This window comes from Ambystoma mexicanum, chromosome 5q (assembly GCF_040938575.1).
Source record: "Ambystoma mexicanum isolate Mex_15411 chromosome 5q, UKY_AmexF1_1, whole genome shotgun sequence".
Taxonomy (NCBI): domain Eukaryota; kingdom Metazoa; phylum Chordata; class Amphibia; order Caudata; family Ambystomatidae; genus Ambystoma; species Ambystoma mexicanum.
Genome location: NC_090933.1, coordinates 293,848,627 through 294,136,984, shown reverse-complemented (window position 1 = coordinate 294,136,984; position 288,358 = coordinate 293,848,627).

The following is a 288,358-nucleotide window of genomic DNA, read 5'->3' as shown; positions in this document are numbered from 1 at the left end:
AACAGGCGCGGTGTCCGGAATGTCCACAATTATCCAAAATGGAGGTGTTCTAAGGATACTATTCCTGTCTGTAGTGTCTGCAGGTAGGTTGAAACTGCTCTAAGAACAGGCGCGGTGTCCGGAATGTCCGCAATTATCCAAAATGGAGGTGTCCTAAGGACACTGTTCCTGTCCGTAGTGTCCGCTTTCAAGTTGAAACTGTTCTAAGAACATGCGCAGTGACTTGGATGTCCGTAAGCAATCAAAATGGAGGTGTCGTAAGGACAGTATATCTGTCCGTGCTGTAGTCATGCAAAATAAAACTGTTCTTAGAACACGTTAGGTGTCCGCGGACATAAAAAAATGCCCATAGTGCATAGTTAAAATGTTTAATTTTATATCTATGGGTGTGATATGCTGCGGTGGTTATTGCCAGGGCCTAGAGTCTTGGGTGCATGGCGAAGGCCATGCTGCGGTGGTTGTAGCCAGGGCCTAGAGTCTTGGGTGCTAAAGGCCATGCACCCAAGACCGAAGTTATAAGCACCAGAGTTATAAGCCACCATGGGTGTGATATGCTGTGGTGGTTGTGGCCAGGGCCTAGAGTGTTGGGTACATGGCCAAAGGCCATGCACCCAAGACTGAAGTTATATGTAGCGAAGTTATAAGCCACCCTGGGTTCTCACCAAACTTTGCAAAAAGTGTGATATGGGTGGGCCCATATAGACAGTTAAAATGTTTGCCCTGGCCACAACCAACGCAGCATTACCCATAGATCACATCCATAGAATTGAATATCTATCAAATATTTGCAAATCTACAGTTTACATACTGTTTGATTTGTATAGTTTGTATGTGAAGTTTTGGCTACATCATGTCAAAAAGATTGTAGAGTTTGGTAACAAGCACTGCAGTATAACATATCCATGGAAGTAAACATTATGCATTGTGGTGTACGATTACATGTTTGCTTAAATGGTTGTGTTATGGAGGAGTATTTATGAGTTGTACTTATTATAATATACTTACTGTTTTGTTTGGTACTGGAGCACATATATTCTTTGTCAATTTCTGTGATAAAAGAAAAGATCATGTTAGTGTTGGTAGTTTATAAGCACTTATTACATTGCAAAATAGACATTTCAGCTTTTTTTCGACCCTCCTATTTAGTAGTTTACAATTTGCTCAGTATCTGTGTTTGTTGTTAAATAATTGGGTCTGTGGGGAAACAAAATCCATGTTGGATTAAAAAAAAAACTACAGTACATTTATTTTTGTATTTTCAGTGTTTACTTGTTTCTGGCTAATGTTGGCTTGTTGCAGATTATTAGATACTTGTTGAATTGTAAATGATTATACTTTTTATTGATATTCTTGTTAATCTAGCTGTTTGGTTGTTGCTAAATCTTGGGGCAGTTAGATACCTGTTGGCATATTCTGACTGTTTGTTTCTTCTTATATTTAAGTGGTATTGATTTATCTGTTTGATTGTTGCAGAATCTTGGGTCGTTAGATACCTGTTGGCATATGCTAACGTTTATTTCTTCTTGTAATTAAATGGTATTGATTTATCTGTTTGGTTGTTGCAGAATCTTCGGTAGTTAGATACCTGTTGGCGTATTCTAACTGTTTATTTCTTCTTATAATTAAGTTGTATTGATTTATCTGTTTGATTGTTGCAGAATCTTGGGGTAGTTAGATACCTGTTGGCATATTCTAACTGTTTATAGTTTTTTAATTGAAGTTTTATTAATGTATATGCACAGATTAGTTATTAAATTTTGGTTTTAAGAATATTAAATAAGCGTTTATAGGATTTGCTGGTAATCTTTGCTTTAAAGTAATGGTGCTATCATTAAATTCGAACCATCTACAATTCTTTTTTATATATGCAGTGTAGTGACCTGCATTGGTTGTGGTTCCTGCATGGTAGATTATACCTATGGTTGTGAAGGTTTTCTTACCAAGTGATACTTGACCATGTATGAATCCAGTCAGCTCGCAGTTGTTTTTAGTACAAGTACAGTATTAGTATTTCGTATTTACTATGGCCCTCATTACGACCCAGGCGTTGGACCATGGTGCTAATAGCACCATGGTCCATGCCGGTAACTTACCGACTCCACCATGGCGGAATGGGGAATTACCGCCCCATTCCGAGGTTGGCGGGGCGGTAATTCCCCATGCCACCATGGCCCTTCCCCATTCCCATTTTTGCCCCATAGGGCTCAATGGGACTGGGGAAGGCGCTAATTACAGCACCGTAAATTACGGTGCCGTAATTAGCTTCTAGGTCCCTTTGCGGGTTGGTTTTTTAACGCCTGCTAATAGCAGGCGTTAAAGTGCCACCTGCAAAGGGACCTCGTAATCAGGCGATAAGGGTTTAACGGCGCCGCCACCTTTTACGGCGCCGTTAACCCCTTAACGCCTGGGTTGTAATGAGGGCCTATGTGTTTGCATTAGTAAGGTGGAACCATTATCTGAATTGCAGGTAGTACATAATATGCCATGGTTTGCATTTTGTACAAATTGCTGAATTGCATATTGTTGCACAGAGCGCATGTATGTTTCCACATGTATGAAATCTGGAAGATTTAATTTATAGGTATATGTTTTTGTTTTCCAGTACTTGTAGCAAGTACATTATACATTCTTGTGGATCTTCTTGTGAGTTTATAGTGAATTTCACCATTCCTGCACAGTAGTCCAATTCTTGTCTTATTCCATGAACACTGTATGTGTTCTCAGGATTGTTTGTTGTGTTTCTATGAAGGACTAACATTTGTAAACACAATTGGTCTGTACTTTGTGAGTTAATGTTGTCAACAATTGGTGGCAATTGAAATAGAATATTGATTGCTACATTTCCATAGCAACTTACAGCAGTTATATTTGAAAATTTGAATGGACCAGATAGTTCTGTGTCCAAGTCATTTTTTCAGAGTGTGTGTTGCGTCTTTGAAGAATTACCTGAGATACTTTGAGTAATAGGTTCTTCTTTGGTTGTGGTAATTGATGAAATATTAGCTTCTTTTACTCTCTTTGGAGGATTTGCAGTGAGATCCTGTTGCATTTCTGTTTGAATTAGTTTTCTTTTACAACGTTTTCCTTTTTGTGGAACAGGATATGTTTTTAGAGGGGGTGTATAGTGAATGTAGTCTATTGTATTCTAAAATGCAAGGAATATCAGAGTTTACTCTACTTCCATCAAAGTTGATTAGAAATAGACCGTTTAGTGTGCGTAAGCGTGATAGTGCTATGTAGCTCATGCCTTCTTTAAAGACTGTGTTTCCAATATCTATCAATGCTTTGTTTAGGGTAAAATCTTGTGATTTGTGAATGGTGACTGCGTATACTAGAGTTAGAGAAAATTGTTTTCTGCGTACATACATGTCTTTGAAGAGAAGGAATCGAGCTTTTGAGCACCCTATCCTTTTTACTCCTGAAAGTTTGTCAAAAAGAATATTGACAAACTGAATGTTGTTGTCACGTGGATATGCCAGTGCTCCATTAACTAGTCCTTGCTCCACGTCAAGGTTACGTTTAAGCATTACTCTACATTTTAAAGATAATTTTAATATTTTCTCCAAACCAGCTGTGTTGGAAATAGAATTTTCTAAGGCATCTAGGTGTGGCTTGTTGACACATGGGAAGTGTCATACCATGTACGTCCAGTTTGTCTGTGGAGGAAATTTCAATTATTGGTTGCATTTCTTTTTTCAACATTGTTTCATTGAATTTGGAACAGCTTGCAAGAGTTGGCATCAAGGTCATACAATGGACATTTTTGTGTACTAATTGTTCCATGACATCAGTAGCACATGAGTTATGGCCATAAAGTGCATGGATGGGTTGGGTTTTTAATATTGCCTGTGCTTCTTGAGATAGTACACCAACTCTAATACTTTTTCAAAATGTTGGCGTAGGGGAGGTCTGCAGACTGGCACATGTTTTCTGTTAATTCTCAGTATTGTAAATGTTGCCAAAGGTTGACATTTCCTAATTTCCTATGCTGCCAACAGTTTATAGTGACATTTTCGAATGTCAAATTTTCGAATGCCTTTTTCTCGAATGAAAAATGCAGAAAAAAATGTCAATTTTTTTTCTTTAATGGAGGGGTCGCCCTAACCCACTGTTTTTTTATTGATGTTTTTTTTTACTAACTAAACCATAAAAATATATATAAAATAAAAAAATAATATTCAGATTTTTTTTCGACCTTTCTTTTTTCAACATAAAGGCATTCGAAAATGTGCATTTTAAATTTTAACTGGATACCGCTGCCAATAGTTTTACAGCAGAGTTTGTGTCCTAAGGTTTTAAAAATAGGTTCACCTTTCACTGGTGTCAATTGAAGAAGATCTCCAAAAACAATAATTTCTTTTCCTCCAAAGCGTTCTTTGTAGTTTGTTTTGAGTACTTCTTGTAATCTGAGGTGAATCAAAGCCAACATTAGGTTGGAGACCATGCTCACTTCATCTATTAGTAGCATTTTCATTTGTTTTAACACTCTGCGTAGTTCTATTGCAGCTTCTGTAGACATTTTGTAATATTCTAATTTGTTATGGTGTTCTACTGGAAGTAGTAGTAATCGGTGCAAAGTGACACCGCCTATGTTGTAGGCAGCTAAACCTGTAGGGGCAGTTACAACAGCTGACAGTTTGTTGTTTGTCAATTGTTAAAGGAACTTGCTGATGATTTTGATTAAGAATATTTTGCCTGAACCAGCTTCACCACTGACGTATAGTAGTATAGGGTTGTAATTTTGGCAGGTACATTCTTTATTTTCATGTTGTACACCGTGTGCAATCCCTTTTGTTACTTCTTGAAACATGCTACGCTGCTCATTGTTCAGTTTTGATTGTAGTACAGTTAAGTCTTCTGTATCTTCATAGTGACACATGGGGTGTTCTACTTCTGTCATAGCTAATTCTGCCTCATTTGCTATTAGTGGATGCCCCAGTGGTTCTTGGCTTCCTGTTACAGAAGGTTGAATACTGTCGGGAGTGTCCTTATCTAGTTGGACCTGGAGTTCTTCTTCGTGTTGCTTTTCATTGTGTAACATTGTTTTGTATTGCGTAAAGTTCCCATCGGTGATAGTGCTTTCATTTGCTTTGAAAGCTTCTTCATAGCAGTCATAGTTATCTAGTATCTCTTCTTCTTTTCTCCATGGTTTAAAGAGTTGTAGCAGGGACATGCAATATGGTTCTTTATGTTGAGGAGTTTTTAATGACAATTTGATATGATTAATTAAACTTGATTTGGTAAGTTTTACTAAGCTGCCTTCACAATTTGTCACTCTGTATCTACCTTTTTTTCATTGGGTTTTATATTATTTTTGTATGTGAAGTTTTGGGATATGTGTTATAGACACATGGTTTCCAAAGTGGTACTTCTGTTTCAGTAGGATGTGTCTAGTAAATTGTTTTTCAAAATGCCTTGCCTGTTGGGATCATTTTTGGCTATTCTTTCTATGTCGTCGTGTGATTTGAGAACTCTTTTTCTAGATTTATCAGGAACAAGACTTAGCCATACTATATCTTCAGATTTTCCATACAAAGCAGTACCGGTTAAATGATCTTCAGCTTCGTAGGTGCCACATTCTCTATGAGAGAGTATTTTTATTCCTAAACTGTACAATTTCTGAGATACTGTTTTGTCTGATGATAGGTCATTCCAGAGGTCTTGAAGCTCTGTTTTTTTTCTGCTTTGGTTAAGTAGGCTGTAACATATCGTGCAACTGCAGTGGAATTGTCTGCAATGTACTGCACATCTATGTTTGCATTCCATAATAGGGCAATTATTGCATTGTAATCATTGATATATTTTGCTTCTTCTGTTCTTTTATGTAATATGTGTTTTTAGGTGATTTACCTTTAACACTATGGGCCTCATTCGACCCTGGCAGAAGACCATGGTACATTACAAGGTTGGCGGGGCGGTAATTCCCCCTTCCTCCATGGCCCTTCCCCATTCCCATTTTTGCCCCATAGGGCTCAATGGGAATGGGGAAGGCGCTAAGTACGGTGCAGCAAATTGCGGCACCCTAATTAGCACCAAGGTACCTTTGCGGGTCCCTACTTTAACGGCTGGTCTACACCAGTCGTTAAGGTCGGGTCCCGCAAAGGGACCTCGTAATTAGGCGCTAATAGGTTAACGGCGCTGTTAACCCATTAGCGCCTGGGTCGTAATGAGGCCATATGTCTAACTGAAGAAACAAAGTTGTTCACTTCACGTGTTTCTGTAACCGGTCTAGGTAAACCAAAGCGGTATTGGTGTAGTATTTCCCTTTATTTTTGTATTTGCAACAACAATATTCGCCATATTTGTCTCTTTGAAATTGTACAATTTGTGCATGAAGATCACTATCTGTTGCTTCTGATGGAATTACACAAGTGACATATTTTTCGATAAACTGTAAAACAGTGGCATCACTGTCTTGACCAAATTTAGGAGCATCTTTAATCCATAGCATGTGGATATGTGGTGTTCCTCTGGCTTGGTATTCTTTTTTCCAGAAGAAGTGTTGCACTACTCCGAGGGGAGGAACAGTTTTATTACAAATAAAGTGTAGCATAGCAATGAAGCGATGATGGAAATATCTTGAAACATTAACAGGATCTAGAGAGCAAAGTTCTCCAGGTGTTAGTATATCTATGTATGTTTTGTTTTTGTTTGATATGCGTAGGAAATCATGTAAATCTTCCCATGCATATTCTGCACAACTTAAGGTAACAAACCAAGTGGGTCGGCCTAGGTTTCTTATCACACAATGTACATCTCTGTGACGTCGGAACCAGTACTCTTTAGTACCACGCATGTTTGCTAACAGATTTGTAATGCTTGATTGTAAAACCTCATCTTTTTCTTGCACTTTTTGTAGTAATTGCGTAGCTGACATATTTTGAAAGTGGGTTCCTGATTTTAATGTGTGTGCAACTCCATAACATAGAGTTGCTAGTTCACTTGGAACTGCATTTAGTCTGCTGCCACCCGCCCACTTTTGACAATACTAGCCATTTAGCAACTGCATCCAGACCACTGTAATCTGCCTGCCTACTGCCTCTTAAATGTTTATGCTGCACACAGATACCTTGGCTGCTCAAAATTGACTCTAGAACACCCATTGTTTGCGCATACAGCATTTGACCTCACCCCTGACTCCACATGCCACGGCTCTCCTATTACTGAGTCTCACACTGCGCATTGTACCTCTCACTGCCACTAGTGTCGCAGGCCCTCCTCTATCTGTCAGCCACTAGTGTCTTAGGTCTCTATGCTAAGTCGAATCTAGATGTCAGTTTGGTAGCCTCATTGCATCTCCACAACTTAAATACACCAAAATGTACTTCCCAGTAACTAGTGTTTTAGGTCTTTTGTGCTAAAGTTGAATTTAGATGCCAGTTTGCTTGAATAGCCCTATTTGCTAAATGTCAACTTGCTTGAATAGCTTTATTGCTAGATGTCAACTTGCTTGAATAGCCTTATTGCATCCCCACAACGTAAATGCACTATAATGTACTAACTACTGCTGCCCAGTCACTAGTGTTTTAGGTCTCTGTGCTAAGTCAAAGCTAGTTGTCAGTTTGCTTGAATATCCTCACTGATTCTCCACAATGCAAAGGTACTAAATGTTAGCTCATGGCACCACCCAGACATTAACGATTTAGGCACTTCACTGAAGTATCTACTCAATATCCAGATGCTAGCTTACAGCATGCTTCTGGCATAGTCAAGAAAATGTCCCCCATTTGCCTCTCAAACGTCACTGTGGTCCCATTACTATTCACTGTTATATCCAGCATAATGGCTCTCACTCTCCAAACTAGCCCGCCAATGATAGAAGCCTGAGACTCAGGTCCAGACTACCTAGTATCTACAAGCCGGTAGGAAACCACCAGAATAATGCCCACAGACGTACTATTACCCAACCAAAAAACCTATCACCTAAACAATCCAATCATATCGGTGATCAAACTCCAACTACAACCTGCACAACTCTGGACTCCCTATCACCTAAAACCTGTCAAACTAACAAACCAAATAGCTCTCTAACACTACTAGGATCTCTCATCAACGCGAGATCAGTGGTGGCCCATGCCACAGAAATTGCGGACATCCCAAATAATGACAATTTGGACCTATTTGCCATAACTGAGACCTGGCTTCACGAGGCTGCAGGACCAACACTGATGCTAGCAGTGCCCAATAAATACAAATTCTCAGAGCCGACAGGCCTAATGCCAGAGGCGGCGGATTAGCCATCATCTGCAAATCTACCTATCCCATCAGACTTGCCACATCAGTCTCTTACTCATCCTGTGAAGTACTCACACCTCAAATGCCCCTCTCTAACAACCGCACGCTCTCAATCAACTTAATATATAGACCCCCCGGGCATCTAGGGACCTTTGAAGATGATCTAACCAGCCTTATAGCCAAGAATACCAAAGACCACTCCCAAACCCTACTACTGGGAGACTTTAACCTCAGCTTTAATGAAAGTGACAATAAACATGCAGAGTCAGTTGCAGCCCTGCTTAAGGACTACGGCCTTGATCAAAAAATCCTCTCCCCCACCCACATCAAAGAAAGGACCCTCGATTGGGTATCAGAAATGAACTGCAACATCAGCATCACCGATATTGTTCCAAAACATGGACAGATCATTATCTAATAACCTTCTCCGCCACTTTGGATCTCCTTAGCTCTAAAATGAACAACATGGTTCCCCCCTACTGACCAGAAGTAAGAAGGACATGACTGCGGAAAACATTATCCCTCTCCTCCTTCCAGCCATATCTGGATTGGAAAGTAACAACCGGGACACCCTCGTAAATACTTTCAATGATGCTATGACCAAAGCATTAGACGCAGTTGCTCCAGGCGAACTACGTAAAGCTAAACAGGAAGCCCATCTAAACGCCTGGTTTACGCCCCACCTCAAATCGCTAAGACTACCAAAAAGAAAACTCCAATCCATTTGGCGCCACTCTCCCACTGAATAGAACAAAAATAACCTTACCGAATTTGCCAAATCCTACCAAATTATCAAAACCAAGAAAAACAACTTTAATCACAGGATCGCAAAAGCCAACTCCAATACTAAAGAGCTCTTCACTATCCTCCGTGAGCTGGAATCCCCTATTCAACCAATAGACAATGCCCCAAAAAACAAACCTTAGTGCACAAACATACAAAACACCCTTGCTAACAAAATCTCCCTGCTTCAATGTATAATTGCTAAAAAAAAAGGCCACACTGCCACCGCTGGACCAACACACGCCCCAACCCCAGGGGAATAAGACCACTGCTCCATTTAGCTTCAAATCTATCTCCATAATTGACACAGAAAAAATGATACTCTCCCTCAAACCCTCAAACTGTAAGGGCGATTCCTGCCCAGCACAATTAATAAAGGACACAGCTAGGTGTCTAGCTCCCTTCATTTCCAAGCTCATAAACTCTTCCTTTAAATCAACTCGGTCCCTACCAACCTCAAAGAATCATGTGTACTCCCATTATTGAAAAAACAAACTCTGGACCCTACCATCCCCACCAACTACAGACCAATCACCACAGTGCCCTTTCTACTAAAAATCCTAGACAGAGCTGCCTACATACAAATCCAGGATTACCTGGAGGCCAACCACCTGCTTGGCTCTTGGCAATCTGGCTTCCGCCCAGTCCATGGCACGGAAACAGCTCTGCTAGACCTCAAGACACAAATTGAGGAATTTAAGGATAACGGGAAAACAGCCTTGCTTCTCCTACTGGACTTGTCGGCTGCGTTTGACTTGGTGGACCATGCAGTCTTATGCAACCACCTCGAATCTGCCTCCAACTTCACCGGAGATGCTATAGCCTGGGTCCAATCCTTCTTAGCAAATCGCACTATGCAAGTCTTCTCCACCACCAACTCAGCTGACCCTATCAAAATAACCTGTGGTATCCCACAAGGATCCTGTGTCTCCCCCACCATGTACAATATCTTCACCAAGCCTTTGTTTGGCAAGTTGGACAGATTGGGTGTCATCTACACAACCTGCGCAGATGACACCCAGATCCTCATACCCCTTTCGGGTGACTACGTGACAGACTCAGCCTTGGTGAACAAGATATACACTCTCATTCAGGCATGGATGGCCACACATGGCCTCTGCCTGAATGATGGTAAAACAGAACTAATAATCCTAGGCTCTGAAGCCAACATCCAAAAACGATGCCCAAACTACACATCCTTCTGCAATGAAAACAACCGTATCAAGGTGATGCCTGTGGTTAAAACCCTGGGAATCAACCAGGACTCCTCCTTTACTCTCAAGAAGCAGGTCAACTCCCTCGCCTCCTCCACTACCTACACCTGAAACTCATCCGCGCAGCTAGACCTTACCTCTCCATTACCAGCTGCATTACATTAGCTAACGCCCTTATCATGTCCAGGCTAGATTACTGTAATGCCCTGTATTCTGGAACCAATAAATATATCACTGATAAACTTCAAAGACCACAGAACAATGCCCTAAGAGAAGCACTAAATATCCCTTACAGAGAACACATCAATAACTTCAGGAAAGAGGTTAACTGGTTAAAAATAACGGATAGAATCCTACTTTAAACAGCTTCCCTCACATCTAAGTGTCTAAACAACCCAGCCCCCCGTATCTTATGGAAAAGATAAACAGGAAAATCCCTACACGACCCACAAGATCTGCTAACACCTCCAAACTAGGATTCCAAGGTTTAAACGCTCCACCGCGGGAGGAACTAGCTTTCCTGTCAAAGCTGCTCAATGCTGGAACAAACTACCACTTGACCTCGGAACGGCACAACCATACCCGAAATTTAGGCATAAGATAATCAATTGGCTGCGCGCCAATGACACATAACCTACACCCAGGCTCTGACCCAATCACGACCTACCCTTTGACCGGACACCCCAAGACATGCCCTGCTCGAGGCTTATGTCTGCACATATTCCTGTATATATTTGCTTTTTGCCGTTGTGTTTCATATGTATATGCTTGTATATAGTCTCACATATATTTGCTTTTCTTGTCGCTGTGTTGTATATATGCATGCCAAATACTGTAACAAGCTTAAGTCTTCATGTAAACTGTTGCGCCCGGCTACCCATGGGTTTGGTGCGCTTCAACAAATAAATAAACAAACAAACATAAACAAACTTTCAAAAGAGTAGGTGGAATATGTATTCCACAGTTTGGGCTTCATCACAAGTTGGACGGTAACAGCCCTACCGCCGAACGCCCCGGCGCTAATAGCGCCGGATCATGGGTTCGGCAGAATGGGTATTGCCCATTCCCCATTGAGCCCACTCAGGAATTCCCCATTCCCCATTATTTCGCGCTCATACCGCCGGCGGATTTCCCGCCGGTGGAAGAGCGTGAAATTTTGGTGGATTTCCCCCCAGCTCAGAGTTGGAGAAATCCGCCAAGGCCATGATCTGGCAGACCCTTAAATGCGGCGGAAAATAGCGCTACCGCCGCATTTAAGGGTTAACGCCAGACTCGTGATGAGGCCCTTTGTCTAAATCTGGGATCTTTAGAATACATTCGTAATGAGTGGTATTCTGATGCTGTTATCTGAATAGGTCTATCATCGTACCTTCCTCTTTTGCCAGTAGGAAAGAGTAGAGTAAAAGCAGGTGCTTCTAAACTTTTTTCCCATATGCTGATTGGTGATCCTTTGGTTTGTCACATTTGGTATGTTTCTAGTGCATCATCTATGGTTTCATTAGAGTGTAATGGATGAATTGTATAATGGTCTAAAATATTGGATACTGTAGCAGGATCTAGAAGTTCAAATTGACCATTTTCTGGTGACTCTTGATTTATTTCAGTTGTTTCCCTTAAGTTTCCTTCAATATTTATTTCTTTGTAGTATTCATTATTGTCTTTTAGATATTGCAGCGCTTGTCTAACTTTATGTAAGTCTACGAGTTGTTGCCAAATTTTGTTGTCTTTTGTAGGTAAACCATTTACTAAGACAATTCAAGATTGCTTTATTGGATGTTGCAATCCCAGAGTGTGCACATTTTCTTTTAGATCTAATAGTAAATAAACTACTTTGCCACAAATGCCTTTCACCAATTCAGAGGGAGGTAATTTTGCTGTTTTTGGTTGAAGGCGTATTATTGCTTGAAATGGGTGCATTGTTTGAATTATGATGCTCTCATATAAATTGAGTTGTTGCAGGGGTTTTGGTAGTGGCATAGCACGTGGAGGAGTTTGATGTCAAGTTTTGTAGTGCATTAACTGCAAAGTATTAAGGGGTCAGTTATTTCGTATTTGTTTTCTGCTATAAGGTAGAGAGCTAATTCAAACCATTTGGAATCTTCACTGCTTTCTATTTTTTATGTTACATCTATAGTTTTTGCGTTACTTTTATAAAAAGTTCTGCGGCAACACACACACACATGGTTTGGTACTTCAGCGGATGTACTTTTAAATTTTAGTATTTCTTTTTTGTATGTGTGTAGTAGAAGTTTGACATCTGTACAATTGTTGCTAGTCTGTTGTACAGCTACTCTATTTTGTAAGTGGCTTTCACTTCCAAAATATTTTTTCTGGATATGCTCTATTTCTTCCAGTAGGTCTTTGTCTGTACTGTGTAGAAGATTGTTATTTAAATTGGCTAGTGCTAAAGCAGGACTTTTAGCATAGTACAGTTTATAGACTAGATTTCTTGTAGTTGAATGATGTGTTGATATCATTTTGATATGATGGAAGGTGCTTTTGCATATAGGTCCTGAAATGCAGCCAATGAATGTCCTTGTAGTCCTGTTTATTTGCACACTGGACAGGTATCCATATTATTTTAAAGCAGTTTCATTTTAATTTTGTCGTTGCCTTTCACATATTGATTGAGGAACTGGCGTAAAGATTTTTTTGCCAATGTTACACATTGACGTGCATGGCCATTTTTATACTGGACGTTCTGGTTCAGTCGATTGGAGAGTTGATACTGAGTTTTTTGGGGATATTTTTGTAAGCAATATTTCTGGTTGCATTAGGGTATTATTAGGTTTTTCATAACCTTGTTCACTGCTATGTATGGCAATTGTGTTTGTTTGATTTTGTTTGAATGCTTCTTCATTAAAATATGGGTCTGTGCTTGTGGTGTGACTCCATTCACCTCCACAGATATTTAAGAAGTTATTTTTGTTGACATTCCGTTTATTGAGAAGTCTTTTTTGTAATTTAGTCGTTAGTTTTGTTAGTGGTTTCATTCTGTTTAACACTAAAATAAATAACTTTCTTTTGAGAAGGATTGCACTGTCTATCAAAGGTTTTAAGATTAATTTTCTATGGCAGGTTTTAAGGGTTGTGCATGATTTGTCTCCTGTTTTTAAAAGATTCTGAAGGACTCTGTGGCAGTACATTTTTGCTCAAATACTTTTTTTGGTGTGGTTACTTGTCACTTTATCAAGATTTATAGTAACAGTTTTAGCACTAGTGGTAGCTGCATTCTTCATTTTCTGTTTTCTTTTACATTTTGATAGAGGAGGCAAAGCTTCTGTACTGGAATATTGTATTATTTTGCTGAATTACTTTATTAGCTGTTTTGTTTGAACTTTCTGTACAAACTCTGCTAGAGATGGATGCTTATTTTGGACACTTTTATTTTCATTTGCTCTATTTCTGCGTTGCTTTCTACGTACTTGAATTCTGGTAGGCATTCTGTGGGGTCTGTTGAAACAAAAAAAGAAGGTATGGGTTGGACTGTTGTGCAATATATGTGTGCTGTATGCATGAGTGTCTGAGTATGATGGTAAGGATGTATGTGGTGGTGTGTAATTGTGCATTGGGCAGCTACAATTAGTTGGGAAGGCTATTCTTCTGTTTGTATGTTACTATAATGCGGTTCAAATGACAGTAGAAAGTGAGCTAGTGGTGAGAAGCACTAATAGTAAATCTAATGGTATAAAATTAAAACAGTTCTTTGTTTTGTAATACTAACATTCTAGTGGCTGAGTTATGTTATTTGTGTTCCGAAAAATAGGTATTTGTGTGTCATTCTGCCTGCTAATCCCTGTTTAATAAATGGTGATTTGTGGGCAGAATGGTGCACAAATCTTCGTTTTTTGGTGCACAAATTACAAGAATCAACCGCACAACAAAACAGTAAGTATAGCAATTAAACTGAAGGGGAGAAGGAAAGTCGTGCAGTAGAACTGAGAGGGAGGGGTGGGGAAGAGGAGGAGGAGGGGAAACAGATGGGGTGAAGGGTGAGAATGGTGGGGAGGGGAGGGAGATGATCAAGGAGATAAGGCAAGGGGGGAGGGGCCAGGAAGGCGGAGGGGTTTCATGGCGGGGAATGGAGAAGGAGAGATTTGAGGGAAGTGTGGAATGAGGCAAAGGTAGATATAGAGCGGAGTGAGACAGGTAAGGGGTTCCAGGGCAGGTGGGCTAGGAGATGGAAGGAACGGAAACGGGATGTGACACAAGGGGAAGGAGGAACAATGAGAAGGAAGTGGTCAGCAGAGTGAAGGGAGTGGGAGGGAGTGTAGAAAGAGAGGAGAGAGGAGAGATAAGGGAGAGCAAGACCGTGGAGAGATTTAAAGACTAGGCAGAGGAATTAAAGTCGTATTGTACTTACTCTTTTTTTGTAGAATGACAGGTTTCTTTGGAGTTGTTGTTTGTAGTTCCGATGCTGCTGTTTTCCAGGAGAGTGGTCTTCACTGCAATTGTACAAGAAAGAAGTTAGTAATTTTGTGTGTTTATAGCACTGATGTTAATTGAGGATTTGATTTTTATGTTTTTGTTGTAGTATTCTTGTTTGATATCTGAACATAGTGTATGCATGCAGTTTCATTTGACTATGTGCAGAATTTATATTTTATTTACAATATTTTAGTTCAACATGCTTTGAAATGAGTAGAATATTAACTGTATGAAACTCACATCGTTTTTTAAAGCTGTGTTATAGGATGTTAGGAGAAAGAAGAAATAATTATATATTTATTTTGCAATTTTTATAAGGTAAATGGCAGAAACTGTATAGAAAAGCATGGAATGTATGCATTTGTGAAGGTGTGGGTAATAAAGCACTAAAATCTGATTTACAGGTAGTGGTGTAATTGCAGCAGGGAGATTTTCAATGTTAGTGTCTATGTGTGTGAGTGTATGAAGATGCATGACCTTTTACTGGCTATGTGCAATTTTATAATGCACTACTAAGTGTTTTTCCACAATTATATTGTTATTTCTCCCATCTTCTAACATTACAATTTTTTAGATAGGTGTTTGTGTAAAAAAAAAAATAGATAGCAGACAGGTTTGGAAGTGACAGTTGGTTATAGCAGATGGGAAACATGATAATAAGTTCATTTTAAAGGTTATACAGGTTAAGTGGCAGTTACTCTGTTTATATGCATTTATAAGAGTTCTACATGTACTGTGCAGAACATATGCATACCTGTAGTTTGTATTCATGTATTAGCATATGCCACACTTAGATGGAATTCTCAAGCTTAGTCTGCGCCAAATCTAGACAGAAATGTGATTGTAAGCATATACCACACTTAGATGGAATTTCAGGAATGGGATTGTTAGCATATGCCACACTTAGATGGAATTCTCAAGCTTAGTCTGTGCCAAATCTAGACAGAAATGTGATTGTTAGCATATACCACACTTAGATGAAATTTCCAGAAATGTGATTGTTAGCATATGCCACACTTAGATGGAATTCTCAAGCTTAGCCCGCGTCACATCTAGCAGAAATATGATTGCTAGCATATGCCACACTTATATGGAATTTCAGAAAAGTGATTGTTAGCATATCCCACACTTAGATGGAATTTCTCAAGTCTAGTCTGCGCCAAATCTAGACAGAAATGCGATTGTTAGCATGTGCCACACTTACATGGAATTCTCAAGCTTAGCCCGCGTCGCATCCAGATAGAAATAGGATGGCTAGCACATGCCACAGTTAGATGAAATTTCTCAAGTTTAGTCTGCTCCGAATCTAAACAGAAATCTGGTTGTTGGCGAGTGCAACACCTGGATGGAATCTCAGAAATGTGATTGTTAGCATATGTGATTCTTAGCATGCACCACACTTAGAATTATGAACCTAGCTTGCGCGGCATCTAGAGAAAAATGTGACTGTTAGCATGTACCGGACCTAGATGGAATCCCACAATTGCAAGGACAGCAATGCCAACTAACCAACCAACTAACAATTCCATCCCTCTGCATACACCTCTCAAACTATAACCAAACACAACCACAAGCCTTAAACGCAGCAATCCGCACAAACTTCACAACAATGCAACAACAAAACAAACCACACATAGACTTGCACAACAGCACACGACGACTACGGACCATAAAACACCCCAAGCCCAGCCGACTGACCCACTGGGCTGAGGCTGCCAACAGCAGATCACTGCTCTCTTGCACTTTTCCAGCTTATTCCCACTAACCCATCCCCTCTCCTCCCCTTTTTCAGAGCAGCCAGAGCGCCAGGGGACCATTCCGGTGGTGATAGTGCGCGGTACAAATGTCCTTTAACATTAACATTAACATTCATGCATGTGGATATGCATGCAGCTGCAAGTAGAAATCTTGGAGACTTGTAGAGTAGTTTTTGTAGTAGGTGCTTTCCAATGATATGTGACTTGTACTCAGAGTGATCAACAGTACATTTGAAGTGCTGAACTCTGATGATAGAGTTAGATGTAGAGGTCTTGGATGTGATTGGCGGATGGTTGTGTGACTGGTTAGCTGTATCCAATGAGGGAATAGCACAGAGAGTGAATGGAAATGGAAGAAGGGCTGTTCAAGTTACGATATGTCCACGGACATGGCGGTAGTCTGTGGACACTGCGTATTACATACAGGGATTTTGGGGTGGAGAGGCTTGCGAATGAGAATGAGTAGAGGAAGGGATTGGTCAGTAAAGTTTACTGGGTGTGTAGTGTAAGGAGCGAGTTTGTCAGAAAGTATTTTTCCTGAGAGAAGAACAGTTAGCTATGGCTGTGTGTTTCAGAAAACGGATTATATGGATTTTGGGAGACTCATGGATACATTGGTTGGAGGTGATATGGTATGATGTGATAGTTTATTTATAAGACGCTTAATACCCAGAGGTTTCTAAGTGCAGACCGGGGGATTGAACCTGTGTTGCTCTGTGTCGTCTTGTTTCCAAGGCAAACACGTTGCAGCTGAGCTATCCTCCCGAGACGGGATGGCATGCAGAACGCTGTGGAGTAGCTGCAGATCTTGGATTCCCTCATGTGGAAGTTCACTGGCATGGAGTGCATGGAATGAAGTGGTTGGACTTGGTAACTCTCTGTGCTAGTTTGGAGACAGAGCTTCATCCAGACATAATTATAATTCATTGTGGAGGGAACAGTTCAGGACTTGTGTCAGGCATTTCTTTGCAATTTGCGATGAAAGAAGGACTTGGGAAGGTCATGGACATGTTTCCAAATTCCCAAGTAATTTTTTCTCGTATTGCGCAGAGACAAATGTGGCTGTGTTCTTCTTCATTTGGTTCACAAATGGAGAAAGCGAGGCGGAATGTTAATAAGGCTGTTTGTGCATTTCAAAGAGATGTTGGCATGTCCTCTTTCCACAATGAAAATATTATGTTTCGTAGCACATACATTTTTCGCAGAGATGGAGTTCATCTTACTTATGCTGGTAATCGGATTTTTCTGAGAAATGTACAAAATGCATTGCAACCTTTTGTGGAATTACAGCCATCCATTTTGCAGTAGGTTTTGACTAAAAAGTTTTTCAAACACAAAAAAACACCACCAAAAGGCTCTTTGTAGAGCTACCACTTCCTCCGCAGAAAAGTGCAATGGTTTTGATAAGGCAGCACCCCAAAATGTTAGATGTACGCGGACTGTCCGCGAACTTCCAAAAAATGCACAGGGTCCTGCACCATTTATTTGTCACTTCTATTTTTAGACTGTGAAAGGCGGCTCTGAAAAGAGCCTTTTTTTAAGATGTTTGTTGTTTTATATATTGTTTTGTTTTTTACACACGACACACTTGGAGAGGAGGGGAAAGGGGGGTAAGGGGTGCACACCAACCACGGGGATAAGAAATTGCAGGTGGAGAGAGGAAGATGTAGGGTGGGCCTTACTTAGGAAGTGGGCAGGTGTTCTCATGCTCCTTGACTGCAGTCTCGAAAGCACTTCGAAGTCTCTCCCTCCTGCAGAGTACTGCATTGCAGTACATACACAAAACTGTGAACCTCGAAAGGTAAGGGTCATCAGCATCATGGATGGCATGTGAGGCAGCTGGAGGGATACGCTGCCCCACAGGAGTGTCTCTTGTGGTGACAGGAGCAGAAACGGAGGATGTGGTAGAGGAATTCAACCTAATACGTTCATCACAAGGTACAACCTTGCGAACGGCCCCACCGTGGAACGACCTTAGGTGTCGCTTCATAGATGTCGTACCACAGCTGTACGAACCAGGACTCCCACGACTCAGCACCATTTTGCACTGTTTGCAGGTGACCTTGTTCTCACGTGCTTTTGGTACGTCACCTTGAATGGTAAATAACCAACACACCCAAGACTCACAGCGAGTGCTGGTAGTAGGGACCTTCTTGATCCTTGTCATCCTCTTCATCCTCCTCCTCCTCTACATTGTCACGCCTGTTCCCCTCTTCAGGCCCTTGGGGAGGTGGTGGTGGTGGAGGGGGTGGAGGTGGAGCTGAGACAGATGTAGCACCAGCTGGAGCAGCAAGCATTGATGCAATCAGGTCTGATGGAAAGCAGCAAGAGCAGCGAAATCTGGATGATCACCAGCAAAGAAGACAATGCTGTGTCAGATAGCACAATGAGGATGAGCTCTGGGGTGTCACCTTTTATAAGGGTGCGGGTGCGTGCTCCGCGGACAGCTGTGCAGTCCGCGGACAGATCTAACATCCAAAAAAGCCTTAAAAGTCCCAAAAAGTATGTAGAAAGTCAGAATCATTGTCTGGAACATGTGCAATGGTACATTTTTACTATAAAATACTGTGGATTGCCTGAAAAAGTACTTTTAAAATGTTCAGGGACCCAGACAGTGTCCGCAATCAGGACATACGCACAGCATGGGTGCGGTCACATGATGGCGTCACGAACACGTCCGTGAAGGGAACGGGTGTCCGCAGGACACCAAATGTACAGGAACGGCTGTGTGCATGCGCGTGGGTGTTCTACGGACAGTGTTCGGGTACTGAAACTAATTAAACATGCGACACATGTGAGACGGACAGTTACGGACAGGCGCGATGTTCATGGGACTTATGGGTGTGGTGCGCATGTGCGAAGATGTTCTACAGGTAGTACGGACAGGCATAGTGTCCTTGGAACCCCCCCATTTTGGTTAATTACGGACAACCCGGACACCACGCATGTGGACATTACGGACAGGCATGGTGTCTTTTGGACACATCCATTTTGGTTAATTGCGGACATTCAGGACAATGAGTGTGTTCTGAGAACAGTTCCATCTTGCTTCCAGACAGTATGGACGGGTATAGTGTCCTTAGGACACCAACATTTTGGTTAATTGCAGACAACCCGGACAACGTGCATGTTCTTAGAACAGTTTCAACCTGCCTGCGGACATTACGGACAGGCATAGTATCCTTAGGACACCCCCATTTTGGTCAATTACGGACATTCCAGTCACATTCACTGTCCGCAGACATCTTAATTGCATTTTTTTTTAAAAGAAGACACAAAGGAATGAATTAAAACACATTTAATATTTGTTTTTATTATATACAGATATAAAATGTATGTACAAGAGGGGGAAGCAGAAACTGACACAAACACAGGGGAATTGAGGGTTTGGAGAGGATGGATGGGAGGAGATGAAGGGATGGAAGTCTCATTGTAACGTTTTTCTTGGTGGGGAAGGTTTGGGGATAGTTGACTGGGACATGGAGAGGGGGAACAGGTACATGTGGTGCAATGATATTATTTTTTTCTGTTATGTGGTCCTCCACAAAATGTTTCAAAAGATTGACATTTTCCATTAGCATGTCAATTTTTTCTTCCTTGCGCTGCAGAGTATGTTCTGATGTGTCTTTAGATGTATTGTTCTCAATGTCTGTATGGTCTGTTAAAAAAAATACAAAATCTTAAGTACTCATAAAGTTATGATTATTAATTTGGTTATATAGAGAAGTGTCTCCCATTAGTATCACTATCTTCAGTCATTTCCTGAAATGGAAAATGTTCCTCAAGCCATTCCAAAGTACTGGCCATTTCTGTGTAAAAAAAAAATATATATATATATTACTTTTAGGGTACCCAATACAGAAAGTTTATAAATATATAAGAAAATGAAGTTTACGTACTAGCTTCTGGTAAATTGTGTGTAGGTCTGCTGTTGCTACTAGCTGTGCAGATTCTGTGAGGTAATTATGTTGGATGCATATCTTTTTTGTTGTGGTATATTCCATTTTAGTACATATGAGTTTTTGTGTAGTGTTGATGTTTACCTCACAGAAACTGCACAGCAGAAAGCAACAGCAGACCTACACAACAGTAACAACAAAACTTTCCAGAGAAGAGTAAGTAAACTTCATTTTTCTTATATATTTCTAAACTTTCTGTATTAGGTACACTAAAAGTAATATTTTTTTTTTTAGACAGAAATGTCGTGTACTTTGGAATAGCTTGAAGAAAATGTCCCACCTGATGAAATGAGTGAAGACAGTGGGCCTCATTACAACTCAGGCGTTAAGGGTTAATGCCACCGTTAACCCTTAACGCCTGATTCTGATTTTAACGCCTGCTTTTAGCAGGCATTAAAATCCATGGCGCTAACCTGCCATGGTGCTAATTACGCCGCCGTAATTTACGGCGGCGTAATTAGCGCCTTCCCCACTCCCATTATGCCCTATGGGGCAAAAATGGGAATGGGGAAGGGAAAATGGGAAATGGGGATTTACCGCCCCACTCACCTTGGAATGGGGCGGTAAATCCACCATCCACCATGGTGTAAACAGAGTTTACACCATGCTGGTAACGTTGGTGCACTTAGCACCAAGGTTGTAATGAGGCCCAGTGATACTAATGGTAGATACTTCTCTATCTAAGCCAATTAATAACCATTAATTTATGTGTACTTAACACATTTTTGTAACAGACCATACAAGCATTGAAATTAATATACCAAATGAGACATTAGAAAATGCTCTGCAGCGAATGGTACAAAAAAGGTAATTCATGGAATAAATGTGCGCCGAAATTTGTAGCGCAAACGTGAAAAAGCCGGCGCACGCGTGCTAATCGCGTATGTGCGATTCATGGAAGGCCCTGCGCGTGTTATCCCGGGATGTGCACCAAATCCGCGCATGGCGCACACAGGCTACACGTCACTGCAGCATCCTGAACGTTGTGCATGACGCGCAGAGCGAAAGCGCTCAACGTTAGCACACACACCAAAAAGGGGGCAGAACATGGGGTGGAACACGTAGAATGGGGAACAACGTGTGAAAATAAGGCCATAACTGGGGAAGTACTGCTGTGAAATACACGGAATGCCCACACGCACACGAACTACACGTATTCATGGAATCGAATAGGGGAAACATGCGCACGCCAAAAGACAAACACAAGCCTAAACACGTCCACCACCCAATGGCAGGCGGAAGCGTCCACGTGCAGTATAAAAGGGCGCACAAACAACAAAGCACGTATATACAGCTACGATTAATGTCCCATTCCGTGGCCCATTAGGAGAAATGACATGTCACGCAATGCTCAGGCATCCCAAAAAAGCAAGAAAAAGAGATACGCGACCGCTGTACCCCACGTACGTGTGAAAAAATACACGCAGTACGCTGTGGGAGCCAGGAACACAAAAATGCGTATGTGAACAACACACAGGCTAGTATGCCCGAAAAAAAGGGGTACGCGACTAACATGCACACCCGCAGTAGGAAAAATAGCGTGTGCGACTCACCGTCTGCCTTGCGTGTAGAAGAAGAATGCGTAACCAACACCCACGACAAAAGAAGAAGTACGCACTGTAGCCGCTGTGAAGTAATCACGTGTGAACCCCAAAGTCAGGGAAACAGACGCACCGCTTTCCACGAAAAGCACGTACAGAGCGATGGAAACCCAGGTGGGACCTTCAACCCATGCCGAGGGAAATGCCTGTGTGCACGTTACATCACCTATGCACTTACGCGCTAAGGTCCTTTCCTCAGAATTCACGCAAACATGCTGTTTTTTATGTGCCAAATCACTCCGTATCCAGCTGGCCACGCGACTACTCACGGAAGACCACCCTCCTGCCCAGAAGGCCAAATTATGCACCCCAGAGCCCCGAGCAGCCTCCCATGAGCCATCTGCTGCTGCCTGCTGCCACCGTGCTCTGCCATTTGGTGCCTGCACATCTGCCATCTGCAGGAGCCCAGTTATTGTGACCACCCCTGCTGGAACAGAAGATTCACAACTGGTGTTCCATCACTCCACAATCCAGCCACAGGACCCAGTTGCCCACCCACACCTACCTCGGGGGTTGCCATGTTTGACACAACACCTTCTGGCACCAGTGGCAACCCCCCAGCAGAGGGCTACCAGCTTCAGTGAAAAGGAAGTTGGTATACTGGTGGAGCAAGTTCTGGGGCATTATCATGCCCTCTTCACACCATCACGTGCTGACAAGGAAGGACGGAAGAGGATCTGGAAGGACATAGTGGGTGCCATCAACAGTGGGGCGCCGGGTCCAGTTTACCAGCCAGCAGATGAGGGTCCTGGAGCGCATTTGCCCAGTGCTTCATCACCAAATCCTCAGGATGCAGGCCTGTTTGGAGTCGAGCGGTAAGTGGCCATGCATTCACGTTTAAAAAAGGGCATGTTGCAGTGTGCTGATAGTTAGCTACTTGGCTGCATGTGTGACATGGGTCATGTTTGGATGTGTGTGTGCAGGGACATGATGGTGCTACATGTGAGTCCAGTCAGGCGTGCCCCACATGGATGGTGCATGTGTTACAATGCATCATGCGGAGCAGCATGCAGAACGCACACATGTATGCATGCCTGTTTCTGTACTTTGACATGTTTGGGGTGTGAGAGATGAGTGCTGCTGTCATGAACATGCATGATGTACATGTCCATGTGTCTGAGTAGTGTGTGCGCCATGGATAAATGACACATGTCCGTGACGATGTGTTGACTCACTGATACAGCCTAGTCATCCACTGTGTCACGGGGTATACCGGGCCAGATGCATGAACCTCCGGTGATGTGTGCGCATGTGACCAGCATGTCCCATGATTCATGTGAGTATCAGCCCACCATTGGATGAATCTACGGTGCATTGGACATGGATGCCAATATATTTTGCTTGTGCCATGCCTGTTCCTGCATGTGTGTTGCCTGTACTGACCCATGTGTTGTGGAGGGACATGAAGGAAGTGACGTTTGACACTGCCACTCATGTGCTATTGCTTTGTGTCTATGGGACTATAGTTCAGTACCCGGACGCTTGTGTTCAATGTCTCCCTTTACACAGCGGCGAGTGAAGAAGAGGGCGGAGACGGTTCTGTGGTGGAAAGTGGCAGGGAAGCCTCCACCGGCCGGCAATGCAAGGCCAAGTCACCCTCCCAGGAAATTCCATCATCCGGGAGCAAGGGGAAAGTGCCGCGTCTACCACTACAGCTGCAGCGGAAGGGGCAGATGAGCCCCCACAGTGGCTTGCAACGGTGGAAGACGGTGCAGAGCCATCCTGGTTGCTGGTTTGTATAGAGGAGGAGGCGGCCACTACAGAGCTGCACATGGGGCCTGGCGGGGGTGGTACCACTGGTGAAAGTGGTGCAGTCTAGGGGCAGGAGGCAGCACAGGTCACCACGGAGATGCCTGAGCATGGCTCTGTCCCTGACACTGTGACTGCATCACCATGCAACAGCGGGGATGCCCTGTCCCAGGCCCATCTGCAGGTAGGGGGGAGGTCCACATCATCTGGCACTCCTCTACCTGCAGACGTGGGGACCCATGACCGGATTGAGTCCATCCTGATTGGTGTCGTGTTGCGCACACGTGACATTCGTGATGATGTGCATGTCATCACAAAGAGCTGTGTGCCAACGTGGCCCAGTTGGGAGTGACCATGGTCAGGCGTTTCCTCCATGTGTCGGCCAGTCTTGCGGCCCTCTCCTCCTCTGTGCACACTATACGCCAGTCATTCTCAGTGCTGTCTTCTGTCCCAGATGCCACCAGGGCCCCCTGTGGATGTGCCCCAACTAACGCAGCCAGCCTGGTGGAGATCCCATCCCTGCCACAGTCGGGAGTCGGAGGTCCAGCAGGGGTGGCCACCCCACCAACTGGACCCCAGCAGTTGGAGGATGTGCCAGCATCATCGGGCAGGGCACGTGCACGACGGCGCCGGTGGATTCCATCAGCCCGGAGGCTGTCATGGTGGCAGAGGCAGTTGCGTCGGAGGCAGCAGCAGGCTCAGCATGGGAGACATCATGGCTCGGGGCCATCAACACCCCGGGGGCAGGCATCAGTCGAGGGGCAGGAGGACCCCGCACTGGGAGTGTCTTCCGTGTGGCAGCAGTTGGGCTGGCAAACAGATGCGGAGAGGCGGCGGGCGGAAAGGGCACGGCTCACTATGGTCAGGGCGGAGAACTCCATACGCAGGGCATTGAGGCAGGCTGAGTGCCTTGAGGCAACTCTCAGGGAGTTGGAGGAGGCCATGGATGCATCCCTGCGAGATCTCAAGCCCAGGGAAGAGGCCCGCCTCTGGAACATCGACATGGAGTTCGATGATGCCCTGCCCCGGAGCATCAACAAGTGAGCCGTTGGACTTGCCCACCACCTTTGTAAATAGTTCTTTAGGGTTAGGTTTCCGTTGTTATTTCTTATTATTTGGAGTTAATGGACTTTGCTCCACCTTATGTATATCGTTTTTTATTCATAGGACTTTTTTGTAGGTTTCCTTTTGTTTTGGGATCATGGACACTTTGGACTTGGATTGTATATATATATTAAAGACTTGTACATAACATTTCCCATGGATTAATGGTTTTCATTTTTTTTTGCTCAATCAAATCATATTGACATTGGCAATGGACCACCTTTCTGTTTTCATGCCGGGGATTTTAGTTCATCATTGGATTTTTCATTTTTTTTGGTAATAGCTTTAATTATTTGTTAATTTGCAAGTTTGATTTTCTTTATGTTATTTCATTATGTTTTTAATAAAAAATGTTCTAACTTCATGATTGGTGTTGTTCACTATCATTGGTTTCATGCATGTCTCAATGAACATTGCCTCTGTCATGTTTTACCACTGTGTGGCTCTGTTATGCATTTATGCATGGGCATGGTGGTTCTTTTAAGACTGTCATGGCATGGGTAATTTGGGAGTGGGTGCAGTGAATGGTTGCATGCTTGTACTGGGGGCCAAGCGGGATTTGGGTTGGCATTAGGGCCATGGGTCTGTTTTGTTAGGACATGTTGTTTGGTGGGCCATGAGTCGCGGCCTGCTGGCAGGTGCCTGTCAATGGGGGTGGGGGTGCAGAGACATGAGTCGGGGCCTGCTGGCAGGTGCCCGTCAATGGGCTGGGAGGGGGTGGGGGGACATGAGTCGGGGCCTGCTGGCAGGTGCCCATCAATGGGGTGAGGGGGTGGGGGACATGAGTCGGGGCCTGCAGGCAGGTGCCCGACAAGGGGCGGACATGAGTCGGTGCTCCTGAGTGCAGGGTGCCATGTGAAATACCTGTGGGGCATGGTATGGGGTGATGGGCTGTCTGTGAGTCATGGTATGGGGTGATGGCTGCCTGTGGGGCATGATATGGGGTGATGGGCTGCATGCGGGCATGGTTTGGGGTGACGGGCTGCCTGAAGGGCATGGGGAGGGGGGGCACACCCAGGTGGGCACACACTGCCAAATCGCACATAGAAGTCCACACGCACCCCTCGGAATATGCTCACACCGCTCGTGCTAGCGAAAACGTGTGAAAAAGCCCACGCACACCCACGGAACACACGTACCCCACTCGCGCTAGTGAAAGCGCATGTAAAAGTCCACGCGCACCCCCGGAATACACGCAGGCAGCCCATCCACTCTCTCCATGGCCTGCAGGCTGCCCATCCACCCTGGTGGATGGTTTCTGGAAAACAAACATCCTATAACACCGGTTCTATATATACTTCCTAAAATACATAAAAGACTCTTAAAACCCCCAGGACGACCAATAATAGCTGCAACAGCGAGCCTTCTGGAACCATTGGCACATTATTTAGACAGGGTTTTACCACCCTTAATACAGAATACGTACACATATCTAAGAGATACAATAGCCTTTTTAAAAAAACTCCAAGATGTCCAATTTGTAGAGGGACGCGACATATTGTTTACAATGGATGTGACGTCACTGTATACAAATATAGCCCATGAATCTGTACTTGAGGCAGTAGAGTGGCTACTACTGAACTCAGAGAACTGCCAAGGTGACCGAGTATTTGTATTGACCCTGCTGAAGTTGGTCCTAATGAACAACTTTTTCAAGTTTGGCGAAAGATACTTCTTGCAGATTTCAGGAACGAGCATGGGAGCAGCAATGGCCCCCTGCTACACTAACATATATATGTATTTCCTGGAACATGAACATGTGATCTCTTCACCAAGATGGTCGAGACATTTGACCTTGTACACTCGCTATATTGGTGACATTTTTGGGAGTGGGCCAGAAGATGAATAACGAGACTTCTTCGATATGATGAACCATATGCACCCGAGGATTCAATTTACCACTCTCACAAGCAGGTATAATATCCATTTTTTGGCTGTTGAGGTCTAAGTGAAAGAACAGAATTGGAAACCTGTATCTTCACAAAAGCCACAGACAGGAATAGTTTGCTCCTTGCCATGAGTTTCCATCCACAGAGAACATTGGACAGCGTCACTCTCAGCCAATTTTTACGGTATAGGCGAAATATTTCAGAACCCTCCGAGTATACACGACAATCTGTAATGTTGGAGAAGAAATTCTGAGAACGGGGCTATGATCGTACCTTGATTGAGGGTGTGAGATATGGAGTTAGTAAAGTTCAAAGGGACACCCTACTTACACCTAAAGCCCAGAAGACCAGCGACACACTTGTTTATGTCACAACACGCTCTATCCAAAGTAGAAGAATTAAGAAGATAATACAGAAACACTGGACCATTTTACAAATGGACCCAAAGCTGCAACAGCTCTTTCCTCAGACACCCACATTTGCTTATAAGAACAATAAGGCACTGCGCGATAGCATCATTAAAGCAGAACTACAAATCCTGAGAACAGATACTAGTACTTTCAAGGGCATGACCCCCTGTCTAAATTGCGAGCACTGTGCAAATGTAATTAAGAGCAATAGTATTAGACATCCCCATTCGGCTAAAGCGATTTGGCTTAAACATTCATGCACATGTGATGCAGCGAATGTTATCTATAGCCTGAAATGTCCTTGCAGCCTTTACTATGTGGGTATGACCACTAGGAAGGCCAAGAAACGCTGGATGGAGCACAAATCAAATATCCGTACTAACAGCCAGAAATCAGTTGCGGCACACTTTTCAGAAACCCGACATACAGTGGCACAACTCAAATGTGTCATACTTGAACAAGTAAAATTGGGCTCGAGGAGTGGTGATATTGTGAGGAAGCTTCAACAAAGAGAAATTCTGTGGATTGAACTATTGGACTGTCTCAGTCCAAGGGGTATGAACTTTGAGTTTGATTTGATGTGTTTCTTTTAACAAATCCTTGTGTTTAAGTTCAAGATGCAGTATGTGAAAAGAATCTTGATTGAGCTGAATACGTTTCTGCGAATGAATAGACTGTAAGCGGCATTGGCAACGGTTATGTCATTTGTTGAGGAAAACGACAAGGTGTTTACAACCTTTAGAATGTGAATGCCTGGGATTCCGTTGTGGGTGTTCCAAGTGCGGCAGAACAAAGAGTCAGACATCCGTCTCTTCATGTCTATGATCTACATTGTCGTATCGTTACTAGATGTATGCCTCTGGTAATTACAAGATGAAGTAAGACTGCATATGATCTACATTGTCATATTGTTACTAGATTCTTGCCTCCAGTAATTACAAGATGAATGGAGACTGCATAGTGGGGCACTTTGTCAGTTTGAAAAAAATGGCTCCCGTACTGTTATTATGCCATTTTAAAAGGCAACACTAATACACTGAGATTTTTGTAGTGTGATATAAGCATTGTTGCTTATATGGTGACTCGGTGGCCATGCGGCCCCAGCAGACTCTAATCTGCACCCCCACATGCCCACCACCGTTAATCCTTTATTGTAAGCGTGGTGGACCCTTGGTTTCAACTTTAGATGTCCACTGTGCATTTGCGGCTAGTGCTTTTGTGCTCCCCCTACATGCACGCAACATTGGCAGTTTGACATTACATGGGATATGAATAGTGCCTTAATGATCTCACTACATGTGCCGCTCATGGATCATACGCTTGTTTTACTGGTTCTCCACATTGCCCACACGACGATGGTGGCCATTGGCACTCACACGCATGCGTGAAGTTACCATGGCAACCAACATAAACATGGGCAAGGCAGCCCTGCGCTTCTGCATCGGACGGCTGGTTCCTTTTCTACACTGCAAAGTAAGTGCTCACCTTTATATTTCCTCCCCCCTCCTCCACCGTGCAGGAGATCCCTGAGTTGAGTTCTCATAGTGTATCAATGATTGAAAGTGTGGTCGTTAGGTCTAGACGCGTCGGTGTCTTTGCCGTGAATATGGCCGTATGCCTGTGTGTGAAGTACAGTAACTCCTTTTAAAGGTGGTCAAGCATCACAGATTTTTACACTTCAGTGACCGTGGTTCCGATGTGTATGGATGCCGGAGTAGAAAGCTTGTTAATTCCTAGTAAAAAACTTGTACTAGTCACGCTATTTATATCTGACATGCCCCCTCCAGGTTGCTAAGTGATAGACAATAAGCAATCTTTAATGGACGTCGGATATGACGTTCTCCATGCCTGATATTGTGTTGACATCGTAATGCACAGAAGCATGACCTTTGTTCATTTCACATCGGCTTCATGCAACCAAAACCGTCTGCCGGTTTACTTTCCTTGAAAAAGATGTTGGTGCCATCCAAGTACACTCTGTCCCTAGGAGTGTCCTTATGTTATTCTACATGTATGAGAAGCCGTGGACTGTAATGGTGTCTTACACGTTTGTTTGATTGGTTTAGAGTCCATAGGGGCCAGATTTTAAATAATAACTAGGCCATTTTCCAAATTTAGACCTTAAACCCGTTCCTTTCCTCCCTATGGGGCAACTGGTATCCTGCTGTTTGACTTAAATCTGTAGCCGGACTCAGTGATTGACTGCAGTACCAGCGAGCTTGACCTGACTACTTGATAACTATTGTCGATGAACCAAAAGGTTGGTGGTCTTTTCCATGTTTGAGTGACTTAGCCGTATTTATATCTCGAACCCCTAGTGATTGAATCTTTTGTTATTCCTTAGGAATCTGAATTGTGGTAAACCCTAACGAAGTGGAACTAATATCAACCATAGCCCTGAAGATGGATTCTGTAGTAATCCGAAACGCGTTGGCAACTGAATAGATCCAATGGTGCTGTTTGGGACTGTTTAAATGGAGTTGGATGATCCATCAGAAATGTTCTAGTGTGAATGTTGTAAACACTAGCCATTGAATATTGTTATGAAGATGTTCTTTTTTCCTTTTGAAAACTCGCACTGAGAGATTCTTATTTTGAGCAATTTTGAAAATGGTGTACAGAGATTCCTGTGATAAATTTAAAAAGTCATCTTGACTCATTGTGTTATATTTCATGTTATACGGTTCTGTATTAAAAATAGTACTGTTACACATGGGTGCTCCTCTTTGAAGGTGTACACAGCTAAATCACTGGCCAGGTGCCAGTGTATCCTTAGTATTACTAAAACATACCTACTCTCCTTTTGAGAGCAATGCTTGTTGAGTATTTGTTAAATGTTTGCATTAAGAAATAATTAGGGTACAGTCTATACTCCCTTGTGTATCCCACTATTGGGATTTCCGGGGAAATAGGCATCTAAGCATAACCTGGGATATTTTCCCACTTAGAGTGCATATGGGGTCATCGTGCGGCAACGCACAGTTTCGTTTTTCTAGCCCATCCTCCCTCCCCATGGCCCGCAGGCAGCCCTTCACCCCTGGGCATGGCCCACAGGCAGCCCATCACCCCAGTCCATGGCCCGCAGGCAGGCCACACAAGGTGGACTTTTTCCACACATTTTACCTTACACAGCAGGTTTGTGTGTTCCGAGGGTGCGCGTGGACTTTTACGTGCATTTTTGCTGTTGCGAGCGGGGTACATGTGTTCCGGGTGGGCGTGCGTGGACTTTTACATGCATTTTCACCAGCGCGGGTGGGGTACACATATTCCGAGGGGTGCGCATGGACTTTTACATGCGTTTTTGCTAGCGCAAGCGGGGTGCGCAAATTACGGGGGGTGTGTGTGGACCTTTACGTGCGTTTTCGCTAGTGTGAGCGGGGTACGCGTATTCTGAGGGGTGCGCGTGGACTTTTACATGCGTTTTTGCTAGCGCGAGCAAGGTATGTGTATTCCGGGGGTGCGCATGGACTTTTACACACGTTTTCGCTAGCACGAGCGGGTTACCCGTATTCCAAGGGGTGCGCAGGGAGTTTTCCACACGTTTTCGTGGTTGGGGGTCTTTATGCTGGTTCACAGGCCTTTGCGCCATGTAGGGGATTTGTGCGATGTGTTTGGCGCATGAGGCATGGTTGGGGGCGTAACTGGTGCTGCTGCAGGGTCACTGCACCACTCTGCGCCACAGCTGGTTATGGATGTTAGCATCCATGAATTTGCTGTGAGCTAAAATCGGTTTTGGCGCACGCAGCTGGCACAGACTCTTGCATGTGCACTCGGTGCGCCAGAAGTGTACGCCACTTGTGTGCTAAATTCTATGAATTACCCCCTACATATCACTGCCCCATATGTACCTGTTCCCCCTCACCATGTCCCAGTCAACTATCCCCAAACCCTCACCACCAAGAAAAATGTTATGATGAGACTTCCATTCCTTCATCCCCTCCCATCCATCATCTCCAAACCCCTAATTCCCCAGTATATGTGTCAGTTTCTGCTTCCCCCTCTCTTTCATAAATTGTATATTTGTATATAAAAATAACATATGATGTGTGTTGTTACTTTTTTCCTCTGTGTCTTATTTTTAAGAGGCAGTTAAGGTGTGTCCGGAATGTCCGCAATTAACCAAAATGGAGGTGTATTAAGAACACTATACCTATCCGTACTGTCCGCAATCAAAATGGAACTGTTCTTAGAACACACTTGATGTCCGGGATGTCCACAATTAACCAAAATGGAGGTGTCCTAAGAACACTATACCTGACCGTACTGTTGGCAATCAAAATGGAACTGTTCTTAGAATACACTCGACGTCCAAGATGTCTGTACTTAACCAAAATGGAGGTGTCCTAAGAACACTAGACCTGTCCGTACTGTCCGCAATCAAGATGAAACTGTTCTTAGAACACACTCAATGTCCGTACTGTCCCCAAATGGGAGTGTCCACACTGTCCGTAGAACATTTATGCACATGCAAACCACACCCATAGGTCCTACGAACATTGCGGCTGTCTGTATATGTCTGTCACACCTGTGTCACACTTTAAATTAGTTTGGGGACTAAAACACTGTTCGTAGAACACCGGCACGCATGCGCACAAATGAACATGCACATTTGGTGTCCTACGGACAGCCTTCCCATTCAGGAACATGTCCTTGATGTCATCATGTGACCACACCCACGCTGAGCGTGTGTCCTTATTTGCGGACACTGTCCGGTCCCTGAACATTTTAAAAGTACTTTTTTGGACAATCTGAGGTATTTTACAGTAAAGGTTCACCATTGCACATGTCCCAGACAATGTCCCTGGCAATCTACATACTTTTTGGAACTTTTTGAGCCTTTTTTTGGTGTTCTATCTGTCCTCGGACAGCACGGCTGTCTATGAAGCGCGTACCAGCACCCATATAAAAGGCCACATCCTAGAATTGCTCCTCATTGTACTTCTGGCTACCTGACAGAGCATTGCTTCTGACTTGCATTCACTGCATTGCTGCTGACTTTTGCCTGCTGTCCTCCAGATGGTGACCATGGCTGCTTCAGCTTCATCACCACCCCTACCCCCTCCACCACCACCACCTCCCCAAGGGCCTGCAGAGGGGAACAGGCGTGAGGATGCAGAGGAGACAGATGAAGAGGATGAAGAGGATGATGTACTGGAAGTCCCTACTACCAGCACTCGCTGTGAGTCTTGGGTGTGCTGTTATTTATCACTCTTGATGGAGCACCAAAAGCTTGTGCGAATAAGATCATCTGAAATCAGTGCCACATGGTACTGAGTCGTGGAAGGCCTGGTTTGCATAGCTTTGGTACGACATCAATGAAGCGACACCTAAGGTCATTCCACAGTGGGGATATTTGCAAGGTTGTACCTTGTGATAAATGTAGTAGGTTGAGTTCCTCTACAGCATCCTCCATTTCCGCTCCTGTCACCACAAGAGACACTCCAGTTTGACAGCGCATCCCTCCAGCTGCCTCACAGGCCATTCATGATGCTGTTGACCCTTAAATTTCGAGGGTCACAATATTGTGTATGTACTGCGACGAAGTACTCTGCAGGGGGGAGAACCTTCGGAGTGCTTTCGAGACTGCAGTCAGGAAGCATGAGAAGGTCTGCTACCTACCTAAATAAGGCCCAATGCATTTTGTATATTTTGCAGAAAAATCTGATTGCCAGCATAAGTAAGATGTACTCCATCTCTACGAAAAATGTATGTGCTACGAAACATAATATTTTCATTGTGAAAAGAGGACATGTTTTCTTAAAAAGGCACAAACAGCCTTATTGACATTGCGCCTTGCTTTCTCCATTTGTGGACCAAATGAAGTAGAACGCAGGCACATTTGTCTCTACACAATACGGGAAAAAATTACTTGGGAATTTGGAAACATGTCCATGACCTTCCCAAGTCCTTCTTTCATTGCAAATTGCAAATAAATTCCAGACACATGTCCTAAACTGTTCCCTCCACAATGAATAATAATTATGTCTGGATGACGTTGTGTCACCAAAGTAGCACAGACAGGTACCAAATCCAGCCACTTCATTCCACGCACTCCATGCCAGTGCAATTCCACATGAGGGAATCTAAGATGTGTAGCCACTCCACAGCATTCTACATGCACCTCCAACCAATTTATCCATGAATCTCCCAAAATCCAGATAATCTGTTTTCTGAAACACACAGCCATAGCTAAATGTTCTTCTCTCAGGAAAAAGACTTTCTGACAAACTCTCTCCTTACACAACACACCCAGTAAACCTTATTGACCAATTCCTTGCTATGCTCATTGTCATTTGCATGCCTCTCAACCCCAAAATCCCTGTATGTAATACGTGGTGTCTGCGGACAAATCGAAAATCGGAGCATGATGAATGTAAATTTAAATAGTGTGCCCCATTTCCCCTTTGAGGTTGGCTCTGAAAAGAGGCGTTTTTGGGGTTTTTTAGCAGATGCTTGAGAGACAGCTTTTATTTTGTATTTTTTTTTCTTATTTTACTCCTAAAATCTTCACATAAGCTTCTCCAAAGCAACCCTTATGTTCCAAAACAGCATGGCATTTCCCATAGAAGATAAAGAAATGCCATCTTTTTTAAAATAAACAGCATTACCAGAATCAAAGTTCTCATTATTCCAAAAGAACATACCAGCTGTAAGCATGGATGCAATTACACACCTAGCAATGTTTTGCTGAGGACAAGAAACAGAACTATTGTCCCATATTGCCCTAGGTACTAAAATAACTTTGGCATTTGGAAGGACTTTCATTACTGCTTGAACCAAGTGTTCCAAATCTGTCAACAAAGTGGGGGCACTGACATAGCCCAAATGCAAAGCACCACAGTGAAAAACTACCACATGGGGACTGTTCATCCTGCCCATATCTTCACAAACTTGTACAATTCCCTGCACATTTAAATCAGACACAGTGCTCTACACCGCCTCCACTCCTTTAGCATCAAAATTGTTTGCCACATTCCTGTATTTAGCATACTGCTCCAAACCATGCACAAACGTATCTCCAACCACCAACACCCTGACATTCGCCACCTCTGCCATCTTCACTACACACAGCCTCTTTTAACACAAATCCACAACCTTAACACGTGACTGGCTAATCCCTACAGTCCCCTTTCCATGCTGGATTTGCTGAAAAACTCCTGATGTGACACGCCGTGTCCGCGGACAGCCACGGTGTCTGCGGAAAGTGTAACTCTTAGGCAGCCCTTCTACCCTTTCCACTTCACTCTCTGTACCATTTCCTCATTGGATACAGCTAAGCAGTCACACAATCATCCACCAATCACATCCAAGAACTCTACATCCAACTCCATCATCATTGTTCAGCACTTCATATGTACTGCTGATCACTCTGAGTATGAGTCTCATGTCGTTGGAAAGCACCTACTATAAAACACTACTGTACAAGTCTCCAAGATTTCTACGTGCAGCTTCATGCATATCCACATATATGAATACAAACTACAGGTATGCATAATTTCTGCACAGTACATGTGCAGCTCTTGTATAAATGCATATAAACAGGGTAACTAACACTTAACCTGTATAACCTACAACATAAACTTACTATCATTTTTCCCATCTGCTATTATCAACTGACACTTGCAAACCTGTCTACTCTCCAAATTTATTTTATACACAAACAGCTATCTAAAAAAGTGTAACTTCCTATTAAAAGATAGGAGAAATAACACTATGATTGTAGAAAAACACTTTCTAGTGTATTTTTAAGTTACACGCAGCCAGGATAAGTTCATGCATCTTTATACACTCACACAGATAGACACTATCATTAGAAAAGCTCCCAGCTGAAACAACACCACTGCCTCAACATCACATCTTTCTGCTTTATTACCCACACCTTCACAAATGCATACATTCCATGCTTTTCTATACAGTTTCTGCAATTTACCCTATAAAAATAGCAAAACAAGCATATGATTATTTCTTCTATCTCCTAACATCCAATAACACAGCCTTAAGAAGCCAAGTGAGTTTCATACTCTTAGTATTATACTCATTTGTAAAGCAAGTTCAACTAACAGATTCTTAGTAAAATATACAGGCTGCACATAGGTAAAGGAAACTGCATGTAGACACTTTGTTCAGTTATCAACAAACACTACTACAACAAAAACATACAAATCAATGTCTAAATTAACAACAGTGCTATAAAAACACAAAATTACTAACTTCTTTCTTTTACAATTGCTGTGAAGACCACTCTCCTGAAAAGCAGCAGCATCTGAAGTACGAACAACTCAGAAGAAACCTACTCTTTCCATACAAAAAAGACTGTACAATACTACCATAATGTTCTAACTGTTACTCAAACACACTGTGGGGCTGATTCATGGAATTTGTGTGCCATTCTGCCCACAAATCCCCATTTGTTAAACAGGGATTTGCGGGCAGAATGGCGCACAAATCCACGTTTCTCAGTGCACAAATTCCATGAATCAGCCCCTAGAATGTTACTATTGTAGAACAAAGAACTGTTGTAATTCTATACCCTATACCATTAGATTTAGTATTAGTGCTTCCCCGCACCACTAGCTTACTTTGTATTGTCATCTGAACCCCCGCATAGTACTCAGACACTCATGCGCACAGCACACATACATTGCACAGCAGCCCAACCCATACCTTCTTTTTTTTTCAACACACCCCAAAGAATGCCTAACAAAAAGCAACTCTGTAGAAAGCAACGGAGAAGTAGAGCAAATCAAAATAAAAGTGTCCAAAATAAGCATCCATCTCTAGCAGAATTGTACAAAAAGTTCAAACAAAACAGTCTATAAAGTCATTAAGTGAAACAAAACAAGCTTTCAGTACAGAAACGTTGCCTCCTCTTTCAAAATGTAAAACAAAACAAAAAGTGATTAACTGCGAATATTGATCCCTCACCTGAGACAACAGACGGATTTACATTGGATAGCGTTGGACAATTTTCACCTCCGTCCGTATACTGTAGGCGAATGGATATGGGTGCCTGGACCAAAACTGCGGAACAGTATCAGAAATCACCCGATAATCGGGACCATTTGGTCTATTCTGAAACCGAACAAGAACATGAAAGGGATTACAACCTGGCCTTCTCCCCTGGGCCACCTGTGGGTCCCGGGAATATGCGATGACATACCAGAACCACTAAGCTACCAGTCCTGGTACGAAGCAGGCCTAGAGCGGGCAGGACAATTGTGGAGAAATAAGACCTTCATAACCATACAAGAACTCGAGGAGGCACTCAATATAGGCCCTCTATCTGTTTTCCAATACTTAAAACTGAAAGGAGTAATGTCTCGAGGAAAGTGGAAAGAACAGCTTCAGAGAGACCTTACACCCTTTGAAAACATTTTGGACACCTGGAAGGGCTCTAAAGGTCTGATAAGTGCCATGTATAACGCCATGATAACAACCAACATAGCCCCCTCGACCAAGCTGAGGATCAGGTGGGAAACAGACTTACGAAGACCCCTACATGACGAGTTGTGGCTACGCATGTGCAGGCAGACAGCTAAAGCATCGATATCATGCCAATATAAACTTCACGCGCTCAAGCTCCTTCACAGATGGCAGTACGACCCGCTCAGACTTGCTAAAATGTACCAAGGGGTCAACCCACAATGCTGGAGGGGCTGTGGCCAAGAAGCAAACTACTGGCACATGTGGTGGGGCTGTAACAAGGTGCAGACATATTGGGATGAAGTCCTCAGTTGGATAAAAGAGCTAGATGATGAAGACAGAGGAAAAGATCCCATACTGGTCCTCTTTGGATTAATTGAGGATGACGATAAGATCTTAAACGCCCCTAGGATGACTCTGGGTTTGTTGATGGCTGCAAGAGCTTGCCTCACAATGGCATGGAAAAGACCATCCCTCCCCAACAAGACGGAATGGGTGAATGTCGCACGAAACATCTTCAGAATGGAGAGTTTGACCGCCGCCCTACACGGACATAGTACATTGGTGGAAACGGAATGGGCTGCCTTCCGTGCACAATATAATATTTGAAAATTGGTGTGTGTGAGGCCTTACTATGATCTCGCTGATTGATCTGATGCCTGTATGAATAACATGCTGTACTCATTTCCCTTGGACACTCGTGCCTATTGCTGACATCTGAACTCTGTAAAGAACTTTAATAAGTAACAGGAGAAATGTCCATACTTGTACTTGAAATGCAAATGAAAGGGAGTGGTGATTGATGTCAGGGATGTCTTTCTTTTGTTGTTGCTAGCGTATCAAATGTCACACGTTTATATGGCTACTTGCGTATTAAGAATATATGTTCCCTTTCCACGCAAATGTTTGCATTGAAGAAATGTCACTGTTGTATCTGTAAAACCAATAAAATTGAAATTTCAAAAAAAAAAAAAAATTCAGCTACCACTACTGCTAACACTGCTCCTATAAATCTTGATGTAGTGTCAAGTAACCATGCCAAAAAAGTATTTTACAAAAAAAATTGTGCCACAGAGTCCTTCAGAATCTTATAAAAACAGGAAGAGAAATCATGCACAACCCTTAAAACCTACCGTAGAAAATTAATCTTAGAAGACCTTATAGACAGTGCAATCCTTCTCAAAGGGAAGTTATTTATTTCAGTTTTAAACAGAATAAAACCACTAACAAAACTAACTACTTAACTACAAAAAAGACTTCTCAATAAACGGAATGTCAACAAAAATAACTTCTTAAATATTTGTGGAGGTGAATGGAGTCACACCACGAGCACAGAACCATATTTTAAAGAAGAAGCAAACAAACAAAAACAATTGCCATACATAGCAGTGGAACAGGGTATGAAAAACATAACAATACCATAATGGATCAAGAAATGCTGCTTACAAAAATATCCCTAGAAAACTCAGTATCACCTCTCCATTTGACTGAACCAAAACATCCAGTGTACAAATGGCCGTGCACGTCAATGTGTACTATTTCCAAAACATCTTTCAAATTTTTATGCCAGTTCCTCAAACAGTATGTGAAAGGCAAAGACAAATTCAAAATGAAACTACTACAAAATATGGATACCTGTCCAGTGCGCAAATACACAGGACTACAAGGACATTCCTTAGCCTGCATTTCAAGACCTATTTGCAAAAGCACCTTCCATAATGTCAAAATTATATCAATACATCATTCAACTATAAGAAATCTGGTCCATAAACTGTGCTATGCTAAAAGTCCCGCTTTAGCACTAGCCAATTTAAATAACAATCTTCTACATGGTACAGCCAAACAACTACTCGAAGAAATAGAGCATATCCAGAGAAAATATTTTGGAAGTGAAAGCCACTTAAAAAATGCAATATCTTTACAACAGACTAGCAACAATTGTGCAGATGGCACCTTCTACTACACACATACACAAAAGAAAAACTAAAATTTAAAAGTACATCAGCTGAATTACCAAACCATGTTTGTGTGTGTTGCTGCAGAACTTTTTTTTATAAAAGTAGAACAAAAACTGTAGAAATAACATACAAAATAGAAGACAATGAAGATTCCAAATGGTTTGAATTAGCTGTCTACCTTATAGCAGAAAAAATACATGAAATAACTGACCCCTTAATACTTTGTAGTTACTGCACTGCAAAACTTGACAACAACCAAACTCCTTCAGATGCTATCACAAATAACTTGGAATTATTTCCACTACCAAAACCCCTTCAACAACTCAATTTATATGAGACCATCATAATTCAAACAGTGCACACATTTCAAGCTATAATACTCCTTCAACCAAAAAGAGCAAAATTACCTCCCTCTGAATTAGTGAAAGGCATTTGTGGCAACGTAGTTTATTTACCATTAGCTCTGAAAGAAAATGTACACACTCTGGGAGTGCAACGTCCAATAGATCAATTTGTAATTGTCTTAGTAAATGGTGTACCTACAAAGGACAAAAAAATTGGCAACAACTTGTGAACTTACATAAAGTTAGACAAGCTTTGCAATATCTAAAAGACAATAATGAATATTACAAAGAAATTAATATTGAAGAAAACCTGAGCGAAACCACTGTAATAATTCAAGAGTCACCAGAAACTGGCCAATTTCAATTTCTAGATCCTACTACAGTATCCAATATTTTAGACCATTATACAATTCATCCATTGCACTCTAAGGACACCATAGATGATGCACTGACACTTACCAAATGTGACATAGCAAAGGATCGCCAATCAGCATATGGGAAAAAAGTATAGAAGCATGTGCCTTTACTCTACTCTCTCCTACTGGGAAAGGAGGAAGGTACGATGATAGACCCACTCAGATAACAGCATCAGAATACCACTCTTTACTAATGTATTCTGAAGTACTCAGATATAGCCAAAATGTGGAATACATATTCCACCTACCCTTTTAAAGTGAACTAGTACGTTGTATGATGAGAAACATTGGCCCACCCACTTGGTTTGTTACAATAAGTTGTGCAGAATATACATGGGAAGATTTACATGATTTCCTATGCATATCAAACAAAAACAAAACAAACCTAGATATACTAACACCTGGAGAACTCTGCTCTCTAGATCCTGTTAATCTTTCAAGATATTTCCATCATCGCTTCATTGCTATGCTACACTTTATTTGTAATAAAACTGTTCCTCCCCTTGGAGAAGTGCAACACTTCTTTTGGAGAAAAGAATACCAAGCCAGAGGAGCACCACATATGCACATACTTTAATGGATTAAAGATGCTCCTAAATTTGGTGAAGACAGTGATTCCACTGTTTTACAGTTTATCGAAAAATATGTCACTTGTGAAATTACTTCACAAACAACAAATATTGAACTTGATGCACAAATTTTACAATTTCAAAGACACAAATGTGGGAAATATTGTTGCAAATATAAAAACAAAGGAAATACTACACCAAATGCTGCTTTGGTTTCCTTACACCAGTTACAACAACAGGTCAAGTAAGCAACTTCATGTCTTCAGTTAGACATAGTGTCAAATGTAAATCACCTAAGAAAACATATTACATAAAAAGAACAGAAGAAGCAAAATATATCAATGATTGCAATGCAATCATTGCCCTCTTATGGAATGCAAACATAGATGTGCAGTACATTGCAGACAATTCCATTGCAGTTACACAATATGTTGCAGCCTACTTAACCAAAGCAGAAAAAGCAGAGCTTTAAGACCTCTCGGATGACCTATAATCTAACAAAACACTGTCACAGAAATTGTACATCTTATGCATAAAAATGCTCTCTCATAGAGAAGTCTTGGTCCTGCTAAATCTAGACAAAGAGTTCTCAAATCATATGAGGACATAGAAACAATAGCCACAAATTATCCGAACAGCCAAGACATTTTGAAAAACAATTTACTAGACACATACTAACCAAACAGGAGTACTACTTTGGAAATCATGTTTCTATAGCACATAGCCCAAAACTTCACATACAAAAATAATATAAAACCAGATGAAAACAAAGGTAGATACAGAGTGACAAATTGTGAAGGCATCTTAGTGAAACTTACCAAACAAAGCTTAATTAATCATATCAAATTGTCATTAAAAACTCCTCAACATAAAGAACTACATTACATGTCCGTGGTACAACTTTTTAAACCATGGAGAAAAGAGGTAGAGTTACTAGATATCTATGACTCCTATGAAGACGTTTTCAAAGCAAATGCAAGTACTATAACAGATGTAAACTTTACACAGTACAAAACAATATTCCACAATGAACAGCAACATAAAGAAGAACTCCAGGCCCATCTAGATGAGGACACTCCCGACAGTAGTCAACCTTCTGTAACAGGAAGCCAAGAACCACTGGGACAGCCACTAATAGCAAATGAGGCAGAAATAGCTATGACAGAAGTAGAAAACACCATGTGTCACTATGAACAAGATACAGAAGACTTCACTGTACTGAAACCAAAACTGAACAATGAGCAGCATAGCATTTTCCAAGAAGTAACAAACAAATTGAACATGGTGTATAACATGAAAATAAAAACTGTAACTGCCAAAACTACAAACCTATACTGCTATAAATCAGTGGTCAAGCTGGTTCAGGAAAAACATTCTTAATCAAAATCATCAGCAAGTTCCTTCAACAATTGAAAAACAACAAATTGTCAGTTGTTGTAACTGCCCCCACAGGTTTAGCTGCCTACAACATAGGCGGTGTCACTTTACACTGATTACTACTCCTTCCAGTAGAACACCAAAACAAATTAGATTATTACAAACTTTCTACAGAAGCTGCAATGGAACTACGCAGCGTTTTGAAACAAATGAAAATACTACTAATAGATGAAGTGAGCATGGTCTCCAACCTAATACTGGCTTTGATTCACCTCAGATTACAAGAGGTACTCAAAACAGACTACAAAGAGCTCTTTGGAGGAGAACAAATTATTGTTTTCAGAGATCTTCTTCAATTAACACCAATTTACTCTGCTGTAAAACTGCTGGCAGAATAGGAAATGTCAACCTTTGGCAACATTTCCAATACAGAGAATTAACAGAAAACATGTGCCAGTCTGCAGATGTCACATATGCCAACATTTTAAAAAGTATTAGAGTTGGTGCACTATCTCAAGAAGCACAATCAATATTAAAAACCCGGCACATCCATGCACTCTATGGCCATAACTCATGTGCTACTGATGTCATGGACAAATTAGCACACAAAAATGTCAATTGTATGTCCTTGATGCCAACTCTTGCAAGCTGTTCAAAATTCAATGAAACAATGTTAAAAAAAATAAATGCAACGAATAATTGAAATTTGCTCCACAGACAAACTGGACGTACATTGTATGACACTACCCATGTGTCAACAACCCACAACAAGACTAAATACCTTAGAAAACTCCATTTCCAAAACAGCTGGTTTGGAAGAAATATTAAAATTATCTTTAAACTGTAGGGTAATGCTTAAACGTAACCTTGATGTGGAGCAAGGACTAGTTAATGGAGCACTTGGTACAGTTGTTGGCTTTCAAACATATTCACGTGACAACAACATTTTGTCTGATTCCTTCTTTTCAAAGACATGTATGTACGCAGAGAACAATTTTCTCTAACTCTAGCATACGCAATCACCATTCACAAATCACAAGGTCTTACCCTAGATAAAGCATTGATAGATATTGAGAACACAGTGTTTAAAGAAGGTATGAGTTATGAAGCACTATCACGGTTATGTACACTTGACAGACTATTTCTAATCAACTTTGATGCAAGTAAAGTAAATGCTGATATTCCTTGCATTCTAGAATACAATAGACTATGTTCACTGTACACCCCCATCTAAAGACCTATCCTGTTCCACAAAAAGCAAAATGTTGTAAAAGAAAACTACTTCAAAGAGAAACGATACAGGATCTAACTGCAATTCCTCCAAATAAAGTAAAAGAGGCTAACGCTTCATCAATGACAACAACCAAAGACGAATCTGCTGCTCATAGTAACTCAACTACTTCTTCAAAAAAGCCACACACATTCCTAACATATAACCTGGCCACAGGCCTATCAGGTCCATTCAAATTTTCATATATAACTGGTGTAAATTGCTATGCAAATGTAGCAATAAATATATTATTCCAATTGCCACCAATTATTGACAACATTTATTTACACAATACAGACCAATTGTGTTTGCAAATGTTAGTCCTTCATAGAAATGCAACCAACAATCCTGACAACAACTACAGTGTTCACGGAATAAGACAAGAATTAGACTACTGTGCTGGAATGGTCAAATTCAATGTAAAATCACAAGAAGATCCACAAGAATTTCTAATGTACTTACTACAAGTACTGGAAAACAAAAACATACCTATGAATGAAATCTTTCAGATTTCATACATGTGGAAACATACATACACTCTCTGCAACCATGTGGCACGGGAAAAAATCCCTAATGAACGCTCTGTGTATATATCCATACCTAACTGTGAATCCATTCCATTTTAGCAACTTGTACAAAATGCAAACCATGGCAGATTATGTACTACCTGCAATTCAGATAATCGCTCCACCTTACGAATACAGGCACATAGTAAATACGTAATAGTAATGCTTTTACGTTACAATGCAGATGGTACCAAAAACAACTGCAAGCTGACTGGATTCACACATGGTCAAGTATCACTTGGTAAGAAAACCTTCACAACAATAGGTATAATCTACCACACAGGAGCCACAACCAATGCAGGTCACTACACTGCATATATAACAAAAAGAATTGTGGATGGTTCTAATGTAATGATAGTACCATTACTCTAAAGCAGAGATTACCAGCAAATCATATAAACGCTTATTTAATATTCTTAAAACCAAAATGTAATAACTAATCTGTGCATAAACATTAACAAAACTTCAATTAGAAAACTATAAACAGTTAGAATATGCCAACAGGTATGTAACTGCCCCAAGATTCTGCAACAACCAATCAGATAAATCAATACCACTAAAATATAACAAGAAATAAACAGAATACGCCAACAGGTATCTAAGTGCCCCAAAAATCTGCAACAACCCAAAAGATAGATGAATAACTTGAAAGTATAAATAAAATACTATATGCAACACGCCAACAGATAGAAGATTAGCATACAATTATAAGTAAACAATTAGACTATACCAACAAGTATCAAACTGCCACAACAATCTGCAACAGCCCAACAGATAAAAGATTAGCCAGAAACAACAAATAAGCACTGAAAACAAAAAAGTAATATATTGTACCATATCAAAAAAGTTTTTTTTTTAATCCAGCATGGTTTATTTTTCCCACAGACCCAATGATTTAATAAACAAACACAGAAACTGAGCAAATTGCACAGTACACTGGTTTGAAATATAGTACTTCTAAAGAATTAAATATGAGGGTCGAAATAATGCAGAACTGTATATTATGCAATGCAATAACTCATTATGAACTACCTACACTAACATATGATCTTTTCTTTTATCATAGAAATTGAAAAATAAATATCTGCTCAAGTTACCCAAGTCATGAAAAAAATATATGCTGCATGACACGACCATTCAAGCACACATCTAACCATACACTACAATCCAAAATGTTTACTTCCATGGATATGTTATACTGCAGTGCTTGTTCCCAAACTCTACAATCTTAATTGCATGACTTAGCCAAATTTCACATACAAACTCTACAAATCAAACAGTACACAAACTTTTGATTTGTGGATATATGATGGATATATGGATGTTTGATTCTATGGGTGTGTTATGCTGTGGTGGTTGGCCTAGGCCCACACCCATAGAATCAAACATTTTAACTATAGTATATGGGCTACTTATACAGGATATTAATTACAATCAATGCTCTACTAACAACCCAAAACCAATATCATACTAAAGTAAAATAGCCAGTAGTGCATTTTTTATATCCACGGACAGACGTGAAGACTGCGGACATGACAAACACATCAGGAGCACCTGCCACCTAAACAAATACAGCATTTGACCCATCTCTTACTCCCCCACCCTCCCCAAGCCCTCTTACACACCAACACACTCCCAAAATAGTATTTTCCCCCCACTCGACGCCAATCTGTCCGCGGATATCCGCAGATGCAAGATGGCGGGCGCATCAAAACAATAAGGGAATCCTGGAACAACGCATTTTGCGCTTCTCTGAATGCTTGGTCACATAAGGCTGCAATGTTAACAAAAAGGCAGGCATAGTCCTACCACTGTTTCAACCACCTACAAAATGTGATACCATGTATAGGGATGGAAATAAACTGGTCAAGGAGGAATAAGGCAAGATACGGCTCAAAGATAAGAGCAACGTAATGAACCCAAAGTCAGAAAAACAACATGACCAGAGGAAATGTTGCTAAAAATACCATAAAAATGTGGCAGAAAAGTCTGTCAATTATGGCCAGCCATGGCTTATCACAATAAAAAATAGATAGCAATGTTGTTAAACAAAAGGCCCTGCGAAAAGAAGAGGAGCCACAATATAGTGCATAGACAGCACTATAATACATGTAATACAAGCAAAAAAAAAGGTGTTACATTCCCAAAAACAAAGCACAATTAGCTAAAATACAAAAGAATATGCATAATACATGGAAATAAAGAGCATTAAATGTCCATGAGAATAAAGTGCTAATGCAGACGCAAACGCATGGACATAAAGTGCAAGTGCGTTGATACAATCACAGGGAAAGTACAAATACAGCCATTGATGATAATAAAGTGCAAATGCATTTGTAATCACAAGTCCCCCAATTAATAAGGTATAGAAGAAGGGGAAGCATACAGTACTATTAGACGTAAGGTGCTAAAACAGATATATCAATAGAACAATTCTGTAAATGTAGCCACATAAGCGTAAAGTGCAAATGCAAATATAAGAGTCCCATCTGTACTCTGTAACCTAGCACATATGTTGTAACCAAGTAACCGCATGTCCTAATGTACACATGACTACGTACACTTTCATGTAAACAGCGCCTCAATGCCTTGGGGCTGTAGTGCGCTTTACAAATGTAAAAAATAAATAAAAAATAAATAAAATTGTAGCAGCAACACAAATACATGCACAACAGTAATGCATAATAAAGTGCATTAATGTACAATGATCTCCCAATCTGTATTTCAAAAGCCTAGGGAATAAAGTGCAAGTGCAAGTATAGCTAGTCAGTCGTATCCCAGAAAACATTTATAATGATATAACGAGGATCCTAGCAGTGTCTGATGCCCAAAAAAAAACAACAAAGCAGACACGAGTGGTAAAAGGGGCCAAAATGTTAGAATACTGAAACAAAAGTGAAACAGTTAACAGTGTTCCCCAAATATGAAGGAATAGGAACATAGCCATAAAACCAACAGATGGGATCTATTGTCAAAGACAAGAAAAAAGTTAAAAGGCAATACCAGACCAGGAAGTGCCACTTTAAGCCACATAGGAAATGATTTTTATAGCTAAGATATAGGAGGGACAGTAATGCGAGAGGAGAAAGCCAAATTAAATACACAAAAATGTATGTAATTCCTCATCAACATTATGGCCATTTGCATATTTTGTATCGAAGTTCAAAATTAACCTTGTTTCCAGTTGTCTAAGTCTAAGGGTTCGATCACCTCCTCTTTGGTGAATGGGGACATGAGCCACAGCAAAAAATGTAAGCAAATGGAAATCATTGTTATGTTCTTGTTTAAAATGTTTGGCCATTGGGTACATGGGGTCAGAATTTTTAATGGCTCTAAGGTGCTGCAAAATTCTGAGTTTTAATTTGCATGTGGTACTGCCAACGTACCACGTCAAGAAAGGGCATGAGAGGACATACACAACAAATGTGGTCTCGCAATTGATAGAATGTCTGATCTCAAATTTGATGCCTGTGATCAGATGCAAAAATGATTTCCATACATTGCATGGGGGCAGGTCTTGCATTTAGAGCACTTGGTAAAGCCAGTAGGTGAACCCGATAGCCAGGTGGTCATAAGGGAACTCTTTTCTACGGGAGGTAGATAACTAGACACCAGCTTGTCCCTTAGTGAAGGTGGTTGCATGTAAATTAGTACAGGAAGCTAAGGAAGGGCAGACCACAGATCTTTATCGAGCGTAAGAATACTCCAGTGCCTCAAAATAATTTTCCTGACATCATGTGAGGCATTGTCAAAAGTAACAATCAATCGAGGATCGTCAAGGTCAATATTATTCTTTCTCCTCATCCCATGTCAGAGTGTTTCCCTTGAAAGCGCACATGCTTTTAGAAAGGCCACTTTGATAGTTCTTTTATGGTAGCCTTGTTGCAAGAAATCAGCAGCAGCTGCAGTACAGCATCATTCATACTCTGCAACATCAGTGCAATTGCGGCGGAAGCGGATAAACTCGCGGACGGGATGCGTTTCTTGCAGGAAGTTGGATCGCAACTAGTGGCGTGCAAGGTTAGACGTGTATTAGATGGTTTTTTGTAGAATGACTTATGCACACCCAGTGTCGAGCTTTACAACAACATCCAAATATACTATTTCAGTAGAGTTATGACATTCAGTAAATCACAGATTCACATTATTGGTATTGATGCTTTGAACAAAAGATAGCCAATCAATTTCAGTGCCCTTCCAAATTATAAAAACATCGTCAATATACCGCAACCAGGAAATAATCTGCATGGGAAAACTCCACAAAAGTAAGTCAGATAGAAATGTTGCCTCCCACCACCCCATGGTCGAGTTGGCATAAGCCGGAGCGAAGGGCCCAAGGCAGTACCCCTGATTTGATAGAAAGAGCCTTCAAATAAAACAACACATTATTGGTCAAACAGAACAATAACATGTCTAAAATCATAGTGCTGTGTCCCAAGAAGTTAAGAGAATGTGTGTCCAAAATAGAATTTACAAGCTGCCAACCAAATTGTGTGGTCAATAGAAGTATATAAGGATACCACATCGACTGTAGCCCAAATTAATCCTTCCTCCCAAGGTATATCGGGGACATGTCTGAGGAAATCCCTGTTATCCTGCAGGTAAGAAGGTAAAACTGACACCAGTGGGAACAGAGATTCATCGATGAATTGTACCAGATGTTCAAGTAAGGATACACACAAGGTCACTACAGGCCTACCAGGGGGATGAGTAAGATACTTATGAGTCTTCAGTAGAAAATATATAGTTGGAATGATGTGGCTAGAAGGAACAAGGAACTTGGCCAGTTCATCCACAATCTGACCTTCTTCGGCCCACATGGTGCAAAGAGAGGTAAGTTCACATAATATTTGGCCAAACAGGTTTTTAGTCAGTTTAGTGTAACAACAGCGGTCACGAAGTTGATGATTAGCTTCAGCAACATAGCTCACCCTATCTTAAATTACAATGTTGGAGCCTTTATCAGCTAGTTTGATGGCAATACTAGTTACATTTTGTAATTCACCTAACACTGAGTGTATTCTGTTTAAAATCAAAAGATTTCCTGCGCAGTTTACGTAAGTTATTCACACAGAAGACATGGAATGCTTCAACACAACCCCCCACTGCAAACTGGGGATTCAATCTAGATTTATTTTTAAGTTTGGTACGGATGTCCCAATTGGTAAACATCAAAGTCACAGGGATCAAAGGCAGAAGGATGTAAGGATTCATCAGCGAGGAAAGCCAGGTCAAATAATGTTGGAATATCAGAGATACAGAGGTCGGTATGGCCAGAACATGGTATTCAAGGCCTAGCCGCTGGTGGATTAATGGAAAATCATTTTTTTAGTCTGATCTTACGTAGGAATTTATCAAAATCCAAATGTGACTGGACATAATCAAAGGTCATGGTAGGTCAAACATTAAGGCCCAGTGAGAGTAGTGAAGCTTGTGGCACCGTAAGCACATGAGAAGACATATTCATAATTTGATGCATCTTCATAGCTTCTGTGGTTAGTGTTTTGCTCTAGAGCGCATTGATCTGCTCTGTAGATGTGCATTGGAGCCGCTTCCCACAACGGCTTTGGGTTTTTGTCCCTTCTGTGATTTCTGGCCGCTTCCTATTCCTCTGCTGTGACCTCTGCCACTCTTTTGATTCTTGCTGTCCTGGCACAAAAGTCTAATTTTGTCTAAATAATTGAGTTTTACTGAAGGCTTTTCCATTTCTGAAATGAAAGCATGAAGAAATAACATCCACATCACCCACTTGAGTAGATAATTGTTGTGCTACAGGAGTTTTTCGAAGACAGTCAAACTGTCTTGCAAAAGTAAAGATGCACCCTGACTCATAGTCTACTTTGGCTCTAATGAATTACCTGTGCTTGGCTGTTTAATTTCTTCCTCGTACGTTAGTTAACCTTCTTCGATTTCGGTCTGTAATTTCTTGCCCTCCTCTGTGCTTAGGACATTGGTTAGTTCAGATTCAATCCACTCCAGCTGTTGGTACGCAGTGGCATGATCTAATTTAGCATATTTAACAATAATCTTCAGGAATTGTGCAGAACAATCCTTGCCCGCCCAGCCCTATTATTCCAACATGCGTGTAATCCTGATCCTCGAACAATGGTGTTGTCATAATACATAAGCCGCGAGGCACACAACCAACATCAATATAGTTCTGAAGTGAGTGCTCTTCCCACCATTTAGAAATCTCCCTCTTACAAAGCTTTTCCATTTCTCGAGGCAAAGTTAATTCAATGCTGGTATTAACAGCATTTTTTTTGGCTCCAACACTTGTTGGAGCCGGAGGCACATCCTGTTGTTCGTTGAACAAATCCCTGGCCTGGAGTAGTCGGGCTGCCACCCAGGTGTCCTGCATGTCTGCGCGCACTTATGTCAAATAAAATACTCCACACTCTCCTTCTCTCCTCATATATCTGACGTCTCTAAGAAGTCACACTACCAACTGCACCTCCTCAGAGGTATTCTTCCCTTTCTCTCCTTCCCCCAGAAGCTCACTGTCTCCCGAGCTCTGGTTCTCTCAAAGCTGGACTACTGTAACAGCCTCTATCTTAATCTGCCTGCATCCACTCTACGCCCTCTGCAACTCATCCAGAACAGGACTGCGAGACTTGTCCTTGGCCTCAAGCCCAGGGACCGTATCTCTCCAGGACTGAAATCTCTACACTGACTCCCAGTGGCTGCGAGGATTAAGTTCAAAACCCTCTGCATTGTCCACAAGGCCTGCTGGGGCCTGGGGCCTGAATACCTTCAACTCTCTCTTCCTAAATATCTTCCTTCCCGAGCCCTTCGCTCATCCGTCTCCAACTCCCTCAGGGTCAGCCGCTTCTCGAAGCAACGAGCTGGGGGTAGATCACTCTCTGCGGCAGGGGCCTCCCTCTGGAACAGCCTTCCTGCCTCCCTGAAACTTGAGGAGAACCATCTCTGGTTCCGGAAGCACCTCAAAACCTTCCTCTTTGCTTCTGCTTTCTCGCTCCCTCTCCCCTGCTAAATTCTTCACTAAACTGCACTGAATCTGCAACTGGGCCACTCTCACCGACCTCGGTACTGGGCCCAGCCACTCTCCACTTGCACTGCCTCCCTGGCAACCCCTGCACTGCAGCACTGTCTCTGTATCCCTACAGCCCCCCCTCCCAGCACTTGTCTGCACTTACCTTGCACTAGCCACCAGCTGGTCCTATTTTATTTATTTTATACTACTTACCTTGTACTGCACTTCCCCCCTCCCCTTCTCCTTGCACTTTTCCCTTCCCTTTAGCCCTGCACTTGCGCAATCTAAATGACACCTGGCCTAGTAGGATCGTTGTCTGTCTTCCCCTTGTTCCCCCCTCCCTGCCTCGTCGCGCCTTAAAGCACTTGTGTATAGGCGCGTTACAAATGACATATCATATCATATCATATATATCTGTTAGAGGGAGCTGGGAGTGACCTAAAAAAAGTATGGCAATCCAAAGTCTAAAAACACAGACCGGCGTTCAGAGAGAAGGGAGAAGCCGGTGTGGAGAGAGTGTACAGCACAATACCAACAAGTGGATCTTAGAGAGAAAAATGAAACAAAGCATACACCCACCTGATAGTCATGATCCCTGCGTCCTCTGGCACCCGTCACAAAGGCTAACAAAGGAAGGCAGCCAGCTCCAATTTCTGAGGGATGCCACACTCCAATTCACAGAAAGTCTTCCACCAGCGGCCGCACTACAGTTCACAAAAATAACCATGAAAGGTGGCGCGTCTCACTCAAACCAAACAGAGTATTCCCAGTGCTGGTTTCAAACATGGAACACTCCATGTGAAAAATATCCAAACAAACAGAGGAAAGAGACCACACTCTTAATAAGGCATATAGCAACTCCCATGCTCCCAAAATTAGAGTTATGAAAATGTGTGTCTAGAAATAGAAAACATTTATTTTCAAAAAAATGACATGACATGACAGCAAACATAAGGCAGACAGAGGCAGGACGCCATAGGGGAATCCTGGAACGACGCGTTTCGCGCTTCCCTGAGCGCTTGATCACGTAAGGCTGCAATGTTCATAAAAAGGCAGGCCTAGTTCTATCACTGTTTCAACCACCTACAAAATGTGATACCATGTATAGGAACCGTGGCGGCCATCTTACAAGGTGTCAGGTATAGTACTGTTAATGGAACATAAACTGGTCAAGGAGAAATAAGGCAAGATATGTCTCAGCGATAAGAGCAGAGTATTGATATACATATATATATATATATAGATATATATATATATATATATATATATATATATATATATATATATATATATATATATATATATCTATATATATATATATATATATAAATATATATATATATATATTTTTTTTAATTATTTTTTATTTTATAAGGAACACACTAGAGCTGGAGGGACATTAAGGTGAGAACCTAACACAACAAGACCCCTAAAATTCAGTAAAGCCATCTTAACTTTGTGCCCTCTGTTGCGCATCCAATGATGACACCACAGATGATTTCCCTGATTGAAGTAATTGTGCCTTTCTTCTAATTGTTCTATTATCTAACTCTAATGGCATAAGATGTCCATCTGGAACATTGCACAATTGTATTTCTGCAATGCCATGCTTCTCAGAAAGCAGCATTGCATTATAGTCTGGAACTTATCACACTTTCCAAGTGTACACATCAAAGCAACACAAGAAATGTTTTTTTTCTTGAAGCGTCAACATGACATCAGGTGCAGTATAACCTGCATGAAACATATAAGAAATCTCTGTTCCTTTTTTAAGACTGTTTTCATATTCCCCTCAATGATATTGTTATTAAGCATTTCAGCATAATCTACGTCTGCAAATTGCTTCATATTAAGGGTTGGTTCATGGAATTCAAAAACAATTCCAAAGGTTGAAATGAACAATGCGGGTGAGGGTATGAGGAGGGGAGCGATTGATGTGAGGTTGCCTTTGAGTGTGGATGAGGTGAAGGCTGTGATGATGAGACGGGTCCTGGATGAGTGGCAGGAGAGGTGGGTGAATGGGGTGAAGGGCAGGTGGATGTTCGGTGTTCGTGGGAAAGTGTCGGTGAAGGTAGATGCAGGGAGTTCAGAATGGAGGAGGGGGGAGGAGGTGATGCTGAATCGGTTGAGGATAGGTCATGTGGGGCTGAATGACTGTCTATTTCGAATAGGGAAGCGTGAATCAAGGGACTGTACGGTGTGTGGGGTGCCTGAAACGGTGGGACATTTTTTGATTAGGTGTGAAAGACATGTTACAGAGAGAGAATTGATGAGGGTTCGGTTGACTGCGTTGGGTGTGGCTGAGCTGAGTGAGAGGATTATACTGGGAGGTGATGGGGAGAGAGGCAGGAGGAGGAATAGTGTGATGTTGGATTTTGTGAGGCAGACGGGGAGGTGGGAGGAGTTGTGAGTTTAAATGGAGTCAAATAATAATTAGTGGGTACGGTGCACATCATCCTATAGGATGGGGAAGCGCCTGCGTGGTTCCGCCCACGCTTTCGATAATTAAGAAGAAGAAGAAGAAGAAATGAACAATACTGTATATAGTTTTTTGACTATCCTTAGATGGCAGCATCTTGAAGACTGGTTGACCTTTCACAGGAATTCATTGTAACAAATCTCCAAAACGAGGATGTGCTTAACTCGAAACAAAGTGTCATAGTTAGCCTTCATGACCTCTTGCATTTGCAAGTGAATAAAAGCTAGATTCAAGTTAGACAACTTGCTTACTTAATCTACAATCAAGGAATATCTTGTTTTGCACTTGATACAAGTTTTAGATACTCAGTTTTATTGTCATGCTCCACTGGTAGTACCAACAATCGATGTTAAGTAACACCCCCTGTGTTTAATGCTTCTAAACCTGTTGGATCAGTTAAAATACATGACAGAGAGCAATTAAGTACATGTTCTATCATTGCTCTTGATGTATGAATCAAACATGATTTTCCTGTTTCTGGTTGTCCACTGACATACATCAATAGAGGTCTTTATTGGACACAAGAACATGCATACTCGACATGTGGTAAAGCGTGTACAAATCTATGTTTGATTTTTGAATAGACTTCCTTCTGCTCTACATTACGTTTACTTACTAACGTCTAATAATTTGCATCTCCAACTTTAGCCTGTTGCATTGCACTTTCTAGTTCTTCCATGGTGAGCTCAACATCCCTTTGAATAACTGGTTTGCCTAAAACATGTTCACTTCCTTGTGCAGAATCTTGATTGCCCTCAGATGTCTTGTTTGACAATTCTGCTGCCAAAAGTTCTTGTTGATATCTAATTAAGTTTTTTTCAGCAAAAAATGTTTGTTCAAATGTTTCAAAACTTCCAAGTAAATTACTCTCTGCCCGCTATGAAAAGAACTGCAAAAGGCAAAAATAAAATAATTCCTTTTTCTCTGTAGTTTGGCAAGACAGCTTCATTCCAACAATGATCCTCCAACTCTGCAGACCTATTTAGATAAAAGGTATCAATCAATTTGATTTTAATAATCTAGGTACTATCGTGCACTTGTTCAGCTAACTGCTGAATTTCAGTCAAAGGCTTCATTACCCGATTTTGTGTAGTAGCCTGGCCAAGAATGTACTTTATTTATTATAATGTTGCATTTATTGCAGTGCACAAAAGCCTCAGGCATATAGGCGCTAGTTACAGTAAGTGCAAAGTGACAGTCTACAACGTGCAAGACCACACATGAGGGTTACAAACTATGGGTGGATCTTGAAAGCATATATTGGCATTGTAACACCTCATGGTAGGGGGTATAATGCAGTTATACAGGTAAGCATAAAGACAACTTTGCAAAGGATGCACAATCTGGTAAAGTCTGCCTCATGGTACATGGGGATACTTCAGGTGTACAGGTAAGCATAAAGCCAACTTTGGTAAGGATGCACATCCTGATGAAGCCACACCTCATGGTATGCTGGGCTACTTCAGGTGTACAGGTGAGCATACAGACAGCTTTGGTAAGGATGCCCAATCTGGCAAAGACATGCCTCATGGTGCGGGGCTACTGCAGTTATACAGAGAGCATAAAGCAAACTTTGGTAAGAGTGAACAATCTGGCAAAGCCATACCTTGTGGTATGAGGGGTTACTTCAGGTATATAGGTGAGAATACAGACAACTTTGGTAAGGGTGCATAATCTGGCAAAACCATGACTCCTAGTACAAGGGATAATTTAGGTGTACAGGTGAGCATAAAGACAACTTTGGGTAAGGGTGCACAATCTTGCAAAGCCATGCGTCATGTTACGAAGGCATATTTCATGTGTACAGGTGAGCATAAAAAAACTTTGGTAAGGGTGCACAATCACTTGAAAAGTAACAAAGACAGCAGTAAAAATTGGTAGAAGTCATAGGGTTTTACAGCGTGAAAATGATATTATTGATGCAAGCTAAGGGCTAAATACAATTGATTGTTAGCATGCATAGAGTAGTACAGTGTAAACATTGCATTTTTGATGCAGGCTAAGGCTGACATAAAAATGATGGTTTTAGGCATAGTGTAGAAGCGGAGGCACACATGGGTGGGGAGCAGTAACAGTATGTTAGCATATGCTGGCAGAGCAGTAACCGAGTGTCTCAGGTGCTAGACAATAGAACATGAGGGCGATTGAAGATAGGTAACTGGAAATGAGGTTGCAGTACATGTTGGATGCAAAGGACACAAAATAAAATTGCACGCCATAGTAACCATAGTACGTTAATCATACATCCATACAGAGGCAAAATAGTTAGCTGATCTTCTGTTGTTTGTCGTTTGTCTGCTGGTAAGTCTGCCCATACTTCAACTACACTCATCTTTTAATATTTTGTCATGTATGCTGTAACATAATGAGCAAGAGATGTTGTATCATCTGCAATGTACTGTACATAAGTATTTTCATTCCAAAGCTGAGCAATGACAGGATTGTAATCATTAATGAATTGGTATTCCTCCTCTCTTTTTAAATGGTACGTATTCCTGGAGACTTACAAGTAACATGGTGTTGAACAGATGACATTAGACTATTTGCTCTTGACACTGATGTAACAGGCCTCGGAAAGCCAAATCTGGACTGTGTATTGCACTTGTCTTTACTTTTATATTTTCTCTGACAGTACTTTCCATAGCAGCGCTTTTGAAACCTTGCTACCTTTTTCCGTGAATCAGCATTAACATGCTGAGTAGGGATGGAACAAGTAACATATTTTTGAATAAACTCTGTCACTCAGCCATCACTTTCTTTACCAAACTGAGGAGCATCTTTAATTCACAATAGCATATGTATATGTGGAGCCCCACATGCCTGGTACTCTTTTCTCCAAATGAAATGTTCCACAGAAACTATTGGACCAGTTTCGATATTACATACAAAGCATAGCATGGCTAAAATCAATGATGGAAGAATCACAATACATGTCCATGGAACAAAATTCACTTGAATACAGTAAGTGGAAAATATATTCAATATTGGTGCGGAATGAAGATATTCTGAAGAAGAAATTGGAATCATCGATCATCCAATCTGCCTCCTCTTCCAGTAAGAAAAAGCAATGGGGAAAAACATGCTTCTAGGGTTTTTTCACAGACACTGATTGGTGCACCTTTTGTCGCTTTCACCTGGTATAATTCTAAGCTGTCCCCCATGACTTCACATGAGAGTAGAGAATGAATAGCGTAATGTTCATACAAACTATTCCCATCTGCAACAGATTTAAGCTGTACCTGACCTACACTGCCCTTGCTTCTGTATTCAACATCAAGCATAGACAAATCAGGTACAGCTAGACTTTCTTTCTACAAATCACTGTGCTTCAGTAGAAACCTTAAAGCTTCTTTCACCTTTCTGATGTCTGTAATCTGTTGCCAAAATTGTTTATGAGTTCTGACAACACCATGTACTAAAACAAAGAATCTGCAATGTCACATTTCACTCCTAGAGTGTCGACATGTTCTTGCAAATTGAGAGGCAAGTATACAGCTTTGCCTCTCAGACCTTGCACTAATGGTTTCTTAAGCAGTTTTGTCATATTTGTTTGCAGCCTACCAATACCTTGGAAAGGAAGAACAGTTTGCAATACAATAGCTTCACACATGTTCAATTTTTGAAGGAAGCACAACAGGGATATCGGGCATTATCATGTTATTCAAGACCCTTAAAGAAGGAATTTGTTTTCTTTTGTAAGAACCACTGCAGTGCGTATACACATATAGTGCCTCATGTCTGTCAAATCAGTTTTCTACAAGCAAATACAGATAGAAGGCTTTCCAAACATGCTTTATAGAAAGTGTCTCATCAAGACACACAAACAATACCAGGTCTTTTGTCTGAAGACATCTCAAATATTGCAATACCTCTTTTGAACTTTTGAAAAATTTGATCCTTGGAAAGCACAGGGTCATCATCCCCACTTCCTGTAATTGTTTCATCCACATATACATAATCTTTTAAATGAATCAAGTTAAAAAAAATCCACTCACGTTTTATTTAAAAGTGCATGGGACATACATGGTGTTTTGCACTTATATAATTTAACGAGAAGATATCTCATGGTAGTATGATGTGCAGCCAGCATCTGTATATGACAAAACTGACATGTGCATCTGCTTTTATCAAGACAAGCTACAGAGTGACCCAGAAGTCCTGTTTTCTCACAAATTGCACAGTCATCTATTCTATGCAATATCTGTATCTATTTTTCAACATTATCGTTTTTGTGCAAAACTTAAACAATCTCTTTAAAACTTTACAAAGAAAGTATCAATATTGCACAAATAATTGCATGCCCATACTACAGTCTGTTTTCTAGGTTTTATTGCAGACTCTATGCTTCTCTACTGACTGTCTCTAGGATATCTTCTTTTCACAAATCACACCATTTTGGACTTCAAAGCTATTTCCACTCTCAACAATAGCAAGGGTCACATTCCACTGTTGAAATGTAACTCTCTGTATTAATAAATATTTCTGTATGAGAAGTGCATTTCGTCTCTTCATCAAAGACTTCACAAACGTTGTCAGGTGGAAGTACAGAAACAGTTATATTTATGGTTGATGAAGAGAAAGTAGTTCAAGTGTTACAGTAACCTTGCACAAAGACTACACTGCATAAATCTAAAAATAGATATTTTCACGACTACCTAAGTGCCAATCACTGTGTGGCAAACCTAGTTGCGCTCTAGTCTCACTGTCATTACTGTCATTGTACCCGCGGTTACCATGAAATTTAGCTGCAGCTATCATAAAAATATATAAATGTGCTTTTTTTTAACACACTGTATTAAAAGGATCAATTAATGATTATTGATCCAATTATACAGTCTGTGTTTTTTATTGTCTACTTTTATAACTGAAAACTTGGCCCTGAAAAGGGATGTTTAGGGGAGAGAGAAGGAGTAGGATGGAACTGGGAAAGGAAGAACATTAGGGTTTGATACATATCACCATTAGTAAAAACTGAATTTTTGGGGGGATTTTCCTTTTTTTAACTTTAATTGTTTCACAAACGTGGGGGTAAAAGATGCTTACTGGTAGCAGTGAACCTTGTGTTTAGAAATTAGTCTTACCCATCCAGGTAGGGTGAACTTTTCCCGGTACAATGCAATTGTGACATATGTAGCACATAACTTTGTACTGCATCCAATTGTGAGCTGGCAGCAGTGGAGGAGGTTCAGTAGTAGTCCTTGATGATTGGGTACCAGCTGAAGATTCACTTTTTCCTGGTGATGATGCAGCTGGAAGGACAAAAGATGCTGTAGGGAAAGAGGTGAAGGTGTTTCTGAGATAAAACAGTACGGACTGGTGTCCATGAGCTAGCCGATATGGCTTAAAAGAAAAAAAAAACATTAAATAAAGAGAATAAAGTAAAATTATAAATGTAGACAAACCACAAAACACAAAACAAAGGAAAGAGGTTTAGTAGTAAGGCAGGACAAAAAGGAATAGGAAAAATTAAGTTTGCAAGTTTGGACAGTTCTTGGAGGAATAAACAGATGTGTCAGGAACCAAGATCCAAAATGCAATGAGGAAAAGTAAAAGGGCTTCCTGAAAAATGTGGAGGGTATTCGCGGCTATGCCCACAAACCACTCTCTGTGTGCTTTTTGTAGCTGAGACTATGATGAAATTCACACTTACAACATTAACTAATCAGAACACGTGCTGCAGCTGCGCAGGCACACATGACATATATCTGCATCAACATCCTCAACCAATGACAGAGCAAGCTGTGTAGATGTGGCTATGCCACCACTGTATGATGAAATCTGCATGTAGGGCAATGACCAATCAGGCGGCGTGGTTCATTGACGCGGCTACGCGCATTCCTTCACTTCCAAGCCGGCTAATCGGATTGTAGGCACTATATAGCCGCATCAATGAGATGGCCCAATCAGATGGCAGGCTTTGTTGATGCAGCTACGCCTATATCCGAGTCCACATCTTCACCCAATAACAGCCTGAGCTGCGTAGTAGCGGCTACCCCCATGCCGTATGATTAAATCCATACATGCATCACTTATTAATCAATACACGTGCTGTGGCTGCCCGGGTGTCCACGACATATATTGCTTCTAATCAACAGCCAATTATATGTCAAGGTTTATAAATGTGGCTATGACGATAACCTGCGCGTGTGAAATAACAATCAGAATGCACGCTACGGCCGCATTAAAACATCCTCACCCAATGGCAGTGTGAGCTGCTTAGACACAGCAACGCATATATCTGCACCAACAACTTCAACCAATGATATTGCAAGCTTGATAGACGTGGCTATGCCTACACCGTATAACAAAATATGCACATGCAGCATTGACCAATCAGAGCATGCAAGTTCCGTAGCTGCGTATATTCACCACACCCATGGCAAATCATTTAATAGTTATCATTGCTTTCAGTCCTTGCCAGTAAACAGGTAATTTGACTTATGATAAGATGTTTTGCATGTGTATACCCTATTTGTCCATCCTTTTTACTCACGTTGTGCCTAATCCTCTTTTCCCTTGTCTGACTATTCTTGGTTTCATTTTTTCTTTTACATTTTACATCTTTTGCGGCAAAGTCCTTTCTGTGTTGTCATTTTTGTTGTTTAATATTTTCCTTCTGTCAGACTTTTAACATCATGTCTGACAGAAGTGGCAGCATTGAGGATGATGTGGTTTGGGCACCGAATTGGACCCGCCACCAGACAGGCCTACTGGAATGAGACTTGTTCAGTCAGATGGAGATACTTCTAGGTCAAGGCATACTGTTCCAGAAAGGATGCTGAAGAAGGCCAATCTAGCTTGTGCCAGTGGATTCTATGACATGGCCCTTCTACTGTTCTATCACAGAGCTTGGGCACATCTGTGATTATCAATCATCTAGTATGTGTACACTGGAATGATGTTGATGATGCACAGGGGCCAAGTCCTAAAAATTAAAGTGGAGGGACTCATCAACAAATGCAATGGGATGTGGCGTTGCCAGAAATTAGAATATCAAGGTCAAATATGCACATTTCATTAAATTGGCTTTGCATAACCACCTAAATTGCAAAGGACGAATGGCATTTGCCGTTTCATAACATCAACACACAAACAAAACAAGAAAGGATATTTTCTTCTAATCGTGTTTTTGAAAACGTTAAAAGGTGTGCATGTTTTAAACTCTGAGAACCAATACAAATGTTTTCCCTGGGATTTGCAGTACTGAAATGGGACATTTCACCTTCAGTTGTTTGTTATTTTTCATCTGGTTATATAATGCAGTGGTGAAATGTCCGGCCTATGAACCTGATGACTGTGGTTTCAAACCCCAAGGTCGGATTTACTGCATACATTCAAAGAGGACATTCAATGTATCTCATTTTAGCTGTGGGGGGCTGAGTCTACCTCGATATATAACCTCGACTTCAGCCCTGATGATGCATAAAGAAAGGCCCATGAGCACCACAAGCTCAGGATGCATGGGTCATGTTTGTTATGTTGGCAAGTATATACACCTTATCCATCAGCACCACCATAACACCTCAATCAAATCCACAACCTTTCCTACTGGTACCTCAAATCCACACATTGCCATTCTACCGGCACCCAACCTTTCAGTGATGAAATTCTGATGCACTATATGCCATGAATGGGTAGTCCTAGGAAGTGCCACATCGGGGATTGGCAAAAGACTGTCTCTGATCAGCAGGTTCATTGCCATCCTAGTGGCAATTTCCCCCCTTTTTTAGAATAAATAAAAATAAAGCAAATAGCAAACAATATATGCTCCTCTTTTTTTAAAAAATCCCTTTGTTATAGGTTTGATCCTAATGTTTTTTCCAACCCTGTTCCAGCCCACAATCTTTCCATCCCCCAAAACAGCCCATTTTAAGGGACACTTTGTAAATTATAAAAATAGATTAAATTCAACTGCACACATAGATCACAACTTTGTATGGAATCTATTTGATGCAGTTTAAGTTACTGAAATAATGATCTTCATAGCTGCGGCTATAGTGTTCATTAAATATTTTTAGACCTGGATATGGCATGCTAGCCACTTCTGAAATTCGCATAGTCCCACTGGTTGGAAGATAGCTGCAACTATAATTGCACCATGAAGTTTGCAGAGACTGGGTGTTTCACGCTATGATTGGTGCTTTCATAGCCACGGATACGCCCTCCAGTCATGTCTGCAATTAACGGCACCTCCAAAGCTTGGCATCTCGTTGGCTGCTGCCGTACCTGTGGTTATGAATTTAAGTTTAAAAAATAATTAAATTATTTGAAAACTTGTATAAATATTTGTGTGTATTCAGTAGTCACTGTAAGTCGTTTTTAAATATATATATACCATGTAAGAGAAGCTGGGAATACGGTACAAAGCATGAATAGATGGTCTAACAGTGGAGTGGGTGGGTAGAGGTCAAGAGCATGGAGAAGGGGTATAGAAGGTGTAGATATGGTATATCGATAAGTGAAGAGATGGTAGGGGTAGGATGAGGGTACAAAAGATGTAAGTAGGGTAAGTAGGTGGGGTAGTCAGTGTTAGGTAAGGTGGGAGCAGATAACGAGGGAGGGAGTATGGTGGGTGGTTGGGGTAGAAAGGAAAAGTTGGATACAGTAGGTGCACAAAGGTAGAGGCACTAAACATGGCTGCCGTAATATGTCCACAGTGGTTATTTTATAATTTGCACTTTTCCATCTGTAAAAAAAAAAAGAAAAGAAAATATAATTAATTATACAACATACTTTATGGAAAAGAACAAGTTACAGTTGTACAGATATATTTTGTATCCATATAAATAGTACATTGTGTGCAGTATCTTTCGTACAGCAGTTGTTGATAGTACACTGTTGTTTTCTTCACATACAATAATCTTTAGCTCATTAAGAAGCAATCCATGATGCACTTTAAAAAACATACACTTTCATATCCCAGCAAGCTTATTATAAACATAAACTGAATCCGCGTAGACCACAGTAAAACGTTATGTGCTGCATACGTCACAATTGGGTCGTGGTGGAAAATGTCATTTTCTGCCAGAGAAAACTGCAGACAGAAGGAAGTACTTCATGGTGGAGGTGCACACACATTTTAGAACATGTCCAGGCATATATACCTCAGATCAACCTCAATGACTTCAAAAAACAAACATTGTACATGGATCAGTGCACCAAACCAATATATTTGCATTGGACCGCATGAAAGGAATTGGTTCACATCTTCTTGAATCTCCAAATAGAAATCTGTGAGAAGGTGAACAATAGTTTAAGATACAGCAAGCTCCGAATCACAGGACAAATGGACTCCAAGAATGTCCACCACAAATTAACCTGTAAACATTAACTCACACTATCCTAATACCTATCCCATAAAAAAGACAATATACCACAGCATATAGTCTTAATTAAAAGTCTAATTTGTAATCTTAAGCAACAACAAAAAAATACTTAATACAGCTGGCACACACCACACTGCAATAAAACATTTCAAATACCTTTAAATATGTAAATGTTTACTGCCACTTACTTCCACATCGGCCACATTCTGCAATGAGAATGGCAAAAGTGTACAAAATGGTGCCTAAAATGCTTTCCAAAATCAATGGCACAAAACGAGGACAGTAGTAAGCAAAGAAGTTATAGACATGAATGCACATACATTTGGGAAAAAACTCAAAAGCACACATTGCCAAGCTTTCAAAGTTTAAATTACACAAGGGTAGATGTAAGGGCATGGAATCAGAAACACATCTACAATTGGGTGGTCTAACATCCATAGTAAAATATGATTATTGCACATTATTTGACATAACTATGACTATAGAGGCAACCAATCAACTGACATGATACGTTAACACAGCGGCGTATGTCCTGGCGCCACGCTGTATACCTGTGCGTATACAAATACTGAATCAGACTGTTATAGCAGCAGCTATTGGAAAAACTGTGGAATAAAATGTCATACTCACATCAAGTGCCCCCAACAGCTTTAACAGGTGCCCCCACTACCCTGATGGCCCACTGACCTCCACTGCCCTCTCCAATTCTCCCTATAACACTTGTTATTTATGTGGCATAATTTTTATCAAAATGTTGACTAGCTGTGGGTATCCAAGGCTATTGCTGGCTCATTGCTGTATAAACACGTGTATGAGAAAACACAGTACTATGGTTTATTTATCTTTGTTATAGCCACAGCTATCAAGAAAAACAGCAGAATAAAATGCTTTCCTGCTCTTCTAAGCCCTCACCAAGTGCCCCCAATAGCTATACCAAGTTGAAACACTCCCCCCATGGCCTCATCACCTTCCCTGTACTCTCAAATTCCCCCTACAACATTGTAGTTTCTATGATGCACCTTCGGTTGAGATGTTGGGTAGACGCAACAATTCTTTCATATAGCCAAGGCTACAGACAAGCTTCATGGTGCAGCAAACTCAGCCCCTAGACCCCCTCGAATTCACACATTTCATATGGTGTCCTCTTACCTCTGTGAGAAACCTAAGGGTGTTCTCACCCCTACTCCCCGTGGATTCTTTACACAGGTAGCCAGGGGACGGCAATCGGTATTAGATTAAGACCCTGGGGGTGGAGAAGCGAGGGAGGATCACATGGTTGGAGGGTGCTTGGGGATTGGGAGTTGGATAACCACAGGTGGGATAAGGTATCCCCATTTCCCTGTTGATGACCAGACTAACCCTCACCAACCTTTATGGATTACTCTAAAGCTGTTCCCTCCATTTTCCAAAATGTAACACCTAATACTACTGGGACAAAGAAGAGGTGACTAAGAGCCATAAACACCATACACCCATTTTACCACCCTGGTACTGGGACAAAGAAGATGCCTATAAAGTACCATTAAGGTGAAGCAGATCCCTCTAATTATGGTCAAGCAAGGCAAATTATGACTGCAAACCTGCAACCTATCAACGTGTTGCAGATGTATACATTTGGAGTCAGAGTGTAACCGGGAGAATGAGGGCCATGGAGGCAACAAGGGCAACGTGACAACTGGGAGGCCTGTGTGGGTAGAACCAGCAGGGGACCCGGACAACAAGGAGACAGCCGTGGTGGGACCTCAGGAGCCGATCCAGGATTCCGGCTAAGATCCCTTGTGCGGGAATCTCTATCTCAGGGAGACAAGCAGCTGTCCTCATCTGCTCATAGGCAGGAGAAGTGCCAGCGAGTGCTTGATAGTGCCCAACATGAGAGGACGGCTCGCTGAGGTGATCCTACCATCTTGGAAGCCAAGAAGAACCAGCCAGAGCTGCAGGAGAGGGTCCCCTGGGACCAGTGAGTGATACAAGGAGCCAATCAGAAACAGCGGCACTCCTTGCGGGCTGCAAGTATACATAATGAATACTGAAGTATACAAAACTTTCAATATTATTCAAATCATGTTCATTGAATACCGAATCATGAGAAACTTTGAAACACACTTAAATCAAGAACATTGAATACCGAACTAAGTTGAACTTTAATCGTAAAGTAAACAAGTGCATAGTGAATAGCAAATTGAATGAATCCTTAAGAATTCAGCAACATGAGTGCACAAAGAATACTAAATTGGAAATTATCATGCTGAATGCCAATCTTAAAGTCTATTACACTAAAGACTGAAGGGAGCCAAACAATAAACATTATGTGAGAATACAGTGCAGCAAGGGCCCAATTGGCAAGAAGAGTATGACACGTGGTGGTAGAACCACAAGGCTGGCCAGAAGAAGCCATCAAATTGCCAGAATACCCATAAAGCCAGGACACCCTCAAGAGATACTGTGAAGTACACCATTCTAAAGAGCTAAGGGATCCTGGTAGCACGACCTGTGATGGGTAGACCATGTGGTATGACAACTGTGTCTAGACCAGTGAGCCCTGTGTTGTGAACATCATAAAGAACATTGTTAAGTAAACCAGGAACTGGTTGCACAACCTGTGATGGGTGGACCGTGAGGTCTGACAACTGTGCCTAGAACAGTGAGTTATAAATTGTGGAAACACTGTGAAACAAAACATGGAACACAAGGTCTCAAGACCCTGTTTGTTTGAACTGTGTTACTTTGAACTCGAGGAAGGGATCCCTAAGAAGTTATCGAACTATATGAACACTGTAAATCATAAGACTCTTGCAGAACTGAATTGAACTTGGGGAAGGGGAGTTGACGAATAAACTTAACACCATTTGATTATTGACATCCCTACACTTTGTGTTGCTTTAGTTGTGAGGGCAAGCATAGGTTTTGGACACATTACAACTTTTAAGTTTAACTCTTTGACTCAGACTTTCCTTAGTTCCGTTCAGGTAGGGAAATCCCACTGTATCATAAGGCAAGTTAGGCTTTCTCTCATCCTGACACTTGTGATAATAATGACTTTGTTTCAATCTTGAATCTGTTGTCTGTGTCGTACTTCACGATGCCTTCACACCTCCCACCCACCTCTAGACTGTTGTCATGTGCATGTTTTTTGTCCAAATCTATCGCACAAGTCAAATGTTATTTGAGAATGACTCACCTTAACTAAAGGGCGTTGACTGCGGTCCTATAATAATGTATATATATATATATTCAGTAAAAAAACTTTGTTAAAGGGACGTTATGGTTAAGTTGCGCTACTAAAAACCTATGAAATTCAGTGAAAAAACGTTGTTAAAGGAACGTTATGGTTAAGTTGCGCTACTAAAAACCTATGCAATTCAGTGAAAAAACTTTGTTAAAGGGACGGTATGGTTCCAAGTAAAACCGAAAAACCCTTGAAATTCTCCAGTTATGGTAAGCTAAGCAACCATAACTCGCGCCACCACCGTGCACTGCTAAGACTAACACCCAGGACATCAAAGATGACATCACAAATGTCATTGATGACATCACTGATGACATCACATGTCTGGCTCACTCTTTTTTCTTTTGCTGACATATCTACGCCACATAGTTTTCTTCAGTAACAGTCAGAATTAAAAATTGTATTTTATTTGTAGACGTATTCTTCAAGTAGGTTCTTACAGTAATTCCCTTAGAGTCCAGTCACATCATATGAAACATATACATACGGGAAGACACAAGCTTGAAAGACAGCAATCCTTTTTGTGCATAAAGATAATCAATTGACTTATGAGCACTTTCTGATAGTTCTGTTGTTTTTTATTATGGCTGTACTTTCCCTGTATATGGTCATATTTGTATACATTGTACTCACAGTACTTTCCTTAGGGTCCAATCACATCAAGTGATACATATACCTAGAGTAAATAGCAACTTTGAAACAGAGCAATCATTTATTTGCATGAAAATAATCAGTTAAGTTATGAATTGTTTCTGCTACTACTTGTGCTTTTTTGCTAACTTCACTTTCCCTGTATATACCCATATTGGTATGTGTTCTTGTGTCTTTGTGTTTTGTCTATAGCAATGCAATTACGTAATACATGTGCTTTATTAGCTACTTATTACATATTTCACAGTACACAAAAATCTATTAAGAAAACAATTATCATTTCATTATTCAACATATTAACATTATACCTTCATCTTGTACATTGCACACAATGTTATGTTTCTGTATGAGTAGCTTAGTATACTACATAGAACCCCATAATAGAATGCTATTAATATCAATGCATTGTTCAATGCACTAATTAGGGTCTGATATTTATTGCAATGATCCTTGACACTTGTTTCGCAACATTATAATAAGAATCCCTTGTACACATATTTCATGAAAAGTACATACACATGTGATGTCATCAGTGATGTCATCAATGACATTTGTGATGTCATCTTTGATGTCCTGGGTGTTAGTCTTAGAAGTGCACGGTGGTGGCGCGAGTTATGGTTGCTTAGCTTACCATAAATGACGAAATTCAAGGTTTTTTTTGGTTTTACTTGGAACCATAATGTCCCTTTAACAAAGTTTTTTCACTGAATTTCATAGGTTTTTAGTAGCGCAACTTAACCATAACGTCCCTTTAACAACATTTTGCACTGAATTTCATAGGTTTTTATCAGCGCAACTTAACCATAACGTCCCTTTAATGAAGTTTTTTCACTGAATTTGAAAGGTTTTCAGCAGCGCAACTTAACCGTAACGTCCCTTTAACAACGTTTTTTCAATGAATTTCATTGGTTTTTAGCAGCGCAACTTAACCATAACGTCCCTTTAACGAAGTTTTTTCACTGAATTTCATAGATTTTTAGTAGTGCAACTTAACAATAATGACTTTCACTTTATTTACATATCATATGGAACTGACTGAATCTATTCTGCTGTACTTGATGTCCCGAACTCATTTAATGTTCGCGGACATGTTCCAAGAACAGTACCACGACCTAAAAACTCTGTGGGGGTATGTTTGATTGTTATATCATAACATAGGAACATTTAACAAATTCAAAAAGAAGCACACAAACACATTATATGTACTAATACATAAGAAATGTAACCCATATATACAACACACTAACCATTCATTTAAATGCACTATGTTCTAAAATGGAATATACCACAAGAAAATAAATTGGCTTCCAACATAATTACCTCACAAACACGACAGAACTGAGAACAAGAGCAGACCCACTGAGTACATAGGACATATCTTACCTGAAATATTAAGTGTACTTAATTTTATTCATATATTTATAAACTTTCTGTATTAGATAAAAAAATATATTATCTTTTTTTTTTCTCTCACAGAAATATCTAGTACTTTGGAATGGCTAGAGGAACATTTCCCACATGAAGAAATGTCACAAGATAGTGAAACTAATGGTAAACACTTTATAATATAAACCATTTAATTATTATTATTTTGTATACATTTAACATATATATATTTTGTTTTGTACAGAGCATACCAAAATAGAAAATACTTCAGAAAAACCTGTCATGGATAAGACTTTTCACAGTATAGAAGAAAAAATGGATTTATTGTTGACTAATTTTAATCATTTGAAAACTTTTGTGGAAGATCATTTTAAACCAAAAACCTCGTACCGTTGCCCCACATGTACTTGTCCCTCCTCACCATATCCCAGTCAATTATCCCCAAACCCTCTCCATAACCCAAAACGTTTTGATGAGACTTCCATCCCTTCTTCACCTAATAACAATCATGGTGAAACCCCTAATTCTCCTGTTTTTGTTTCTGTTTCTGTCTCCCCTTCTCTGTCATAAATTATTAATATATGTTAAATAAAGTTTAATTTTTATATTGTGTTGTAAATAGTTTCATTTTTTTTTTTAAAACAATGTAGGTGTCCGCGGACAGTGCAGGTGTTCTGAAATATTCGTAAATAAACGAAAATGGAGGTGTCCTGAAGAACACTATACCTGTTCGTAGTGTTCGCTAGAAAGTTCAAACTGTTCTAAGAATACATGCGGTGTTCTGAATTGTTCGTAATTAAACGAAAATGGAGGTGTCTTAAAGAACACTATACCTGCCCGTACTGTTCACTAGCAAGTTGAAAATGTTCTAAGAACACAATTGGTGTCCTGAAATGTTCGTAAATAAATGAAATTGAACATGTCCTGAAGAACACTATATCTGTCCTTACCGTTCACTGTTCTAAGAAAACACGCAGTGTCCTGAAATGTTTGTTTCACGTGTGACTCAAGTTTAATTAGTTCAGGACCCGAACAGTGTCCGTAGAACATCAACGCGCATGCTCCAGCTAATCTCTGTGCATTTGGTGCCCTGCGGACATGCGCTTCCTTCGCGGACTTGTTCGCGAACGGATCATATGACCGCACCCACGCTGATCTCGTGTTCTGAATGCGGACACTGTTCGGGTCTCCGAACAAATTAAAAGTACATTTTCAATTAATCCATAATATTTTTCAATAAAATCTCACCATGGCACAAGTCCCACATAGTAATCCTGAGTTTCTACATACCTTTCGAAACTTTTCAAACTTTTTTTTGTGTTCGATCTGTCCGCGGATAGCGCGCATGTCTGCAGACCGCGCACAAGCACCCTTATGCAAGACCACACCCTAGAGCTTATTCTTATTGTGTTTCTGGCTTTTCTACAGAGCACAGCGACTTTTGCTGCCAACTGCAGATTTCCATCACATCTTTGATGGCATCCCTGGCTGCTGAACTGCCACCTGGTGCTGCACCTGCTTCAGCACCACCCCCACCCCCTCCACCACCACCACCTCCCCAAGGGCCTGAAGAGGGGAACAGGAGTAAGGATGCGGAGGAGGAAGAAGAGGATGATGAGAATGAGGTAGCGGAAAACCCTAATACCCGCACTAGGCGTGAGTCTTGGGTGTGGTGGTTATTTACCATTCATGGGAATGTTCCTAAGGCTTGTGCGAACCGTGTTACCTACAATGAGTGCAAAATGATACTCAGTCGCGGGAAGCACGGTAAGTACAGGTTTGGGCCCACTACTATGAAGCGACACCTGAAGTCATTTCACTCTGGTGCTATTCGCAGGGTTGTACCGTGCGAAGAACGTAGCAGGTTGATTTCCTCTACATCATCCTCTGTTTTTGATCCTGTCACCACAAGGACCACCTCTGTGGGACAGCGTCATCCTCAAGCTGCCTCACAGGCCATCCAGAATGCTGATGACCCTTACCTTTCGAGGGTCACAGTTGTATGTATGTACTGTGACACAGTACTCTGCAGGGGGGAGCGACTTGGTAGTGCTTTTGAGACTATCGTCTCAGAGCACGAGAAGATCTGCTCACTACCCAAATAAAACCCACTCTACATCTTCCTCTCTCAGCTCGCCCTTTCTTATCCCCGTGGTTGGTGTCCCCCCCTTTACCTTCCTTTCCCCTCCTCTCCTAGTGTGTCGTGTATAAAAAACCAAAAAAATACAAAATATCAAAAATTCAAAAAAAAATAAGGCTCTTTTCAGAGCCGCCTTTCACAGTTAAAAAATAGAAGTGAAAATAAATTAAGCAGGGCCCTTTGTATTTTTTAGAAGTCTGCGGACAGTTCGCGAACATTTAAAAAATTGGGTTGCTACCCCATCACAAACATTGCAATTTTCTCTGGGAGGAAGTGGTGGCTCTGAAAAGAGCCTTTGGGAGGTGTTTGTAAGTCAAAAATTATAAATGCTTAACACCTACTTCAAAATGGATGTTGTAATTCCAAAAAAGGTCGCAATGCATTTTGTACATTTCTCAGAAAAATCTGATTGCCACCATAAGTAAGATGGACTCCATCTTTGCGAAAAATGTTTGTACTACGAAACAGACTATTTTCATTGTGAAAAGAAGACATGCCAAAATCTTTTAGAAAGGCACAAACAGCTTTATTAACATTGTGCCTTGCTTTTTTCATTTGTGGACCAAATGAAGAAGAACGAAGCCACATTTGTCTCTGCGCAATCCGTGAAAATATCACTTGAGAATTAGGAAACATGTCCATAACCTTCCCAAGTCCTTCTTTCATAGCAAATTGCAAAACCATTCCAGTCACATGTCCTAAACTGTTCCCTCCACAATGAATTACAATTATGTCTGGATGTTGCTCTGTCTCCAAAGTAGCACAGAGAGGTAGCAAGTCCAACCACTTCATTCCACGTACTCCATGCCAGTGTACTTCCACATGTGGGAATCCAAGATCTACAGCTACTCCACAGCTTTCTGCATGCACCTTCAACCAATGTATCAACGAATCTCCCAAAATCCAAACAATCTGTTTTCTGAAACACACAGTCATAGCTATCTTTTGTTCTCTCAGCAAAAAGAGTATCTGAGAAACTCTTTCCTGGCACAACACACCCACTAAACTTTCCTGACCAATCCCTTTCAGTGCTTATTCTCATTTGCATGACTTCTGAACCCAAAAATCCCCGGATGTAACTCCCGATGTCCGCGAACTACCGCCATGTCCGCGGACATATCATAACATGAACAGCCCTTCTACCATTTCCACTTCACTCTCTCTGCCATTCCCTCATTGGATGTAGCTAAAAAATCACATGACCATGTACCAATCACATTACATACCTCTAGATCTAACTGCATCATCATAGATCAGCACTGCAAATGTACCGTGAATCTCTCTGAGTACAAGTGTCATATCATTGGCAAGCACCATCTACCAGAAATACTGTACAAGTCTCCAAGATTTCTACTTGCAGCTCCATGCATATCCATATGCATGAACACAAACTTCAGGTATGCATATTTTCTGTACAGTAGATGAACACATTTTCAAACAGACTTTTAGTTTGTGTAATCTGTAAATGATTTTACTGTATTTTTTTCAATTTCCTAAAATCAACTATCACTTATAAACCTTTATACTATTTACTTTCTTTATACACACACACTCAAATCATGTTAAACTAACATTTCTTAAATGAAATATATAGACTACATATATTTAAACACAATTGAATGCAAGCACAATCTATGTTTAAATCTTTAAAAAAATACTTATATAATTTCATAATTTTTTGTTTCTATTTATTTATTTACTTAAATACTTTAATTTAGACATGACATTGAGGTGCTATTACCTAGAACAGCTTAGTTACAGAAATAGTGGTATTCACTGGTATATTATAAATTTCACAAGACATAGTAAAGATATTTTTTTTGCTACAGTTAGTCATTCAATACAATTTGTTCATTAAGAACATATCATATGTACTGAACTGATGCAATGTATCTTATGTAAATAAATTAGTTTAATGGTTTTAAAGAAGGCACTGAGGATTTCAATTAAAAAAATCAATATCTAAATTAAAAACAGCGCTATATACAAACAAAGTTACTAATTTGAAGCTTTTACAATTACAGTGAAGACCAGTCTCCTGAAAAGAAGCAGCCAAATTCGAAGAACAAAGAAGAACTAAGAAGTTACCTGTTAATTTAAGAAAAAAGTAAGTAGAATATCACCATAATATTTGTATTATTAATCAAACATACTGTAACGTTAATACAGCTATTTCTGTGCCTAAAAATAGAGATTGTATACCATTTTGTCCAAAAATCTCCATGTCTTAAACAGCGATTTACAGCCAGAATGGCCCACACATTCCTATTTTTGGACACACAAATTACCCAACTGAACCGCTACAATTTTCATATTATAGAACAAACAACTGTTTTAATTGTATACATTAGATTTACTATTTGTACTTTTCCACACCACTAGCTTTTTTTTCATCTGAACCCCAGTTTAGTAACACATAAATTCAAGAATACCTATCCCTACTAGTTGTAGTTCCCAATGCACAATCACACACCATTACATACATCTTTATCATCTTACTCAAACACTCATGCACACAGCACACATACATTCCAGAAAACCCCAACCCATATCTTCTTTACTTTTTAAACAGATTCTAAAGAATGCCTACCAAAAGTCAAGTCCGTAGAAAGCAACACAAAAGTAGAGCAAATGAAAATAAAAGTGTCCAACATAAGCATCCATCTCTAGCAGAATTTGTAAAAAAAAGTTGAAACAAAACAGCTAATAAAGTCATTTAGTGAAACACAAGAAGTTTCAAGTACAAAACTTTGCCTCCTCTATCAAAATGTAAAACAAACCAAAAAACAATTAACAGAAAATCAGCTATCACTACAGATAAAACTACTTCTTCAAATTTTAATACAGTGCAAAGTAAGCATACCAAGAAAAGTATTTTGGCCAAAATGTACCATCACAAAGTCCTTCAAAATCTTATAAAAACAGAGAGAAATCAGGTTCAATGCTTAAAACCTATCGTAGGAAATTAATCTTAGAAGCGTTGATGGACAGTGCAATTCTTCTTAAAAGAAAGTTATTTATTTTACTGTTAAACAAAATGAAACCACTAACAAAACTAATAACTAAATTACAAAAAAGAGGTGAATGGAATCACACTACGAGCACAGAACCATATTTTAATGAAGAAGCGTACAAACAAAAGCAAACAAATACAATTGCCATACATAGCAGTGGTCGAGGTTATGAAAAAGTGAATAATACCATAATGGAACAAGAAGTACTCCTTACAAAAATATGCCTTGAAAACTTAGAATTACCCCTCCATTCAACTGAATCAGAACGTCTAGTGTACAAATGGCCATGCACGTCAATGTGTAACATTGCCAAACAATGTTTCAAATCTTTACGCCAATTCCTCAATAAATATGTAAAAAAAGCAAAGACAAAATCAAAATTAAATTACTGCAAAATATGGATACCTGTCCAGTGCACAAGTACACAGGACTACAAGGACATTCATTGGCCTGCATTACACGAGCTACTTGTAAAACCACTTTCCATGATATCAAAAGGATATCAACACATCATTCAACTATAAGAAATCTAGTCTATAAACTGTACTATGCTAAAAGTCCTGCTTTAGCACTAGCAAAGTTAAATAACATCATTCTACATGGTTCAGAAAAAGACCTACTTGAAGAAATTCACTATATCCAGGAAAAAATGTTTGGAAGTGAAAGCCATTTACAGAATGAAATAGCTTTAAACCAATTAAGCAACAATTCTACACATGGCAAAGTTTTGCTAAACACATACAAAAAAGAAATACTAAAATTTAAAAGTACATCAGCTGAAGTACCAAACCATGTATGTGTATGTTGCCGTAGAACTTTTTATAAAAGTAACACAAAAACTGTAGACCTATCATACAAAATAGAAGACAATGAAGATTCTAAATGGTTTGAATTAGCTCTCTACCTTGTAGCAGAAAACAAATACGAAATAACTGAGCCCTTAATACTTTGCAGTTACTGCACTACAAAGCTTGACAACAACCAAACTCCTTCACGTGCTATCACAAATAATTTGGAATTATTACCAGTACCAAAACCCCTACAACAACTTAATTTGTTTGAGGGCATCATAATTCAAACAGTACACCCATTTCAAGCAATAATATGCCTTCAACCAAAAACAGCAAAATTACCTCCCTCTGAAATGGTAAAAGGCATTCGTGGAAAAGTAGTTTATTTACCATTAGATCTAAAAGAAAATGTGCATACTCTAGGAGTCCAACGTCCAATGCAGCAATCTTTAATTATCTTATTAAATTGAGTACCTACAAAAGACAAAAAAATAATGGCATTAGCTGTTAGATTTATATAAAGTTAGACAAGCCTTCCAATATCTTAAAGAGAATAATGAATATTACAAAGAAATTAATATTGAAGAAAACTTGAAAGATACAACTGAAATAATTCAAGAAACAAAAGAAGCTGGGCAATTTGAGCTACTAAATCCTGCCACAATATCAAATACTTTAGACCATTATACAATTCATCCTTTGCACTCTAATGACACCGTAGAAGATGTACTGGAAACTTACCAAATGTGTCAAACAAAAGGATCGCCAATCAGCATATGGGAAAAAAGTATAGAAGCACGTGCTTTTCCTCTACTCTTTCCTACTGGCAAAGGAGGAAGGTATGATGATAGACCTATTCAAATATCAGCTTCAGAATACCGCTCATTACGGATGTATTCTGAAGATCCCAGATTTAGACAAAATGTGGAATACATATTTCACCTACTCTTTGAAAGTGAACTAGCAACTTTATGTTACAGAGTTGCACACATATTAAAATCAGGATCACACTTTCAAAATATGACAGCTACACAATTATTAGAAAAAGTGCAACAAAAGGATGAGGTTTTACAATCAAATATTACAAATCTATTAGCAAATATGTGTGGTACTAAAGAGTACTGGTTTCGACGTCATGGAGATGTACGTTGTATGATCAGAAACCTTGGCCCACCCACTTGGTTTGTTTCATTAAGTTGTGCAGAATATGCATGGGAAGATTTACATGATTTCCTACGCATATCAAATAAAAACAAAACAAACATAGATATACTAACACCTGGAGAACTTTGTCCTTTGGATCCTGTTAATGTTTCAAGATATTTTCACCATCGCTTCATTGCTATGCTACATTTTATTTGTAATAAAACTGTTCCTCCACTTGGAGAAGTGCAACACTTCTTTTGGAGAAAAGAATACCAAGCCAGAGGAGCACCACATATCCACATGGTTTTATGGATTAAGGATGCTCCTAAATTTGGTCAAGACAGTGATGCCACTGTTTTACAGTTTATTGAAAAATATGTCACTTGTGAAATTCCATCAGAAGCCACAAATAGTGATCTTCTTGCACAAATTTTACAATTTCAAAGACACAAATGTGGAAAATATTGTCGTCGCAAATACAAAAACAAAGGGAAATACTACACCAAATGCCGATTTGGTTTCCCCAGACCAGTTACAAATACAGGTCAAGTGAACAACCTCATGTCTTCAGTTAGACATAGCGTTAAAGGTAAGTCACCGAAAAATACATATTACATAAAAAGAAAAGAAGAAGAAAAATATATCAATGAATATAATGCAATCGTTGCCCACTTATGGAATGCAAACATAGACGTGCAGTACATTGCAGACAATTCTACTGCAGTTGCACGATATGTCAGAGCACACTTAACTAAAGCAGAAAAGACAGAGCTCCAAGACCTCTGGAATGACCTTTCATCAGATAAAACAGTATCTCAGAAATTATACAGCTTGGGCATAAAAATGCTCACCCATAGAGAATGTGGATCACATGAAGCAGCTGATCATTTAACTGGTACTGCATTGTATGGTAAATCTGAAAATATAGTATGGCTAAGTCTTGGTCCAGATAAATCTAGAAAAAGAGTTCTAAAATCATATGAAGATATAGAAACAATAGCCAAACATGATCCCAACAGCCAAGACATTTTAAAAAACAATTTATTGGACACATACTACCCAAACAGAAGTAATACTTTCGAAAACATGTGTCTATACCACATAGCCCAAAAATAAACATACAAAAATAATATGAAACCTGATGAAAAAAAAGGTAAATATAGAGTGACAAACTGTGAAGGCAGCTTAGTTAAACTCACTAAACCAAATGTAATTAATCATATCAAATTTTCATTAAAGACTCCTCAACATAAAGAAGTATAATACATGTCCCTGCTACAACTCTTCAAACCATGGAGAAAAGAAGAACAATTACTAGATAACTATGACTCATATGAGGATGCTTTCAAAGCAAATGAAAGCACTATAACTGATGTAAACTTTACACAGTACAAAACAATGTTGCACAATGAACAGCAACACGAAGAAGAACTCCAAGCCCAACTAGATAAGGACACTGCTGACAGTAGCCAACCTTCTGTAACTGGAAGCCAAGAACCAATGGAGGAACCACTAATAATAAATTAGGCAGAATTAGCTATGATAGAAGTAGAAAACACCATGTGTCAGTATGAAGATAAATAAGACTTAACTATACTACAATCAAAACTAAACAATGAGCAAAGTAGCATTATTCAAGAAGTAACAAAACAAATTGCACATGGTGTAAAACATGAAAATAAGGAATGTTCCTGCCATAATTATAAACCTATACTACTGTACGTCAGTGGTGAAGCTGGTTCTGGCAAAACATTCCTAATCAAAATCATTAGTAAGTTCCTTCAACAATTGACAAACAACAAACTGTCAGCTGTTGTCACTGCCCCCACAGGTTTAGCTGCCTACAACATAGGTGGTGTTACATTACACCGATTACTACTATTACCAGTAGAACACCAGAACAAATTAGACTATTACAAACTTTCTGCAGAAGCTGCAATGGAATTACGCAGAGTATTGAAACAAATGAAAATGCTACTAATAGATAAAGTGAGCATGGTCTCAAACCTGATGTTAGCTTTGATTCACCTCAGATTACAAGAAATACTCAAAACAGACTATGAAGAGCTCTTTGCAGGAAAACACATTATTGTTTTTGGAGATCTGCTTCAATTAACACCAGTAAAAGGTGAGCCTATTTTTAAAACATTAGGACACAAACTCTGCCGTAAATCTGTTGGCAGCATTGGAAATGTCAACCTTTGGCAACATTTCCAATACAGACAATTAACAGAAAACATGCGGCAATCTGCAGATCTCACTTATGCCAACATTTTAAAAACTATCAGAGTTGGTATACTTTCTAAAGAAGCAGAAGCAATATTTAAAACTCGGCACATAAATGCACTTTATGGCGATAATGCATGTGCTACAGATGTTATGGAACAATTAGCCCACAAAAATGTCAATTGTATGGCCTTAATGCCAACTCTTTCAAGCTGTTTCAAATTCAATCAAATCATGCTGAGTAAAGAAATGCAACCAATCATGGAAATTATCGCCAAAGACAAACTAGATGTACATGGTATGACACTACACATGTGTGACAAAGCCGCAACAAGACTAAATAGTTTAGAAAAATCAATCCCAAACACAGCAGTCTTAGAAAAGATATTAAAATTATCCTTAAATTTCAGAGTAATGCTTAAACATAACCTTGACATGGACCAAGGACTAGTTAATGGAGCACTGGGTACAGTTGTTGGCTTTCAAACATACCCACACAACAACAAAATTCAGTTTGTCAATATACTCTTTGACAAACTTTCAGAAGTAAAAAGGATAGGACGCTCAACAGCTAGATTCCTTCTCTTCAAAGATATGTATGTACGCAGAGAACAATTTTCTCTAACTCTTGCATATGCAGTCACGATTCATAAATCACAAGGTCTTGCCATAGACAAAGCAATGATAGATATTGGTAACACAGTCTTTAAAGAAGGCATGAGCTATGTAGCACTATCACGCTTACGTACACTTGACGGTCTATTTCTAATCAACTTTGATGCAAGTAAAATAAACGCTGATATTCCTTGCATTTCAGAATACAATAGACTTCGCTCACTATACACCCCCCACCTAAACACATATTCTGTTCCACAAAACGTAAAACGTTATAAAAGAAAAATAAATCAAACAGAAATGCAACAGGATGTCACTGCAAATCCTCCAAAGAGAGTAAAAGAAACTAATACTTCATCAAGTACAACAAGCAAAAAAGAATCAATTAGGGAAAGTAAACCAGGTACTTCTTTAAAGAAGGAAGACAAACTCTAAAAAAAGCAGTTAGATACAGAACTACCTGGACCATTTCAATTCTCAAATATAGTTGGTGTAAGTTGCTACGCAAATGTAGCAATGAATATTCTATTTCAATTACCACCAATTGTTGACAACATTTACTTACTCAGTACAGACCCATTGTGTTTGCAAATGTTAGTACTTCACAGAAATGCAGCAAACAATCCTGACAACACGTATAGTGTTTATGGAATAAGACAACAATTGGACTACTGTGCTGGAATGGTGAAATTCACTATAAACTCACAGGAAGGTCCACAAGAATTTCTAATGAACTTACTACAAGTACTGGAAAACAAAAACATACCTATAAATGAAATCTTTCAGATTTCATACATGTGGAAAAATACATGCACTCTCTGCAACAATGTGACACAAGAAGACATCCCCAATGAACGCTTCATATATATATCAATACCAAATTGTGAATCCATTCCATTTCAGCAACTTGTACAAAATGCAAACCATGGTAGATTATGCTCTACCTGCAATTCAGATAATCGCTCCACTTTAGTAATACAAACACATAGTAAATACATAATACTAATGCTTCTATGTTACAATGCAGATGGTACCAAAAACAACTGCAAGCTGACTGGATTCACACATGGTCAAATATCACTTGTTAAGAAAACCTTCACAACAATAGATATAATCTACCACACAGGAGCCACAACCAATTCAGGGCACTACACTGCATATATAAAAAAGAAATGTGGATGGTTTGAATGTAATGATAGTACCATTACTCTAAAGCAGAGATTACCAGGAAATCTTACAAACGCTTATTTGATGTTCTTAAAACCAAAATTTGATAACTAAACTGTATTTAAACCCTAAGTAAACTTGTGTTAAAAAAATATAAACTGTTAGAATACTCCAAAAGCTATCTAACTGCTCAAAGATTCTACAACAACTAATCAGATAAATGAATGCCACTAAATTAGACCAAAAAATACACGGTTAGAATACGCCAATTGGTATCTAACTGTCCCAAAATTTAACAATATCCAAATAGATAAATCAATACCACTAAAATATATCAAAAAAATAGACAGTTAGAATACGCCAATTGGTATCTAACTGCTCCAAAATTGTATAATATCAAAACAAATAAATAATATGTTACTGCTCCAAAAAAATACAACAAGCCAAAGTATAAAGCAAATAACCAGAAACAACAAGTGAACAATGAAAACAAACAAACAAATAAACTGTAGCATAACAGAAAAAGTTTTTTTTTAATCCACCATGGATTTTTTTTCTCCCACAGACCCAATGATTTTAGCAACAAATACAGAAACTGAGCAAATTGCACATACTCTGATTTGTAATCTACTAAATATGAGGGTCCAAAAAAAAAAAAAGTATATTGATTATACAATGTAATAAGTCATTACAAAATACTAATACTAACATGCTATTTTCTTTTATCACAGAAATTAACAAGAAATACATGTACTCCGGTTACTAGACCAAACAATAAGTATACAATAATAAGGAGAACCATAGCAGCATATCACATCCATAGTATCTAATACCTTTGTTCCTTATACATTTGTTTTTCACCCAAAGTTATAAGCAAATATAAGTCAAACATTTCAACTATGGTCTATGGAAACTTTTAATGTCTGCGGACATTATGAGTGTTCTTATAACACTTTCAACTTGCCAGCGAACAATACGGACAGCGTTTTCAGGACACCCCCTACGAACATTTCAGAACAACGCGATAGTTCTTAGAACACTTTCAACTTGACAACGAACAATACGGACAGTGTCCTCAGGACACCCCCATTTTGTTTATTTGCGAACATTTCAGGACACTGCGAGTGTTCTTAGAACATGTTCAACTTGCCAGCGAACAATACGGACTACGCCTTCAGGACACCCCCTACGAACATTCCAGGACACCGCAAGTGTTCTTAGAAATGTCTTCAGAACACCCCCATTTTATTTATTTGCGAATATTTCAGGACACCGCGAGTGTTCTTGGAACACATTCAACTTGACAGAGAACAATACGGACAGTGTCCTCAGGACACCCCCTACAAACATTCCCCGGACACCGCGAGTGTTCTTAGAAGCGTCTTCAGAACACCACCATCTTGTTTATTTGCGAACATTTCAGGACACCGCGAGTGTTCTTAGAACATATTCAACTTGACAACGAACAATTTGGACAGTGTCCTCAGAACACCCCCATTTCGTTTATTTGCGAACATTTCAGGACACCATGAGTGTTCTAAGAACACATTCAACTTGACAGAGAACAATACGAACAGCATCTACAGGACACCCCCTACGAACATTTCAGAACAACGCGAGAGTTCTTAGAACACATTCAACTTGACAGAGAACAATACGGACAGCGTCCTCAGGAGACCCCCATTTTGTTTATTTGCCAACATTTCAGGACACCACGAGTGTTCTTAGAACACATTCAACTTGACAGAGAACAATACGGACAGCGTCCTCAGGACACCCCCTACGAACATTCCCCGGACACTGCGAGTGTTCTTAGAAGCGTCTTCAGAACACCACCATCTTCTTTATTTGCGAACATTTCAGGACACCGCGAGTGTTCTTAGAACACATTCAACTTGACAGAGAACAATACGGGCAGAATCCTCAGGACACCCCCATTTTGTGTATTTGTGAACATTTCAGGACACTGCGAGTGTTCTTAGAACATATTCAACTTGACAACGAACAATAAGGACAGCGTCCTCAGGACAACCTCATTTTGTTTATTTGCGAAGATTTCAGGACACTGCAAGTGTTCTTAGAACAGTTTCAGTTTGCTTGCGGACAAAACGGACACATATCGAGTCCTCAGAACACCCCCATTCAGTTTATTTAGAACATTTCAGAACACCTGTGATGTCCGCAGACAAATCGAACACAAAAAGAACGTCTAACACATAAAAAAACACAACTTTCATCCTATCTCATACACTCCCACCCTCCCCAAACACTCCTACACACCAACACACTCTACTAAATACAAAATTTGAACAAAGTTTCACTGCGCTGTCCGCGGACGACCGCGAATCCAAGATGGCGGGCGCTACCGAAAATCTGACGCATTTCACGCTCCACGCCGTCCAATCAGCAAACACGTTGCATGTCCGCGAACATCACGCAAGCCGATTGGCCAATCAGGACACTGTCTGTGGAGCGAACAGGGAAGTGTGTCCGCGGACCGAACACAGATATCACTCATTTTTTTTACCTACTTTTTGGTCATTTTAAAAAAAAACTACTGGACGGATTTTCACCAAAATTGCAAAAGCTTTCGGGACCAAGGCGCTGCTCCTGGTCCAAATTTGGTGAAAATCCGTCCAGCGGTTTGGGCTGTAGACGCGAGCGAAAAATGTTTCCCATTCAGTCCATGGGAAAAAAAAGTTTTGGGACCCCCCTATAACTTTGCCCCCCCTGGACGAATCTTCACCAAACTTTGCAAAAACATTCAGAGTGACCCAAATACTTTTTTTGCAAAGTTTGGTGAGGATTCGTCCAGAGAGAGCGAAGTTATAAGCCACCCAAAAAGTGCTCTTCCTATGGAAACACCAACTTAACCATAACTACATGGCCTGTAAGGATATTTGGCGTGTTACAGCACAGAATACAGCACTACTGCACAGGTAGCAATTTTTTTTTTAATGCAGCGCCACCACATGGGTGCGGTGCATTGCTATATGTGTTACCAGATTAACATGACATATAAGTAAAGCCAGGCTATTCAGTCAAAAACGATTTTAACATATAAGATGCAAATCTATTTTTACAGTTAAAAGCACACGTGCACATTCAAAAATGCACACTATTTTTCACCTGAAATGCCTATGGTGCAAGAGATACATTTGAAAATTAATAACTAACATTATTAATAACTAACCTGACTAATAAAACTGCATTTAACATAACCCACTAATAAAAATGTGTCTCCACTGCAGAAATAGGCCTACTCTGAAAGTGAACTTTTAAACGCACATTCATTTTTCTTTTTCTCTGTTGCTCTGTCCACATAACTCAGGAAGACAAGGGCTCGAAGGTACAGGAAATCAGTTGGTTACAAATGGTTACTGTAAAAAGGAGCCATTGTGTAGAGAGGGAGGATGTGGCATGATTAATTTCTGATTGGAGCAGCGTCATAGCAAGTATTATGCAAGAGGCAGTGATGAGGGTTTTTGCTGGGGGGAGTTTGAAGAGAGGGGGAAGACAGTCGGGATTTGGAGAGCTGGGAGAAGGACCTGTTTTCCTGGTTGGAGCATTTCTGCTGAAAAAGCTGAGAGTTCCAGGCAATAACCCCGGTTTGAGAACGAAAGACGCTTGTTTTCACCGGGGTTAATCTTCAAGGGAGCCACATTCAGAAAGAGAACAGCTGAAGAAAACTCAGGCTGAACAGATAAGGTAATTAAAGAAGTGTGGGGGCTGAGTGTGTACGAGAATATTCAGTCAGTGTAGGAAAGGATATTCCTGTGCTTTAATCACATGTTAATGTTGCAAATTGAGTTCTCGTCTCCACCACTCTCTTTTCAGTGTATCACAGACAATGCTGTTACTGTGCTATTTTATTTATTTCTGTAAAGAGTGAGATCGTGTTTAAATGCAACTTTTATAATACACAAAAATATTTGAAAGCAGACGGGTGGTGTGTTTTATATTTACCAAAGCAGTGCTGATGAAGTGGGGAGATGTTTAGACAGTGCAATTGTCATTTTCAAGGTAGCTAAACATCAAATTTGGTTGCAGCCGTGTGCACAATGTAATTTAGTATAAGCAGTTATAACTAACTGTGTGTGTTGTAGTTTGTCGGAGGTCTATGAGTCGACAAAAACGGAGGCCCGGGACATAGTTCACTACCGTATATAAGATAGTGAAAATACCACATGATAGCTCGCTGCCGTAGATAAGACAGAGAGAAATTGCCCATGGTGGCACACTAAAAATGAAAATGTGGTGTTCCAGAAATGCAAGCCTGAGGTCTCTCTAGTGATTACACGAAAAATCTAAGCAAAAATAAGGGATTCTGGATATTGGGGCCACAAATAAAACAAGGGAATTATGCTCACCAAAATACCACCAACCACGCATACCAACTACGCATACCAAATATGCATGTCTGGGTGCTGAAATAATGCATGTCCACTGTATTATTGTTGTACATGGCCCAATCTGAATACAAGGAGTGATTGTTGCAAAGTTATTTTTCGGCGGTAAGAAAATACCGTCAGGCCCCAAATCTCCACAAAACACCCTACATATTTATGGTGCGTTGCAGGCCGGGAAAGTGATCATAGAGTACCTACTGGGCGTGGCAAGCGTGTCTCACACTGCCATTTGCACATTAAAGGGAACCCATTTTATAATAGCAGTGTGCCACTAAAAACGAATTTCAGAATGTCACAAAGGGAAACCACATTCTCAGATCTAGTGCAATATTTAGAGGCAAAGTTGTTTGCACATGGTAATTGGTCGTCGAATAGCACGTTAGAATGGTGTGAACGCATTCAGGGTGAGGTGCAGAAAGAAAAACTAGACAATATTTTTGCAGAAGGCAGCATAATTCAGGTCTGCCTTACAAGATTATTGAATGCAGCCGATAAAAGTGCAGAGAAAGACTGTTTAATACGGCTATGCGGCAAAATATGGTTTATTTCAAACAAGTCCCTGCGAATGCAAGAGAATGATACTCAGCTAATTAACAGGTTAAAGACTGAATTAGATGGGGCAAGTAAAAATCAGGAAATGTTGAGAGCAGAATTGGATGTATGCCAAAAAGACATGCAATTAAAATGCAGAGACTTTGATACTCAGTTATCCAAAAGCAAGAAACAATTTGAGGATAGTGAGCAAGAATTGGTACACTTAAAAGCCTTAGTGGACCACATTAGACAGGATAAAGATGAGGTTGTTTCAGAAATGCAGATTTTACAAAAAGAACATTATGAAAAAGAATGTGATCTCCAGAGCGCAGAACAAGACATGATTAAAATGATTCAAGAAAGAGACAAGAGAAATAAAGAGTTCAATGAATGCCAAATGCAAATGTGCGACATGCAGGAGGTGATTAATAAGATGAGTGATGAAAACAACTATTTGCAAGATGAAGCCAACAGACTCCTTAAAAAGTGTAAGGACTTAGAACAGCAAATGTGCATTCCCAGGTCCCAGGAGAGGCGGCAGGGTACCACATTCAATAGAGTGGAGGTGAATTCTCGCTCTGCCCAAAGAGCTAGTGCTCCAGTGACTGGGCCGGTGACTGAACTTGGTTGCAGCGCCCTTGGGGGATTTGCTACTCCCATTGGGGGCAGCCACCAATATCATACACCTGAAAACAGGATTGAATCACAAAATAGTGCAATTCCATGCATTGCAACAAATAGCCCCATAAAAATAATGAAATCCATTAAAGCCCTGATCAAACCATTTAAAAAGGGAGGTGAATGCTGCATTGAGGATCATTTAGAAGCGGTGCAGGACATTTTTAAAGCACTCCAGATACCTAAGGAACAGTACAGACAATATTTTCATTTAACTTTAGATGCCCGGACGGCCAGCATCATAAGGGGATTAAATGAACAGCAGAATACAACATGGTTGGAGTTTGAAAAAGAAATTAGGCGTCATTTTTCTCCTTTTCAGTCATTGCAGGAGGCAAAGAAAGTCGCTTACACAATTACTGCTGGACCTAATACATCACCTCGCCAATTTTTACAAGACTTAAAAAGATCATTTTCTCGCTTTGATGTATCTTTTGACTCAAATTCCAATGAGTTTAAAACTCCATACTTCTATGGGCTACAGAAAGACATCATATCCCAATTGGTCCGTGAATTTGACCGTGACAAGTCCCTTGAATGGATTGTACATCAAATCACAAAACTATATGAGGTACTCTATTGTCAGGGTAGAGAAAGTGATAAAATGAAAGATACTAGACCTAAATCTAAAGAACCCTCAGCCACAGTAATGGAAATCAGGTCAGCCAAAATGTCCCTTGAGTCTGCTCAAAGCCAAGGTAAAAATAATGTGACACCTGAACAAAGGGGTAATCAACAAAGATCGCCATTTGCTGTACCAATGTTCCAATCACATGATCCTAGTAATAGAGAGAGCTACATCAGCCCTAGGTATTTAGGGGACAGACCCCGGCTAGGATATCGGCCTGATATGGCAGGTATGAACAATAGCCAGAGACAAAATCAAGATCAAAGAAATGATGGTCCCTACCAGTCATTGGGGACACAGAGCAGATTTGATAACAACATCATGATATATGGTAATCAGGATAGGCCCCGATATGTGGATCGATTTACTGATAATGGAAATCAACCTAGGGGCCAGTACCCACAATCTGAGAGACAGGACATCAGGCAAAACGTGAACTACAATCCACGCCAGTACAATGATTCCCCACCAGGGGATTATAATCAAAGGATGGGTGCAACCCGCTCCCCTCCACAAATGAATCAAGAGTTCAGAAACCATCCCAACTGACATCATTCACCTGAGAGGTATCAGAATAGATCTAATCAGGGGGAAAACAACCAATATCGACCTAGACCACAGAAAGAGGATCCTAGAGAGATGGAAAGGTTCCAGTGCCTTGAGGCCCAAGTGAAAATGTTAGCTGAGCAAATAGGAAAGCTCTGTACAGCGCAAAAACAACCTTCCAAAGAGGGGGCTGATGGCCATAGCAATGACCGGGGGGCTTCCGAAAAGTGACTAAGTACTCATGATAACTGCAGTGCCAAAATGACAGATTGCTCTGATATAATTTTGCATAACGACTCTGAGATGCCTAATGGATTAAATGTGAAAGTGCCAGTAAATTAACTTGTGACAGAAAGTGCAAATAATTCTAAAAAAGAGGTACGGTTTAACCTAGAGCTAAATAAAACAGTAAAGATTTGTACAAATGAAAAAGAAACATTAGGAATTCCAAAAGAAAAAAAGGGACTCATGCATGGGGAATACCAGTGGACAGGGAGTAAGTGGGGATGCTATAGCTCCTTCCCTGGGCAAGCAAAACAATGACCAAACACAGACAGAAAAAGGAAATACTCACAAGGAGGGTACAAGTCAAACACCTGAAGAATTCTTTGAGCCACATATTTTTGAAGAGGCTGAAAGGGCTGGTATCACACTAAATGATCACAAATGCACAGAATTAAAAAATGACAAATTGATGAATGATGTTGTTACACATGTTCAGTTGGAAGGTTGTAATGTGGTCTGATGTTACCCAGATGGATGGGCGAACAGTGGCCACACTCCAAAAAACCTCCGATCATGGAAGAATGAATAAAGTCTCTCGCGCAGAAATGGGTAAAAATGTCTTTCCATTTACCAATGTGTTTAGCCAAAAGTGAAAAAGACCTGAGAAAGGTGAGCCCTGAAATCAGTAAGAATTCACATTTCTTATGTGTATTAGAGGAAGTTGAGGACAGATATTATGCACCCATCACTGTAGAAGAAAAATGCCACACCTTTGCTATGATTGACACTGGCGCACAGGCCACAATTATGTCCAAGGAGCTGGTAAAGAGTATCAATGAAGGGAGACCCCCACTGAGTCAGATCACAGTGAAGGAAAATCAAGGCCCAGTGCATAACTTAAATGGGGAGGAGGTGCCCATCATAGGTGTAACTGAGGTTGATATAAAAATAGGAAAGCACAGAATGAAACAAGAGGTATTGATCACATCTATTTGTGAAATTCCATTTCTGATGGGGACAGATTGTCTGAAAAGATTGTCTCCTCTAATAGATGGGGTGAATGGAGTGCTGTGGTCCTTAATCAAAAAACCATTGAGGCCTAAGAAACTAAAATCACAAAACAGCAATATAAATGAATGTCACACCGTTGCCAAAACAAATGATGCTGTGGAGGTATATCTCCAGAATAGCTGCATACCTAGCGTCACTGTTATATTAATGTGTCAAGACAAAATGCAGAGCGACAATGAAAAACTACCTGTACAAATATACTTGAACCCAAGGAAAAATTGTCAGACTGCCATAGATGAGCACACATTACGTTTTTATTTAAAAGAGAAAACATGCAAACAGAATATTACTCCTAAAACAGATTCAGAAAAACACATTACCACTCTGGCAGAAATACACATGGAAGATGAGCAACCATGGGTTCATGTTGGTATAAATGACTATTTTAAAACAATAAAAGCCACTTTAGCGCTTGAACATGAAAGGAGTTTCATTAATGAGAAATTGTTGCAAAAAATAATGGAGAGGGAAGAAATCCCGAGATTTAGGATTAAAAACCAATATGTTTCTGGCTTGGACAGTCCAGACTTTGAAAACCGAATTGCAGGCAGATGCATGCTTAAAATTAGCATTGGGCTGAAAACAATTTACCATAATGTATGGATAGTGAGTGGAGCACAAAATGAATTTTACATAGGCAATGACATCATGCACAGAATGGTGTTAGATTTCCTTAATCAAAAAATATGGTCACGCCTAGGTGGTCCGGCACCTGAATTTGAAGACAAAAGAAGGGCTTATCATTGTGCACAACTGGTTCCTTATGCAATCGAATTACAAATGAGGAAAGATACTATTATTCCTGCATTTACAAAACAGTTTGCAATAACACTGAAATGCAAAAATGGACAGCAGATGAAAGGCTCTGATGCATTTGTATGCCTGAATGAATCCATAAAACAGCAAGGCCTGGATTATGAATACATTCCATTGGTAGATATTGGTGAAGGATCTGTAAAAATTATGGTAAATAATAAAGGTTGTCAGGATATTAATTTAGAGGAAAACTCCCCATTAGGAATGGCCATACAAAAATCACATTATACGGCACATTTAAATAACATGGTGATTGGAAATATTCCTGAAAAGTATGTAGATGCCAAGGGTGAGTTGCCAGAACACCTGGACTCTCAGCCCAAAGGAATATTTAAAATTCATTCTGTGTATCCTTATGATTCAAATGAGACAGTATGCTGCCATCAAGAGGATTGCATAATATTTAATTTAAATGAAAATGAAACAGAAAATCAGCCCATTGAAGTGGAAGCTGATATGCCAAAATATTTAAAAGTGGCAGCTTTACAAAAAGACACAGCCACACAGTTAGAGGAAAGCGCCGAGATTCCCTTACCAGAAGATTTTCCAGAATTTTCCAAAATGGTAGAAGAACAGATCTCCTTAGCGAATGCGTGTGAAAGCAATGAAGAGAGGGACAATCTGAGGGAGATATTTATGGAGTTTAAGGATGTATTTGCAAAAGATGCTTATGATTGTGGTTTAACTGATTTACATGTGGCCACACTACCAGAAGGGTGTAGCAGAAATCCAGTGTTTGTACGCCAGTATAGACTACCGCTGGCATGTTTAGAATCATTGGCAGAGATTATTAAAAATTTGGAATCGCAGGGAATCATCAGGCCCATTCATAGCACATCCAATACACCTATTTTAGGTGTGTTAAAGCCAAATGGTCAATGGCGGCTCTGTGCAGACTTGAGAGAGTTAAATAAAAGAGTACCGGTATCTAGATGGCCACTGCCATTCATTGATCAGGGCCTAGCTCAGATACATGGTTCAAATGTATTTACCACATTAGATCTCACCTCTGGATATTGGTGCGTGCCATTGGCAGAGGAGATACAACATTTATTTTCCTTTACATTTGACAGGACTCAATATGCCTGGCTTAGAGCTCCGTTCGGGTACATCAATAGTGGGAGTGAATTTGGCATATTTTTGAGAAAGGCCATGCCGGATGCAGCGGAAAGAGGAACAATAGTTTATGTGGACGATGTCCTGATAAAAAATAAAAGCCTGAAAAGCCATTTTGATGAAATAAGACATGTACTTGGCCAATTGCAGAAAGCAGGCGCCAAAGTATCTTTGTAAAAAGCACAATGGTGCAAGAAAAAAAGTGAACTTTCTAGGGCATGAAGTGACTGAACATGGGCTAAATCCACAAAAGAAGAAAATAGAGGCCATACAAAGATTAAAAGATCCTAAAAATGTGAAAGGAGTAAAAAGTTTATTAGGGATGACAGGCAATAACAGAAAGTTAATTGAAAATTATGCAGAAATCATTCAGCCATTGACTAAATTGCTTAAACTGAATACTCCCTGGAAATGGGAAAAAGAGCAGTCTGATGCAGTGGCTAAATTAAAGGAATGTCTTGTAAAGGCACCATGTTTAGCATACCCCATAAAGGACAGGGATTTCTTTATAGAAATAGTTTTTTCTGAACATTGTATGTCAGCAGTGTTAACACAAAAACACAATTTGAATCACAAAACCATTGCATATGCAAGTAAGGCATTTTCCCAAGTTGAAATGAAATTTAATGAATGTGAAAAGGCCCTATTAACCACTGTGTGGGCGCTACAACATTTCCACCCCATTGTTCAGGGAGAAAAGGTGATTATTGAAACAAATCACCAACCTTTGCAATTTTTAGAGAGTAAAAGAATTAGATCAGGTAATCTAGCGCAATCCAGAATCACTTCATGGACGCTGGCATTACAATGTTTTCCCGTAGAAGTGAGATATGGACAAAATAAAAAGAACCCAATTGCTCAAGGGTTAGCTGACTTACATGACTGTGCAGCTGAACAAATACCAAATGAAATGGAAGTAGAAACTAGTTTGCAGGAATTTGAACAATCACCACACAAAGCTTTTGATGAAAAAACATGCAAGGATTTGCCAACTTTATATGTGGATGGTTGTGCTTTTCACATTGAAAATGACAGTAATAAACAGTTAGTGGCAGGAATAGGAAATGTCTGGTTGAAATGTGAAGGTGTCCCCAGTATAGGGATGAGGATTGGAGATATGAGCAGTCAGGTGGCGGAATTGGCAGCCATTTATAAAGCAATTGCTACTGCAGTTGATAAAAATTTCAGTGAAATTGTCCTGGTGACTGATTCTGACTATGCACGGAATAGCTTTGTGGAGTATTTGCCTGGTTGGAAAGCAAGAGGCATGGTTACATACAACAAAAAGCCACTTAAGCATGGAAAAATGATACAAGCCATAGACAAATTGGTGTCAGAGAATAAGTTAACAATATACTGGAGAAAAATTCGTGGGCATTTAAAAACACCAGGAGAGGATAAGGAGGGAAATGATAAGGCAGACCACCTGGCTAAGATTGGGGCTGTGATGGGAGAATTGCTACCTATTGATTATTTAATGGGTGAAATACAAATTGATGCAGTCACACGTTCTAAAGCACCAAAGGAGGTAGATCAACTGGTGGTGCAGTGGAGTCATGACACTCCAGACCAAGATTTGATTGAGGCACAAAAGAATGATCACATTTTGGGAATCTATTATAATCATTTGATAGATCCCGAACAAAATTCTTTGACAGAAAATGATTGTATGGGAAAAGAAGAGTTGAGGGTGTTATTAAAGAACAAGACACGAATTAGATTACAGGATGGACTCATGATTAGAGAGTCCATAACACGACAAATACAGTGGGTAGTACCCCTTTCATTCAGAGGACTAATGCTACACCATGCACATGATGCCATAACTGCAGGCCATAGAGGTTCACAAAAAACATTAGAAATACTAAAAGATTATGCTTACTGGCCACATATGTCCCAAGATGTGGAATTATATACTAGAGGATGTCTTGTATGCGCCCAATTTAAACCTGCTTCACCAATGCATAGAGCACCATTGATGAAAAGAGGCCTAACTCTCCCATGGTCAGATTTGCAAATAGACTATGTAGGTCCTTTAAAAAGGTCGAGCAGGGGACACCGTTATATTTTGAGTGTGGTATGTTTGATGTCGAAGTGGATTGAATGCATTCCTGCACCAGATTGTAGTGCGCAAACAGCAGCCACATTGCTGGTGAACCATGTGTTCTCAAGGTTTGGGTTGCCACAAAGAATTGAGTCAGACAGAGGAAGTCATTTCACAAGTACTCTAATGAGTAAGGTATGGCAAATACTAGGTGTGAAAAGGAAACTACATATCGCATATCGGGCGGCGTCTTCAGGTACAGTTGAAAGAAGCAATAGGTCTGTTGTGGATATTTTAAAGAAATGTGTGGCAGAAGCAGGTTCCAGCTGGGATTTACGTTTACCGTTGGTTTTGATGGCAATCAGATCAACTCCTGCCAAGGCAACAGGTGTTAGCCCCCATGAGGTCTTGACAGGTAGGAAAATGGTGTTACCACAACACCTACTATACAGAACACATGAGCAGACACTTGTGAGTGCATCCACAGTTCATGAATATATTGATGAACTGAGGAGGCATTTGCAACATGCATTTGCTTTTGTGCAGAGAAATCTGGAAAGAGCTGCTGACAATGCAAAGTCTTATTATGACAAAAAGACATCAGTAAAGGAATACAGTGTAGGGGATCAGGTGTACAAGTTTCATTTTGGAAAAAGTAAACAGAAAAATTCTAAATTTCTAGCAGCCTGGCAGGGGCCATTTCGAATTATAGATAAGGTCTCTCCTGTAGTTTATAAAATTTTGAAAAATGAAGGTGAAACGGCAATAGAGCAGTTTGTCCATGTAAATCAAATCAAACCATGCCATCCCAGACATGAGATCAGGCAGCTTGAGCATGTAGAAACAGATAAAGTCCCTTGAACACAAAAAGAGAAAATAAATGGGTACAATCAGGAGGCAGTGACAAAGAAGTTAAAAAGTTGATTGTTATAATGGTACATAAACACTGTAATATATGTAAAAATATATAATATAAAATAAATAAATAAATAAATAAATAAATAAAAATATATAATGGAAGCTCATGGTTGATGTGCAGAGAGAAAATGTATTAAATATTGAATGCTGTTTTATATGTGCTTGTTTTCTTTAAACTTGTGTTTAATTTCAGAAAAAAAAAAAAAAAACGAAATATTTTTACCAAGCATGTTTTATTTTTGGCAAAAGGGTGAAGTTAGTATTGTGCTATGTACTTAATTTGTTTATTTTCTATTTGATTTAGAAAATTAACATTATTTGGTCGGAGGTTCCGGGATCAGAGCCCACGGGAGACGATGAAGTCCTGGAGCCCACGTGGACGGATTCCGGGAAAGCCCCAAAGAGGGGTGAAGACCAAGGCTGCAAAGCGATCAGCATTGAAGATGATACTGATGATATGGTTAATGATGATGATATTTGGAGGGATCTTCAAGAATTCAGAAGCACAGGTGCCACTACCGTGGCCATGTAATATATATATATATATATATATATATATATATATATATATATATATCAGGACCTAAAGTAGCGGCCCTGTAGTTATGGTTAAGTAGTTCAACTCATATGAAGAGCACTTTTTGGGTGGCATATATCTTCGCACCCCCTGGAGGAATTGCCACCTAACTTTGCAAAATGAAGTATGTGTCCCCCTTGTAAGGCTTTTGTGATGTTTGGTGTGGTTTCATCCATGGGGGGGCATAGTTACACGGTGGTCATAAAATGTGTGGAAATCCTCATAGATGCAATAGAAACCCAATTTTCTGGCACATACAGCCCAAACCGTAGGACAGATTTTCAACCAATTCACACTGAAACAGTCGCCATGTTGGATCTGCTGACATACGACCGCGGATATCACAGTTAGCAAAAAGTCTTGAAAACACATTTGGGGTTATTTGGTAGCTGAAAGAGGGCCTGGAAAGGGTGGGAGAGTGGAATAAAGATGATATGGAGCTGATTTTCTAGGTGAAAAAGGGTGTGCAGGTGCCGGCAACCCCATGGTAAATTTTGCTGTCTGCGTACATCATTTCAATTGAAGGGGGTTTAGGGCAAGTTTTGTTATTTGAGAATGTATTGTTCATACTTATATGGTTTAATTCTATTGTGGTGGTTGGCCACACACACTATAGTAAAAAATGTGAAATAATTATAGGTTATATAGTGGGAGTATACAGTATTTGTAATATGGTGGAATGATGTAATTTAAGTGTATATGCATTTATGATCTTAGTACAATTGGGGATAGTGCTTTTGGAAAATATGTGTTTATACTTGGTATGGTTACTTAGTTGGATTTAGTAATAAAGCTGGAATACCGGGTTTTTTGCTGTGAATTAAATCTAGTATAAAGTATAGTATAAAGTGTTAAGCAAGATTATTTAAAAGCTTTAATTGCATATCATTTTACAGATACATTTAATTTGACCCTCATAAACAGTGCATTCTATGTACTATGTTTGGTACAACATTAGTGTGTGGTACACTATTGTTGTATTGTCATGAAATAATTGTTGGGTCATTGAGGATTAAAATAACAACTATAATTAAAACCTGGCTCTTCACACAAGACCCCTAGCCTGACCCTAACTGTGTCAATTGTGTCACCTCTATCACTGTTAGAACAGACTATGCCTGCTCATCCATATCATGCACTGTAACTATTTCATCTATGTAATGTAACCATCAACTATGTTCTTCTATGCATTATAACTAGTGCCCAGATACCTCCGGGTTCGGCACGCTCTACAAATGGAAAATAAATAAATAAAATAAATTAATTATGTAAGTGTGATAGTATGTTTGTTTGAAATGTTGGATCTGCTGACAGACGACCGCTGATATCGCAGTTAGCAAAAGGTTTGAAAACACATTTGGGGTTATTTGGTAGCTGAAAGAGGGTCTGGTAAGGGTGGGAGAGTGGAATAAAGATGATATGGAGCTGTTTTTCTAGGTGAAAAAGGGTGTGCAGGTGCCGGCAAGTCCACGTTAAATTTTGCTGTCTGCGTACCTCATTTCTATTGCAGGGGGTTTAGGGCAGGATTTGTTATTTGAGAATGTATTTTACATACTTATATGGTTTAATTCTATTGTGGTGGTTGGCCATGCCCCAAGAATCTGGCCCGGCCACACACACTATAGTAAAAAATGTATAATAATTATAGGTAATATAGTGGGTGTATACAGTATTTGTAATATGGTGGAATGATGTAACTGAAGTGTATATGCATTTATGATCTTAGTACAATTGAGGATAGTGCTTTAGGAAAATATGTGTTTATACTTGTTATGGTTACTTAGTTGGATTTAGTAATAAAGCTGGAATATCTGGTTATTTTGCTGTGAAAGAAATCCAGTATAAAGTGTTAAGCAACATTATTTAAAAGCTTTAAATGCATATCATTTTACAGATACATTTAATGTGACCCTCATTAACAGTGCATTCTATGTGCTATGTTTGGTACAACATTAGTGTGTGGTACACTATTGTTGTATTGTCATGAAATAATTGTTGGGTCATTGAGGATTAAAATAACAACTATAATTAAAACCTGGCTCTTCACACAAGACCCCTAGCCTGCCCCTAACTGTGTCAATTGTGTCACCTCTGTCACTGTTAGAACAGACTATATCTGCTCATCCATATCATGTACTGTAACTATTTAATCTATGTAATGTAACCATCGACTATCATCTTCTATGCTTTCTAACTAGTGCCCAGATACCTCCGGTTTCGGCACACTCTACAAATGGAAAATAAATAAATAAAATCAATTAATTATGTAAGTGTGATAGTATGTTTGTTTGAAATGTGTGGTAATTAAGGGAACGTTTAAATTAGTCAGATACATGTTGGCATATTCTAACTATATTTACATTCATAAGTATTATGGATGTAGTTAGATACCTGTTAGCATATTGTAACTGTTTATTTTGCTATAGTTTAGTGACAACATTTGGGTTGAAGGTATATTAAATAGGAATGTGTTATATTTGCTGGTAACCTATGTTTTTGAGTAACAGAAGTGTTAGAACATTCAAACCAACCAATAGTTTTTTGGACATATGCAATATAGTGGCTTGATGTGGTTGTGGCACCAGTGTTGTTTATTATGCCTTCTGTTGAGAAGGTTTTCTTGCCAACAGATAGTTCACTGCGTGTAAACTATTGAGCTTACAGTTAGTTTTGGTACCATCTGCATTGTACCTAGGAAGCATTAGTATGACAAATTAGCTATGTGATTTTATTTGTAAAAGGTTATGAGTAGTTGTATCCTTGAGTTGCGCCACACACTTATAACACAATTGAGTTGGTCTTATTCCAGTTTTTATTAGTTACACTCTTGGTGATTAGTAATGCCCTTGTCAGTTCATACGTGTTTCGGGTGTAGGCCTTTTTCAAAACCGGGCTATAATTGCAGTTACTATACTAAAAATCATTAGAAATACTAAATTCAAATCAAAGATATTAACCAATAGATAATTAAACAATTTTGTTTTTTTTAAAAAGAACATTTTACAACATAGATTAGAATTAATAAAAACAATAAGAATCATCATCATAGTGATACAACAACATTCATAATGTGCAAAAAGAGAATTAGGGATGGCGATAGGCAGGACTAGTAGGAGAGGAGACATACAATAAACAGTTAATACTGCTATCTAGTGTTTCCATCCAAAAAGGTTTCCAACAAAACCTTTTCCTTTGAAACCTATCCATCGAAAATATATGCATCAAATGCATATATGTAATGGGTAAAGGGTTAATTTTCGTTGGGCTGGGTTTTTAAAGGTAAAAAATGGGGGTTTGGGGGCAGAACACTCCCCAAAAAATGCATTTGATGCAAATATTTTCGATGGTTGGGTTTTCGATGCAAAAACCTTTGTTGTAAAGTTGTAGATGGAAAGACCATAAACCGTTAATACTTCTTCCAATCCTTGCATATGGAAAACAATATCCATTGCAACTCTAATTCAGCCAAGTTTAATTGAAAATGTGTCATTTATATATTTGTTGTATTGCCTCTAATTGAGAAGCACAGTATTATGTTCTTCATTTCACCAGTTTTCATTAGTATATTGTAATAAATTGATTCCTGTCTATCATACATCTTTTAGTGCCAATTTTTACTTACATTACTTGTATGGGGGGTCTAACCAATGCTTGCAATGTTGTTTACCTGTTCCCTAGGTGCTCTACAGATGCACCTAGAATGTAACTAATAAAAACTGGAATAAAACCAACTCAAAAGTGTTTGGCGAAACTCCGGGATACAACTACATATAACATTTTAGATGAAGGAAGGGGCAGTCCTGAAGTGTATCCCAGTATGTGACTAGCATCATTATCAATTTTTTTACTATTTTTGGGTGCAAGAAGTCAGTTTATTTGTATTCTGGAATGATTGTCTGAATTGTAAAAAAGGGCATAATATGCTAGTATTTAAATTCTGCAGAAACTGGTGCAATGGAAAGGAATCACAATTCGGTATGCATACATATAACAGTTGTTCATTAGGGATGTGCTCTTGTGAAACATGGTTGTAGAAAGTGGAAGTATGTTTACAGGTGTATGAAATCTGCAAGATTTCATTTATAGGGGTATTTTTTGTTATTCGGTACTTTTAGTAAGTACATAAGGAATTCATATGGATCTTCTTGTGTGTTTATGGTGAATGTTGCAGTTTCTGCACAGTAGTCTAATTATTGCCTTATACCTGAGACATTGTTAGTGCTGTCAGGATTGTTTGTGGCATTTCTATGAAGGACGAGCATTTTCAAACACAACTGGTCCGAGCCATTTAAGTAAATGTTATGAACAATTGGTGGCACTGTAGGGAGATCTGTGTTAGGTTCTGTTTGTATTACTTTTCTTTTTAAAGCTTTTATTTTTTGAGGTACTGGGTACATATCTAGATGGGGTGTACAGTGCACTTAGCCTGTTTTATTCTCGGATGCAAGGAATGTCAGCGTTCACTTTGTTTACATCAACGTTAACTAGGAATAGACCATTGGACCTTGCGATGTGTGAATAGTGACAGCATATGCAAGAGATAGAAAGAATTGTTCTCTGCATACGTACTTTAGCTCCTGCTAATAATTTGTAGTATTTTAATTTGTTTTGGTGTTCTATTGGGAGGATCAGCAGTTGATGAAAGGTACAAACCCCCATGTTGTAGGCAGCTAAACCTGTGGGAGATGTTACAACATCCGAAAGATTTTTGTTTGGAACCAGCTTCATCACTTGCATACAGGAGCAGCAGTTTATCATTTTTACAGCTTCATGTTTTTGTTTCATGTTCATACATATGTACATGTCTTTAAAAAGAAGGTAACCTGCTATTGTACGGGCTATTTATTTAAGTTCTGGAAGTTTGTCAAAATATATGTTGACAAACTGAATGTTGTTGTCATGTGAATATGTTTGGAAGCCAGCTACTGTACCAACTGCTACTTTGACTAAACCTTGTTCTACATCAAGGTTACGTTTTCGAATTATTCTGCAGTTTAGACACATACCTAAAATAATTCTAATCCAGCTGTGTTGGAGATACATTTTTCTAAGCTATTTAGTCGTGTTGTTGCTTGGTGGCACAGGGAGTGTCATGCCGTGCACTTCCAATTTATCTGTGGAGCTGATGTGCAATTTTCTCAACATTGTATCATTGAATTGACTACAGATTGCAAGGGTTGGCATTAAGGACATGCATTTTATATTTTGTTGAGTACATTGTTCAATGACATCAGGAGCAGATGTGTTTTTCCATATAGTTCATGGATTAGTCTAGTATTTAAAATGGATTTTGAATCTTTAGTAAGCAGCTCAGTTCTAATGCTTTTTAAAATGTTAGCATAGGTGTGGTCTGCAGACTAACGCATGTATTCAGTTAGTTCTCTGGAGCCAAAATGTTGTCAGAGATTTACATTTCCAATGCTGCTGAGTGTGTTGTGGCATTGTTTGTGTCATAAGGTTTTCAAAACAGGTTTACCTTTTACTCGTGTTAACTGTAGGAAGTCTCCAAAAACAATAACGTGTTTCCCTCCAAACAGTTGTTTGTAGTCGCTTTTTTAGGACTTCTTGCATTCTTAGGTGAATTAAAGCTAACATTAGGTTGGAAACCATGCTTACTTCATCTATCAGGAGCACTTCATTTGTTTCAGAATTCTGCATACTTCAGTAGCAGCTCCTGCTAATAATTTGTAGTATTCTAATTTGTTTTGGTGTTCTATTGGGAGGAGCAGCAGTTGGTGAAAGGTTGCACCTCCTATGTTGTAGGCAGCTAAACCTGTGGGGGACGTTACAACATCTGAAAGAATATTGTTTGGAACCAGCTTCATCATTTGCTTACAGGAGCAGAGGTTTATAATTTTTACAGCTTCATGTTTTAGTTTCATGTTTAAAACCATGTTCCATTTTTCAGTGACTTCCAGATAAATGGTGAGTTGTTCATCATTTAGCTGTGATTTCAGCACTGATAAGTCTTCCTCAGATTTTTCAGATTGGTACATGCTATTTTCTACCCCAGGCATGGCTATTTCTACTTCATTTAGAATGAGTGATTCTCCAGGTGGTCCTTGGGTTTCTTTTAAAGGAAGGTTGATTGCCCTCAGGAGTGTCTTTGTCTAGTTAAGCTTCAAGTTCATCCTCTTGTTGGTGTCCATTGTTCACCATTTCTTTGTATTGTTTGAAATTTAAATTTGGTATACTGCTTTCATTTGCTTTGAATGCAGCTTCAAATTGGTCATAGTTACCTACTAATTATTTTTCTTTTCTCCAAGAAAGTTGTCTGTAAGAAAGTTCTCTATGTTGTAGAGATTTAAATGATAACTTCATATGATTAATTAGGCTGGGTTTGGTATGTTTCACTACGCTTCCTTCACAAGTTGAGACTGAATATTTGCCAGTCGTTTCAATTGGTGAGACATTGTTTTTGTAGGATTAATTTTGGGCTAAATCTTAAAGGCACATGTTTTCCAAAGCAGTACTTCTGTTTAGGTAGTATGTGTCAATTTAAATGTTTTTTAAAATCTCCTGGCTGGGAAAATCTGCGGCTATTGTTTCTATTACTTGGTAGGATTTTAGTACTCGTTTTTGGGATGAAGCTGGACCAATGTTTAGCCAGACAATGGGCCTCAATGGGCCTCATTACAAGTTTGGCGGTAGCCTTGCTGGTAAAACCGGCAGGCTGCCACCAAACTTGTAATTTTTCCAGTAATTCCCATTTGTGGGTGCCGGAAAAAAGATGCTCCCCATTCCCATTCACCCCCATAGGGCTGAATGGGAAAGGGGAAACTGGATGCACCGGCACCGTATATAACGGTGCCGGTGTATACGACATGCTGTGCCCGCGGGAGTCTTTCTGCCCACCAGGTCCGACCTGACAGATAGAAATGCACCGCGGGCACAACTTGTAGTTTTCCGGTCCAGCAACTACAGTACTGGCATGCTTACCGGTACCGTACTTCCCGTACTGGCAAACCTATAATGAGGCCCAGTGTGTTGAGATTTGCCATATAATGCTATATTTGTTAAATGTTCTGCAGCTTCATAGCACCCACATTCTCCATGGGAAAGCATTTTTATACGAAATCTGTACAATTTTTGTGAAAGTGTTTTGTCAGATGATATAACATCCCACAGGTCTTTTAGCTCTGTTTTCTCAGCATTGGTTAGATAGGATGTGACATATCTTGCAACTGCAGTGGAATTGTCTATATTTATATTCCACAAGAGGGCAATGATTGCATTGTAATCATTGATGTACTTGGATGCTTCATCCCTTTTAATGTTGTATGTCTTTCTAGGGCATTTGCCTTTTACACTGTGCCTATCAGAAGATATCAAGCTATATACTTGTCCTTTTTTGCAAACTGGTTGAGGGAAGCCAAAGGGACATTTGTGTTAGTATTTACCTTTTTTTTAAATGTACGTCAACAGCAATTGCCACACTTATGTTTTTGGACGCATAGGATTTGTGTTTGTTGGTCACTATGTGAGGTTTCTGAATGGATTTCTCAGGGATATCAGATTGTTTTAGAATGGTATATGGTATTTTCTACCTCAATCATGGCTTACGGATGTCACCGGTAATGTATTTTTCAATAAACTATAAAAATAGTGCTCCTCTGGGATGATATTCTTTTCTCCAAAAGAAGTGTTGCACTTCTCTGAGAAGATTTGTAGTTTTATTGCTGTTCAAGTGCAGCATGGCAATGAAGCAATGGTGAAAGTACTGTGATACATTAACAGGCTCAAGAGAACACAGTTCTCTTGGTGTTTTTTTAAATCTATTCCCTCTTTATTTGGGTTTGTTTTATTGCAGTTGAAGTGTAGCATGGTAATGAAGCAATGGTGAAAGTACTGTGATACATTGACAGCTCAAGAGAACAAAGTTCTCTTGTTTTTTTTATCTTTTCCCTCTTTATTTGGGTTTGCAGGGCGTAAGAGGTCTTGCAAGTCATCCCATGCGTACTCTGCACAACTTAAAGTAACAAACCATGTGGGTGGGCCTAGGTTCATCAGCATACAACGTACATCAGTGTGATGTCGGAACCAGTATTCTTGTGTACCACACATGTTTGTCAAGAGATTTTTGATAGTTGACTGCAAAACTTCATCTTTGTCTTTTTCTTTTGAATGCAATCCTGTTTTTGTTGTGTGTGCAACTCCATAACATATTGTTACTAGTTCACATTCATACAGGTGGTAAATATAGTCTGCATTTTGTCTGAATCCCAGGTCTTCAGAATGCATTTTTAAAGAGCAATATTCTGATGCATTAGTTTGTCTGGATCTTTCAACATAGCTTCCTCCTTTTCCTGTAGGAATGAGCGGAGGAAAAGAACATGTTTCTACACCTTTTTCCCATATGCTTATTATGGAGACTTTTGGCTTGACACATTTGATATGTTTCTAATGCAACTTCAATGATGTCTTTGGAAGGTTCTGGGTTAATTGTACACTGGTCTAAAATGTTGGCTGTGTGGAAAATGTGGAAATGCAACGTCCATGGGAAAAACTGGAAAAGTGGAAGTTTCCAGGAAGCCTATTTGTTCCAATAAAAGCTCTTTATACAAGTACCAAAGTCCAGTTAAGACTGAATTCAGATGGTCTGTTAACAAGAGAAATCGCTACTTGGAGAGGTCTAAAACAAGGCTGCCCACTAGCACCAACATCGTTCTACCTCTTTCTCTTGGACCTACATGAAAATGTAAGCATGATCAGAGCATTTCCACCAAAATGCAATAGTCTGCCCATAGAGTGGGCTTTCTGTGCAGACAATCTGGTGCTCATGGACCAGACAGCTATCGGCTTACAGAGAAAAATTGCGAGCGTACAGGACTATGTACTCAAAAACAGGTTGTAAACTAACAAAGGGAAATCAAACATTATGTTTCTAAGGAAACCGATGGGCAGTCTCAAGAACTCTTTCAAGTGGGCTCCAAACCAGATTGAACTCCCTGTAATAAAGGAGTTAGTAAATTTGGGAGATGTAGTTAGCTGGAGTATGGAAGACAAGCCCTGAAAAAGGGAGCCGAGTATGAGAGCAAAAATCCTAGCAGCCCAGGCAATGGCAAATGATATAAAATATGGCAAATGAACTCTCAACCCAGTCTTGGGGCCTCATCACGAGTTGGGCGCTATCCTGGGTTCGGCAGTATCCCGGCTGGGATACCGGGCAACTTTATTAGCATAAGTGCACACACATCCGGCGGTATTACTGCCGGATCACGGTTTGGGTGCTAACTGTCAATCCCCATTCCCCATTGTGTCGGATCCAATGAGGAATTTCCGGCACAATTACCGCACAGTTATTGCGCCAGTGGTAATTGCACCAGAAATTAGCATTTTTCTGGCATGTTTACCCCCAGCTCTCTGCTGGGGGTAAACATGCCACACTCGAAATTAGGCGGACCCTTTAAATGCAGAGGTAAAACTGTTTCCGCCACATTTAAGGGCTACTGCCCAACTCGTGATCAGGGCCCTTGGACTTTTACAAGATGAAAGTCATGCCCATATTGACCTTTGAACTTTGAACATTTTCTTAAAATTTCGATTGTATATGTTACCCACTCAGGCATCTCTGAAAATAGTCACCACTCCTATTTGAGACCTTACATGCAGATTTTGAAAAAACAGGACCAACAATAATCCCTGAAACATGTAAATCTTAGCTGCATGAGACATACAGCTCAAAGGACCAAATATTTGGGCATGGTCATAATATCAAAGCCCTCTCACTCCTCTGATTGCTGGTGGAAAACTATCTGCTTAGAAGAAGATTTTAGACTCAAATGTGCAGTAACACATTTTGTAAGGGAAATACTTCCTTCAATTGAACAATGTCCCTGAACCTGAGGGAAGAAGCTAAGCAGAAATCCACCAACTGACAAATCTACATTTAACTATCTTGAAAATGTAACAATGTTAAGGGACCATGACTGGGTTTTAACTTTTCTATTGACGATCGAGAATTCATTTGAAGAGAAGATTATCTGGTATTCAGATAAAGGTTTTGTTTAAAACATATATCTTAAAAAAATAAAATAAAAATAAATGTTGGCTGTAGTAACAGGATCTACAGATACGAATTGGCCAGTTGCTGGTGAATATTGAATTATTTGGGTGGTTTCTCTTAGGTTTTTCTCTATGTTTATATCTTTGTAATATTCATTGTTTTGTTTCATATATTGTAGGGCTTGTTTAACTTTGTTTAAGTCGACTAGTTGTTACCAAATGTTGTTGTCTTTAGTTGGAACACAATCAACTAGTACAATCAAAGATTGATCTATTGGCCATTGTACTCCTAGAGTTTATACATTTTCTTTAAGATCTAATGGCAAATACACTACTTTGCCATGGATGTCTTTTAGTAACTCAGATGGAGTCTATTTGGCTCTTTTCAGTTAAAGGAGTATTATAGCTTGAAATGGTGTACTGTTTGGATTATAGTTGTTGGAGAGCCTTTGGAAGTAGGAATATTTCGAAGTTATTGGTGATAATACGTGATATTGTTTGGTTATTGTCAAGCTTTGTATTGCAGTATGTGCAATCTATTGAGGGGTCAGCTATTTTGTATTTATTTTCTACTGTTAGATATAAAGCTAACTGGAACCATTGAGATTTCTCATTGTCCTCTATTTTGTAGGCCATGTCTACTATTTTTGTGCTCTTTTTATAAAATGTTCGGCAACATCAGACACATACGTGGTTCATTGTTTCTTGCGGGGCCCCAAAAGGCTTGTGTGTGTCACCCACTCTTTTTTTATTCGAGCAATTAGATGAACTTGGAGTGGTGTACGCTAATTATGCGGATGACACGCAGTGCCTTGTTCCGCTGACAAGGGATTACGTTCTGGACTCTGATTCCCTGAGTTCTACTTCCAAATTCTTTCAAAAATGGATGCAAACAAATAGGCTCACCCTCAACAGTTCCAAGACGGAACTTATGATGCTAGACACTGCTACTCAGCTGAAGAAGCTCAATCCAGAGTATCTTGCTTTCATAATTGCGGATTGCAATATTGTCACTCAACACAAGGTCAAGACACTCGGGGTGATTTTTGACCAGAAACTGTCTATGGAATGTCAGGTTAATTGTCTTGTGTCTAGTACTTGTTACCATCTGAATCTTTTGGCCTAGCTACAAGTCCTTTCTCTCAATGACTAATCGCGCCATAGTTGTGCAAGCCATTATAGCAGCCAAATTGGATTATTGTTCCATTCTTCTGCTAAGAATCTCCAAACATGATATCACCCATCTACAAATTATTCAAAATAACGCAGTGCATATTGTGGTGGATTTACAAAGGAGAGAACATGTCACGGCTGCCAGGATAGCCTTACACTGGCTTCCTATTCGCAGTCGAATCACCTATCGTGTTATGTGTATCATACACAATTGCCTTTCTGGCCAGGTGCTCAAGTATTTGGCCAGCCGTATTTCGCATCTAGCTCATAGAGTTCTGAGATCTAGCAATACCTGCCTCCTTAAAACACCAAGATCTCATCATACGTGTGTGGAGCAAATATCTTTTCCATATGCTACTCCACTGATTTGGAATGCCCATCCTTTGGATCTCAGATCATGTACTAGTCTACAACATTTTAAACATAGGCTGAAAACCTTTTTATTTGAGTAAACCAGTGGACTAATATAGCATGCTCTGTCTCCCATGATCCTTCCTGATTCTTCATGTTTTATGTTCTCTCTTGTATGATCTTTGTTGGTGCCTCTATGCCTCTGGGCTTTGTCTTGCACGCAGTATAAATAAAATAAATAAATAAATAACAATATGTTTTGAAACGTAGCTATTTCTTTTCGTATGTGTTTTTTAGGAGGTTGGTGTTTGTGAGGTTTTTGCTAATGTTTTCTGATGTTAACTTCAGTTTCAAAGTAGGTGTTCTTTGGGGGTTCCGTACAGGAGAATGTTGTTTAAATTGTATAGTTCCAGAGCAGGACGTTTTGCATAGTATAATCTATGCACAAGATTCTGAATAGTGTGATGGTGTGTTGCTAACATTTTGATGTGGTGGAAGGTGCTTTTGCAAGCAGTTCCTGCAATGCAGGCTAGTGAATGTCATTGAAGTCTAGTGTGGCTGCACACTGGATAATAGTCCATGGTTTGTAAAGTTTTCATTTTAGGTTTGTCTTTTAGTTTTACAAAGTGATTGAGGAATTGTCGTAAAAATTCAAAGGATTTTTGGAATACATTACACAGGAGGGGAGTTAGTTCCTGGTCTCCTGAACAAAACATTGTGGCATCACTACAAAGATCAGCATTCATTGAGACTGTAATTAAACAAGCAATTGGCAACAAATGATTATAAACACAGCCTCCTTGAAGAGAGTTGGAGACTCGAAAGTACTTGGAGGAGCAGAACTATTGTGCATTTGAACTGGCAGTTGGGATTTAACCCTGATATATTTCTTTTTGAACATGTTGTGGCAGTAGGGATTTAACCCTGTTATTTTTTAACATTGCTGGGATCAAACCCTGTTATTACTAGTTTGAGGATTAAAAAGACTGGGAACCAGAGTGCGCGCCTGACCTTTTTCTTTTCTACATTACACATTGATCTGCATATCCATGTATACACTGGATGGTTTGTTTGGTCAAAAGTAATATTTGGTTGAATGTTTGTTGGGGATAATTTTTTCCATAAGGGTTTCTTTTGCCACATTGGTGTATCCTACCATTTCATACCCTCAGCCATTACTGACTATGGCAATTGCGTTGTTTTGCTTTTGTTTAATAAGCCTTTTCATTGCAATATAGTTCTGTGCTACTTATGTGAATCCATTAACATTCACTGAAGTTTGAAAAAATATCTATATTGACATTGCACACATTTAGAAGTACTTTTTGTAATGTATTGATTAATTTAGTTAGTGGTTCCATTTTGTTTAAAATTAATATAAACAACTTTCTCTTTAGTAGAAATGCACTGTCAATTAGAGGTTCAATGATTAGTCTTCTGCAGTAGTTTTTAAGGGTAGATCATGACATTTCAGCTGTTTTCATAAGGTTGTTAAGAACTGTACCGTGGAACATATTTTGTAAAATACACTTTTGGGAATGGTTTACTGTTGCTACGCTAACATTAGTAGCTATATTGTTAGGTGTATTAATAGGTCTGCTTTTGTTTGTACATCTTTTTTTACTTTTAGTTTTTGGAAGAGGGGCCATACTTTTTTTTTGTTTTTTTGAGTGAGGTTACTAGCTGTTTTGATTTAATGTTTTCTATAAAGAAAAAAATAGAGGTGGATGACTATAGGGCTTGCTTTTATTCTTTTCTGCTCTATTTGTTTTGGTTTTCTATTGAGTTGCTTTTTAGTAGGCATTCTGCTCTGTCTGTTGGAGAAGAAAAATGTGGGGTTTGAAACTTGTGGAATGTATGTGCATGTATTTTGGATGTGTGTGTGGATGTGATTGTAGAGATGAAGAGAGTTCTGTGTGATTGAGTAGTGGGACGATAGGTGCAGTTGGGAAGGTTGTAAAAGTAAGAGTCTGTGGAAGGCGATGGGATTGGGTTAGTGAGTGATGGTGTGATTGAACAAGTAGGGACATTATGATGTTTTGAGGAAAACAGTGGTTGTTGTAATGGTGGTGTTTAGAAGGGAATAGAAAGTGTGTGACAGTTGCAATATAACACGTACGAGTAAATAAATGATGTTAATTCAAAAAGAAATATCTAGTGTAATATATTGTAAAACTACATTGTTACAATGAGAAAAAAAAATATATGCTGTATTGATGTACTTAATTTGTAGGATGTGAACAGTGTTCTTTTTTTGGTAGGTGTCTTTCGCCAATCTTCTTCATTCCATGTAATTGTAAGAGAATGTTAGTGCGTATATGTGTTGATGATGAAGAACTTTTAATAATAGAGGTTATTTATGAAGGTAGGAGGAGTTGTTAGGAACACGTGTTAATAAAGTTGTGTCATGGGTGTTGTACTAAAATATTTTAACTATGTTGTTAGAACAATTGGAGTATGAGTAGTGCTGTTTGGAACACTAGAAGTAATAGGGGAAAATGGTTGTGAGAAAAAGGTTCATGTCTAGGTTGTTTTTGTGATGCTGATTTAATGAAGGAAGTGCTGTGTTTGTGGTGCAATGTATTTGTAACATGTTGCAGTGTTTTTAAAGAATAGAGAAACGGTTGCCTAGTGTAACACAATGGTGGATTGTTGTTGGAGCAGTGTTTGGTGTCTTATGATACAGGTTGGGAAAGAAGAGTACTTTATGTGTAAGGTGAAGTATTGTATATAGATATTTTGGCGGTATGCAAATATGTGTGTGCAGGTGGAGAATGGTGGCAGTGTAAGACATGTAATGAATGAGGTTTGTAAGTGTGACATGTATATGGAATGACAAATGAGAAATGCTGAGCGTTTAAAAATGTTTCTTGTTGGGAGCATTTTTGTGAAAGGTAAAATTTGCATATGTGCCTTTATCGCAGGATTGTGTGTAACCATGTTGTAGTTCCACACGGGTGTGACCCGCAGGGCGCCTGCGCATGAATGTCTGCAAATAGGTGTGCGGTCTGCAGACAATTAAAAGTGTGTCATGTGAGAACGGACATGACTGGAAACAAAACGCTGTCCGCGGACACCCCCATTGCGTGAACGGACACCTCGAACAGTCATTATGTCTGCAGACTATTAAATGGAGTTTAAAAAAAATAATTATGACAACAATACACAACATTTATGGTGTACAAAATGATTTTATTCATGAAAGGAATGGATTATCGAAATGGGAAACATAAATGGAAACATTTGAAATTGCTATACAATGATCATCAGAGGAGGGAGGGACTGAGTTTCATCAAATCCTCTTTCATTTATATTTTCGGAATTTGATAGGGATGATTAATGGGGACATGGGGTACATGTAAAAGAAGGACAGTGATAATCAAAATTTCTAATAGCATGATTTTTAACATAATTTAAAAGTTCCTTAAAGTAATTACTAAGTTCATCCAATTTTGCAGTCAATATTGTGATTTCATTAGGTACAGTTGGGGACAGAGATTGGGGGTCATTATGAGGTTGGAGGTAAGAAACAGTCCTTAACGGCATGGAGCAAATACTGTGTCAATGTAGGAAAGAGTGCTATTACGAGTTCGCGTGCACAAGCTTAGCGGCATGAAACACCTGTGTATGGGCACGATATAAATAAAATATCATATCATATCATATCATGCCGGTAACAACAGTACCGGCATGCGGCTAAAGTCCCAAAAATGCCCCTTACTGGCATCATGGAAACCGCAGACAGCACTACCGCCATCGACCTCCTCCAAATAAAGTGACCGGCATCAATGGATGTCTGATTAGCGGGCACCGCTATTAGTGGTGACCACTAATAAGCGGAACCGGAAGTAGCGTCAGTGCCGTAGGGAACACCCCCCGCACAATCAATGATGTTCGCAAGAGATGGGACGACCTGCCCCTGAGAGTCAGGAACATCATGGCGGCAAACCGGAGCCAGGCCATGGCTACTGGCGGTGGTCCCAGCTCACCCATCAAGATAAGCTGGTGGGAGGAAATCTGCACCAGCACTATTGGCATTGAGGCCATAGAAGGTGTGGGTGAGATGGAACGTGGTGCCACCTCATTGGCGGATGGAGGTGAGTGTCCTAAGAAAACACTACAATGCAAAGTATGATGATAGTCCACCAATTTGGCCGTCCAAAGGGGAAATGCATGGCCCATTACATACACGTATGACACATCCCTGCCTAGATGCCATCCGCAGCACAGACACATGTGGTATGCCATACCTGACGCACACCACACATATATGAAAATGGCATAAGTCACACTGCACACAGTCCACAACAGAAATGCATGTCACACAGCATACGCCAGCTCCAACATGAGTGACCCTCACAGATTCCTGCATGCTCCACCCATATAGCAAGCAACGTGATTGTTAAAACTCCAATACCTAATACCCTGTTGAACAGCAATAATACCAATGTATGCATGATGCTTGTTGAATCATCACTGATGCCATCCCTCTCATGGTCCCCCACAAGCTCTGATCTGAAAAGCGAGGCCCAGCGAGGCCCCTCGACTCTGCCCCACAGGCAACAACACCCCGGAAGAGGGCCAGGGAAGAAGGCAACAGGCCTTCGACATCCAAATTGCCAGCCAGGCCACGGCAGGCACAGAAGGGGCAGACACCAATGGATGCCACGGCACTGGTGCCGCTAAGGGCCACTGCTACAGTCCCCACAACACCTGTGTCCCCTGTTCAGGAGACAGTGGCCGATGGGGCCCTTTCAGCAGCAACCAGCTCCATTGGGGAGACGGCAGCTATGGCACCCCTGACAGATGAGGACGTGCAGAGCCAGGGCCAGGTGTGTGTCCCAGTGGAGGACGACTCCTCAGAATCACCTGCCACACCCATTCCCACACCATCACCACAGGTAACACCTTTCTACTCCTACCATGACACTACACCCGAGCAGTCTGGAGTTGAGACAGTTGAAGGGAGCATGAGCCCCACAGAGGAGTCACATGAATCTGGGGATGTGACACATGGACCATCCACCTTCACCGGTGTTTGGGCAGGGGTGCAGCAGATCGAACACACAGTGCAGCGCCAGGAGGAGCTGACTTCCCTAGTCAGGCAGTTTGTGTCAGACAATGGCCAGGCAAGGCAGTAGGGGCACAACAACACCCGTCCTTGAGGCAGGCCATTGAGGCCAGCACTACGTGCATATGCGAGGAGGTGTCTGCTCTGAGGCAGGTCCTCTCCCACATAGCAGATTCCTTGGAGGCTGAGCGTCCGGCCCCCAGACTGGAGCAAGCGGCCACCCCATCCTCATCCAGCTCCATCCAAACCAGCCCCCTTCAAAGGTCAGCGCGCACCTTGCAGAGATCTGACATGCCGCCACCAGGTGCAGGAAGTGGACGTCTGTAGATGTGGCAGCCAAATTAGGACAATAGACGCAGACACCCTTTGCATTTCCTTGGACACCATGTGTGTGGGGGAGTGGGAGGAGGGAGAGGGTGTGTGGGAGAGTTGTGGGGGGAGGGGGAGAGGGTGTGTGGGAGAGTTGTGGGGGGAGACAGAGGGGGATAGGGTGTGTGGAGGAGTTGTGGGGGGAGTGGGAGGGAGGAGAGGGTGTGTGAGGCGAAGGGTTTGAGCACTTTGTACTATTGAACAGTTAAATACACCCGTTGTGTAGCAGAAACAATACTTGAGTGGACATTCCTTTGTGCATATGTGTCATTTATTGATATACAGTGCATAGTGTACATGTACTCCCACACCCAGTGCCCTCTGTCCCATTTTCATGTCACCCTCTGCACCCATGTGTTAGAAATATTGTGCATTCAATGACTGCCGCACACCACGTCCCTCCTGTGCATCTGCACCACAATGATGTGTGCCCACATCTTCTTCATCCCCTTCATCATCACCAGGTGGTTGCAGTTCAATGTCAGGGGGCAGGGGCACATTCCGTCGGATACACATGTTGTGCAGCATGACACATGCCATGATGATCTTGGCCACCTTCTCATGCCTGTAGAGGAGTGCCCCAACCAACCGGCTAAGGCAGCAAAACTGTGCCTTCAACAGGCCAAATGTCTGCTCGATGACCACATGGGTACGGGTATGGGAACGATTGTAGTCATCCTCGTGCCTGTTCTGCAGGTTTCGCACAGGGGTGAGCTACTATCACCTGCATGAGAGGAAAAAACAAGGTATATGTTAGTCGATTCATGATGGATTCATGATGGACAGCTGTACTTGTCACACATGCCTGACGATATGTGTTGGTCACATGCTCATGTCCCTGGTTGTTTGCACACCTTTTTCATGCCCTCAATGTGTTCTGTGCCATGGACTTATGGTGTGGATTGCATCTTCAAGATGATACACGCTGTACACTGCCTTGATTTTGCTCATACATTGTGGACGCATACCGCTGTATTTGTGTTAAATATGTGATGTGTAGTGTTCTATATGATTTTCTAACTGGAAGCATTAGCAGTAGTCTCTGCATTATTTGCCATTCAGCACTTCTGTTGTGGTGGCCCTGTGACAAGCAGTGGATTTCCTTGGTGGTTTTGTTCAGTGCACTCTCATGGATGCTTGTCCTGTGTGGTGATTTGCTGCAGACATTTACATAATGAATACTCACAGCATGTTGCTGCATTGTGTTACGGAGGGTGAGGTACGATGATGGGTGGTGCACGTGTTGTGGGATGTGGGGTGGTTTTAAGTTTGGCATGTTGCGATAGGTGTGCAGCTTACTTCATTGCTATGGGAATTGGTTATCATGTTCAGTTTGGGATGCTCTCGGGAGTTTTGGGATGTGCACAATGTGCAGTCACCACAACAATGACACCATGGTGGTGTGTGCATCTATTCCCCCATTTCACTTCCATGTACCTGTCATGCAACTTACCTAGTAGCCAGGCACGTCGTCCTGCATGTCGCTCCATGTAGCGTGGTAGCATGGAGTTCCGCAGGACAATGAGTCATGAGACAGCAATGTGTGATGATCTTGCTGGCGTCACATACCATCTGCACATTGATGGAGTGGTATTGCTTGAGATTGCGGTACACCACCTCCATGGCATGCGGGACCACCAACTCCACGTGGGTGCAGTTAAGGGCACCAAAACAATCTGGCATGCCTGCCAGTGCCTGGAAGCCAACTTTTGTATCAAAGATCTCCTGGGGAGTCTGTGGTAGGGATATGTAGTCCTTTGTGTGCTTCAGAAGGGCATCCAGCACTTGGTTCAGCATGCAAGAAAATAAGGGTTGTGATAAGCCATGCATGTATCCCACTGTGTGCTGGTAGGTGCCTGTGGTCATGAAGTGGAGCACCGACACTACCTTCAGTAGAGGGGGGATGGCAGTGCGTATTTCAATGAGGCTGACAGTGTCGTGTGTATCATGTCCACAATGGTGGTGATGGTATCCTGGTCCAGACGGTACAGGGTATGGATCTGCTCAGGGGTTAGGTTGAATGTACTGTGTCTGATGCGCGGGATTAGGGGCTGCCTGAGTGGTACCACTGGCTACACTGGTGGGGCATGCTGGGCCTGTCTCACCCTCCTTCTCCTCCTGCGTCTCCTCTGTGGTACCTGCTGTTGTTGTTGTTGCTGCTGGTGCAGCAATGCAAGCATGTCCTCCAGCCTCAGTATTGCAACTACTAGTGGAATCATTTTGGTGTGGGAAGGGTGTGGTGTGTGGGTGTGCTCCTTTTGTGCCTGATTTGTGATGTCCTCCTGTTAGCGGAATCCCGGTATTGCCGGCCTGAAAGCCCGCATCCATGCCGCTATTAGTGGTAACATTATTAGCGGCGCCTCTAATACCGGGTTCGTGGGTCAGAATAGCCCGGAGCGGTATGCAGTACCGATAATCCTTTACCGGCATCATTTTTCTATTACCTCCAACCTCGTAATGACCCCCATTGTCTTTGTGATTCTTGGGATTCTCCATAATTCTCCATAATTAAATTGGTGTGTTGTTTACTATAAAAAAGAAGACATTATTATTTCACTGAGGTCTGTAGAAACTACGTTATTTATTTATATTAAAAGCTGTATTGTTTACCATTTGAACTGTAATCACTTGTTTCTTCTTTTGGAATGTTTTCTTCCAACCACTGTTTGAAAGTTCTGTTAAAAAAATTCAAAATATATTTGCTTATAAGAAATGTTTACTTAATGAATGGTAATAATAGAGAAATAAATATGATATACTTATGATATACTTATGATTTGGTGAGAGATTGTTTTGGAATGAGCACCTGGTGTATGTGAGTCGGTATGAAGAGTTGTATTGAGGTTATAATATGAGGTCTACAGTTGTGGTTTGTGCTTTCCATTATATTGTGTGATAAATGAAAAAAAAAATTGTACATTTGGAAGTGGTGGTTTGTACAAAAAGGTATGTAAGCAATGTTGTTTTATGTATATGTGTTGGTTGAGTGATGGGTAGAAAATGTTCTGACCTCCCCTGTGCTTCCGGGATTTGTAAATGTTACCCTCTCTCCACGGACAATCTCACTTTCTGTGGACTCTGCAGCTGGTACATTGTGGGTGAGTATAATATAAGGAACTTGTAGCAAATTAAGTGTGCACTGGTAAAAACCTATGAAATTCAGTGAAAGAACTTTGTTAAAGGGAGTTATGGTAACAAGTAAAACTGAAAACCCCCAGAAATTCACCAGTTATGGTAAGCTAAGCAAAGATAACTCACACCACCACTGTGCACTGCTAAGACTAACTGAAACTGAAAAGAGTATGTTAATGTTTTTATGAAGGAAACATTTAAATATATATATTTGTTTACATAATTATATGAGTTTCCTAATGCAGAGCTATACCCCCACCAGATGGATCTATTGTGTGGTACATTACCACCAATCTTTTGTTTGAAATCACCTTTCGATAAATAAAATGGATAGTTGGATTTGAGTCTGCTTATTAACTATATAAGTATACATAACACTTGATGTGTAAATACCTTTAAACAGAATACGTACATTTCTATTAAATGTGAGACAATAGAATAACTTGGAAAAAGTAGGGTCATCTCTCTAGGGTAATACACTGTCCTTAGATCATACTGAATTAAATAACATCAACAATACAGTCCTTACAAAGCATACTGATTGCCTCTTACAATGTTATTAATTACATGCATGTACTAGGAAACACACACCTATTGGCAATATTATTAGTAGAGCCTAAGGTTTATTCATCTGGCTCATGTTGACCCATTTTATCTGTGAAAGCTGATTCCACCCACCAGGTCAGTTTCCAGTGTCTTCATTGCAAAACATTGAGGGGCCGATTCATGGAAGTCTCTGTGCGTGTTTTTCTCGGGATGTGCGCCAAACCCGCACACGGGCGCACACGTCATTGCAACATCCCGAACGCTGTGCACGACGCACACAGGGAAAGCACACAACGTCCATGCACATACCAAAAAGGGGGCGGGACACGGGCGTAACGCACGGAAAGGGGAACAATGTGTGAAAAAGAAGGCGTAACTGGGGAAGTACTGCAGGGAAATACACGGAACACCCACACGCACGCGAACAACTCGCATTCATGGATTTGAATACGGGAAACAAGCGCACGCTAAAAGATGTGCACAGGCTTCAACACGTCCGCCACAGGAAGGGGGGGGTAAGCGTCCCCGTGCACAGTATAAAAGCGCGCACAAACAACAAACACGTACATACCGCTACGATTAATGCCCCATTTGTCGCAGCACTGATCGTGGGACACCGCAGGAGGAGGAGAATAGCCAGGGCCTGCATCTTTTCCCCTCAGAAGAGCCTTTTTGGGATGCCTGACGACCAGGTCTATGGTAGGTATAAGTTTCCACCTCGTATCATCCTAGACCTGGTAAGGGAGTGGGAAGATGACCTTACATCACCCACCCTCTGCTCCCAAGCATTGAGCCCCTTGGAGAAGGTGCTCAATGTCCTGCATTTCTTGGCCACTGGGTCATTTCAGCGGACTACTGCCATAGTGGGGGGGGTCTCACAGGCCACGTAGTCACGCTGCCTACACCAGGTGTTGGCAATCATGACTGCACGCCCCTCAGTCCGCAGGCACATATGCGTGCCCAGAACACCCGCAGAAAGGCAGGCCATTGTCCAGGACTTTTACAGGGTGGCACACTTCCCCAAAGTGCTCAGTGCCATAGATTGCACCCATGTGGCCCTACGTCCACCTAGGGCCACTGAGCACATCTACCGAAACCGCAAGCACTGGCATTCCATCAACGTGCAGGTGGTATGCGATGCCAAGGGAATCATCACCTCTGTCTATGCAAACTACACTGGATAACCGGAATGAGGGGCGGGAGAGGGGAGTAGGATTGACAAGGGAAAGTAGGGAATGTACAAAAACATAATAATCACATTAACACATACACAATTAGACCAAACATGTACATCATGCACATAGTGCCAAATTACTCAAATTGAAGTCAAAGAGAAACTTATCTCTGGGGTGCGTGCTGGCCTCCTGCCTGCGCACTCTCAGGTCCGGTAACATGAGCAGTTCAATGCTGCAAAGAGAGCCAGAGTCACTAATCTGTGCGTGCCCATAACACACACACACACCACCATGCATGTCCCAAAGTAACAAGATACTCTACAAACTATTTAGTTTGGTGCTTTGTACCCATATGTAAGATTACCCCTGTGATGGTTCATACAAAGTCAATGCAGTAAGTAATGCGCCGGTGGGTGCGTGGCAAATGTAAGACCAATGTGTCAAGATTCACACAACATCCAATGTTCCCTGGGTAAGCATCCAGACGCATTTAGCAAGGTACGACTTCAGTACAAGTTGTGTTCCCACATAACCTAAATAAAGTAGGTAGTGCATGTGGCAATTCAAACCTGTAAATGAAATGCACTGCACACGAGTCTGTCCCTTGCTGTCTGTCCCTGTGAGCTGCTTCTTTCCCTGTCTTGAAACGCTACATGGCTAATACAACTGCCTCAATGGACCATGTTGGACCGGAGGATATGTGCCACTGCCCCTGCTTTCCCATCAACTACCCATTACTCCACCAACACATCTTAGCTGTACTCTGCGCTTCAACACCAATATCTGTCCAAGCTCACCGTCAGTGGTGCTACTTAGCATGCATGTGCAACTGTCCTGGTGGACGGTTGGCTGCGGTGTGGCCCCCTTGTGCTGCTCAAACATGTCAGCTTCTGTATGATGTAAAAGCGCAATCCCTGTGTCTTTGCCTGTGCACACATGTGCATGTCTGCACAACCGAAAGTGGCCAGCTTCCAGACATCCAATTGGCCATGTCTGCTGGGAAAGGTGGTCTGGATGCTCATCCCCCTGCAGAAGGGCAGAAAACACATAATTAATGCATGATATTTCCCTGTGTGTGTCTCCTCAGGCATGTCATGAGTGGACCATGTCAGAGAAGTACATCTGAAATCACTCCATCTGTGCAACTTTCCCAGCCAAAGTGTGTCAGCCACTGTCTACAGCATGAATTGCATGAAGCACATGTACAGCAAAGATAAGAAACACACTACACAATGTATAACAATTAATGCACACATGAATCATGAAACCACCCATCTAGCATAGGAAGAACTGCGGTCAAATCACCCCTATCATCCCCACTAGGGGTGTCAACACAAGTAGTACAGCAGCAGACATGCCACAGATGTGACAGTCCTAAGCCCTTGTGTAATAGGCTGTTACACCGAACCATCCTTGCGAGCCCATGGATAAGGGAAGCAGGAGTGGCATATGTGAGTCAGGACCCCAAGCTGCAAACACATACATGAGACAAGCTTGAAGGGACCAGCTGGAACAGACAGTGGATGCTTTCAAAAGCCACAAACCACCACACCATCACATGAAAGCACAACAGACAAGCAATTTTAAACTATATTAACTAATTACACTATCAAAAACCTTCATTACCTAATTAAACTAACTATCAAATAGAAACTTAACTAACTAAACTAAAAGAAAAATCAAAAATGGCCACATATGACCCGGGGTTGAGGCACCCAGAAAGGGGGAGGTACAGGGTGCTGCTCAACACCCACATGCGATGATGTTGAGGAAAAAGATACATCGTCGTCCGAGTCTGGCTCTTCCTGGAAAGGAGGACGTGTCACAGGAGCCTTACCACGCCTAGCCGCAGCTTGACCCAAGTCGCAGCAAGTCTGCTGGATGGGTGAGCCTGGTTCTGTGCTGCAATGTCACGTAGGTCTGCATGCAGAACCTCATGTGATACGTGTGCTTCCTCTTGCAAGGTAACACTTGTAACACAGAGTTCCTCCTGCAAGGCCTGGCTGGACAACTGATGCACCTCCCGGCAAGCATGTAGCTCAGCCGAGATGGTATGCTAAAGCTGCGCAAACCTCTCCTCTGACCGCTCCCTCTGGGACATCAGAAGGACACCCAGAGTGGATCTGAGGGAAGCATACTCCTCCCTCAGGGCCTCCATGTGTGCCTCTGCGTGAGCAGCAATTGCTTCATGCAGAGACAACATTTCAGCCTGGCGCGCCCTGTCTGAAGCCGCCATGCCCAGCCTGAGCGAGAAGGCCGTGGACCGTGCCACCTGCTGCTGGAGAAGCACCTGCCTAGCAGGGGGGAGCACGGATTGGGCCACATGCTCCATGCTCACAGCGATGTTCTCCATTGCTGCCCCCTGGCGATCAGAATTGGCAGTCATGTCTTGCTCCCACTCAGTATACAGCGGTTGCGCGCGGCGACCACATTGCTGGGCTTGACGCCTGCGGACCCAAGGACCGGGTGCCCTCGTTGTGTTGGCACCGCCCGCGGCTGCACGACTACATGCCCCCGTCGACGTGATGGCCCAGGCACATCAGTGACTGGTGTGGAGGGTGACCCTACGTCCCGATCCACCACAGCCGGAGGTTCCAAGACTGTCTGACCCCCTCAGTGCAGGTGTGACGGACAGAGGAGTGCCCACATCAGAATCACTCACCCCTGACATGGACCTGCTGCACATCCAACTCGACATGGACGTCAGAGTGGTCATCAGGGCTGGACTCATTGCCAGCCAAAGACAAGATGGACTGTAGCACATGTGGGTTTTTCGTGGCCTACCACTCCACTACCCCTACTTGTGCCGGGTTGCTGTAGTGATAACAACCCTGTGCCTGGCATGACAACTCCATCCTCTGGCTCCATTGCATCATCATCTGAAAAGTAGAGAGAAAAAAGGTCACTACACATGTTAGAAGCACACAACACACACACACGCACATAGACATCACACAGACACCAAACACATGAAGCAGACATGTCACACACAAAAGAGAACCTGCCATGCATGCTGGGTCAACTTGACATTGCTTCTGTGATTAGGCATGTAGAAGGGTGTTATATCGCTCTGAAGTGGGTCGATGCAGTGCAGCACATTTGTACGTTATTCACTAGCCACACGTACACGTACTTCATGATGTGTATCAGAAAATGTGAAGGCAGTGCAAGGTCAACTTCAGCCATCACGTGCAATGTGCATGCAATGGGTAGCATGGCTACAAGCAAACCACCCCTCCCCCCAATTGCAAATGCAGGGATGCCTTGCATGGCATCAAAAGGATGACCATAGACCTGTGTATTGACAGACAGTGTTGACTAGCATCAATTGCATCATGTGAGTCAAGTGACAACACAGCAGATGATGATCGGACAGTAATCAGGACACATGATGAAACCTCAGGAGTACACCCACGTGTGAAGAAGACACTACACCAGTTGGACAGAGTCATTGGCCATAAAACAGGCTGAGGACTATGACCCACACAGACTGTCACAACCTAAACATGAGTGCGACGCAGGACTGCGCCACAGTGGCCATGGGAAGGCTGATAAAATGCCATGCAATGTAGGTCACTCTGGACACGTACTGCAATGATCATCCAGTCAAATACACATGGGGGCATGCATGGAATCCACATGGAGCATGAATGGGCACTCATGTGCCTGCGGGGCATCTGACCTCTGCACAGTCCAAGTGAGACACCCTGCATCAAGTACAAAGGATGTACCCCACAGCATATGTCTGGCAGATTGGCTGGTGGAAGTTAGCATGTACACAGGCGCATGAACGGGCAAGTACTCAACGGCAAAATTGAAGCAGACCAGTGCAAAGGTGAAATTGGGGTGCAGAGGGGGGTGGAGGGGCAAGGGAGCATGCCTACGCCTACGTGGAGTACCCGCATGCAGGCAGAGGACACATGCACGTCTGTCATGCTATGACATAGTCCCAGGGCTGAGAGGAAGGTCACCCCAGGCTACATGCAGAAGGGCCAGTGAGCTGGAACATGGACCGGAGGGGCATCCTGGTGACCAGCATGTGATTAGGGTGCAATAGTGGTGATGCGGACAGTCCCCGTCTGCTCCACATGTCCACCATCCTGCAGAGCAGCTGTGCATCAGTGAAGCATTGCATTACTTGCACATCAGAACCATGTACACATGACATGTAGTGGCGGTCATGCACAACACATCACACAAGTAAAACACACATGTCCTCAACAAACAGGCAGCAACACTCACTGGACTGGGCATCAAAGTCCGGCATCTCTCCCACTACTTTGACAGATTCAGGTGGTAAGAACTCAGCAACGAGTGACTCGTGCGGAGTGAGATCTTCCTCCTCAGGTGCAGGCCCACTGCCAGTCACCAGATTCAAGTTGTAATTTGAGGCACGCTTAGCCTTAGCACTGCGTTTGAGGTCATTCCAATGCTTTTTGCACTCTTGCGCCGTGCGCACCTCATGGCCGAATGCACTCACATGTTCCGCAACTTGCTTCCAGTGGGTATCATGGTGGGCAGACGTAGTCTGACAATTAGGCCCCACTAGCATGTCACGGCTGTGGTCCTGCACTTAGTTCACGAGGAAGTCCAGTTCCTGGTTGCAGAAAGGCTTCTTCCTCGACATGCAGGAGGTCGTGGCTGTGTGTGGGGTCCCAGCCTGTGCTGCAGGTGCAACCTTCCTCCTCTTGGATTGTGGCGCAGACCCTGGCTGGCAAATGCCACCCTGATCAGTATGGCCAGTGGCACCGGTGGATTGAGCCAAGGGAGTGGCAGGTGGAGGGACGACCAAAGGCCTGACTTGCGTCAGTGGCAGCTGGGTGCCCTCTAATGGACCCTGCGCAGCAACTCTGCTGTGGCAGGGTCATTGACCGGGACTGTCCTGGTTGGCAGACTCACAAACGGGGTGTTGTTGGCTGCATCTGCCCCTGCACTTGCAAACTCCCGGCTGGTCTGGGCAGCAGATGACATTACTGCCCCAGGGACACGTGTCTCGGTCAGGGCTGCCCTGCGTGCACCTACAGTTACCCTCCTGCCCTGTTGGAAATCTTCCAAGGACTCCTCAAGTGCCAACGCAGCCTGCGCTGGCAGACCCTGAGCCTGGGTGGTGGTGTCCACAGCTGCACCTGCAGCTACCACTACCCTTAGGCCCATGGCAGTTGATGAAACAGACTGCCGGGTCACACGGACGCAAGTGCCAGATGCAGAAGCTGCATCTCCCGGAACCACAGGGGGTGGTGGCATGACTGCAGTGACACATGGCACAACATCATGCACAAGTGGCGCACCCCTGCCTCTTCCCCCTCTTTGGCCACCCTGGACACCCTGGAGTCCCCCTACTCCCTGGTCACCCCGGCCACGTCCCTGACCACACCCGCCACGAGGTGGACACCCAGCTGAGGCGCCCCTCACCTTTGGTGGCCTCCCAACCATGGCACAGATGGAGTAGTGCCAGCACAGATGGAGGAGTGTCAATGGGAGGTGTACACCACAATTGTCCTGGGCAATTGGGGTGAAGGGGGTGGGATGCAAGATGTTAACAGCACCCCTGCACCTGCAAGTCTGTATGTGACCCCGGTGATGTAGTGATGGGTCACGCAATACTCAGGCATCCCACAACTGCAGTAAAACCGTGCACGCAACCCCTGCAGCCTACGTGTGTGGAATTAACCTCCCGCAGTACGCGGTAGCACCCAGTAACACGAACAATGCGTACGTGTGGGACACGAAGGCTACTATGACCTCAAAAACGGGTACGTGATACACAGGGGCACCTGCAGTGGGGAAAATAGCGTGCGCGACTCACCGTCAGACTATCGCGATGATGAAAAACATGCGTAGCCAATACCCCCGCCAAAAGAAGAGATGCGTGCTTGATCTGCTGTGAAGTTGTGATGGCGCGCGAAACAACACGAAGTAGCAACACACACGTCGGTCTCCACGAAAGGCACATACAGCGAACTGCTGTCCCCGCTCACCTTTAACCTGTGCTGAGGGAAACACCCGCGCGCGTTGAGTCACTTACGCACATAGACCCTTTCCTCGGATTAAACACATTCACACGCAGACGTGCAGTTTTTTCACGCGCTGAACCACTATGCACACATCACAAGGGAAACGCCCACGTGCGCAACGTCACACATGCGCTTACGTATTAAGGGCCTTTCCTCGGATTTCACGCTGACTTGCAATTTTTTCACGTGCCAAAACACTCAGTATCAAGCCGGCCACGCGAAAACACACAGAAGACCACGCTCCTGCCCAGAAGGCCATATTCCTGCCTCCCAGAGCCCCGAGCATGCTCCCACCTGCCATCTGCTGCTGCTTGCCTGCTGCCCACGTGCCCTGCTATTTGGTGCCTGCATGTCATCCAGGGGTGCAGTTGCTGTGACCACCCCTGCTGGAACTGAAGACTCCCGACTGGGATACCATCGCTCCACAGCCCAGCCCCAGGACCCAGTTGCCCACCCACACCTGCCTCTGGGGTTGCCATGTCAGGCACTACACCATCTGGCACCACTGGCAACCCCCAGGCAGAGAGGCAGAGGGCCACCAGCTTCAGTGCCAGTGAAGTTGGTGTCCTGGTGGAGCAAGTCCTGGGGCAGTATGATGCCCTCTTTGAAAATTTGCATGCCGACAATGAAGGACGGAAGAGGATCTGGATGGACATTGTGACTGCCATCAACGAGGAGCACAAAAATTGAGGTCGAACCTACACGAAAGAGGCTACCCGGCTAAATTGACAAAAAAAGCAATGAAGAGGGCAGATAATAACAACAGAGAAGCCATTCTCGAGCAAAACCCAAGGGAGAAAATAAAGATAACTTAGTGTTTGTTAACACGTTTAGTAATCTATCTAATAGAATTCAAAAAATAATCCACCGTAATTGGGGGATTCTTGAGAAAGGCGAAGTACCTCTGCAGAGACCGTTGATGGCATTCCGACAAAGTAGATCTATAAAAGATCAGGTTATGCGGAATGATATTACTAAACAGATCAAACCACAAATGACACTAACAGAGACCTGGGGGATGCGAGCCCCAGAAGGGCATTACCCATGTGGATCGTGTACCTGCTGCCAACAGAAAAAAAAAAACATGGAAATCGATCTAGGTCTAAAGAACCCTTGGAAGCAGAAAGTTCTGACTAATTGCAACTCGGTGTTTGTTGTATATGTCATCTGGTGCCCCTGTAATAAGATATATATAGGGAAGACGGAAAGAAAAATTAAGATCCGTATCACAGAGCATAAAAGCTGCATAAGAAATAGAGTCCATTCGGCTCCCCTTGTGGGACATTTCATTGAAATGATACACAAAGTAGAGGAACTAAGATGGTGTGTGGTCTATCTGGTTAGACCGACAAATGATTTGAACCTTGACAGGAGAAAGTTAGCACAGAAAGAAAAAGAATTAATTTTTCTCACAAAAAGTACAGAATTGGGACTGAACGAGAAGAGTGAATAAATAAAATCAACTCTGGCCTGTGCTGTTTTATGTACAACCTCTCTAGGATGACTGTGAAGAAAAAACGACCAAGAGTAAGGTCCAACAGGAAGTAGGAAACAGTCAAAGTGGTATAGCTAGTTTTGTAAGGGAACCCTAAAATCCACTCCCATGGGTCCCCCATCCATATTCAAATGACTCAATCAGGAATATCAGTACTGGTTGTTTGTCGTGCACATACCCCTGCGAATATCATACGATCACAACTACAATGTGGGGAAATGCCGTGGCGCGGTGTTGGTGACCCGCCAGTCAAATAACAAATGACATTAACCATCGAGTTGAAACGATGTTAAGCGAACGTTAAGAAAAAATGAGCGGCGTAGGATGTTTGGACATTAAAAACTAAACCAACGATACTCACGTAGCGGGAAATATGTGTCAGCCAATGCCGATGGAGTTTTGGCTGCCGACTTCAATAGAAACCATGAGGTTTTCCCGTGCGGTGGGATGATGTAGCGACCACATTTGGGGGCCGAAGGCAAGATAGGTTATGACATAGTCTTTAAAGAGAAAGAGACCATTAAGGTGCTGTCTCCCGATCACGTGACTAATTGGTCATGTGGGGGGCGAAATACAATAAAAAGCGAGAGAACGTAATGAGAACAGGTAGAAACGGACACCAGGCGGAGATAGGAGTGTGACTTGAGAGAGAGGACAGCCACATGTGAGCAGCGGCTGTAACCCCGTACAAGGCAGCAAAGGCAAGCTCGTTAAAGGTAAGAGCATAAAGCCTTTTGGCGATATCCCCACTCTAATTTTAAATGAACAGCGGTACGAAGAAGAATCATGAACGAGTACCTGATGTGCCTCTCTCCATTCTAGAAAACGATATATAGAGAGTCGTCCCATCCCACGTGAGAACATTTAGAAGATGTATCTAAATGAGGAGCGGCACGGGATAAAGTCAACTACTAAATAGAACAGGAATCCACAAAGTAATCACGCTAGGTCAGTATACAGATATGCAGGGTAGTTTTGAGCACGATGAACTGACAAATAGAATAAACATCAAGCCAGGCTACGCAAATTGGTTTACCTGTGTTTTTGTCTTAAATAGGAATGCCTCCCAGTGATCGCAGATAGTGGTATCCAGTTGATAGCCAAGCACACCCCAACATCAGACAGACTTTAACTAGGAAGAGGATTGTAAATCGAGGGGGACCCCCCAAGAAGACACATAAGAAGAAGTCAGCCTGTAGAAGGTAAAGCAAATTCATAGACAGACTTGGACAACTTAACTGTATCGCATGATTGGGTTAATTGATTATAAAGTTGTGAAATACTCAGTGTCGTAGTAAAAGATTAGACCTGAAGTGATAACAGCATGGGTGTGGCCTTGAAGGACCTAGTTGCAGATAGGGGTGGAGGTGTGAAGATATAACAGATGTAAAGAAGGTGATGGTCTAAGTAATGACACCCTTCCGCTGATGATTGACACATAGCAGGTTGTGCATAATATAAATGTCGACCGGGATATTATCTCGAATACTAAATTTCGATTATCCCACACTTGCTTCCCACAGTGTATTCGTTTTTGAAGGTTGGACCCTAAAGAAAAGTGCGATGGGATCTCATTGAAAGCTGACCCCGCAAGAAATTAAGTCTACAAGAAGACTGATACGATTGTGCATTTAATTGAATGTTGTGTAAATTTTACCCCTGAAGAATTTCCTTGTCAATAGTGTGTAAGTGTGTAAGGAATGAAACATGTCGGGTATGGTATGGATGTGGTATGAAAGTAAGCATGATTTTTAGGAAGAATAAGTGAAAGGTTTTTACGGACTGGGTTGCTTGTCTCGACGATAGGGGTGAGCAACTTGTAGATCCAGGTTAAGAGATGAATTTTTGCTAATTGTTAAATGGTCAACTGTTACATGAGATTAAATGTACACAACGATATTGCATGGTAATGGTGCAGATATTGTGATTTGCATACTATCAGAAATACTCCTTTTTAAAGAAGATTAAAAAATTGGAACTGTGAAGAAGAAAAGATAAAAGAAAAAAAGTTTTTTACTGTTGAAATATGAAAAATAAAATACTATTTTTTGATACAATGTGATGTAGTATGAGAATTTAATGGCTATTAACCTCATACAGTAAGGTTCAACCAAATATGGACTTGGGGAAGCAAGGGACCGAGTGAACATTGTGTATTGTTTAAGAGTTCTGTTTATAGAGGGCTGCTCACTATCGGTCATAGGAAATATTACCTCTAGTCTCTCTTAAGTTTATTGTGAGTCCGCGAGATCAAACATGTCCAGAAGCGCTGGAAGGACTTCAGGTCCAGGACCCTCAACAAGGCCCGGCACCTCTTGAAGGCAGCGGATGCCAAGGGGTGCCGGGTCCACCTGACCAACAACCAGATGATGGTCCTGGAATGCATACGCCCAGTACTCCACTTCCAGGTCCTTGAGGGGCAGGCCCGTCTGGAGTCGAGCGGTAAGTGTACATGCATACTGATCGGATGCTGTGCGTGTTGTGGTGTGCCAGGAGTGTGCAGGTTACACATATATCTTTGTAGGGACATGTATGGCTGCATATGTACACAGACGTGAACCTGCCACATGTGATTCCTATCAAGTGTGAGACACATCGATGGTGTATGTGTTGGTAAGCATGCTGTGCAAATGTATGTGTGGGTGCACACATGTAATGAATTATGAGTATGTACTGTGGCATGGTTGTGGTGTCACACATGGATGCTGGTTCATGCTACATGTATCTGCACTATGCACATGTGCATGTGGGTGTATTTGACAAGTGTGCAACTTTGATGCAACATGGATGCATGTGACACTGACATGTAGAATGCTGAATGAGAGATGTGACATCGATGGCGATCTCATCACTGCGACAGTTGGTGGAGATGTACACATGCATGGAAGTCTGGTGCCGTGTGTGCATGTGTGGTGCACTCCCCGTGTTTCATGTGATGTCAGGCTCACCTTCGGCTGCTCGTGCTGTTGTTTGTGTATGGACGGTGCTGCCTGGTGCAAGATTCATGTTGATTTGCTCATGTGTGTGAGTTGAAATGACATGTGTGTTGGAGAGTGTGATGCAATGTCTATAGTTTTACACTGCCACTCATGTGCAACTGTCATGTGTGTATCTGTCCATTGTACAGTGCTCTGATGCCTGTGTTCTATCTCTCCCTGTCTGCAGCATCAACTGATGAAGAGGGCGGAGAGGGTGCTGTGGAGCAAAGCGGCAGGGATCCCACCACCAGCCGGAGACGCAAGGCCCGGTTCCCCTCCCAGGATGTCATCTCATCGGGGAGTGAGGAGTCTGGTGCCGCGTCCCAGGCCGCAGCTGCCGGTGGGTATGTCCAAGAGGCGGAGGTCGGAGGTGGACTCCTCGGCAGCAGAAGGGGCAGCTGAGACCCAACAGGGTCCGACAGAGGAAGATGCCATGGAGTCATCCAGGTTGGTGGGGGGTTTGGTGGAGGAGGAGGCCGTGGAAGGGTCACACACAGGGTCTCGAGGTGGGGATTCCACTTGTGCTAGTGGTGCAGTGCAGGGGCAGGAGGCAGCACAGGCCGCCGCAGAGGTGCCTGTGTGTAATCCTGTCCCCGATCCTGTGACTGCATCATCCTGCACCAGAAGGGATGCCTACGTCCAGACCCGTTTTCAGGGAGGGGATGAGCGCACAACAACTGGCCTTCCTCTCCCTGCGGATGTGTCAATCCGGGACCGGGTTGAGCCTGTCCTGGCTGGGATGGTGTTGCGTCAATGGGGCATGCAAGGTGACCTGCAGTGTTTTCGTGAAGACACTGCACGTCATCTTGGATGCCTCGTTGACCGCGCTGACCTACTGGGACGAGTGACCAGGGCTGGATTCCTCCATGTGCTGGACGTTATTCCGACCCACTCCTCACCTGAACCCGCTATGCGCCAGTCGTCCTCCATGCCATCTTCCCACCCATGTATCACCTGGGTACCCTGTGGAGCTGCCTCTGACCCAGCGGCCAGGCTGGTGAAGGACACATCCCTCCCACAGTCGGGAGTCGGACGTCCAGCAGAGGTGGCCACCACGACAACTGCACCCCAGCCGGAGGAGGATGTGAGGCAGCAAGAGCCAGGGCACAGGCACAGCAGCAGCAACAAGGTGGGAGCGATGATGGCTCGGGGCCATCAACATCGGAGGGGCAGGCATCGGCCACAGGGAATGAGGACCCAGGATTGTGTCTTCCGTGTGGCAGCGGTTGGGCCAGGCCATAGGTGCGGAGCGACGGCGGGCTGAAGAGGCACGGCTCACAATGGTCAGGGAGGAGAACTCCATGCGGAGGGCACTGAGGTGGGCCGAGTGCCTCGAGGCTATTCGCAGGGAGTTGGAGTCCAACATGGCATCATCCATGCAAACCCTCGGGCCATGGAAGAGGACCGCCTCCAGGACATTGAGCAGGAGTTTCATGATGCCCTGGGACATCGGAAAGTGAGCCTTCGGACTAGCCCGCCGCCAATGTAAATAGTTTTTAATGTTAGGGTTCCTTTTCGTTTTGCTTTATTTTGGGGTGATTGGACCATGCCCCACACTTTTGTATATAGTTCTTTTCTTAGGTAGTTTTTTGGATAGGTTTAATTTCTTTTGTTGGACTCATGGACCCTGGATGAACTTGGTGTACATAGTTGAACAGTGGATCATGTGAGGATTTTATTTTATTAATCACCATGGATTTTTCAATTTACGCTTCCTTTGGATTTCATTTGGTGGACCGTGAGATTGGACAAATGTTTTTCATCACTTTGGATTGGTTCTTCATGTGTTTTTTTATTCTGTTTCGGACATACATTTAATTTCATTGTTTGAAATATGTTTTATGCTTTCATTTCATTTCATTCATTTTGTTAATAATACATTTTTTGTTTCTTACTTCCATTGGGTTACTGCATGTGAAAAAGTGGATTTAGACAATCACTTGCACCCAGTGTGTGGGTGTGAGGGACATGTTTTGATGTACATAGTTCACTTTCGTTTTGTGTCATGGAATAGCCATTTCAGTGTGGGGTGGATTGGGGACTTGATTGCCTCTCAAGACTGAGGTGGCGTGCTGTGGGATTTTGGTGCACATGAGGCCCATGATTGTGCATCTTTATGACGTGTTGGGGGAACATGAGTCGGGCCTGCTGGCAGGTGCCCGTCAATGCTGGATGGGTGGGGGTGCAGGGGGACATGAGTCGGGGCCTGCTGGCAGGTGACTGTCAGTGCTGGGTGGGTGGGGGTGCAGGGGGACATGAGTTGGGGCCTGCTGGCAGGTGCCTGTCAATGCTGGGTGGGTGTTATACGAATCTTCACGAGATCGTGAATTACCTCTGCTTCCTGTAGACCGTGGAGTTGAGGTTGCCAGTATGTCGATGTGTGATGGCCGATGAATGGGCAACGGGAGAAATTAGTCCAATCCCCTCCTGGTGAGTAAACACAGGACGGCACTGAACCAACTCCCAACGCCACGGGTGGCACTTCTCAGAATTAGCGTGACGTCGGGACAGTGTTTCCACTGGCTGAGAAGGCTTGATGAAATCACCGAAGATAACAGGACTGAACTCAGGAACTCCCAAAAGGCAGTAAGGCACAGGTACCGGCAGGACACAAGACAGGCAAAGGGAGGCAACAGTAAGAAGGCAGAACTGACAGGAGATTCCCACTACAACTAGGAACCCAGGGAAAACCTACTCTACCATAAGCCAGGGAAGGACAAGGTATCAGAACGAAGGAGCAGAAAGGGTAGGAGGACCAGGAAGCAAGACTGGAATAAGGAATGAGGCAGAATTGGGCGGAAAAGGATAGAACAGGAAACTGGAGGACTGGACAACAAGTACCAGGACACCAGCAGCGCATACACAGTAACAACCGGGTTGAGACGCGTCGTCCCTGTGTATGCGATGCCCTTTTATAGCTCAGGGGCAAAGCGAGGCTTGGAACGCATGTTCCGACACTGCGCATGCGCGGGACGTCGAAACACTGACGATCCGCGCATGTGCAGATCCTCGCAAGATGGCTGCGTCCACGGCGCCCATCCGAACCGCAGGTCGACGTGAGGAAAGACGCCACCGCGGGTATAGTCTCCATGAAGGAGGAGACCGCTGCGGCCGTGGACCAGGGACCCCAGGACAAGTAAGTGGCGCCCGCGAGCGAGAGCGCGGCGTGACACCATACCCCCTCCCGGACAACCCCGGAGCACCGGGTTTCCAAGGGTAGCGGAGATAGAAGTCCCGAACCAGGCGCGGTGCATGCACGAATGAGCGCGGTTCCCAAGTACGGTCACAAGCAGGATAACCCTTCCAACTGACCAGAAGCTGCAGAGCACCTCGCCAAATCCGTGAATCACATATCTCTTGCACCACAAATTCAGGAACCCCCGAACCAAGACCGGGGCAGGACGGGAACAGGTACGACCCATAACATCGGGCACGTAGGGCTTCAAAAGGGAAACATGAAAGACAGGATGGATCCTCCAAGAGCGGGGCAAAGATAAACAAAAGGCAACAGGTGAAATACGCCCTGTGATGCGAAAGGGACCAAAAAAGCGGGGGGCTAGTTTCACAGGTAAGTTGCGTACTGGTAGATTCTTGGAGGACAGCCAAACCATGTCCCCAACATGAAGGACAGGCTCAGGGCTCCGTCTCCTGTCAGCCTGCTCCTTCATATGTGCTTGTGCCGCTGCCAAGGTACCGGCCGCCAGACGATGTTGATCGCGAATCAGGGACACCAGGGCATCTGCAGATGGAACAGCGCTGGAAGATGTTGGATGAGTAGGCAGCAGTCGAGGATGAAGACCGGTAGAGCAATAAAAAGGGCTAAGTCCGGTAGCGGAATGAACAGCGTTGTTGTAAGCTGCTTCCGCTGTGTCCAACCACTCCGACCAGTTGTCTTGGGTAGCATTGGCATAACAACGTAGGTATTGTTCAAGGGTCTGATTGGTACGTTCCGTCTGTCCATTAGTCTGCGGATGATAGCCGGAACTCAGAGCTCGCTGGATGTCCAAATGCCGACACAGTTGACCCCAAAAGGAAGAGATGTATTGAGAGCCTCGGTCAGACAATATCTTCTCCGGAAGACCATGAAGGCGATACACCTCGTGTAGAAAACATTGTGCCATCTGGGATGCAGTGGGCAGCTTAGGAAAGGGTAAGAAATGAGCTGTCTTGGTGAAACAATCCACCACCACCATTATACACGTGAAGCCACCAGACAGGGGCAGGTCAACGATGAAATCCGTGGCGATGGTATGCCAAGGGTACGGAGGCGTTGGAGTGGGTTGTATAAGACCAACGGGTCTTTTGCGAGGAATCTTAGTCTGGGCACATACCGGGCATGAGTCCACATATTGTTTTACATTGTAGCCCATCCAGGCCACCAGTACTGTCGTGCAACCAGTTCTTGTGTTGTACGAACTCCACGGTGACCGCAAACGACGGAATCATGACAATTCAGTAAAACGATTTTCTGGAGTTCCAATGTGGGGACGTACAGACGATCCTTGAAGAACAATAAACCATCACGTTCCCTGATGTCAGCACGTTGTAGTATCTGTGTTCTTAGGGGATCGTTCGTGTGGCCTCAGTAAACTGTTGGAGCTGGGGAGTCACCATCGATAGGAAATGTTTGGACGCTATCAAAGGTTCCGGTTCCTTGACACCTTCAACGTTGTTTTCCAGAGACCGAGACAAGGCATCAGCCTTAGTGTTCTGGGAACAAGGAATGTACGTGACGGTGAAGTCGAACTGTGAAAAGAAGAAGGCCCAACGAGCATGACGGGAGGTCCTGCATTGTAAAGAGCGCAAGAACTGTAGATTACGGTGATCCGTGCGAACCACCACCGGGTACCTCCCACCCAGCAAGTGATGTCGCCATTCCTCGAAGGCAGCCTTTATCGCCAGTAATTCCTTTTCTATCACTGCGTAGTTTCTCTCACTCACTGACAACTTCCTCGAGTAATACGCCACCGGGTGCTCTATTCCCGTGATTGTATCTTGCTGTAGGAGGACCGCCCCAATTGCGTAGTCCGAGGCGTCTGTTTCAACCACAAATGGTTTTACATCATCTGGATGTCTAAGTACAGGAGCCGACATGAATGATCTTTTTAATTCCTGGAATGCCTCCTCGGCCTGCGTGTCCCAGAGAAACGGCACCTTGGTACTGGTCAGGTGGGTTAAACTGTTGGCCAGTTGAGAGAAGCGTGGAATGAAACGCCGATAAAAGTTGGCAAAGCCCAAGAACCTTTGAAGTGACTTCACGCCATGTGGCGATTTCCATTCTTGAATAGCTTGCAGTTTTGCGGGATCCATCTGTACTCCTGTGTTGCTGATCACGTAACCCAGAAACTCCATGCTCTCCCTATGAAATTGGCACTTCTCGATTTTGGCATACAGACCGTTGTGTATCAACCTACGGAGGACTTCCTGTACATGCGCCACGTGTGCTGTATGGGTGTCAGAAAAAACCAGAATATCGTCAAGGTAAACCCAGACAGATATTCCGATAAGGTCAGAAAAGACATCGTCCATGAACCGTTGGAAGACTGCAGGGGCGTTGCAGAGGCCAAACGGCATCACCCTGTATTCGAAGTGACCAATAGGTGTTTTGAAGGCCGTCTTCCACTCATCTCCCTTCTTAATTCGTACCAAGTGATAGGCCCCTCTTAGATCCAGCTTGGTAAAGATCTGTGCTGATTTCAGGGATTCGATGATGTCCCGGATGAGTGGTAACGGGTACCTGTCCTTCCTCGTGATCTCGTTTAGTTGACGGTAATCGATACAAGGACGCAAAGTGCCCTCTTTCTTCTTGACGAAGAACAACGGGAATCCTGCAGGGGATTTGGACGGCACTATATATCCCTTGTTGAGACAATCCGTAATATACTCCTGTAGTATGCCCTTCTCGAAGTGAGTCAACGAATAGATCTTGCCGTGGGGAATGATCGCACCAGGCAGAATGTCAATGGAACAATCAAAGTGCCGATGGGGTGGTAGTGGTATGTCCTCAGGCTTGGAGAACGCTTTGTGGTATCCGGCATATTCATGAGGAACCGATTGAGTGGCACATAAATGAGCAGATACATCAGCAGGATTGAGGGACTCCAACATTGCCAGAAAGGTTTCGTGTATTACACAGTCACTAGGACAACGTGTCGAAGAGAACACCAAGGAGCGAGCGGTCCAGTCAACCTGGGGATTGAGATACAACAGCCATGGTAAACCCAACACCACCGGAAATGAAGGAGACTTGATGACGTCCAATGAAATACGTTCGAGATGCCCTTCCACAGAGAGCCACAAGGGATCGGAGTATTGGCAAACCGGATCAGAAGACAAAGTAGAGCCATCTATTACCTCAACCACCGTTGGTCGTTCCTTGTTGTGTAAACGGATTCCATTGGTAATTGCGAACGAAGCATCGATGTAGTTGCCAGATGCTCCGCAGTCCAAAAGGGCCCAGGTTTTCACACACTTTCCAAGCCAAGCAACACCGACTTTAAAAATCAACAAGGGTACTGAGTTCATGGGGGGAAGGACGGATTCATAAGGGCGGCCCGCTGCTGCCTTCGCCTGAAACAACGGGCCTGCTAGTTTTCCTGTTTCTTCAGAGGACGTAACGGACAGGTACCTAGAAAATGGCCAGAACCACCGCAATACATGCACAAGTTCTTCTGTCGTCTCCTTTTCTTTTCAGTCTCGGATAACGGTCCTCTGACGGCACCCAACTGCATGGGTTCTGGAGCTACATCTATAGAAACAGCCGGTCCAGAGTTCTGTGCTGGAAGAATTGGTTGATACCTGTCAGATCTGCGGCGTTCACTCCGTCGTTCGGATAACCTGTGGTCAATGCGTAAGACTTGTTCCACCAATGCTGGCAGCGTTTCTGGCTCCGGAATGTGCAACAATTCGTCTTTGTACTCCTCTCGTAGTCCCCGACGAAACAAGGTTTTTTGAGTGATTTCGGGCCATTGCGAATCAGTTGCTAGTTGTCGAAACCGACTGATGTAGTGGATTATGTCACCTGACCCTTGCTTGATCTCCATTAATTGATTCTGGGCCATGGCTGCCAAATTGGGCGGTTTGAAAACATCCAAAAAGGCTTTCTCGAAGGCAGCGAAATCGGCCAACAGAGGACTGTTGGTAGAGACCAAAGGTGCGGCCCAGGCGAGTGCATTGCCAGTTAGATTTCCAAGGATATACCCGATCTTGGCTTTGTCTTGAGAAAAATGTGTAGACCTGAATTGGAAATGGATCCGACAGTGAGTACAGAACTCAGCCACTCGACGCGGATCACCATCATACTTCATCGGAGTGGTGTAAGCCATGGAGTTCTCAGGCGGTGTGACAGGTTGTGCGGGGTTAGCCAAACATCGATCCAATGCTTGTCTGAGAGTGTTGTTTTCCTGGCGAAGAGTGGTCATTTCCAGGCGCATGACACACATCTCTTCACGTAGTTCCTGCATGTCGTCCATGTCGGGACTGAGGGATAGGCGTCTCAATCTGTTATACGAATCTTCACGAGATCGTGAATTACCTCTGCTTCCTGTAGACCGTGGAGTTGAGGTTGCCAGTATGTCGATGTGTGATGGCCGATGAATGGGCAACGCGAGAAATTAGTCCAATCCCCTCCTGGTGAGTAAACACAGGACGGCACTGAACCAACTCCCAACGCCACGGGTGGCACTTCTCAGAATTAGCGTGACGTCGGGACAGTGTTTCCACTGGCTGAGAAGGCTTGATGAAATCACCGAAGATAACAGGACTGAACTCAGGAACTCCCAAAAGGCAGTAAGGCACAGGTACCGGCAGGACACAAGACAGGCAAAGGGAGGCAACAGTAAGAAGGCAGAACTGACAGGAGATTCCCACTACAACTAGGAACCCAGGGAAAACCTACTCTACCATAAGCCAGGGAAGGACAAGGTATCAGAACGAAGGAGCAGAAAGGGTAGGAGGACCAGGAAGCAAGACTGGAATAAGGAATGAGGCAGAATTGGGCGGAAAAGGATAGAACAGGAAACTGGAGGACTGGACAACAAGTACCAGGACACCAGCAGCGCATACACAGTAACAACCGCGTTGAGACGCGTCGTCCCTGTGTATGCGATGCCCTTTTATAGCTCAGGGGCAAAGCGAGGCTTGGAACGCATGTTCCGACACTGCGCATGCGCGGGACGTCGAAACACTGACGATCTGCGCATGCGCAGATCCTCGCAAGATGGCTGCGTCCACGGCGCCCATCCGAACCGCAGGTCGACGTGAGGAAAGACGCCACCGCGGGTATAGTCTCCATGAAGGAGGAGACCGCTGCGGCCGTGGACCAGGGACCCCAGGACAAGTAAGTGGCGCCCGCGAGCGAGCGCGCGGCGTGACAGTGGGTGGGGGTACTGAGGGACATGAGTCAGGGCCTGCTGGCAGGTGCCCATCAATGCTGGGTGGATGGGGGTGCTGAGGGACATGAGTCGGGGCCTGCTGGCAGGTGCCCGTCAATGCTGGGTGGGTGTGGGTGCTGAAGGACATGAGTCGGGGCCTGCTGGCAGGTGCCCGTCAATGCTGGGTAAGTGGGGTTGCTGAGGGACATGAGTCGGGGCCTGCTGGCAGGTGCCTGTCAATGCTGGGTGGGTGGGGGTGCTGAGGGACATGAGTCGGGGCCTGCTGGCAGGTGCCCGTCAATGCTGGGAGGGTGGGGGTGCTGATGGACATGAGTCAGGGCCTGCTGGCAGGTGCCCCTCAATGCTGGGTGGGTGGGGGTGTTGAGGGACATGAGTCGGGCCCTGCTGGCAGGTGCCCGTCAATGCTGGGTGGGTGGGGGTACTGAGGGGCATGAGTCAGGGCCTGCTGGCAGGTGCCCGTCAATGCTGGCTGGGTGGGGGTGCTGAGGGACATGAGTCGGGGCCTGCTGGCAGGTGCCCCTCAATGCTGGGTGGGTGAGGGTGCTGAGGGACATGAGGCGGTGATCACTAGTGCAAGGTGACATGTGGGCTGGCTGGGGGGCATGTCCATGGTGGATGGGCTGCCTGCGGGACATTACCAGGGGTGCAGGGTAGTCCCCTGTAGTGTGGGCTGCCTGTACAGGCTGGGGACGGGGTCGAGGGCACACCTGGGAGGACCCACACTGGCAATTCACGTGTGTAACACCCCGCACACCCCACTGGATACACGTAGCCCGCTCAGAGAGCAAAATCGCGTGTGAAACTTCTCACACACCCCCGAAATACATGTACCCCGCTCGCACAGGGCTAATCACGTGTGAAAGTTCCCACGTACCCCTGAAATACACATACCCTGCTCGCACAGGGCCAATCGCGTGTGAAACTTCCTGCGCACCCCCAAAATACACGTACCCCGCTCGCACAGGGCCAATCACGTGTGAATGTTCCCGCGCACCCCAGAAATACATGTACCCCGCTTGCACAGGGCCAATCGTGTGTGATAGTTCCCACGCACCCCCGAAATACACGTACCCCACTCGCACAGGGCCAATCGCGTGTGAAACATTCCCCACACAGCAGGGTACGTGTATTCGGAGGGGTGAGCAGGGAGTTTTACAGACGTTTTCGTGGTTGGGGGGATGTATGCTGGTCCACTGGCCTGTGCGCTGTGTACGGGATTTGTGCACTGTTAATTGCGCACGGGGAGGGACTGGGGGCATAACTGGCACTGCTGCAGGGTCGCTGCGCTACTCTGTGCCACGGCTGGTTATGGATGTTGAAATCCATGAATACGCTGTGCGCGGAAATGTATTTTGGCACACGCAGTTGGTGCAGACTGCCGCACGCGCACACTGTTCACCAGCCGCGTGTGCCACTTGTGCGCTGAATTCTATGAATTACCCCCTGAATGTTTCATATAAGAAAATGGTTGCCTGTACCAGATTCACCAGACATATTTTTTGAAGAAGAGGTTTTAAGTCACTGCATGAGCAAAATACCTTCCTATGATGCATACCATGTTTATTTCTTCAATTCACTTCAAATAAATGTCCTTTTGTTCCTTATTTGATTCCTTTGTATTTGACTAAGAAATCAATTTAGCCAAGTCTAGCTCTTGATTCTTGGCTTGCTACATAGTATTCACCACTGCATCTATATCCAACTCAGCTTCATTCTTCGCAATGGGCTTACCCATTTAATGACTGCCACCACTAGATAACCATCTCCCTTCAGAAGTTCCTTGGGCAATTGGTAACAATTCTTCCAGGTGAACGTCATCCCCTATCATGTTTGTAAATTTGGAAGTTACAGCAACTGACAATGATATCTTTGACTTCAAAAGCTGCTTGTTTACTGTTGTATTCTCCCAGTACCTCATGTTGGCATGCTCCGAAGAAAAGAGTGTAAAAGAAACATGTAGTACAGCTCTTTATTTTCTGCAGCTAACAGGATAACTTTGCACGCTAGGACAGGCTGCCTTTCAAATGTTTAACCAAACGGCCTCCACAATATTTTACGGAGTAACAACCAATAACTTTGTTTGCTGACATATTTTTCCTATATGTTTAGCACTGAGCAATCTCAAACAAACAAAAATCTTCCACAGCAAAACATTTGGTTGGTTAGCACTTATCAATTATATTATTCTTCCAGATAGTTTTGCTGTTTGGTTCAACAACTGATACATAGGTTCATCATATGACTTAAGGTCTCTATTCCAATAATGTGCTTGCCCTGAACTAATCTAAATTAGTACCCGGCGAGAGTCAAGCGGAATGCAACAAGTATTCTGATTGGCTCTCGCTGGATCCTTACCCGGCTGAGAATCCTTCAATTCTCAGCCGGGACTCCAGCTGCCTTGTCCTCGGCGGGGGGGCGTGGCAGCCCCTCAGCCAATGAGGAGGCTCGAAGCGGGGCCATCCCCGCTCCGAGTCTCCTCACGGCTGAGAGGCTGCCTCGGCCCCCCGCTGGGGCCTCGGGTAAGCTTTTTTTTTTTCCTTCACTCCCTCCTCCCTACCCCACCCCACTTACCTTCTTGCTCCTGCGTCCCTGGTGGGGGACGATGGCAGCCTCCAGCAGTGTGGAGACTCTGCGCCTCCACACAGCTGGAGGCTTCCATCGTCCCCTGGCAGGGACGAAAGTACGTTATTTTTTTATTTTTTTTCTCCCCCTTTCCCATCCCTCCTGCCCTCCCAACCCCACTTAACTTCTGCTTACTTTTTTTCCGGGAGCAGACGCGCTGGGAACACTTGTGTTCCCAGCGCGTCCGCTCCCGAAGGCCGCCATGGAAAGAGAAAACGGACGCCGGTTTTCCCTTTCCCGGCGGCCATTTTCTTGGTTGTGTTTTTTTTTCTGTCCCGAAACGCTGCGGCTTTTCGGGACAGAAAAAAATGCTTTTAGTGCCCTGGTCACGCATATAATGCAGGACGGGGTACTAATAGCAATATGACCCTCGCGGCGGTGGCATCACTGACTCAAGTGATGCCCCGGGGCCTTCGTTAAGGCCCTTGCTTCGCTCTGGCCTATAACTATGGGCCTCGGGGCATTACCTGTGTCGGTAATGCCCCCGCCGCTCGGGTCATATTGCTTAATTATATTTTTAGATCTCCCATACAATGCAGTTCCTGTAAAGTGATCAACAGCTTCATATGTCCCACACCATCTGTTTGAAACATAGTTATGCCAAAACTGTGCAGTTTCTGTAAGATAAGATAATCTTTTGTCTCACAAGACCAAGTATTTTAAAGCCCTGTTCTCTGCTTTCATCAAGTAAACAGTAACATTTTCAGGCATCTTCTCTCTTATTATTGTAAGTATTTGTTGGAGATTTGCAAGTCATGGTATATCTTACAACATATATAAAACTGTGCATTTGAGTCTTAATTCATACAGGCGTAGGAAATCCACAACAACATTTTCTGTAATATTTCCACTTGTTTCAGAACTGAAGTTAAACATATATTTGCCACACGTAAGCAGTTGAATAAGAAGCACACATTATCAGAGCACTTTGTGTCTACAGAGGGAATAATATAAGTTATTATAATCTAATAAGGAATAATATAATAATATAGGAATAATATAAGGAATAATATAATACTCTCAACAAAACCCAGCACAGAATCACCTGCAAATATTTTATGCACAATATAATATGAACATGTGGTACTCTTCTAGGCTGATAGTCATTCCTCCAGAAAAAGAAAATGCTCAGCATCTCCAAGCGGAGGACAATCATCATTAAAAGTAGCATATACCATAGAATATAGCAAGAACACATTCCATGTATCCCAACAAAAATTGTTTACCTGGACTTTTCCCATCAATCACTTCTTTGTTTTGGTTGACCTTATAAAGAAATGCATGAAAGGTATACTTACAGCAGCTCAACATGATTAATCACATTGGTGTAGTAGGCATCTAAAATATGCATCACATATATCCAAATACAAATCAGTTTACCTACAGATAAATTAGCAAAACAAATGCCAGTTTTAAAAGTGTGCACAACTCAATAGCACAGAATGGCAAATTCACCTTTAAACATCAAAGAATATCTACATAAAATATCTATCTGTATCCTTGGATATTCTGAATATATTTTAAATATATGATGTTCAGAAGCACTGACAGAGGTTTGGTGGTCATAACAAGTTAAAAACAACAGGTTTCTAAAATGTTCCAAACACTCATAACACATTATTCCGCTAGATGCATCTTGAAACGTCTCAAACTTCTCCATGATTTCTGCAGAATTCAACAGTTGAATAATGTAGAAGTCATACATGCAGAGCTGAAGTCGAGGGTACACGCGGGGGGACGGAGTCCACCCACTTTATTCAGAGGGTGGACCCAGTCCCCCCCAGCTAAAAGAGAAACATTGTATGTCCTCTTTGAATTTATGAATTAAAGCCTACCTCAGGGATCAAAATGCAGTCGTCAGGTTTGTAGGCTGGACACTTCACCACTGCACTATATAACCTGATGAAAGATAACAAACAACTAAAGGTGAAATATCCCATTTCGGTACTGCAAGTCGCAGGGAAACATTTGTATTGGTTCTCGGAGTTTAAAACATGCACACTTTTTAATGTTTTCAAAAACAGTATTAGAAGAAAATATCCTGTCTTGGTGTTGTGTGTGCGTTTGATTTTATGAAAGGCAAATGCCATTCGTCCTGTTCAATTTTGGTGGTTAAGGCAAAGCCAATTTAATGAAATACGCATATTTTGCCCAGATATGCTAATTTCTAGCGACGTCACATCCCATTGCGTTTGTTGATGAGTCTCCCCACTTTAATTTTTAGGACTTGACCCCTGCATACATGTCTTTCATTACAATTGGATTGAAACATTCAACTGGCCACTTCTGTCAGCTTCCTCAACATTATTTGAAGCAGTCTTCATATCTGTATCAACATCTACAGTAACATGTGTATGCTGTGTTCCTTTAAATATAGTAGACCTTGTTTAACCTTTGAAAGATCAAAGATCAACATCCTTTTCCCAGAATGGTTGTCTTTGTTGGTAATTGATTTGCAACACAACTAAGGACTTTTCTTATTGTCTGTCTATTTCAAGAGATTCAAACGTGTTAGTTTACATATAGAGTTAAGTATGCAATTTATCTAAGTATGCCTTTCAATAATTCAGATGGGGCAATTTAGCAATGTTGTGTTGTAAATGAACTATGGCCTACAGAGGTTGGAGGTTCTGAATAGGTATGCTCTAAAAACAAATGAAACAGAAAGGTGATGGCTGGAAGGTTTTGAATTAATCATAACCATGGGCAAAGCTCTGGGCAACCCTCCAGACCATCGTTTTTCAGCCTGCCAAGCCATTATAGAAGGGGAAAAACCATATTGAAATCAGGCTTGGTCCTACCCCAAAAGGGGCAGTCCAGCCCGAACTGCTAGGTCACATCCCTTCTGCTTGAGACCACAAGCATCCCCAGACATGTTTCAGCCTTGTTGGGTGTCATCAGTGAGGAGTAGCTTGGGTCTTTAGGCCCGGCAGACTCAGGACCCATGTCTGGTCATACCCGTCCCACTCGGGGTGACTTTAGCAAAACAGAAAGGTGATGGCTGGAAGGTTTTGAATTAATCATAACCACGGGCAAAGCTCTGGGCAACCCTCCAGACCATCATTTTTCAGCCTGCCAAGCCATTAGAGAAGGGGAAAAACCATATGCAAATCAGGCTTGGTCCTACCCCGAAAGGGGCAGTCCAGCCCGAACTGCTAGGTCACATCCCTTCTGCTTGAGACCACAAGCATCCCCAGACATGTTTCAGCCTTGTTGGGCGTCATCAGTGAGGAGTAGCTTGGTTCTTTAGGCCCGGCAGACTCGGGACCCACATCTGGGCATACCCGTCCCACTCGGGTTGACTTTAGCAAAACAGAAAGGTGATGGCTGGAAGGTTTTGAATTAATCATAACCACGGGCAAAGCTCTGGGCAACCCTCCAGACCATTGTTTTTCAGCCTGCCAAGCCATTACAGAAGGGGAAAAACCATATGCAAATCAGGCTTGGTCCTACCCAGAAAGGGGCAGTCCAGCCCGAACTGCTAGGTCACATCCCTTCTGCTCGAGACCACTAGCATCCCCAGACATGTTTCAGCCTTGTTGGGCGTCATCAGTGAGGAGTAGCTTGGTTCTTTAGGCCCGGCAGACTCGGGACCCACATCTGGGCATACCCGTCCCACTCGGGTTGACTTTAGCAAAACAGAAAGGTGATGGCTGGAAGGTTTTGAATTAATCATAACCACGGGCAAAGCTCTGGGCAACCCTCCAGACCATTGTTTTTCAGCCTGCCAAGCCATTACAGAAGGGGAAAAACCATATGCAAATCAGGCTTGGTCCTACCCAGAAAGGGGCAGTCCAGCCCGAACTGCTAGGTCACATCCCTTCTGCTCGAGACCACTAGCATCACCAGACATGTTTCAGCCTTGGCAGGCTGAAGAACGATGGTCTGGAGGGTTGCCCAGAGCAATGCCAGAGGTTAATTTTTATTCTAAACCTTCCAGCCATCACCTCTTTTGTTTTGCTTTTGTCACCCCGAGTGGGACCGGTATACCCAGACGTGGATCCCGTGCCTGCTGGGCCTAGAGACCCAAGCTACTCCTCACTGGTGATGCCCAACAAGGCTGAATCATGTCTGGGGATGCTTGTGGACTCGTGCAGAAGGGATGTGACCTAGCAGTTCGGGCTGGACAACCCCTTGGGGGTTGGACCAAGCCTGATTCGCATATGGTCTTTTCGCTTTTGTAATGGCTTGGCAGGAGAAGAACGATGGTCTGGAGGGTTGCCCAGAGCAATGCCAGAGGTTAAGATTTATTCTAAACCTTCCAGCCATCACCTCTTTTGTTTTGCTAAAACAAATGAAAACATTTCAGAGCACTAATATGGGGTTACATTTCTCAATTGTTACTGGCATATTTCAATAGCATACCACTAGTCTAAGGTTTAGAGTAACAGTATATGCCAATAAATCATGTGTCAAATCATACCAAGCCTCTATTGCAAGATACAAGGCAAAGTGAAAACACGGAGATTCCTCATTGTTTTTAATATTTTCATTGAGATCCACAAACCTGATGTGCCTTGTAGAGATTTCAATAATAAAAAAAAAACAAATATTTCATCTGGAACCTTTGCTGAACTGCTCACAAAACCTTGAAATCTCGTGTGCATACTTTTGTGTGAGAACCTCACTAGTAAACAGCTTTTCAATTTTTACATTTCCCATAAAAATGCTTTGTTCTGTTCCTTTATATCTTACAATATGCGCTTTGTGTTTGATCAATATTATTCAAAACATGTTATGCAGAGCCTGAAATCAGGCTTGAATCTTACTGCTAAAGAGCTTAATGCAGAATCCTTGCATAATATAATCTTGTCACAAGGCTGCACATTTTGGAACAGTGTGCAGTGATCGTCTTTACAAGATGGAATGTGCTTTTTCAAACTTTTCTGAGAGGCAGCCTTAGTGAGTTCCTTTCAAAATAACAAGCTCAGGAGCACAGCAACCATTTATTGTATGTTTGAATGTTGCCTTTATTTTATTTTGATTGTGAAAGAATGTCAGACAAATGTTCTTACAGCTTTAATGGATGAAGTTTTAATATTGTTATGCTGATGTTTTCTTAAAGTGAACGTTCGTAAGAAAGCAACAGATTAATAAATTAAAAAAAAATATTCATTGTTATGTGTACAGAATTCCCATGTGTACACATGACATTCTACAAGCTCTATCCACCGTATAACGACAGACATCAAAATACACTGCAGTTGTATTGACTTAATGCTGATGACAGAACAATGTTCTGTGGTTAGTAGTATGGAACTACTCACCCTCAAAAAATGCTCAAAAAGAGTTTACATTCACATTCCTCTGTCCTCTCATTTTCTTTTCGATCTTTGCTATTCATTTGCTTTCTTTTCAGAATGAGAATAAAACGATTTTCTTTTACCTGATTTGCACTGTCAATCAGAGGCTCAATCAACATTGTTCACCAATGCAGATTAAGTTTGTAAGAGGGAGTCTTTTTCTAACAAAAAACTTTAAACATGCCTGGGAATATTTTTTTAAAGAATGCCTTTTTTAGAGCTGCAATGGCACATCTTCGGCAGCAGAAATAACTGGACTATTTTATGAAAATTTGAGTTACAAATCCTGACCGCAAGATAAAGAGCATAACAAATGGAGTGATGGTAAGATTAGAATTTGGGGAGGAGTTGATTTAAACTAAGTGTTAGGTCAACTGTTAGTCTTATGGTATGTGTTAGGATAACGTTAGTGCAAATGGTAAACTAAATGTTTCAATTAAAGGTAGATATTGGATTACTGAGGTTTACCAGAGCTGGAAATGTTAAGGTCTTAGTAGGATAGGATATACCTGGGGTTTAACATAGAGTAAGGGCTGCATCAATTTATAGGCTAGCTTAGACTAGATGTAACATTATAAGAAGTGTTCAGGTGAGATGTAGGGTGAGGGTATGTATATTCTGGAAGATGGCTGATGGACATGGAGTTAGGGCCACTCCTTGTTTTATATTTATATATTTGTTATATTTTTTTATTTAATAGAAGATGCACGTGAAGACAAAAAGTTCTTTGTGGCGTGTTTCAGTTAAACTATTTCTGTACTAAAAAGACAACACGCTGTAGAGCCTGCAAACTCTATGGGCTACCAACTGAAGCCCAAAGTCTCAAATAAACAAATAAACATTACTCCTTCCACTATGACGAGCCAGAAGCACACATAATAGCTACCATGGATGGACCAAACAGAGAAGAGGTCCAGAGACCCTCTACTAGTGGCACGCAGAAAGAGAACTTGGATCTTCTACCTGTGATTTCACTGGAACCCTCTATTCCCCCGGCAGAGGGCAGGGTCCCCTGGAATAGACCTCTGCAAATGGAAACTCCATTGGGGGAGGTCCCTTCTGAACCTCGCTTACATCCGTATAGCTTCTCATTCTGTGTAAAAGATTTGCAGAAGCCCCAGAAAGCACCTAAAAATACGAAGGACCATTTTCCGCAGTTAAAAAAAAAAAAAAACATGATTTCAACAAAAGAGTCTGGAGGTGGAGGCTCTAGAAACTTCATCAGAAACTTAAGAACAATCACTGTAGTTCCCCTCACCAGCATTCAGAGGGGATCCCACAAAAGATTTTGGAAACAACTGTCCCTTCCCCCACCTAAAACCATAAAAGAGAGGGATAATGATCTAGATACAGCATGAATGGTGGGGTCAGGATTCCCTCTGTGAAGAAGATTACCTGATGTTATTTTCATCCTATGAAGACTCAGAAGACGAGGATGTGGTTCTGAATGGTGAACTCCCGATGTCTCAGAAGAGAACGGTCAAGTTCTAAACTCCAGTGAATGTTGGCCACAATCAGGAACTGATTGAAACCATAGCAGATAGGAGGTCAAAAGTATCAAAGAAGTATCTCCCGAACAATCAACCTAAGCAACAAACAGATAAAAGTAAGACCAACACCCGCCTTTGGCAAGACGGTCTCCTGACAGGAATCAAAGACTTAAACAATCTGTTAAGTTTGAAAGACCGGGACATCCCAACCGATCCCAAAGTAAGTCCCTCCACAAACACGTTTTGGAACGGGTTCTGAAGTACAATGACAGCTTTATTTTAAATCGAGCCAACATCATGCACCTCTTCTATATCATTCCCCAGCTGAGGGTCATCTCATCTGATGACATTAAGATTGTGGCCTTTCCGAGTGAGAGAGAACCAGATAGGGTAGTGCTGAATATGATATCTCCAGCCCTAATATCCCTCCTTCTCAATGCATCGGGCTCCCTGAGGGCTTTGGGTTTTGATGCAATGGAGATAGATAAATGGGACAACGATAAGGCATTCGACTCTTTGAACCTCAGCAACCTGTCTGGTAAGAAAAGCAAAGAAAATGTAAGGATCTCATAGGAAGAAACCAGCCTAAAATAACTGTTTCCCAAAAACCAAGTAGACAGAATGAGAATTTAGCTAAAGAACATACCTCCCCTGAAGAAGATGATGCAGCAAAACCGACTAGAGATGTCCCTTTCATTCTACAAGGGCCAAATATCCTGAGGATTACCATCAGCATCTTAAAGACAGGAATCAAACAGGAGTCTAGGGAAATTAAGGACCCTAATCAATCTTTGATTACTGGGCCCTCGACAGATGAAACTTGGAGCTGGCTGGCAAGAGCTCTATCAGCACCCAATGAACCCTAGAACGAAAGCAATTGCAAAGGTGGAACTTTCAGAATTTGCTCTTGGAACACCAGGGGTTCGGCTAATTTTTTGAGAGCACTTGATCATAGATTGGAAAATATAGACATTATATGCTTCCAGGAAATGTGGATGCGAGAAGTGCCCTTGTTAGATGATTACTACAGTTATTTGAATATGGCTACAAAAGGAAAAAGGGGAAGACCGAGCTCAGGATTATTAACTATGGTCAATAATAATACCATGGGTTATGTTACTAAATGCATCCATCCCAGTTCTCTCAACCAAATTCTTCTAATAATAATGGAGGATTTAACACGAGCAAATGAGGGCGTATTAGCCCTTTTCAACTTGTATTGGAACCCTTTGGCTAAAGACGCTAACTCATTTGTCCAAGAAATAATGAACTGGATTGATAGCTCAGAACAGACCTTATTCCCCCTTGGATCATCTTATGTGGGGATCTAAATATTAACTGCCTCTCATTGCCACTGAAAGAAGCCACAGAACCTGGAAGGAACACAAACAAGGCAAAACATTTAATGGCCATACAATGGTGTGATTAAATGGAAATAAGAGACCTCCATATCATAAATGGAAATGTGAAAGGCGATCATGAGGGTGCAATTACATGGCACTCCCCCCTTACCAGTGCCACACTGGACTATTTTTTTGTGTATGCAAGGACATACTCCAGGTTCTCCTGCTTAAGGATCTTAAACTCGGACAAGAGTGAATGCAATCTATTGAACCTAACCTGTTTAAGACCTAAACTGACAACAGACCCAAAGCAAAAAACATCTGTTTGGCCGAATGGGGTATCTTTGGATTCTAACAGAGGAAGATTAAGAATCAACCAAAAATCAATTCTGCTGTTCACCTGCTGCCTGATGGAATGGAAACCAGATCAGAGAGAGCGCCTGAATTATGAATCTTGCTTGAAGATCTTCAGAGAAATCCAGCGCCCAAATGCAAATCCGCTCTTCAAGCGGAAACAGGTACCTGATAGTACCATGACATCGAAAAAGTCTCAATTACATTGAGATCTAAAAAGATGAAACTATCTTCCAACACTAACCAGATGTCAAGAAAGAAAAAAAGTGAAACAGCAATTCCGCAATTGGGCTGCAAATCACAGAGCAATTCTTTATCAGCAAGACTCAGATCATATGCTACAATTTGTATGGTCTAGTAACAGTAGAAATCTATGGGTTCAGCTCAATGGAAGGGAAGGGTTTGACGACTCCCTCCAACTGAACCCTATACATGAAGCAACTTTGATCGCTCACTTTGAGGCCCTATTCACGAAACAGGGGGGAAGTATACACCAAGTCCTGCAAAAGTCCCTAGGTCTTTGGAAAATAAAGATCGACAGAGACGAAGTTAAGAACATCATCACTCGGCCAGGACGGAATGACATATGCAATCTTGAATCTGGCCCCGGATCTCTGGACTGACTTTTGCATGGTCGTATTCGGGGAAATTCTATGCCAAGGAAAAGTTCCTCCATCGTGGAAAAAGGCTATAATAGTCCCTACTTTCAAGAAGGGCGATAAAATAAACCCAAGAAACTATAGAACTATCCCGCTCCTGGACGTCCTTAGGAAAGTCTTTGCTGGAATTCTCCTGAAACGTTTAAAAGAGTGGATAGTAGAATATAAATCATATGACCCCAGACAAACAGGTTTTGTGGCCGGTAGATACTGTGGTCTAAACTTGCTGATTTTGAGCCTCTTGAAACTTTGGAGGCAAAGGAGTGCCTCTATATAGCGTGTATAGATATGGATGCTGCCGTCTATTCCATTGACAGAGAGTGACTCTGGAAAACGTTGTCAGAAAGAGGCTGCCCTAAAGAGCTTGGGGCAGCTATAAAAGTTCTATACTGCGAAACAACTTTACAAACTAGGAACAATGCTGATTTTTCCAAGGTGTTGTGCTGCCATGTGTAGCAAAATAATGAATGAACAGGTGTGAATTGCAATTACTACAATCTGTGTTAAATCACAGTTGTGCATCAAATGTAATAAAAATTGAATCAGCTGTATCAACTATGCCAACACGTGTTTCAACCCTTCCTGGGTCTTTATTAAGGCAAGGCTGAATAACAACAGAAGAATACAATGGAGAAACAATATGATTCACATGTAAAGCACATTGGGTATAAAAGACAAACAAGTGTACATTACAAAATGAGGGAGACACAGAGGAAAACGGAGGCAAACGGGCGCAAGTTGCGAATATCATGATTGAATATTAACAGAAATACCAACACAAGTGAATACAGAACAATGGTAAGCAATATGTGGATACAAATGTATATAACAATAAAATTCATAGCAATCAGGAAAAAGTAATGTGGACAAAATTGAAAAGAAAAAGGCAGGGAAATAAAAAAACAAATCAAAACAAATAAAAGCCGATTAATGATAAGTATACAATACTGGCTTCAAATGCATAGTAATCAGAAAGCTGAAATTCAGGTGACAATAGTCAAGGTGCAAATAGAAATAAAAAGAACAAATTTAAGGCAGGTATATAGCTCAATTGATCAACCTCCTAATTTACACATGCAACGGCAATTCACCAAAAAAAGCAAATACATTACAAGTAAAGTTGGCTTAGTCTGACGTCAATGCAGAGAGTGCCACCACCAATGTATTCATGATCTACGAAAAACAAGTTTGAAATGTGTCAAAACTAGGAGTTGCCAAAAAGAAGAAAAGTGGTACTGATAGAAGTGCCATTAGATAACACATTCATCAACGGAGGAAGCATGTGCCTTGAGTCATACATCTATGCTTCAAAATAAATATCACAAGTTGAGTTGGACCAGACCAGGTCATACAATATGATACGCCAGGACACTTCCTAGGAAATGGAGAAAGTGAGGTGCAGTTGGTGACTGAGAGGATCCAGGGCTAGGTATAGGGAGAAACACAAACGCAAGATTAACTCGCTCAAGTTCCAGGAATCTCAGGGCCAAGCCAATTCTCAAAATCTAGTACACAACTTGTCAAATAGAGAACTTTCCATGTCTGAGCTGTTTCTTTTGAATAAAGGTATTCCTTTTGCACCTAGTCATCAGTCTGACTTAACAGAATGTCAAATCAACTTGTAACAGTTTGTAAGAAAGCTTAAACTGAAAAAGTTTTTTCACAATCAGGTCAAGGTATTCTCCCCAGCTCCCCAGCTCAAAGAAAAGAACCTGTGAGTACTCTGACTGTGACGGAGATTGAGAACACCCGACTACATCTGTCTATTACTGGTGACACATCGCTCACTGAGAATGTTATCAATATATTTTATCAGGCTGTCAATAAGGATATCCATAATCACATGGACCATCTTAAAACTGGGTTTTCCTGTCTTAAATTGAATCTGACACAGGCCGAGCAAGCAGCACTTTTAAATCTAGCAAATGATAAAACATTGTTATTGAAGAGGCTGATAAAGGTGGTAATATATAATTTTGAACAGACCTGACTATTTGAAAATGGCGAATGAACATCTTACTACTCCAGATTGTTATCAACCACTCCCTAGTGATCCGACCTCACAGACAGTTTTGGACCTTAAAGCAATTATTCAAAATTGGTACTCACGGGGAATGCTCTCGGATGATGAGAGAAACTTTCTGTTCAGGTCACACCTGATCATCCCGACCATGTATTTTCTCCCCAAGATTCACAAACCTTTTTTGACATTGCCCCAAGTACGTACGATCATGAGCGGACTGGGATAGGCAACGGAATGCCTTTCACAGTATATTGACACCTCTATAAAATAACTCATTCCCATGTTACCTGCCTAGTTAAGGATTCCACACAAACATTACTTATCCTCCAATCTATACAGTGGCAACCTCATCACCAGTTAGCACGTTTGGATGTTAAAGCACTCTATACATCAATTCAACATAATTTGGCACTTGATACAATTGATTTTGCTTTCCGTGATCACTCAGCCTCATATGCACAAGATGTCACTATGATCAAGGATTTACTTGCTTTTACTCCCAATCATGACCTTTTTCTCTTTAATCAACAGTACTTTCTCCAGGCAAAGGGGGTGGCCATGGGAGCTAAATACATCCCAACCTTGGCAACGGTTATTTTGAACACACATATATCTTTGGGACACATGAATTTGAGTCTGAGGTTGTGATTTGGAAGAGGTACATTGACGATGTTCTGATCATCTGGAATGGCACATCTGAATGCTTTAATGCTTTTACTGAATATTTCAATAATAACACTGTTGGCATTGAATTTTCTGGTCACACCATCCACAAGATGCTTGAATTCCTTGATCTCAGGATTGACATTGTTAACAATACTATACACACCAAAACATTCAGAAAATGCACAGCGGTCAATGTTACACTCCATGCTAGTAGCTACCACAGGAGAGCTGTCATCAACATCATCCCATCCGGGAAATTTCACAGTGCACGTAGGAACTGTAGCTCTCAGGCTGCATATGAGGAAGAGTGCTCACTGTTCAAGCAGAGGTTCATGGAACGAGGTTACACTCTCCAGTGTATTAATAAGGGCTTACATAAGACTAATTTGGTAACAATGTGAAATGTGAAAGTTAAACCAATTAACTCTTTTCAAGGGGTCAATTTTATTACTAAGTAAGTTCAGGACAATAACTGTTTGTAAATGCTTTTGAACAAACACTGGTATTTGTTAAATTTAGACCCGGCTCTTTAATCCTACATTACCACTCGACCTAAACTTATTTTCACCAAGAATAAGACTCTCAAGAATCAACTCAGTTCATTGTTTCTTGAACCAAAGCTTCTACAGCCCAAATACCTTAGCTAGCTTAAAACCATCCCTTCCATTTTTTACAAATGTGGCACGTGCAACTTCTGCCAATTTGCTCTCACAACAAATAAGTTCACATGTCACCATGGTCTCACAATTCAGGTACACGATTTCATCAATTGCAAATCAACATATATTGTGTACCCTATTCTGTGTGCTTGCCAAACCATTTATGTAGGCAGTACGATACTTGAGCTCCGTATCAGAATATGGGATCACCTTTCACATCTGAACAGGCAGGATCCAAAGCTACCTTTGGCGTTACACTGGCAGACTCATCACCAATTGGATCATCCCAAGGGCATATGTTTCATTGGATTGCTACAAGCCCGTGCCCATAGAAGAGGAGGCTATCACCAGCTACTGCTTTGCCACTAGAGGCATGGACGATTTGAAAACTTAGATGTACTACCCTTTGATTGAACAAGCAAAATGAACTTAAAGTCTTTCTTTGATGTGGTTTGTCCCAATGGAATTTGTGTGCAACATTCTTAGTTCCCAGCTCAGACTGGGAGTTTTTCAGGGGAAAATAACGTTCTGCAATTTCCTGCAGCTTCTTATATCTCTCCAAGAGCTGTTTTCTAAAATATGAATCAGTTTTTTATATAGAAAGGAGGCTTACCCTGAACCCCAGTGTATTCAGTGCCCATGCCATATTTTACTTCTTGCATAAACTGTTATTATAACAAGCAACTAGGCCATAAATACTTACTTGCCATGCCTAAGTCTTTGGGTATAAATTGGGTACACTTGCCAAGAGTTGTTTTTTATGGAGTTCCTCTTAGGTAGTCTGGAAGATTTGTGAACATGTACACACCACGTCAGGTTAACCTATTATCCTTACCCCCTTGATTCACATATGCTAAATATTTGTCACTTCTCTTCCATCCCATTTCACGGTTCCGATGGGATATACTTTGCGAGGTATAATCTTTTTCTCCTAATAACTACCAATTTCCACTACTTGCTTGTCTAGCAATTATCCCCTGTATGCTGTCCGGACAAACCTCTAGGTCACACTAGTGTTGGAAATACTCTCACACATCATTCATGTGTATTGTAAGGCCGGTCTGATAGCACAGCAAATAGAGCACTCTCTTTGACATCTGTGCAGAGCCTGCTGACGCAGGTTCAAATCTGGCAGGGCCAAACTCAGCTTTTCATCCTTCCAAAGTCGATAAATTAGCACCACACATCGTGGGTAAAAAGCAGCGCTCAGATACCTGAGGGTTCAACGCGCTATAAAAATGCTAAATTATTACTATTATTTTATAATTTGTTGCTTAATGCTGTCCCTTTTAGGGCAGGCAGGACTTTTTCCCAAGCTGTAATAATACATGCTTGTGCACAAAGACACGTGACTTAACTATATCATGTGACTTGGACCGAGACGCTGAGTGATTTTGAACAAGCCTATCTACGAACTTGACCGGAGCCACGGAAAAGCCTGTACTTTTTTGTATCTTTCAGGGATGCGCAATTAAAGGTATCTCACCCTAACACTATATGCCCACAAGCTGTACTCCTGTAGTCTCATGGGCAGCATTTTGTTTCACGTCATCTAAGGACGTTTGTCTTTTCTAGGAGTCACTTGCATATGACCATTTAAACCCGACATCTTATCTGCATACGTTGGAACTTAATTCCATTTGCTGGACATCATCTGACGCTAACATCGCCTCATTGGTCATGGCGTACCTTCAAGTTTTTTGTAACCAGGGACCTTATGACATGGTAATTTATTAATTGTTCCTCTTTTTTGCACTTAGCACCTATTACGTACGGTCTTTATTCCAGTGAACACTTAGTGCGTTTTCTCAGTCACCAACTGCACCTCACTTTCCACATTTCTTAGGAAGTGTCCTGGTGCATCATATTCTACGACTTGGTCTGGTCCAACTCAACTCATGATATTTATTTCGGAGCATAGCGGTATGACTCAGGGCACATGCTTCCTCCATTGATGAATGTGTTATCTAATGGCACTTCTATCAGTACCACTTTTCTTCTTTTTGGCGAATCCTAGTATTCACACATTTCGGGCCTGTTTGCGTAGATTATGGATGAATTGGTAGTGGCACTATTTGCATTGAAGTCAGATTAAGCCAACTTTACTTATAATGTATTTGCTTTTTTGGCGACTTACCGTCGCATGTGTAAATTAGGAGGCTAATCAATTGAGCTATATACCTGCCTTAAATTAGTTCTTTTCTATTTCTATTTGCACCTTGACTATTGTCACCTGAATTTCAGCTTGCTAATTACTATGCATTTGAAGCCAGTATTGGTATACTCATCATTAATCAGCTTTTATTAGTTTTTTTCTTTCCCTTCCTTTTCCTTTTCCATTTTTTCCACATTACTTTTTCCTCATTGCTATGACTTTTATCTGTACATACATGTGTATCCATATTTTGCCTACCATTGTTTATTATTCACTTTTTACTGTATTTCTGTGGATATTCAATCATGATATTCGCAACTTGGGTTCTCCATTTGCCTCCGTTTACCTCTGTATCTCCATCATTTTGTAATGTACACATGTGTTTGTGTTTCCTACCCAATGTGCTCTACATGGAAATCATACATGTGATTTAACACAGATTGTAGTTATTGCAATTCACACTTTTACATTCATTATTTTGCTACACATGGCAGTGCATCACCTTGGAAAAATCAGCATTGTTCTTGTTCTTATAAAGTAGGTTGGGGGAACCTACGCTTCCGAAGTTTTTCAGCAGCCATCATCCCATTCAACTTTGAATCAGTAGCTGAGTAGATACATAAACCTGAGAGCTCTACTACCTGGTACCCCATGTTTTGCTATAACCTTACAAATTAGGCTGAATAAAGATGGTCGGTTTACGAAATAAATCAAACCACAAGAGGCCTAAAGCAGGGGTGCCCCTTGGCACCCATACTGTATAACTTTTTTATCAGTGATGCAACACATATATTGCACCCGCCAAGATCCTGTCCACCTAAGATCAACCCAAACTCGACAGATGGCTCCTTTATGCAGGCAATTTGGTCCTGTTGGACAGGACCCCACTGGGCCTTAAAAAAAAACCGGATGCCTTGCAAGCCTTGCAAGCATATGTGGCCTTGAATAAACAAAAAATAAATACGGCAAAAACAGAGATTCCTGTAATCGAAAACCCAGGAAGAAGAAAGCGACAACAGTACCAATGGTATCTGGATAACAGCATACTGGCACCGACCTCTTCAATTAAATATCTTGGAATTATGATAAGTACCAACAGAACAGAGACCAATTGGCATTCTCACCTTGCCGAAAAACCGACCAGTTGAGAGTGCAGGCCCTTGTGATAACCAGAAAATATGTTACATTTTCTCTCCAGTCAGTAATCTACTTTTACAACCAGAAAGTTATGCTAGCTGTGACCTATGGCAGTAAAGCGGGCCTTGGTCTAGCATGGGAAGGCTGGGAAAAACATCAGAGCAGGTTTTGGAAACGAGTCCTGGGACTCCCTCAATCAATCCCAATGGTGACCATAAGACACAAATTGGGCCTCCTCTCAATGTACACAAGAATAGTCTCGAAATCGCTCTCAGTTTTTGGTAAACTGAACTCATGGAATTGCCCGCCACAGGATAAAATCATCATGAGCAGTCTGGAAAGTTGCTTTGACAGGACGTTGAATGAATGGAACTCCAGATGCCTTGAAATCTTGACACGATTGGGACGTTCAATAAAAACTCTGTGTGAAAATCCTCTATTGGTTAAAAAAAACACTGTGGGCGGTAGATTGGTCTGAAACATAAGCAAAAAGGTCAGCTTCTCCTCACCACACTTTATCAAAAACTTTGACCAATAATCTGAATGTTCTGCCGGCCTATTTAAAAAGATTCCCAAATGTTACTTTAAGAAATTTGCTATTGAGATTCTGTCTCAACGTCCTCCACACAAGATCTGTGCTTTGTCGATATGGAGGAAGAGCCACGGTCAAGACGTGCAGACTATACAACAAGTGCAATGAAACACTACAACACTTGATTCTTTACTGCCCAGAATTAAGACAAGAGAGAACGTGCCTCCTTTAAGAAAGAATGAAGATCTTGGCTGGCACTGATGCTAGTTCATGGTGGGAGCTCTTGTATGGTGGAAATAGCCCTTCGATGAATAGATGTTTGGCAATCTTTCTAGATGAGATATTCAAGAAAAGATTTACAGACAGAATAAAGGAACTTTTCTAAAGATTACCCTATTGAGCCAATAGACTAATAAAGCCTTTGATGAAAAGAGGTACTTTGGCTCTAAAAGGAATCTAAAAGGAAAGGCGGACTAATACAGGCTGTCAGATTTTTGCTTTAAAAAGGAGCAGTCTCTATCTGCTTGGTATTAAGACTGATGGAAAAATTGATCAATCCTGAAACAGGGAGATACTTAACTTTTGAAGTTTTGATGTTGGCGGTAGTAACACACGTTTTTGTGATAAAACTGTATCTTTATAAATAAAAAATATTTTTTAAAAAATGTTATTACACCACATACACAAACATGATTCAGATAACTAAATGGGTAGGGTTATAGAAGGGCTGTAGATTAGGATTTGAATAACAGTTATGTTTAGAATTATGCAAGATGTATTAATATGGTTAGTGTGATATGATATGATAAGGCATTTATAACGCGCCTATACACAAGTGTTTCACGGCGCGACAAGGCAAGGGAGGGGAAACCGAGGGAAGACAGAGACAACAATCCTAATGGCCAGGTGACATTGAGATTGCGCAAGTGCAGGGGAGGGGGGAAGGTGAGAAGTGCAGGGGGAAGGGGACGGGGCAGTGCGGTACATAGGATATCAGTAAAATAAATAAATACAATAAATAAAAGTGCAGCCAGCTGGTGGCAAGTGTAAGGGTAAGTGCAGACATCAGGTGTCAAGTGCTAGTAAGGGCTATAGGGATACAGGACCAGTCCCAGAATGCAGGGTTGCCAGGGAGGCAGTACAGGTGTGCAAATGGCAGGGTGGGGGACCTGGGCCCGAGATCTAAGGGTAGCCAGGAACCAGTGCATTATCAGATTCAGCCAGGGGATCAGCAGGGGAGAGGAGGAGAGAAAGCAGAAGTAAAAAGGAAGGTCTTGAGGTGCTTCCAGAACTGGAGATGGTTCTCCTCAAGTTTCAGAGAGGCAGGGAGGCTGTTCCAGAGGGAGGACCCGGCAGAAGAAAGAGATCTTCCACAGTTTGCTGCTTGTATAAGATAATGACCCTGAGGGAGTTGGAGGTGGATGATCAAAGAGCTCGAGAAGGAAGATATTTTGGAAGATAGAGTAGAAGCTAATGCGGTCCAAGGCCCCAGAGGGCCTTGTGGACAATGCAGAGGGTTTTGAACTTAATCCTTGCCACCACTGGGAGCCAGTGCAGAGATTTCAGTCCTGGAGAGATACGATCCATGGGCGTGAGGCCAAGGACAAGTCTTGTGGTCCTGTTTTGGATGAGTTGCAGAGGGCAGAGAGTAGAGGCAGGCAGATTTAGAAAGAGGCAGTTGCATTAGTCCAGCCTAGAGAGAACCAGAGCTCTGGAGACAGCGAGCTTCTGGGTGAAGGAGAGGAAAGGAAGAATACCTCTGAGGCGGTGTAGCGGTAGTGTGACTTCTTAGAGATGTCAGAGATGTGAGGAGAGAAGGAAAGTGTGGAGTCGAAGATGACCCTGAGGATTTTAGTCTCACAGGTGGGAGAAGGAAGAAGGCCAAGAGAGGCTGGTCAGAGAGCGACAGGAAAGGAGGGAGCAGGTGTGCCCATGAGGAGAATCTCGGTTTTACTGGCATTAAGGCACAGATCATTGACGGCACGCCACTCCTGGATGTCAGACAGACAGGCAGAGATGTTTATGGGTGCTGATTTCCTGATTTTAGAAGCTGTTTGGTCAACCTTTGGGTTACCTTCGACTACTTTGCTACATTTATTTATGTTACTTTTTGGCCTTATCATGACATCATTTTCACAGTTTGCGTTGCTTCTATATCACATTTAGAAAACCTTTTGCTAGTGATGTTTTTAAATTAGTACATTTTCCAGATAATAATTTCATAATAATCATTTTCAAAATAAAGCGGAAAAATGTATTTTGGAATATCATTGCATGTCTACTTATCTCTTACTGTAGCTTTAATAAAATACAAGTTTCATTTAAGATAACAGCCTTATTGCTATTTAACCACACATGTTACACTATATACAACATTCTGAAAGAGATATTACCCAATTTGTATATTATAAGCATTAACATTCAACAGTGCCTTGTGAAGATTAATTGTTTCTTCAGAAGACAGCCTGCAGATATTTCAAAAACAAAAATAAGAAAACTGAAAATAAATCTATCCTTTCTCAGTCTACAGTGCCCTGCACATTATGTTGCACATAGGATCATAAAATACATCAAAACAAGTACACTTGCTAGTTGGTTCGCTTGAAGGCCTTTAGCCATGCCATACCCCACCAAGAGCATTAAAGAAACTCTGTGTATGTCCTGTAACTAAGCAGACAAATTCACACAAGTACTGCTTAGAATTAATACACGAAAGTTAGTTCTAACTTCTGTTGTACTTGCTTTCATCCAGTCTGCCCTGCAAAAGTTCAAAAAATGAATGTCTTGCCATACCTACTTGTAACTACGTTCTCTTTTTCAATAAATACCTCATCGTATTCCTGTTATCAACTCTGTATCCAATGACAGTTAAAATGAACTGGACTTACAATGAAGTATGCAATTGGCACATGTCCAATATGAAACCCCTTGCTCATGTGCTGGGCTAACCCAATCCATTTAAACGAGCCATTGACAATGTCCTGTAGCAAGCTTTTCTTGAGATGCAAAATGCAGTGGAAAGTTTTTTTTTCACTTTCTTTTATGTAATTTCTCCAGAAATGATTTCATTCATACTCGAATATCAATTGTCCTCCAATGTATTAAACAATTATTCATTTTATACATAGAATGAGCTCTGTATCGTTCCACTTTAGGATTGATACATTTCACAAACATGCATTTGCCACTAAGCCTGGGCATGTCTCCTCCCACAACTTCCCAGTGAATCCCTGCAAGATCAAACAACATATTTGGGTTAATTCAAGCAAGCCAGTAGAACAATAGTGACTTTTCTTATGAGTTTGGATGAGATTGGAGATCCCATACACAGATGTGGGCATCACACATGGTTTTGGGCACGTGTCATAGTGAGGTCAGATCTGCTTATTCTTGCATGGATTCGGGCAAGTACGTAGGAATAAAATGAATTCCTAATTCTAAGGGTCTATGCAGAATCATCAAATCATAGCTGAGTTTGACACCAGGAGCTGGAGAAAAATAGGGATTAGGCAAGATGTCCTTGTTCTTTGTGGACTTTGTGTGTTTTGGGGATTTTAAAACATTTTGTTTTCATCTGGGAAACCTTAATGTTCATTTTCTTACTCTGTGAGCCAGGCACTCAGGCAGTATATCTGGGTAGCCATTGTTTTTAACAAATCTTTTTTTCTTACTTTTGAAGCCAGTTTATTTAAGACACTTTTTTTGTTAGCCCTCTTTGATGTTTTACTTGAGAAATGTTCATTATTATTAGACAAATTTGGATTTTTATTTTATTTAGGCAGATCTCTTTCTTGATAGGAAAATGTGACAGAGAAGCAGGTGGCAGAATCGTATGCAGTGTTGTCTCTTCAGATGTATTACAGCAATTTGGTTCCACAAATGGACATAAATCTGTTATTAAAATTTGAATCTGAAGTGGGGGGATCAGAAATCATGAATAATGTTGAGCTGAGGAATACAAGCAATGTGTCTGCTCCGTCACATCATGCTGCTGCTATGTTGTTTGTGGGAACGATGGTCACAGAGAGAAGGAAGAGGAGCCTAGTCTTCTGGCACAGCCAGAACACAGGGGTTAGGAGAAGGAAAGCCAGTATCACAGGAGTATGGAAGCGGCTTTACACCCACTGCGGGTTCCACGGAATGCTCAGTAGTTCCTATGCAAGTACAGGTATGGCAGGAAGATAGCTCACCTTTGCCATCAATCTCTTGGGGCTGGCAGTATTTTAAGGTGCATCATGGGGTATCAGAATCAGAGGCTGAATCCATGTGGTTTACCTTGTGTACAAGTCCACAGACTGCCATCACCCTCCTAAGCCAGTTGTTGTTCTGGAAACAGAATGTGTATGATAGTTCCACCCACAGCAAGCCCACACCAGTGATGATGATGAAACAGAAGCAGGTACCTTCTAGGAGGGCACATGAGAATGGCAATGCTGTCATCATAAGCACAGCATTGAGAGTCCTGCCTACATAGTGATAGTTAGGAACCTACACACAAAAGGGTATGGTCTATGCTAGGTGCCATTCCTGGTGTGTCAGATACAGGATCAATGACGTGGAAGGCAGGGTCATGGATCACATTGATGGGGAAAATTGGCACATTTTGCCTACTGTGGGGCATATCTTCACCTAGTGGTGATTGGAGCAAGAGGAGGACATGGTCACTGCACAGCAACATTTTTTAGAAGCTCCATCTCAAGCGCATTTGGAATGCTAAGTGTTTTGTTGTGGTGGCTTGGCATGGGTGGAGCTATGTAAATATATTTTTGTTTTTGTTATAATATTTTAATGTTCTCCTTCGTTCCCTGAAGAAAATAATCAGAAAATGTGTAAAGATCGAAATTTGAAAAAGAAAATGTAAATCCTTCCAAAAATATCCCATAATCATCAGGCTAAACTGTGATCAATTTTCTTGTGTTAAGGAATAAACATTGAAGAGAGGGTAGCAATTTGAAAAGCAGATGTCGTACTTTAAGAATCAGGTTGGAATTTCTATGGGTAGGAGTGAAATAATGTGACTCTCAATCTTTCTTTCCTCTTTTAGATAGGTGCTGCCTCATTCACTTGTCTAGAGAGAGAGCTTGAAAATGGGGACAGTTATCTTTGCTAGCTCACCAAACACTAATAAGCAAGAATGCTTGCTGTGGCAACCGTGTAGAATGGCTTTCTGATTCACAGTGATGTTTTCCAAGGAGTCCTAACATATGAATTTACTTAAATCAGACTTCAGAATGGTTCATCAAACAACTCCTCTGTATTGGGACTCATGTCTCCTGAGAAAGACATAAAAATTCAGCACACACTCCTGCAGAACAGGTGAGATGTAAACATTTGGTGTGGGCCCCAAATCCTGTGAAACAGGAGAGGCGTATACATTCAACCTATGCCGCCACCTCAGAAAGTCAGGAGAGATGTAAGAAATTAGTGTTTGCTGCCACTGATGGGAGGCAGGAGGGGTATATAAAACGAGTGTGTCCCTCCCCTCTGATATAGAAGAGATGTACAATTTCAGTATGTGCCCCCACTCCTGCGAGACAAGAGAAATTAAGATATTCAATGTGTGCCCCCACCACGGTGAAAGAGGTGAGCTGTACACATTGGAGTATGTGCCCACCCCTGTGATATAGGAGAGATGTAAAACATCAGTTTGTGACTACACTCCTGGGAGAGGCAAGAGGCATATAAAATAGAGTGATTGGCTCCACTCATGAAACAGCCGAGGTATTAAAAATTCAGTCTGTCCCCCACTCCTTCAAGAAAAAAGAGATGTAAAAATGTATTGTGTGTCCATGACCATGCAACAGTGGTAGATGCTTAAAAATGAAAAGTGTGTGCCCAGCCCAGCGAAATAGGAGAGCTGTAAAGATTCAGTGTGTACCCATTCAAGTGAGACAAGAGATATTTATTTTATTTGTTAATGTATTGTTTATAGCACAAACCTAACTCAAGAGCAGATGAGATGTTGAAGGAACTTATACAGTTCACTATGGAAACAACATATTTTTTGTACACTATTATAAACACACCATGGGCATTGCAATGGGTGCATGTTTGAACCTCTCATGCCCAATCTATTCATGGGTTACTGCAAACAAACACATGTTACATGAACTACTGAACTGTCTATACACCTAAGAATTGAATACTGATGTATTTATGAAATATTTGCAATTTGGCAAGGCACTGACTCAGAATTAGAACAATTCCTCAATATCTCAATGACATCTTTGACATAGAGCTAAGTAGCACATACAGCAAAACTGGTGATAGTTTCCTAGACCACATATTTATGTAGAGAAAAACATTGTACACACCAAGACATGTACAAACCTGCATTCTATATTACATGCAAATAGTTTCCATAAATGTCATATTATAAACAACATACCAGCCGGGGAATATATTTGAGCAAGAGGAACATGCAGCACCGATGACAGGTTAGAAGAGGAATGTGTGGGTATTAAGAATCGTTTTTTTTTTTTAATTTGGTTTAGTTGATAAAATCAACCTTTCAAATACATAAGAGATTTTCATACATCATACATTTTCATTTCATATCATTTACATCTCATACAAATCAAAATCAGAATACATTTAAATTGTGAGAATGTATGATGCTATACACCATTCCAATATTAAAACTAAATATTGAACAAGAAATTATTTACTGAAACCCAAGAACAAAACTTTGAATAGAACACACACTACTGTCAGATTCATTACACCATTTTCATATGACAGCAGAACAATATTTAATACCTTATAAATACACCGGCACATACTCAAAATAGATAAGGACCTGGAGGAATAAATAGATGACAAATTCAAAGTTACATATACTAAGGCCCCCACATTACGCATCAAGTGTAGTCCTAGTTACATGACAGAAAGGAAACCAGAGATACATTTGCGTAGAGGGGTTTCATAAATGCGGCACATCTGTTATGTGAAATGTGCCCTCAACATTCTTCAGAATTTTAAAACACATTGATCATTGCATTGAGATTAACAGTTTCATACATTGTAGAACAGTGTTTGCCATATAGGCCATGATATGTGCATGCATGAAAGTGTACATAGGTAGTACTATTAAAGAATTAAGATTTAAGATTTAGTATGCATGAGCATGTTGGAAGGATCAGCAACCATGATTCTAAGATACCATTGGTTGCACACTGAAACAAGCTACATCAGACCGATCATAAGGAGGATATCAGTTTTCTGTGACTCATGCATGTCATTTCCAATATTTGTGGTGGAGATAGAGAATTTACATTAAGATTAGAAGAAGCAAAACTCATTTGCAAGTTTAGAACTATGATTTCTGGACTTAATACTGAACATCAACTGTTCGTTTTCTAATGAAGCTAACAGTAATATATAAATCTGGCATTCTTTAACATCTTGAAATATGTGATTGCATTAGCTAACTTTTAGAATTGGCAGTCCACCTAGGTTGGGATGTACGTATAAAGATAGATTGGATGGTTAAGAAGGATTGGCAGGAATATGGTCTAACCAAAGAGGAACCAGATTTTATCAATATACGACTTTTCAGATGCATAATTCATAGATATTTCGAAAGCATAGTTGGTTAGAATTTTGACATTAACAAAATGTATAGGGATTGAATCATGAATATTATCTTAATATTTAAATAATTCTTCCTTTGTTCCTTTAGTGTCACATTTGGTGCATACAGGAGGACCTCAATATGACGTTTTGAATATTAATAAGACATTATTAGTTTGGAACTTCTACATTCTAAATAGAAAGACAAGTTTCCAAATATTTCCAAATAAAATATATAATATTGTTTAACTAGTGGTGGTCAATGAAGCATGTGAAATAAACTGCTTTTTACACACAAATCTGATGAACGTTCGTTCATCTCAATGGTTACTCTAAGGAAATTATTCTTACAACAACTATGGGTTTCATATTAGTTTAGAAAACTAAGTGGACACTATATATTTAATTTTGGGATGATGTGTGGCAGCATTTAACTCAAAACAGTTTTATTTATGTTTATTGATCATCATTGCCTGATGACATCACAGGTTCATGTGATGACATCACGTCCTGTATATACATATCCAAAATGGCAACAGCAATGCATGTAGAATACAAATAGAAGCTTAAAATAGCTTGAGATTAGAATTTCAAAAACAGTTAAGAACTTTAATGATATGTTCAAGTTATGCATCTAGATTTATATTTTTGTATTGGCTTTATCAATAATACTAGTCTAATAACACACATTTCTATTGATAGGACACATTACAAAAGCAATTAAAAGCATGTTCAGTATATTGTGGCAACACAGACATTTATACCCCAGGGACAAAAGGGAAGGCGACTTCTCTTTTCAAATATACCCAATAGAATCATTGACCATGTCATGATACAACCATTACTCTGCCAATAAATGTTTCCATAGATTTGGAAATATTATGTGCCTATGGAAAGGCAATATAAACATAATCAGCTATTTAGCCATAACATTATTGGCCAAACTGAGAATTTAACACAGAAAAAATATGATAAGATGAATCAAATTTATAACTACCCTATTTAAATGATAGTTAGGGATATATCAAATCTCAGTCATTCTAACATGTTCACGCTGATATTATGGTTAAGTTGCTCAATTCAAAGGAAGACCACTTTTTGGGTGACTTATAACTTCACTCCCCCTAGACGAATCCTCACCACCTTTGCAGAAAAAGTATATGGGCCGCTCAGACTTTTTTGGGAAGTTTGGTGAGGTTTTGTCCAGGGGGGCCAAATTTATAGGGGGGTCCCCACATTTTTGTTTTCCATAGACTGAATGGACAAAAACTTTGTGCACGCTTAAAGGCTAAACCGTTGGATGGATTTTCATGAAATTTGCAGCAGGACTGGCAGCGTAGACCCAAAAGCGTGCTTTTGTAATAATCAGTGCTGTACTTTTTTAAAAGCAGCTCAAATGTATGTCTCAAAATATGCGCAATCTCTGGCTCAGCTCTGCGGTCCCATTTCCCTGTTCGCTCCACGGTCAAAAGTCTTATTGTGCTGCTGTGTGGCGTGATGTCGGCGGACATTGGACTCACCCAGTGGTTGGCTGGAGGGAAGCATGATGAGCATTATAGGTTTGGGTAACGCTACCTTGCTGTAGCCGAGGAAAGTGCGGTGCTCAAAGGGGCTGGAAAACATTTGTTCCGGCATATGGTGGTGGAAAGAGGGGATGGAAAGGGTGGGGGATTGTATCCGTGCATACTGCACCAATTTGCGGGTACCTCCTCAGGCGACTAGCTTGTATGGTGACTGCAGGCAGCCTTCGTTAAGGCACAATTTGTCCTGAGGTGACCTGTTTTTGTGGTGAGTGCTGGCAGGCTCAATTGCAGATAGGGAGTGGATTGTACATAACATGAGCATTTTTGCATACCTTGTACTAGGTTTGTGAGTGGTAAGCACTAGTGCCTTCGATGTAGGGCTGGACATGACCTTGTGCATTTCCAATGCGAAGTACACCAGTTACCTACAACTTCCTTGTCCACTAGTTGCAAGTAGGTTTCACAGTGTTGCCTTGCGTCTGTGGTGTGTCAGCATTGCACATATTGTTGGGTGAATGGATGTGGGGATTGTTGTTCCATCCTATAGTTTTTGGTCCATGCCTGGACATGATGGAGTCAAGAGTCCTGCAGTGTGTTCACTGGGTGATGTGTTGGAATACTGTGTGTATAGAAGTGCATGGGGTTCCAGTGGATGTTTTATGTGATTGGGTTGTGGCCTTTGCACAGATTACTGATTATTGTACTGTACTATGATGTATTGGTTCTGTGTACTTAATAGACTGCTGGGAGGAGCGGCAATGTTGTGCAGATTGTGTGGCTTGGTTGGCAGTACAAAAATACTATGTGAGTGGAAGTTGGTAGATGTGCTGGAGGCTGTGTTATGTTTGTGGATTTTGCCAAGTACCTACATGTTTGCATGCATGGCTGTATTATGGTGCAGGGGTTGGGTAGGAGTGCCGGTGGATGTATTACATGTCTGGTACCTGGCCACATGTTCACATGCATGGCTGCATAACGTTGCAGTGGGTGTGCCCAAGGCATCGGTGCATGGGCTACGGCCTACAGCATTTGCCCATGCACCCAAGAGCTAGGCCTTGGCCACACCTACTGCAACGTTATGCAGCCATGCATGCCAACACGGTGATACTGGTATTTGGATTTTGGTTTTCAATTGTATAGAACCGCTACATTTGGTGCAATTTGTGCCTACCACTGAAGCCTATTTTACAATGAGCTTTTCCTCTGTTGGTAGAGAGGTATGACAGATTTCCATTTTCGGCCACCATGCGGCTACATAAACAAAATCAGGCAGCAACGTGTTACCATTTCATTGTGCATTTCTAGTGCTAAGTACTCCAGTTGCATAGAATTTCCTTTTACGTACATGGAGACATGTTGATACCTTATACATGGTGCAATAAATGTACAGCTGACACAATATATACATGTCATTTACGGCCCCTATCTACTATTCATATTTGCAGTGAGTTACAAATCAACGGTGTATGTTGGCAGACTCTGTGTGCAATGGCTGTGCATACTTGGGTGTCAGGGCCATCTTACGCACTTTAGTGCCTTTGGGGAAGGACATTTTTGAGCCTCTCATTCATGAAAGGAAACAAATTCCTTTGCAACTTCTTCAAAGATTGTACATGCTTTCTAATGAATGAAGCATAGTGACCTGACCTGGTTGTGTCGCCTGTGTTGTACATTTTGGCCATTGGTGTGCACGTTTTGTTGCCAAATGACAACTGTCCGTGTGTGAAGGTAGTAAGGTTGCAGTAAAAAAAAATTCCCATCTTCATTGTACGTTGAAAGCATTCATAATATGTATTGCCTATGCTATTGTAAATGTAAGGTCAAACGATTATCGGAATTGGAAGGCCTACACAATATGGTATGGTTTGCATTTTGTTGAAATGGAATGGAATCACAGTTAAGTATACATACAGATAGAAAGTGTTTGTTAGGAACTTCTTCTTGAATGACATGATTGCAGAGAGTGCATGTATGTTTCAACAAGTAGGAAATCAGAAAGATTTCAATAATGGGTATGTTTTTGACATTACTACTTCCCGTAGGCGGTAGGACTGCTTGAAATGCTGTAGCCTACCGCATGAATAGATAGGGTTGGCAGTGTTACCAGAGCACAGAGGATGACATGCGCATGCGCATAGCTGTGGAACGGACAGACGTGCTCACCCACAACTATTTAAAAGTGCTTTAGAAGATGCAGACATGCAGCCAGTACTTCGGTCCTACGGATACCTGCATTGTGATTGCACATATGCCGGGCAGGTGCAGTCTCCCTAGGAAACCTCTATTTTGCTTAACTGCAGCCATCTCGGACAGTACCGTGCACCACAGACTCACCATGCAATTCTAACCCAAAAGGAAAACACACTCGCACACTCACCAACACTTTACATGTACACCTTTAATTTCTAAGAAACATAGACACTATTAAGAAAGGGAAGGGGTAGCACAAATGGATACATACACAGGGGAATTTGGGATTTTAACAAGTTTGTCACAAAGGGAGCCAAGGATTGAGGTCTCATCATAACATCTCTGCTCACAGGAATTTTGTTGGGGATTTGGGGTACACGTGAATGTTGGCCAGTGGTATTTCATGTTTCCAATAATATGTCCATGTACAATATCTTTTAAGGTGGCTAAATAGTTTAGCAATTGATCCATTTTGATGTCCAGGCTGTCTAGGTTGCTTTTCACACAGTTTCCTTAATTTCCTGTGGCCATATGCTGTTGTGGAAGAGGTGCCACTTGTGATGCATTCCTTTCATTTGCAGTATGTCTTGTTAAAGATAAAAAATATCTGTTAGGTGTATATGAAGCAATACTTATTTAGTGTCTTACTTTTTTTACTGTGCTGCGTACCAATGGAGTTACTATCTTTACTCATTTTGTTAAGAAGGAAATTCTCTTCGAGCCATTCTAGGGTGCTTTGCATTGCTGCATACAAAAAAAAAAAAACTATCATGGTTTTTCACTGTTGTACTCTGCAGAAGCTGTGCAATTATAGGAGAAACATTCTGCTCTCAATAGTTTAGAGTCCTTACTCTGCCATTTCCTTCTTCGTTTCCATGTAAAGCAGCAGTACAGTGATATTGTTGGAAGCAGACGTTACTTCGCCTATTGGTGCATTCCATTATGGTGTATACTCTATGCCTTTGCTCTGTTTGTTTAAAAAAAGTACACAATTTGGACAACTACTCCTTTTTTCCTTGCAATGCACATTTATGGTGCTGTTTGTACATGTTCCTTCTCTTTGCTGAATGGTATCACTATGTAAGAGAACCCCTGCGTTTTTCAGCAGTTTGAAATCTAGCCACTATCCATGAACAGACGCACAGTCCACGGTTACTGTGTCCATCAGCATGCAGATATCCATTTGGTATGCTGTATGGTACATCTATACAAACTAAGGCTATCCTGGTAAAAACCTATGACATTCAGTGCAAAAATGATGGTAAAGGGATGTTATCCATATTATGGGTACACGTAAAACAGAAAAACCCCAGACATTCGCCAGTTATGTTAAGCTAAGCAACCATAACTCACACCACTACTGTGCTCTGCTAAGACTAACACCCATGACATCAAAGATGACTGTCATACAATCATTGAAGTTACAAAGAAAGCTGCATTTTTTACTCAAAATTAAAATCCACAAAGCTTAGCCTGCTTTTCTATGAGTTGCACATTGCCTTAAAATGTTGTTTAAAAAAAGAATATATATATATATATATATATATATATATATATATATATATATATATATATATATATATATATATATATATATATATATATATATATGTTTTGAGCACTGCCTAAATGTTTCCTCCCCAGGTTCTCCCCTGTAAAATTAAGTGGACAACATGCAATGATGTTTTGTTTAAAATACCAAAATGCCTTATCTAAAAATACAAGTAGAACGTTCCAGCTCTCATATAGCTGCAGCCAAGTGTCCACATTATTCTCTTCCCTCCAGCAGGGCCTTCTTTATACTGATGCCCTTTTTTTCTCAAGAAATGTAACATTTTATACCTTGTCCGCTCACTGTATTGAGCCACAATTTAAACAGTGCTTAGTTGTACAAACAAAACCACTTGCCACATTGCATGTGACAATCCTTTTAGTCATGGCATAAGCTTTACCAATCGATTGCAGGCACCACTCTTCCCGTTCCGCAGGCAAGCAGAGATATGGAAAGTCACTCTAAGCCTTCAGGCACCATGCTTATTTCTAACTGCTCCTCCACTTCAATGTAACAGGCCTCTCCTGCAAAAATCATTTTCACACTTGGAAAATTAAATCATTTCCTGATCAACTACCAACTGCTCTCTGTTTCAATAAAATAAATAATTGTTTTGCTATTATCAATTCCATTGTAAATAATTGTTTCAAAATACCTGAATAATACTAACATAATAACACTGTATATTCCATCTCTACCTATATAAGCTGGATTTATAAATGAAAAGAAACAAATTCAGATCTTTAATACTACACTAGCATTTACGCAAAATAAACACACACAAAAGTGTCTACTTCTGCAGTTATCCACACACTATCATGATTAATATGGACTAACATCTCTCCTTTGCGTCTTTGTAGACAAAAACATGTACTTCAAAATAAGGACTCCACTGAACTCAGACATATTTTCAATTAACATATTTGACAAACCCACATTATTGATCCTGGGTATTACCAGATCTATTGTATGGTATAGTATCGCCAGACCTATGGACTCTTCATATGATCTCTGTGCTCTGTCCTCTCTCCTCCTCTCCCATTAATGGTGGCACATGCTCGGAAGCGATCATGGCCCCCTTAAAGTCCTCTAAGGTTATCATTAATGTCTACCTAAATGGCACTGTCATGGTCCAAGACCCTCAGGCCAATCTCCTCCTTTTTGATCGGTGCTTCCCTCGCCTTATCAATTTTATTTCATCTCATGCTGTTCCCTCTCTCCCCCCTCGTGCTTCCCCTTTGGCTACCTTTCCCTACCTTCCCTCCTCTTCCCCCCTTCCCCCTTGGGCTCCTTTACACCTCCGCAGGGCGTAACTCTAATCTGTACCCCTCTGCGGAAGTCCTTTAAGGCTGGCAACCTTCTACATCTTGCAACTCTCATCTCTTGCTCTGCTGTCAAACACTCCTCTGACATCTTCCGCTTCCTTGAAGAATTCCATCTTAATGTCCTAAGTCTTTCTGAGACATGGTTCATGGCCAGCTCTGTCACAAGCTTTGACACTCTCCTCCCTGACGGTTACAAGATCCTCTCCACACCCAGACCCACCGGGTCCGGAGGGGATGTAGCCCTGATCTTCTCTGAGTGTATTTCTGCCTCTATCATTCCCACGCAGACCTACTCATCTTTTGAATGCCTTGTCTGCGGGCTTTCTCTCTCTCCTGGCCACTCTCTTACCGTGGCTAATATCTATCGGCCTCCTCGTCAAATCAAGTAATTCCTCTCTGAATGGGTGGACCTCTCCTCCTCCCTCCTGGCCTCAACCACTCAACTCCTCCTTCTTGGTGACATCAACATACATCTAGATTCTCCCTGTTCCTCTTTTGTACTCTTTTGTGACCTCTGAGATTCCCTCTCCCATTGTATCCTCCCTTCAGGCCCGACTCACTCTGCAGTGCACACGCTTGATGCTTTGATCTCCTCCGACCTCCCCCTCTCCATCCCTCTGACCACTCCTCTCTCCCAGAATGATCACTCTCTCCTCTCCTCCCATCTCTCTATTTCTACCCCCTAGGCCAAGCCAACCCCAGCACTGCCACCTACCTCCTCAGACATCCGGCCCAAGATGCGTGTGTGAGTTGAGGCCTTCGCTGCCACCTTTTGTGCCCCTCTCTGCCTCTGGCTGACTCACATCCTGACACAGCCCTTTCCATGCTCTACTCTTATATCTCAGATACATTTAATGTTCATGCCCCTGTCATGAGGACCTGTCTAAAGCCCAAAGTCAAGTGCAACTCTTGGTATGGTTCTGACCTAGCCACCTTTAAGCATAAGTGCAGGGTGGCTGAGTGGAAATGGAAGGCTTCTTGCTCATCCTCTGACAAACTGGCCTGCCACCTGTGTGTAGGACTGAAGGGCCGTTTGGGCCCCACTTGTACATTCTACATGAAACGGCCACTTGCTAACGCACTAGCGGGGGACGCCTCCATTGCCCTTATGCTAACATTAGCATAGGTGGGGGTATTGCGAGATACACTTGGCTTCCATTTTGTGTGCCCTCGACTCCATCTTTGGACTAGGCCTCACTCTGATACTAAGAAAAGGCTTCACTCCCTCTGCAGTGCCGCGCACAGTGCACTCATGGCCCCACCTTTTCTTCCACTGTCTGAAAGCTTCACAAATTCCTTTTTCACGGATGCGCTGGGGATAATTGAAACAAATAGTAAAATGTATCATCTCACTCTTCCTCTGTGATCACTGTCCTGTGTGTGAACTGGCTCAAACCATGACTTGTAGCTCATCCATCTCCACAAACCTGCTTCTACCCTCTTGCCCCCGCTGTGGGAAAATGACTGCCAATGTAATCCTGTGCCCTCCTAAGGTATTCTCTTAATGTAAAAGAAGTGTGACCCTGCTGAGCAGCCCACCCTAGAGTGCCCCCACTAAATCCAGACCTCTGTCACAGTATATTGTGTTCTAAAACTAACATGTGTCATTATACTCCCCACTCGCCTGGATGTGCTGGGACCCACCCAGTCACCCAGGTTATCACAGGGGACAAGACGACAATGTAATCACGTGAATGCAATTTATAGGTTTGCAAAGATTTACTCACAGGTGTATTAAGGATTGTCATTTATTACATGTCTAGTGGTGGTTTCTCATGTCAGCTTAGTTAGTATCAACTCTACCTCACCGTGACCTAACCCTAACCCCTCCTGGACACAGGCAGCTGGACCGCCTGACGCTCACCCTCCCGCCAGCCTATCCGGAAGAAGCAGCGCCTACAGGAATATATGTAACATCGCTCCCCAACCAATCCTGTACTAATGTAGTACCCTATGTTAATGATATCATCAATGATGCTGTTTGGCTTTATAATTCCATGTACGTGTATTGTTTGCCAGAGCGCTCTCGAGGTAGCAGAGTTCTCTGGATGCCAACTTTATATAAAGACTTACTAATCTTGCAACCTGTTCTCCTAGTCTCATTCCCTAGTGGGATGTGTTATACTTTATAAGTCTGTATTGGTAAGTCGGGGAGTGAGCCTTTACACCTGCGACAAAGGCTTTACCAGCTCTCTGTCCACACTAAGAAGAGAGCCCACATCCAAGCCCGCATCTCTGCACATCAAACAACTTGAACTCTTTAAAATCTGCAAGGATCTGGCCAATCCTGCTGCAGTTTCTGCCTCTCCTGTTGCCTCCCAGGCCCTTTGCACGGCCCTTGCCCCTCACTTCATCTCTAAAACCTAGGACATATTGTCCACCCTCTCTGCCCCTCCCCCTCTTCACCCTCCTCCTTCTGTGAACCCAGGCCCTTCTGCAGCTGCCCCCCCCACCCTCTTTATCTTGCTTTCCTCTTTTCTCCCCTGACAAGGTTTCTAGACAAGTCCGATCTACGAAGGTCTCATCAAAACAAGTTCTTCCCTGTTCCTCCAAAACCATCAAGGACCACATTGATACCCTTGCTCCTGCCCTGGCCAATTTATCCAACCACTCCCTCGCATCGGGAGCCTTCCACTCCCCCCTGAAGCACTATCTCGTGCACCCTCTTTTCAAGCAACCCACAGCTGACCCTTCTTGCCCTGCAAACTATTGCCCGATCTTCATCACTCGTTTCCTGAGCAAACTCTTGGAAAAGCTGGCCATCTCGCAGCTTAACCTTCACTCTGATTCTGTTGATTGCCTCCACGACCATCAGTCAGGCTTCAGAGCTGCCAGAAGCATGGAAACTGCTCTCCTGAACATTTGTGAAGACCTTCTCTCCAACCTTGACTCTAACGTACCTTCTGTCCTTATCTTTCTCGATCTCTATTCTGCCTTTGACACGGTCAACCATACCATCCTACTCAACCATCTCTGTGACAACCTGGGTATCACTGATCAGGCTATGGCCTGGCTGCATTCATTACTCTCTGTTCGACCCTCCCAGATCCACCTTGGGTCCTTCCTTTCCTCTATCTCCTTCTGTACCTGTGGTGTTCCCCAGGGGTTTAACCTCTCACCCTGGCTTTTGAACCAATACCTGGCAACTCTCGCCCATCGCATTGCCTCTCTCTGCTCCAACTTTCAGTGCTATGCAAATGACACTAAACTCATCCTCAGGCTTCCCTCGCCCACCTCTTCTCTTTCTCTCATCTCTGACTGCCTGTCTGCTATTCAGGAGTGGTGTGCTGCCAACGATCTCTGCCTTAATGCAAGTAAGACGGAGATCCTCCTCATCAACACACCTTTACCCTCCTTCCCGGTCACTCTCTGGCCGGGCTCCATTGGCCCTCCTCCTACCACCACCTGTGAGGCTAAGAACCTCTGGGTCATCTGCAACTTCACACTCTCCTTGTCTGCCGACATCTCTGATGTCTCTAAAAAAGTCAAACTACCAACTGCACCTCCTCTGAGGTATTCTGTCTTTCCTCTCCTTCCCCCAGAAGCTCACTGTCTCTCGAGCCCTGGTTTTCACCAGGTTGGATTACTGCAACAGCCTCTTTCTAAATCTACCTGCTTCTACTCTCTGCCCTTTGCAGCTCATCGAGAACAGGACTGCAAGACTTGTCCTTGGCCTCAAGCACTGGGATCGTATCTCTCCGGACCCAAAATCTCTTCATTGGCCCCCAGTGGCTTCAAGTATTACATTCAAGACCCTTTGCATTATCCACATGGTTTTCTGGGGCCTGGGTCCAAAATACCTTCAACTCTCCCTCTGTAAATACCTTCCTTCTCAAGCTCTTTGTTCCTCCACTTCCAACTCCCTCAGGGTCAGTCGTTTCTAAAAGAAACAAGCTGGGGGTAGATCTCTTTCTTCGGCTAGGGCCTCCCTCAGGTACAGCCTCCCTGCCACCCTGAAACTTGAGGAGAACCATCTCTGGTTCTGGAAGCACCTTAAGACCTTCCTCTTTTCTTCTGCCTTCTCTCCTCCTCTCCCCTGCTGATCTGTTCTGCTTCGGCATTGTGCCCCTGGTTACCCTCTGATTTCGGGCCCAAGTACTTTCCCAGCCTGCCACTCCTTGAACTTGGGTCTGTATATGTAACCCTACAGTCCCCCCTCTTTCTCTGCACTTTTTATTTATTATTATTATTTTTTTTTATTGAGTTAGTTGAAATTAATCAACTTTTTCAATCATTACACGAATTCATTAAAAAGGAATAATATAACAAAACAATTCACATAATAAACAACCAAAACGAGAATAGAAAGGAATTAAAACAAAATATTTAGAAGAAAAAATCACTCTTAAAAATTAGAGAAGGAAGTATCATGAATGTGAGTGCCATAACGTCAAATAGAAGAGCCTAAAACCTATTTACATCAAGGTTACGAGCTCTGTGATGAAACAGAGCAAACATAAAATGATCACGGTAATATTCCTTTAAACTTGAATTATCAACATCTAGCATAAAACCACCTCAAGTCACATTGATTTACATATTTCCTTCAATACAAGAATGTTAAAATGACAACCACATCTATTATTCACACTATTATCACCTCATACATTTATAAAAGAAGATGTGTATTTATACTCCACTTTTAATCAATATCAATTCAAAACTAGTTCTCCAAATTCAAGGCATTCAAAAATTGTACAGTCGCTGTTCGAATACTCATAGTCTTGGAAGCGACTATTGCCACCCATCTATTTTCTGGCTTCATATGTGCAAAATAGTCAATGGGCCTCATTAGGACCCAGGCGGTAAGGGGTTTACTGCGGCGTAAACAGCGCCGACCCTTACCGCCTGATTCCGTGGTCCCTTAGCGCCATGGAGGTTTTAACACCTGCTTTTAGCAGGTGTTAAAATCCATGGCGCTAAGGGACCTTGTTGATAATTACGCCACCGTAATTTACGGTGGCGTAATTAACGCCTTCCCCACTCCCATTATGCCCTATGGGGCAAAAATGGGAATGGGGAAGGGTAAATGGGTTAATGGGGACTTACCGCCCCACTCACCTCGGAATGGGGCGGTAAATCCGCCAACCACCATGGCGTAAACGTAGTTTACGCCACGGTGGTAAAGGTACGACCCAGGCGGTAACTTACCGCCTGGGTCGTAATGAGGCCCAATATGTTTGACGAAATGTATTTGTATTTGTCTTAGCTCCATAAGTGAAGGACAGTCTACTAACAGATGCTCTAAAGTTTCTCTGCACTTCCCAGACACCACATGTCTGAGCCCTAAACCTAGCACTTGCCACTTGCTGGCTGCACTGCCACTTGTTGTTTATTTTTTCTTCATTTGTTCAGCACTTTCCATATCCCCCGCCACCTGCACGTCCCCCTTCCCTCTCCCCTGCACTTGCACATTCTCAAAGTCACTGGGCCTAGTAAGATCATTGTTTTTGTTCTCCCTTGTTCCCCCCCTTGCCTCATCGTGCTCTGAAACACTTCTGTATGAGTGCGATACAAATAAAATATCAATATCAATACCAGTAGGGGGTTATGGGGGCTGGGTGCCATGCAGAGCTAGGGAATACTGGACCCAGAAGGGGTATACTGGGAACTCACAGAACACTCATTCCACAGTGTGAGCTATAGGACCATAATGTTACTGGATCAAAATGAACTTGAAAATAGTGTTTCTGTTACTTGAATTGTTCTGGAAACCCTGAGAAAATCATGTGAAAAGAATAATCAATCTGACGTGGAAAATAGGGCTGTGCAGATTGAGAATCCTGAGAACCTACACTGACACTTTATATCTTCTCCATGTTTTCCTAAGTTGATTTAGTGTTAATAAGTGGCAATTCTCATGTGGCAAAAGCTCTGTTGGACAGAGACACTCCCCAGACTTAAATATGTGTTTACCAACTGCTGTTAGGGGAACAAAGGGGTGTGAAATGGAGAAAAAAAACACTGTTTTCTGGAAGAGAGGAGAACAGCTATCATAACGTGTGGCCTAGTGTACATTTCGAAATGGCGGCAGGCCATGATATAACCTCAGGCAAGGTCCCCGCCAACCACATGACCCATGAATCTGGTGCAATCACAAACAAGGACAGACCACTCTACCCAGGTGCCCAGGATTGCCCTAATACCCACCTTAGAGAAAGGAGAAGCACAATATAAAAAAATAACTAGTCAGTCTTTAAGTGTGGGCGGGCAAAGTTGAAGTAGTAGTTAGAGAAGAGAGTTTGGAAGGATGGGTGTTTGTGGGGATATAGATAAGACCCTGTTAGGTAGCTGTCAGCAGAAACAACGAATTAAGGGGGAAGATAGTCAATATGAGTCACTAGGGGGAGATAAGTCAGTCTGAGCCTTTGAAGGATGCTGGAGATGTGGCTGCCACCATAACCCTAATACAGCAAGAGGGTCTTGTAGGACAGATATACGAGGTGGATGGAAGCATGAGTCAGTGAACCCTTACAGAGGGTCCTGGAGAGTATACGAGGCACTCCCAGAAAGTACATAACCCTTTCACTAGACTTAAAAAGCAGGGAAGATCTCATGAGCTAGACATTCAGTCCACATTGCACCTCGCATACCCTTTGTGACCCACACACAATTGTTGTAGCAAACCATCTACCTAAATTGTCCAGCAGAGAACCATAAAGAATCCATGGAGCAGACCAGGGTGTTTGCTCCATCTTCCAGCTATGTGTCAAAGCCAGATGCAAGGCCCCTCAGAGACTTGGTAAAATACCATTGCTATTATAGTAACTGTGATCTTTCAACTGTCACTCAATAGGAGAACTTAGTGAGGGTAGCACAGAGGGTGAGATACAGAGAGAGAGAGAGAACGAGAAAGCGACAACGAGAGAGAGAGGGAGCGCATCCATGCCACATTTATTAGAATAATGAACCAACATAATTATTGTGTTGCCTCAAGTCACATTCAGGCGATAGAATAGGGCATTTAGACCAGGGTGTGGAGAAGACAGGACACCAGAACCCTGTACTTATCTAAGGCACTATCCTTTGTGACACCATCCCCACATGGAGGCGATGAAATGCCTCCCTCGATTGCTTCCCCCTTCCATATTCATTTTCACTATTGGCATTTACCTAACATGGTGTTTGGCTTAGTATAATAAAAAACACTTTGAAAAGCAAGAGCTTGACTTTGCAACTAGTGACACATACTTCCAAACAGAATCAATGTTTCCACCCATTGACACAAAAAACAGCAAATAAACAACAATACATATAAGCAAACGTACCAATATTCGAGCACACTGACGTACGTTCATCACTGAAAGAAAAAACATCTGATCGTCAGTAACTGCCTAAAAACAACAATCACACCGCATTTGTCACTATAGAAAACATATTAGTATCCTTTCTTGTATTTAATATTTACATCACATCACAAAAACATAGGAAACAGGTTGGTATGAGTAATTACAGCCTGCGTGCCAAGGCTGCCCATAATGCAGTTGGCAACGCAAAGAACAAGAGAAAATAAGGAAATGCAGACTTGTAAGGGTGATGTGCGTCTGCATTGCTCAGTTGAAAATTAGCAAATGATAATGAAGCATGTTGTAGTGTAATACTATATAATATTACACATCACTCTCCTTTAAATGCAGCTTAACACGTTTTATAATAATAATACTTTATTGAGATATAGTCCAAAATTTGGACGTAACACAAAAACACAAAACCATAACACATAAAGCACATAAAATCACATAAAACATATAGAGCATCATAAATAGAGATAATGATAAAAAAACAAAACAATCATAAACTAGGCAAAAAACTAAGCATAAAACATAAGGCATAAAACATAGAACCTAAGGCCTAAAAACAGGAAACATAAGTCATCAGATCGTAAGACCCTAGTCTGTGGGAATAGTTATAATAGCACCGAGCTGCCAATGTCAATATATTTAGGAAAGAAGAAGAGTAAACTTTGCATATTGTCACAGTCAAAGCAATCAGGCCAGTCTGGGCAATCAAACAGGGCCGTAAATACTTTAGTCTGGTAGCAAAGATTTAACATGTGTCCAGACCCTTGGCCTTTCTTTCGCTTGTGCATAGGACTAACTGATCTCTCCAAAGAGGGATTTGTTTAGCTGTTTAAAATTAAGCCCTCGGGTGTGCCTTTCAGAGTCAAAATGGCGGCCACCCAAAGCAAGCAATTTACAAGTGGGAGCAGTGTACGCCTTCAGATAAAATATGCTACATGCGCACAATGCCATAGCCCACAGAGCGTGAGGCCCAGTTCTAGGCAAAGGAACTGCATAGAGCACAAAGGGCCCATACCCAAGACTGTGCGCCAATAGTGACCCTCTAGGACATTTAGCCACGCCAAATCCTGTATTGCCAGGGCTTCCAGGCTATAAAGGATAGATGGCACAAAGCATTTCTGGTATAGCTTTATAATCCCGGCCAAGCTTTAGCCAGCGGTTCCCATGGCAAATTTACAAGCCTGGAGGGTGAGAAATTTGTCTCGCTGCTTTTTGTTGGCAATTATCTGATCATAGTAAGGCGAGGCATCAAAATCCAAGCCTAGCTAAGGGTAAGAATGTGTAACAGCTATAGTGCCCATGTCAGTGTCAATCCCACAGCAACAGGGCCCCTGCCTTGCAATGGTAATGATCTTGGTCTTTCCCAGGTTGATGGTTAGGCCCAACTCTGTTGCATAGGCCAATAGTGTGCGATCAAATAATATCAGATCGTCGGCAAAGAGCATGCCCACAATGGGGATGTCACCTAGCTTTGGAGGGCAGTCAGATTTGAATGCCATGCAAGGAAGCAGATCAGAAATATAGTGATTATACAGCATAGGGGCTAACACGCACCCCTGCTTGACTCCCATGTTAATATAAATGGGGTCAGACACCCCACCTTAATTATTCAGTCTGACCCAGGTGGTGTTACTACTATGCAAGGTAATAAGTATATGCAAAATCCAACTGGGACAATTCAAAGCCATCAACCTGGACCAGAGGATATCCCGCACCACTTGGTCAACACAGGCAATATAAATTGTTACCTCTTTATTGCTCAGGGTAGTGTTCATTAATTGATTGAGCACCCTGATGTTATGAGTGGTGCTCGACCCAGGTCTGAATCCTGTCTGGGCAAAACTCAATATTGTGTTTGTGGTTACCCAGGTTTCCATTTCCCTAAGAACAAGAGTTGTGAAGATCTTACTCGTAATGTCCAGCATGGACAACAGCCGGTAATTAGACGTACTACACCGGTCTCCCCTTTTATGCCACGTCAATGGAGCAGGACCTACAAACACAGGAGAATAGGGTGAGCAATACCGAAGCTCAATTGGTTAGAAGATTAATCCTGTTAATATTCTTCTGGGTTCACCGAATCCTATTCCGTGGGTGGTTGGGCACCACTTCTCTACAGGCACTCAGAGCTGCATGCCCCCCCTCATGCTCACGGTAAGGGTGGCATGGTCGGTATAGGTGTTCAAGGTGGTCTGGAGTTGCAGCACCTGCCCCAGCAGGCACTCCGTGGCTGCCATATAATCCAATATAGTGGTTTTAGTCCCCACTGCCCAGGTCATCTGGCCTGGTTGATCTCCTGTCGTACGCCCATTAAGTATTGCGCAGTTCCATTCCCTAAGGTAGTCTAAGCACACTTCCCCCTTTTTGTTGGAATTAACCAGGGGTAAACTACAATAGTCAGATATGTTACTGTATTTACCACATCCCCTCTTGTCCATGCATCTGGCATTCAGGTCTCCACATAATATTACAGGAGGTATCACTGTTCCAGGGTGCCACGCCATAAAGAGGGAGTCCGATTGATCGCCTGTGGCCTTGGTGTATAAGTCTCCCAGTGGGTTGTACACATTGACCAGCAGGATTTCAGTGATCTCCCCCCAACCACCCTGGGGGGATATCTCACCTGTGAGTATATTGCCACCCGGTTAATCCTGAGATATTAATCTAGAATTAAGGGAGGACTTAATACTGATTAACAAACCCCCCGATGGTCGGCCCCGCTTACCTTTTACAGCCAAGCTCTGATAAATGACGTAGCCATCACATTCAATCTTAAATGTGAACCATGTTTCCTGTAACATAAAAACGTTGCTTGCCAGGAGTAAATCCTCAGAGCACCCTGTATTAAGCCAATGGCTAAAGCCCCTAGTATTCCAACTGATTATAGTCGAATTTCACTCAGAGGAGTTCCTGTGAGCAAGCATTCCCGTTAAGCATTTCCAACCCTGATCATCTCTAAACTTAGCCACCGGCTGGGCATGCAATTCCTGTCATTGGGCATTTACCCCAGAACACCTGCACTTAGCGCAGCCCACTGACCCAACCTCCCTGGGAATAGGTGAGTCAATCGTATAGCCTAAGTAGCCAAGAGAAGACTGATGAAGCCTTATAAGAGCCGCAGTCTCACACAGACAGCAATGGATTTTTGAGAATGTTAGCCCAGGTAAGCGTAAGGGTTTAATAAAAGCAAAAGCACTCGAATTTAATATTCTAATAGACAGTATTTTATGAAACAGAGCGAATAATGAAGAGCGATTTAGCTGCTGTCCAACTCTAGTGCCCCTGGCTGGTAAGATGGTCAAGATCTGCAAGTCCACCCTACTATTAAGGGCCTGATTTGTACAGGCTTCAGCCCGGGGAAGGGGCAGGGGTCTTGCAGAACTCGTTCATGGGTCCAATGTTTTTTGGTCAAATCAGTTGCAGCCGAGCAGGCAGGTGGGCCAGTAAGAGGCCCTGGTGGGTTGTCAGGTAAGGGTTGAGCCCCCGCTGAGCCTTCGTCAAGTAACCAGCTGGTTAATGTTCCCACTGTTTGTGTTGATCTCCTTTTTCGGGGAGCAGCCCTCTTACATTGCTTTTTTTAAATATTGTTACTCACAGGTCGTAGTGTTGAATTTAATGGTTGCTGTGACACAGGGGGTCTGGACTCTATGGGGGCAAATCATTTTTAGATGAGTTTGGCACCTTCACTTGTGCTTTCTTGGCAAGTCTAACCTGCCGCTGTGAGCGGGGGCACTTAGCTGAAACTGCCCCTAGCTCCCCAGTAACAGGAATGGCTGCGGCCAATATTTGCTCAGCATCCTTTGGCCTTAAAGGCGCAGATGGAGGCAGGTCCCTCCGAAGGTCTATGATTGGATACACTGCTGGAATTCTAGGTGAGATCAGCAGCTTATGTAGTGTCGCTATAGCTGCTCCTTGCATTTTTAAATATTCATTTATTGTGCCGTAAAGCTGTAATAATATTTTTACGACAAAACATAGAATCCCATGGCTCTGGGCCATTTTTGAGGTGTTGAGGGTGCTGAAATCTTCATGCAAATCTTCCATAGTAGGTGTCGTTGAGTCATACACCATTTTAGGGCTAGCTGAGAGCCGCGGTGCCGTAGGCTCCTGTGGCCCCTGTGGCACTTGTGACAAGTTCCCCGTGGAGATAGCCCCTCTGGCGTAGGCACTTGTTCTTCCATGGGAGCCAGATGAATTCTGCTTGAAACACCCACCCTTTCTCCTTCTCCAGTAACATTACCTCCTGGCAAGGCTTTATTGGTAGGTTCACCCTGCTCTCGGAGCCCCTGGGGGGTGGCAGAACGTTCTTGCAGCACATAACTTAGCTGCAGTAGTGAGTCATTGTCCAGATGAAGTGTGTGGTAGCTACCTTCAGCCTCAAGGGCATGAGAAGTTATGTCTGGGGAAGTTGATGGTAGCTCTTGTGCCGGTATCTTAGAGGGAAAATAAACGTCGAATGGGCCTTTGAGAGGTGGAGCATCTTTGGCCCTGTGCTCCTGGCTGTTTTGCCGCGGATAGTCGCTTTTCCCGGCATTTCCAGTAATCAAAAGATTGACAGATCGGTCTCACCGTCTGCCAACCAGTACATAGAAAGTAGTATTAGTCCATGGTTCAGTGGTGTCAAAGCCATCGGAGGGCTATGGGAGGCTACCTCAACCACACTCCCTCTGACAGAAGGGCCGCTCTCCAGGAACCCAATGTCAGGTAATGAATTTACAGTCCCAGAAGGGTAATTCAATGGACAAGTAAACCCATGCAATGAGGATTGAAAAAGTCAACACAGTACCTGTGGGAAGTAGCAAGTGGGTCATGGGTTTAAAGTCCTGCCCCTTCCTAAGTATGCAGTAAACACGGAAAGCAGACTGCTGCTGAGGAAAGCACCTCCTTCAGCAAACACGGCAAGTATATATGCGAGCTTCGGTGCTATAGCACGCCCAAACAGTCCCCTCTAACTCAATATGGGGAACCGCCAATTTAACCAATTGTGGGGACAATAAGTCTTTGGATAAATTGCATATGGCTTCTTCGATTCAGAAGTACAAACATGTAACAGGAGGTGCTGGCTTACTGCAATTAAAGACAAATGACAGCCTCCCTTGCGCACGTACTTTCATGACTGTATACGTGTAGTAAATGTCAGCTGTCTCCAAAGTCACAAGGAGCCACAGGAACACAGATAAACTTGTCACACTCTTCCGTACGCTCTGCTATGGAGCTGGTTTTTGAAGAAGGCACTGCCTCTTGTGAACTGCAGTAGTAGAAAGATTCTATCTGCTGCAATGATATACGCCAAGAAAAAAGTGTTTCAGGCAACACAGTAAAACTCATCACACTCTGCTAAACACCCTCTATGGAGCTGGTTTTTGTAGGTACCACTTCCTCTTGTGGTCTGCGGTAGTAGGAAGACTGTCTGCTTCAATGAGATACGCCAGGAAAACAGTGTTTCAGACAACAGAGAAACACTCGTCACACTCTGTCACGTTTTAAATCCCATTGTGTGGTATGTCGATATTATAAACATTTTTCAAATACTATTATCACTTACCCAGCGTTTTAACCATTCATTTTCTCTTTCTAACGTGGTCTTAAAAAAACAGCTTACTGGCAAACCCCCTTTGGTTAAATGCAAAATAAGAACAGAGCCATACTTACTCTCCAAAATATAACAAAAAATGTAAGCAGGTCAGTCTTTCATCCATCTGAGGTCGATAAATTGAGTAGCGCTCTGTGGGATAATAATGCCTTCTGTTATTACAGAGGTCTGAGAACTTTGGGTGTGTAGTGCTATATAATACATTATTAAGCTGCATGTACCTATGCTAACTTTTTGGGCAATGCCGCAGGGCCGCCCAAGGCGAGGCAGGGTAACAATGTTACCATCCAGCTGGTCAGGAGAGGGGGAGCCTCCACCCCCATGCCTGCTCCTCTCTCCTTCAGCTACAGAGACATGCAGTCTCTGCCATACAACGCCAGGGAAGGGTGAGGTGTGAGCAATCACCTCACCCTTCCTCCAAGCAACAAGGTGCTAAGCACCTAAGAAAAACCAACAGTCAGGCAGGACACAGGTTCAAAGACCTGCTCCCCCTCAGTGGGGCAGACAGTCTGCTACCTGGCTTGGGGGCTGGAGCACAGCCCCCACCACTATGCTCATCAAAAACCCAGGGCTCCCCTGGGTCTTATAAATAAGAGCAGCATGCCCTAAGAAAACACAATCTATTTGTGGACCCTGAACGGGGACCCAAACAACAGCTATCGGAAAATCGACCAAGATCTGAGTCCTGGACTTATCAAAATGATAAGGGAGAAAGTTGACAAAGCAGTAGACCTGCAGTTAATTAGTAAACAGGAAGGGGATTATTTGACTAGGGACGCAGCGAGAATACCGATTTTCTATATTCTACCTAAACTTCACAAAAATAAAGAGAAACCTCCGGGTAGACCGATAGTGTCGGGTGTTAATTCCATTCTGGAACCCTTGTCCAAATTTGTAGACATTTATCTTCGTCTTTTTGTAATGAAAATGAAAAGTTATGTTCAAGATACAAGGGATGGCATTGTGAAAATTGAAGGTATGCCTTTCGATTCCACTAAAGACGTGTTGATTTGTCTAGACATACAATCATTATACACCAATATTCCTCAAAGAGCTACTTTAGAAGTAGTGGAAGAGACATTATTACAACGAGAGGATAATCATCCCGTGAGCAGTGCTTTCATTCTTTGGTGTGTTGAAACAGTTTTAATCAACAACTTTTTTCAATTTCTCGGGCAATTTTACATACAGGTGGAGGGGACGGCCATGGTTGCTACTCTGGCCCCCAATTTAGCCAATTTGTATGTTGACATGGTGGAACAAACAGTGATTTACACTGGGGTTAATCCTTTCAGACACCAAATAAAACAGTGGTTGAGATACATCGACGACGTCTTTATGGTGTGGCATGGGTCGATTGATGAGGCTAACATTTTTCTAGCATGGTTGAACAATCAAAACAGATATCTTAAATTCAGGGCATCTATCAGCTCACTTGAAGTCAACTATTTGGATTTAACAATTTATCACAGAGACAACCATCTCTGGGTGAAACCCTTTGTGAAAAATACCGATAGGAATGCCCTCCTTCACTATAAGAGCCATCATGCCAAGCATGTTCGTGACAACTTGCCTTTTGGGCAATTTCTGCGTCTTAAACGCAATAGCAGCACCAGACCTGACTATGAAGTGGGGGCCAATATATTAATGGACAAACTGATTGATAGAGGATACCCTGTGAAAATTGTTAAACAGTCTGCAAAACGTGCCTTCAATAATAATCGCGAGGCTCTTTTGAAAAGAAAAGTAAAGACAAGCACGAGACTCTGTTTGTGTTTGTCAATACCTTTAGTAATGTCTCCTACAAAGTTACGAACATTATTTGCAGAAATTGGAAAAATACCATGACCATTCCTCTTCCTCTGGTGGCATTTAAAAAGAGTACTAACATTCGCGATTTAGTAATGAAAAATGACATTCAGAAGACCAGCAATATGGAGGCCACACAAAGTACACTGTGGTGGTTACCTCGAGTAGTGGGACATCACCCCTGTGGTGATTGTGTAATGTGCCCTCTGACACGCAAAATGACCTCTGTACATCTGGGTTTGAATACAGAATGGTCTTTAAAAGAACATACAAATTGCCAAACAGAAAATGTTATCTATATGATCAGGTGTCTGTGTGCCTTGTTATACATAGGTAAGACCAACAGGAAGTGTAAGACACGTATGATTGAACACAAAAGCTGTTTTAAGAACCATACTGACAAAGCTCCTTTAGTCAAACACTATGTTGAGATGGGTCACTCCTTTCTGGAATTTGAATGGTGCATCTTGAAGAGGGTTAAGGGGAGAACACAGGAAGAAATAAATAGAAAATTAATCAATTTGGAGCAGAAACACATTTTTCTAACAAAAAGCCATATCATAGGGCTAAATCAAAATATTGAGTGGCACAATATAAAATAAGTGCTGCACTTCCTGACAGGTCATTTCCTATGTAGTCCCTTATAATTGTCCTGCCTGTAAAAATGTAAAAATAATCCTAGGGCAGCTGTTGATGATTATGAAATAATTGTAACTTACATTGTTTGCCAAAGTAGTGGGTTTTCTTTGTTTCCATGCTTTTCATCAAGTGTAACTGTAACTGCACAATAGATATAAGGAATGGTATTCTACATCATGTACATTTACATGAATGTGTTGCAACTGTGATGCATAATGAAATTTTGAAAATGTGTTGCAATCTGTTGAAAAGATCTACATAGGATCAGGTGGCATTCCTGAAATCCATTTTTTGTACATTTTTTTGTCCATCTTTGGTGTCGTAGTACTTGTGGGAATTGCGGATGCGGTGACATGTGACGTCATCACGTTATGCGTAGCGTGATGACATCATTACGTTATGCATACCTAAGCGTCTGTATTACCAAACAGACGTTCGTGGACAGAGGTTGTGGTTAGACGCTGTATTCGAATCACGGTGCTACACCAGTTATAGGTAAGAGCAAGGCTGACATGAGAGATTAAATCTAGTGGTGTGCTGACACTTTGAGCACTATGTGGAGCATTGGGCCAATGTGGAGTATGTATGGTACTACAGATATTCTGATGCTTAGGGTGGTAGTGGTTTAGCCTGGAATAAAGAGAAAGGAACCTACTTGAAGTTAGACAGTTTCAGAATAAGGACGGGCCTTTTGACACATTTGACACATTTGAGAACTTTTAGACAATACTAATTAAGGGAACGGGTTTGAAGTGAGCTGAAATATATGCAGGCTTATCAGCAATGATAGAAACTATATTCTCGAGCTTTTTGTTTTACCATACCCTTGTGACTGTAGAAATCAAAAGTGAGTCATGTAACCATGGAACTACAGTTTTGAAGATTTTTTCATCATACGATTCAAGAGAGGATTCTATACCGTTTGCCATCAAGAAGAGCCCTTTCTCCATTGTTATGGGTGAGGCTAAAATGTATGTCCATTGTTAACTGTTGGTGACAGGATTAAGAAACTGGTGAATATTCACCTTTGTGCACTACTGTAAGCATTTGTTTTCTAATTGGTTGTAGGTTTGGTCCATGAGAGTGTATTGTCCATTCTACTAGAAAGGTGAAGAACAAGATTTGGAATTGTTTACGAACTTGAAGACATTTATCCCTACAAGTTCACGTTTCAGGTATATTACTAAGTGTATACTTGTCCTCCCTATTGGTGATTAGGGTTTGGCTAGGTTTATTAATTAAAACCTAAGATGCCCACGTAGTAATGTGTTTCTGTTTTTGTATGTACCCGTAGATAGAGGAGTCTGATGTGTAGAGGAATGATAAGAAATCTACTAACAGCACATGTCAAATTTCTGCCCCTGAAGAATGTGCCGCCATTTACAGCAATAAGGACAGAAACTTATATAAGTTGGGCTATATCAACACAGTAGAAAGCAAGAAAAATTGAGTTGCTACTGTGTTTGTGATTTCAAGTAATTGTTAACTTGATTGTGTGAGGTGGAATATGAATTTTTTATCATTGTATATTGCTATGTCGTGTATATGTGTTTTTTTAATGCGTTTTGATACTTGTGTGTGAATTAAAAAATTATATTTTAGGAAACATTGTATGTGTTATCTATTACACAATACGCAGCCTATATTTGCTAATGGTTGTGTCTGGACACCTGATGTCATAGGGTACAATATGTTGTGTTTTTCTTGTATCCCTTCCTTTGGTTGAATATAAAGATTGTATCCTCACTTGGTAGGAGGGATCATCACCACAGTGTGGGGCAACCCTGGAAAGAAATATTCAGGCAACACAGAAACACTCGTCACACTCCGCCAAACGCTCCTCTATGGAGCTGGTTTTTGTAGGCCGCACTGCCTCTTGTGGTCTGCGGTAGTAGGAAGACTGTCTGCTTCAATGAGATACACCAGGAAAACAGTGTTTCAGACAACACAGAAACACTTGTCACACTCTGCCACGTTTTAAATCCCATTGTGTGGTATGTCGATATTATAAACATTTTTCAAATACTATTATCACTTACCCAGCATTTTAACCATTCATTTTCTCTTTCTAACGTGCCCTTAAAAAAACAGCTTACTGGCAAACCCCTTTTGGTTAAATGCAAAATCAGAACAGAGCCATACTTACTATCCAAAATATAACAACAAATGTAAGCAGGGCAGACTTTCATCCCTCCAAGGTCGATACATTGAGTAGTGCTCTGTGGGATAATAATGTCTTCTGTTATTACAGAGCTCTGAGAACTTTGGGTGTGTAGTGCTATATAATACATTATTAAGCTGCATGTACCTATGCTAACTTTTTGGGCAATGCCGCAGGGCCGCCCAAGGCAAGGCAGGGTAACTGATGTTACCATCCAGCTGGCCAGGAGAGGGGCAGCCCCCACCCCCATGCCTGCTCCTCTCCCCTTTAGCTGCAGAGACACGCAGTCTCTGCCATACAATGCCAGGGAAGGGTGGGGTGTGAACAATCACCTCACCCTTCCTCCAAGCAACAAGGTGCTAAGCACCTAAGAAAAACCAACAGTCAGTCAGGACACAGGTACAAAGACCTGCTCACCCTCAGGGGGCAGACAGTCTGCTACCTGGCCTGGGGGCTGAATCACAGCCCCCACCACTATGCACATCAAAAACCCAGGGCTCCCCTGGGTCTTATAAATAAGAGCAGCATGCCCTAAGAAAACACAATCTGTTTGTGGACCCTGAACAGGGACCCAAACAAACAGGAGGTTCGCTGTTAACTCAGCGTCTTCCACTCTTTGCTTCTTTAGCAAACTCTAAAAGTTCACTGCACCCGCAGCATCTTTTTCCCCTCCTATTTGAACATGGTCACTGTTCAGAACTTTCCATCCTGCAAGCGAGCGGTGAAATTTGTATAAACAGAAAGAGTCTCCAGGAACTTACACGTGGGCAAGCAGGACTCCAGGCCAGCCCGAACAAGTGGAGGAAAAACAAACAAAGCACCCCGGTGTAGGCAGCCGTGCAATTTCACAGTCTTCAGGCTAAAGAATCCTGGGTCTCAAACGAAAATCACAAGAACCCCCAACACCTTCCCAGAAGCCCAAATCACCTCACTTTTTTAGCAGCTATTGAGGCAGCTGAACATTATGGCTGGGCGTTGGATCAGAGAAAATATGTATGGCATACCAAAAGAAGGGGTGCCCATACCACCCGGTCAGGAGGATGACACAACACCAGCAAAGAAAAGGAAGTCTACAGAAGGCATGGGAAAAGGTAACAAAAAACTGTCTAAATTATGCAAGAACGTGAGTGAAATTCAGCAATTATTGCTTGAAATTAGGGGGAAATAAACACTTCCCATAGCCGAGACTAGGCCCGCACACCCCACCATATCATTAGAACCCGACATCACGGTGACCCCTTCCACCAGCAACAACTACAGCAGCACCAGCCGCAGCAACACCAATACCACAGGTGCCAATAACACCGGCAGCAGCCACCACAGTTTTACCTACGCCAACAGCGGCAGCACCAGACCCAACAGGTGCTTTAAAAGCATGGGCAATCCCCAATACAAACACACCGTGGCAGACAGGGGCGAGCAACAACAGCTCATCAGACATGGTAATGATTAGCAGTACCCAATTAGACCTTAAACTTAAATCTTTCCAGACAGAAATACTGAACAGATGCAAAAGGTGCTTAGCATGGAACATTGACATTACAATCAAATAAGCCATATGGGCTAAAGAGTTCATCGAAATCTTTTCACTTATAGAAGCCCAACATAAAGGGAGAGATGCTTTTAGGGATCCCAAAAAAGATAGAGGAGAAAGCCATAGCCAGAAATGCCCAGGTGGAACAGAATTGGGACAACTGGCTGCAGGCCTTTGCCATTTTGGCAACTATATATGAAGAAAAATTCCCCAATGACGGCAGAAAACTATGGGCATACATGGATAAAATCAGGAAAGTAAAAATCGCTCAAAAAGGGAAGACCTGGATAGCATGTGATATCCGATTTAGGGGAAGCATGTCAGAGAGGCCAGCCATGGAATGGGGCGAGGTCCAGAATGACTTATACATGCTAAACGCCAAGCCTCCATCAGAGGAAGAGGAAGCAACCCCCAAAAATAGCAAAAATCCACAGGGCTCCAGATTTTGTGACAATGAAAGACACAAAAAGGGGGAACAGCCCTTTCGGAAGAATCAGCCATGCCCACAGGCAGAACAAAAAACACTCCCCAAAAGCCAACATCCCATGCAGGTATTTTGGAAAAAAACCTGTGCACCTGGGGGAAGGAATGCTGGTACAAACACACTTGCACAAACTGCAACAGTGACCACGCAGCAAGCAACTGCACCAGACTTCCAGCCAAAAATACAAAAGATTAGCACCACTCCCACCCCGCCAACCCCACGGCTAGTACCAGGCAGAACCCGCATCAATCCAAATAATTTTAGAGAAGCACTCATGAATTACCCAGACAGAGAAACCAGTGAGGCAATCCGGCAAGGTTTCACCAAGGGTTTCACCATCCCTTTCAAGGGCACAGGGTCGCAGAATATCCCAAAGAACCTAAAGTCAGCCAGGGACAACCCACAAATGGTGGAGAGCAAAATCAAGAAGGAATTACTACTAGGCAGGATTGCAGGACCCTGGGACTACATGCCTCTCAAAGATTACATAATATCCCCGCTAGGACTGGTTCCTAAAAAAGAACCCAGAAAAATGAGGCTAATTCATCACTTGTCCTATCCTAATGGCCAATCACTGAATGACAGCATTCCTCACACGGAATCGGCGGTGTCCAACACACACTTCCAAGAGGCAGTAAGGCTCATACAGGAATGTGGCAGGAACGCCCTGATGGCCAAACCGGACATCGAATCCGCTTTTACACTATTGCCAGTCCACCCAGCAGTGGCTAGGATTCACTTTTAAAAACAAGTTCTATGTAGACAGATGCCTCCCCATGGGATGCACAGTATCCTGTGCCCTATTTGAGCAATTCAGCTCCTTTTTTCAATGGGCATTCCAAAAACACAGACCAGGGACCAAAATAGTACACTACCTCGATGATTTCATGGTAATGGGCCCAGCAAAATCTGAAGAATGCAGCAGAGCCCTGGTGAAGTTAGAAGGGATAGACTCACAGAGGGGCATCCCCCTGGCAACAGAAAAAACGACCAAACCAGCCACCAACATAACCTTTCTGGATATTGAGATTGACTGTGCAAAGGGCTTATGCAGAATGCCTAGAACAAAAATAGCAGAACTCCTGGAGAAAATACAAGGCCTGACAACAAAAGAAAAGGGCACAGTAAAAGAAATCCAGTCATTAGCAGGAAGTCTCAACTTCGCAGCCAGAATCATTCCTCAGGCTGGGTATTTTCCAGAAGTCTGGAACTAAAAATCAAATCATACACCAAACCCCAACTGCACATCTGGCTAGGCACAGAGGTGAAACAAGATCTGGAAATTTGGGGGAATTTCCTTAGAAAATTCAACGGGACCACACTTTGAATACATGGACAAAAAGGGTCCTTTTCACTGATGCAGCCGGGAGTAGGGGGTTTGGAGCCATACTAGACTCAGAATGGGTGGCAGGACACTTGCCCAAATCATGGCAAGCTGCAGGGTGGACAAAAAAATCACCCTCCTAGAAATATTCCCATTTGGCTAACCTTACACATCTGGGGCAGACAGCTAGCTAACACGGAACTCTAGGTCTGGTGCGACAACATGGCTGTGGTAGGCTCCATAAACAGAAGATCTACCAAATGTCATTTAGTGCTGAAAGACCTACGAGCCATTACAGCAGTCACACTACAAGAAAACATTGTGGTCAAAGCAAAGCACTTCTCGGGGGCGGATAATAACATTGCAGATGCTTTATCTCGCTTTCAGTGGCCAAAATTCCGGGAGCTAGCACCACACGCCCAGGAACAGATGACGCCAATACCAGCGGAATGCTGGTCAATAATGGGAATACAAGATTAACGGCATCAACGCCAGCACCAGAGATCCCAGGCCGAGATGCCCAACAAGAACCAGGCACCTAAAAAACGGGTGCCAACAACTCACTGCCCCCAGAAAAAACAGTTCCTAAAAGAGATGGCAGAGAAAGCACTAGCAAGCAATACCGCATCTCAGTATAGTAAGTGCTTACAAACAATATTTAGAGCCACAGGTTTAAACCATGTAGAGTTAATAACGATTAAAAACATAGAAATATTTTTAAAATGGGCGCATGAGCAGGCTTTAAGAGAGACTGGGCAAAAAGAAACCTAGTAGCAATCTCATATTTCTCAAAAATACGGGGTGACTCAGATCACACCCAGAACGCCCTTATCGCCTACGTCATGAAAGGCTGGGCCAGAATAGAGGGACCCCAGGTAGACACCCGCCGCCCCCTTGATTTCAGCAAACTAGTAGACATAGCAGACATACTGGAAGCCATATGCTGGCACCCATATCAGATCATACTATTCAAAACAGCTTTTTTCCTAGCCTACTTCGGGGCTTTCCGCATTGGAGAACTCACCGCCTGCAGCACCAAGGCCACAAATGGGTTAGGCATCATGGAGGTCATGGTCAGACAGGACAGCGTCAGCATAGCAATCCAAAAGTCCAAAACGGGGGCCAAAAGAACCATCAACATTTGTTGCATTGATGATGCAGCAAACTGCCCAGTGTGCATCACCAACCTTTATTACGCGCAAAGGCCCAGAATAGGGGGGAGGTTTCTAATTCACAAGGATGCCCCGGCACTAAGCCGCTACCAATTTAAAGGGGTGTTGATGAAAGCAATCAGCAAAGCAGGATGGACCCCAAGGGTTTTGGCACCCACTCCTTTAGAAAAGGTGCCACCACCTCAGCATGGCAAGGGGGCCTGGCACCACAACAGCTAAAACACATTGGGGGATGGAAGTCAGATTGCTACAAAAGATACATCAGACCACAGCTAATATAGCCATTCCCCACCACTTTTTTCTCTCCACCCCTGCAAAAAAAACAGGCAAAGGGAGGACCTCACTCCGATCAGCATGGATAATCGGGCACTCATTCGTCTTCAGGACAGGGCGATGGGCAGAGGAAACCAAAGAAAGGCCACCCTTCAGGAACACCATTGCTTCCTGGTGGGGATACAGAGGCCTACGCTGGGACGACATCCACGAAACACTAGCAGAGCTGGTCGCATACAGAGACCCGCCAGAATTCCTGATAATACACCTAGGGGGCAATGACCTGGTGACCACAGGTAGGAGAAACGTATTTGAGGAAATTTGCTCCTCCCTAGCAGGCATTTCACAAAAATGGAAGGAAACAGAAATAAACTTCTCGGCCATCCTACCCAGGAAGAAATGGCAGGGGCCCAACTGTTACAAATCAGTAGGACATTTATAGAAGAAAACTCAACAAGGGGCTAGAGAAATTCTGTACAGCAAGAGGTCTGGGCTTCATAAAGCATCCAGCCATTACCCTGGGTGACCCAGACCTTTTTCTCAAAGATGGCACCCACTTATCAAACCAGGGTATGTAACATTTCTTTCGAGAAATTTCAGCAACCCTAGCCTCCAGGGGTTGTCACTAAGAGATACTTTTGGGGGAACACGGTCAGCCGGCAACCTGCCCGTGTGTGGCGGCATGGGCCAGAGGGGGTAACCTCAGGACCCGGTGCCCAAAAGTATGATACTATTATGATATGTGATTATTGTTATCTCCATAACCATATCTGCACAATAAAATCCTACGGCTTTTTATTGCCAACGCTTGACACATTTTGTGAGCCAAATTATTTACTGGTGAGGGTAAGAAGTCGGCTAACACAAGTTGCATGCATATGGGTTCAGCAGTTATTGACAATGCCGCAGGGCCGCCCAAGGCGAGGCAGGGTTACTGGTGTTACCATCCAGCAGGCCAGGAGAGGGGCAGCCCCACCCCCATGCCTGCTCCTCTCCCCTTCAGCTGCAGAGACACGCAGTCTCTGCCATACAATGTCAGGGAAGGGTGAGGTGTGAACAGTCACCTCACCCATCCTCCAAGCTACAAGGTGCTCAGCACCTAAGAAAAACCAACAGTCAGGCAGGACACAGATTCAAAGACCTGCTCCCCCTCATGGTGCCAGACAGTCGGCTACCCGGCCTGGGACCTGGAGCACAGCCCCCACCACTATGCACATCAAAGACCCAGGGCTCCCCTGGGTCTTATAAATAAGAGCAGCATGCTCTAAGAAAACACAATCTGTTTGTGGACCCAGAACGGGTACCCAAACAAACAGGAGGTTCGCTGTTCACTCAGTGTCTTCAGCTCTTTGCTTCTTTACCACAAAACCCTCCCACCCTTCAAAAGAAGCGAGAAGAACAAAGGAAAAGAGGTACAGGGCACTGTACGGTGTCCACAACAAGTCATGGGCCAAGAAAAGGCGGCACAGCCAGAGGGGGTAACCTCAGGACCCGGTGCCCAAAAGTATGATATTATTATGATATGTGATTATTGTTATCTCCATAACCATATCTGCACAATAAAATCCTACGGCCTTTTATTGCCAACACTTGACAAATTTTGTGAGACAAATTATTTACCGGTGAGGGTAAGGGGTTGGCTAACACAAGTTGCATGCATATGGGCTCAGCAGTTAATATAGTACAGAACACCACATTTCCTAAACATGGGGGGTCATTCCGAGTTGGGCGGTAGCCATGGTGCTACTAGCACCATGGCTGCCTCCCATACCGGGTCCGGGTCCGGTCTGGTTGAATGGGGACTTACCGGGTCATTCCGACCCTGGAGGACGCGGTAAGTCCCCATTCAACCAACCATTCCCCGTTCCCATTTGAGCCCCCATAGGGCTCAATGGGAATGGAGAAGGCGCTAATAACGGGCCCGCAAATAGCAGGCCCATTATTAGCGCCCTGATCCCTTAGCGGGACCCATAAAGGACGTGTGGTCAGACCACACGTCCTTTACGGTTCCCACTAAGGGACCTCGGTATTGGGCAGTAAGGGATTACCAGCACCGGTCTCCTCACCAGTGCCCGGTATCCCTTACCGCCCAACTCAGAATGACCCCCATAGTCTATGAAATGAACTAACTTCTCTTTCCAAATCAAGGGGAAACAGTGTGCTATGTGATATAACATTTTATTGTTTTCGAGTTAAAAATGACATGCATTGTTTTCATGTTTACAAAAATATCCGAAAGCCTTCGTTGTACACTGACAAATGCATTTAGTCCATCGATCCCAAAAACAAATAAATTCTACTCATAAACATAAAACAATTTGCACATGTTAGGCTGTTGTCTGGTTTGCTAAACTATTTCTTCAAAAGGCAGCAGTGCTGAAATGTCTATGCCTCAGTAATAAAAACCCTTCCTTTTTCACAAGAAAGATACACTGTTCAGAAATGTCAAGAACATATGACCTTTTAAACTTCAGGTTCAAACCTAGGTGAACAGAGACAAACTCCCACATGTTGCTATCGCTCTTTTTGTTTGAATTAGCCACTGAGATAAATCAGTTGTGTTACGAAACATGAAACACCACTTATCAGAAAAAATACCAAACGTTGTAATTTCTCCATACGATCTAATGGAACACCTTTTAGAAATATGTTATTAATACATGCTTTATTTAGCAATTCTAAATGGATTTGGTGAACCACACGCATTCATTATATGTAATTCATGTGTTGCAGACCCATTAACATCCAACCCCATCAAAAGGGGATTTACAGATCCAGGATATTGCACCAGAATCATTTCTTCTGCTTACCTTTATCTGGCCAATGGTTGCGATATTCTACTTATGATTGAATGCCTGCCCATTTATCCTCTCTCCCATTTAAAATCTATTTGCTTAGATAACAGCATCCAGTATATCATCCATACTTCATTCATATCATGTTCTTACAGGAGGCACAGCTGTTAGATTCCAGAAGTAGGTTTGTATGGCTAATTGCATATTCTTGGATTCACTGGTTGCATGTATATGTTGCAAACTGTGCTATTGACAACATCCTTTTTTTTCTTCATTAGGAAGCCTCATTGCATGGTGAATTAAATGATGCTGTGCACTTACAGTATGTGAGGGCATGCCTCACAGAGAACCTCCCCACATGATTGTTATAGTTCTCGCAGGTGATGGTCTAGGTTATGCCACTGGAATGTCTCAGAAAGAGTCAATTAGACACTTGCAGCACTCATGCACGTTAATGCACATAGAACATTGCACTTTCCAACATTACTCAGGGGCAATCTTGAAAAGGAGAATTTGGACCATACGCACAGAAAGCTAGGCTTACTTTCCATGAAGCAATCTCAGTTTATCTCCATGACCATTGTATGCTAGCTATCACCAATAAAAACATATGACACTCTGCTCCACATATTTTCTGACAAGCTGGAGTTAATCTTACAGATCCTTGCAGAACATGCAGAAGCAGTCCGTTCCATCTTGCAATATCTAATGCAAAACTGAGACTGAACAGGTCTTGCCATATCCATCTTTACATGTCAACAAGACTGTTACAAAACTATATGTACTGACACCTAGCCATTTCTCCTAATTTCAATGGATCTAGACTTCTTCATGGATCCATCTAGGATCTGCAGATCCCACAATGTGTGAGGAAACATTTGTTCTGTGCTTATTACAAACTTTACTCTTGCATCAGATGGAGAACTGCACAATTAAATACATACCTCAAAAATGCGTTGTGTATACTAGTAGTATGTGATTTCTGCAAGGAAAACACAAGTTCCTTACAGTATAACCTAAAATCACTGACACTCGACCTTGCAGCTGTTAATCATTCCACTGCCAATAACAATCTAGAGAATTATTGAAGAGGGAATAACGCAGGAGGAGTTGGTATACAATGTCCACAAAACACAGACAATATTTTAAACAATGTAAGATATGAGCAGAGATAAGCACATTACCAATAATGGTTTACTCACGATTTTACTAGTTAATATGTTTTGATGTAGATGAAAACATATGAACAAGGGCCAGAAGCCAGCTGTCCTTCCGAAGAAATATTTGCATGCAGGATAGTGCATTGTTCAAATAGCTCTACAAACATGTATTTCCTCAAAATGCAAACATTATATTGAAGCCCTATAACCCACAAAATAAGGCTCCACTGTGCTCCCAACTTAGTGGCCCTGGCACAAACACACGGATCGGGAAAAAGGCAAATGTCTCTGGGTGCATAGTTGATACAAATTAAGGTTGTGAATTATGAAATTGAGGGCTGTAATGATATTCTAGCAAGTCCCAATGTGGGTCACACGTTTCCTAGCCCACTGGCTATTAACACACACACACCACAAAGGGAATATTGCAATGTTGCCTTCAAAAAAGATTCAACTGTCCCAGCCCAGTTGTAAGTGTTAATTGAAAACTGAGCACAGAACACTGATCCTAAAAAGGCAATATAGCGCTGAACCAAAAAACACAAGAATTGTCCTATGGATGGGCATAGTGTCTTCTCTTTTCATAACATTACTGAATATAGTTATTCAACTATGCAAAACACACGATGAACGAAGGAAAACGAAACATTCATGCATGTTATTTGATGAAGGAAAATGCACATTTGACAGCAAATAGTTCTGAATTAAAGGAGATGGTGTAAACAATAATCACACAGTATAAGTCACGAGAAAACAAAATGACGAAATAAATGAAATGCTTATAATTTACAAATAAAAACGCAAAAAATAAAATCTCCAAATAGCCCATTTAATTTGCACTACCATGTTACTTTCATCCTTTATTCTAAAAATAATTCTCCTGTGAGATTCCAATAAACATTTACTAATAACGTGAATGACTGGATTAAATAACGTAATTGATCCCGTACCAGTTCTACAGATTGGATATAGGGATTCGGATTATCCCATTAAGAGCCCGAAAGACTCACACTATTTGGAATTTGGATAAGCAATCCTGCTGATGGGTGACCCACGGAGCCCTCGAGTAATGATAATTGGCCAGCCAAATTTCTGGGAAAAGAAAAATATCATTAGTATCCAACTCTGCAACACCTTTGTTAAACAAATGTACAGAGCCTTGTGTGTTCCAAGACAAAGGGCCTCATTACAACTCAGGCTTAAGGGTTAACGCCGTCATTAACCCTTAACGCCTGATTCCAATTTTAACGGCTGCTTTTAGCAGGCGTTAAAATCCATGGCGCTAAACCGCCTTGGTGCTAATTACGGCACCGTAATTTACGGTGCCGTAATTAGCGCCTTCCCCACTCCAATTATGGGAGTGGGGATGGGTAAATGGAAAATGGGGATTTACCGCCCCACTCACCTTGGAATGGGGCGGTAAATCTGCCATCCACCATGGTGTAAACATAGTTTACACCATGGTGGTAAAGTTGGTGTACTTACCGCCTGGGTCGTAATGACCCCAAAAATCTTCAGCATATGTTCAGGCTTCACCCCCGCCAGCTATTTTCTATCTCTGCTCAAATCCCCAACCAACCAAGACCAATCCACTGTACCCTTTTCCCCTTTTAGAAGTCAGGGTATTGAAGCTGACTGTCCTCGGATTAGTAGTTTCCGCAGAGCATTAAATGGTGAACACTGTTAAATCATTGAATGATCTCCCTGCAGTGTCTTTACTGCACTTGACATAAGGGGCAACTGTAACAGCCTTAGAAGAGGTCATCTCTGATAAATCATAAGCCAAGGGCAGTCATTTATCTGCTTCACATAGAAGCATCTGTACTAGCAGCTCAGACCTCAAATGTAACAGTACCCTATCCATAACATTATCATTACTCAACTCAACTTGCCTTATATCAGCTGACTACATTTTTGCTAAATTATCCACCGCTCTAAACAAAGCTAGCACGTTTGATCTATTTAATGTAATACACTAGATGGAAGCCAATCTAATAACAAACAATTTACCAACGGAGATTCATCACAACCATAATCTCCTCCATTAATAGATTGCCTATCAGAGTACCTCAGTGTTGCCAAGCGTCTCTCTTCTAACATATTGAGCCGCTTCCTATTGATATGCAAAGAGTAGTTCAATGTTCTAACTTCTCTGGGAGATCCAGAAATTGTTGTTCTAGACCTTGCTTCTAGTTTAAGACAACTGAGTCTCTGAGTTGCTATCCCTCCACTAGAAAGCCCCGCTTCTTGAGGCATATCATTAATTGAAAAAGTTGAGACGTTCAAGAGGGGATCCAGCGTAACCTCCAGTTCATCTCTATTAGATTCATCAACTTCAATTTCTTTATTTTATCTGTCAGCAGCTGGGAGCCCTCGATGTTAGAGGATGACGTCTGGCCCAATAGATGTTAACTTTAGGCAGGCATTCGTGAGATAATTGTCAATTTTAGAGTTTTCAAAAATGCCCTTGAACTTTAATTATTCAGTGCTTCCGATTATATTCTTGCTTTTTTCAGTTGCATTTGGCACTTTTTACCTCCTTGCTTTTTCCTGCGGCTTTGGTAGAAAACAGAATAGTTCAATTCTGTATTATCATTTTAACAATTATTAGACACAGCCTCTAGTTGAGTTATCGGGTAGGACCCCAACAGAATCTTCTATCATGACCAAATCCACCCAATCATCGTCATTAACCCCCACACTTTCCAAACCAATAATCATGGAATTCAAGTGAACAGAGGGCAAAACGTTTGGAGCAGGGGACAGCAGCTCCTCTGCTTGCAAGTTCAGAGTGATAGTCCTATCCTTAGACGCCACTATAAAATCCTCAATAAAATAAAATAAAACACTTTGAATTAAGCATGCTTAGAAGGAGATTATGGTCTAAGAAATTTGAATTGATAGTTTCATATCAGTGAAACAGCAAAGTGAGGACACCGTTCAAAGCTGATATGGTGGTTCCCCTCAAGGGAAGAGGTGTATTCTTGGGCTCCACTATGCATGATGAATATAACACCAAAACGATTAGGACGATGAGGAGGAGGATCTAATAGGGGAGAAGCCACCCAAAGATAAATCTGACAATCAGGCCCAATCCCCTGAAAAAGTTGTTCCTTTCCCTGTGAAGTCCCAGGAGGCTGCATTTCTTTTTCGGCCATGCGGGTATCACCAGACAAAAAATAATCAGAGGACTGTGACTCCTCATGCGAACCACCATTTGGCTGGAGTTGGGCCATGCTCACACAAGGATTTTCCTCAACAGCATGAGTTGCTCCAGTGCGTACTGCAGCAGACACAGTTAATGAAGGAATACTCTCGATCACCACCCCTTGAGACATGTCAAACAAAGGGCAGCAAGATAGCAACTCTGCATCCAACACAGCATGTAGCTGCACCTGGTCTGCAGACACACCACAAATACCCAGCCATTATTTAGAACACCAGAGGGCCCTGTGGACATCATACTTGAGGATGAAGAGGAAACCAAAACATGATGAGAAAGAGAACACACGAAAGAGCCATCATTTACACCTAAAAAGGGGGATTTTGCTACAGCATTTATTGCTTATTTACAAGATCAGCAATTACAAGAGACTTCCTTACATAACCCCCTTTAGGTTCTTATACACAACATACCTTTAGATCCGAAGATGTTACTGCCCTTGTCCACAGTGTCCGGACCCACATCATTAAGAGACTTACTTCGCAACACTTAATTGTACTGCTTACTCATATTGTAATGTGAAGTATATTAACAAGGGCTCACTCTGCTGTTCTCTTGGACCTGGATGGATGATGGACCAGCTGTATTAAGTGCAGCACCAATTAAATCCTCTGAACCTCACCCAGATCCTAGCAGACTGTGAGACTGGAAAACAGTGCAAAACACTTCCTGCACTTGAGCCCTGCGTGTAGAAAGTTATAATTCAGACACCATCCAGTAGAGTAAAGTGCCCACCGGAACAAACAGTTGATCCTCCAGCAATCCGCTTCACACAGCAACCAACTGTCAGACTGTGCAGAAAACACTTCCTGTACTTACACGCAACCCTCACAATGTGTTCCCCTCCAGGGCTTGCTGTAATTCCTCTGCCTCCTGCCTTCTTCTGTGGTCACAGATCAGACCTCTGAGGCAAGTGAGAGACAGGAACCTCGGTTCAAACCAGAAAAAGGATCAGGGTGAGGCCGTCGAGATCCACTGCCTAACTCAATGTATCACCTCTCCTCACTCACCAGGCTCTCAGAGCTGCAACCCAAAGGCTCATCAAGGTTCCCCAGGGTCACCAGATAAGTGTGGCAGACACTTGGCTCTCTGAAGACACCACGCACTGCTGGCACTTCTCTCCTCTGTCAGGAGCCTGGAGCCCAGAGTCCCCTCATTGCAGGGGGACCACAAAGTAAAGAACCTCAAAGTATCAGTACACCACAACAGTGTCAAACCGCACCTCAACTCAACATGAACCGAGGCTGCTTCTGACAATCTCCTTCAAGTTGTGTTTTGCTTTGCATTTCTTCTTTTAATGTATAACAGCACATTTTCTTCACAGTAGTTGTATCTGTATTTACTTACAATTCATTATATAAGCAATCAACAGACTCAATGTCAACTTTACCCACATAGCAAGCCAATGAGTCAATGTTCACATCACAGGCTGAACTAAGCAACCCAAAGCAGCAACTGGGCCTCACCTGGCTAGCCTCCCAAAGTACAAAAATAGGATTGCCCTGAGAAAAATAGCCAGGTCGTTGGCCGTTTTGGTTTGCCCCACACCATATCACACCAATGAATATAGCCCCTTGACCAAGCCCCTTGCCAAGTTCCTATTGAATAAGCAAAACCTTCATATATTGAACTATGAAGGCCTGCAATACCATAATGGTTTGAACTTTTGAAATGTTGCTTGCTTCAGAAACTAGAACAATGTCTGGCAAAGAGGGAGCAATCCCCTGAGTGTGTGTTTGTTGGTCATCACCTGTATCTCTTTACATTGTTACAGACACATTAAAAACCAAATATGATTGGAAAGCAATACACAGTGAAGGTAAAGTATTCAAAACACTTGTAGAGACAGTTCACTAGCTCTCTAACTGCACTGAGATGTATATTTGCCTTGAGTCACGATCCCAGCATAGACTCAAGCCATATATCAGACCTCACCAAGTCACAAAAACTGACAATGCACTTTGCCAACACGTCAGTATCCACTTCACCAGATTACGCGTGTGCACCACTGGGCAGGTTCTGTGGACATGGCCAAAGCTCACATTGCCAGATGCTTGGCTTTCAGCTTTACCCCCTAAAAAGTCAAGGCACCCAAACTAGTAACTGTGCCAAGCTTTTACTCAGGCAATTTCAAACTGTTATTTCCCATTACCTGGAATCTAACCATATTTTAGGAGCCACCACCTTGTGGCAGGGGTCCTCCGAAGCATGTAACGACTGGAACAACAAAGTAATCCAAAAAGGAGAATACACTTAGCAGGAAGTAACACAATTTATTTAGGCCCAGGAAACGACTGGGAAAGCACAGTTCAAAAAGCCAAGTGGAACTTAACTGAGTGAAGGTAGCTGTCAAAGCGTCCCACAGCAGACAAAGTTTGTATACAAAACAACATAATTTGCATATAGTACATTTTAAACATTTCGGAAGACCTTACAAAACAGAAAGTGAACCTCACCTCTGGCTTGGCACACTATGCACTCCAAGTGAATCCTAAGTTTGTGGGCTTCTGAATGTGCCTTTTATCCTTCCCAGTAACCACTTTATCCAGGGCATACACACATTTATTGCATATTGGTCCATGGACCACCGGTTAGGACCTAGCTGTCAGCCATGGTCAGTATCTACACCGTCCACTCAATGTCACTCATCCATACATGAGTCCTGCCAAAGCCACCACAAATTGACAGTGCACATAATGTAACATGCAAACAATGTAATACAAGGTTTTCTCCAGAACTACAAAAATATAAAGTTGAGAAACAAAAATGCTTCAAGATCTGGAAAAAACATGCTTGCACTAAAGACAAGGAGGACTATATCAGCACAGCAAAACTCTACAAAAATGTAAATATGGAGGTCAAGAAAGCTATGTAGGTAGGCAGAATTGTCAATGCAGAACACGACTCCCGTGAATTATTCAAAATGTTAAGAGAATTAGAATACCTATTCACTAAAGAGAGGTAGGGGCCAACCAAAAGATGTAGCATGTGTACCATGATTCAGGAAGCTATGGGTGAGAAATTGAGAACCATTAAAGACAATATTACACAAAAAAGTGAAGCATTAAAAATGACAAAAGAGGAGGGAAATAAGTCAGCCAAAAGCCCCATAGTTGGAGAGCAAAGTCATCTTCGGGTTTAGGACTATGTCAGAAATGGAAATGACAGAGTGTGAGCAAACGTAAACCCACTTGATGCAAGGGCAATGTAGACCCCTTATTGGCCAGCAACATGAAGGCAAGTTCTTGGATGCTCACACCAGAGAGAATACAAACCTCTAGGGAAGAAAGGCCCAAGAAGTTCTTGTAAGGATAACAAGTTTTAATCTAATACAGAGATGAGAACAACAGCAAAGAACACTGCTGCTAAGAACGTTATGCCGAAAAGTAGTGCAAGCAGAATCTTATTAAGAAAAATATTGTCATACATGATCCAATACATATAGTAAAATTCTGCACAGCTGGTTGGTGTCCGCCTATACAGGATCCGCCTGCCAAATAAGGGATGCCAGGCAATTGGTTCCAGCCCAATCCATCTGTCTTCCATCACATGGGTGCTGCAGTGATCATCTTCTTCTCATGTTGAAGGTCAAAGAACAAATTAAATATACTCCTACCATATGACTACTTTATCACTCATACTTCACTTGGCAGGCCTTAAGATGGGCATAAAGGAGGTTCTGGGCCACTCTAACCTTCACACACATATTTCACTCACTCCCTACCGTGCCATCTGGGAACACAAGGTCTCCACCCTCATTTAACATGCACACCAGGTGCGGGTCTGTGATCATGACCATGTAGGGCACATTCCTCTCAAACATCTTTGCAACACTGTTAGAACAATGAATAGGCATTGTGGCAGTTGGGGGTGTTGGCTGTCCTCATGGGAGCTCGGGCTGGGGATGTCCCTTGTCTCCCGATTTGGGCCTAGTGCATTCAATGCTGCATTTACTGTGCAGGCCTTCCCTTCTACCTATGGTTACTCATATCTATGCAGAAGAGTGACGATGCTCACACCTTATGCTGTGCTATGTGGATTGACTATATTTGGTTATATTGGAGTGGGGTCCTTTTATACCGGGAGGTGGTCCTCTCACCGTCCCTGCCCCCTCTGTCCCATCATAGTGCTTTGGAAGCATCTCGCCTCACTCTAAAGCACCTAGTGGGGTGGGGCTGCCCCCTTGCCCACACCCGCCCTTTCGTTACTTCTACAGTACCAAACTCTGAAATACTTCTTTGTGCACGTTCCCTGTTCTCTGCTTCCACGTATCGATGAGTTCCCTTTATTGGCACCCAGCGCCTACATACTGACCACAAACTCTCCCACCCGTGCATATTCTTCAGGTGAGCAAGTCATATAGATGCATCCGCCCTCCCCTGCCAGGTCAACCCAAACCTCTGTGTAATTTTCTAAATCAGGGTGTGGGGAAACAATAGTGTTGTATAGATGTTCAACTTCATCTCCATATGGGATGGGGAGCATTTCATACTTAGGGCCACTTTGTGGAATACCAATCTGTACTTCTAAAGTGCGTAAGGGGGGTGGGGCAGGGCTGTCCCCTTCCCAACATACTACAGACCCCTTATGAACACAAAATCCTTGACAGAGTGGCGTATGAGAAGACTTGGCGTATGAGAAGACTTTAGATAATCTGGCTAAGAATTACATTTCAAATAAATGGCAGTCTGGGTTTACACCTGGTTTGGAGCAGAGACATCACTATTAGATTTAAAATCCTCCATCCTTCAGTATATTGACAAAGGACAGCTGGTCATAATCATGCTATTGGATTTATTGGCCACATTCAACTTGGTCGATCATCTCCTTTTGATTGACAGATTGCAAAATGTCACACACTTCTCATTTGAAGCTGCAGCAATGCTTAAATCCTTTCTCGATAAGAAACAAGTGAGCATCTGCAGCAGGGATATGGAGGACGGCCCAGAATGCTTACTCTACGGGGCACCACTGGGGGTCTGTCTATATCCTTGTGTAATATCTTTATTGTCCCTCTGTTCAGTCTGCTTGAGGAAAGGGGAAGTTGTTTTACTAACTATGAGGATGACACCCAATGCGAATTCCCCTCTCTGGAGCATACACTGATGATATCGTCAAGATTAATGAGGTATACAAATTGATTTAGACATGGATGATACAGAATGGATTGGCACTAAATGATGGAAATACCGAATTAATGGTGGTGGTCTCGTCAAGCAGAATTCTGAAGCTAGGCACAGCAAATCAACACATAAAACTGGCTGGGTGCAGAATCTCGACCCAACAGAAAGTTAAGACTTTGGGAGTTATTTTAGATCACACTTTAAATATGCAGGCTGAGGTGAATAACTGTATCTCTCCCTCGGCGTACTATATTAAACGTCTGTCACAGTTACGCCCTTTCTTGATGGAAAAGAGCTGTGCAACAGTGGCCAGAGCCATCGTAGGCACTAAAATCAACTAATGTGGTAGTCTATTGGTTAGCAATATCAAAGGGGACTGTGGCAGGCTGAAAATTAAACAAAACAGTGTGGTCAGAGCTGTGGTAGGTCTTAACAGAAGAGCGCATGTGTTGAATGCCTGACAAAAGCTGCACTGGCTGCCGATAGAGGCGAGAATTTCTTTTTGCCTACTCATATCACTTACAACTGCCTGTGTGGCAAGAGCCCATCTTACGTTTTAGAAAGTCTAAGAAAAAAAACCTGAGAGTAGGTATTTGAGATCTAACAAGGACAATCTCCTTTTGTTGCCCAGGACTAAGTTGACCATGGTCAGTAAAGAGGCATTTTTTGCAGCAGCTCCTATAGATTGGAATTCAATCCCACCAGATCTCAGAAAGATTGAATCCAAAGAACTGTCCACACGGAACTTGAAGACTTTCATGTCCAGATAAGGCGTATCTGCAGACAGTATCGTTGTTACTGATGGGTGGCACCTCAGTTATGTCTTGTCCATATGCTTGTTTTTTGTGTGCCCTTATGTCCTCGGGCCACTTGTGCGTTGTAAACATTTATAAACTAACAACCAACCATGCCCAATAGCCACTTTAACTCAATTCAACTATGAAGATGATCTTTTCAGGAGAGAGTGAACACAATGTAGTTAAGAAGTCAGAACTATGTTTCCCGTCTTGCATGTAAATAATTTGTGTGTACATGTGACGGCTTCTCTACACATTAAGCTTAGTGACTACCATCAATGACTTTGAAGAACCTTGCAAACTTTCATATCAGTGATACTCACTTCTCTTTTAATTGTGGTGACCTGCAAAGCTTAGATGCCATTTGGTCCTGCCCTGCACCCAGGCCCAGTAGACACTTTACCCTCATAATGACTCGATGGGCCACCAGCCTTGGTGTGTGCTGATGCCCAACATGGACCTTGCTTGGAGCATGGCACTTTGCCCACATAATGAGTCCACTGGCCTCTTGCATTCCTTCCTCTTTTATAACCGGTTAAAAAAAGGGCATAGCAAACATATCTGAGATGCTAGTAACCTTTCCAGAGTGGCGTTCCGGGATCATGATTAAAGTGAGGAAGGCGGTTATCCAGGGGAAATCAAGGCCTGCTTCTTTGGTGCATGATGCTATTGTACCGGCATAAACAACAGGAGTAGCTACGGGTCCCTGTTGCTATCCGCCAATAACACTGAGGCATTTTAGGGAAAATTCTCACCAGTTGGGATTTTGTTCAGGTTCCACCTCTAAGGTAGAATTTCATCAAACCCTGAATTAGGCGGAATGCAAAATCGGCGGTATTGGCCTACTACTGCACATTTTACTGTAACCAACCCTGTACGAGGCCATTCATGTTAAAGGACTACCACATTGTTTGTGTACATTTTAAGCAAGGCGTATTTAATCAAAGCCAATGTTTTATTAACAACTATTCACCCATCCTCTTGAAATATTACCCCCTCCTGAAGTCATATTGGTTTAGGAGGGAACATCTGCTATGATTAGCTTTCTGGATAAGTCATGCACCCTAAGAGAAAAGCAAGAGGTGAGAGGTGTGGGCCAGTTAGCTCTTCTGAGAAGAGGTCACCTCATTAAGCACTAGATGAGATTTCGACTTTGCTAATACACGATGCATTCAGATTACAGCCTATAGATCACTCAGCAGTCTATATATAATGCAACGTTTCATTGTCTGAAGACAAATCTACACGGCGTTGCCAGTGCATTATGCAGCTTTAATCAAAAGTAACAGTTGTCCTAATGCATATGTATGAGGCGCTGATGTGAATGCACGATTGATCTCTTCGGCTCCGAAGGAAGCGAAACGTATCTATATGCAGATGCCGGTGCTAATAGAAAACACTTCTCACTCCTCAGTGAAACTCGAAAGCGGCTGAACTTCGAAAGTAGGATCTCTCTTAGCACAGTGCTTTTATCCGTATAAAAACAGACTCGTCAGGTCTCTGTAAGTAACATTTAAATTGTAAAGCCCTCAGGGCAGCACAGGCAATCAGGGTAATTGTGGCAGCAATATGATTGAAATTGAAGTGCCCCACCACCATTATGCCACGAAGAAAGTTTCAATCGATTGCGCTTTTTTGGCCAATCTCATTTGGCTGGCAGCATCCGTGATAAACCATCGCTGTCTGGAATGCAACAATATATGTCTAAGGCGCTGAAATCTTTTATCGCACCATAAGGATTGGTAAAACCATTGCAGATGACCCTTATACAATTGGAATAAGAGACGATGCGTTGTGACCCTTTTGCTGCTTTAGCCTCAAAAAGATTCCAAATTATTTCCCAACACAGGGTTTTTTGGTTCGGTTTGTTTGCAGTGCAAATATTTTACTATTTGTTGTAATCACATAATTGAAAAGTTAAGTAGAAGCAATTCCATGTTGAAACTGTATTTAATTACAATCATTTCGGGCAAGAGCTGTCACTTTGGGGCAGAGGTGGTGCTAGGTCTGGAAAAGATCTGGGGCTACGTTAATGTCGGGACTGACGGGACTCGGGGCTAGGCAGCCTTTTGGTTGTAGCCCCTGAGATTCTATCCGGGGCTACAACCAAAGACCTGGGGCTATAGCCCCCTAACCCCCCTCGCCTAGCAACGCCGCTGCTTTGGGATAACACGTTAATTAAAAAGATGATCACGTCCATTTTATTTCCCAGACAATTATCACACTAGCATTGGCCTTTGATTTTTCCACACGTTTCTTTAGCTTTGAATTCTGTTTCTTAAAATTCTGTAAGAACAATTACTACCCAGTGAGGACAATCAGATTGTTACAATCATTCTGATTTGGCCCATGTGGGGTTGTTACAGGGCGAATAAAGACGTACTTGCAGTGGTTCTGAGTGCCACGGGCATTGCTGATTTTTCCAGATCTGTGACTGGCCACCATGGAAAGGGAGAAGGGACTTCATGTAGTCCCTTCGCTCTGATCCATGGTGCCCATTTTCATTGTTTACTTTTTTTTAATGTCTTTTTCAGCTGAACTCCCCTAGGCTTTTGCTCACTTAGTATGGGGAAACTGACACGTCCTTCAGACTGTTAGTAATGGGAAACTATGTTTCCCTTAGTCTTTGAATATGTTGCCATTTCTTGGTAACTTTTTAACAGTGCACAATGTACCTTCCAGTACCGTGCGCTGGGGTCCGTTTTTGTTATATTGCCCTAGACACCCTCAAAGGATTTTTTGGTGATTGTACGAGTGTGCCTGGGATGAACTGGTGGCAGCAGTTACTTTTTTATAATGTTTTACTTCTTTTTACTGAATCATACCGTGTTTACCACGTTTGGTTCAAGACTGTGGCCAAGTCCGGAAATGGCCAAGCCACAAAGTCTTTTGTTCTTTCCCAGGGCCGTTTTGTCCCTTGCCTTCACCCAGGTCGCGTAACCTAGGTTTTCTGTATTTGGGTATGCAGGCTCCTGTGAAAACCAATCTATTTTGTGGGCTTCTGCCTGTCATGTGGGTGTGCCCAGGAAGTGGCTTGGGACTGTCTGGAGTGCCTGAATGACTTATACCACCATGGACCATGGTTGGTCCACGACTGGGATGCCTACAAGAGAGCAGATCTTCGATTGAAAGTTTTCAATTTTGGCGCAAAGCTAATCTTGGATAAGAAAACGGGCTCTGAATCCATTCCAGGTTGCTCACCTGAGTTCTCACCAAACTACAGAAGGAGACAAGCCTTCTGCACTAAGAAACAGACTTGTGAACCCTGTTAGAGATGCTTTGGAAGGTTTTGGCACCCTTCACCCTCTGCTATCCCGTCCCACTCCTGCTTTCTTCTTCGATCGCCAACCCAGCAGTGGAGGATGTGACAGGGGGTCACATATCTCATCAATGCCTGTGGTGTGGAGAGGGGCACAGCAGAAGAGGTCCACAAAGACAGGTGACCTGATGAGATGGATTGAGGAGAATCTCAGCAGCAATTTGGCCTCTGCCCAGGCTACTGGAGGTTGATCAACACATGTGATGAGCTGACACTATTTGAAGAGGTTGACAGTGTCCTGATCAGCAGTGAGCATGTGGTTGGAGTGGGTGGCATGGACCCCTATGCATCCACAACAGGTGAGGGCCATGTGTGCATGATATAAATGTGTTCCTCAATATGGCATAATGTAGTTGCCCATGGTCCTTCTCACCATTCCATGAGTGCCACTGTAATGCATATATGTTCACTTGCATTGCATGTTGAAAAATCAGCAAGGCGGTTGCTTGAATCATGTTTTCTAGTGACTTTGACCTTACAGCACACATTAATGTATGCAGTATTCTTTAAAATAGTCGCTATGTGTTGCAATGGCCTGCAAGACACATGTCATTGGACAAATCCACCGTGTCATGCTTGTGGATAGTTCATTGTGAACATAACTTATGACTCACATGGAATAACAATGTGCAGTGGCCAATGTCAGAGTCATCCAGTCATTGGCCCTGGCGGCCAATGGGCACGGATGAGCAATAATGTCAGTCAGAAGTTGCATGAGGGTGTGTTCCAGTTAGAAGATACAGTGGTTGGCAAAAATGTGTTTGATGAGTGATGTTCACTCCATATTTGTAATTCCAATTGTTCATTTGGAGTGTCAATTATTCAGTGGTCATGCAAGTGCATACTGTTGATTTCCATGTTGCAATCTCCTCACACATGGTCAAGATGAATGGGAACCTGGGTAACCAAAAATCTGGCCTTGTCCATTCTGGCAAAGGTGGTGATGAGGATTTTGGCGACACAATTTGCTGCATGTAGGTTTTGTTAGCCAGAGAAAACGTTATATTTCCACATGTAGGAATAGATGTAGTGGTAGAGGGTCTAAGCAGTATAGCACGGACCTTTCACTCTCATACATATATGTGTGTCAATGTATGGTTGCCTGCTCCTCCCATCTGTGACTTGATGCAGGGCATAATGTGCACCAACATGATTGCACAGAGCATTGTATGTTAGTCACCTGTGCGTTCCACATTTCTGAATGCCCAGTTTCAATGGGGGTCATTACAAGTGTGCCGATCTGTAAATAAAGTGCTGATAATTCCATTTACCAGCACTTTTTCCACACCGCACTACTACGAGACGTAATGCTGGGACTCAAACGCAGGGATCAATGAGCACTGTGCCACCATCGCTACTAGCACAGTGAGCGGAAATATCGGGACCTACTGCAACACATAACGGAAAACACTGGCACAATGGAAATAAGGCGGCCTTACAATAGTGGTATTTCCAGAAACACCAGAACAAAATGGCTAGTAGTACCAGCAAATTCGGGCCTCAAAAGCCTGCACCGCAGAGCAGGTGGAAAACTGGCCCAGGTGGGGAAGAATAGGACACAGGTGCACCAAATAAGCACTGAAACTGATGAAATGGACCGCACCCACACCACAACCACTGACCAACACAACCCTGCTGGCGCGTATAGTTGTAGCAATGGACCTGGAGGTGCTGCACGCTGGAGTGGAGCTGTATGAGGAGGAGCTGCTGCTGTGGCAAGAGGAGGACAGGCTATAGAGGAGGAGGATAATGATGATGATGATGAGGAACAATGCCATGCAAGTGGCGACATGCACCTTAACTGATGGGCAGATCCATATCCTTTACCGTCTAAACAGGGAAACCATCCTGCAACTGGTGTAGCTCATCTAGGATGATATTGAGAGCAGCAAAGGCATCCGGACAGCAATACCACCCCTGTTTAAGCTGGTGTCAGTGCTGCACTTCCTTGCCACAGAAACGTTTCAGCACTCGGTCAGCTGGCATGCAGCACAGCCATATCACAAATCCAAGCGTACCTCTACACAGCCCCATCTACACCCATGTGTCACATGCCCTGATGTTAAAAGGTGCATACATGGGCAGGCCACGACTGCATGTGATCCACAGTCACATTCAATACCACTGCCCTGCACCATTGCCCACACACATCAGATGTGAATGTGAAAGTGAATGCCAATGGCCTCCATGCTCTGCACAGTGTACACTGGCACAGACACAGGGTGTTGTGTTAGCACTGCAATGTGGGTAGCACAGGGGTGAGATCCCAGTGGGAACTGAAGGGAGAGTGGAAGCCGTCCATGCCATTCCATGAATGGCCACAGTGGTACCAAAGTGGGGATTAGCCTCACATTCTGTGCATGTTTGTTTGTTTATTTGTTTGTTTGTTTATTTATTTCTACACATGCATGAGCCTACACATGATGTGCTTGCAAGGCAATCACAGTGAAACCTGCATTGTGGGTGCCATGCACTGTGTGCAGTCACAGCCATGGCAAGGGCATGTCAACGTCCAACCCAGACATCGTCAATGCACAGGCATATGGGTGACTCACAATATGGCCAGTGAGTGGCCAGTACTGTCCTACCCCCAGCAACCCATCCCCGGTTACCAAAACCTGCACACATATTATGTCCAGCAGTGGCTGCCACAGGGTGCAGCAAGGCGCATGAGGGCCTGCTAGTTCACAGTCCCAGATGCATGTGTCAAACACACAGACATTCATTGATCAAAGCATTGGCCAGGCACATTCATGTAATAGCTCACCTTGTGTCCCATCCCATGCAGGTTATACGCTAATGCCATGATTTATGACCACTGTGAGAGACCCCCAGACTCAGCAGATATTGGCCTACAATTGTGCACACATGCAAAACCCGACACTTATTGAACAGACCTTCGGACTATTGTAGGCACGTTTTCGATGCCAGCACCTGTGAGGGGTGTGGCGGGACTCATGTACAGGCCAGTGAAGGTGGGGAAGGTAGTCCTGGCTTGGTTGATGTTGCACAATATATGCATCAGATGCACCATAGAAGAAGATGGAGATGGGGATGCAGCTCAAGCCATGCAATCACACATGCTCATGGATGTCAGGGATGGGCATGTATCCTGATAGGAAATAATTGAAAACTTCTTTTGACCACCCATTCTTTTGACCACGCTTTTAGCAGGCGTTAAGGACGGGACCCGCAAAGGGACTTTAGTGCTAATAACGGTACCGTAATTTACGGTACCGTTATTAGCACCTTCCCCATTCCCATTGAGTCCTATGGAGGCTCAAATGGGAATGGGGAAGGGCCCTGGTGAATGGGGAATTCTTGGTCCCTCCAACCTTGGAAGGGTCTGGTAATTACACCATTCACCAGGGCGGAGTCGGAACGATTTTGGAGGCAGCCATGCCGCAAATAGCAGCGTGGTTACCTCCAAAGTCGGAATGAGGCCCATTGACTTTTTGGGCCTCATTACACGGTAGGCGGTAAGGGTTTACCGGTACCGGTATTTTACTGGTACCGGTAAATCCTTACCGCCTTACTACGAGGTCCCTTTGCGGGTTGGGGAATTTAACGCCTGCTTTTTGCAGGCGTTAAAAACCAACTCGCAAAGGGACCAGTGGAGCTAATTACGCCTTCCCCATTCCCATAGAGCCCTATGGGGCAAAAATGGGAATGGGGAAGGGCAATGGTGGAAGGGGGAATTACTGCCCCGCCAACCTTGGAATGGGGCGGTAATTCCCCTTTCCTCCAAGGCGGTACCGGTAAATTACCGGCATGAACCATGGCGCTAATAGCGCCATGGTTTACCGCCTACCGTGTAATGAGGCCCTTTGTGTGTAACGATATGAATGTATTATTTTGAACAATGCGCATCACACCATCTGCCCCACTATACCTCCCCAAACATACCCTCTTCAAACACTCCCTCCTCAAACACACGCACAAATCAAATAGTGTCAGTAATGCTGGGGGTCAGAATAACTTTCATGGCTTTTTGTTTTCACAGGCCTTGCCTTATCCAGGTGGCCTTGATAGCTGCTGGGAGCAATGGCTTTGGCTGTCCATGTGTGAGCTAGCTAGTGTGATGATGATGGTGCAGAGGGGGCTGAGATCCATGGACATTCCGGCGGTCTAGGCTCTTCTGCGGGGTGTGACTGTGGGAATTTGTGAGAACTGAGACACCTTTGTTCCCCTCCAAGATCCTCTCTGCCAGGAAAATCAGGGCGGATGTAGAGGAGCCCAGGGCACAGGCCCAGCACCAGATGCTGACCTGCACAAATTCCTGCATCATGCGGGACTCTTGTAGCTGCTGCCTCACAAGTTCTGCCATCTCATCATGCCTCTGTTCTATTCTGCAGATGCGTTCATCCATGTCCCATATGTTAGGCATAGGTGGTGGAGGTGGGCTGTGTAGGTCAGAGGGGCTGAATAATGGCCTATGGTATGGCGTGTGGTCTGTTGAGCCCTCTGTGCTGTCCCCATCTTCCTGCATGGCATCTTCGTCTATAGATGTTCCCAGATATGATGGTGGCTGGTGTTGGGTGGCCACTGGCCGTGTTGGTGGGACAGGGGGCTGCATGACACAGGCAGCTGGCAGGCTGTTGGATGGGCCACAGTGACTGTTGTCTGCATGACAGGGGACATTGGATGGGCCACAGTGACTGGCGGCTGCATGACAGGGGCAGTTGGCTGGGCCACAGTGACTATTGGCTGCATGACAAGGGCATGTGGTTGGGCCACAGTGACAAATGACAGTACTACAGGGGGAGGTGGTTGGGCCACAAGGCCAAGGGGCTGATTTGCTGCACCTGTGTTGTCTGGGTTGTGGTGCCGCAGGGTATGATCCTCTTCTTTTGTGTCACTGGGATGTTGAGGGTCCACCATGGTCGCTGTCAGAGGAGGAGCCTGTGAGGAAGAGATGAGCATACAGTTAATCACTTCTGTGCAATCCACCAGACTTGCAATAGACAGATTCATCATTGTGTTACAGTTTGCATGTACATGTGCTGGGTTTCAGGACAGATTTGATGCGTGCATGCATGTGTGTTGTATGGATGTACATTGGTCATAGTGCATCCAAGCTACCTTGGTCAAGTGTGTGCTTCGTGTATGTGCTACTTCTCATGTTGTGTCTTTGTGTAAATGACCGGTACTCATGTGCCCATATGTGTGTGCACATGCATTTTGGGTGCAATGCTTGTGTTCCCCTGGACTATGGCCCATTTCATATAGTGGTTGTGTTTTGGTGTCATGAAGTTGTACCTGACTCCATGATGTGTGCCATGCATTTCACTGTAAACTCAGGTTTGGTGTTTTGATGTGGCTCGTTGTACTCACTGCCCTCTGTTTGCATCCCTGCACCCATCTCTGGCGCTTCTACTCCCTCGATGCCTTCAAAGTGAAGCACTGTGCTGCATATCTCCTCCCAGGAAATTAGTTTGATTGGGGATGCTATCACACCTCTGTTTGCTAGGCATTCCATCCTGTGGGCTGATAGTGCATACTGCACTCTGAGGCATTGGTTTTCCCACCTCTTATAGCAAGCTTTGGGGTTGCGGGTGTCAGGGCCCACAGCCGACACATTCTGGGCAACCTCTTCCCATATGGATAAGGTTGTCCGTTGCCTGTGGTTGGTGGAAAAAAGTTAGTCACCATTTGCCACAATTGTGTCGGTTAAGACTGGTAGCTCTGGCTCTGAGAAGCACAACTTCCTCTGACAGATCTATGGGACCCTTGCCTTGGATGATCCTGACATGGTGCATGAGTCTGATGTCCTTGGGATGGTAGTAGGCTACCAGCCTATGACAGTGCACAATCAATGCGACAGGGCTGGGCACTGGCATTCCAGCTTGGTAGGCCATGCACAGGTAGTGGACATGGCCTACTGGACACTAGGAGTAGGAGGAAGAGGAAGAGTATCAGCATACTGGGTGAGGTTCTGCAAGAGATGGCCAAGGACATCCAGCACCTGACAGATATTGTCATCTCCTCCAATGCCACACTCACTGCCGAACTACACCTATACAGGCAGGAGAGGAGAGAGGATACACAACGTCAGGGCCAGGTGACTCGCAAAGAGTGTTCTACCTATAGGCATTTTTTGTGTGATGAGTTTTTGGACTCAATGGAGGGCCTGCAGCAAGAGATGGCCGCATCAAGGAAAACCCTGCATATGTAGATGTTGGTCTCAAGGACAAGCTGTTAAGATGGATTTCTAATCTCTGACATGGTGGGCAGAAGTTTAGGAGGGCACCCTAGTTTAGTGGAACTGGGGAACGTTCTGGACAAACTAGACCAATCTACCGTAGCTTGGCAGTCGGTCAAGACTATGGGCCTCATTACGAGTTTGGAGGTAGCCATGGTGCTATGAGCACCATGGCTGCCTTCAAAATCGTGTCTGGGTTCCTTGAGTGAGGAATTACGGGGTCATTCCAACCTTGGAGGACCCAGTAATTCCTCATTCAAAAAACCCATCCCCATTCCAATTCGAGCCGTCATAGGGCCCAAAGGGAATGGGGATGGAGCTAATCACGGGCCCGTTAATAATGGGCCAGTGATTAGCTCCCTGGTCCCCTTGCAGGACCCGCAAAGGACGTCTGGTCTGACCAGACATTCTGAGTGGGTCCCACAAGGGAACCTCGTAATAGGGTGGAATGGCTTTACCGGCACCGGCACCATTACCGGTGCCGTTAAACCCACTCCGCCCACCTCGTAATGAGGCCCTAAGTCTCAGCAGGGGTAAGAGTGATCGGAAGCCCAAAATGAGCACCCTCAGTAAAACTCCACAGAATACTCTTAGACAAGTGTATATCAAAAATACATTTATTATGGGCCTTTATAACGAAACAAAAATAAACCACAGTCAAAATAAACAGTTACCACACACACACTTTACACTATGTTACATATAAACAACATGCGTTTAGCCTAATGCGGACAAGGTGAGAACACAACCACAACTTGCAAAAGAAGAGGTGAGTAAAGCACAATTATCACATAAGGCAGTTCTTCAGTCGATCCCAAGTGCAGTGCAATTGTCTGCAATGTATTGTATGTCTATGTTTGCATTCCACAAGAGGGCTATGATTGCATTGTAATCATTGATGTACATGATGCTTTCTCCCTTTTAATGTATGTGTTTTTAGGGGATTTGCCTTTTACACTGTGTCTAACAGAAGACATCAAGCTATTTACTTGTCCTTTTATGCAAACTGGTCTAGGGAAGCCAAAGCGACATTTGGAATAGTATTTACCTTCGTTTTTTTTTATCTACGTCGGCAGTATTTGCCACACTTATGTTTTTGGAAGAGTAAGATTTGTGAAAAATTGTTGCATACTTATACAGAATGGGACTTGGGACCACTTCTATAGAGACCCCACAAATGACTCATTTTGCATTACTTAAACAGAATTATTCCAACAAATAAATGAAATGATACTGTTAAGAAGTGCGGATATTCAGATCATGACATAGTTAGTATCTTATTGAAATGATGTTTTATAATGTAATCACTGGATTCAATCCTTGAGTCTAGCTCCATTTAGATTATAAGTCTCACAATTGAGAGACAGAACACAAGAGTAACGGGGCACTCAGACTATGTTGTCTAGAAAATACTTACCCCCCATTATGGTTTGTTAACCCGAATAAGAAACATTGTTGGATACTTATACAGAATGTACATCTCCTAAATGAGATAGGAGGAGAACCTGTCTAAAAATGATATTTTGGAAACCCAAGCGTAAGCCATTACTCGCGCTGGAACTAGAATCAGAAAGTTCACACTAGAGTTTTCTGTAACACACTTGGGGCCTGATCACGACTTTGGCGGTGACGTCAGTGGTATTACCGCTGGCGGTATTAGCCCTACCGCTGAACTCCCCAGCGCTAATAGCGCCGGATCACGAGTTCGGCAGTAATGTAATTCCCCATTTCCCATTGAGCCCATTCGGGAATGCCCCATTCCCCATTGGGCTCAATGGGGAAAATGTGCGCACTTACCGCCAGAGGATTTCCCGCCGGTGGTAATAGCGTGAATCCGTAAAAATTCCCTTCACTAAGGATTATCCAGTACTCATGCATCACAAAACTATATATGAAGCACTTTTCTTACGCTCCCTTTTAAACTGTGGGCAGACATAATGGGTCAACACTATTATCCTTCACAACTTTGCACGACCATAGAAATTGATCTACCCCTGATCCGGATGTCAACATGGACATTCAGTATCCCTTTACGTTATAATTCTTACTCTGTAACATAGTGCTTGCACAGACTTTTAGTCTAACATTTTTACTCATTTTTTAACCATAAGCCGGATAACACCAGATCTCGAAGCAATACCTACCATGTTGTAATTAGGGTGACCTTTACCCCTTACTTTAATAATTAACAACACCCCCCCTTTTTTACATCATCCACGCATACTAACTTTAATGTTTACATGGGTGACGTCACGTCATGTAACAATGTGATGACGTCACCACTAAGCGCCGCTATTTTAGACGGCCATTTTGGTAGCCATATCACACTCACGAACGGTGATGAGAAGATCTTCTTCCTCAATCATACCATTCTATGAGGTAAGCGCTAGTCCACTTTGGACTTAGGTACTCCCTTTCAAAACCCATTCCTGCTCTACGACTATTACAACTTACTTACCTGTTTTTAGACACCTTTTTAAATGAAACATTTTGTATTCCTTAGATGACTGCATCTGTCTCAACTGACAGCCGCAAGGCATTCTAGCCCACGTTACCATCCTTCCAGCCATTTCCTAGTGGCCACCAGCCAATGTTTTGGCTTTTTCTATCCAACCCGAAGGGTAAGACTTTATAATTCTATAAGCCCCCATTCTTTCTATATCTAACATCTGTTAAGCCATTCCTTTAATGGTTCTCATTAGTTTGGATAAAAATAATGGAGAGTCTCACCTCTCAGACTCTTATACACCGCACATTTATTAGATAAAATTGAGGATGATTGGACATGCCTCGGAGTGAGAACACTTTTACAACGTACAATCGAGAATAATGAGAATGCAATAATAAAGTGTGGGAAATAACACAGAAAACGAAATTCTGTGGTGACGTTTAGTACGGCTTACCATCAAGTGCTAGCAGAATGTAATAATCTCTGTGGGAAATAACCAAGACAAGAATTTCTGAAACTTGTCTGGTAAATCTTGACAATTAACTTCATGTTACATTTTTAGTTGGAAGACTCTATTCGGTCTTATAGACAGCAGCAATAGCGGGCTTCTGATACCATAATATGTGATTCACCTACCAACAATCCTAAATTGATGACATTTGATATGGTTAAACACCTAGGGAATAGGTGTCCAAATTGAGGATCTATTGTTTATTTAAGAGATTAATTTAGTACATGAATTTAGTACACCTTTGTTAATGGTATTTAACTGTGTTACCTTATGAATTGTAAATTATTTGGAAACACTGTTACAAAATAAGTAATTATATGTTTTTTGAAATCTTTCTTTAGATGAGATTGATTGAAATATTGAATATGCCCCTGAAGAAGAGATGTATTTCTCGAAATGCTTTGGGCCCCTTTTGAACAATTGAAAAATAAAACTACATATGAAGAAAAAATCTCTTCTAAAAAGTATGTATTGATGTTTATCATTCAGGAGCACAAATTGATTGTTTGCACAAATTAACACAATTGAATAAGCTTAGTAATACAACATACCTAGGGCCTCATCACGAGTTTGGCAGTAACCCTTAAAATCGGCCGTAACGCTATCAGCGCTGATTTTAAGGGCCCGTCGGATCACGAGTCCAAATACCGCCGGCCCCATTACAGCCAGCGCAAGTACAGCCGGCTGTACAAGCGTCGGCTGTAAAAGCATCAGTAACCATTCGCGCTAAAACATCTGTAATCACGAGTCCGGCGTAGGCGCAATTAGCGCCAGAAAAGCAGCGGATAATCCGCCGAAAATATCCCCAGCAAAAAGCTGGAGCTAAAAGAACACAGGCCACAGCAGTAAGGGCTCAGGTGAAACCAATGCTATTCTGAGGCCTACAAAAGGACCCACCCATGCACAACACACCCTCCCCAACACCATTGCACCAGTAGGAGCAGTGAGGAGACAGCAATAAGGGCCCAGGTGAAACCAATGCTATTCTGAGGCCTACAAAGGACCCACCCATGCACAACACACCCTCCCCAACACCATTACACCAGTAGGAGCAGGGAGGAGACAGCAATAAGGGCCCAGGTGAAACCAATGCTATTCTGAGGCCTACAAAGGACCCACCCATGCACAACACACCCTCCCCAACACCATGCTGCCATTTGAAGTCGTGAGCCTTGATGTGGACTTCTTCCTGCTGTGCCTGGAACTACAGAGGCCAGCCAACCAGGCCAGGGACCTGGGAGCGCAGGGGGTGGTGGGGATGAGGAGAAGGAGGAGGAGAGCAGCACCAGCAAGGCGGCCAGCTATCCCCAGGGTCAGGCCAACACCCTAGGCCCTGACTGATGGCCAGCTGGTGACTGAATATCTGCTGGACAGGGCTACTATCACCCAGTTGCTGGACACAATCCAGGCTGACATCGGCAGCCGCATAGCCATCAGCACAGCAGTACCCCCACTAGTGAAGCTCATGTCTGTGCTTCAATTCCTTGGGACTGGCAGCTACCAACATACCGTTGCCATGATGCATGGAATGGCCCAGTCCACATTCAGTGCCATGCTGGGAGAGGTGCTCGATGCACTGTTGAATCATGTGAATGAGCACATCGCATTGCCAGCCACACAGGCCCAGGTGAACCAGCTGAAGGGTCAATTCCATGCCATTGCCCAAGTCCCGAATGTAATAGCAGCCCTGGACTGCACACATGTAGCACTCGTACCACCCCATGCACATGAGGCAGCGTACAGAAACCGGAAACAGTACCATTCCCTCAATGTGCAGAGGACATGTGGGCCTGACCTCACCTTCAGCCAATACTGTGCCCGCTACCCAGGATCCACCCACGACTCCATGGTCCTGCGCAACAGTACCCTGCCAGCATACATGGAAAGGCACCGAGGGCAAAACACATGGCTGCTGGGTGAGTACAAATGTATACCATAATGCATGTCAATCCACAACTGATGGGGCAGTTTACACACAATGAAATCCATGAATCTCAATAGGCAGCACCATTACTGCAGCATTCCCATTCAAGCAGCTTGCACGAGAAACCTTGGACATGTCCAACACAGCAGAACACATCCATTCAGGATGTAAAAGACACGTGGCAGCACAGTTATATATGGAAGGCCCACCACCATAAAGCCTCCTGTGTGAGTAGCACTATGGCTCCCAACACTGACACAGTACAGACATCCCACCCTGCCCACAAGACAGTTATGCAAATGTAACCCATAAGTTGCCACATCCACAAATGCACCACACATAAGTAGCCTGAGTAATGGCAATGTACATCCCACAAACACTGTCCCCAGAATAGCCAAGGAAATGCATGGAGAACAGTGCAGAATAGTGACAACCAGCAAATGCAACTGCAGCCAAAGGGAATGGCAATGACACATGAGGCAGCCACTTCTCTCATGCAGAAGTAGATGGAAGGACCCCCTTACCCTGTGACAAGTGAATGAGTACAGTTACTTTCTGAAACAGAGGCATACTTATTTGAGAGTACCTCATTGATTCAATACTACTCATAGCACAGCACACTCCACAATGTTGTTGATCTAATGACAAGTATGGCAAAATGACACTGATGACTGAGCTCTGTACATCCACTGGACTTACCTTGTCCCCATAACGGCTTTCTGTCCCCTGCAGGTGATTCTGGATATCCCCAGTACACGTGGCTCATGACCCCTGTGCGTCATGCAGACATGGCAGCGGAGCGGGCATACAACCTTGCCCATGCTCGTACACGGATCTGCGTGGAGAGGGCATTTGGACTGCTGAAGGCACGCTTCCGGTGCCTCGACCGCACGGGAGGGGCATTGATGTATGCACCAGAAAAAGTTGGCAAAATTGTACTGACATGTGCCATGCTGCACAACATCTGCTGTCGCAGAAATGTGCCACTGCCCCCTGATGCTCATGTGCAGCCACCTGAGGATGGGAGTGAGTGTGATGACGTGCCTGAAGGTGTTGCACGTGCACAAAGGGTTGGGCTGAGGGAGGGGAGGTTGGCCAAACAGGGATTGATTGATGTATTTCTCTAACATGGGTGATGGGTAAATTGAACAGATGTCACTTCAACATTAAATAGAATTTTTCCACAATCACTACTGTCCATGCTTTGTGATTTTTTAAACGTGATTTATTTTCAGTGCAACAAATCCCCCTCCCCCAGTGAACACCCAGCACACAATCCCCCCTCCCCCAGTGTACACACAGCACACAATCCGCCCTCCCCCAGTTAACACCCAGCACACAATCCCCCCTCCCCCCAGTGAATACCCTGCACACAATCCCCCCTGCCCCCAGTGAACTCCCCACAACAGTGCAGGTTGGTGCATGTGTCTCATCAGGGCACCAACAATGATTCCATGTACGACTAGGATGGACGTGGGCGTTTTCCTTGTCCGGGCCCCTCTGGTGTGTGTGACCTCAGGTGGCGCATAGACCGGCGCCTAGGAGATTGCTCAAGGGATCCCTCCGTGGGTGTGGTTGAGGTCGAAGGGACTTCCCTGCATGTGCTGTCGGATGAGGTTGTTTCCCTCCCTTGTTTGCTCCTCAAGTGCTGACACTGTCTTGCACAACTCCCTCACCCTTTGTCCATACCTAGTCAGGGAAGCAGTACATTGCTCTACGACTCTGCGTGTGCGTGCATTGTCACGCGCTATGTACTTACATCCATGGCGTATGGATGCACTGATAGCCTTGATATGCCGGCTGTGCACCTTCGCCATTGATTCTACCTTGGCCTGTTTGGCCTCTATCACGTCCAGTCGGCCCATCACTGCTGCCCCTGTGATGCAGGGCACCCCTGGTGTGGCAGGTGCCGGCCTGCCACTTGTGCGCTGTCGGGGGGGGGGCTGCATGGGGACATGGTGCCGTCTTGGAGTGGGCTGCCAGCATCTGAGTGCCAGTCTTCAGGGCTGCTATATGATGGCGTGTCCTCGTCCGGCTGTGGTGTGCAGACATGATGCACATGCACATGTGGGCTTTGTGCTTGCTGTGTGCCTGGCCTTCGGGTTCCCTGTGGTGTGACCATCCCTTCTGCGTCACTGCTTCCGGGTGAATGCAGTCCTCCTGCATGATGTGCACGTGGAGGTGTCGCTCCCATGTCGGGCTCCGATCCACAGGTCAGTCCCTCTGCATCAGGGCTGTGCCTGGTGGCTTGGGGCGAGCTGGCCGTGGCCTCCCTGCGGGCATGTGGGTGCTGCTGCGGTCTGGTAGGGCTGCATTGTGGTGGAGTGGGGGGTGGCCTGCGTTGGCTCCCTTCCGTGCGGCCTCTTTTTGGGGTAGTGGTGCTGGTGGAGGCTCGCTGCCGTGGGCGCCGTGATGGTGTGGCCTCCTCCCCATCATCTTCGTCCCGTTGGGTTTGACGTGTGCCTGTGGGGTACATAGGGTGTGGTGTGAGTTAAATGCTACCTACATTAGTGTAATGTAGTTCATGCTAACAAGTGGGATTGCAGACAGTATCAATCATGCATTCAACTTGCATTTTGTTCAGTCGCCATGTGGTGCTTGGTGTGAGTGAGTATGGAGGCACACTGCATGGGAATGTTTGAGTGACACGACTGCATGCGTGGTTGGGGTTCACTGCACTGAGTGTCTTGGGGTCATATTCCTGCACACTCAAACTCTACGTGGCTGTTCCATGGCTATGGATGTCTATCCCCTGCCCCTAACATTGATGCACTGCATGGGCAGGGTCGTCTAGGCAGCACTACGGTTCAATGGATGTAGGGCTCACTTATGGGTGTCTGCAGTTCCTCACAAACATTTCTTCACATTTATTCACTCAGGGTCTGCATGTGAGGTACTTTCAGTTGCATGCATTCTGGGTGGGATTCACCTGCAGTTGGATCGATGCTGGTGCCTGTCTCTGCTCCACCAATTCCCTCGATGGTTCCAATATCAATCAGGGCACTCATCTTCTCCTCCCAAGGTGTGAGTTTGGGTGGGGGTGGTGGTGGCCCTCCTCCAGTGCCCCTGCTTGCACTCCTGAGCTGTGAGAGGATGCCGCAGACTCGTACACGCAGGTTGTTGAGGCGCTTGCGGCAATCCTCCCCATCCCGGGGCACGCGCCCCACAGCAGTGACCCTTTGGTTTATGTTGCGCCAAATCTGTTCTCTGCACTGGTTTTGCGCTGCTGCAGCTCCTCATGATGTGTCTCGGCCTCCTCCAACAGTACAGCCAGCTCCTGGTCTATGAATTTGGGCTTTCTCACTCTGTCCTGGGCAGTCTTGCCCCTAGTGCGCTCCTGTGACATGTTTTGCTGTTAGATGGGGTGGATGGCTTCCAAGGGCTGTGATATCCGATGGATTGTGATTTCCAAGATGGCCGTCGCTATGTTTTTCCGATCCGGAGGTGACGCGTTTCCCGCGCGCTAATAGCGCATGCTCATGGCACGCGCTATTAACGCGATATGGCGGTGGCGCACGATGCACCGGATTTAAGGGTTCTACCCGTTGTGCGCTATTTGCGCTAACGCCATGTCCCGGTGCACGTGCACGAAAACTCGTGATTTGGCGGATTATCTGCCAGGGGCCTTGGCATTAGCGCTATTTACTCCTGACGGGAAAACCATTGTATTATCGCCGAACTCGTGATGAGGCCTAGGGTATGTGCAAAAGTTAACCTTAACTGTTTGGCTCATCCTTTGAGCTTGTGAAAGTGTGCAGGGGACGGGAGTTCCTCCATTTAGGAACTTATTTTGTTTGCAATAATAGGATCAACATGTTCAAATTGGCCAGTTGCTGTTGAATCTTAAATTATTTGGGTGGTTTCTTTTAAGTGTTCTTCTTTGTTTATATCTTTTTAGTATTCATTGTTTTCACGGTAATTCATGGAATAAATGTGTGCCGAAAAGGGGAGCGCAAGTGTGAAAATCGCAGCGCACGTGTGCTAAAGCCACACACACAGCCATTAATCGATTGATGGAATGCGCTGCACGTGTAAAACCTGGGATGTGCGCCAAATCCGTGGGTGGCGCACGTGGGCGCACACGTCACTAAATGGCGTGCGCGACGCGCACAGGGAAATCACACATTGTGTAGTGCACACAAGAAAAGCGGGCGTAACACGGGGCGTAACACGTGTAATAGGGAACTACACGTGAAAATGTGGGCGTTGTGGGGGAAGTACGGGAGGCAAATGCTCGCACTAACAACAGGTATTCATGGAATCAAACAGGGGAAACCTGTGAGCCAAAAAAGATGCGCTAATCCGGAAACAATTACGCCAGCAGGAAGCAGGTGTAAGCGGCCCTGCGCAGCATAAAATTGGAAGCAAACAACAAACAAGCTCATACGCTACGATGAATATATCGTTCCTCCCAGCAGTGGTAGTGGGACACCGCAGGAGGAGGAGGATAGCCAGGCCTCACATGTTTTTACCCAGGACCAGCCTTTTTGGGATGCCTGATGACCAGGTGTATCGGAGGTACAGGTTTCCACCACTAATAATCCTAGAACTGGTCAGGAGTGGGAGGATGACCTTACATCACCCACCCTGTGCTCCCAAGCACTGAGCCCCTTGGAAAAGGTGCTCAATGTACTGCACTTCTTGGCTACTGGGTCATTTCAGCAGACAAGTGCCATAGTTGGGGGTGTCTCACAGGCCACGCAGTCACACTGCCTAACTAGGTGTTGGCCATCATGACTGCACGCCCCTCAGTCCGCAGGCACATATACATGCCCAGAACACCTGCGGAAAGGCAGGCTGTCGTCCAGGACTTTTACGGGGTGGCACACTTCCCCAAAGTGCTAGGTGCCATTGATTGCACCCATGTGGCTCTACGTCCTCCCAGGGCCATGAGCACATCTATCAAAACCGCAAGCAATGGTATTCCATCAACGTACAGGTTGTATGTGATGCCAAGGGAATGATCACCTCAGTATATGCCAACATGCCAACTATCCGGGGTCCAGACATGATAGTTTCATATTCAGAATGTCACCCCTAAACCGGGACTTGGAAGCTGGGCGGCATGGCGACACAGGGCTAATTGGTGAGTATAAATGCCTCTGCACATGCATGCATGTCAGACACTGAGAAATGTGAAAACCCCACTAATGACAACTATTGTCACCTCCCCAGGGGACAGTGCCTACCCTCTGAGCACTTACATGATGATGCCAATACAGAACCCCACCACACCACCCGAGGTAAGATACAACACAGCCCATATTGCAACCCGGGGCATAGTGGAGCGCACATTCAGAGTACTGAAGGCACGCTTTCGCTCCCTTGACAGCTCTGGTGAGCAGCTGCTATATGCACCCCCAGTAGTGTGCAGAATCATAGTGGCAGCATGTGTCCTGCACAACGTTGCAACCCGGCGGGGCGTCCAGGTGGACATGGTGGTGCCCCCACATCCCGAACCACATGCATGGCCGCTGCGCATGGGAGGTGAAAGGCCACGTGGTGAGGCAGCCCGTACCCAGCTTGTGGCAAATTTCTTCACCTAAAATCCCACCCCTGCGGAGTGCACACAGGCCTGGCACATACCAGCTGACAATTTATGATGATGACAAAAGGGACAGTCAACTGTTACAACCATACCACCCAATGCTGTGTCAGTAAAAGGCACACATTCATGCAGCGTGAAGGACTACCCCCTTGCAAAACACTACAAACAAATAGTGGCATGTCACCCAACCCCTCCCTAACCCCATCTCAGCTACCCAACACACCATGGCATGGCATGCGATGTGAAAGCAACCAAATGAATGCACATCACATGACACAAGTGTCACAAAGTGCACCATCCCAAATGGAAACAGGCCACAGACAATTGCCTCTCACCAATGAAAAAAAACAGCACACATTAACAAATATCAGCAAGACAAAACATCAGTACAGGATCCAACAGTGGCTAAATATGACAGTAAAAAATTAAAGTAGTGCAAGTGTCACAACCTGACTAAGGCAGCATATCGACCCCTTCCAACTGCAGAGTGTTGCTGGTAGGCAAATGTGGCAGTGTACTGCATACAACATGAACGGCATCTGCAAAGAAGGCGGGCTCGTTAAGACATGAAGATACATGTATATATGCAAAAAGTCCTGAATGTAAAACCATATACCAATCCACCATGCAGTGGAGAAATGAACAACAATCCCTACTAGGGATGTATACACAGTTTGCACTACAGACTGCCCACACAACTTTTGGGAGCCCAATGCCTCTGTGTAAGTTACTGTCACTTGGTCACACCCTTTGCGAGCCCATGGAAAGGGGAAGCAGGAGTTCTGTGAGTACTTCCTCCTCTGGTGGAGACCCACTGCCAGTCACCAGAGTAGAGTCATGATTGGAAGCCAGCTTGTTCTTTGCTCTACGTTTGAGATCATTCCACCGCTTAGAGCAATCATCACCTGTGTGCCTGACAAATCCAAGGGCACTAATCTAGTCTGCGATGCATTGCCAGTGGGCCCTACATTGAGCAGTCGTAGTCTTGCACCCTGCAGTCACCAGCATTTTGAGGCCATTGGCCGACACATAGCCCACAAGTGTGTCTAGTTCCACATCATTGAAACTACGCTTCCTTGACGTGCCGGAGGGGGTTGCCGTGTCTGGGGTCCCAGCCTGTACCGCAAGAGCACCCTTCTTCCTCTTGGGAGGTGGTGCAGACCCTTAGTGGTTTTTGCCGCTCTGGTTGGTAGGGACTGAAACGCAGGTGGACTGGGCACTGGAAGTAGCCAAAGGCACGATGTGCAAAGGTCTCACTGCAGGACCAACCTCGGTGTGATGGACTTGGACCAACACTGTCCCAGCTGGGAGACTCAGAGCTGGGTTGGATTGAGATTGTAGCCTCCTCACCCTGCCTACTTGGGGCAGCAGATGACATTGCTGCCCCAGATCCACGGGGCCTGGTGACAGCAACTTTCACCACCACACGTGGCTTTGACTTGGTGACACGGAAGTCAGCCTGGGAGTCATCCTGTGCCAGTTCGGTTGACAATATGGGCCGGGTTAACAAGGCCTGAGCTGGGATGGTGTCAGCTGCATCTCCCCGACCCATTGGGGTGGGCATAGGTGTCCCTGATTGGTCCTCCACACACTGGCCTCTTGGGCCACCCTGCACATCCTGGCCACGTCCGCTACCGCAGCCACTATAGTCCTGGGCAATTGGGGTGAAAGGGGCAGGGTACTAGATGGAATACATACCCTAGTGCTCTAACAAGGCTGTCTGTGACCCCTGGGGGAAGATGACGGGTCACGCAATGCTCAGGCACCCCGAAAACAAAATTTAATGTGCACGCAATCCCTGGTAGCCCAGGTGCGTGGAATAAAGAACCCACACTACACTGTGGCACCCAGAAACACAAAAAAAGGCGTACGCGTGGTACACGCTGGCTACAATGACCTCTGAATGGGTACACGACACACGGGGGCAACCACAGTTGAAAAATACGTGCCCGACTCACTGTCTGCCTGGAAAAAGAACATGAAAAAGACGTGCGTGTGTGCATTGGCAACACCCCCGCCAAAAGAAGAATTGAACGCTGTCTGAGTATACAAGGAGTATGAACTGGAACCTTTGTGAAGTAATCGCGTGTGAACCGACAAGAAGTACAAGAATCACCCGCTCGCTCTCCACAAAAAGCATGTGCAAGAAAATGGTGTCCTACGTGTACCTTTTAACCCAGCCCACACGTGCGACATCACTTACGTGCGTACGCGCTAAGGGCCTTTCCTCCAATTACACGCAGTGACACCCGGACGTGCAGTTTTTGCATGTGTACAATCAACATGCACCCGCGTGGAGGGAAACGCCCGTGCCCGTCACGTCACAGACACGCTTATGAGCTAAGGGTCTTTCCTCAAATTACACGCTGACGTGCAGATTTTTTCACATGCCAAATCACTCCGTATCAAGCTGGCCACACAACAACACATGGAAGAAAATGCTCCTGCCCAGAAGGCCATTTTCCTTCCCCCCAGATCCCCGAGCACGCTCCCACCTGCCATCTGCTGCTGCCTGCTTGCTGCAAACGTGCCTGCATGGCAGCCATCTGAAGGGGTCCAGTTACTTTGACCACCCCTGCTGGAACAGAAGACTCCCGACTGGCATTCCATCACTCCACAGCCCAGCCCCAGGACCCAGTTGCCCACCCACACCTGCCTCGGGGGTTGCCATGTCTGACAAAACACCATCTAGCACCAGTGGCAACCCCCCAGCAGAGAGGCAGAGCGCTGCTAGCTTCAGTGCCAATGGTGGAGCAAGTCCCGGGGCATTATGATGCCCTCTTTGGAAGTTCGCGCGCCTACAATGAAGGACGGAAGAGGATCTGGAAGGACATAGTGGCTGCCATCAACGTGGAGGGGGTGGTAGGCCCCGACATGCAACATGTCCGGAAGTGCTAGGAGGACTTCAGGTCCAGGACCTTCAGCAATGCCCGGCACCTCTTGAAGGCAAAGCATGCAGAGGGGTGCCAGGTCCGTCTTACCAACATCCAGATTAGGGTCCTGGAACGCATACAACCAGTGCTACACCTCCAGATCCTTCAGAGGTAGACCCATCCGGAGTCGAGCGGTAAGTGTCCATGCATACTGATTGGACGCTGTGCATGTTGAAGTGTGGCAGGAGTGTGCAGGTTGCACATATGTCTTGGAAGGGCCATGTATGGATTTGTATGTACAGGAACATGTGCCTGCCGCATGCGAGTCCAGTCATGTGTGTGGCACATCAATGGTGTATGTGTTTAAATGCATGGTGCCCAAATGCATGTGTCGGTGCACACATGTGTATAATTATGTGTATGTACTGTGGCATGGTTGTGGTGTGACACATGGATGCTGGTTCCACCTTCATGTATGTGCACAATGTACATGTGTGTGTGTGTATTTGACATGTGTGCCACTGTGATACACCATGGATACATGTGACACCGACATGTAGAAGGCTGATTGGCAGATGTGACATGGATGCCGATGATTTAACCGCAAAAGGTGTTGGAGATGTACAGATGCATGTATGTCTGGTGGCGTGTGTGCATGTGTTTGGCACTCCCCATGTTGCATGTGATGCCAGGCTAACCTTCGGATGCTCATGCTGTTGTATGTGTATGGATGGTGCTGCCTGCTGCAACATTCCTGTTAATTTGCACATGTGTGTGGGTTCAAATAATACGTGTGTTGGGGATTGTGATGACATGTTTGAAGTTTGACACTTCCACTCATGTGCAACTGTCATGTGTGTATCAGATCATTGTACAGTGCCCTGATGGCTGTGTTCTGTCTCTCCCTGTCTGCAGCGTCAACTGATGAAGAGGGCGGAGATGGTGCTGTGGAGCACAGCGGCAGGGATCCCATCGCCAGCCGGAGACGCAAAGCCCAGCTCCCCTCCTAGGTTGTTAACTCATCGGGGAGTGATGGGTCTGGTGCTGCGTCTGCGGCCGCAGCTGCTGAGGGTAGGTCCAAGAGGCAGAGGTCGGAGGTGGATTCCTCAGCAGCAGAAGGGGCAGCTGAGACCCCACAGGGGCCTATGGAGGAAGATGGCACCAAGTCATCCAAATTGGTGGAGGGTTTGGTTGAGGAGGAGGCCATGGAAGGGCCAAATACGGGGTCTGGAGGGTGTGACTCCACTGGTGCTGGTGGTGCAGTCCAGGGGCATGGACAGGAGGCAGCGCGGCGGCCGCGGAGGTGCCTGTGTGTAATGCTGTCCCCGATCCTGTGACTGCATCATCCCACACCAGTAGGGATGCCTTCGTCCAGACCCGTTTTCAAGGAGAGGATCTGCTAACAACAACTGGCCTTCCTCTCCCTGCGGACATGGCAATCCGGGACCGTGTTGAGCCTGTCCTGGCTGGGGTGGCATTGCGTCAACTTGGCATCCAGGATAACGTGCAGGGTTTTCATGAGGACGCTGCACATTACTTCAGATGCCTCGTTGACCACGTCGACTGGCTAGGAGGGATCACTGGTGCTGGGTACCTCCATCTGCTGGGCCTTGTGCCGACCCCCTCCTCAACTGAACCCCCTATGCGCCAGTCGTCCTCCATGCCATCTTCTGGGCTAAGTATCACCTGGCCACCCTGTGGAGCTGCCACTGACCCAGTGGCCAGGCTGGTGGAGGACACATCCCTGCCACAGTTGGGAGTCGGAGGTCCAGCAGGGGTGGCCACCCCAACAACTGGACCCCAGCAGGAGGAGGACGTGCAGGCATCAACAGGCAGGGCACATGCACGGTAGCAGCAGGCTCAAGGTGGGAGTGATGATGGCTCGGGTCCATCAACATCAGAGGGGCAGGCATCGGCCAGAGGGCAGGAGGACCCTCCATTGGGAGTGTCTTCCATGTGGCAGCAGTTGGGCCAGCAAATAGATGCGGTGCGCCGGCGGTCGGAAGAGGCACGGCTCACTATGGTCACGGCGGAGAACTCCATGCGCAGGGCGCTGAGGCTGGCTGAGTGCCTCAAGGAAATTCACAGGGAGTTGGAGGTGGACATGCCATTATTCCTGCGAGACCTCGGGGCCAGAGAACAGGCCCGCCTCCAGGAAGTTGAACAGGAGTTTGATGATGCCCTGGCCCGTGAAATCAACAAGTGAGCCGTAGGACTTGCCCGCCGCCATTGTATATAGTTCATCAGTGTTAGGTTTCCTTTCTATTTTTCTTTCATTTGGGGCGCATGGACTATGCCCCACCTTTTTGTATATAGTTATTTATTAGGTAAGGTTTTTTGTAGGTTTCCTTTGGATTGTTGGGCTCATGGACCCTGGATTTTTATATTGTATATAGTTCAGGACTGGATTTGACTTCATTGATTTTTTTTTTCCCATGGAGCAATGGTTTTCATTTAGATTTATTTGGATTCAGCATTCAAATATTTTTCATTAATTTTGGACATCCAGCCTTTTGTTTATTATTTTTTTTCTTGTGTGATTTTCTTTCATTCCGTTGATTTTGCATTTAATGCATTTTGATTTCATACTTCATTTGTGTGGTATTCTCTCATTGGTTTTGTGCATGTCATGTTGTGGGTTTTCTCATTCACTTGCCCCCATTGTGTGTCTGACGGACATGTATTGATGTTCATACTTGTCATTTGGGATCTATCATGACATGGGGATTTCAATGTGGAGTCAATGGAATACTTGTTTGGGTGTTTAGACTGGGGTGGCGTGGGGTGGGATTTGGGTGGCCATTAGGACCATGAGTGGTGATCGTGATGATGTGTTGGGGGCGACATGAGTCGGGGCCTGCTGGCAGGTGCCCGTCACTACTGGGTGGGTGGGGGTGCAGGGGGACATGAGTTGGGGCCTGCTGGCAGGTGCCCATCACTGTTGGGTTGGTGGGGGTGCAGGGGGACATGAGTGGGGGCCTGCTGGCAGGTACCGTCACTGCTGGGTGGGTGGGGGTGCATGGGGACATGAGTTGGGGCCTGCTGGCAGGTGCCCGTCACTGGGGGTGGGTGGATGGGTGGGGGGACATGAGTCGGGGCCTGCTGGCAGGTGCCCCTCAATGGGGTTTGGTGGATGTGTGGGGGGACATGAGTCGGGGCCCGCTGGCAGGTGCCCGTCACTGGGGGTTGGGTGGGGGGACATGAGTCGGGGCTCACAAGAGTGCTCACAAATACATGGTGCCATGTGGGCTGCCTGCAGGGCATGGTGAGGGGGGAAACCGCACACCTGGGCAGGCCCACGATGCCAAATAGCATGTGAAACTCCCCGCGTACACCCCAAATACACATACCCCGCTCTCGGCTGGAGTATCGCATGTTAAACTTCCCGCACACCCCCAAAATACATGTACCCCGCTCACACAAGGCCTATCACATGTGAAACTCCCTGCGTACCCCCCAAATACACGTACCCCGCTCTCACCTAGTGTATCGCCTGTGAAACTTCCCGCACACCCCCAAAATACAAGGCCTATCGCGTTTGAAACTTCCTGCGCACCCCCAAAATACACGTGCCCCGCTCGCACAAGGCCTATCGCGTGTGAAACATCTGGCGCACCCCCAAAATACATGTACCCCGCTCGCACAAGGCCTATCGCATGTGAAACTTCCCACGTATCCCCCAAATATACATAGCCCGCTCGCACAAGGCCTATCGCGTGTGATACTCCCTGTGCACCCCCGAAATACACGTACCCCACTCTCGCCCAAGGCCTTTATGTGTGTGAAACTCCTGCACACCCCTGAAATTCACACAGGCACCCCATCCACCCTGGCCATGCCCCACAAGCAGCCCACTCACCCTACCCATGCTCCGCAGGCAGCCCATCCACCCTGGGCATGCCCCACAGGCAGCCCATACCACAGGGGGGTGCTTTTTCTACACAATTTACCTGGCGTGAGCAGGTTACGCATAGTCCGAGGGGGGCACCAGTAAATTGTTATGCTTTTGGGTGCCGTGAACGGGGTGCGCGTAGTATTTTTACGCGATTACAGTGCACCAGCCCTGTAAGCTGGTACAGGGTTAGCGCAGCCCTTTGCGCTGCATTGGGGATTTCAATGCCTTTTCCTTGCGCAAGGGGCATTCTTGGGGGCGCAACTGGCGCTGCGAGATGTTCTCTGCGCCAGCGCTCAAAAAGGCTTGGGAATTCCAAGAATACGCGGTGCGTCAGAATGCTGTTTAGCGCACATGTCTGGCGCACGCTCCCTCTAGGCGCTGCTCGGGTGTGCTGCCTATGCGCTGAAATGTATGAATTATCCCCTTTGTCTTTTGTTGGTACACCATTCATAAGTACAATCAAAGATTGATCTCTTGCCCATTGTACTACTAGAGTTTTACATTTTCTTTAAGATTGAATGGCAAATATACTACTTTGGCAAGGATGCCCTTTAGTAAATCAGATGGAGGCAATTTGGCTGTTTTTGGTTGAAGGTGTATTAGAGCTTAAAATGGGTGTACTGTTTGGATTATAATGATCTCTTAAAAGTTAGGTTGCTGAAGTGGCTTTGGCAGTGGGAATATTTCGGTATAAGGTAATATAATCGCGGCAAATGTCACGGTAAAAAAATATTGCGTTAAAAATGCTGCCGTTTGACCCGGTAAAAGTGTGCCCCATTATACCATTTAAGGGGAGCAGGGGTTGAGTGGTGGCTCCCACATGTTTTACATGGACAGTGGCGCAAAAACAGCTGCATTTTTGCCACAATATTTTGTTACCACGGCAATTTTTGCTGCGATTATATCACATGGAACCAATATTTCACGCGTTCAAAATTGAAGTCTGTATTGGAACTCATAAACCTGATATTTTAGCACTGTCTGAGACATGGCTATCAGACTCTTCCCAGATAGCTGTGCATGATGCTGTTCCTTCTGATTATCAAATCTTCAGGGCTGATAGGAAAGATCATCTGGGTGGGGGTGTTGCACTTGTAGTAAAAACAATTCTTAGTTGACATGATTCTAAATTACACCACTTGGATGGTTGTGAATATCTCATGACAAAATAAAATTTCAAGACAACACTTCACTTATACTTATACTCTACAAACCCCCTCAATTTATACTATTTTTTTAAGAGCAATTACTTGATATTTTGAACAATATCACCAAAATGAACTCACCTTTCATTGTTATGGGCGATTTCAGATTCATCTACCACCTCCCTTTTACTGGCATTAGAAACAATTGGTTACACTCAGTTAGTAAATGGACCTACATGTCTTGGTGGCCACACTCTGGATTGGGTATTAGTGCACCACGGTTCCATTCTTACCATTGATACCCTGGCATGTCCATGGTCGGACCACTCTTTCGTCAACATGACAATTATACTACCTAGTCCCCCTCTGAAATCGGAAACCAATATCAGATCAAACATTACCTGTAGAAATTTCAAAAATGTAACCCCAGCTGCATTTTCTACTTTAGTAGCAATGAAATTGGGCGAATCAACTCATTTGATGGCGACACGCTTGTACTCTTTAGTCCTTTCATTTGCCATTAATGATAGCATAGATATGTTGGCTCCTGAAAAAAACAAGACTATCTAAACCAAAACCAACAATAAAACTTGGTTCTCTGACAAAATAGTAGTAAATCTTATATAGGGTTGCATGTGTACAACTTCAGAAATTCACTGAGGAACATACTATTCTCAATCTAAATCAGTTGGGTTTTCGCACACATCATGGAACCAAAACCACTTTTTTGGAGCTTAAATCCAACATCACTAGGATTATTGAGAATAAAGATCTTGCACTGCTACTTTTATTAGATCTCTCAGCAGCTTTCAATATTATTGTCCATGATCTGTTCTGGTCTAGATTACTATCTATAGCAAATTGTACTGAAATTGCAGCAAAGTGGGTATTGGCTTTTCTGGGCCCAAGAACTTTTACAGTGGCATTTGAGAGACATCAAGCTACCGCAATTCCAAGTCCTTTGGTATTCCGCAGGGTTCCTCTCTTTCCCCCCTGCTTTTCAATATATACGTTAGACCCTTCCTCAACCTCCTGACAACCTGAGCGTTCAATTCTCAAATTACCCTGATGACATGCTGATCCTCTTTGAGCTTTCAGGCAACTATCGAAAAGATGCAAACACTGTGAATTTTACATATTTTAAAATTCCAGAATGGATATCAATTAATTCCCTGGATTTCAATGATTCCAAGACGGAGCTGCTCATTATGGGTTCTAAATGCAGATTAAAGAATCTGCCCCAACAATATCAATCTTTTGAGTGGGCAGGTAACTCCATCCCCATGAGCAAATCGATTAAAACCATGGGACTTATACTGGATACGAACCTTTCAATGAAAAAACAAGTTTCTCAAATGTGTTCATCCTGTGGTTATGTAATTAAACTTTTACATCAAATTAGTAATTACCTTAGCACTGTTAAACTTTCTCTACTGGTGTCCCCATTGATAAATTTGCAACTGGATTATTGTAACAGTTTGTTAATGGGGACGTACCAGGGGAATCTGAAGCAGCTACAAACTGTGCAACATGGAGCCGTTAGAGCAGTCTTTGGCCTGGCCAGACGTGATCATGTCACTGACTCTAGAAAGAAATTACACTGGCTCCCAGTAAAGCAAATCATTAAAAACTAGTTGTATCCCCTGCCTATAAATGCCAAAATGATTTGTCTCCTCCCTACCTTGCCAACAGATTAGCGAGGAAATCCTCAGGCAGAATTCTACGTTCATCGGGTACTGTGCCGCTCGATCAACCAAGATCTCGCTTGAAAAACATTGGTGATTATAGCTTAGAGTTTAATGCTCCACGTGAATGGAATGTGCCAGCATGAACATTAAAAAATCCCAATCATTAACCGTTTTTAAGAAACAGGCTAAGACATTTCTTTTTAAGCTACCTGAATAAACATTTCTTTGGACTTTAGACTCTCTTTCGCTTTCATGCAGTGCTCTAAGGCCTACGGGCATCTAGCGCCATATAAAAACTGAAATAGATGAACACATAATTAAGTTATTAGTGATAGTATGGGATGGCATTTGGTTATTCAAGCTTTGTGTTGCAGTACATGCAGACGACTGTTGACAGGTCAGTTAATTTATCATTTATTTTCTGGAACCAATGTTTCCTCATTGTCCTCTATTTTGTCGGCCATATCTAATTTTTCTGTGTTGTTTTTATAAAAAAGTTCTGTGGCAATGGACACATACTTGGTCTAATATTTCAGTAGATGTGTTCTGAAACATAGCTATTTCTTTTTTGTAGGTATTTGTTAGGTGGTAGGTTGTTGGTGTATCTGAGGTTTTCGCTAATGTTTTCTGAAGTTACTCAATTTTACAGGAGTCCATGGTTTGTAAAGTTTTCATTTTACTTTTGTCTTTTAGTTTTACATACTGATTGAGGAATTGTCTTAAAGATGAAACAATTGTTGGCATGTGTTACACATTGAGTTGCATGTCCATTTGTACACTGGACGATTTGTTTGGGTGAAAGGAACATTTGGTTGGAAGTATGTTGGGGATGTTTTTTCTATAAGGGTTTCTTTTGACATAATACTGTCCCCAACCATTTCACGCCCTTGGCTATTACTGTGTATGGCATTTTATTTTCGTGTTTATAAGCCTCTTCATTGAAATATTGTTCTGTGCTGCTTTTGTGAATCCATTCACCTTCACAGAAGTTTGAAAAGGTATCTATATTGACATTCAACATGTTCAGAAGTACTTTTTGTAATTTATTGATGAATTTAATTAGTGGTTTCATTATGTTTAAAGTCAATATGAGCAATTTTCTCTTTCGTAGAAATGCACTCTCAATTAGAATGTTAAGGATTAGTCTCCTGCAGTACTTTTCAGCTGTTTGTATAAGATTGTAAATAACTCTACAGTGGAACATTTTTTATAGAATGCATTTTTTGCATTGATTTACAGTGGCTACGTAAACATTGGTAGATATAGTGTTAGGTTAATTAGTAGGTCTGCTTTTGTTTGTACATATTTTTTTTACTTTAAGTTTAGCCTTACCTTTTTTAGTGGTGTCTGGTTTAGTTTTGTTAAGTGAGGTTACTAGCTCTTTTGTCTGAATGTTTTCTACTGATTGTTTTAGAGGTAGATGGCTATATGGCTTTCTTTTATTCTTATCTGCTCTATGTTTTATTTCTTTTCTACAGAGTTGCTTTTAGTAGGCATTTTGTTTTGTCTGTTGGGAAGACGTTTGGCTTTGAAAGTCTTGGTATGTATATGCATGTGTTGTGCACGTGTGTGTTTTTGTGGGGGTGTGATTGTAGAGATGAATAGAGTGCTGTTTGATTGTGAAGTGGCATAATAGGTGTGGTTGGGAAGGTTGTAAGAGTAATTATCTGTAGAGGTGTGATGGGCTCGGGTTAGTGAGGAAGGGAGTGTTGGTGTGATTGAATACGTAGGGACATTATGATGTTTTGAGGAAAACAGTGGGTGTTGTAATGGTGGTTTTTAGATGGGAATACAAAGAGTGTGGGTGGTGGATAGTGAAATATAATTAGTAAAAGTCAAATAAATGTTGATTTGAAAATAATACTCTGAGCTTCTATATAGTGGAAGTATATTGTTATACATGCTCCATTAATATACTTACTTTGTAGGATGTGAAGGGTATTCTTTTCTCAGCAGCTGTTTTCAGAAATCTTCTTCTTTCCTGTTATTGTAATAGAAAGCTAGTGGATATATTTGATAATGGTGAAGTACTTGCAATAAGCAAGGGTGTTATTTATGAAGGTAGGCGGAGTTGTTGGGAAAAAGAGTTAATGAAGTTGTGTTATCGGTGATGTACTAAATTGCGTAACCTATGTTGTTAGAAGAATTGAAGTATAAGTAGTTGTGTTTTGCACCTTAGAAGAAACAGGGAAAACATGGTTGTGAGGAAAAGGTGCACATCTAAGTTATTTTTGTGCTGCCGATTTTAATAAAAGAAGTGCTCTGTTTGTGTTGTAATGTATATGTAGTGTGTTGCAGTGTTTTTAAAGAATAGGGAAAACTGTGGCTTAGTGGTAATCCAATGGCGGATTGTTGTTGCAGCAGTATTTGGTGTTCTATAGTAGAGGTTGGGAAAGAAGAGTACTTTATATGAAACGTGAAGTGTTGTATATAGATACTTTGACAGTATAAAGATATGTGTGAGCAGATGGAGAATGGTGGCAGTGTAAGGGATGTAATTAGAGAGGTTGGAAAGTGTGACATTTATATTGAATGAAAAATGCTGATAATTTTAAAATGTTTGTTTTTAGGAGAATTTTCATGAAAGTTAAGAAACACATTTTTGCATTTATAGGAGCGCTGTGTGTAACTTTTTTGTAAAAGAAAATAAAAGCTGATGGAAAATATTTGTAGCACCTTGTGCGTGTAGGTTTAATATGTTGGCAGTACATGCATACTTGCCAACATAATCCATTTCAATATGTGGGTGCTTATGTAATCCTAGATTTTTTTTTGCATTCTGGGGCTTGTAGTTCCACTTCTCCCATTATAAAACGTGCACTACAAGTATTAGATTGCAGAGAAAAAATGAGGACTCGATAAGCACCTAAAGATTGGAATGGGTTATGTTAGCAAGTATGCATGTACTGCCAACATATTATACTTCCACATACCAATTGCCACTTAAAAATGTTGTTAAAATATTTTGCATTTGCTTTTTATTTCTTTTAGGAAAATGTTACACACAGTGCTGTTATGAATGCACATATACAGTGTTTTAACTTTCATTAAAATGCTCCTAAAAAGATACATATTTAACACAGAGAATTTGATATTTTTCACTAAATATAAAGTCATATTTTAAAATATTCGATTCAAGGTCTGTTTTTTCTTTGCATTCAGGGACTTGTAACCTGAGTTTTATAATGGGAGAAGTGGAATTACAAATCACAGAATGCAAAGAAAAAAAGAAGAATTAATAAGCACATACAGATTGTTATGGTTTATATTGGAAGGTATGCATGTACTGCCAACATATTACACTTACACACAGCTAGTGTCACTTAAAAAGGTTCTACAAATATTTTGCATCTGCTTTTTCTTTGTTTTAGAAAAAAAAGTTATACACATGCTGCTGTAAATGCACATATGTATTTTCATCAAATTGCTCCTAAAAAGCTACATTTTTAAACACACAGCACTGTAAATAATTTCTGCTTGATGTGAGTAGGTACTGACATTTTGCAATGTATGGATTGTGCTGCAATGTATAAAAAAGAGAATATACTTAGTCAGAACCGTATTACATGATAAGTAGCAGGAACCCTCTATACATTTTTTTAAAAGAGTTGATAAAATACTTAAGAAAATATAAGCATACTTGTACTATGTCTTCTTAGATGCAGATGTTGTTGAATCTGCAAGTAGAAATCCTGGGAAGTTTAACAATGGTTTTTGATGCAGGTGTCTTTGATTAACATGACATATATACTCTCCGAGTTCAAGTTTACATCTGAAATGTTGAACTGAGATGACAGAGTTAGGTGTAGTGTTTTTGGATGTGATTGGTGGATGGATGTGTGACGGTTTGAAAGCAGCCAAAGAGGGAGTGTTACAAACATGAAAGTGGAAAGGCCACCCTGTGCTACAGGGTCTGCGGACACTGCAGTAGTCTTTGGACAGCACGTGCCACATACGGGTCTCTTAAGAATGTCTGGCATGGAAAGGGGACTGTAGGGATTGGCCAAAGAGGTGTTCTGGGTGTGGTTTGCAGGAAGGGAGGTAGTAGGCGTTTTGTTTGTTGTGTGCAGGGAAGATGGCTGTGGCTATTGCTAGGATAAAGGTGAATGTGTGGATGGTGGGAGATTGTTGCGTGAATTCATTAAAAGGTGATATTAATCTTATGGCATCTGTGCAACTATTGGATTGCACAGAGTTGAGGTTTGGTGGTATACAGTTACTGGAGTAAATTGGGTGAGTTTATTATACTTTTGTCAGAGTATGGCTTAGTTTTAATGGCCATATATTATTATTGTGCATTGAGGAGGGCCCAGTTTGGGCCATGTGACTGCTGTATCATTGCAGTTTGCTATTACGGATTTCTTGAAAAGTCTAATGGAACTGTTTCCAACTGTGCAGATTATTGTTTCTGTAATTAATCCAAGGCAAACATGGAGATGTCCAAATGCATTGAGTCCAGACATGGAAAAAGTGACGAAGCTTGTGAATAAAATTGTATGTGTGTTTTTTTTATATGCTTCATGGATGGCATCTTTTCAGAATGAAAATGTCATGTTGGACGGTGTAAATAATTTTCAGAGTGATGGAGTGCATTTAAATGATGCTGGGAATGCAATTTTTCTTTTCAATGTTAAAAATGCTTTGAAAAGGTTCATATGAACAACTGCAATGGAAAAATGTGGTTTGTATAATAAAGCATTTTTTAGTTAGTGTAGGATATAAAAATGAGGAAAAAAATTATAATTAAAAAAATGCATTTTTAAGAGCCATGAATGTAGAATACATGTTTTTTTATTGAGTTTAAACCTCCCCATCCTCTTCAGTTGGACGTTCTGTCAGCGGATATACTACAGTAGTCTGCGGACAGCACTTGCAACATCTTTTGAGGAAGCATGGCATGGAAAGGGGACTGCGGAGACAGCAGACAGTCGTGAATGTTTGCGGACATCAGCCAATCAAGTTTCCTGGGTGTGGTGTACAGGATGAGAGAGTAGCAGGAGTTTTGTTTGGGGAGTGCACTGAAGATGGCTATGGCTATGCTTTTGAGGTAGGAAAGTGTATGGATTTTCGGAGACTCTTGGATACATTGGCTGAAGGTGTATTATGAGCACTGTGGATTGTCTGAAGATCCTGGATTTGGTGAATTTCAAGTTTCATGGTATGGAATTCGAGAAATGAAGTGGGCGGACTTCCTCCCATTTTGTGAGAATATGTTTCACTTGAAGATTCCGGACATCATTGTAGTTCACTGTGGAGGCAACAATTTGGGCTATTTTACCGGAATATCATTACAGTTTGCAATGAAGTATACATTCGGAAAATTAACCCACCCCTCACAAATGATTGGACAAGACATACACACAGAAGTTCCATATTTCTTAATTTTTCCACTTTTCATTGGTCATTGGCAAGCTTTACTACCATCTTTAGAACATATTCTCAGTCCACCCCTTCTTGGGAATCATCTGTGATAGGTTGTGTCATCATGACATAATAACATATTCACATACAAACATAATTCATTATTAGTAACAACTGGCCTAAACCATTTAAACTTAAGTGTGATTACACATGGTTTGCACGGATACATGAGCAACAAAAGTAACAACTGAGAAAAGAAGTTTCCTTGAACTATCTAATGCTATCTCTTCCACCCGTATTACTTGCTCTACTTAAGACATTTAAATGTATGCAAACTCCCTTTGTATGTTCCTCAGCGTGTATGTCTAATAAATATTATTTCTTCTTTATCGTGGGTTTTCAGGACTGGCCCCCTCTTTGTATGTGCGTTCAAACCCTCTCTGTCTCCCAGTTTCTCTGTACTTTGTAGAACCCGGTGTGTAAATCATGTCCATGATACATTTGGCAGTTTTAACATTTTATCTTTCTGCATGAATGCAAATCTGATATATAGCAATTCTAAACAAAAAGTAACGCTAAAAGGAACAAATCCCATCCATAGTTAACTACACTGGATGCACATGAAATTGCAACATCACACCCAGTTCATCGGACCCCTAGTCATCAATATGGTGCACCAACATGAAACCCTCATGCTCTTTGGGACCCTTCCTGACCACCCCGAAAACATCTTGCAATATTACTGCCACATGATACAGGTCGCAACATACAAAGCACAAATAAAGCCCAACTGTACACTCGCAGTGCAACCCCATTCAAAATAGGACTTACAAAATGGCGGACCTTGCAGTACTAGCACTGACCATACCACATACAAGTAGGGGGAAAAGGATGATGAGGAGGGCCAGAATTTTCCATTCACACACCACATTATTTGGGATGCAAGATCGGGAGGTGTAAGCAAGGTACAGATTCCCTCCCCATATCATCCTAGAACTGGTCCAGGAATGGGAGAATCACCTAGCATCACTCACCATGTGCTCTCATGCAGTGACACCCCAGGAGAAGGTGCTTTCAGCCCTACATTTCCTGGCAACAGTATCAGTCCAGGGCATCACTGCCATTGTTGGGTGCATATCCCAGCTAATGCAATCCATGCGCATCCACTAGGTATTGGGATACATATTAATTGGCATGGTATAGGCACATATACAAGCCACACACACTGCAGGCAAGGCAGAGGGTGTGCATTGAGTTCTATGCCATTGCACATTTTCTTTGGGTCCTGGGAGCCATCAACTGCACCCATGTAGTGCTACAGCCTCCCAAGGGAATGAGTACATTGTCTGCAATAGGAAACATTGGTACTGCATTAATGTGCAGGGCATCTGTGACGCCATTGGTCACATCATGCATGTGAATTCAAATTACATAGGATCCACACATGACAGTTACATTCAACGTCATTCTCCTATATACTAGACCCTTGCATCACAAACCTTTGGAAACACTTGGCTGCTGGATGAGTATCAACTATCATGAAAATACAAGCAGTGGCTTGACACGCAGAAACACAAGCAATGATAACCAATGCTAATAAAAAACATTTCCACCTTTGCAGGGGACAATTTCTTCCCTCTCTCACCATTCCTGCTCAAACACTTCAGTGATTCAGCCACCCCATATGTGGTAAGCTACAACATGGCACACAAAGAAGCATCTTAGTCGAGCGCAATTTTGAGGTGCTTAAGTCATGCTTCCGCGCCCTTCACCACTCAGGTGGCTTAATGCTATATGCACCACCAGAAGTATGTAAGATCATCATGGCATGTTGTGTCCTGCATAATATTGCCACATATCATTTCATAGTAGTAGAGTTTCAGGAGCGGCAATGCCCTCATCCACAGGTACCACTCATTCCTTTAATGGGACAAAGCGCACAGGGACAGGACACGTGCAATCAGGTCATACAATGATACTTCACCTGCACACAAGGCCCTATGTAGGGCCCACAGTGAAGCCACATCCCTGATGCCCTTCAGTGATGAAATGCGGCCAATCCAGCTTGGCCATAACAACACCTATAGAATGTATTTCTGGGAGAGGCAGACTGTGTGTGCCCTGAGGATTGGGTCCCCTAGTCGCATGACTGCCCAAATGATGAGAAATGACTGATATCAGTCACTGTTTGGCCAAACCTCAGGTAGACCAGTGCATTCCACGTATGTGAGCAGATACTCCCTTAGGCAACCGATCAAACCCTATCCAGCTGATGTCTTCGCGGATACAGGTGCCCTATCACTGGAGCAGTTTGACTAATGATAAATATCCAGCCACGCTGATGTCATTAGTGATGTCACAACATAGTAACATAAGTTATGAAGTAAACTCACATGCCTGCACAATGTTAGACACACACACGAAGAACATGCATACACAGTTATCTACATAGATTACAGATACATGTACATACTATCAGAAGACTATTTCTTTTCACTAGCCGAATGCAGAAACGCAAGAAAGCAAAAAGTTACACAGAGCACACTTGCAACCGCTTCAATACAACTAACCATATGGAACTTCAAAGAGCTGAACATTACTAACCCTTAAGGAGAATACTAAAATATATATATATATATTTATGTAGGAAAACCATAGGATCACTGAAGTGAATTCACATGAAGCCACAGGCCTCACATAAGGAACAAAGAGATGCTGATTCTGCAGCATGAATCACAGGGTCAGTTCTCGCAACCAAGGACAAGGGCAGGCAGAACATTTCTGGCTCCCGGGGCAGGGAGCCACTTGCAAAATAACAGAATGAATCCTCACTAATTGAAGACCCAAACGCACAGTGTTGCGGTCCTCACCCATATGACTCAGCCAAGCAGAACAATAGCCATTTACCGGTGGAGGGAAGAGAAATCGTTCCCAGCGAAGACGGACAAAATTGTTTCATCTGTTGCCCAACGAACATTGCAACCTGCAGGCACTCTTCCAGGCTAGATTGCTATACCAGTGGCAACAAAAGGGACACACAGTATTTCCCATTACCTTAAAAAGGTACATTGAACGCTGGGAACAGAGCAGGGTCCCAGGACTGGGGCGGGAGGGACCAGCTCCATCCAATCAGGGAGTACAAATCCTGGAGTGGTATGTAATGGGACAAGGGCTAATGGCCATCCTACAACCATGCAACAATGTAATAGTTTTTGGGGAAGTCTCAAGAAAACCCACCTGACATGGAAGGACCAGTTAGACCACTCATATAGGGGATACCTATAGGTGATATAACCCACGCGTTTCCCAATAGAAAGTGCTCTTAGGTATCTGGGAAAGGGTTGGGGATTGTGATGTCATAACAGGTTAAAATCACGTGACAATGGCTCAGGAGCTGTGATTGCTGGAGATTTTGTCATTTCCTGTATGATCCCTGTCTGTTTGGAAAATAAAGGACAGTACTGCCTTGTCCGATGGCTGAGTCCCCCTCCGTCATTTCCAGCAGAGGGTTCAATTGGCCCTGGGTACTCTTCTAAGTGGAGAATTGTGGTGGGAACCTCCGATCCTCTGGTCTATTTTACAAATTGATAGTAGAGGAGGGTTGCTACATTCGATAGGCACGGAGCCGCCTCTTCCGTCATAACTGGGACTGACATATGAATCCACAGCCCTCAGGACTGTGAGGTGACCCACAAAAAAAGAGGACCACACAGAGAGTGCACCCTGTGAAAAAGCTATCAGGGGCCTCCTTGGAGAAAATCCTGCCCACGGTCTGCAGGCGGAGTGGCAGATTTGGGGAGAGCCGGTGGCCAGCCGGCATCAGCGGATCTCGGAGTGTAAATATTGACTCAGCCATACGGCAAATAAGGGAAGTGGGGAATAACTAACGGTAACGGGTGTGGAGTGGTGTTGAGTATTGTTGAAGTATTGTTGAGTATTGGAGCAGAGGTCGATATTAGCTATATGTGGTTAGGAAGCATTCGATCTTGAGCTGATTAGTTACAGCAGTTGGCCTAAATGATCGATTAGAGGGTATGAATGACAGAAGTTATGTAGATATTAGATTTCTTGTGAGCTGAGTGTTGTAGCTTGGGTCATAGATGACGGTTTCCCAATGTATAGGGTTTAGCAACTGAAGCTTTCTTGAATTGCTGAAGGTGCTCTTCTGGTTAAGTCTTGCAGAAACATTGTATCTTCAAGGCAACGCTCTAGGTAGAGATTGCGCACTTAAATTTTGGTGTCCACTGTTAGACAAGAAGACGGCTGTGGATATATATTTTTTGTATTTGTCGAGGTCTGTGAGTAGGCAGGTATTGGTGATTTTCACTTGCACATTATAGAGGTGACGCCAGCAGGGAGGTTTTTGTGTATAGGACTAGGAGAGCAGGAGGAGGTGCAGAGCCTTTTGACGATCAAGGATTGAAAATGTTGTGGCATTTTTCTAGGTGGTGCATGGAATGCACATGCGCGAGATTGGTCAGTGTGCCTAAGAAGGGAGAGAATTGTGAATCGGCGGTGCGTGGAGCACTCTCAGAACACTGATTGAGAGCCAGAGAAGCTTGTGACTTTGTGAATTGAACTGTTATTTGGAAATTTGAGATTGAAATAAAGTAAAGTAAAGGGAATTTGTATAATAATAGCGGAGGTGTCAAAAGATTAAAGCAATGTATCATGGAAGCAATACGGGGGACATGGCCCTTCAGTATAAGTGCAGGTCATGTCCGTGATATAAGGAGAAAATGTGTTAATATAGCGTGGAATGGCACAAAGCATGGAGGGCAAATTGCCTAAACCATGGCCAAAAGGTAAAAACGTCTCCAAATGTATGCAGCAACCATTACATGTGCATACACACAAGGTTTATAAGGGGAAGAAACTGAATAAGCAAATGGCTATAATAGAACTGTGAAAAATGTTCCAGCATAATGGAGGGGATGTGGCACAGCATCACTGGATTCTGAACCAACAAAGAGGCCACGGCCGAAAAACCTATCAGCCCCCACCCTCCTCCTCCTGAACATGAAATAGAAGGTGTAACAGTGGTGGCCCAGGGGTTATCCCCAGTGAGGGAATTGAGAGCAGTGGTAGGGTACACAAATCCAATATTTGCACCTCCAGCATACACAGTAGGGAGGGGCAGAGCGAGACCGAATGGGCAGTAGAGGGAGACAAAAAAAGAGAGCGCACGCAGCGAGATCCAAATGTGCGTATAGGAGAGTGACCTGGGAACATAGGGGAGATGGGAAGGACTGGCCAATATAGTATCAAATGAATGGTTAGGGGACAAATATTGCTTAAATTAGATGGGAAGACAGCGGGAGAAGTGGAAGGACCATAAAGCAAGGGAATGGGCAGAGATAATGAATGATGTAGAGAGATGATAGAATGAAGGAAAGGAAGAACATGAGCAAGTGCAAAGGGAAAAGAGAAGGCAGAAATGCTAGAATGCGAACAGAGAGCGATGCAGAGACAGCAAGACCTTGGGGAGATGGTGAGAAGGGCAGAAGAAGAAAGGGAGGAGCAAGTAGAGATAAAGAAGGAGAAGAGCCGCTAGTAAGGGAGTGACAGCAAAAGGAAGAGGAAAAGCATGCTGTGAGAGAGGTGATAGTGAAGTTGGGTTTAGCACACTTTGATGATACTGTGGAGAGGAATAAGCCATTAGAGCAAAAACAAAGCAGGAGATACGTTAGGGCAGCTCCAATGCCGGACCAAGACAACAATGGATCCTACATGAGGGGGGACTGTGGGAGCGTGATAGACCTAGGAGAAGGGCAGAGGGAAGGCACAGTGTAGAGAAGACTAAGCTTCCAAGACAATATCGACAGTGATGGTGTAGATACCAAGCCAGACAATGAATTAAGAGGGAGTGAACATGAGGGAGTGGGGCAAGCTGGCTGAGGAATTATAGGGAAGAGCACACACCAAGAAACTATATAGGGAGCCGACAAGGACACGCAAGGATTACGGGACAACACATATGAGCGGGCCCATCATTCTAGGACCAAATCGCGCAGTGTACATATCATTACCGCATATACGCAGAGGAGAGGATCAGAGACCTTCCAGCTCAGAGGAGGGGAGAATAGGCGAGGGTGTTCACCACCACCAAAGACACCGGGAGACTGGATGGGGAGACCAGACTGATACAGTTCCCCTTACTGGAGAAGGGAGGAAGGCGACCTCAACACATAACATGCCAACAGATAGACAAAGACAACTTGAGGTGTAAGCTACCCTTGTTAACCGTGGTAAAATGGAAATGAATATACGGGATGGAAAGACTAACAGCAGATCAGACATTAACAGTGGGGGACATGAAAAGTTTACGGTCTGTGATACTTGTGCCCTCTATTCACATGACTTCCAAAAGGACGAGAAATGGCAGATGTCAGTCACTGTTCGGCCAAACCCTAGGTGGACTGGTACATTCCACGTATGTGAACAGATACTCTCTTAGGCAACCATTCAAACCCTATCCAGCTGATGTCTTCGTACATATAAGTGCCCCATTACTGGACCAGGTTGACTAATAATAAATATCCAGCTGTGCTGATGTCATTAGTGACACCACGTCATTGTATCATTAGTCACAAAGTAAACTTGCATCTCTGCAAGAAGTTGCACAGTTTCGCAAATGTCCACACGAAGAACATGCATGCACAGTTCTGTAGATAGAGGACAGATACATGTACATACTGTCAGAAGCTGTTTTCTTTTCACTAGCCAAATGCAGAAATGCAAGAAAGCAAAATGTCACACAGAGCATGCTTGCAACCTCTTCACTACAACTTACCATTCTGAACTTCAGGGACGTATTATGAACCTAGAAGAGCCAGACTACAAATAACACCTAGGAAGAATACTACAATACATATATTTGTAGATAAACCATAGAATAACTGTAGTGAATTCATATGAATCCACAGCCCTCAGAAAAAGGAACAAAGAGATGCAGACTCTGTAGCACGAAGCACTGGGCCAGTGCTCTCAGCCAAGGTCGAGGGCAGGTGGAACATTCCTGGCTCCCGGGGCAGGCAGCCACGTACAAAATAACAGAATAAATCCTCATTAATTAAAAACCAAATGCTCAGTGTTGCGGGCCTCACCCACGTGACTCAGCCAAGATGAACAATAGCCATTTACCTGTAGTGGGAAGAGAAGCGGTTACTAGCGAAGATGGACAGAATTGTGACATGTGTTGCCCAAAGAACATTGCAACCTGCAGGCACTCTCCCATGCAAGGAGGTTATAGCAGTTGCAACAATAGGGACACACAGTCTTTCACATTACCCTGAAAACGTACAATGAGCACTGGCAACAGAGCATGGTCCCAGGCCTGGGGGGGGGGGGCACTCCAGCCAATCAGGGAGCACAAATCCTGGGGTGGTGTGTAATGGGGCAAGGGCCAATGGCCTTCCTGCAACAATGCAACAATGTAATAGATCGTTTTTGGGGCAGTCTCAGGCAAGCCCACCTGATATGGAAGGGCTATTTATACCACTCATATATGGGATACCTATAGGTGATAGTACCCAAGCTACCCAAAAGAACACACTCTGGGGAACGGTTGGGGCTTGTGATGTTATAAAGGGATAAACGTTTGTGACACAGGCTCAGGAGCCGTGATTTCTGGAGATTGTGTCCTTTCCTATATGATCCCTGTCTGTTTGGAAAATAAAAGACAGTTCTGCTTTGCCCCATGGCTGAGTCTTCTGTCATTTCCAAGGGCGGGTTCGATGGGCCCTGGGTACTCTGTTAGCGGTGAATCATGGTGCGAACCCCCGATCCTCTGGACTTCTTTACAGCTCCATATACATCACATCAAGCACAGGTAGTGTATATGGTTTCCCCTATATAGCCATAACAAGTGGAAACAACAGTAGCCTTGTCCCAGGCACAAAATCGCAAAAGAAAATGAATACTTCCCTGCACACAATGTCACCATACCATATGTTTCCCTTAGTGCCATGCATTAACTGCAACAAAACTCCCATCATCATGTCTCGCTCCACACCATTGCTTCTGGATCTTCTAACCTCAGGCCAATACACTTTTAATTACCGACACAGTGAATACATCCCCACCCACAATGTCACCATGCCATGTGCTCCCCTCAGGGTTTTACCCAATCTGATCATTTCAAATTGATCGTATGGTACATCTGTCCGATGTCAGCTAGTACCATTTGATCTATTCTAAACGATTAAATTGGGTAATCACTACCAAACATGGGGAGTGATGGATGTCCTACACTCCCCATGTTTGGTAGTGATGGCCTTTGGGGGTAGTGGTGGTGCCCCCCGCTTCCGGAGGTTTGAGGCAGGGATGGGGAAAAAATAAAATAAATAAGAAAAGCGGACACTGCATCATCGGATCTGTCCCGTGTGGGAGGGACGGAACTGATGCCACAGGGTCAGAAGAAAGGCAAACTTCAAAAAGGTAAGTAAGGGATGGGTCTGGGGATGTATTGTGGCCATGGGGGGTTAAAGTTTTGCCACATTTGCCCATGGCAAAATTGTATTCACAGAAAAATTGATCATGGTCAATTGAGCCATGAAGAATATTGCCACAGTCAAATCGTATACAACCCCCCTGAGTGCACGCACTAATTGCCACAAAGGACTCAGCTGGCTCACATCCTAATCATGTCTCCCTCCCAATCATTGCTGCTGGACCTTCACATCTCGGGCCAAAATACTTTAAAATACAGAACACAGTGGATACATCCCTGCCCACCATATCACCACACAATGTGCTTCCTCTGGTTAGATGGGAATAGCTTCTCTATGTCTTCCTTGATTGAATTAGCATTGTCTTGCTCTACTAGGTCATGTGTGTTTAGACCATGAAATTAAGCTCACCTACTTTTAATCATGAGGATGTTAACCTGAATTTCTTGCAGGTGGCTTATTGTCTTGGTAACCGGGAACATTCCATCTCCACTCGTCCGTGGCTGAGGTGCATCGTGTATGCCTTCCTCGGGCTGCAGCGATCTTGTCAGCCCTTCCATGTGGTCGAAGTCTGTCTCCCATTCTCCATTGACTTCAGTGTGCCTATAGCTTCCATATTCATCCTTATGGCTTTCCATGCTAGTGGCAATCAAGCATAAGCAAGGTAGGTATACTTATACTTGCCGTCATGCAGTTCAGCTATGGTGAAGGAAATAGATATATATATAGTGATATGTGTTTGTGTGTGTGTGCGTCAGTCATCTACCTGCATGAGCCAAAAGCATGTTTTTTGTAGCTATATGCAGTAATCTAATGTATGTTTGTGTAACTTTGTGAATAGATGGATATATCATGGTGCTTCATGCCTAAGTGCAGCTACATTGTGATGTCAGTGATAACATCATTGATTTCTCAATTTGAGCTCTGTTGACTTGTTCAATTGATGACATCTTCATCGCCTGCATATCAGCCTCCACAGCATCGATTGGATATGGTTTGAATGGCTTTCTGAGAGTAAGGTTTCTCACTTCTGTGATACATTGATGATGGCGGTGAAGGGCCTGAGAGTGAGATGCATCTGTTGTTTCTCAGTGTGCGGGCTGAGAGTCGCCTGGGGGTCATGACGGCAATACTTGGACCTATGTCTTCTATCCCACCTCAGGTCGACGAGTTGACCACATTATCTATACTACTCTCTCTATTCATGCGTAAATTCGGCAGCCAAACCTTTGTTATCCCTCTGAGATGTCCACGGTACTTCAAATGGTCATCCCAACTCCATGTCAGGTAACTACAGTCTACACCAGAGTTGCACCAAATCCATTTCCACCAATAGTAATGAGTGTTCAATGGGAACATGAACACCGTTCCTGCCGGGAACAGAGGACACTGTCAATTGCAATTTCAGTGCATTTTGTATGTTTGTCTCTTTGTCTTCTTCAGTCTCAATGTCTACTAGTACTTTCATCCCTATGGTCTTCTCAGTGGTCTTTCTGCATTGCATTATGGCTACTCTGATGACACAGAAGACAAATAACACTAGTATCAATGCTCCTACCAATACTTTCAGTCGGTTGGCCATCCAGATTAGTATCCAGGGGAAGATGTATGACAGCCAGCCACCGTCCTTTATTACAGTGTTTGTTTCTGCTTGCATCTTAGCATGCAGCTCTGACAGCCAGGTAATCGGCTCTGTCAAGGCCCTATTGTCTTCGTCATGGGCAGAGTTAATGTACAGCAAGAAGGTCCAATCTTGGCGTAAATGCCTTTATCCAGAGCCTTCAGAAGGTCTAGAATATATCTGTTCTGGAGGATCATTAACCTGACTCCTCTCAGCTCTTCCTTGATGGCAGTGAACCTTTTGACAGTTGAATTTATCATCTGCTTCAGCTCCCAATGCATTATCTGAAGCCATTTGGTGCTTGTGTTTGTTTGCACTACCAGAACGATGGATGCAAAGAACATCTCGGTTCTTCTGAACAATCTGTGCTCTGGTGGTATCACGTCCAATGGCTCTTCCATTTTTGATGATGCAAAGTTCCCTCTCTTCACTCAGATCAACCCTACAGATCTCTGCTTTCGTTGATGAGCATTCATTTTAGGGAGCCCATCTAATTTTATGTCTTTCCTGAGCACTAACAATGCTGGTGTGTTCAGCTGTACGAGTGAACATATTCCTCCCTAGTTGGGTGGCATCTGCATGTATGCCTTCAATCCACAGGCCCAGTAGTGGTCCATCAATACTGTGGTTCCGACCTTTGTGTATGGTATCTCTGAGATCTGCTTACACCCTTTATTCTCTCCAGTGTTTACTGGACCATCATTCTGGAAACATAAGGAAGCACCCTCGAGTGGTATGATGGCATGGACTCTGCTTCGTTCTCCACCCATGTGAGCAGTTTCCTACTTGATTCCCATTCCTTTAGGAAGTTGCCATTTTCATTCTGCACTATTTCCACTGGAACTGTTAGGTGTGCATGTGCAACCACTCCCTCTTTCCACCCATCTGCTTTGTAGACATGTCCATTTACTAGCATATGTGGCCTTTTCCAGCATCCAGGCATTCCTCCTATCTCCCTTGGTCCTGTCTTGGGTCACTGTAAATCCCTTTGTGTCACTACCTTCGTGTCTCCTTCATGCAGACCTTCACTGATATATTATATGGTTTTGTATGTACTCCAGTAATTGTCCATCAATTCTTGAGTTTTGCTGTAACTGTCTTCATACTGGAATGTCTTTTTGGATATCCACCTTAGTGTTGCTTGTGTCCCTTGAAATCGTCCTCTTGTGGTGCAGAGTTATAGATGCATGAGGCATTGTGCTCGAGCTAGTGATATTTCAGTTGCTACAAATGCCCTGGATGCACTCATGGCATAGGGGATAAGAGAACATATGTAACCACACTCTCCAGTGGTTTCTTTGCCTACCTTGGCCATGTGTTTGTACAACATGTTGTTGGAAATACGGGCATAAATAAATTAGATATGAATTTATCTGGCTGAAGTCTATGTATGCACTGCATCTGCGTCTCTTTAATTCCTTAGAAGTGCTTATTACCTGCCCAGATATGGCTTCTGTAACAGCATATATAGGGCTTACATAAGTGGGGGTCAAAGCTTGTGCATGTGAAAATAAAATTCTACATAATACAAGGAGGGTAAAGAGGTAGATACAGCAGAAGCCACAACATATTATCAAATTTAAAATTAGGCTTCCCATTTTGCGATCACCCAATGTTCTCTTACGTTGTACCAAGTGTCTGTAAAACTCACCTGAAAAGCCTACAGAATTCAGAATTATGATGCCAGTGTGTTAGGTCAAGCTCTGTATCTATAATATTGCTGCATAAAACAATCGTTCCTACACTATACGGATTCTTGAATCACTGAGGAGTGTAATACAGGGATCTCAGTCGATCAACTGTAGATAGATCTCGGCTACATAAAGCAGAAAGGCTTGGAAAAACAAATCGAGGAGGAATCATTCGCTCCTCCTCTGACTCGATCGCAAATAAAATTAAGTACCCCAGAAAGGACAGTTGTGGATAGGGAACCATGTATCTTTTACAGTCTGTACTTTCTCAATGAATGCCTAATGTAAGGAAGAGATAGTGTGAATAATCTAGGTTTGCGGTCGTTCCTTATATCTTTGGTCCTAGACCATGTTTGCCGCAGTCATAGTGCTCCTTTTTTGTCTTGGTCTTCTTCTTGCATCAAATTGTCTTCATTCTGGCGGGAGGATGTCTCACCTCGGCAGGGCTTAATATCTCTGATGGAGTTCCAGACCTTCTTGCCACTCAGCTTTACTGGACGATCTGTGGCCTGCTCACACTGTATGGCCCCAGAAGCCTGACGAGGTCCAAACAGGCTGAAACACGTGTCTGTGGTTTGCTCTTGGTACTCTTGTAAAAGGCTGATATGTAGTGGATATTTCTCTTGTGTGAAGGGATGGTGAGCTAAAGAATCTGGTTGAGACACGAACCCGGGATATGGGCCGGTAGAGAGACACTCCCAGAACCCCCTTTTACTTATGCATGTTAAGTAGCTTTGGGTCTTCACCCTAAATTACTAGGGCAATCCATACGTGGAACCCTTGATCACTATTCTTAGATAGGCACAGCTCCACCCCACTGACGAGGCCCAACCTCAAAGTCTGGGTTTGCTGTTAGTACTCTTGTTCAGAAGGGAATTGCCTGGCATTTCTGTTCTGGACTGCCAGATGGAATAGATTAGATATTCAGTATGTACAGGTCATAAATTATAACAGAAACTAGAACAAACAAATTTGTACTTGCTAAGGAAAAAAAAAGGGAAGAGGGGGTTAATGACCCCAAACTAAAAACAACAGATAATTTACAGCATCATTTGCAGGTTGAAACGGGCTTTTGATGACCAGTACTATATATACAACTATACAGGTTAATACCAGATGATGAGGAGCCCACGTATATACCTCTTACTCTCATGATTACATACTAAAGGGGGCGTCTGATTACAGGGACAGCCCTGGTACAAATATTCATACGAATAGAGACATCGCGCCACACCTGGAGAAGTGCCATGTGTCATTTTGGGTTTAGGGTGTTAATACACTGATGCCAGAACTCTATCTGCTCGATATATTCCGGATTGTGTACAAAATCCCCAAGATGTTTAGCATGGCTTACTTATATTAAAATTGTTTAAATGAGTGCAATTCCAAACAGTATAAATCTCTAGGAATATTTGTAAAAGCTTTTACACTATATTATCTAGAGCCAAACAAGCCTGGTACCTCGAAAGGCAACAAGGAAGGCTATGCTTTTTTGATTGATTGATATTTTATTTCTATGGCGCTCGTACACAAGTGTTTCAGAGCATGACAAGGCAAGGGAGGGGAACAGGGGAGAACAAAACAGCAATCTTACTAGGCCCAGTGATATTGAGAACGCGCAAGTGCATAGGAGAGGGGGAGGGGAAAAGTGCATGGAAGGGGGGAGAGGTGGAAAGTGCGAAGCAGAGGAGAAACAGATAAATAACAATATATAGATAATAAAGGCAACAAACAGTGGTAATGCAGCCAGCAATTTGCAAGTGCTAGGTTTAAGGCAGCAGACAGGGTAGGTCTGATAAGTGCAGGAAAAAAAAAGAGGGGCTGTATGGGTACAGATACAGACCCCAGTGCAAGGGGTGGCCTGTAGGCAGTGCGGGAGGGTGGCAGGATGAGCAGGTACTTGGGCCCAAAAGACAGAGGGTGGCCAGGTGCACGGTGCCAAGAGAGAACAAATCAGCAGGGGAGAGGGGGAGCGAAGGCAGAAGAAAAGAGGAAGGTCTTGAGGTGCTTCCGGAACCGGAGATGGTTCTCTCAAACTCTAAAACTCTCAAGTTTTAGAGTGGCAGGGAGGCTGTTCCAAAGGGAGGACCCAGCCGAAGACATCTACCCCCAGCTTGTTTCTTAGAAAAACGACTGACCCTGAGTGAGTTGGAGGTAGAGGAGCGAAGAGCTCCAGAGGGGAGGTATTTGCGGGGGGATAGCTGAAGATATTTTGGACCTAGGCCCCAGAAAGCGTTGTGGACAATGCAGAGGGTTTTGAATTTAATCCTTGCATCCACTGGGAGCCAGTGGAGAGATTTCAGAGCTGGAGAGATACGATCCCATGGCTTGAGGCCAAGGACAAGTCTCGCAGTACTGTTCTGGATTAGTTGCCGAGGGCGGAGATTAGAGGCAGGTAGATTTAGAAAGAGGCTGTTACAATAGCCCAAGCTAGAGAGAACCAGAGCTTGAGATACCATGAGCTTCTGAGGGAAGGAGAGGAAAGGCAGAGTACCTCTGAGGAGATGCAGTCGGAAATTTGACTTTTTAGAGACCTCAGAGATGTGGGCGGAGAAGGAAAGGGTGGAGTCAAAGATGACCCGAGGTTCTTAACCTAGCAGGTGGGGGTAGGAGGAGGGCCAAGGGAGGCCGGCCAGAGAGTGAGGGGAAAGGATGATGAAGGTGTGCCGATGAGGAGGATCTCCGTCTTGCTGGCATTCAGACAAAGATCATTGATGGCACACCAATCTTGAATGGCAGTTAGGCAATCAGAGATGCGAGAGGGAGAGGAGGTGGCAGAGGGCAGCTTGAAAATGAGTTGAGTGTCGTCAGCGTAGCACTGGAAATTTGAGCAGAAAATGGCAATGCAGTGGGCGAGAGTTGCCAGGTATTGGTTGAAAAGCCAGGGTGAGATGTTAGACCCCTGGGGAACACCACAGGTAGAGAGGAAGATAGATGAAAGGAAGGACCCAAGTTGGACCTGGGAGGGTCGGTCTGAGAGGAAAGAGGTCAGCCAGGCCAGAGCCTGATCAGTGATACCCAGGTTCTCACGGATACGATTGAGCAGGATGGTATGGTTGACCGTGTCGAAGGCAGAAGAGGGATCAAGGAGGATGAGGACAGATGGAATGTTAGAGTCAAGGTTGGTGAACAGATCTTCACAGATGTTTAGGAGAGCAGTTTCCGTGCTTCTGGCAGCTCTGAAGCCAGACTGGTGGTCATGGACCATGGGGTCTGTTCTGCTCATGCTGCATGACTACTCCCTCCCCACTCATTAAAATTGCCCCTTCCATTGTACATTTTGATCATTTCCTCTGCACTAACTTTGCTTCTTCCTGTTTTACCACCTCACGCTTCCTTCTCGCATTTTCTTGCATTAGTTGACAATAGTGCACTATGGTTAGATGAAATTCTAACCACAGCTTAGTCTCCATCCCCACCAGTTTCTTTAACTGTTTTTGTACCTGCTCAGGGAACCCTGGCATAATGTGTGTTAAAACAGCCTCACTGTTTTGTCCCATGGTTCCCTCATCTCGAGACACCAGGGCTCTTGAATCTCTTGAATATGTTGAAGTTGGTCTTCCTCCTCACGCATTTTGCATGCCATAATTGTGCTTATATCTGAGGTGTCTGGGTATTGCACCCTTAGAGTTTGCCATGTGGCTGCTCAGAAGTTATTGAGCGGCACACCATTGTGTGCAATGTTTTGTGCAGTCACTCCAGGGTACCTTGCTCTTCTCCACACATCGTCTGCTCCTCCGCAAGAATGAAAGTAGATGTTCCATGTCACCCAATGCTAATGACATCCCTGCTGTCTGTCTTTCGGGCTCAACAATCCATTTCCCAGCTCCAGCAGTCAATGACGTTAACCTACATCTTACATTGTCCTTATCCATTTGTTGCCACTGAATATACTGAGGTCTCTCACCCCCATATTCAAAAATGGGAACTGTATTATTGTCATTGCTCTGTCTTGTTTCCCCATGACTTTAATGGTGGTGAACACCCTTGTCATCTCTGTCCGTTTCCATCCTAGCAGGGCCCTGAGCCAATGTGCATACAGAGTGATATTGTGTGCACTGTGCGATCTGTACCTGGGATGCACTAGTTGCCCTGTTTTTTCTCCCTCTGCTCTCCCCATGTCTTCTTCACCTCCCCACACTGTGTTTCAGTCAAGGCTTGCTTCCCTCGAGTGGAGATGAGGCCTCCCCTTTTGTGAACGTCACTTCCCTGTCAATCTTCGTCTGGCCCCATGGTCCCAATATTACTGTCACTGCCTCCTTCTCTCTCATCCTCGAAGCTAAGTATCCTTAACATCTGTACCCCCACTTTCCCCCTTATTAAGGTCCCAGTGGCACTCCTATCCCCCATGAGGCAGCTGTGCTATCTCTCCTGCTCTTGCAAAGTTCCCCTAACCTTTTTTGTAATCCTTCCCCATCCTCATCATCTAAACATGCCCAATCCGTCTTAATCTCCACCACCTTCAAAGAGCGTCTCTCTCTGCTTTTTCCCTTTCCCGTTCATGTATCCGCTCCTCTTCTTCCTGCGTCGGCACTGTTTATCGGGCCACTCGACTTCTAACCTTCTTTTTTCATTCTTTCTTTGCAATTGCCTTCCCTGCTCTTATTCCTCTCTCCATGTTGCTATCTCATCCAGCTCTCTCTGTCTTCTCTTTTTCGTTTCTCTCTATTGCTTCTGCTTGATCTCTCTCTTTTTTGCAGCCTCTTGCTTTCCTCTTTTTCTTCCCTGTCCCTTCTATGTACTTCCTCCATTATCTCTGCCCATTCCTTCGTGTCCTCCGCCGTGTCTTTATGACTCTGCACTTCCTTCTCTGCGTGCTCTGCCTCACTTGGGGCCATCCCGTCCAGTTTGAGCAATATCTGTCCACCTATCCATTCATGTGGAACTATCAAGTCTAGACTTTTGCTAAGCCCTGTCCTCCCCAAGTAATTTTTCATTAATTCTGCTAGCAGCTCACGGCGAACGATCCTTACATTTACTGTCGATATCCTGCGCTCCTTTACCCGCTTGCTTTGTGCCACTAAGTGTATCTTTGTCCCTATATGCCAGAGGTGCAAAAGTGAGATTGGTGTCACTGATTGCAACTGTTTAATGCAGTAAAATCCATTGCTTTATGCTAAAGGACCTTCATTTGCGTTTTGAGGAGGAGGAGGAGGGGGAGCTGAGGGTGGTTCGCATCCCATATCACGTTGACTCAGCATCCAATGGCGCTGAATTGGGTTACCTTCCTTTGCTGAAACATTTTCCATAACTCTAATACAGCCAGTTGCTTCCTTAATTTATTCCCTTATAGGCTTCACATAAATAGGTGGTCAGATGTTGCTGCACACATTTAGAAAAGCTTCCGTCTTTGGGCCATGACTGTGCCAATTTGCCCTCGGTATCGCAAGTCCATTTGGTGCTATATTTTGTCTTGATACCGCGGGAGGGACTTGCATAAATATTGAAGGGGTGTATCCTTCATTTCGTTACTTAATGTAACACTTATCAATACTTATTTGATCTCAAATGGGGATTTCGAAACGTCCTATTTACCATACAATTTTGCAATTCACAAACTTAATACTAGGTCTCATCAGGAGATAGCCCTTAAATCAGGCGGTAACACAATTTGCACCAGTTGGGAGGTAGCCCTTAAATCAGGCTGTAACATAATTTGCACCACCAATACCACTCTGCCGGATCACGAGTCAGCGCAAATAACACCAGTCACAAAACAAGCTGGGGCTATTACAGCCAGCGCTATTACAGCCCGTGCAAATGCAGTTGGCGCTAATAGCGCTGATAACACAAAGTGCAATTACAGCTGTATCCCAAATACATGTACGGTGGTAATAGCCCCGAAAATTGGTGCTAATACAGCTGAGAATTACCTCCAGCCTCCAGCTCGAGGTAACTTAACACAGGTGCAAGAAATGAAGCCACAGGTGCAACCAATCCACCCCAGAGGTGTCATTAACGATGTGAGGGGGCACACGTTGTGCCACAAGCAGGCTTCCACCAGAACCCTGAGGGCCTTAAAACCACTGCAAAAGGGCTCCTGGAGCCAGTCCTGGCACCTTTGGCACACCAGGCTCATATGTAGGAAGTAAGGGCTGTTCAAACTAGGTCCCATTTATATACATGGGCCTTTAAATCCAACATGGAAGCACCCACGCAGTCTAGTTCTAAGAACCAAGCCATGCAGTCTAGTGTTTTGGGGGTGGCAGGCCTGGAACTACTTTCCCCGGTATACTTTACCTGGGCTATATAAACCACACCCTGACTGCAGAACACGCTTCATGTTATTCTGCAACCAGCAGCGTGATGCTCACTGTGCCCAGCTCCTGGTCTTCAGCATCTTCCTGTAATCCTGCAAGAACAAGAACAAGATTATTCTGTTTTACCTGAGAAAAAAACATCCAACACTCAGCATCTTAACTGGGCTGCAATCTGTGGAAACCGAGAGAAGAAGAAACATCACTCACCTGTGAGTACTAGCTTAAGGACTTCCGGCGAACCGCTACCACAGCTGCTGCTGGAACATTGCGACCTGCAATAACAAGAAAGGGAAAAACAATATTAGAGCGCGTGCTTCCAAAACATCGAATTCCAACAGTCTTACCTGAATTCCATTGCGCTACGCCACACTTCCATCAGGAGCACCACAGCAACATCTGCAAAGGAAAAGAGACATATTCAAGTTCGCTTTCAATATTAAACAACCGCACAGCGCTGTACTTACCTTAACAGATTCCGGGGGCCTGTTTTTCATCGCGCTCTCATCCACTCGCAGCACCACAGCAACCTGTGAGGAGAAGAAGAAAACACAGGGTTAGCTTTAAAAGAAAATAAAGGCGCATCGCTTCGTGCTTTCTCTTACCTAGAAATGTGCCTCTCCATCCGGCACCCCAGCATCAAGACCTTCACACCTGAAAAGAATGAGATAAAGACATTAACGAATTCCCACCATAAAAAGAACAAAGACTTACAATTAACAAACCTACCTGCCTACCAGCAGATTCGGGGTCACAGCAGGCCTGGGCCCAAGGAAGGCGTACTGCACCAGTGAAGCAACTCGGGCAGCTCGCCAACAAACGTCAAGCGCCCCTGCACAAGAACCGCAGGACCGATAGCTCATCCTACAAATAACTAAGGTGATAAAAGAACCCAGTGGGAAGGGAATCGGTCAGAGGGAGGTGGGAGATTCACCCATTAGAGACAGTTATCACAAATCCTCCCTTCTGTAATTGCAGATTCATTATTCAGCACTGGGCAACTACACATCCAGGGTTCCAGATCTCAGAGCCTTCCAGACGCCCCCAGGGATATCAGGTGAGCGTAACAACAGGTCTGCATAAGGTACACCCCTACCCCAAACACTGTTTCCAAGACCATGCTGCCATTATTCGCTGAAAGCTGGGACAGGCAGCTGCTCATGCTACGCCTGAATCTTGAGATGCAGGACAGCCAGCTCAGGGCTCAGGGAGCACAAGGGGGTATAGGAGCAGGAGGAGGAGGAGCAGAACTGTCCAAGCAAGGCAAGCACTGATCCCAGGGTCAGGCCATCACCCTGGGCCCTCATCGCCACCCAGTTGGTCACCCTGTACCACCTCAACAGGGAGACCATCACTGATCTGCTGGGCACAATCCTGAAAGACATAGGGAGCAGGATCAATATCCGGCGGGCTGTGCCCCCACTGGTGAAGCTTTTGGCAGTCCTGCAGTTCCTGGGGACAGGCAGCTTAAAGCACTCTGTGGCCATGATGCACGGCATGGCACAGCCCACATTCTGTGCAGTCCTGGCCCAGGTTCTGGATACCCACCTGCGGCAAGTGAACCACCATATTGTACTGCCCAGCACTCAGGCCCAGGTCAACGATATGAAGGCAAGGTTCTATGCCATCGCTCAACTGCCGAGTCTTGGTGGCACCCCAGGCCCATGAGGCTGTATACAGGAACCAGAAGCACTACCACTCCCTGAAGGTGTAGGTGACCTGCGACCCTGACCTCATCATCACACACTGATGTGCCTGCTACCCAGGTTCCACCCACAACTCCATGGTCCTACAGAACAGAACACTGCCAGTTTAAATGGAGAGGCACAGAGGACAACAGACATGGCTAGTGGGTGAGTACATTTTCCACTACAAATGCACAGTTAAGGCTGGGGGCGGGTGTTAACATTGACAAGAAGCATGGCCTGACAAGTGGATGCAGTAGCAGCACCCGGCTAGCACCTGCACCAACGTTAGGGGAGATCCAAGAGAGAATGCACATATCAGACACATTGAGACACATAGGCTGACACACACATACAGCAGTAATGACAACAACACACATGACCACATGTACCACAATGCATCAGAAATGAGGCACATCAAATATCCATACTACATCATCCAACAGCAGGCCAGCCATTGCTACAGTCATGTACCCACGTGCTGCCACGTGGGAATGTAGGCCAACTGCCCCGAGAAAAGTGGGCAGTTCACCAGGCAACCCAGCATGCACCATGCACGAGAGCAGCACACAACTGCAAGACAGCCACCAGGGACACAGCACTGAACAACCACCACAACGCCACACGGTGCATGTGCAGGCAAAGGAATGCACATCCCCATTGACAAAGGCTGCACAGAATCACGCATACACATAGCATGGGTGGGATGTACACATGCATGCACATGGTGACCAATGCCCCGAAACTGTGTGACACCATCCCCAGGCATGATACAAGTGAGCAATTTTTTGTGCTTCACCCCATGCAGGTGACTCCAGATATCCGCAGCTGGTGTGGCTGATGACCCCAGTGCATGACCCATGTACATCGCACAAGACCGCCTACAACCATGCCCACAGCCGGACCTGTGTGTGCATTGAACGCACCATCCAACTCCTCAAGGCACAATTCCAGTGCCTAGATTGGACTTGTGGTGCCCTAATGTATGCCCCTGACAAAGTTGGGAAGATCGTTCTAGAGTGCACAATACCTCACAACAAAAGAGACTTGAGGGTTATTTAAAGAACACTAGTGCAACCCCTCTACATGACGTTATCCTTACAATTAAACAAAAGCCACAAGGGTCTAGTGGTAACAGAGAAGGTGAGTGATCACAGCCAGAAATACAAAAAGCCTTAATCTACAAAAATATCTATTTAATGGTACACAAATATAGTGTTACATTTAATTCAGTTCATACACGAATGTGTTGCCTTGAAACCAATTTAAAATTGAAGACAATCGTTTAACTCTCATGAAAGAATGTCTGAACAACAATCACCTCCACTATTAAGTTTCGAGCTTGAAAAAACAGTCATTGATTCCTCAAAAAATTCGTAAACTAGTGAATTACTAGTTTTGACACCACATTACATTGGCTAAAAGCTCATCATAGCCAACCACTCATCCATACACTCAATCCACTCATAAAATAATTCATACCTCTCACACCCTACATGTTTAATTCCTTTCTATGTACATTTAATAACCTTCACAGGAATTTCTTCAGGGGTTCATCGACTCCCTATCTAGTTCTGTGTAGCCTTTTATGTAACCTCTAGATTCAGACACATGTGTCACTACTTCTCTTAATTACAAAGCCGTGCACTAAGTTCCTTATTCCTGAGCGACTCTTACCCTTTCTCTGAAACAACATAAATCCTGATATTAAATGTTTTGATTAGACAGTAGTTATCAAACTGTAGGCTTTAATGCCCCTTGTTTTCAAAACACCATGGGGGTCATTACGAGGTAGGAGGTAACCATGGCACTAACGAGGAATTACCGGGCCATTCTGACCTTGGAGGGCCCAGTAATTCCTCATTCAAGGAAACCGGACCCGGTCCATCCCCATTCCCATTCGAGCCCCATAGGGCTCAATGGGAATGGGGAGCATGCTAACAATGGGCCCGTTAATAAATTGCCTGTTGTTAGCATGCTGGGCTGCTTGCGGGACCTGCTAAGGCCGCCTGTAAAACCAGGCGTCCTTAGCGGGTCCCGCAAGCAGAACTCGTAATAAGGCGGTAAGGGGTTGATGGCTCCAGCACTTTTACCGGTGCCATTAACCCCTTACCGCCAGGGTCGGAATGACCCCCCATGTATTATTGATATGCACCAAAGCCCATTTTGCACAACCTCTCTTCCATTTTCAAATACTCCATAGCGGTATTTAAACATTCTATATCAGAAATCTTATTTGTCTCTCATAGATAAACACCCAGCTCTGTTTATTTCAAAAAGGCGGGAACCGCTAATGTTAATTCAGTCTTTAACACTTTCCATGCCTAATAGCCGTGCCTCTGCTCGAGACACTAACTTGTGTTTCCAACAGCTATCTCCTTGGTTACTCCTTACAAAAATGTGTAAATCACCTATTTAACTTCAGGTGGTTGAGGTTACTTTTCAATCAGCAGGTATTGGTCTTCCTACTCTCAACACACGTTGTACATTTGAAAACAACACTGCCTGTTGATAGGCACATGCGATTTCTCAATCTCACTGATGTCTGGTTCTAGCTCGCAAATCTCTAAAACAACAAACCATAAGTGCCACATTACTTTTGTTGTCCTGTCACAGTAGCAGTTGCACAATTGCCACCTATGTGTGGGACTATGGCATGCATGCCAACATTCAGAGGCACATGGGAGGGAGATGTCAGAGAAATCGGGAGACCTACAATTTCCCATAGGAATGCATTGGGGCTACATTTATTTTAGGCGGGAGACCATGAAAAATAGCAATATTTTTCACTGAAAAATCGGGAGTCGCCTGCCTAAATCGGGAGGGTTGGCATGTATGCTATGAGCCATTAGAGGTTTTCTAAGAATTTGACCTTGCGTTTTAATTGCAGCACCATGATTCCGAAGTATAACTTCCCCACTTCGTCTATTTACAGGACGTGTATTCACACTCAGTCTGCAGACGCCAGCTGCTGTGTCTCCATGCCTGAAATGCAGGTAAACACACAGATATTATTTGCGTTCTGTTGATTCTGGCATTGGTCAAATCACCCTTGTTAAATGACACTTTTTGAGTTATGGCCCTTAGAGCATAGTGGGATTTGTTACATCTTCAAAGTTATGATATGATAGTTTATTTATATAGCGCTTATACACAATGGGCCTCATTACGACCCTGGCGCTAATGGTTTAACGGTGCCGTAAAAGGCTGCGTCGCCGTTAACCCATTAGCGCCTGATTACGAGGTCCCTTTGCGGGACCCGACCTTAACGGCTGGTCTACACCAGCTGTTAAAGTAGGGACCTGCAAAGGGACCTTGGTGCTAAGTATGGTACTGCAATTTGCGGTACCGTACTTAGCGCATTCCCAATTCCTATTGAGCCCTATGGGGCAAAAATGGGAATGGGGAAGGGCCATGGAGGAAGGGGGAATTACCGCCCCGCCAACCTAGTAATGGGGTGGTAATTCCCCCTTTCTCCATGGCGGAGTCGGTAAGTTACCGGCATGGACCATGGTGCTATTAGCACCATGGTTTTCCGCCTGGGTCGTAATGAGGCCCAATGTGTTTCAAAGCGCTTCAAGGCTAGGGAGGGAACAAGGGGAAATACAATGACATTCTTACAGGCCATGTACAGTAAGGATGTGAAATTAACTATTGTACTCGGCCTAACAACATTTCAGATAGTGCAAGAGCTAAGACATAGATAAGGAAAGGAGGGGGAGAGTGGGAAGGAAATGGAAACAGACAGGCGACTACCGTACTAGGCTTGATGACATTTCTGGTATAGCCGGAGAAAAACAAAAGGTGAGGGAGAGGGGTGTAAAAAAGGAGGGGAGGAACAAAACAAGCAATTATTGTACAAGGCCTGATGACATTTCAGATAGTGTTGGGGGGGGGGCAACTAAAGGGTAGGGGGAGTGGACAGACAAGGTTACTATCATACTAGGTCCAGGTACAATTCTGATAGAGTAAGTGCATAGAAGAAAGCAAGGGGAGTAGATAAGGAAAGGGAGGTAACTGCAGCTGGCCCCACTGGCACAGTCACAAGAAACTCATCATTCTTCCGGTCAGTTGACAGGGATTTGACTCGTATGAGAGAAGAGTCAACAGATTGTGAGGACTCGTCATATCCAGGCTCTGAGTTCATGGATGGAGACGTGGACACAGACGACAGTGAGAGTGTTGGCAATAACAGAAGCACTCCCCCCTGCGCAGCCCATCTAGAAGGGAAATTTGCAGACTGTCGAGATGGATTGAAGAAATGAGATAGATTCCCAAGTTTGTTTGTTAAGTAAGGGGGAGATGTAATGTCCCCTCTCCATGTCCACCTAGGACAAGTACTCCTCCCATCCCCTTTCTATTACTGAAGTGAGTGCAGCCCACCATATATATACAGTTTTAGTTCGCAGTTAGAGAATAAAGAAGAAGGTTGGCTTATCAGTTATCGCTTGCTTGTTTTCCAGGCGGCTTGTACGATTAGTGTCCTCACTTCTCCTGGCGTTCACTTCTCTCTTCGTCCTACTTCTATGTTTGTGAACGTCTCTACTATTCTTTCCTGGTTATTGCTAAGCGACCCCTGCTGGAAACTCTAAGAAGGTTCTCATACATTTTTTGCTGACACTCCTTTTGTCATGTGTTCATATATTCTGTGTGGTTCCACATTTATGGGTATGTCCCGGGGCACCTGCGATCACCTGCGTCCGCTGCCATGGCATGCCACACCCGCACTCCAAATCGTCCAATCACCCTCTCTCAATCGATTCATCTCCACCGCCTCAACCCTCAACCACGGCAGCCCCGCATCTCGCCAGAAAATGAACACACCAAAATTCCAGCAGGACACCCAATCCCACAAAAGAGACAGAGGTACTGTGTTGTGAATAATAATTCCTTTATTGGTGTGTGCAATGCTACTTTCTGCCGGAGGAGGAATGGGACATTACCCCAGGCGCAGACAAGCCATACCGAGAGGAAGTCACAGATGAACAGCATGAGGCAGGAGGCAGAGCAGCCACTCCTGGGATGACATGAGGTGTGGGAGACTGGTCCGGCAGGGAATAATAGACAAGTTCTTCTCGTACAGTACACTGGCTGAAGCATACTTACAGCACTATGAATAAACTGCACATGAGCACAAACAGGAATGTCCTCACATTAATGAAGTTCAACCATTTTTAATGTACCCCGGTGCACTAACTATCCCCCTTCTCCTACCCACCACCAACTCCCCAGCACACTTTTCCTTCCCCCCGCTTACCAGCAACTCCACAGCCCACTAGTCCTCCTTCCCTGCCAACCACCAACTCCACTACACGGCCACTCCTAGCAAAGGTTTGCACATCATTGTCTATGTTGGTGGCCTCTTCCCTCCTTTCCCAGCAGCTGGTGATCTGCAATGCAGCTGGCGCAGCTAGTGTCACCTAGGTGTGCTCTTTCGGTAGTCCCCTGTTCATGTTGTTGGCCTAGAAGGGATGGAGCTGGCCCTGAGGAGATGTTGGCGTACCAGCTCATTGCTTTGGTGGATGGTTTCTGCAAGAGCAGAGGCACCTTCCGTCATCTATCTAACTCTTTGGCCAGATGCCTTCAGTGAAACCGTACTGATAGTTGTCACCCTCTGCTTGCATTGTCCTGCGCAATCCTGCATGTGGCACCCTGGATACTGTTGTGTATTGCCTCCAAGTGTCCAGGATGGGTGTGCCTGATTGCCTCCATTTCCCTCTACCTTTGCTCCATGTCCCCCAGCCTCTGCATCAGCATGTCGAGTGTTGTCTTAGGCTGTGTTGGTGAGGGGGTGCACTGTCTGTGTTGGCTGTTAACAGGGGAGCCAACTGATGGTGTGTCGGTGTCCAGCTCCAGCGCATGCAGCAGCGTGGTCTGGTGGAGGTCTGCTGGCAGAGATTGCGCCAAGGGGTGGGTGGCATTACCGCATGAGCTGTGTCAAGGCTGCTGTCTCCCTGAGCACTGGACTCGGTTGCGTGTCCTCCATGATGGTGTCCACAGCTGCAGGTGTGGGTGCGGCTGCCATTGCCTTGCTCTTGGTGGGCTGTGGGGGGGGGGGGTTGTGGGCCTGGTCTTCCTGAGCTGCGGTGTGTCATGTTGTGACATCTACCTTTGTGGTGCCAGTCTGCCCTTTGCGTGGTGTTGGTGGCACTGGTGGTGTCAGATGGTCCAGCCTCCCCTTCATCCTCAGATGCCTCTGGTGTCGCTTGTGTGCCTCTAGGGGACATGCTTGATTTGGTCAGGTTTCATTCCCTACGTGATTTGGAATGCACAACATACATTACATGGTGCTGAGTAGGACCCCGGGCATCTGGGCTGATGGGCATGGTTTGTCAGAGGTGTTTGCAAGTGCGTTCACAATGATGGTGATGGTTGTGGATATGGGGATGTGTCACATGGGCAGTTTGTATTTGGCCTGTGTGTGTGGATGGCAAGAGGTCTGTGCTGGGGCAGCTGTTGTCTGGTATTCATCCTTCTGATTTCCATGCACCCACGTCACCTCCATGGGTGCCATTTGGATTGGGGGTGGGGGTTGCTGGGTACATGGCACTGCAGGTCCCTGTGGGGCACTGCTGTGCTCCTGCAATGCGTTTGTGGTGATGGCACGTGCATGGGTCCCTTGGCTGCCCTCCCTACTGCTCTGACTCACAGTGGTTGCCTTGGTGCACTGCCACATGGCTGCTGCAGTAGATGGCTGCTGTGGCACCCACTCACTACACCCTGTCGCAATACCTGGCTCATGGGTCTGTCCACTGGGGCATCTTGAGCTAGGCTGACAATGATGCATGCAAATATCCTGGGGGTGTTTACTCACCTACCACATCTTGGCTGATGGCACCCGGCTCTGCACCTCCAACTCCCTCGATGCTCTAGATGTCCAGCACTGAGCTACACTTCCACTCCCATGCGGTGAGTAACACTGACTCCATAGTCCCTCCTCCGGTAGCCATGCCCTCCTGCCGGACACTGACTCGCAGGTCATTCCAGCGCTTATGGCAGTCTTCCCCATCCTGGGGGATGGTAGACACCACTGTCACGTAATAGTGCTGCATAGAGTCAATATTGCTATTTGCACCATGTTTTTCATTGGTAGCCCTTGTTTCGGTGCTTGTTCCGCCAGGCGCCAATTGCTTTATCGCCGAAGCAGGATGAGCATGCTCATGATTTTGTGATGCAACACTATTTGCGCCATGGGTCACGGCGGTAATGCTGTTTCTGCTCGGTGGAAATAGCGCCTGTTTACCGCCCAACTCCCGATGAGGCCCACTGTCTCTTAAATACAATTTCTCCAAATCATAACAGTGTAACAAATCTTTTCAATAGCCTCTCTTGCTCACCACCATCAATATGGGCATCCTCTGTGCACTGTAACCACTGCAAACTCCACCTTGAAGGCTCAAATTACGACTCCAATTGTGTGCTTCTCAAGCTCCAACTCAATGCACAACACTAGTCCTTATCTCACTTAACAGTCTAACAACTGAACTCCGCCGCCTTCCTTACACCTGAAGTCCCATTACACAACCTTGCGGGTGATGTGAGCAATACCCTAGAGGAAAAGCCCTATGCTGAACCCTTCAATATGTATGTCTTCTATTAACTACAAAACACAATGACAAACATGATGTAACACATGACCATCCTCCCGGCTTATTAACAGGGTAAACCATTAAATCACATGGTCCCTCTTCTATAGCGTTGCCATATAAGAATGCATCTCTAAAAGATAAACTAGGAAACTACCTTCCGTGAAATGAGCTAGCTTCTTCCGTAAATTGGCTAACTTACAGGAAAACCATGTTTCTCTTTTTTTTTATTTTTCAGTTTTTTGAACCGCAAACTAAGCTAACTGCCCTAACTGGCCGCCTAAAGAATGGTAATCCTTACAAGAAACAGAAAACCACACAAATACACCATCCAGCAGAACATTTCCCCCCCCTCGCATTTGAATGCAAAGCTCAAATATTCAAAAAGCTTTGCTGGACAAAATTTCCATGCTCCAAGCTAATATTAATGCAAAAAAAAACCTACCTTTTAGACTCAACCAGCACCACCACGATCTACAAAATCCAGTCGCCTAAACATGACCTTAAACAATTCAGTTTCTCACCCCTTACTATCAAGGAAGTAGAAAACATCATAACTAAGCTCAAGCCCTCCAACTGCCAAGGTGATGCCTGCCCTGCAGCCATCATTAAAGGCATGGTCTAGTAAAAAATGTTATTGTCCCTACGGGTCGGCCATGTTTTTTTAAGCCTAAGTGGCTCGATTTTAGAAAACTTTCCTATGGACCTTACCCGAGTTTTCGTCCATTAAACGCACGCGAAAACAAGCACCAGGGAGCCGCCGTTTTCTGATAATCCTATCTTTTCCCCGATTGCCCTGGCTGACCTGCTTTTGCTGCACTAAATCAATTCCCCCGCCCCTGAGCCTGTCATCAGCAGACTCGTACCGCCCATTTCCCAACGCCAAAGCACGTCTCGTGTCAACATTCGCTGCGCTTCAGCTAATGACGTGTCGCCATGGAAATGGCAGGACGCCTCTCTCCTCAATAAGTATAAACAGACCGTTTCACAACACACAGCAGCCGATTTTCGATTCCATTCCTCTCTCTGTGTTACTTTGAGTATTTCAGTGCTCTGGTCAGCTACCTTCGCCGCTTGTAGCCCGTGCGAACAGATACCAGTACCACCGCTATAAATTATTTTAGTTTGTTTAACACACAATGGCTACAATAATGCCCTACATGTACAAGCCCGAGTATACCGAGGAGGAACTACTGGAAAGGGAAGCACGCAAAACGATGGGGATTCGGACGGCAGTTGGCAGGACGAATCAACAGATGAAGAGCCTGGGCCTAGTCGAATGGACGGCGTCTCCACCTGGTGCACATGCAATCGGTGCAAGCTAATGCCAACTGAGGACGAGAACTGCTGCTGCCGAGAAAACTCGGGATGCCTGGCCTACATTTCGGAAGGCGAGCCACGACCGCAATGCATCACCGAGCTGCCAGACTTCAGGGCAGCCTGCCTCACACGGGCCGTGTTGAGAATAATGATGGTGCTTATGCACGAACTTCGAGCAACTGTTCGTCCTCGTAATCCGAGTAACGAGTAAGTATACTCTGCTTGTCATGCCACTCCTATTTCATGGTCTTCTACTATATCCAAAATTACATCTACATATCATTGTAACGCATGTAAGTCGTTGAATAGTGTGCATTGTCTAGATAGCATTTGTCCGTGTAAAATGCCATTAGTTACAAGAATTGTCATTGACAACAAACGTTTTTTAAACTTATCTTGGTAATTTAAAAACAGTTTGTTTCATTCCTTTTCACAGGTGGTACAGGCTGGTGGCCTATCGTTCCTTTACATGGTGGCTTCACGGGAGGCTTGGACACCGTGTTCGAAGAGTGATACCCGCCTGTGCCGTTCGTGCCATTAGAGAAACGTTCCCGAGTGACAGCGGTCAGTACAGGGGATTTTCTCTCGCTGTGCTGCAACCTGACCTGTATAATCTTTAAAGTCTTGAATTTTTGTGTCATGAAAATACTATACAAAATAAAACACCACATATATTTTAACAACGGTTGTCTCGATTTTTTAAATGAATCAAGTGTGTCTCCATTCAAGGATGGACGTCAGACATCTGTGCTCTGAATGGGTGAAGGTCTGGTTGCTGTGAAGCAGGGTGGTCACTATCTATCTAAGCTAACATAACATATTCTCGATAATGCATGCACTAAAACACACTTGTTCAAAGTCTTTCAGTAGGTTATGTCTCTATAAAAGTCACACATATATCTATACTAACATTTACCATTGGATTATACAGTCTTGACCACTATAATACACCGGTTGAAGTGTGGGTCTGTGCTCACAAGAATCTCCGGTATGTGGCATTTGTTATTGATAAGCAACGATATATACTATCATTGATATAAAGGCGATATACTGTATATTGATATAAAGGCGGTTCGCGCCGGTGGATGCGCGCTGGCATGGGGGGCTGTCAGGGGCACGAAAGGCCAAGGTGCCAAACTACATGTACACTTCAAAAGGTGTCCCACGCCAAGGGGCCATCGGTCACATGGCCTCCTCAGACCCCGTGTCTCCAGCCAGGCCTCCCCTTGAATCAGGCCGCCCCCCTGCTATCCACATAAGTGTGTCTCCATTCAGCAGTCTTCCTGTGCCTTATCTGCACGCCCCAGGCCCATCCATCCCACCCCCCTGTATGAAAGGCGGTTCGCACCGGTGGATGCGCGCTGGCATGGGAGGCTGTGACTTGCGCAAATGGCCAAGGTGCCAAACTACATGTACACTTCAAAAGGTGTCCCACGCCAAGGGGCCATTGTTCACATGGTCTCCTCAGACCCGTGTCTCCAGGCAGGCCTCCGCTGAGGCAGGCCGCCCCCCTGCAATACACATAAGTGTGTCTCCATTCAGCAGTCTTCCTGTGCCTTATCTGCACGCCCCAGGCTCATCCATCCCACCCCCCTCTATCAAAGGCAGTTCACACCCGGGGATGAGCGCTGGCATGGGGGGCTGTCAGGGGCGCGAAAGGCCAAGGTGCCAAACTGCATGTACACTTCAAAAGGTGTCCCACGCCAAGGGGCCATCGGTCACATGGCCTCCTCAGACCCCGTGTCTCCGGGCAGGCCTCCCCTTCAAGCAGGCTGCCCCCCTAATACCACGACATACATACGTCATTCATTCACAAACACACCCCAGTTTCTAATACTTTAAAAACCACTCGATATGTCTCATGAGAACATCTTTGTGCTTTGCAAGTCAACGCCTGAACGTGCTACCTGGGAACCACTGAGATCTATGCTAATCTGCTTGTCGTCGTGCTATCCGTGAACTTCTGTGACCGCTTCGAGCATACCCATCAGTGCGCTACCTGTGGCCGTCCACCTATAATCCCGCAACATACTGCTCTGCTTGCTGAATCCAACTGTTTGTTGGTCAAGGTAAGGCCATGTATCCTGGTCATATTTCGCAGATTTTTAAATTTCTATCTATTTTCGAGTAGAGTACACAATAGTGCTATGTTCATTGGTCTTGACTTGAGTTTCCATTGCTATGCTATCAATAGATCTATTTATTTTCATCTGTGTCTATTGTCATTGAATTGCATCCTTCGGGGGTCCAGTCTATGATCTAAGCATGTTTCCTTCTCGTGCAAGACAGAACATCCAAGGGACGAGTCACATGTTCACATTTCAGTCACATCAATTATACATTTCTGCAACTTATGCAAATACTAAACAGCACATAATGAACTGGTATAGTTCCTGCGACCAAAACAAACCTTGGATTGATCATTGTATGATTCATTTACTTTTGTATCAAATCTTTACTCTTGAAGATTGTATAATAATGTCGATATTTACTTTTCAGATTTATCAACAATGCCTGCCTGTTCGATTAGCGGTTGCCCTTCGAAGACCCATGCAAAATCTGAAGGAACTACAATGCATGTATTCCCGAAAACTGTTGATCAAATAAGAGAATGGGTCAGACATTGCGGATATCCACTGGATGAGCTGGAAAGTAGAGTCCAACAAGTCTTAGAGGACAAGAGGAGTGATCGATACCGCATCTGCAGCCGGCACTTTTCCTTGGACATGTACACAACTTCTTGGGTAACAAAGAAGAATAAACGGGGAACGACACGGAAATTGCGCGAAAACGCTATTCCCACTCTATTCGTCCACATTCCGCCACCGGTGAGTCAAGTGTCCGGATTTAGCTTTCGGCCTTGCGGTAGTGTGTAGCAGAATGGATTAATTGATATTGTAGGTGTTCTATCCCTTGTAATAATTTCGATATTGATATGAGTGTATAGTTTTTTGAATAATGACATTTATCAATATATTCTTTTTCGATTTCATAACCCACAAACGCAATGTATATATATATGGGGACAGGGAACTGTGCTGTATTGAGCATTTTTCAAGTATTCTGTCGGCTTACATGGCTATTTTTAATATTGGCATTTCATTATCAATCATTAATTGACCTTTACAACTTCTTGACTATCCCTTGAATCTGAAGCAAGAACATTCTACATCCTTGACGTGGTCGCAGTTATCAACCACTTCTAGCGCGTATCAGGTAATCTTACTAGGCTAATCCGCTACATACTTGTTTTATGCATGTCAAGTAATAGTTTTATTCTATCGTGTAATTATTCTACTGAATGTTTGGTTACTGCCTTCCAATTGATATACACCTTAGTTATCGTCCACTGGTGTTTGTTTTCAGTTATAATTAGTGTTATCCATACTAATGCAAGTACCGTCTTTCAGGGAGATGCTGAAGCGTCCGCCACATCTACAACATTTCTAGATGTTTTTCAACATCAGGAGGTATGGATACTGACAGCTCCATCGAGCATCATCATCAGAGCTGGAATTCTTCTCGTTTGATTATTCTACACAATGTTTCATTCGTGGTTAGCCGTTGATATGTACCTGTGCTGTCGACCCCAGGTGTGTGTTATGTTTTCACAATTGTAATCCTCACTAATGCAAGTACTATGTTTCAGGCAGTTGATGGAGCGTCAACCCCTGCACTTGATGCAGAGCCTGACATTCAAGTATACGAATCGGCGCAACAGCTTTCGGAAGTGCGCACTACATTTGCAACATCCATAGATATTCTTCAGCAGCACCAGGTATGGATAATGACAGCTCCATCATGCGTGATCATATAACGTGATTCCATTTGCTAACTTTCTTCCCTATTAACGCAAGTGCTGTGTTTCAGGGAGACGACGGAGCTTCCACCACAATCACAACATCTCATTTAGATGATGCAGATGTAAAGGAATCGTTGAAATAAGTCGATGAAATGTGATCATATTTGGATTTTCCTTGATTCTTTTGGACAATGCATCATTTGCGGTTATCTCTTTATATGTACCTGTGCCGTCGACACCAGAAAAGCATACTAATGCAAGTACTGTGTTTCAGGGAGATGCGGATGCCTCCTCTCCAATACAACCATTCATGGCAGTCCATGCAGAGCCAGAGGTATGGATACTGAAAAGTTCCATCGAAATAGATCATCACTGGTCGAATACTTGTCGTTTGATTGTTGCACACAATGTTTAAATCGTATTTGGCTATTGAGATGTACCTGTGTGTTCGTCCTCACGTGTGTTTTATGCTAACAATATTTTGATACATAGTAATGAAAGTACTATGTTTCAGGGAGACGATGGAGCCTCATTCCGTGCTGTCTATGCGGATACAGAAAATATAGTCGTTGCAGCGCAAGAGGAAGGGAGGACATGCGGAAACGAATCGGAGCTACAGCGTGCAGATGTTGAAGGTCGAGTCAAAAAAGTTGCAAAGAAAAAAAAACAAAAAAAGGTTAGTTACAAACAGTTCATAACTTTAAAAAAATGTTTGTGCTGGGGACTATTTTATGTTTTTTTCCAGTCAATTCTACTACACTCCATCTTGTGTTTAAACTGAACATCCCTTTTCCAATCTCTCAAACAGTTACCCGTGGGTGTCAGAACTATACACACTCAGACAGTGAAGCAAATGAGAGATGGGGCTTGCCAGACCGTGTACACTATGGAGGAACTATTAATTGAGGCGAGGCGTGTTCAGGCTCGAGATGCTCATGTCCAATGGCCAGAACATGAATTAATTGTGTTTGGAGACTACAGAAAAGTTGCATTGGACCATAGCTACAGTGCGACCGCACCACCACAAGAAGTTGTTATTGAATGTATTGAAGATAGCTCTGAAGTAGTTGCAGATCAATTTACACAATCTACACCCGCCAAAAATTTGCCACCAAAAAACCTGTCAACATTGTTGTGTTCTCCCATCAATGTTGAAGTAATAGATGTTGAAATGACAGAGCATGAACCAGCCATAGCATCTATAGACGCATCAGAACTTGATATCAGCGATATTACTTTCCAATGTGTTGAAATCTCCACAACGTCAAAGGCCGAAACAACGTTGACGCAGGATGACAGTCTAATGAAAGAGAGCAAATACATTGTATTCAACAGTTGTATGATGGAAATTATAAGTATGCTGAAATGTGTGCATTCCATTAGAGGAAAAGTATGTGGGAAGCCATTGATTAATGTGGCTCGTCAAATAAAAGGCAGTAACGTCAAAATAAATGCCGCCTGTAGATTAAATCATAGGTTCTCATGGTCTGCACAATCGATGCTGGGGAAACCGCCAGCAGGCAATCTACTGTGTGCAGCTGCATCACTTTTTAGTGGCTCCAGTTTTAGAAAGTTAGAGGCTTTCTTTCAGTTTGTGGGACTCCATTTCATTTCTAAAGCGCTGTACTACACATACCAACGTGATTATCTGTTTCCGGCCATTAGTGATGCTTGAAAAATTGAACAATTGTCTCTAGCAAGTACATTCGAAGGCAAAGATTTTCTGCCAAGTACTGCACCTACCACTTTCAGGACATGGATAGTAAGAACATTGTGAGTTCGGTGGTCGTGCAGGTAACACAATGTACATCCTCAGTGGCCATGGAGAAACTAGGTTTTATAAAATCAGTGGAATATCTACAATCGAGGGGAATGCACATCGACCTCATAGCCACGGATAGACACGTTTCAATTGCCAAGACAATGAGAGAGCAGTTCCCACATAATAAACATCAATTTGACGTATGGCATCTTGCTAAATCAATCAATAAGAAAATCTCGGCTGCAGGGAAAAAAAAAGGTTTTGAAAGTATTTTGCAGTGGTCACATTCTATCACCAACCATCTTTGGTGGAGCTCAAAAACTTGTGAGGGGTCAGTGGAAATACTACTTGAAAAATGGCGGTCACTGATGCACCACTGTACCAACGTTCACCGCTGGACAGCAAAAGAACATTTCCACCAATGTGAACATGGCCCTTTGTCCCCAGAGGAGGCACGGAAGAAAAAGTGGTTGATTCCATCTTGACCGACACACAAAGCCATTGAGAAGATTGTTTTCGACAAAACTCTATCAAGAGATTTGAGAGGACTGACAGAATTCTGTCACACAGGAGATTTGGAGGTGTTCCACAATATGTGCCTAAAGTACAGGCCAAAGCGCTTGCATTTTGGCTTTCGGGGCATGAAACATCGCACTCTAATAGCGGTCTTGGCCCATAACAGCAATGTCGGACGTGAACAATCTAGGACAAGGGGTAAAGTAAGGATGCCTCGCTACACTAAGGTGTTTTCAAAACTAAGTAAGCAATGGGTGATCAAACCAGTCTATGATGCAATGCAGTTCGACTTTGTGAAAGGCCTTATTGTTGCTGTGTTAGAGAAGCACAGATATGGAATTTTGGACGTTTCTGTGCAGAGCAGTGATCCATTGCCACCGAACATTGCGACTGTGCCATGCCCACCCGAAGCACAGCTGATTGTGAAGTACAAATCCCGGTTTAAATAATTGCAATACGATTGTCTTTTTGTAAATAAATGTTATTGTACAGTGTACCTGTAAACCTAACCCCTACCTTCACCATCATGGGTGGCGAACAAGCTGGGTGTCATCTTTGAATTCTCTCTATTCACCTCAAATATGTGTACGTATATATTTTTCTCATGTCTCATCTCATGTAAATGTAAATGCTGCGCACTGTTAACGGAGGGGAGGCTTGCGTATTGCAAAAAATAAAACAAACAAACAATAAATCTCACTTTTAACTCAACTCCTGTGGTACTTTATACTTTCCCTGTCCTTCAGCCAAAAATTAAATGTCTCAATTTGGGCTGCAAAGCTCGCAGACAACGGGGACAAAATTGGGGCACTTAGAACGCGCCAGCCAAGCGGGCCGTGGCATTTGGGAGAGAAGCCAGTTCGCATTTGCACATTGAGGGCGCACTACATAGACGGATTCTAAACTTCAAATTCTCACAGATGCCTATACTACGTGATGTTGCAAATAAAGAATGCGAAGGACAGCGCCCAGATGAGGCCCACAAGTCGCACTGGAAGTATAAAGGTCTATTGTTTTTTGACCTTGAGACAGGGACCATGCCGAAAGAACTACATTTGAAGGGAGTGCGCAATAACCTAAGAGACGATAAGGCAGAAAATTCAGAAACTAGACCGAGTTTCAGTTTTAGGTCAGTATACGAAAAATCATTGTCAAGAGCACGGTCCGTTTTACAGACTGCATTACGAAGAGACACAATGGAAATTTCAAATATAATGTAAGTAAATCTTTACACGCTTTTATACCGGAATGAAGATTTAATGAATGGATGCATGAATAAATGAATGAATGAAGAGCTAGGAAAAGCAAGTAAAACTGTTCGTAGTGGGCACATGGGCATGCAGGTCCACAGGTCTCACCGTTTTCGGTCCTTGGCCCAGCCACTTTTCCCTGCACTACGGGACTGTCTCTGTATACTTCAGCCCCTTCTCCCGGCATTTACCTTGCACTTGCCACCAGCTGGCCCTATTATTTAATTTGTATTCAACTAACCATGTACAGCCCTTCCCCATGCGCGATGAGAAAGACACCCGGCCTAGTAGGATCGTTGGCTGTCTGCCCTTGTTCCCCACCTGCCTCGTCACGCCTAGAAACACTTGAGTATAGGCGCGTTACAAATGCCATATCATATATCATATCATTCCTCACGCATGTAGACTAACTGTCGTTTATCATTGTGTGTTGGCCTCGATTTATCTCGTTACTTTTCGCATTGATTTTAGAGACGAACATACTCCATTGAACTATCCTTGCAAGCAAATAGTTTCTGATCGGCCGTAATAAATAAAATGAGTAATATTAATGAAGTTCGGCTAGCGAGACTAATTATAATTTTTTTGTTTTCATAACAGGTATTTGATCCCTTTCTGCCACTGCCATCTGTTTGAGACACCGGCGGATGGATTCTTCAGCAGACACCTGCAGCTTTGTGTCAACAACTGGAGCACGATCACAATATTATGGGACGATCGCCAAGGGTCCACATGCCCTTACGCTGTATAGTGGCTAGAAGCAACATATCAACCTTTAGGCTGGACTAGTGCCTAGTTGATGGAACAGCCTTGCGGTTCACCGTGCTTCCAAAGTGATTCTTTTTACGAAAAATGAACACCCTGTGTACCATAAAGGAACAGCGCGTGACTCAAGATGAAACAGAACAGTTATTGCGGATACAGATAAAAGAAAATAAATGGTTTCCGGAGTTCATATGTCAATTGCTGAATATTCTCTAAACATTTAATGTCAAATAAATGTACGTTACCAAATGTACCGTGTTGCTGTTTCATTTTAAAGTACAGTTTCATATTCCGAATTGTGGCGCGCTGTGTTGTGAGTTGATCTGTGTTGGTTTCTGGGTTCTGTGTGGAGTCGCGCAGAAGACGACTGGGCGCGTTTGCTACGCAGCACAGTAACGTCACGGGGAGAGGCGGGGAATATGAATGTTTTGATAATGTCAGGCTCAGGGGCGGGGGAATTGATTTAGTGCCGCAAAAGCAGGTCAGCCAGGGCGATCGGGGAAAAGATAGGATTATCAGAAAATGGCGGCTCCCTGGTGCTTGTTTTCGCGTGCGTTTAATGGACGAAAACTCGGGTAAGGTCCATAGGAAAGTTTTCTAAAATCGAGCCACTTAGGCTTAAAAAAACATGGCCGACCCGTAGGGACAATACACATTTTTACTAGACCATGCCTTTAAGGAGGCCGCACCCAATCTCGCCCCATTTATTACCACTTTCATAAATGCATCCTTTAAATCAGGCACTGTGCCCGACAACCTCAAGGATGCGTGGGTTATACCTTTAATTAAAAAACCTAATCTGGACCCTAGCAATCCTTCCAATTATAGGCCCATCACCACGGTGCCATATCTGCTCAAAATCCTCGATCGCGTAGCCTATCTCCAAATCCAGGAGTATCTCGAACTCAACAATCTACTAGGGCTTAGACAATCTGGTTTCCGTCCCAGGCATGGCACTGAGACAGCGTTATTAGATCTAAAAACCCAAATCGAGGACCTGAAAGACAAGGGCAAACTGACGCTCCTGCTCCTCCTTGATCTTTCAGCAGCCTTTGATTTGGTCGACCACCAAATCCTCTGTCACCATCTCAAAATTGCTGCCCACTTTTCTGACGCAGCAACATCCTGGATCAGCTCATTCCTTGCTAACAGAACCATGAGGTTTTCTCTCCACTAGCAGCAGCCGATCCAGCCCACGTCCCGTGTGGAGTCCCTCAAGGATCCTGTGTATCTCCTACACTATATAACGTGTATACTAAACCACTCTTTGATATCCTCGACTATCTGGGTGTCTCATACACTAATTATGCGGATGACACCCAGATACTCATCCCTATCACTGGTGATTACGTAACCAACTCCAAATCTCTTAATACAGTCTACACCGTCATCCAGGCCTGGATGGCTAATCATGGGCTTTGCCTTAATGACGAAAAAACGGAGTTAATCATCCTTGGCTCACAAACTAAACTTACTAAACTCGACTCCAACTACAAGTCCTTCCCTATTGACGGGAATGATATCAAAGTTGCCAATGTCACCAAAACTCTGGGAATATACCTTTATTCCACCCTGTCCCTCAATCGAAAAACTAATGCAGTTGTCTCTGCATCATCTTACACCTGCAAACTGATTACAGCCTGCAGGCCCCTCCTGACACTGGACAACTGCCTGATACTCGCTAGAACCTTCATTCTGTCGAAAATTGACTATTGTAACGCCCTTTACCTAGGGACCAGCCAAAGAAACCTTGACAAACTCCAGATCATGCAAAATAACGCCATAAGGGCAGAACTCAACTTACCCAGACGGAATCACATCTCCAATACTAGACGTAACATTCAGTGGTTACCTATCTCTCACCGCGTATCACTCAAATCACTTACCCACAAGGCACAGAACAATGTAGCTCCTGCCTACCTAGCATCACTCTTCAAACAACACACAGCCACTAGACCATTGTGATTCGCCCAGGCACACACACTGGACATCCCCAGCTTCAAGTTACAATCTGCTGGAGGGTCGAGTTTCCCTGTCCTTGCCGCCAAGCTTTGGAACTCCCTTCCCAATGTCCTAAGGAACATTCCGCACTGCCATGCCTTTAAAGCCAAAACCAAACTATGGTTACTTGAACAAGATTCCTCAGAATCCACCCTGGCATCTGTCAGTTGTTAGTGCTGTTTTTGAGCTGCTGACTGCACTTTCAGTGACTCTGAACACGTCTGTATTTATATTTGCGTAATTTGCGTAGCCTCGCTACCCTGTCGACCTTGCTGTAATATAAATTGACCTTGATGTAAATATATCTTGTAACTTGTAACTGCATACTGCTTTTACCCTCTGCTGTAACCTGTTACCTTGACTTTGATGGTACTATAACCTGTAACTGTATATTGTTTTACCGCTGCTGTAACCTGTAACTTCCCCCAAACATGCGCCCGCAAGCCTCTGGGCACGGCGCGCAATACAAATAAATAAATACAAATACAAATACAAATACAAATATAGCTTAGTCTATACTCCGTGGTCCGCTGAAACCCCTCGTACACCGACTCTCCCACAACCTGCCACTCTGCGATCCAGTATGATAGGCGTCCCATAGGAAGTGGGCAGGATCCAATGGCGGCTCCGGTCAACCTCTTTTCTTTTTCCCACACATGGACTTGGACGTCGGTTTCTGCAGGTTGCTGCGCAGCCCCTTGGGCATGTGGCGGGATGAGGCGGTTTAATGCCAAAAGGTCTTAGCGAATGGTAGGAAATATTTCTCTTTACTGCACCTTTCCTTACATCTTTATGGAACCCCAATCCTTTTTGCTTTTATTTTTGACTCTGACCTGTATTTTTGACAGTGAAGTGAAGCCTTAAGCTTCCCTACACTGGCCTTTGCTGTGTTACTTTTGTTTAATTTTGTATCACTTGTGGAAATGTTTCTATTATTGTGCACAGCAGCATACACTGCAGTACAATGGGGTGCATTTTTGTTTTGCCCTAGACTAACACTCAGAGGATTTTTGGAACTCTAGGTGTGCTAAAAGGATAGGCTGGTGGCAGCAGTGACTTTTTCCCACTTTTTGGGGCTGTTTGTTTTAGCCTTACCGTGTTTACCGCATTTGGCAAGTAACTGTGGCTAGGGTCCAAACATGGCCATGCCACATGGTTTTTCACCTGTCCTTTTGCCATCTTGTTCTTTAGTCTTCTTCCTGGTCTGAGACACCAGGAAAATCCTTATAAAGACTTCCAGTGCCCGGGAAAGCAGAAGCTTTTGGCAGGCAACTGGAGAGGTGTGTGTGTTTGCTGGCAGGATGTGGGCTGGATCTTTCTGACTCCAATCCACAAACTTGTTTCAGTGTGTCTGAGTGGTATGCATGAATGTTCCCATCAACGGTCCTGATTGGACCACTGCTGGGGTGTGTGAGTGGGCTAGTCCTGCTATTGGCTAGTGAGGCCAGCAGCTCTTACCTGGCATTTTTATTTGTTTACAATAAGAAGAGGACCCCTGCACCCATTCTTCAGAGATCCTTGGGAAACCTGAAGGAGCCAAGTATCCTGTCCAGCTGTGAGACCTGTGAAGGAACCTGAGACCTGACTGAAGGAGGCCTGGCAACCAACTTCTGCTGCTGTCCTGACCAGAGTCCAGTCCTGAGAGGGGTCCTGCATTGAGTTTTGCTGCATTCTTCAATCGAGAGTTCTTGCAACAGTGAAAGACACAAACCGGGGATCAGCTCAAACCTCCAACCCCTGTGAATCGAGGACTACGACTTTCAGCAGGAAAACCAATGGCATACCATCTTCCTTTGTCTTGCCAAGTCTGGGGAAGCATCAGAGTAAGGGGGTAAGTTACAGAGTTTCTAACCTACCGCTATACTCCCATTATAAGTCAATGGGCTCATAATAAACCTTATTTATAAAAATATTGGCTTTTCCATTGCTTGTGCAAGGCATCTGACTGTTGGGACTACTTTTGGACATTAGTATAACTTGAACCCTAACACTAAGAACCCTTCACTGGACCCCGGAGACCCTACCTGCATTTCTTCCTGCCTCCTGACCTCTGTGGAACTTGAACCTGAACTATTGGTCAAAGGCCCCCAGACAATTTAGGGCTGGACAATGTTAGTTTGGCATCATCTCTGTGGACCTTTTTGTGCATAATACTATTCTAAACTTTCCTTCTCAGGAGTTTCTGATGTGTGTTATGCCCTATAACAAAGTGAATGTATATATGTATTTAGTTTGACAGTGTTGTGTGATAGGTCTACCTGCTAGTCGTAATTTTTCTATATTGTGTTTTGGCCATAAATAAATATCTGTATTTTTACACATTCTGTCTATGGGCCTCATTACGAGTTTGGAGGTAGCCATGGTGTTATTAGCGCCATGGCTGCCTCCAAAATCATGTCCGGGTCCGGGGTCTGTGAATGAGGAATTACCGGGTCATTCCAACTTTGGAGGACCCGATAATTCCTCATTCGCAAAACCATTCCCCATTCCCATTCGAGCCCCCATAAGGCTCAATGGCAATGGGGATGAAGCTAATAACGGGCCCGCTATTAGCTCTTTGGTCTCCTCAGGGGACCCGGAAAGGCCGTCTGGTTTTACCACGAGGGAACCTCGTAATAGGGCGGAATGGGTTTACCGGCACCGGCACCATTACCGGTGCCGGTAAACCCATTCCACCAACCTGGTAGTGAGGCCCTATGTGTAATCTGTGATTCCGATAGTGTGACCTCATTGTGGACCCCTTACACGCTCACCACCTCTGAAGAACCTAGCCTAGATGGCTTGTCACTGCTACCTAAACTGGCTTGGCTCCTGTTTCCCAGAGTTGTTCCTGTCACAATATACGTTGAATTCTATTAATCTGTCCACCAGGCCAGAGTATAGAAAATCAATCAGTCCTAACAGCGACCATCCCTTTGCTACCACTTGTTAAGGAGCAGCAGGAGCTCTCTAGCAGTCACCCCGATTACCAGCAGAGAGAAACTTGGGCGCATCAAAACTGCAACGCAAGAACAGAAGATTCAGCCATAGGGCAAACTTTAGCCTTTACTATCAAACAAAATGACACGGATCACACTAGAAAAGCTTACATTCTCCAGAGCTCTCGTCTTCTGAGCGTGTGTCTCCCGGTTTTATCCAGAAGTGACATTACAAAACCAAGTTATGTCCCGAAACCTATCCGGCGTTCAGGTTGGTCAGTTTAGGTGAACCATATACACATTCTATAAGGGTATGTTGTACTACTTGGTAGCCATATCTGGTGACTCCTCCTGGGACCACCTCTACATTCAACAGAATACAAAGTTGCAGGACCGTGGGGAGACTATTGACTCCTGTAACAAATGATGTCTTCACATGAAAGGTGACTCTGGATTGGGCAGAATGTATCCCCCCAGCCTTGGGACCCTGGATTTTACCAGGCTGGGTGTACCATCTCAAGGCAATGCGAATGAACATGGAGGTGATGTGTTTTCCCTTATGTTGCCATCTATGATCACCTAAGCCTGGGAGAGTGCATTCAGTTGTTAATTTGTGAGATACACTTGTATCTTTCCACCTCTGGTTTGATGGGACCAGCTTCTATCTCTCTACCTTGATTGAATGGGCATTGTCTTGCTCTGATAGGCCACTTGTGTTGAGACCACAAAATGAATCTCTACTGCTTTAATTATGATGTTTTTAGCTTGAATTTATTGCAGGTGGATTATCGCCTTGGTACCGGAAACTTTCCATCTCCACTCGTCCTTGGCGTGGGTGCATTGCGTCTGCCTACCTCAGGCTGCAGTGATCTTGACAGCCCTTCCATGTGCTCGAAGTCTGTCTCCCTTTCTCCATTCACCTCAGTGTGCCTGTAGCTTCCATATGCATCCCTATGACTTTCCTTGCTAGTGGAAACAGCAGTCCTAACAGCGACCATCCCTTTGCTACCACTTGTTAAGGAGCAGCAGGAGCTCTCTAGCAGTCACCCCGATTACCAGCAGAGAGAAACTTGGGCGCATCAAAACTGCAACGCAAGAACAGAAGATTCAGCCATAGGGCAAACTTTAGCCTTTACTATCAAACAAAATGACACGGATCACACTAGAAAAGCTTACATTCTCCAGAGCTCTCGTCTTCTGAGCGTGTGTCTCCCGGTTTTATCCAGAAGTGACATTACAAAACCAAGTTATGTCCCGAAACCTATCCGGCGTTCAGGTTGGTCAGTTTAGGTGAACCATATACACATTCTATAAGGGTATGTTGTACTACTTGGTAGCCATATCTGGTGACTCCTCCTGGGACCACCTCTACATTCAACAGAATACAAAGTTGCAGGACCGTGGGGAGACTATTGACTCCTGTAACAAATGATGTCTTCACATGAAAGGTGACTCTGGATTGGGCAGAATGTATCCCCCCAGCCTTGGGACCCTGGATTTTACCAGGCTGGGTGTACCATCTCAAGGCAATGCGAATGAACATGGAGGTGATGTGTTTTCCCTTATGTTGCCATCTATGATCACCTAAGCCTGGGAGAGTGCATTCAGTTGTTAATTTGTGAGATACACTTGTATCTTTCCACCTCTGGTTTGATGGGACCAGCTTCTATCTCTCTACCTTGATTGAATGGGCATTGTCTTGCTCTGATAGGCCACTTGTGTTGAGACCACAAAATGAATCTCTACTGCTTTTAATTATGATGTTTTTAGCTTGCATTTATTGCAGGTGGATTATCGCCTTGGTACCGGAAACTTTCCATCTCCACTCGTCCTTGGCGTGGGTGCATTGTGTCTGCCTACCTCAGGCTGCAGTGATCTTGACAGCCCTTCCATGTGCTCGAAGTCTGTCTCCCTTTCTCCATTCACCTCAGTGTGCCTGTAGCTTCCATATGCATCCCTATGACTTTCCTTGCTAGTGGCAATCAAGCATGTGCAATCCAGGTATACATATACTTTGGGTCTTGTGGATCAGCTTTGGCGAAGGATATAAATATAAATAGAGATATTCTTTTAAACTGTTGATTGTAATTCTGTTTATATACTACCTTGTTGAGTTTGTTGTATGTACAAGTGTGAGGGACAGAATACTTTTGTAACAGTGTTTCCTTTAGTTAATTTTGATAGGCAGGGAAATCCCCATCAGGGTAGGGATAGTGAGACATTTTATCAAACTCTTTTTGTTAATAAAATGGCATCTTATGAACATTCTTATTATTATTAAACAAATGTATATGGTTTACAAAACATTTACAAAAGATATTCCAATTTACATGAACAACCTTCACAAAGTTGTCCGCTTCACATTTCTGACCCCTAACATATTGTGTCAGGGTGGGATCAGAATCAATTGCTACACATTGTGGAACCCTTACATTTGAGAAATGTAGCAAAAGAGCCTCTACCCAGTTGATTTGATCTGATTTAAAACAGAACCATAATCCAGATCTGATAGACCTTCTACAACAGTTACTTTATGTATTTAGAGCTGAGCCAGGGAGAGTAAAAGGGGTGTAACACTACATTCATACTTCTCCAGGGAAGGTTGTTCATCAGAAACCCTATAGAAGCCTTGAGAGTGGGAAACAAATTATCCAGGACGAAAAAAGGATGTGATAAAAGACAATATTATTGAACCATCACAAAGTCCTTTGACCTCTCCTATTGCATTGGTTGCCAAATCAGATCATTCTTGGAGGCTCTGCATTGACTTTGGGAAAGTCAATGAGGTATCACAGTTTTACAGCTCCCCAATGCCCAGGATAGATGACTTGATTGACAGATTGGGCGATGCAGTATATCTTTCTACCATTAACCTAATGAAAGGTTATAGGCAGGTACCAGTTAACCCTATAGATAAGACTAAGACAGCATTTTCTACATCCATATGATTGTTTGAATTCAGGGTGTTACCTTTTGGATTGCATAGGGTCCCTGCTACCTTTCAAAGAACATTGGACCATGTTCTTAGACCATATTCTTCATTCTTCAGGGCCTACAATGATGACATTATCATCCATGTACAGGGGTGGGGGGGCTACCCCGAGACCCTACCACCCTAATGGCTTATTGTAAAATTGAAACTGTGGAAAAAGGTGATTTGAACATTGGGGACTTCATGTCCCACAATTCCCAAAGTACTGGGACAACGAAGAGGGATGCAGGGGATAAGGACCCACACCTGAGGGACACTGGAAGCCATAAAAGACCCCCACTCGGATACAGGCCATTGAGAGCATTAGTGGGAGGTGGAATGATTGAAGTAGTTCTACATTGCAGTTTCAGCTGAAGGAGAGCAGTGATGCTGGAGCCACCGTCATTTCAATGGATGCCAGTTCTGAGAGTGTCTCTACCTTCAGAGACCTTTGTTATAGAGGTTGCGCTACAGGAAGTGTGGTACTTGGAATTTTTCCTCCTTAATACGGTAGGTGCAGAGGTCGCGTGGCGGGAAGCGTAACATTTCGACGTTTTTCCCCTTATGAGTCATGCTCTGGTGGCAAGCGAGCACCGGAGAGCACCGGAGAGCTCTTGGAAAGAGGAGAACTCCTTTTCGGACTGGCAAAAACTAGAGAGAAGCAGTTTTCCAGCTAAGCTGAACAGAAGAAGCAGAAGACCGAGAGGTACAAAAGGGTACACATGCCAGAACCGTTGATTTCACTAGCATATTGTGACCATCTGAGCTCTCCATGATCACCCGCTGGCCTGGTCTGGGTAATTTGAATATCTAACTGATGTAAAGCAGAATAATAATAATTTTGAATGCCAAGCTGGTGCGAAAAGGAGAAAGTGGCAGCATAAGAACTTGGTGAACAGGCCTGCAATGTGTCCTTGTGTTTTGGTGGGTCAGAATAATTGCCAGCAACAAGAGAGGGCAATTAAGAAGCAAGTTGTTTATAGACCCTATTGTCAGAGGGAGAAAGAAGCAATTGGGAGAACTGACCTAAAAAAAGCATTGCCTATGCCAAAGAAGAGCAAGAGTGAGATAAAGCCATTATCAGCATTTGGTTAATGCAAGAGTGGGAACACAATATTGGCAGGAAAACTGCCCTTCTGACAGAAGATATTCAAGAGGACAGGAGTTAATCTGCATTTCATGTGGCAATCTCAAGAGTGGAAGAAACAGCACCATTGTGTCTTTCATTTTCCAAGAAGAAGTAGTCAAAGCTTATGTGTGGAAAGTCAAAAGACTTTATAAGTTATTTGAACTAAAACTGTGCCACAGAAATACTTGTATGAGTGCTAGTAGTTTCATTAGTCCTGGCAGTCTAGTAGACCAGCAAGGGCCCTTGTAGTTGTAGACCTGTCAAGTGAGTGGACCAGGTGAAAAGTCTTAAAGCACTGTGGTGTGGTTGAAACGTTGAGGATAAAGAGGTGGCAATATCACTGAGCACATTGCAAATTGGTGTGGAAAATTCATGACAAATCTATATTGCTGGTGCAAGTACATTGTGAACAGTTGCAGAATAATCCTGACATAAACCTTTTTGTTGATGCTTATGAACTGTGGAAGTATACTTATTTTCTGAGAAGCAGTTGTGTGGAACTCTCTGCCACAAGTGGAGAGATAAAAAAAGACTGGCTGAACATTTTGAACTGCTGGTTAAGTCCAAGTGAGAGACTTACTGGAGGAACTTTTTTGGAAATTTGTTGCAAGACAGGATTCCCTTATTCTTTTGAACTATTGATTGAAATCCTGTTTGAATCTGGAAAGGGGGAAATGGCCTAGGTTACAAGGAGAACGTGTTACCAGGTTTTGAACATAACTATTGTTTTTGTTATTCAAAAGGTGCCTCTGCAAGAAAGAACACATCATGATAAAACTGTTCGATGAGAACGTACCCACTCAGAGTCTGCAGCCACATGTTTTAGCTCACTGTACCTTTCACAAAGAAGGAATATCCATTTGCCCTTTGGCCTGCCCCTTTGTCCTGCGCACTTGAGCAGTCCAGAACTGAAATGCTAGGCAATCCTCCTTTGAACAAGAGTATCAACAGCAACCCCAGAACGTGTTTCGGACTATTTGGGTTATTTTGGTTACCATGTATCACCTTGTTGAGTTTGTTGTATGTAGAGGTGTGAGGGGCAGAATCATTTTGCTAGAGTGTTTCCTTCAGTTTATTATGATAGGCAGGGAAATCCTTGTCAGGGTAGGGATAGTGAGGCATATATCAAACCCTTTTTGTTAATAAAATGGCATTTCATGAAAAATCTTCACAAAGTTATTCGCCTCACATTTCTGACCCCTCACATGACTCTGTATCAATATGATAAGGATCAGTGCTTTGTGGAATTGGCTGAGATGGTGGGGGACTATACAGTGATCCTGACCATCCCCATCAGAATTGTTTGCTTACAGAACACGTTGCATTGATTGGTTTTGCACTCGTAGTGGCTACGTGGCGGGGCCCCGAAAGTTGGGCGACCAGTGGAGGGGCTTTCTGTCCGATAAGGTCAGTGGTTTAAGCACCTGATATGGACAGGTTAAGGAGACAATATGCATTTGTGAAGTACGAGAGAGAGATTTAACTATCCATACGTATGTACTTTCAGGGTTTACAGCAATGTCTTGTCCAGTAGGAGACGGTTGCAATTGATTGACCTGCCGAAACACCACTATAAGGAGCATCTCTGTCCCTATTGTTTTTTGTCAGTGCTTCAAGCGCAGATGGGAGGGCTCTGTGAGATTAACTTAATTCAGTGGGGGCATGGGCAGTCAATATGTTGGATGTACACACTGGTGAGGATGCCTAGCCATAATAGGTTTGGATAAACAGTGGATGAAATAAGTGTCATCAAATATGAAAAATTGTTGGGAAAGAGCCGCCACGTTTACTTGACAAATGTTTTGAAGAAATGTTTCTAACATGTATAGTGTCTAGATATTTGTGGTAATGTGTTTATTGTGAATGTGAAAATAATTGTTGTATGTTTGCAGCTTAATTTGAACATTAATTTGTGTGTGTCTTGAAGCACTAGCACTTTTGCTATTTATTCGCACTTGTTATGTAAGTATTTGTCAGTAACAGCGGAACTGTACCAGACCAGACATCCTTCGAGTCTGGAACTTTGCATAGGAACTTTGATGGTCACAATCTTTTTTTATGGGCCATGATATACTTTGCAAACAATGGGAACAAGTATATTTTCTGTGTGGAACTTTTTTAGATAGAAAATGTGTTTTTTTAGCAATGCAATATAAATTGTGCTATCATCAGACCAAGCAGCCTAATCTGTTCAGGCACAGAACATGATTTAAAGTTAGGGACTCAGTGCATTTACATCAGGAGCCTAATGTTATATAGTGTTTATGATTAGTCCCCAGCTCCTGTCGTTTCAGGGACGTCATATTCGTTATATGTATATGATATCTTGCCCCTGCACTAGCTGATTTCCGCAACCACCCTTTTGCTACTGGATCTTTTGTCTCCTCCCTCAAGCATTCCTTGTGCTACCCCTCCTGAAAAAAAACTTCAGCAGGTCCTACTTGTACAGTTAACTACCACCTTATTTCTATCATCTCCCTTCCTTGGGAAACTCCTGGAAAAGCTTGTCTTCCCCCAAAATACCTCCCACACTGAACATGGCAGCCTCCATGACCATCAATCTGGATTCCGAGCATCCAGAGGCATGGACACTGCTCTTCTTAACACCTGTGAAGAACCACTGGTATCTCTGGATTCTAACTCTCTAACTATCCTCATTCTACTCGATCTCTCCTCTGTCAAAGGCAGAGGAGAGATAGAGTAAAATGAGGATAGCTGGAGAGTCATGGAGCCATTTTATGAGGATGGAGTGGTTGACCACTCTATCCTCATAAAATGGCTCCATGAGACCCTTGGTATCTCTGAGAGAACACTGGACTGGGTGACCTCCTTCCTAACTGAGCGTCCATCCAAGGTTATTCTGGGCACCTTCTCTTCACCTACCTCTTTCTCCACCTGTGGTGTTCCCCAGGGCTCCAAGCTCTCCCCTGTCTCTATAACACTTAACATGCTCTGCTGGCACTCCTCATTTCCTCATCCTCCCCTAACTTCCAGTGCTACACAGATGAAACACAACTCTTCTTCAAACTTCCTGCTGAACCTCTTGCTTCTTCCGTCATCACAGACTGCCTATCTGCCATCCAGTCCTGGTGCACTTCCAACGATATGGTAGAGGGTGTAGGCGGGCACCACTTGTGTATTGTTATTATATTCTTAAACCATTCTACATTATGTCGATTGTATTTCTAGATTTATTTGTGCTTATACATGGAGCTTCCAGGTTAAAAAATAACCCAATGACACAAGAGTTATGTGTAATCTTCACAAGTTAAAAAACAGAGTGGAATCCACCCTGTAGAAACCTGGGTTCTCTTCTTGCTCCCAAAAGGAGCTAAATGTATTGCTTAATGTTAAGGTTCAAGGCTGTGTGTTAATATTTTGAAAATAAATTCCATTCAATTGAGTATTCCTTCTTCATTCACCCAATGATTTAAATCTGCATTTAAATGACTTCTTTGGATGCTTTATAAAAAATATATTTTTGTGTTTTATTCACACAATTTGTCAATGGCGAAATAAGAATTCCTCATTCTTAAAGAACAAGTAAATGCCAATGCATTTCGGTTCGTGGCACCATCATCAGGGCTTTTTTACAAACATAAATTAAATAATTTGTTCATATCGCAATTGTATATTCATATCACATGTATATTTGTCATTTACAGTGAAAAAATGCATACATAACAATGTGTGTGTATCAAGGCCAAAGTTATGTCAGAAATGGGAGGAGAGTAAATACAAAACCTTTGTTAGTTCTTTTGTCATTTAAACAGTAGCTAAATCAACCCTCTGTGTTTGTTTAGTCCACATACCTGAGGTTGGACCAGTTTGAATCCTTCTCGCCATAGATCGTTACACGTGTGAGCAAAGATTTCTCCTGCAAATGTAAGAAATGTTGCTGTGATTCATCCAGTGGCGTAACACAAAATGTGGGGTCCCCCCAGCGAGCCATGCTGAGGGGGCCCCCCCTCAAACTCTGCAACAAATCACGGGTCGTGCCACACTCTGGCCGGCCTAGATTATCACGCTTGCACAATATGCATGAATGTGCTGCTGAAGGGGTATGCCACACACTGTACTAGGAGAAAGATATACATATGTGTTTTAATGCAATATTCAGCACACTTTCTGAGAAAAATTGGCTCAAAGGCCAGAGTGTTTGCAATTGTTTTGTACACCAATCCAATACATGCAAGTCCCCAACAGTGCACAGGAACATTAATGCGTTGCTATTAAAAATGCCATGCCACATTGAAAACATGTCCCACTGGCCGCACAATGTAGACTAGTGTAGACACGTTATAACATTACAGTAAAACATGCCAGGCCACATTTAGACATACCTAGACTGGTTGCACCAAAATACCAGTTGAAGCAATAACACTCATCAAGAAGAGAGCACACATTGAAGCCAGGGTTTCTGCTGCCTCTCACAACATGGCCAAACTCTTTAAAATCTGCACGGAACTGGTCAATCCTGTTGCGGTCTCCACCTCTCCTGTTCCCTCCCAGGACCTCTGTATGGCTCTGGCCTCTCACTTCTCTGCTAAAACTCAGGACATCCTGTCCACTATCTCCTCTTCCTCTCCCTCGTCCTCTCTCGGACCCCCTTTGGCCATCTCTACCTCTCCTCCTCCTTTCTACTCCTTTCTCCTCTTTCTCTCTGACCATACCTGACAAGGTTTCTAGACAAGTCTGATTCATGAAAGTGTCGTCCAAACAGGTGCTCCCCTGCTGCTCCAGAAACATCAAGGACTGTATTGACACCCTTGCTGCACCTTGGCCGATTTCTGTAATCACTCTTTCACCAATGGAACGTTCCCCTCTCCCCTTAAGCGCTCCCTTGTGCACCCACTCTTCATGAAGCCGTCTGCCGATCCTACCTGTCCGGCAAACTATTGCCCAATCTCCGTCACCCCATTCCTGGGCAAACTCTTGGAAAAGAGCCGGTCATCTCCCAGCTTACTCTCCACATTGAATCTGTTGGTTGTCTCCATGACCATCAATCGACTTTGATCCTGATCAATCGACTACATGAGAACCTGGGCTTCACGGATCAGGCCCTGGAGTGGCTGACCTCCTTCCTCTTGGACTGCCCCTCCCAGGTCCAACTTGGTCCCTTTCTCTCCACCACCTCTCTCTCTACCTGTGGCATTCCCCAGGGCTCTGCTCTCACCCTGGTTTTTCAACCTCTACTTGGCCCCTTTGGCCCACCTGATCTCTACCTTCTCCTCTAACTTTCAGTATTATGGGGATGGCACTTGGCTTTCCTTCAGGCTCCTCTCATATTTTGCTCATTCCTGACTGTCTATCTGTGATTCAGGATTGGTGCACCTCCAACAATATCTACCTTAGTGCCATTAAGATGGAGATCCTTCTCATTGGGACCCCTGTCCCTGCTTTCCCTCTCTCACTCACTCTGGCCACCCACCTTGGGCCCTCTTCCTTCGCCTTCCTGCGAGGCAAAAAACCTTTTGTGTCATCTTTGATTCCACTCTCTCTTTCTCTCCACGCATCTCGGCCATTGCCAAGAAGTCCCACTACCTACCAGCTGCTCCTCCTTAAAGCGACGCTTCCCTTTTTCACTTTCCCCCAGAAGGTCATTGTCTCCAGAGCCCTGTTTCTCTCTAGGATGGACTACTGCAACAACCTCTTCCTCAAGCTGCCTTCTTCTACTCTCCGCCCTCTGCAACCAATCTAGAACAGGACAGCAAGACTTATCCTTGGCCACAAGCCCAAGGATCATGTCTCTAAAGCCCTGAAATCTCTCTACTGGCTCCCGGGGGCTGCAAGAATCAAGTTCAAGACCCTCTGCATTGCCCACAAGGCTTTCTAGGGTCGGGCCCACACTACATCCAACGCTCTCTTCCAAAATACCTTTTTTCTCGAGCCCTTCCACGGCTACCTCCAACTCTCTAAGGGCTAGACACTTCTTCAGGCAGAGAGTGGGGTGTAGATCTCTCTCCTCTGCAGATGTCTCCCTCTGAAATTGCCTCCCTGCCCCTCTCAAACTTTAGCGGACCACCAGATGTTCCGGAAACAGTGCAAAACTTTCCTCTTCTCCTCTGCTTTCGCTCTGTCCCTCCACTGCTGACCTACCTGGCATACCTGTCTGCTGTACCGACTGGTTGCTTGGCTACCCTCAGTCTCACTGAGTCCAGGCTCTTTCTTGATCAGTCACCCTTGCACTGCCTGCGGAGCTACAGCACACTTAGGGGCTACAACTGTAATCCTACAGTCCCTTGTTCTCCTTGCACTACCGAGAGCCGCACTGTCCTGGCTGCACTTACTCACCGCATTACAGTCCTGTTTTCCCTTCCCTTCTTCCTTGCACTTCCCCCCTCCCTTTCCCCTTGCATTTCTCATTCTCGCACTTGCACGATTCGAATGACACAAGGCCTAGTAAGATCATTTGTCTTGTCCACCCTCTATCTTCACTCCATTTCTTGTCGCGCCAAGAAACACTTGTGTACAGGCGTGTTATAATAGACTTATATCATATCATTTTATCACAGATGCTAAAAAAAAATATACAATGCTGCAGTAAGAAATGGCTAGACTGGCAGCACCCAAATGCCAATCTAGCTAGGTAATTACACTTAGCAGGACTGTTTTATCAGTAATGCAGTTAAAAAAAAGTCATACCAAACTGAAGAATAACTAGACTCGGTGCACCAAAATGCCTCTCTAGCCACTAATACCACATATCATGCCTCCTTAGCCAGGACATGGACAACCATTATGATTTA